Genomic DNA, 288,358 nt, shown 5'->3' with positions numbered 1-288,358 from the left:
TACATTATTTACCAAAATGACACCTGCTGTTAGACATCAGCATGTGTGTATTTTTCCACACGGCGACAAAAAAAAAAAAGTAGCAGCCGAGTCTGAAGCCGCTGTCATCCCACCAGTAAAAATAGTAATTATAAACTCACCACAATCAATCGCTTTTTTTTCCTCTCCATCAGCTTCCCTCTTCAGGGCCTTTCTGAAGCCTCCAGAGCTTCAGCCCCTGTAGGTCCATGTGTAAAGTAAAGTATAGACACTGGAAAAGATGAAGACGACAATTCCCCATACTGTGGGCAAGCGTGTTACTATCTAATGAGCTCATGTGTGGGAATGTGGGAGTGAAGATATGGAAGGATGAAGCCTCAACGACGGGATGAGACGGGATACCCTGTCTGGCGTCGTGTTACTCTCTTCCTCCGCTCTCTACTCACCATTTTATTCATGTGTCTTCCTGTCCATTTACTCTCCCCACAAGGGCAAATCAAAGCCACTCACTTATTGAATTAACAGCAATCGGGAAGCATTAGGCAGAGGTCCTCTACTTGATTTTCCACTCAATACTGTGGCAAATGGGGACAACACACAAAGACAGAGGCTACGGCTCGTGGTCTGCTGGGTGGGTCAAATCAAGGCGGCGAGGGAGCCGAGGGTGGGCGTGCAGCCTCAGAAAGGAGAGGGAAGAAGAAGGAGAGAGAGAGAGAGAGAGAGAGAGAGAGAGAGAGAGAGCCAAAGAGCGCTGTTGCCAGGCCTTGGAAAAAAGGGCACATATCTGGACTGGAGGCTGCTGGTAACATCTTATCGCAGCCTGGTTTCTCCAGTTGGACTCGCTGCCTCCAAGCCCGCCCGAGGACATCGCGAGGCAGGCTTAGCGTGGCTGTGCTGGGGCCACACACACACACACACACACACACACACACACACACACACATACACACAAATGCACCGCTCTGGTACAGGGCAAGGCCTCTTCTTCAGTGGAGTCTCATAAAGCCTTGTCACCATGGCAACTACTTCATCATTAGAAAGCCACCGGTGGCGGCCGGTGCCCGCGCACTTTTCCGTCTTTGTCTCTTTTTTATTCCGCCTTTGTGTCTTCAGTTTTTTTTTTGTTTTTTTTTGTTTTTTTTCCATAATTAAAACATGAACTGTGCTTTACTGCGAATAGGTTTGCGACGAGAAGTGGCCAACAATAACTCTTGAGAGTGCTTATTTTAACAGAAAAGACATGAAACGCAATTTAAATCGTGCTTTTGAATTCATCAAAAAACACGTGCTCGGTTTACCTTAGTGGTTAAATTAATAACATTTGTAGAATAGGTTGCTGTTTGTGCTTTTCAACAGTCAGTAACCGGCAGCGGCGGGAAGCCAGTGAGGGATCATGTCCCTGTCACGACAAAGAAACCGCTGCACTATAGCGTGACAAGGACATGGAGGTCATCAGCTACACATGTCCACGGGTCAGAATCTTTTGTGGGGATCAGATGTGTTAAAGGATAAAGAATATATGGAAAAGGAGCGCGAAAAGCACGTCAGTGATGATGAGGCAGAGGAGGAAGAGAAAGAAGAGAAGGGGAAGGAAGGAAAGGAGGAGAAAGAAGAGGGGGAGGCGAAGGCAAAGATTGAGGATGTCGGATCAGATGATGAGGACTCCAAAGACAAGGACAAGGAAAAAGAAGATTAAAGATTATATAGGCGCATAAGCCCATCATTGTTTAATATTGTAACTTTCCTCTATCCGTGGGAGGAACATGGAATATCCATAATGGCCACTAGTTAACGAGAAGATATGTCTCAGAGTGATTTTGGTGGTTTTATTATGGTTCAAATCTGTAATTACAGAAACATTTCAGAATGCAGTCCTATTATTCCCCAAGTGCAGCGTATGTTTGTTGGACATTGGTGCCGACATGAAGGAACACCGCGGCGAGGTTCAAGCACTTTGACCACACGTTTGCCTTCCGTGCTGTCCACACCGAGCGTGGTCGCCTGTACGCGGGGATCAACACTCTACAGCAATATGCGTTGCTTTGGCTCAGTCTAAACGCTGCAGGGAGCCCTTCAGTCTGCTGTTGTCTTGTTCCACTAAAGGACACAGTCTGGTGCATCCACAGAGAGACCCGACACCAGTTGAAACACACTTTGAAACGAAATCCTTGTCAGTTAAGCGTGTAGCGTGCTAACCCCGGTTAGCACGCTGCAGCTGGTAGCCATCAAGTGGTGCACTGCCAAAACCTTCGAGGTATAAGTCGCCCTCGGTGATAGACGATCCTGAGAGCTCGACACACTGCGGTCGCAGGGAATGAATCAATAATCTGTGAGCCGGATGTGGGCTTTGTCTGCCGGAGTGTCTTCAGTGATGCCACAGCTAGGAGTCGCCAAATTTCCTGTATTTTAAAAGGAGCTTTTAACATAACTACAACGCCTCCAGCTTGACACAGGACGGGTTGTATATGTTGAAAGAAGAAAGATGAGAGAACGAGGCTGTGAACTTATGCCGCCGCGGTTTTCCATCGCGTGGGCAATTAAGCGGAAATCAAACGGATCCATAGCGGTACAGCGCTGGTGTACTTCTGCATTGTACTCAGATCCCGGACTAAACCATCTGGGGATTTCAGCAGCTTCAAACTGAATGAAGAGCGAGACGAGAACACGCTGTGTTTGTGGAGTGCGTCTTGATCGAGTCTTCTTGAGAAAGTGCTCGATGAATAGTGTTTTCTTGAAAATGCCCCCGTTTTGTCAGTGGTTTTACGAGATTTGCACGCGTGGAAATACGCTCATGTTTCCTGCGTTTCACTTCATTCCTTTTATTTATTTTTTTGAACTACTCTGTGTCACTGTCTTTATTTAGTACTGACACGAGCACGAAGGCCATATGGCTCTTCACTCATCTGGCGGCCTGGCATTAGGGCTCTACAGCGTACACACAGCGCACATGTCATTTCATAAACCTTACTCTTGTCTCCCAAGGCTTGGGTGTTTCACTTAGTTGTTGGGCTTTTATCTATTTATGCATCAAATCAAAAGGGACAGTGAACCACATTTAGGGAGTGGAAAGTGTATCCTGAAGAATTTAATAAGAAAAGAGATCTTGATGGATTACAGACCTTCTCCACATCTCAGACATTTTCAGAATGATAAATCACAAAGGCCTTTCATACCCCCCCCCCCTCTTTTTTCTTCTTTTCTTTCTCTTCTCCTGCCTTTCTCTGCCTCTCCCTCTCCCTCTGCCTCCACTCATTCTCATCTCATGAGCCTTGGCTTTCAATTGTAAGAGATTACAGGAGCATAGCCGGACTGTGGCCCGTCGAGGATCTTTTATTAATATTTATATGCATATGAAACAAGCCAATTCTAAGCTGTCGGTGAGCAGCTGAACCCTGCGGCCCCCATTGTGTATATAGATATATATGCAAGAACCTGTGAGTGTGTGTCTGCCGCTTGTGTGTAAGTGAATATACAGCACACACGTGTGTGTGTGTGCTGCGTAGAACTTTGTAGTTGTGTGTGTTCCATGTTGGCACTAACCGCTTAGCCTGCGCCGTCCCGGGCCACCTGAGCCACCGGTGATGTACCAGAGACCACGAGCGGTGTTTCCCCACCAGGGTTCGATCCTTAGCCGGACGTCTGGCTCTCTCTCTCTCTCTCTCTCTGTCTTCAAGGTTAAACAGGACTCTGAGGGACGAAGCGTGTGTGTGTGCGTGTGCGTGTGTGTGTGTGTGCGCGTGTGTGTGTGCGCGGGCTCTAAATCTGCAAACAAGTGTGGAGCCTGGCAGTCAAGGCTATCGAAGGAGCAGATATCCCGCTGGTGGAGGGAGCAGAAGGAGACTAATCCTTCATACATAATAGATAGCCAAATCCTCTAAAACACAGAGACACTAGCTGGCCGCGCCGCAGAGGCCCTGCCAGTGCTAACAGATCAGACATCAGGCATCCCTACCCCCCCCCTCCCCCTCCTCTCCCCGCCACCTTCATTAATACTCAATTACAACGGAGCTCCTACATCCATTGTGTCCTGCTGAAAAGCCGGCCTTTGTCAGGAGCGCAGGTATACGGCGACCCCTGCACACGTTGATATTGTTGTCTCTCGGTCGCCGGAGTCAAGTGGCGAGCGGAGAAGAACATCCCCCAGAAAATAACACTGCCCTCTCATCGCAAACCACTTTGCATTTGTCTGTCGCGCCGTCGCGATCAAAACAGGGAAGGCGATGAATAGATCTGAGGGAACCGGGGTGTTTACGCTCGCAGCTTCACTGGAGTGGCTGTTCCACGGAACGGGAATAAACATAAACAGCATTTCATTTACTCCACGGGGGCACTCTGGAGTCTGCCTGTGCACGCAGCTGCACAACGCCGGCGTTTTCAAGCCGAGAGGACGCGGCGTGTTGCTAGTGTTCTCTCTCTCTCTCTCTCTCTCTCTCTCTCTCTCTCCGAGCATTATCCCCGGCGAGCGACATGAAAGTTGAACGCGAGCGCGAGGGCCTTTTGATCAAGCGACGGCGCGTTTTGCGGCGACGTTTTTACAGACGTTCGCGGCGCTGCTGCTGCACGATTGTTCCTCGGTTACGTATGGCGCTTGAGCGGCTGCCTCTCTTGCGTTTGAAACGGATGATTCACCTACGTGGTCGCTTCACGCTTGATGATGGAAGATGTTTACTTGGAAGGGCTGCAGCTTCACATTTAAAAGTTACAACCAAAAATATCAAACTGTCTCTGGACGTCTGTTTCTCTTCTTTCGGCAACCCAAAAATGAATTCCTGTGATTTATTTGCAGTTTTTTTTTTTTTTTTTTTTTTTTTTGACAAAGCCCTCAAAAGCTTTTTAATTTCACCGAGGGACAAAAGGCGCTGACTTGACTTGAGGTTTTTTTTTATTTTGTTAGCTTTCACAGTCAGATACACCTACACGGTTCTGTTGTACTGACAAAAGAAACTCTCTGTAAAATCACCCTGAATGCTGTCACGTCTGAAAAGTCCATTTCTCTTTTTATGAAGTCACAATCAAGCTGTTTTTTTTTTTTTCGGAGTTAGTGCTTTTTAAACTTTGCTATGACAAAAAAATAATAAAACAAATGTAAGGAATAATTGTCGCCTGGATTCGCCTCTTAAACCTTTTCATCCCCAAAATCTACATTTCCCTTTTTCCCGTTGAGTGCACATTCCATCGAGCCATTACAAAAGTAATAAAATGCTTCCTCTCCTCTTTTTTTTCCTCCCATTTTTAACACGTGTAGCTGGAGAGCGTGCACTACTCTGAGTAGAAGATGTCACGAAAGATAGTTGCTGGCGTAGAATTAGTCACTCAGGAATAGAGTACGGCTGCTGTTGTTCCAATTAGCGAGTCCCTGCATGACTAGCTAGCTCCTCCACTCATCCCTTCTATGCAACCCTTTACATTGCCCCATCTATCCCCATTATACCCAATTTCTTCCTCACCTACTTCTATTTTATCTCTCTCTCTCTCTCTCTCTCTCTCTCTTTCTCTCTATTTTATCTCTCTCTTCAAAAACTTTAGCCCTCCTCGCTTCCTTTGGGGCTTTCCAGATATTTCCAGACAGAAAATAACAGAGCAGGTGAAGTTCTCTCGGCGCCTCGGAGAACGAGAAACCGAGAGCCCCCCTTTTTTCTCTCTCGCTTCCCCCTCTACATCTATCTTTTTCTCTCCGTCTGGGCAGGACTCCCCAGGCGGCGGCGGTCCCCGTGGGCTCCCGGTGTGATCCGTGGGTGTTTAGCTGTTAATCTGTCAGACTAATTCTACGGACAAACACCGCAGCGACGTATAATTCCCAGTCCACGAGGAGAAAGGACGTGGAGGTCCATAGGCCAGCCTGGAGACTGATGAGCCACGCCAGCATAATTAAGGCCAGCGCCTCCCTCGGGACGAGCCAGCACGTCCCTCTCTTCCTCTCTATCCATCTATCTGGATACGCTATCCATCTATCTGCATCCTTTGTAGCTTCCTCTTCGCCTTGTTTTCATCATCCTTTCCATTAAGTTGTTGGCGGTGGATGAAAAATCTTTTTCTCCGTTGCAGATAATTAGAGGGAAGGAGAAAAAAATATATATCTATTTATGTAGTATATGCAAATGTATGGATCTATTAAGTGTGCAATGGGGTTTGTTTCATGGAGGTATTGTTGCGCCGCACCTCGCCTGTTAAACTGTTGGCAAGTTTAATTGTTGTTGGTTTATTTTTTAACACACTATGGTGTCGATTTCCGTAGAGACGCTGAGCTGGCTAACACTTCTTCTTTCCGCATAATGGCTTTCAATTCCCCGTTTAATCTTCAGCCATTTAAGGATTAGCCTAAAGCGGAGAGGTGGAAACCAAAGAAGTGCAACTAACTGGCGTCATTTCACTTTTACAGATAAAATCAATACAGATTTCACAAGAGCAATAATGGTTGTTTTTTTTCATATTAACGTCCTGCTGCCGATTCTAATTCACCACTAATTTATTCAATAACGTCTCCTTTGTTTCAAATGCCTTCTTCTTCTAAATTTCAAACATTTTGTGACATTGCGTTTGGAATAGCTAATGTGGAACAAGCATTCAGCGCAGTGTGTGTGTGTGTGTGTGTGTGTGTGTGTGTGTGTGTGTGTGTGTGTGTGTGTGTGTGTGCAATCCATGCTGTTATCCTTTCTAAATGTGACCCGCGTTAGCAGTGGGAAGCTGTAGCTTTGTTAGGGGCGGCATGTGACAGCTCTGGTAGTGGAAGTGGTTGTTACTGCTGATCTAGCTGTGAAACACAGTGCCATGTCTCCAGGCAAGCTGGAAGATAGCATCACACAAACATATACACACACACACACACACACACACACTGACACACACACTCACACACATGTGCATGCACGGGCGAGTCAAATAGCGTGGATGGAACGAGGGAGCTCGACAGGAATGAGACGGGCAAATAGACATTCGTCCTTTTTTTCCTCTCTCACACCTGAGAGTCCCGCAGGCTGTGTATAAGAGCACTTTTCTGTAACTCTCTCCATCAAGCTCTCCTCCTCCTCCTCCTCCTCTCTTCGCTCCTTCTCGACTTTCTTCTCTTCCTGCAGGCGATTGGTTTGATCTCTGATCCCTGTGGTCCTGCCACCTCCTTCCCTCTCCTCCCCTCCACCCCCGCCGCCCCAAACCCAAGCTCTGTTGTTTTCTCAACCTACACGGATCTGCACTTTCCATGCAAAACAGTGCGGCTCCCTGCGACATAAACACACTCGGATGTGTCGGCGTGGTATCGAGCTGCGACGGCGCGTTCAGAAAACGTTTAATAGGATTCTGTTTTTTGCGTTTCTCCGGCGTCTCGCCGTTTATTTTTTCTTTGACGGCAGGGTTGTCTGGAAACAGTCATTCCCAGGTGAGATGTAAAGGTGAAGGCAAATGAGAAATAAAGAGGAGACGAATAAATGTGTGTCACTTAGAAACCAAATAGCCTTGCCCCATAGCCACCTTCGAGTACGGCGAGCAACGGTTTCATGAAGCCCCACACTTTTCTCTCACCGCATCCTATTCACAGCATTGGATGAGACGGGTGTAATGTTACTGAATAGATGTTATTTTTTTCACCCAAAAATACCCTCACAAGATCAGATAACATCTAAAAGGATTTTTTTTTTTTTTTAATTTTATTTTCAGTGTCATCTTTTGCACTTGTGCTTATAGGATTCAGAGCAGTGATTGGTACGGAGATATCTCCAGAGAAAGAGCAGACCTTGTCTCAAAGATCAACCAATCCATCATTTAATTTCACTCTCCAGCACGGACCCTTTCAAATGGCTCTCCGGGGACTTGTTGTCTTTGAGAACTGCCAAAGAAAAACATGGCGGGAACATGTTCTTTCTTTCCGTATCAACGAACCCTTTTGTCTTCTCTGAAGCTAAGATAAACGCATAAAAAAAAAAGGAGAAAAAAAAATCGTGCTTTTGTGTAAAAAATGCCATTAGTCATTTGCTTGAGCCCTCCTCCGTCTTCAAAGGGAGGGCATTATGCTGTAAAAACAGCAGCGTGCTCCCAGCCTCAGCCCGGGGTTCTCAAGGGGAGGAGCAGCAGTTGTTGTTGCTCAAGCGCTCCATTCACTCTCACACAGCAAGGCATATGGCGGCTTGATTTAGTTAGCTTGTAAAATGATTTCATAAAACTACATTTGGATGAAGATAACAAAGTAACCAAGCAATTAAATCAAGTATGGTCAATTTGAAGCACCTGATAGCGCAGATCCAGCTGCGGTGGAACATCTGGTGAAGGCTCCGCGGATCAGTAAAGGAAAAAGAAAGAAGAAGAAGAAGAAGAAAATGGATTCGACTGTTTGGGTGCAGAATCTTGCATGTGTACGGCTGGAAAAACAAAACAAAAAGGACGCTTGAAATGTAGAACTTGTATCTTGAACTTGTATCTACCAAAATAAAGAGCCGGCAGTTAAAGGGTTAAAACTGCTGCGTCCGAAGGCCCATTTAAAAGGTGAACCTGAAAAAAGCCGTGGCACCCATCAGCCGTGTTAAGAAAAAGGAAGAGCGTTCTCTGCCATCTGGAAAAAGGAAAAAGGGCATTTGCCTTTCCCTGATCTCACCAGCATGACAACAGCGAGAAACACTGGCATGAAGTCCTGCTCTCCCGGCCAGCGCCGACTATACTGAGCTGCTGTGAGATTTGATACCGGACCTCAGTTAGCCCATAGGTCAGGTGCTTCCAAAACCTTTTCATTTTTTGTTTCACATTGATCTGACCTGAAAGAGTCACCAGCCTCATCTTCAGCCCATTTCTCTCCCCATCAAACGGGCCACACGAGCGGAAAAAAAAAACACAACAACAAAAAAAAACATTTATATCATCTGATCCTCTCACCCCCAAAAAGTGGTTCCCGCAGAATGAATGCGAGAGCGAGCATGAATGCGATCAATAGATACGAGAGTAAGTGAAACAAATGGGAGTTAGTACAACAAATGGTTTTGATTTGATGCTGTAATCTGTGCGAGTGCTGCATGGGGGCCTGAGAGGCAACAACAACTATTATTAATGGTAAACAGTGAATAAAAAGACTATAATAAGGCATGCATGATTAGATAAAGAGGAAAAGGTTGCAGCAGGTTGATGCATCTGTCTCATTAGCCGCTTTATTTGTGCCTCTTCGTTTACCCTTCATTAGCCCGCCTGTTTAATCCTCTTTCTGTCTCCTTTTTCTCAAAGTCCCTCCTTTCATTAGGCCCGCCGCTCTCTCCGTCGCTTCCTTCCTCGACGCGCTGCGTCTTAGTGCGACGGCTTCCCACAGTGTGTCTGTCTCCCCGAGAATGTCACCCCAGTCTCTGCTGCGCGGCGTACCACTTTTGACACGGGCGCTATGTGCGGCAGACAGGGCACAGGGATTAATTTGCCATGTGTGTGTACCTCGGCACCAGACAGGGGTAAAGACTGTGACTGAGGCCTGTCTGGCAGCCTTACTCACTGGATCCCTCGCATCCCCCGCTGCACTTGATGTCACATGGAGTAGGTGGGTGGGTAAGGGGGAGGTTCGCGATTGAGGAGGATGTGCGACCCTGTGGGACCGAAAGAGCAGGAGACAGAGAGGGAGGGAGATGGAGAGAGCATGTGCATGATATCAGGAGGAGGGGGGGGGGGGGATAAGTGAAAGGAGAGAGATCCCAGCACACAGACATAGAGAAGTGTGCTTCGTGGGGAGTTATCACTGTAATGCAGCTCAGTGCCAAAAGAGGTCATGTGCGTGCTGCAGATTCATTAGTTTCAGCAGACATTAATATCCTATAATCATTACCAGTTATAGCGAGGAACAATCTGTATGTGTGAGGCTTTATTAAGCACCATTCCATAAACCTTAGGTAAAGTCTGAGATTAATGACACTGTCTCTACACTCGCCTGATTTGCAGTTCATTTTATCTGTGTTCTGAGGAAAGAAAGAAAAAAGGTTTCATCAGACGTGACTGCATTACAAGTAACGAAGATGCTTCTTCTACCTCGCTCTCACGCTCATATTCTCTTTATACTCCCTTATTAGATTCAGTTGTCTGTTTGTATCAAGGCCAAAGGTTGCATAGATGGTCCCCGAATGTGACTTGTTTCTATAGATGAGTAATGGCGTTCTTATTTACGGGGGAAAACTAACCTGGAATGCTGCAATCGTATTTGACAGAGAAAAATCCCTTACTACGTGACAGTTACCACCGAGAGGAACATCTAAAGATCCCGGGCTATTCAAGTCAAACTGAAACGAGAACGTGCACTCGATAGCGTGCAGATGACCGCCAGGTGCGTCTTCCACCACCACATCTGTATTGTGTGATTGAATGACAACCTACAGTTGGCTAACCCATCCGTCAAGACACTAATGACTCGTAAGGTCCCATAAAACAATTCATTCAATCTCAAAAACAAGCGGTGACTTACGCAGGCAATTGGCTCGGATTCACCTTATAAGACACGGCATAAAATCTTGCAAAATACTAAATTAAACTCCCCAAGCTGTGTGCACGCATAGCCAGACTGGTGGCGATGTACTCAGCAGTGTGCGTCCCGTTGAGTTGCGTTGAGGCCTTGAGATAAGTTCATTTCAATGATTGCTCACTATGTTGTCTATGGTAGCCTAGGTGAAGCACCTATAAGAGAGGAATAGGTATAGTGTGCACCCAAAGTGTTGTGTTAAAGGTCACAATTGATGTTAAAAAATGACTCGTCGAAAGCCAAGTTGTCCTGTGTTTGCAAAATACGTGTTTTCTTTGTTTGCTGAGTAGCAAAGGCTCAGTACAAGTTACGTTCCAGGTGCCCTGCTACACAAAGTTTGCGAAACTGTTCCAACAACAGTGAAACCCATCCTGCTCTCTTTTCTTGATGATGAACTTAACCATTGCATGCACCACACCTGCATAATAACAGCATTGTCTGCGACAGCCCACAGCAGCCTCGCCCTCTTAATAAAGTAATGTCTGGAGTGGCTGTGAGAGCCTTGTCTGGGAGGGAATGCAATGGGCTGGGGAGTAATGAGCAAGTCTGAGATAAATAATGGATCACTGTCATTCATATTACAGAGGAAATTACTATAATGGTGCTTGCCGGGTGAAAGACCTCCATCTAACACATTAACACTCAGGACAAAGACAGAGAGGAAAGGGGCACAGAGAGAAGGAAGGAGGACGTGAGCGGATGACATCAAAGTTAAGGAGGGAGGAGATCGTCATCCACAAAAACATATCCTGCCACTTGAGGGCCGACATAAAATGAAGTGAGGAAGGAAAGGCAGGAAACGAGCACCTGACTATTTTGAGGCTGAGATGGATGGAAACGCCTGAAAGCTACATTACCAGCGTGACTTATGTCAGAAGGAAGTTCTCTCTCTCTCCTCTCCCGATACCTCCCTTCTCCTACCCTCCCACTTATTCACCCAACCCTCCCACCCTCACCCTCTCCTCTGTGCTCTCCCAGGGCATTAGAAACAGAATGGTCTGAATGTGAGCCTCCAATAGTGGAGATAAATGGGATTTGAAGCACAGGCTATAAGGAGTGGCAGTCATTAGACAGTAAGTGAGCCAAGCGAGTTGTTAGGACATGAGCAGTGCTAGTCGTTAGGAAGGGATGGAGGGAGAGAGAGATGGAGCGATGGAGGGAAGGAAGGAGGCCACTGGCTGTTTGTTCTAGGACTAAGTGCTGGATAATGAGATCAGACTGACATGACCCGGCCCCAGAGCTGAGAGAGACAGCTTTGCCATTACACCTCTCCCCTCCTTCTCTCCATCGCATTCTCTTTTCTTACACATACTTTCTCTTTCTGTCTCAAGTACTCTCTTTTTTTTTTCCAACTCTCTTTGTCTCACACAAAGTAAAGACGCATTGGCAGTCGCATGCGAGGTCAAAAGTGGATGAAACCTGCAATTTGGTTCACCCCTCCGTCAAGACACCAATTTCGGACAAATGGAAACAATAAAGCGGACGATACCGAGGCCGCGTTCACACCAAATCAGGCGTGGCACGAAAATGACCAGTCCTTCCTTAAAAGTCGGGTTACAAGCCGCTCCTACCTTTGGTGGGTGTCCCCGCTGTAGCGAGCTAGCGCTGCTGCTAGCTCCCCGCTGCTGCTGCCCGCGTCGGGCGTCAAACCGGGCTTGGTCCCGCTACCTTCGGTGGTTGTCGTGGAGCTAGCAGGGAGCTAGCGGAGATACTGAAGGTAGTAGCAGTTTGTAACCCAACTTTTACGGTAGTAAATTTGCGAATTGGGCATTTACATCTTTGGCACACAAAAAGGTTAAATCTTCAGTAAACTGAAGCAAAGGTAAGCTAAAGATTAATACTTGATTCGTAGGACTGTAAATGAGTCAAACGCAAATCAAACGCCTTTAAAGATGTTTTAAGGCAGATGATATTGTTGCAATTCACTTTCACAAACTGTAAACATACTGTGAAAGGGTTAAAGTTGTAAACACAGACAATTCCCCTGTGGTATCGATCTGTCAATCACAAGATAGCCGCGCCCTAAAGCATACGCTGCTTTATCATCTATTTTAATCCAAATGGGACCATAATTTACTGAACGTCATGATTTATTGAACAAAACTTAAAAACTAGCGATTTGAGATCATAAACTCATGTTTACAACGTTTACTGAGGTAATAAATCGAGTAAGAAGTACGGTCAATTTCTCATAGAATTTTTACAATCTGACTTCTTTTTGCAGGAAAAGCCATTAGAAAAAAAATAGCTTTATGGCACTTCCATGTTGGCTTCACTTATCAGACCGGGAGGTTTTTCCCACTAAAGAAGGCTTTAAAGAGTGCACTGAGAGCAAAGTGCTCATCAAATGGTCAAACAGCGTCTAAAACCCTTTTTCTCCAATAGGCATTTCTGTCACTTTTCAAAACCTACATATTTGTCAAGCACAATCGGCCGGGTCCACAACTTTTTTAGCGGTTCTCTCTTTTGTTCCTTCAAACAACTACTTCCATAACTATATATGTGTAAGAATAAGTGTGACACCTGCAATGCCTTTGAGAAGAAGGAGTGCTTTATTGTTCCCTTTGTCCAGTTTGTGCATATTTCTTCTCTGTATAATGGAAGAATTGTTGCCATTGTAGCCATCTGGAAAACGTACAACCCCTTTTTGGAGCAGGTATAAAGTATTTTTTTTTTCCAGGAGCCATAAACACTTTCGAAACATTTCAGAAGCATACTCTAGCCATTAACCTGTAATGCAGCTCAGTAAGCTGGACCACTCAGAATGTACTGCTCGTCCTCTGACAGCTTGATAGCACCACTCCAATGAGGGCTTACCCTAAAAATCAGCTGCAATATAAATGTTTTCCTCTAAAGATCTTGACGGCGCCCTCCCTATTCAGGCCTGGTTGCTTCATGTGTCTCATTACGGACTAACTTGCTGCCAGCATTCAAGACCTGCTGGACTCTCCTGACTGCCAAGCCCGGTCCACTATGAGACGCCAGCAATAGCGGTGCTCCTTCTAGTGTTTTCCCCCCCATGTGGAGCTCAGCTGCGACGAAGGCGGCGAGACAAAGAGTGGCGGTGGCTGTCTAGAGCCTCTCACCTCTCAGACAATTAGGATGACAAGAGGCTGTTCTGCATGCTGTTGTTCCCGAGGCATGGCGCCATGTGTTTTGTGCTGCTCCTTGTAAAGTGGGGACATGATTTCAGTGGTAATGAAGTCTGCTCTTGCCGTGCATCAGATGAAGATCCGTACAGAGGCCGTCGTGGAGGGAACGTGAATGGGGAAAACTGACACTCGAACGCAGCCTGTCACTCCAGAATGTATCGGCTGCCAGCATCCTCCCTGGAGCTGCGACCTGATCGGGGAGTAGGAAACCTATCCCTCTGCATATTATGGACAAGGAGATGATGGAAAAGCAAGAAGATATTACTCTTGGCCGCCCCGGGGTGTCTTGTGTATTGCACATTGAGCAAAGTACCGTTGGATGGGAGGGGGAAATGTTATGCACTGAATCCACCTGCTTTTCCATTGTTGGTTGTATCTTAAAAGTAGTATCAGCTGAAAACGGGGTATCTCATTACTAGTGACTTAAGTAGGGACAATGCAGATGCATGATGTTGAATGGAGGGTAACAGTTGTTCAGTAGGGTCAGATTTCAATCACGCAGTAACAGTAAGACACTGAGACAATGTGGTGTGTTCAAATGTTCCTGCGTCTTTATTTGCTTTTTTTTTTTCCTCACAGCAAAGCAAAAACACATGAAAATGTGATTGGTTAGAAGATTCTCTTCTGCCTAGCAACTGCTTTGGTTTGAGCAAGCCTTGCTGTTCGGCAGCATCTGGTTCCAAGCTGGACATTGTGGTTGGATTTGGGGTAGAAACAAAAAGGTGTACTCCCTCCCAGCCACAGCGGTGAGCTTATTAAGAAACTGTATATCTGCAGATGATGGCCCAGGCAGCTTAAGTCTTTAATTACTTTGAATACGATATCTTTGTTCAAGCAGTGTGTTTAGTTTGCGCATTAGCTGCCTCTAGGCTTCTTGAACAGTTAATAGATGCTGGTGGTTGCTCCAATGTTGGACTGGTTTGTGTACGGAGCCTCGATAACTTGCTGACAGATGCAATTTCTAGACGGTCCACACCCACTCGAGCAGGCGCCAGTGTCATGACAGATTATGTTGCTGCTATCAAGTTAAAGACGCTGTAAAGCTGTGACAAGCAAAAGAAGCAATGATAATAATACAAGGTGGTATTAAAGGCATGCCTTGTTTTAAAGTCAGCTCGCCATTAAAGAGAGATGTTAAGAGATTCGGGTTTGATGCGATTCAGCCCAGCACCGTAAGTGCAATTGTAAGAAACGATAATTGCCTCAATTGTCTGAAAGCACGGAGAAAGTTAAGATGTTATTTGTGAAGGAGTAACTCATAGCTTATCCCAATAGTTTAGTTAGAAAGAAACAATCTGCCTTCAATGTTTTTCCACTCAGACTGTTTTTTTTTCTTTGGTTCCCTCCAGGTTGTGTTTGAAAAGGGAAAATAGTGGCAGCTGCAGGCCATTTATTCAGAAGGTGATTTTCCCAGTTACTGCAGCCACTTTTGTGCAAAATAGATCCAGGTGGCCATTGTTTTTGCCAAAGCACAAAGCGGGAAGGTGTACAACAGTGAATGTCCAATAATGACTATTTGACTGACAGTTGTTTGAATGCAGCCATCAATGCTTGTTTGGCAGCGTATTGATTTTATTTCTTGGAGGATCGGGATGCTAAAACACCTTAAGATTTGTGAAGTTACTCAGAGCTTTTTTAGTTTTGTGGTCGTGACACACTGTTGAAGAAAAGGGAATCCAGTAAAGAATTCAAAACACTTATTTTAATTTTTTTTTTTTTTCAATAATAGAAGTTGGTATAAGATCTACAGAAATCCCGCCATGGGAAAACTTCTGAAATACTGAGGAAGAGGCTACGCATAGAGAACATGGAAAAACAGTTTCTGCAGCTACTGCTAATTATTCAGGGGTCACAGTACATATTTAGTGTTGTATTATAGTTATCAGCTCTAAATGCACACTTGTCTTAGTGGCTAACAAATGCTCTTTTACAGCACAGTGTGTTTCCTTCACACACAACATTAAAAGCCACAGTGGATATAACTAAAAATTGTACTTAACTACTATTTTGACATACTTGTACATACATATTTCCATTTTATGCTACTTTATACTTCTACTCAGAGGGAAACACTGTATTATACATTTTACTCCACGACATTTATAACACTTATAGTTACCTTTCACATGAAAAGCCATGTTAGGACAAGGTGTTGTACCATAATCTACCCAGTAATATACTACGTTTAACAAATTTGGACAGCATTGGCAAAGATTAATATGATATGACATATATTTAATAGTTAACAAACACACTAATCTAATAGTCTCTAACTGAACGCTGTGAAAGGAGCTATTCTGCATAATAAGTCATGGTGATGTATTAACTATATTTTGCTGATTATACTTTTTCTGTACTTTTTTGTTAAGTAGAAATTATTGGACAATGTTTTCGTTTCCCTGGGACTTTAAGAAACATATGTAGTATTTGTTTTACCATGGTATTTTAACTGTCTAAAGCCGTCATATTATCCTGTTAACTCTAAATAAATGTATATTGTTAAACTGATGAGCGAAAATTCAAATAATGAGATAAGTTAGCACCGCCCAAATGCATCGATTGGGTCTCATTTATAAAGAATATGTTTTCAATAACACATCAAAATAGTGTGTTTCTCATCAATCTCTTTGAAAATAAATGCTACACGTATTCAAGATAATATACCGTGATGCAGAAATGGCAGTAAAAATGGTGACGAATGTTCAATTAAACACTGACCCAAAGGATCCGAGTCCAAGACCAGTAATTTGTGGTAAAATATTCATCTATTTAGGTAAGCAGTGAACTATCAATGTGCCACATAAATATGTCTATATTACGAATGGATTGATAAAATAGTTTAAAAACAGGTCTATATTTGTTAGGCCGACAAACAACACAATAAACACCCAGGGAGACAGAGAAAGAGAGCTCACCTGATAATGCAAAAGCACACCGATAATCCCACACAAGGAGCGTCTGGTTCAACCAGGATAAAGGAAAAGAGAGAAATATTGGTCTTAGCGGACAGTAGCCTCGTATTAAAACGAGAGAATGATAGGGAGAGAGAAATCTTGTTGAAAGCGCGGCAGTGGAGAACAGCTTATTCACTCCGATAAAATGAGCAAAAGCGCGCCGATAACCAAAAACATTGAGCACCTGGTGACAGCGCAGCAGGATAAAGAAGAAGAGATGAATCGTGGTGTCAGCACAGTCGCCGAACACAGACCACACACACAAAGCCAATAAAAGGGTAAATTTAAAAAAAAAAAAAAGTGATACCAGGGCTGTACTGAATGTCATTTTCTACATTTTAAGCTTCTATCGAGGTATTTTAAATTAAGCTTTGAATATCTGTCCTATTTCACGATGGCATTACCCTAAACATATTGGAATAAAATGATTGTGGTTAAATAGAAATAATTCATGGTGCTGTTTGCATTGGACCGTGCCTTTGTATGCAGCGACATTGGACCACCGTTGTTTTTGAAAGGTTCAACGGCAACAAACATGGACTGAAGCAGAATATTTCTTCTCCATATAAAGATGGGAATTAGAAATGATTACATCCATATTTTTTTTCACTTCGAGACAATTAGAAAGAGGAGGATAACAGCGCCAGCGGAGAAGATGGATGGCGTGGTGGAAAATATTAATTTGAAATGTCATCATGAATGACGCTTTGAACTACTCGCACACACAAACAAATGCATAACAGATACATGTATCCTTTTTTAAAGTAAGACACTTTATTTAGACGTAGAAGAAGAAGTCCATTGCGTCCATCCCTCTGTACAATGACTCATCGGGGTGTTTCAGTTGCACACGTCTTTTCAATGTAAATTTGGGCCAAGGGCAAAAGCCTGTTCTGTTCATTCTGTTATGGCTGAAGGTCTTTTTATACTTTATCGATCAAGCGGTCCTCTCCAGAGACGGGCTGGTTGAATGTTTCAGTTAAGACCAGCGTCGAAAGGTTTTGTGGCCTCGGTTTCAGATCCCCTGCCGATGATTGTTTGTCAAAAAAAGTCAAACGCTTGGCTAGCGTCACGCCTCGGACTGTCCAATGACACCAAATCAAACTCACTGAAAAGCTTCTTTAACCTGTTGACATACCTCAGCACCGCGGATGTCGGAGTCTTGTTTGTGCTATCCGAGGTCTCATCCACTTCAACAAAGGATGCTACTTGTATTTCATTCTCAATCCCATGTGTGCCAGTCTGGGAGGCTATAACTTGCCATCTCTACCTGCCAGTAAGCGTAACAGTTAATCACAATTTCCTTGATTGGCAGAGCTCATCCTGGCTCTTGCTTGGCAATGCAACAGGTCACATTGACGAGACTTTCTTTATATTTCCCTGCTTTCCTTTTTACCTGTGTTGACGTCACGTGACCTGAGGGGTGCGGTGGCGTCCTGGGCTGTTGAAGGAGGGCTCGGCCGCGGTCTTGACGTGTAAAACTCGCGCAGTGTTACGCTGGAACGGATTGCAACTGATACAAGCTTTTTTTTTTTTTTTTTTTTTTTCAAATAGGACAAATGTATTCATGGTCTTTCATTAGAGATCTTTTCAATAGTCGCAGAATCATAATGCTCAGCCATGAAGTAGGGTGCTATGACACAGTTCCCGCGGACGCCTCAGTGAACCGAGTCGATAGTTCTCATGTTCTATGAGCTGGCGGGTCCGTGTTGCAGCTTACCCCACAGCTCTTTATTCATACTCCACTGCTCTGACTCATTTTTACTGAAGATTTTGCAATCCCAGGACACATCTTGAATAATAAAGTGACTGGGTGACGAAATGTAAATCCTAAAATTAGGAATACGAAGAAATCAGGCAGAATTCCAGCTATCACGCCATCTCAACACCAGCGCAGTGAAGACGGCGTGCTTCATCACACTGCACCCGTGCAGCCACTGCTTCCCGCTCACCTGATGCACCTGAACTTAGTACAGTGTGTTTCCCAACAGCAGCAGTACGGCAAAGCAACTGGCAGAACTTCAAAGCGGTGTTAAACAGGTTGTTTTTTTTTTGGGAGAGAGAGAGAGAGAGAGAGAGTCTTAGTTGAGCTGACTTTCATACAACTGTGTTTGTTCCGTGCTGACAAGACACACACAGGCACACTCCCTCACACACACACACACACACACAAGAGACAGCCTCAAACATTCTCGCGACAAACTTGTACACACACTTGTCCCACACACACACACACACACCTGAGCACAAAACCGCTCGCACGCTCCATACATGAGTGAGAGTCAGGCAGCTGTCTGTGTCGGCCTGTGATTTCCCTTGAAATGCTAGAAAAGAGTGCGCGGAGGGAGGGGGCTCTAACTAAAACAGGAGGGGGTCCGCCGAAACGTTCCTCTTCTTCTCGGCGGCGAAGAACACCAGCGTTTTCCTTTTTCAAACAAGTGGTTGTGAAGAATCCCATTGGAGCGTTTAGCTTCAAACGTCCTCCGTGTCTCTCGACGCGCGCGCCCGCGCACGCTGGCGGTGCATAATTACACATGAATGCATACATTCTGTACTATACCCCTGCATGCATAATAATGCGTCTTGTAACACTTGCGTTAAATTCTCAGGCGCTTAAATAAAACATGGAGGGATGCTCGACACATGTTGTTATGCCAACGGTGCAGCCCGGGTCTCAGCTGTGAATAGCAACGAGCCAGGCAGGGTGTGTGTGTGTGTGGGTGTGTGTGTGTGTGTGTGTCGATTAGGAGACTCTTTAACACTCTTCAAGAGTCTTCTCTTCATCACACAGACGCTATAGCTCATGTGCAAAATCAGTGGCATCTCCATGATTCTTACCAGCTGTGACAGCCTGAGAATGCTTTTGTTTTCACCTTGTGAGTCTGTGTGTGTGTGAGTAAGTGTGTGTGTGTGTGTGTGTGTGTGTGTGTGTGTGTGTGTGTGTGTGTGTGTGTGTGTGTGTGTGTCGTCGTGGCAAAAAGCAGTTTTGAGTATTTCGCCAGGTGTTTATATATCTTTCTGTGGATTCTGTGATTTTGTGATTACAATTGTGCAAGATGCAGTCAGGGAAGCTCACAGGTGTGGAGTTGAGATCAAAATGAAGGCCGAGTTGGAAGATGGGTGTGGACCGAGCAGGGAAGGCCAGGAGAGGGTTGGACCCCCTCATCACTCTACGACCCCGTCCTGATTTCATGTCGCTGTTGGTGGGACGCAGCCTGGTCTCAAAGACGATGTTCTCAAACAACAAAACAGCATTTTCAATTACATTTCAAGGGAAAACACGGATAACGTTTGTGTTTGTAATCATGAATACATTAAATCAAAGTCTACTTAAGTCCCGCCAGGGAGGAGCAATTTTTTTGGTAGGGCCATCTAATCAAATTCAGTTAACAATTCAATGCAACAACAACAAAAAAAAGGTGTCACACATTATTACTTTGCAGTCAAATATTTAACGTTTAATCCAACGCTTCCACATAATAAAGACATCTTATTCATACAATTCAGTATATATATATATATATATATATATATATATATATATATATATATATATATATATATATAAATATATATTAAATATATATTAAAATATATATTAAATAATATATATTAAATATATAATATATTATTATATTATATATATTATAATAATAATAATAATATATTATTATATATATTATATTATATATTAAATATTAAATATATATAAATATATATATATATATTTGTATTTATATATATATTATATATATAATATATATATATACTAATAAACTGTACAACTAAGAGGTGCATGAGCAGAGAGAAAAGCATATATTTTGCTCAGATATCCTATTTTACAAATATTGCTGGGTGTATTTCATATTTCAAAAACACAAATATTGACAATGTGTATAAAGTATTATAATTATTATGAACGTTATAATTAATAATACTATAAATAATTATTTTCTTTGTTGTTGTTGTTGTTGTTGGTGGCTCAAAGTGGGCCTCTCTCGGCCAGCCGCCGCAGCTTGTGAGGTAACGTGCTCGTTTGAAGCTCAACACATGATCTTTTACCAAGTCCTTTTGTTACCTGAACCTCAAAGTTATTGAGAATGCAGTTTTGAAGCCTCCACACTTCTCACACACACTGCTCACACACACTGCTCACACACACTGCTCACACACACTGCTCACACACAGGGCAAATACCTCTTCTAAATTCATATGGAGGTTGTTTGTGTCGCTGTGCTTTGTTCGACTGATCCGTCTCTTAACTGTCGTCCCTGGTGGAAAATAACCACTTGGGGTCCAATCTGCCGGTGTTGTATTTGTTTGTGTGTGTGTGTGTGTGTGTGTGTGTGTGTGTGTGTGTGTGTGTGTGTGTGCATGCGGCCTGCGCTTGTTATATTGTTACCCGTTTGCATATACGGGTCCACTCTGTGCCTAAATCCCAGAGCTGAGATTGAAGGACGCACGGCAAAAGAAGGAGGACGGGCTCCGCTAGCAAATCGACAAAATGCCACTGCAAAGCGAAACGTGTGTGTGTGTGTGTGTGTGTGTGTGTGTGTGTGTGCTGCCAGGGAAGTGAAGACGCGGGAAAGCAAATTGAGTCAACTGGATTTTCAATTGTGTGTGCGAAATGCGCGTGAGCAATTTAGGCGACATCTTTTGATAAAGAAGCACCGCCCACTGTTTCTTTTTCTCCTCTCTTCGCAGTTTTTATTTCAATCAAAGTCTTTGAGCAGACCTGATGATCTCTGCTCATGAAAGGACTCGCGCCTACACACACCTCGACGACTGCTAATGAACTGAGAAAAGGGGGAAAATATAGCTACTGTGGGTGTGATGAAGATTAGACTATAACAGCTCCTTTAACTGCCCTTTTGTGGACGGAGATTTTGAATGTTTTACGTTAAGACTGCTGGAGCCACTTACTGGGCTTTAGTGCTCCTAGTGCATTACCACAGTGACCTGCTGGTTGGACCAGGGCCAGGATCTGTAAATCTCTCTCGAGCATCCTTTCTGGTGTCCTTCTTCTTCAGGTTGCAGGTCGTAACGGGTTTTTTTGTCGTAGTTGTATGACTCACTCGTCACTGCTACATATGCTGCCGTTGACCCTGCTGCCCCGTTATTTTCTCATGTCATTCTTCTCTTTTAGCTGACGTTGATACATCTTGCTTTGTAACCATCCACCCACTCCTCGTGGACATGTACTCCTCGACTCTTTTGTGTCATCGAGGCCCATGCATGACACTCTCTCTCAGTTCTTGCCTTATATCCTTGGTGATCAGAGGAAAAGATAAATACAAAATGAACTAACAGATTTCATCATTGAGCTTTCCTCAATGGATTACTTTTATTGTATTCATCATTGTATGTATTACAAGTTTCCTGAAAAATGATGTTTAAATATGCAAATTACATATTATCTTATCTTGAAATGCTCGTATTTTTTGATTAAATGTTCAAAACATAAATCTGAACATTGGATGAAGCCAGGTCAAAGATTTTTACAAAGGGATTTTTTTTCTTAATTTCTCTTTATGGCCCACAGTTCAGAAAATACTGTCAACCGCAAGATTTGAAGAATAAAAAGTCCATAAATTAGGCTAATAAAGAAGTACGAACAAACTCCTCAGTAAAAAACCTTCAGAATGTAGATGGAAATGGTACTTAAGAGTCTGCTGGATAATACTGAAGTGGAGATGACGATGAAGTGGAAAGGCCCTGGAAAGAAATGTACTGTACAATTAAAAAAAAAAAATATAACACATAAAAGAATAAGACTTTGTGAGAAAATATCCTTTCTGTTTCGATGTTGTCTGAAATGCAAACCTTTGCTGAATGAAACAAACACAGAAACGTTTCTAAAACAGTGTTAAAATGACCCCAAGTCTCAAAACTGACCAGCGCTTGTAAAATGATGAGTTTTCCTTCGGCATCTCCCTCTGATGTTTATTGTTCACTCTTCTTCAGTTGCAGGCCTCTGTGTCATGCAGTCAGCAGCTTCTACGTCCTCTGCTCGAGCCTCATATACCGGCTGAATATCTGATGGAATGATGGGTGGATGCATGTGTTGCTGGCTTGGATTACACCATTTCAGGTAGTAGTCTGTCAGGATACATGGGTGTTAAGGTTCCTCACGTAGCTGCTAAGCAACTGTGGACACCCCATTGGTTTGCAGCTGTTCCATGTGACCCTCTCGTAGTTTGATTCTCCCACTGCTAATTGTTCTCCCTTTTCCTTCGCTGCCATCCGCCCACGGTTCACCCCCGTCAAACAGAAAAGCCTTTGTCTTCACATCTGTGCTGGGGGATGATGCACAGCGGTGGGGATAACTCATTACCTTAATGCACGTCGGGCTTGATGGCGGCTCGGGGCTTCGCCTTTGAGTTGGCTTTCATACCTTCGGTGCAGTAAACTTTACGGGTCACAAGGCGTTTCATTTTGTTGATGCTTGGTAATTGGGACCATTAAGCGATCCATGCGTGGAGTCTAAAGCACAAACGACATAGAAAAGTCCCCGGATCAAACTGTATTTATCCAGTTTCACCTCAACAGAACTTGAGTTTCCAGTAGACAGGCTCAGTCCTGCTGATTATTCTCAGCACAGCACACATAAGTATTTATGGGAAGCCCCATCATTAGCGCTGTCCGCCGTATCCTGTATCGCCAGCGCGCGAGTCGGGTTTCCAGGAGGCTCAGCAGTCTCAACACATATTTACAAGACAGCCCTAAATGACGGCTCTCAGTTGAGATAAATTATGCTATACAGTTTCAGGAGGCTCTCGTCTGGCCCAGTTGCAGTTAAAGGGGTCAGCAAAAGGCGAAGCCTTGAGTGAAAAACGTGTTTTCACCACCCATCACTGCTCACACGTAGCTACACTTCGTCACAGTAACTCATGGAGCTCAAGTTCAGTAAGGAAGACGCTCTGGACTCTCCAGTTCATTCATAAGGTCAGTTTCTAAGTCTCACGGTGATCACTCCGTCAGCTGATTGGGGGCGTGTATGTTGAATGAACCAACCAGTCGCAGCGGTTTCCGTAAGCCAATCACAGCGTTGTTGTCTAACTTTAAAATAGTTTTCCCCGCTCTGCTCGCTGTCAGTTGTCATTTCAGCTCAAACCGACGCGACCCTCCTCCACCGCAGACGCCTCCAGTTAGCATTCAGCCCGGCTCACCCTTCATCTTTGGGTTACAGCAACTCCCTTCTTCAACACCACCACCAATGTCTGGACACCAGACGGGATTCTGCTATGGCAGATGTGTCAGCATCACTACCTCCTGCTTATCCTAACTCAGGATGGTGTTTAATCGCCAAAGACTTTGCACCATTCAAAAATATGCCATTGTAATAAGCTATTGTTCAACCGTGAAACGAGTCTCTCCTGATTGAAATACAGCGCTGAGTCAGTTTGTAACATTGCGGTGGTGATGGCAGCATGTGGTGGTACCATGTCAATGCATACCAGTCATAAGTAGCTGGGACAACTGCTTTGGTTTGAAAGAACCCACCAACAGCAGGACACTCAAAGAAGAATAAGCAAAGCTTCTATTGATGGCAGCTAGAAATGAGCACATAATAATTTTCATATTTGGACTGTGATGAAAAGATCAGTAGAAAATACCTGGCAAAGCAACAGATGCGAGGCGGTGGTATTGAATCTTGCCTGTCGGCTTGCCCTCACTATAATAGACTTATTATGGTCCACGAATGCCCTTGGAGGAAGCATAGACTCGGCGGCCAATCATATTGTGTCTTGGTTGGACACAGCTGAGCTCAGGACCGGGGTCAAACCCTGGCAGGTGGCGTTCTACAGCTGCCTCGGCACATCATCTCTCAATTAAGCCATAACATAGATTAGCAGTGGGACTGTTTTGCTCAGTGTTGATTCTCCCGTGTCGCGCTTTAGAAGCATTTAGAGTGATGGGCCTATCAGTGTTATCTGTATTCATTATCTTCCAGTGTGAGGGGTTTCTATCTTCTTATCGTTGTGATGCGAGTGCAGGTGATTACAGAGAACATACTGCATATTAATAATGATTGTTCCAAGAGATGTATGACTTTACAAAAGCAACCACTTGAACAAATGTAAAATCGTGTGAATTTTCTTTTCTTTTCTTTTTTTACGGTACTCTCTCTCAGATTTTGTCACGATCCCAAATGATATTTTTTTACGATGACAAGTTTGAATGGTTTATGTTTTGTTGGTCATTTTGGCATGACAAATGGCTCAAAGCACTACAATTGCCATGAGCCTCGGCCGCTGTGTCGCCATTGAGAAGAAGGCGGCATACAAGTTCCCAATGCCATAATCCCGCGAGTCCAAATTAATTTCTACTTCTACGTCTTTGTGCAAACAGGTGCGTGCATTTTCCCCAAGAAACCCACCAGAAGAAGAAGCTCTTCCCTTCGCGACCCCTCACGGTATCGTCGAGTCAGTCCTCATAATCCCGCGTGTCTAGACAATAATTGCCTGTCTGAAAACACTGACAGGAAATCCTTACAATACTCCACAAGATCAGGCCTCGTTTCTCCAGTGGAGACGTGCTTGAGGTGGAGTGGAGATACTTTGTGACTAAGTCATTCGAGGAAAGAGGTGAAGGAACCGAGAAAACAACATTTATCTTGCTGATAACCCAGTTGCCCCGCATGACATTCAGGATGCTCCCACAGAAACCGTCAATGGACTCTTGCTAGGAATTCAAGCTTTTTTTTTGGTGCCTCCGCCACTGGTTTTACCACTTATTGAGGAGTCCGAACAGTGAGCTGGTATAACAGGCACACTTTTACAGGTTGAAGTGCTATTACCACCAGGAAGTGGAAGGAAGTAAAAAAAAAAAACCCATGACAGCCATGTTCTCGCTGAGTCATTGATGGATGTCAAAACTCTCCCCTGCGTGAAGCACATATAAACTGTAACTGAGAGAAACAGCAGGTAGCCACATTTTCCACTGCTTGCAGAAGCTGGAGAATTAAAAAAAAAAACAAGCAACTTTTTAAAGATCTTGGAAACTCACCAACCCCGCGAAAATGAGATCATCCTCGGCTAAGAGCTGCCCTGGCATCTACAGGCGGCGATAAAGCAACCGGCAGCTTAAGTCTGACAGAACAAAGAGGGTCTGACAGAGCAATCCTGGTCCTGGGGGATTATACTTTTACTGGTTTCCCATTCTACAAGCATATTTATTGCAGTCACCGGGTGTTGCAGGCGTAAATCACTCAGTGATTTGATGTCGGTAGAGCTACACGCACAGGAACTGTAATTGAGAAGCAGCACTATAAAGTGCTGTTTAAAGAACGGAGATCTTCCGTTCAGAACTGTGTCCATTAGGTGTTTGGTGGTGTCTTATTTCTACGTGCCTGGCCAAACTGAGACAATACGATGATTTATAATGCAGGCATCGTGGAAAATATATTTAGCTGCTTTGAATATCAGGATAAAAACTTGCTCGGAATTAAAGAGCAAAGGCTTGAACTCAACACAGCCATGAGACTTGTCACATTTCGCTTGCTAAGCTAATTATAATGCCTTACATACTAATCTACATCTATTAGTGTTTTAAATAAGGCTTAAATACTCTGCATTTCTGTGCTTGCTTGTAAACATAGCTGGAAATATTAATCAATTTGCACCAAAGGTCTTAATGAAAAGAAAAACCACTCGGCCCTTTTTATTTGTTGATATTCAGTTTACATAGGAGTAAAGAAAAACAGGCCTATTGGTTATCTCATATAGACGATCCATTTATTGAACCATCAGACATGTGTCGTTATCAAGATATGAAATGATGTGTACGAGAATAAAAACGAGTTTTGCCACATCGCCCTGCACCTAAAGTGTTTTCAAAACTCCAGTTTTGAAAAAAAAAACACATCTATTTTCACACAAAAAAAATAAAGTGTCAGCTTGATTGTTTTTACCAACGTCTGTGTTATTACATTTTTTCATCGAAAGCCATTTAAACATAAAATTACAGCCTTTCTCTGAAAGCACACCCACACACAGCCACTAAAAAGCATCGCAGGACCGGTGAAATCTCACTTTTTTTGTGTGTGTCTTCTTTTCCCTGACACTGTGTGTATTGATTCAATTACCTGAAAGTCATGCCAGTGTTTGTCCATCTACCTCTATCACTTTTCTTCACACCGTTCTCTTTGTCCACCTGCCCGCACGCATCAGCCTTCCTCCACCTCCCCCGGTTGTCAGTCTCGCTCTCTGTCCGTCCACGTCTCGGTGCGTCGAGATCCTCTTCCCCGGCTCGCATGTCGACATCTCACATTCATTACCGCCCGGCCTTGGCTCGGTCTGCTCTCTTCCCTTCTGTGGTGCTCAATTACTCTGTCTTCCTGGGGCAAGCACTGGTGTCAAGCCACTGTAATGACTTTCTGATTATCTGTCTTTATGTGATGAATGAGATGGAAATGTACCACCACGGCCAAACGGGGGGCTGGCGCTGTGCCAAGCTGCCACGCCACAGTCAGGGTGGATGGGAGCACAGATGAGGGGGATCGGAGGGGAAGCGGAGGGGGGGGGGGGGGGGGGGGGGGTACACAACAAAACAAATCAAATTAGATTGTAATACACATGCTGTTGTGTGTCACAGCAACTCAAGGAGTCATGCTCAATTTTGGTATTTTAAGGGCTAGGGGGGAAAAAAAAACACAAAAAAAAACATTGGTGACGACGTAACGGTTTAGAACCATCCAGTGATTAATTAATCAATTGGTTTGCGAGGAAGGAGTGAATACAAGCTCAGACGGAGTCTCTTTATGAGAAATAAAGTCTTTGTAGCATCCCGGTGGGACGCGGCTTAACCTCCACCCGGGTGGACATGCTCAGTGTGCAGATCCAGCTCGGGGGGACTCACGGAAAGAAAAAAAAACCCAATTAAGGAAAAAGTCCTCCATTTTTTGGCATCTAAATACATAGATGGGATGAAGTGACTGTCGATGCTTGACTTTGACCTTCTAAAACTCTCCTATTGATCCCCCCCTCCTACCCCCTACCTCCCCATTTGGCAGATGAGTGTTAATGGCTGTTCAGCCTCTAATGTGCTGGAAGTGAAAAATGAGGTTGACGTAGACATGGTTAACCATAATGCCAAGGCGGATGCCACCCGATAGCAGCCAGACACCTGAGAGAGCAGGCCTTGGTCCAGCTTGCCACTCACCCTCCCCCCTCCTCCCTCACCCCTCTCCACTTATATTATTCATCCCTCTCTCAAATGCCTTTTATGCTGCTCAATTACCCCTCCAGCGGCCCAGTGTGGACACTGTAATGACATTCTGATTATCAGTCTGTAAATGAGAAATGAAATGAGTGTGTGATGCCGTGCCAGGGGGGGAAAAGAATGGGACGGCTAGAAGCCTTTCAAAACCCGGGAGCCGCGGAGGAGGGGAGGGAGGACAGAGGGAAGGATGAGTGCAGCACTCTGGTGATCATTGACAAGGCGATAAAAAAAAAGAGAGGAAACATTTTGTAACACACTGCAAATGTATGAAATTACACTTCAGGATTTAATTGCCCCCATTCAAGGCTCCACTGTGCGCTTTAACAATGCAAGGAGACCCTTTATGTTTTCAAACAATCAGTCGGGCAGAATGGAGCCGTGTTGCAATTGAACGCACGTCCAATCATCTCGGAGAGCTTAAATAGCATGTAGCCCACTTATCCCTACTTCAGTCAGGGAAGGACTCATTCATTAATTCAGGTGACTTAATTTACAGAAAGAGAATACTTATGGGGTTGTTGTGCTGTTTCTCTTTTACCTATATTCTCGTTGAGTTGTCTTGAGTCCCCTAATCTACCGCTAATGGACTCTGACGCCACCAGTATTAAGCTACGTTCATTCAACCCGTATATCTAATCTATAAATTCAATCAGACTACTTCCTCCTCATACCACTTTTGAATAGAACATAGTATTTATTTCACAGCACCTTTTTAAATTGTCATGAAATAGGGCGCTAACTTTTCTTATATATAAACCTAGTGTTAGTTTTGGACTAATTCACATATTTACAAATGCACCTTTATCATAACGCCATTTTTATAGCAATTTATGGTATTCTTAAAATCCGCTGAATTGGGCTGAATGGAGTAATAAAATGTCTCGCTAACACTACTTATCACTTGAATATCAGGCTACGCGGGTAGAGCTCTTCAAACATAGAGCTAAAATGGCGAAGCCCTAGAAAAAGAAAATACCATCATCTCGAGATAAGACATTGTTGAAACAAAATGTGCCACTTCAACAAAGAAGACAGTGTCAAAGTTTACTCAGTCAATCTGTAAATGAGAATCAGCGCCTCGTACTGTAGCTCAACTATGACTGCCAGGGAGTTTAATGAAAAATAAATGTTGATTCAAGTCCGTTGCAGAAAAGGGTCCTTTACTTTTGACAAATACCGCAGTGTGTAATACAATGTGTAAAGTGCCCTTTTTGTCCCTCGCTGTCCCCGGCTCTTTGCAAAACGACATCGATACCTGTCTGTTTCTGGCGCGGCCGTCCAGAAAGTTGTCCGCCCGTTTCAGCTCTTTTTTATAGCCCCATGAAATGCCTTTCAGTAGCAATTACCCAAAGTTGTTCTTGTCCAGGTTTATCTGGCAATAAAATGCAAACCCTGGGCCATCTCTGTGTTCATTAGAACCGCAATCTAACTGGTCCACTAAACTACAGTCGCTTCATCCTGGAGAGTATCTCTCATTTCAGCCCAATCAACAGAAATGCTCTGCAGTCCCAGACTGCTGTTTAATAGCATATTAACATCCTGATCAATCACCTTAATTGATATTTTTTAGGCATTACTGCTCTCAAACCCTAACAGATGTAATTGTCAGATAGGGAGTGGGATCCCCATCGGCAGTAATTGGGCCATTATGGATGCAGCCATGACTGAGAGATTTAGAATGCCAATGACGTGGGAGATGGATAGAGCCGGGGCCTTTGTGGGTGGATCTGTATATCACTCATGCTTGGGCACCAGAGGATTTCCTGCCACGGCGCTGGTCTAAATTAGCCGGGGATGCACTCGGATGTCATTTTAACAATCCCACGCGTGTGTGCGCACAAAATGCCTGCGCGAGTAAATGTGTAACGCGCGCATTCTGCCTCGCCTGTGCCAGGGTTCCAGCCCCAAAAGTTCCCGGCGTGTCGGTGGCAATCATGCCATATGGCGTCTTGTGTTAACTGCATTTGTGTTGTGTGTTGTGCCATTAGAGCCAGGAGCAGAGGAGTGACTTTGGCATCTTCATTAATCCTGACTAACTCCTGTGCCAGGGAGGCCAGTTCCACGAGAGCCTGCTGATGCTAGCACAATGCCACGGCTCACTCAGTCACTGCGCCTTCCCCCCGTCAGTGCACCGTGCACAGTAGGAGGAAAGGGACCAATTGTTTGCAAAATACCTTTCATTACTCCATTGGCTGAGGGCATTTGAAGTGAATTTGTGTGAATTATTGCCCATAGCTGAGTTTATAATGAGAAATTTCCGTAAGTGCACTTCGAAGATGCCTTTTTTTGAAGCTTGGTGGAAGTAAAGCACTGAAAGAAGGACTTCAGAGGATAAGTAGGGAGAATAAACCCATGTCAAATTTTCATTCTTGTTGATACATTTTGCTTTTTTCCCCTTAAGAGCAAACGCTAATGAATGCAACCTTGTGCACTTACATGTGTGTTATTTTTTGGGGGGAGGGGTGCGGGGGGGATCAGGGATCAGACATTAAAAAGATGGAACTGTCACACGCTAGAAAACAATTTTGTATTTTATTATAAAACCAGTCAACTGCATTCAATTCACGTATTTAGTTATTCTGTTTCTCCTACACAAAATCTAGACCCCAAGAGGATGCCCATCTGATTGGTGTGCACTCGTGTCGTGTATCTCTTATCTCTGAAAGAATAGAGAACATTGCTTCGATCGTACAGTATGTAGCATACTTTGTTGTGAAGTGGAATAAAAAGTGGAACACACATTTTGTTTCCATAACATACAGGACGCAAATCTCAGTTTACCTGTTTGCAGACATTTGAATCAAGAAGTGGATATATTCAATGCGTATAGAGAGTTTGCTGACCTTCAGCCAGTGATGTAGAAGTGTAGTCCAGGGTGTGTCAGCGCACAGTGACTAGCAGACAGCTGGCAAATTAGCTAACTTGCTAATTCCTCCATGCTCCAATGCTGCACTTGTGACAGCAAATTTGCCAAACAGCGGGCTGCTTTTGGAAGAAACTAGGACCGTGACTCGATCCAAAGGCTTTAAGAGCGGCATCCATTTCCTTTTTCGTCATTGCCGTGTAACATCCCGTTAGCTCCATGTGAGTGTCCTTGTCAGCTGCCCCTGGTTCCCCCCCCTCTCCTCCTCCCCCGCCGACCCCACATGTATACTCCCCTGTTACGGTGCCAGATTGTCTTTGTTTCCAACTGGTGTGTGCATGGCCTTCCATCAGTATTTCCCTTTGTCAGCTTTATGTTGTTTTTTTGGACTCTGCGTTTGTCTCTGTTTTTGATCCTTGCCTCCCTGGCGGATGTGTTTGCCTACCCTCAGCGCGTGACCTTTTTGCCTCTCCTCGTCTCCCGTGTCACCCTCTCCGCTCCTCAGTCCTTTGCTCTACCACCAGTAATGCGTGACACGCTGGGCTTGTCACTAATGGGGGTGCTTGTTAAGGGGTTCACTTATGTACATTGCATAAACGGTGCTATTTCTCTTTTGTTGCTGGGAATGCATCATTCTATCATTGTCATACAGCCGTCACGCATTGCAAAAGGAAACACTCAACCTGTCACCTGCTACTCGCTAATGCTGACTGCGAGCTGGAAATGCACACATTCTTTTCTCGATGCACGTCGACTCATCAACTTTCAATTAATCTTCTGTCACCATTTACTCAAAGGCACTTGCATTTTGAATCATTTGAGGCTGACAACACCTAATGCCGATAACACATAATGCCCACAATGACACAGACAACGGAGCCATCACGTCAAGGTCAATTGCATTTGTCAGAATGCGTCTAACTAAACCTATCCCATTACCGCACTCATTGTTTTTCCTTTAGGGCCTATGCATCTGTTCAACTCGCAAATGAGCCCAGAAAAGAAGGGAGTGTTGACAGTTTCCCTCGCGCTGTATTCAGGTCACAGTGTCTGGTAGTTAGGTAGGCAGATCAGACCGCTTCAGTGCCGGAGGAGACACCCCTGTCTGGGAAAATCATTTTTTCAGAATATGAGTGATCAGGTTGTGCTCGACTATGTTCAAAGTAGGTATTCTTTGCACACTGTGTGTTTTATGAAAAACATTTCAAACCCGCATCTGTCTTCCGTGTCAAGCTCCCGAATACACAACTTTAAGGTTTGATTGCACTGCAGCAACCGAGTGGGAGAGAGAAAGAGAGATAATGGCTGCAGACTGAGACTTTTACCTTCATTTCTCTCTGTTTTTAGACGTACTGTTGCCATGACAGATAAACACTTCATCCACATACAACTGCATCATTCATGTTTAGGGAATCCCGATTGATTAGGGATTGAAGTGGTTCATCCATCACATTGATTTGCTTTTTAAAATGTTATCGTGACTGTGTTTTGAGAAGACTGGAAAACATTAGTGTCTGTAAACCTTAGCTTAATGGCGCTTTAGAGCGCAGGTAAGGTTTTGACCCGATTGATTCGGCATGATCGCTTTACAGCGTGGCCATGTTTTGGTCCAGCCGACACAGCTAATGATGACCCGGGGTCTTCCGAAGGTTTTCACTAAGCAAACTAACCCCCGATTGGGATTAAAGGCTGTCAGACATGATCGAAGAGCGGGTTCCTCTGTATAGCCAGTTGTTAATACGGTTAATAGTCCTGATTTTACCATTGAATCTTGGGGCATTTGGAAACGTACACATTTCATCCACACCACTGTGACATGAACAGTCATATTCAACTATGCGAGCAGCTCAATTATTTGCTCCATAATAGATGTATCACGAGTGTCTCCTGGATAAATTAATCCTAGCAACAAGGAAGCAGAAGCAGGGTTGCCAAGACAGGAGAAAAGAAAGGGAGATGGGCAGAAATGTTTTTTTTTTAAAAAGAGCAAAGGACATCAAAATGAAGCTGCAAGAAGAAGGACGAAAGGGATGAACATTATAATTTAGACAAATGACAAAGCACGAGTCACAGTCTAAGCCCTAAGGTCACGCGAGCAGTCTGTGAGTATGTACAATCTGAGCTGAATGATAATGCTGATGATTAGCAGATATGATATTTTCTCAGTTTAGCCTGTTAGCATGCCCACATATGTGTGAAAATTGGTTAGGCAGATATTTGGTAATCAAAATATAGGATAAAAAAATCGTACCTGATGATAGAAATCTGTATGAATTCATAGATAGATAGATAGATAGATAGATAGATAGATAGATAGATAGATAGATAAATAGATAGATGATTACTTTATTGATCCCTGAAGGGAAATTCAGGGTCCAAATAGCTCAAGACATCAAACAACATAATATATACATACACACACTATTAAAAAGGAATGTCCTAAAAATTAAAAACAGGTTGAGTGAGAAGAAGTCGAGGCTAGGGTGGAGGGAGGGGGGGCGCGTTGTGCAGGGGGCTAACATAGCTATTAGATAGTAGGGGCGTCGTGCAGGGGGCTAACATAGCTAGTAGATAGTAGGGGCGTTGTGCAGGGGGCTAACATAGCTAGTAGATAGTAGGGGCGTTGTGCAGGGGGCTAACATAGCTAGTAGATAGTAGGGGCGTTGTGCAGGGGGCTAACATAGCTAGTAGATAGTAGGGGCGTTGTGCAGGGGGCTAACATAGCCAGTAGATAGTAGGGGCGTTGTGCAGAGGGCTAAGAGGTCATAGCTAGTAGCCAGTAGGGGTGTTGTGCACATAGCCAGTAGATAGCGATTGCAGGGGCTAACATTTGTCAAGAGCTTTCAATCAAAACCCCCAAAAGTCCACCTTCATGGTGGCAAAGTGAGAAGATGGGCACCAGGAATGTTTGTTCCAGAGTTCATGGCACTGCCTCCAGTAGCTGCTGAGTTATTTCAGTGTGGGCCAAAGTGGCGGACGAACCCGCCGACAGTCCGACGGAGGCCGTTGTCACAGCAGACGGTCGCAGCGGTGCCAGTGGCGGAGGCCCGGGTGTTACTAATAAAACTAACGATGTGTTCCGGCGAGAGTGACAGTGAGCCAGCGAAGCCGCGTGCCCTGAAATCCAAAGCAGCGAAATGGAATTCAGCCATCATTCATTTCATTGTTTACACCTGAGCCTTTTCCTACCGTCTTCCTTTTGCCGCCAGCGTGGCTGAAAAAAAAAAAAAAGAGTCATTCACAAGGAATGAGCGTAGACGTGGCCAAGAACGAAAAGTAACTTGATCTACGAGTAATCAGTGAATCATCCACCTTGTTGGTAATGTGACACTGTGTATGTGTGTATGTGTGTGTGTGTGTGTTTACCGTTGAGAATGTAGTAACACAGAGCGGTGACACACACCAACAACTCTTTCACATCCAGAAGGTTGCAGATAGCCTGAAGGACAAGAGGAGGCAAAATAGAGCAGACGCCGTCAGAGTAGAAGTACAACACAGTGACGATGCTTCCCCTTACCTCTGGTGTCACCATGGTACAAAAAAAAGCCTCACAACAGGGTGCGGGATGTCAACCTTTGCATCGTCTCCTCCGTCATGTTTTGACACGTGTCACGCAAAAATAAAACCCTCCAGTTTAAAGTTGCTGCTCTTTGTCAGCTGCGAACTCTCTGAGAGTACATCTGAGATAAGCGCGCTCGTCTGGCTGAGGGCATTCTTTTGGAGACGGGCTGTCTGACTTTGCACATTTGTCTTCTGCACCGAAGGCACATCAGCAGTTCATCTTGATAACGGAAAGGGCTATGCGAGCGGATTTTGTGAAATAACCTTTTGTGAATATCATTTGAAAAGCAATGTGTGTGTGTGTGTGTGTGTGTGTGTGTGTGTGTGTGTGTGTGTGTGTGTTTGGTCGGGTGCGGAGGGGCAAGGGGGTGAATACAGAAAGAGAGAACGACTGTATCATCAGACATTGTCTCTCAATGCCTTTTGTACAACTGACTTGTGTTTGCACAACACCACTTCTTCTCACTCAACTCCAAATAATGTGTGTTTTTTTTATTTTTTGACAATCCATTTTAATAGTGTGTGTAGTGAGTGTATGTATGTATTATGTTGTGTGATGTCTTGAGCTATTTGGATCCTGAATTTCCCTTCAGGGATCAATAAAGTAATTATTTATCTATCTATCCAGTAAAATGTGACTTTTTTTGTGCCGTATTTTCGATGTGCTTTATTTGGCATTTCTTCTTCAGGAATAATCAGAATCAGAACTATTTATTGCCAAGTGAGTTTGCACAAACAAGCACAACATTTAACAATAACAACAATAACAGCAAACATTTAACTATATAAAAAAATAGTATCTACAGATAATTCAAAATGGAAGTATACAAATTTAAATAAAACAAATAAGTAAGTAGAGATACAACAAGTAAGTAAAAAACGAACACAAGTGATATTAATAAGTAAAGTAAAAATAAGTAAAGTAAAGTTCATGTCTGTGTGGTAAAGGTAAAGCTCTCTCAAAGATTGAGGCAGAATATCAACGTATTTCTGTGTGTTTTTCGGGTCTTGTATGTTGAAATAAGTTGAATTTGTCCTTTGTGATATTTATGAAAAACAAAACAACAAAACTAGCGGGCGGAAACGCAGCTCGATGTATAAGTGCACGACAAAGAGAATGAAGTTGTACTCAAAGTTTTTTTCAACCAATGTAACCAAGATCTGTATTCGTCATGGGAATAGGAGCGTGGAATGGCTGGTAGAGGGAACATACGACAGAAAGAGCATGCGAGTGGGACTCTCAGGGGCCAAATGGAGCCCTCTTCAGCCAATTAGTGGGTGCAATGCGATCGATTCCCATGGTAACACAGATGAAAGGCAAAGCACTCTGTATCTCCCCCTGCTCCTTCTCTGTCCCCATCTTTTCATATGGAAATGCAGCCAATTGTCCCGAGCTCCTCCCGCAGAAATGATGTGGACGGAGATGTTTTTGAGAGAAGGAGCATGAGTGTATGTGTGTGGGAGAGGAGGAGGGGGGGGGGGGGGGGGCAAAAAACAGTGAAGAGCCCCCAGAAATAGACAATTTCTGATGAGATGATGAGGAGACTGGCTCAAATTGGGTCCTTTAGTTACCTGTTTACTCATTTAACATGCTTTCAAGAAGAAAGAAGTAATGAGACATTTCCATTAGCGTGATTGTTTCATCATCCTGCCATGTATGATTTTCTTGAAAAACAGATGAGTTTTGGGATTCTTATGTTTTTTAAAAAATCTAGATCCAAGTCTGATTAGAAATGTCTGGGCAGACCCGGGTTCTTTGTGTCCTCTCACCTGACTTGAACCAACCCGTTCTCACTCCTAAAGCCGCTTGGGTCGGTCTCTGCCGTCAGACACCAACGTGAGTCTGGCATCAGTCTGCCCACTTGCAAAACCAACGTAGTTTAAAAAAGTGAGCGAGTTCACACAGGAAGACCTTAGTGTACGTTTTACATTTTGACATAAAGTATTGTTTTGATGCTGTTGCAATATTTTAAATGCAGGGTTCTTCTTGTAACAGATGATGTATACTCTGTGGTATTGAAAGCTGCCGTCTGCAACATTGAAGAAACTTTTTTTTAAATTTTATTATCCAACCTGAAAACCCAGCCCAGCTCTTTTCCAATGTAACTGGCAGCACTATGATCCAAAAGTTGCTCAATCTGGAGAGAAAGTCGCCAACTCGGCAACACCGACAGCCAGACACGCCTTCCATATTATCATTACGGAGCAGTGGAGGCCGGCCAATAGAGGGCCATGGGGCCCGACCCCACCTAGAGCCACAATAAAATACAATAACAATGATAAATCACACAAATTGTCAATATTTGTGTTTTTGAAATATAGAATATACCCAGTAATACTTGTAAAATAAGATGAAATGTATGCTTTTCCGTGCACGTCCTCTCCGAATATCTGACGAGAATGTGCACCTCTGGGCCAAACCGCTCGTTCTCGTCTCTCGCTCTTGTCTCTTGTCTCCTATGTGTTTTAAGATGAGATGCTTTTATTTTGAAGGTGGCTCGGAATTAAAAAGGAAGTTGCATTGTGTACATATTTAATGTCGAAAAGCTACGTTAAATATGGTCCTTTTTCTACACAAATTAGAAACAATAACAGTATTAGCGCTCCCGTGAAGAGGCACAAGGTTAGTTAAAGTTGTAATAAATGTGATGACTATGTATGTTTGAAGTAAATTGGTGTAAGTGTTGGCTCTGTTTGTGTATCTTCTGCCTTTGTACACAGCATAAGAAAATGAACATGGCTATTGTTAATACTCAGCTGTCAAGCGAGCAAAATATTCCAGTGACACATATACATACACACACACACACACACACACACATGCTGACACATCAGCATGTCAGCATGTCGTTTTAATATTTTCTCCCAGTGGTTTCCCTGCAAACAATGGCCTCCATTGTGCACTGTTCAATGTGCAGGGCAGGGCCTTCTTCACATTATGGAACGGATTTGAATGAAGTGTCGCCCGGGGGACGTAATTCAAACTCTTAACGCTCTCATCTCCCTGTGACGAACCTCGCACTACAGACACACGTGAACTCATCCACACAGATAAGTGAAAGCACACACACACACACACACACACACACACACACTTCAGGGAAAACACTGAATTAGTCTTTTCTCTCCAAAAATGTGCAAATTATGTTCACTTTTAAAAGCTTGGTATGCTCCATCTTTGTGCTTTCAAAATAAAGTAAATTATTTTTTTTTAAATTCATTTCATAAAAACGGCTATTACCTATTTTAATTCATTTCATTTCAAATACTACCACAGAATAAACTTCCTGTTTGGAATAGACGCATTACAGTGATGTGTGTATGCAGTTTTTACAATGTGCATGTGTGTGTTTCTTTTCAACACTCAAATGTGTGTGTGTGTGTGTGTGTGTGTCCGTGTGTATGTGTTGCACGTTTTCAGAATGTGAGAGGTGCATTGAAACTTACTGTGCACAGCTTAGGAGGACTTAGTGAGAATCATTTGACCTTTCTCTCACACTCTCCTGAGATGAGAATAGTCCAATGTCCTCATATAGTATATTTTGACTTAATTGGAACTTCACAGTCTGTTTCTAAAATAAATAACACAATGCCGGCTTGTTTGGTTACATTTTAGGCGCTAAATCAGAGAGCACACAGTGGTAGCTTCTCTAACTTTCCAATTCCAATTTCCTAACCTTTAGACCGCTGATGACTCTTTTATCAGGGCCATTTGAGATTTCTTTTTTTTTGTGTTAAACGCGCGTTTTCAAACAATCCACAAGAAATGAAAAGCTTCACATGTCCTCTTCATCGCACGCTATTAGCACAGACTCTCCTTTCTGCCCGTGTCTGGCACAGCGGGGCGAGAGACACTCAAGCCTTTACCAAAAAATAATGACAAACCTTTCTCTATAATGGTTTTTGTTGCCGATCCCAGTGTGCGCGTCTGAGAGAGTCAAATTAGGGCCTGTTCATTTGTGTGCCCGCGTGCATGTATGTGCTTACCGATGCTATTACATGACTACACCAGAGCACAAAAAGCAATTATCCCCGTCCCCCCTCCACCCCCCCCCCCCTCTTCTCAAACCCTTCTGAGCCGAATTCAGCTGCCGCCGCGAGTGTGGACCTTTAGGAGAGGAGAGCCCGGGGTGATCCGGCAATTGGAGCAGGAGACGGAAATGGGGTGAGGCGGATGGAAAACAGGAGAGGAAGGGAAGAAAAAAAAAAGGGGATAGGTGTGTGAGCGAAAACGCTCAATCAGGAAGAGTGGCGATGTGCCATAATAGCTGCGGAGCGAGGCAATCTCCTGGCGTTGAATAGTGTTGAAAGGGCTAAGATAGAATGGTGAGAGAGAGAGAGAGAAAAAAAAAAAAAAGAGCTCAGTCTGAGCTGAATGCTGGCGTAAAGCGCGGAGGTCACACGCTCTGAAGGACAGACGCGTGAGACGTGTCGTCCCCGTGTGTGAGCTGGTGGTGAGTCTGGGATTCGACGCTATTCTGCCTCGCTGTGTGTTTTTTCGCCCACTGCCTCCCTCTTTAGGAGGAACCAGGAGGGGTCGACGACCTCAGGCCGCCTCCACCAAAATAGTCCGTGGCTAAGTTGGACCAAACATCCCACAGGCAGATTCAGGTGTGTGTTTGTGTGTGTGTGTGTGTGTGTGTTTGTGAGACCGGACGCAATGGTGGAAGAACAGAAGGTGCAACATTCAAATGTCAGATCAAAGCTCGCAGGAGGGCAGAGGATGAAAAGATTGTGGCCTTGATCTCGGAGACACACGAGCCGGAACGCATACACACACATGAACACGGCGACGGGGAGCCAAAAGGAAAAAAGGACCTCCGTACCGTTCATCCAGATGGTTCGATCGAGAATCCCCAAATTAAAGCGTTTTCTTTCGGACTGGATGGAAAAGTTCTGTTGATGTGAATAGTGTTACTTTTACAACCGTAAATTTGCCTCAAAGGGGATTTAAAATCTGTAAAATATCATCAGATAGTTTGGATATCAGTTTGGATATGAGAAAAAAACATATCATTGAAAGAAACTTCAGAAAGATCCACAGACGAGGGATTCCTCCTCCGGAGCAGACATGCAACAGATGTGGTACTGTATGTAAGAAAAGCAAAATGGTTATTTCTTTAAGTCAGAGGTCATCTTGTGCTCAGATTACAACTGGTAAGTAGTTTGATGACAGAGGAGAGTAGAATATCCAAAGAGTTCAATCCAAAGGTTCAAATGAACTGAATTTCATGTTGTATCATACATTATCTGACAATTCGTAGATATCTTTGTTTGACGTCATGCAAAAGCGTCCTGAGTCTTTTTGGGTGGACGGACGACAGACGTTGGACTAATTATATTTATAAATCCTGGATTGGAAGGCGATCTCAGCTCTTTATGTAAGGCATGTTTTGCTTTGCTCTGGTTATATCTGTCTGGCCCCATCCAGCTTGATCATTGTTTATGAGATTGGAAAAAGGAAAAGTGCCCTATAAGTCCATTAGTCCTAATGGGCTCATATGTCAAGCTCCAGATGCAGTGCTGCATCTGGAGCTTGACACTACAAAATCAATCCATCAATCAATCCATCAATCAGTCACAAATCCTTCAGGTGCTGCCAAATATTTGCTACAGTAAGCTCACAAGATTCCAGTAGGGAAGTGCTTTGTTTTATAATAATAATAATTGTGCATTTTATTTTCATATAAAACCTGACAGGAAGTCATCTGACTCACGCATGCTGTAGCTCTTCTCCTTTAATCTCTTTTGTGCCTCCTCGTCCCGTCTCTCCTCCGTCCTCGTGCCCGTGAGGAGGTCTCAATTACTAAAGTGCATCTTGAGGAAAGAAGAGGCCCGAAGCCAGGATGCACAGGTGTATCCTGCGCGGACCACCGCGAGACGTGACTCAATCATATACGTGATGTATGTCACTCTTCATGTGTCTAAAACCTTCCATAGAAGCATCTGTAGTGGTTCATATAACGAGACATGTGAAGCCTGAATCCGTGCGGTTTTGTCCTGTAAGCATATAAAAAGGTCATGAACACTGTTGAATCTGACAGAGATCATAAAATACAGCAGGAGGATAACAAAACAACAGACAGGTGACCCGCTGACCACACGTCATATTTAACTGACGTCTCTTTAAGATGAAGGCTGAAAAGCACAGATGTCTCATTTGTTGAATGCCAGTTTCCTCGACTCCTCTCTCTCTCTCTCTCTTTCCCTGTGTCTCCTCCTTGTCTTTTGACGCACACATCTCAGGTGGGAGGGATTAAGACGCCGGAGGTGGGGGGGGGGGGGGGGGGGGGGGGGTAGGAAGCGAGGAAAGGAACCGAGGACGTGCAGACTGAGAAAAGAGAATTGGGCTTTTTGTTTGCCGTGTCTGGCGTTTGCTCTGGCGAAGGCTATCCGAGACAAGTCGAAACACATCATGTGACAACAAGGAATATACTGCGTGTGGCTTTGTGGTGGTGCTTTGCTCCTTCACAGTGCGCCAAAAAACATCGAGTTTAGCTCACACAAAAAGCCCCCACGCCGTCGAGCTCCGGGGGGGGACGATTGAGGCCGTCGAAGACGACATGTGAGAAGTCTCTAATGTCCCATCACTGGTATCCCGTTCGCCAGTATGAAAGCAGATCCCGGGGAGAAAGACAAACGCCCCCCCCCTCCACCCCCCCTCCCCCCCTCCACACCAGTTGCTCCTCAAGAGATAATGAGCCGCTGAGTGCTGAGTGAGATGTTTGCCGGGCCAGAGGGCCGGGATTGAAGTTGCTCCACTGGCTCTCTGTGGAAAGGGGCCTGGGCTGGGCTCTAAATTAGCGGGCCCTCCCGATCAATGCGGGCTGTAATTAGCTGCTATTGATCCCAGACAGATCAGCCACTACAGTAGGCTACAGCCAAGCACCTCTCAACGTCCATCAAGCTGCAACAACCCCCCCTCCCAACCCCCCACCCTTGGGCACCCACCCAGCACAGCACAGCAGCGCAGCCTCAGCTCACTCTGAGAGCAAACAAATAATATCAGCCCGCACACTCAGCTCCCGGTAAGTGCACTAAAGACACTGTTGGACATTTCGGGATTCACTTACATATTCCATTAGTGCGCGGCGCAATGCATCTTTTTGATTCAGTGTTTTATCTTGCGTTCCATTAAATCATATGGATTACATTATGTGCTTGCGCAACATTCAAAGGGGAAGAGGGAGAGGATAAAAAAAAACAAAAAATTGGCCAAATATCTGTCTATTCTGCCGATGCCGTACCCATAAATCAGTCGTCATTATGCGCCGGAACTGTGGATGACACCAGCGATGATGGTAATGCAATCTGGAGATTCAATCTTCTCCTAAATGATCACAATCAGGACTTTTTTTTTAAATATCTCATCAAAGTGAACGAAGTGGTTTTGCTCTTTTCACAGACGCTAATGATGTGGTCCGTGTTTTTTTTGTGTTTTTTTCCCCCCTCCCTCTGCTCGCGCGTTCGTACGAAGCCTCGTGCGGTTGTGATTGGCAACAACAAGACTTCATGCAACAGTCTTTTGCGAAAGGTTCCCCCCGTTTAAAATTTAAAAAAAACATCACTAAAACTTGTGGGAAGTTTGCTTTTTTTTTTAAAAAAAATTCCCTCCCTTCTCTCGCTAGAATTTGTAATTACCATAAAATATATAGACCTGCAATTACAACGAGCCTGCCTGCCAGAGATATGAAACTGAATTCAGGGTGTGAATCATTCAAGTCTATTGAAGGAATGCAGTTTGAACAAAAGGCAAAAGAACTCTTGAGATGTGGTCAAAATGACCTCACATTCCCATTCCGCTAAAAGCCGACACTTTCTAAACGGCCCCGCGTACTTTCACGCCTAATAGACTTGAAATCTCCCCGGCGTACGTTGGAAATGACCAGGCTCAAATCGTTATGTCTCAGGGAGCACGCCTGGAAGAACAATAATGGCACATTAAAGATTTAAACCCGTCCGTTCTGTTCGGAGACAGCTTATGAACACCGTCTTCAATCTCACAGGTACATTCATCCTTGCGAGGTGTATAATTAACGGCGTTGACCTTTTCTAACAAACAATTTCTCTATTTAGAAATGGTGCTGAGGGGAGCTGATCCTCACCCTGTGGGAGGAAGCAAAGTCAGGCCCCAGAAGGAAAACAATGGGATAGAAATAATATCTAATATTCTCAGTCATCCGGGTCAGAGGATGTGTTGAAATAGTGAGTCAAATGCAGCCGGACTTGTTTGTTTTGAAGGGCATTTCACCGCTCATCCTCGAGGCTTCATCGTCTCCACTGAGATTTAAAAACTGTATTTAAAAGCGTGTCAGACTGTGCCCAACTTCACCGCCCCGAACATGAATAATTGTCTTCGCCACCATCCAGTCCGTCCTCGGAGTTATTGAACTACTAGAATATCCAATTTCACCCGGCCCAAATGCGCTTCTGCTGCAGTCTGGCTTGGTTAGATCCAATATTGCGGTGATGTGTGCAATTCAAGGCCCAAATGAATCTCCCAGCGCAAGCCCATCTCAGAAAAGATGTTTCCAAAGATTGAAGCACGGGGATACCAGGTGGAAGAGTGCTGGTGCAAAGTGAGTGAGAACAATTTGCACTCTGCAGGTTAAACCAAACTTTCTCCGATACATATAAAGAAGACACACGAATCAGCGAAACACAAAGACAAAAAGATAAAAAGTGATTTTCTCGTGGAACGATTTCTTTCTTTCTTTCTTTCTTTTAATCGGATGAAAAAAATATATATATTGCCTGGACTAGCGCGGCCTAAGCTCTTTGCAGAACCACAGAAGTTTGACAAGAACTTCTAAAAAATGTATTAAGTTGTTAACAAAAAACCTGCAAAAGAATTCATTTTGAAGGCCTGTACTTGTAATATAATACTATCAGTGAAAGTCTATTTGTGTGTTTAGTTACTTTAGTAGTAGCGGTACATGTAATATGCGAAGAAGCTCCAACTCCACAGTTTGACATCTTCCAGACCTAAACAAGAAATAGGCCCAATGTTATTTGTTCGCCATAGCGAATGATCACATCATATCAAAATGCTGAAATGACTACAGCCGTCATTAAGTCAAAGGAAATGTGCACGATACAAACAACATGGGAACTCGTAAAAACATTGCTCCACAGCGATATTTGTGGTTGACAACTCCACGGGGTACCTTTATCCGCTTACACACCTCACCGTTTTATGAATAAATGTAATACGTCTCCACAGGTGCGCACGTCTTTATGTTGCCCTATGGACAGCTAAATAATATTAACACGGATAGTGCAGAACCAGAGCAGCAGCCCCATGCAGCAATAGAGGGAAAGTAGTCAATTAAGCAGCAACAACTTACAATTCTGCCTTTTTTTTCTCTTTTCATTCATGCTTCAAGATAGTAAAGAGTATCATGTGACGCTCACACATTAGATATATATATATATAAATATATATACAGCACCACGCGTTGTCAGTTAACTGCTCCTCAGATTCTGCTTTCATGTGCAGAAAAGAGACAAGATTTGTAATCTGACTCGTGTCGTGGAACAATCCTTTACTTCTGATGAGTCTTGTATTACTGAAGTAAAGAATACAGTGGAACACAATCTGTCTTTAGCATCTTTAAGATCTTCATTCTCTGTGCGGAGACGATTCAATGTCACACAGAGTGCAATTCAGTCTGCAGGAGGACCAACAAGCTGTGCAGGGTATATATACATCTCATAAAGGGACAGAGGTGAGGGATGGGACGAGACCTGTGCAAGGTCACTGAACCTAAACATGCTGTGGCTAACCTCTTCCCTTTGTTTGGAGGGAAAAACATGATGCCATTCAGCAAGGCACTCGAACCATGAATGTGATTCAGGACTTTGTTATTCATGGTCTTGTTGTTGATTAAGAAAACATGTATTATCACAGCAGCATTAGTAGTGACATGTTTTGCTGCTCCATCTTTTAATGTGCTTTTTACTGTGTTTTTAAAAAAATCTGTACAGCACTGAATAAAATTATTATATATAATATTAACCGATGGCGTTCAAGCAGGCTTTGGTTAAATGAAGTCAGCGTGGCGAGCAAAAGAGCCTGAACACTGAATTGCCCCAGACCTACTGGCAATAGTCTGACGATGATTTAGCTTTGAATTAGCTGAAAGTTAGCTCGTAAACCAGCTCCTTGTGAAACGTTGTCTCTCAACTCCAGCACGTCAAGTCGCAGCGCACAGAAAAGGAAGTCTCTCATATCACTAGACAATTATTTGTCACTTGCGATTGTCCCTCAGAAGTCTTTTAATAGTGTGCTAATGCCATCAGAGTTTACATCATTCAAACTGTTACACCTTCATTCGTGAATGTGAATAGGGAGTTCGAGTCTGTTTGTGGACCTCAATGGACGCCCCGTTGGACAAATTGGATTCAGCGCCTTTTGTGAGATCCTTGATTTAAACAGGACATCGTCTCTCCTATTTTCACATACCAAGACAGGGACTAGAAGACCTTTCACTCACTGACCCAGACGCCTATCCTTCGTCAGACCGAAGGGTTCAGAGATCGGTCAAACGCTAACTATAGTGCAGTAGTTCGATAATGTTAGGTATACTCACATAGATGTGGTTGTTTTTAGTTTCCCTAAAAACTGCTAAAAAAAATCATAATGTATGTTTGTTGATTAGAATTTCTCACTCCGTGCACAACTTTCCCCACATTTGCTTTTTAATCACAGTCGCGTCGGCCTGACTTCTGAGGACGGAGGAGGGTTTGAAAGCCTTCCTTCCCATAGTAAGTTTTCATTATGCGATGATCTCACAAATAACTAACCAAACCCGAGAGCCAAATTAGTTCACCTATAGACAAATGTGCCGACTGATTTATGCGCCGGCGCTGCGTTGGCAGAATCTAAATGAACACAAGCACTGACAGTGAAAGCGGGGATGTTTGGGTTGATCACAGTCAGCAATCGCCCCCTCTCGCAGATGAATTAGACACACACAGTTTCTCTGTCTCAAATCACTAGTTTGAAATTGGTTCCCACAGCTTTGGGAGCGAGAAAGAAAGAAAGAAAAAAAAACATCACCGTTTTTGTCCGACCTTCACAGGCTGGAAGTGGAAAGTTCTGTGAAGTAATTAAACCCAGCTGGCATTACCTGCTCGCGTATGATTATAAATCAGCTTGCAATCTATTTCTTGCATTGTAATCAGATAAATGATTTAATGCATATGTGAAAACCAGTAAATTGTAAAAGTGGATTTTTTTTTTGGGTGCTGGAAACCTGGTGCGGAGCACACAGAGCGACGTCTCCCCTTGTCGGGCCGCTGTCGGCCTGCCGCTCGGAGGGCGACGGCGATTAGACTAAGTGAAATAAATGTCAGGAGGCAGAGGCTTGTAGATTTTGCCTCAGCTAATAACATAAAGCAGCGTGGTTGGAGTGATTTGTTTTGCTGTAAACTATTCAAACCGTTTTAGATTTGAACCCTAATTTCAGGCACATTTTGATGAATCTGCAGGTTCCTCAGGTCATGTTTGTTGGCCAAAAGTTAAGTAGTAAAGGTAAACAAGTCAATGGTGGACTTTTGGTTTCAAACAGGTCTTGAACACTGTTCTCTGTAGGTTTTAAGTCATGTTTGTCACCCCAAACCCTCCAGCTTATACTTGGGCTTTGAGCACTTTGAGCATCTATTGCCGTGGCCTGAAATGACGCTGTGTTATTAATACGTCATTTGGTGAGAAGGAGTATAAAATCCCACCAAAACAAGACAGCAAATACAATCAACCACCAATCGGACATGTCCATCTACTCGTATGACTCGTGATCATCACACAATCGGTCACAAATAGTTTCCGTTCCAAAAAGAAAGAAATCGACACGCCACTGGTGCAAAGAGTTTTTAAAAAATCTATGTTTCAGAGGGTCAGACTTTCTCCTCGAGTCTATTCGTGACACTTTGGACGATACATAGGTAATGTCATTCAAATGGCCTTGCCTGGGTGACTGTGTTTGAGATTCTCGCTGCGTTGCGTCCTGTAGTGTCCACTTCAGTCAGTGCTCAGACTCAGAGATGTGTCAGTGGCTCCGATGCGGCTTGTCAGGCATGCTCTCGTTTCTGACCAGCCTAGTCCAGCCGAGCGCCCAACATCGCCCCCCACCGCCCTCACCACCACCACCACCACCACCAACTCACACACTCCTGGGACCGTCCACAGACAGCCATCACAACTCTGGTCTCTTCTTTGTCTCTCATCCTCTCATCGCCCGTCTCCTTGTCCCTCAAGTCTCGCCATTGGAGTGTGAACATCAGGATTAGGTAAATGACAGGACGGATCCACAAAGTTGACTCGGCAAATGTCCTTTGGGTCTGTCTTATATCCTGATATGTGGACTTTCGAGAAGGAAACAACTACTTTTTCCTTTGCTCCCTCAAGAGTGGTTGGAGACATTGCGGTTTGACACTGGCCAATCTTTCCATTAGGCTGATCGATTACAATCAATTTTGCCTTCAATTGCATTAACACGGTATTAAAGGTCTTTGTTACAGCATGAGGCCAATCAGGAAGCCTATTCATGTCGAGACCAGGAAATAGAAGCACGCTAGATTGACTCACATCACTTAATGTCATTACCGTCGGAGGGGAAGCTGTCAAATTGAAGACGAGCTTCACCGCATTACACCTTCATCGCTCAATGTGCCCCCTTGAGCAAGGTGTGCGCTTCGAAACAAGGCCTGCACACGTTCGCGGAGTTTCTGCTTTCACCCGATTCTGTTCGGTTGACTAATTCCAGGAAATGACTAAAACCTGAATGCAAAAAAAATGAAGTACATTGGCCCCGGTTACGTGAAATCAACTCTGAGCTCTGTGAGACTCCCTGCGTCAACATTTGCTCCTTCGTGAATCTTTGTTCAGCTGCATGCGGGTGCTTCAGCCTCCAGGGACGGTTATTAGACGGTTATTAGTTTAGATTCATCCACGGAGGAAAGATTGTTGGTAAACCCTGCCGTGTGGCACTTTGTTCCCTTGCCAGAACAGCTATGTAAGTCATTGTAACAGCAGTGAAGTGCAGAAGCAGAACCAATGCATGGACTGGAGTTCATTGTTTTGCAGTCAACATGTGTCAAATGGACAACCTGTCGGAGTATGAAAAGGACATATGAATGTTCTTTTCCTTGCACAAAACTGTGTTCAGTCCTTCACAAAAAATCAAAGGGGAACTATTGTTTTTTGTTGGGCCATTTGTCCCTTCTTTACAAACTACTACTGTCGCCGTTGCGACGACATTAAATCGGCTTTCCCTTCATGGTGGGAAGTTGTAAACAACGCTGCGAGGTTTGTGGTGATTATGTACTGCGTTAGGCTCTTATACGGTAGACAAACGCCTCATTACGCCAGTCCTTGATTTAACTCAGTTTATTCATATATGCATATCAAGTACTTTTATGACAACAAAAAAGGGTAAGAAATTGTATTTGCTAAACATCTGTCTCTTTATCACAAGACGGCATCACTGTTGACTTGTAATGTAATTAAGATTTAAAGAAAACTCCGGCAATTACCTGTCTAATGGGGCGTTTATCAGCCCTCATTCTCCAAGCTGTCTTTCTTGCTGGCTGGCTCACTGAGAGGCAGGCAGATGCATATGTAATTGCTGCCAATAGACAAGACGAGAGGAAAGCAGCTTCGGCGGGACAGTCGTCATTCTCCGGGCCTTCTTGACGCCCTCCGCTCCCTCGCAGAGTCGATCCGAGTTATTGGAGGGGAAAGAGCATACAGTTCCCAGGTAGGAGAAGTTGTCGATCACCTCTCCCACCGGCGAGCCGGACACCCGCTGCCTGTTTCTGTCACCTGGGCATGATTGGTGAAGGGAGGGCGCCATGAGGGGCGGGAGCGTAACCACACGGAACAATCCATATTCAGTGATGGAGTGATGCGGAGGAGAGCGGGTGGGGTGGAGGGGGGGGGGGTATCGTTTCCATCAGCGGTGACACCTGAAAGACACCCTGCAGCGAATGCACTGACAAACGTTATGAACCCGCTTGTGTTCGAGGTCAGGGTTGAGCGACATCCCGGCCTTTCTGTCTCTGTGCTCCAGTGGGCGGTGCAGACTGATTGTGATGGCACAGCGTGGAGGGAGGGGGAGGGGTGTTGAGAGACTGTGTCTCAGTCTGTGAACTCCAAGCCTGAAGGGGGGGCGGAACCCAAAGCGAACCCAAACAAAGTGGAACCCAAAATGCAACCCTTCTTTCTGGAGGGACCAAATTCACCAGCGCACGGCTCCATAAGCGTGGGTGTGAAATGTTTGGTGTTAGCTCAGCCGCCCTCTTTGCTCTTCTCCACAACTAACACAGCTCGTGTTCAACCACACACAGTACTGGTATGGATTTTATGAATTTCAAATGTTGTTTGAAGCAATCGTTTGTTTGCTATTTTCTATTAATTTTGATCTTTGAACTTGAAGGAAAAGTAGGAGCTTAAGTTAATGACATGTATGTAATGGAAATACTTGCAAATGGCAATTTCATCGGATCTTTATATTTGATTTGCTTGTGTAATTACTTTATTTGAATGTGTAGTTTAATGATGAATTATTGTTTAAAACCATTCTGATGTCGAATTTAAATTTAATCTACTCTTTTTGTTTGTGTTCAAGGTTATCAACCTATTCCTAATCCTCCTAGTATTCTATGTTCGACTACTACAAATACTCAACTGTGTCAACAACCATCAAATCCATCTCAAAAGAATAAAAACACCGGAACGGAGCCGAGTTGTCCCTTTGTACTGTTTGGGTTGAACAAGCTGTTTGCTGAGCTGAATATACTTTAACTCCAGGAGAACTAAATAACTTAATAACTTAACTTAACTAATATATAGTTTTACGGGTTAAATAGGCTTTCTGTGCATACAAGGCAAAGTCAGGCTTTCCCCCCCCCCATAGTTCTGCAACAATATTGGTGACTAAACATTACAGAAGCACATAAACAGTTTACTTGGTGAGGGTGTGGCTCCACAGACCTTTGCCTCATTCGTTTGTCTTCGCTGGACAATGTCACATCGGTTACAAATTGAAATGTCCATAAAGATAAAGCGTTTAATGTGATCAAGACAGAGTCTGTATCAGGTTAGACTAATGAGGCACACCAATAATGTCTCCTCGTGCCCCTGAATGTTAATTGCAAAAATGTTAATAGACCCACTGAAGTTTGTTGCTCACAGCTGTTTGTAGGATTATTTCCTCTGAGTTTATTGAATACTTAGCGCTTACATACATTAAAATGTATAATTATGAGTCTGTTCCCTGCTAGCTGGTCCTACCATTACATAATAAAAACATTTTAAGATGCTCACACAGGCAATAATATTGAATAAAATACAAATGAGGATCACGCACATACATAATGTTAAATACAAACAGAATATATAATGGCTCTGTATAGGGATACATAACAATAATAAAGCAGTGTATGTTCTCTCTCTCTCTCTGCACTGTGCTCGTATGACCCGACCGACGGTACCACTGTTGTTTCCATTGTTTGCAGCGTTAGCTTCCAGCCGCAGGCTCAGCCGTCGCCATGTTGAGAGCTCGGCGGAGGCCAAAAAGAACGTATCTGAGTTTTCTATTGGCCACCTTTTTAATCTGTGACACGAGAGTTTACTGACAGTTGGAGTTGTTGTAGAGGAAACACAGCAGGACTGCCGCTACGTCTGGTAGCGCTCTGTGGGGTCCGAGACGTTCAGCCATTGCGTTCTCCCTCTTTTGCGCTCCTGCATGCAACCACGGGCTGTATGTAAGAAGTGGATGTAGTCACCGTCACTTCATCCTTTGTTGTTTTACTGCCGTTTTGAAGCGTTTGTTTTGACTTCAGGCATCGCTATCTTTGCTTTTTGCAACCAGTGAACTCAAGAGACAGCATTTGGACTGCGGAGGAGTGACGTCGAGCCACCGTAAATGGTTCTGGTAACTGTCAATTAATAGCCCACTCTAAAGCGTACTCTGCTTTATGGTCTGTTTTACTCTCAATTGGACCATAACTCACAAAATTGACATCATGCTGTATTGAAGGAGACTTGGAACTAGCAATTTAGTCCATAAACTTGAGTTTACATTGTTTACCGAGTTTATAAATCAAGGGACATTTTCTCATAGACTTCTATACAATCTGATTTATTTGAAGCTCTGATGGCAGAAATAAATCTGGCCAGAAGAGAGAATGCAAGTATAACATGCTACTGCACCCATGGGCGATACCAGAATCGTGTCCGACAGATTCTGCATGTGACAGCAGAATCTGTTAGGAGAGATAACACCGATATAAAGCTACCTGTCACTTGTAAGATTAAAAAAACCTGAGTGTGCCCGTTTCTAATTTTAGGGCAGTCGGAAACCAGACACTGCCATGTACAGCTCCATGCACTCTGTCATGGATGTTTTGGCAACTCACCCGTGTGGCAACGGAAGTTCTTCAGTGACGAGCATCAGTCTGGCAGCGCAGACCGCTGAGCATGGGCCATTACTCATGATTGTGATTCGTGTACACGTTCACAAATCAGAATCAGCGCATACGAAATGAGATCCAGTTTCCAAATTGTCCACAGACATTTACAAATGATATTGCTTCAATGATAGCCACAAAGCTCAACAGAGAGAGGAGGGGGAGATGACCACCTCTGGAGTTGTGTGTGTGGGGGATGAGAGGGGGGGGGGGGCTGTAGATTGATGGGGGTATTAAAGACGGTTAGCATGGTGGTTAAATAAATGGGAAAGGGCAGGAGAGGTGAAGGAGAGATGTGGTTGAATTGGTTTTCTTTTAGTGTTGTAACAGATCCAGCTCCACTGTTTGATATTCAACTGCTGGAGAACACTGCTCATTTAAAATGGTGAGGATGTGTGGTTGGACATCGATAGAAGCGCTTGTATCATCCATTCAAATGCCCTTAAATCCACCCTGAAACACTTTCACAAGGTTAAGCATGCCAAAGGCAATATCGGACTATCATGATTATCTAAGTGTGTCTTAAGTGTATCCAGGAGTGTTTTTTTTTCTTCTTTATAATACTATGTATTGCACAGTAAACTGTCAATCAGAGATAAACTGCCAGTGGATGATTATGATTGACACAACTTATTGTATGCAAGAACACATCTTACTGGACACGGCGGGGTTTAGTTTTTTCTGCCGAAGTCCAGTAAGGTTTTTACACATGTGTAATGTTGTGTAATGATACAGATTGGTGTGCAAACAATCCTTTAGTCCTCAACCAGTATGTTCTCATTTGAAAGAAACAGCTGATATTTTCCTCTTTTTTTTAACATCCATGCATTAAACAACATTTTGTTTTACTGTCAAGGTGAATGGAGATGATGTACGATGAACAACGACAAGCTGACGGCTCACATTTGGATTTTCATGGTCGCTATTATACAAATCTGCAGTACTAGCAAGCTGTATCAGTATTCACAGTGACTCCATTATCCTCATTTAAATTGTCCTTAAGGTAGAAAATATCGCCCAGGTCCGGGATGTCGGTGAATCAGGAGAAAACAGTCCATCCACTCTAACAGATCCTGCAATGCAGTAGCTGCAGCTGACCTTCATGTTTGAAAGAAGATGAAATGTGTGCGCGTGGTGCATGTTGCATTATGTATTTTGTTGGCACTCTTATCGCCACCCCTAAACCTCTGGAGCAGGTGCCAGAGATTTATTGAAATAAAACATGTTATCTCTCCATTTGTGTTTGAGACACAATACATTTTTTCTCAATATAATCCAGTATTGAATGAATGAGAACAATGGTCATTTTATAGTGCTTTGTCTGTTATCGTTCTTTGTAACATTACAAAGGGAGCCAATCATAGCACAAGATCGCTCAATCGCCAAGGCTTTTTCTTTGGAGGGAAGAAGCACACTGAAAGAAAGAGGGAGAGAAACAGGAAAATGCATAAAGTAAAAAGTAAATACACCTGTATTAATAACCAACTGAGATTCAAAGCACATAAGATATGTGAATATTCAATGTGGTAAATCACTAAATGATGCTTGTGACAGTACTGGATCTTGAGTGGGAGGCCGCTGCGGTACAATCAAAGCGTAAAGCGACATCAGACTGTGTTCAACCCCGAGGATTTAAAGTCCCACGGGAGCAGATGACACGCTAAAGAAGTTCACGTTTACTTCAACTATGTGCTTGAACATTAGCTTGTACAATGATATGTACTTGTCAGGTTGCTGAGCTAACATTAGCTGCTAACAACAAGCGAGTGATGTAATTTATTAACATCTGACTTTTCTGACTGTGGTTAAAACGACAGTAGAGTTTGCTTGTGGCAGTATTGTACTTTGGTAGAATAAAGTAATGCCAAATCCTAAAAAAAAAAATCGTATGAGCCGAGCTTTGTGTTGTTTTTTAGCCGTGTGTTTGTGTGCCTCTGCAGAAAATTCAGCTTAGTCCACATGGATTGATCAGTGGGTGGTGTTTGATTAGTTTAAGTGGGCTCTGCGGTGCAGCAGGTTAGTGGTTGTCAGATTATAGCTCTTAATTGATTGATTCATTTTTATTAGTCATGTAATGAAATTAGCTATTGACAAGCCGGGCAGACCGGTCCTGATCAATAAACACTGGTAGTGGACGGGGTTCCAACGACCAGCTGTGCTTTCAGATAGCTTTGAGAGAGAAAAAAAAAAGCAGTGATATTTTTGGCCTGGACACTTTTTCTTTTTGATTACGTGCTGAGAAGCTCACAATGAATTATAGATTATGGTGAGAAAATGGGTAACCACAGCGTCCAGCTAGAGTCCAATTCAAATAAATACAAGTGAATGAGGCCAAAATAAAGTACTTACATTCGAGTACTTTCAAATACAGAGTCCCAATACGAGTACGAGACAATACCATTACACTTCGAACAATGACTTTGACATTTCTTTTTAAATATTCATCTGATGTTCCTGCCTTTCTGAGTGGAACTAATTAAATATACAACGAGATGCTATTGCTGGCGTTTTAACATTCAACATTGTGTAGTGTGATACAAACAGAGCGCAGTTCCCTGCAGCGGGGATGTTAATAATTAACCGCTTAACCGTGCCATCGGTGTAACAGCTTAAAAAAGTAAAACTCAAATGAGCGGCTTGTCACATAAAGGAGATTAGCTGATCCACCTTAAAGGTCAGCCGCCCTTAAGAGAGCCGTTACTCTCGCTAACCTCGGGTCCTAACCCCCTCTCCATTCATTAGAAACGGACTGACAAGCAAGAGGTGGGAGCTTAGCTCGGATCTCCTCACTGGCAGTTAAAGCATTTATACAGCGACAAATAAACTGGACACACACTGTTTCGAATGGATTTGACCTGTTTGTGCATGGGCTTGTGGTTGCAGCTTTAACCCGTTAAACTCTGGAACCAATTTTGGCTCCAGGCCTCCTTTTCAACTGTGTTTTGAGTGTTTTTCTTTGTGTTTGAGTCGTCGTAGGAGCCCCAAATTGATTCCAATACTTGTGTTTATTGTATGTATTGGTTCAGCAAAGTCTCGGGAAAAAAATGTATGTCTGCTTTTCAAAGATATTTTGATTGTAACTATGAGATTCCCAGAGCCAGTTTCCCCCCAAAATGCCTCCTGGAGCGGTCAATAAGACACCTTTTTGGAAAAAATTAGGACCTAAAGAATTGGAATCTGCAACAAAAATCCCAATAAAACAAAGCCTTGGCCTGCTATGAAGGAGTTTCAGTCAAAAAAACTGTCGTTCGGTTCAAAAATGAAAAAGAAATATGTATTTTATGCCAAAAGATTGTCTGAATGGGGCATGCTGGGACTTCAAATTGTCGCGGGAGGATTTCCGCGCACGGTTTCCAAACGGTTAAGCCTATTAGGCTCAAGTACATGAGCACAGTATCAGACCAGATCCAGCCGGTGCATACCGAGCTTTCCATTCAAATTTCAGTGTGTCTTTGAAAAGGTAAGGCTGTGCTTTAACTCTGTCACTTATCCTAAATTATAAGTGCTCACATTTCAAAATTTTGACAGGGAATCTTTTCTGATACACTCCGCTTTTTTTGGTTAAATTGGAGACGATTACAAGACATTTCATTTTACTCAACAATGAGTAAAAAAAAAACTCACAAGGTGTTAATCATTTCATCACACGGAGAGCACTTACAATTCCTGGCAATTGGCTCCAAGGTATTATGACAGACTATTATCCCACAGACTCTGACAGACGTCAAGCCGCTCGTGCTCGGATTCTTTTATTCCACCGTGTTTTACCACATTCTGTGTTTCCTGGCTGGAGGTACAATGCAGCCATAATAATGCTTACTACGAAGCCATTCAGCGAGTTTGAACAATTAATCTTACAGTAAATAGAATTATAAAACAGTGATTATTTTTCGGTTCAACTTTTGCACTCACTTTAGGTGAAAATAAGCTCCGCGGGCCCAAGGGTGAGCATCTGGTTGAGTAGATTAGTCACAATATTTTAACACCTCACGATAAAAAAATAAAAATAATCAGAGGATGCATTTGTTTGAACGTCTACCCCCTGCTCTGTTTTCCTAATTGGGAACAGCGTGTAGCTACTGGCTCGACGGCACTTGTGTATGTTGTATTCTAAGCGGCACCTAAGTTAAACACCACCACAGACTCCCCTTTCATTCTCCACTTCATTTCAATACTTGGCTCCCCTTCTTCTTGCTGCAGGCCTCTGCTAATAGGCACCTTGCCCGAGGCGCTCCACCTCACACCCGGCGCAATCACAGCACAACAAAAAACTGAACTTTGGCATTCATCTGGCTGGTGCGCTGCCTGTCTGTAGAATGAGAAATATCGCTTGCATCCTGTCACGGTGGAAGCCAAACAGTTTGTTAATGCTGAGATATGAGATGATTGAGTGCGTTCTCCTCCGAGGGGCCGCGCAGAGGACATTATCAGCCGCGGCGAGCCGGGGTCTACGTCTCCACCGATGGTCTGACCTAGTTACTAACACACACACGCACGGCACAGAGCTCTCTAGCGGGTATTGCAGGGTATAAGTAAAGTGCCATTCCCTCTGCAGAGTCTCGCGGTTCAGCGTAAGGGAGGACAGCGACAGTTCAAGGAGACTCAAGAGGAGAGGAGGAAACATTGCCTCCGAGGACTCCATTCAATGTGTTTTTCTCAGTGCGCGTGTTTGTCGGACGCGCGCTGGATGACTCCTCTCGAGCACACACAGCTCACTGTTCCTCCCGGCTCAGCCGCCACTAAATCAGCTGGCGTTAGCACTCCCCTCCCCCCCCCCCCCCCTCCATCCTCCCTTTCCACCCTCTCTCAGCCTTCTTACAGGATCTGTATCTCTGTCTTCATTTTTGATGCCGGCTCGCTCGCAAAGTTTTCTTTCGTCTCTTCTTTTTCCAATTTAAATACATATTTATTTGGATATACAGGATGTTGTATGGACAACTTCCCCCACTCCACTCTCTTCCTATTCATGGACTGAAATTGGATGCAAATCATAGAGAGTAGTTCGTGTTTGCTACGGATGGGAACCCGTCAGTTCTAGTGGTCAACTCTTATAAAAATGAGAAATTGTGTTATGGAGCAGCCGGAGGTTACGCTTGTTTTTTTTCTCTTCTTTTGTAAGTGTGCTTTACTCAACGCCGACAGGGAAGAAAAGGAGTGTGTATTTATCACATAGCACTTTAAATATGGTTGTGTTATGCACCGTAGGTAACTAAAACAGCAGGAATGAATAGCTTCATTTTTGTTGTTGTTGTTTCTCACAGCGTGCGAGTCGTGGACGTGCACACATTTCTCCAAAGATGATCTGAAGGATATATTGTGAGAGCAATCTGCCCACTTGCTGTCAGACGCGAGTGTGTAGTGCGTAATGGGAATAAATGGCCTGTTTATGGGTTCGTCTGTATGCATGCAGAGGGTCCACACTCTGGAGAGGCCAAAGCGGCCGAATGGAACTTGCACTGACGGTGAGTGTCTGGAAGAGGTGGATGAAGGCCGGCGGCAGACGTGTAGCCCAAGGCGTGGAAAGACCTGCATCCATCTGCATTTTAATTTCCAGCCATTCTTATTCATCTCGCCGACGCCATAAAACCCGCAGAAGTCTGCGCCCGCCTGTGTTGCTTTATTCATCCAGAGCGAATTGTCTGGTTCCGAGGGCAGAGAGTGTATTGCGGAGGCGTTAGAGTGCAGGGCTCTAAGGGGGTGGAGGAGGGTTGTTTTCGGCTGAAGTGAGTGGCTGAGGCAGAGGCCTGCAGCAAAGGGCGCTGAGCCATCATCTTTGGCCGGGCCTTATGTCAGGCCCGTGGCAGTGATCGCCGAGACGCACAGCCCCCCGGAGATATGGTGTAGCGGTGGCTCTCGCTACTGTCTTCTCGCCCTCCCCCCCCTCCATCCTCCATCCTACACCCTCCCCTGTCCTCTCCGGGTTGTGAGACACACTACTGCCCTGGAGCTGGGAGCCGTGGCACGGAGCCGAGCTGGCCTACCTGTGTCTGCCCTTATCCCATCAGCCAGCTGTGGCAGCCCTATGTGTGAAGAGACAAAAGTGTGTGTGTGTGTGTGTGTGTGTGTGTGTGTGTGTGTGTGTGTGTGTGTGTGTGTGTGTGTGTGTGTGTGTGTGTGGCAAAAGCATTGAGGTGCATCAAGCCTTGCACTTTGGATTTTGATTTTTTTTTTTTTTGGTCGCAAAAAGCCAATAGGAATTCATTTATTTCGAGATGTGCCGAGGGTTCAGCTTATTATAGCGCTGAGTGTACTCTTCAACCAAACCATAATGTTACAAATGACAAAGTCTGAAGAATCCATGACGACGGTTCAAGCTGCCATTTTGTCATCCAAAAGCAATTTCTTCAAGTGTGATCCGTGCAGGCCAGTCCATTTCGCAAAAGACATGTTATCCATCAGCCAATTGATTTGCAAGAGACTTGGAAGCGAGAGCACTCCCTTTCTCACTACAGCTGCATGATACCGACTGTGCATCAGCGAGGATATGCCAATATTTCCAACCATGCTGTCTTGTCAATATCTTCATTTTAATATGGAGGCAATTAAAATCTGATACCTCGATCCTCTTTGTTGTTCATTATCTTTCATTGATGTAATTTTGCTTCAACATTAATGCATCCCAAAAGAAAATGCGCAGACTGCATATATGAATACTTGTCCCCCTCCGGCATCGACCTGCTTTGTATTCATACAGTTACCTGTGTTTACACCTGGGTGTATGTCACAGTTTTGGCCTAGGCCGCCGCACCGGAGTTGTGTGGTAAAAGGGTTATGCTGGCATTCTGTTTGTTATTGTCAACAAATCTCTACGAAACGACCAAAACCAACACTATGAGTGTCTGTGTGTCACTCCCCTCTCCGACTTCCACCGGGCTGTTTGTGGCTCTCAGCCCCCAACAACATTTGTTCCTGCCGAAGATGTACATCAAGTATAAAAAAAGAATTCCTGAAACAAGCGGGGCACCGCAGTGCCCGAATTTATGTTAATAAGTATGTCACAGTGCACCAGTGTGGCTCATTGATGTGCTGTCATTACTGTTGTTGTTTTTTTAAATAGGTTTTTGGATAACAACAGAAGCTTTTTACACAAATTAATAAAATATATTTAATGTTACATGGCAATTTACAGTGAAGGTCATATTCTGTACGTTTTGTTATAGTCAATAAAGCCAATTAAAAGACCAAAACCAACAATTAATTGACCCAAATGGTACGCAGTATCTGTGTATCTAATGCACTGGTGTCAAACTCATGGCTTGCGGCCCAAATCCGGCCTGCCATGTCATTTAAAGTGGTCATGGGCATTTGCATGGGCAAAATACAAATTCTGTGCTTTTATTTTGAAGGGAATTTTTAATGCAGCACAGTGCAGCAGAGTTTACACACCGGATTATTTGGGATAGTTCGCTTCATTCCCGACTTTTAAAAAAAAATGTTTGTGCCTAAAAGTACTGCTGAGTCTGTTAAAAAAAAGGCTTAAATTATATAATTATTATGTGTGTTGTGTTACCTTGTGATCTTAAGATGTACTTTTTGGTTTTTAATTGAGTGTAAAGGGGAATATTCCTAACTATTTTGTATGTGAGTTGGCATACTGTGATATCCTTTCTCAGGTTCAAACTGCACCGGTTTTTTTTTTGGGATCTCAGTTTGTCATTCAGGGGTGATTGTGGGTCAGCAGCCAGACCAGTAGAGAACCAGCGCCCCGGACCAGTAGAGAACCAGCGCCCCGGACCAGTAGAGAACCACCGCCCCGGACCAGTAGAGAACCACCGCCCCGGACCAGTAGAGAACCAGCGCCCCAGACCAGTAGAGAACCACCGCCCCGGACCAGTAGAGAACCAGCGCCCCGGACCAGTATACTTTCTCAACTGTGACAAAAAAAGCTTTGAACAAAGTTAATATAACAACGTGTGTTTGATCTTTGTCTTTGTTATTTTCTTCTGTTTCAAGGTTGATCTTCAAAGGATTAATGTGTGTTTGTAAACCATAAATAGTGCTAGTGTCATAGTAACAGAAAACACTTGAATAAACAATAATTAATACAAAGACAGTTATTCAACGACATGCTCGGTGGCAGTTACACTTTTCTACAGTGTTACAGTTACAACCGGCCCTTTGAGGGCGACGATGATGCTGATGAAGGTCACACTCTTCCTGCGTCTGCAGTCCAACGCAGCAGAAATGCTCCAAAACGCAACAAAAAAAAAGAGCAACGTTTCTTAAAAACGGTAAAAAAAAGTCAATGGACCTGCGGAGCGGTGACTTCATTATCCCGGAAGCCAAATTAAAATCTGTCTCCCGACACATGCGTTGATATGTAGTGGTAACAGCCAAAGGTGTAAATTCAATCACATTGCAATATGCTTTATGAGCTTCTCCCTGATTACGTATATCCCCCTACACACACACACACACACACACACACACACACACACACACACACACACACCCCTCCTCCTCACCAGTGTGGAGCGCAGAGGGAGGTCTCCTTAATACCAGAGTTTAGGCTTTAATTTAACTAAAGTGGTCAGATTTATGCGTTTTAAATAATTAACATCAGTTTGCATTACCTCTGCTCGGAATTCCAGCGGCACGCGCGGAGGCGCGCATGCACACACAGCGATAGCAGACGCTAATGTCGAGCTAACGCAAATTCCTGAAGTGCTTCATCATCCGTCCTTTGAAGAAATGTGCTCTTCCAAAACGCACCCAAAAATTGGATTTGTTTCTTATATATGGAAGACGGAAAATAAGAATGTTAAGTTGTCTGCTTTGGAACGGCTGACGGGGGAATACTATTCACTGATAGGATAGAGTATGGGAATGTGCCTTGAACGCCTCAACAGTTTCACATAGGCTGCGCTGCTCTTTCTACACAAATGCTTTTGTTACCCACGCAGAAACAGACACGTACTAACTAGTTCCTCCTCGCTGTACGATCGGGCCCGTATCGAGGATTTGTCCTCTCCGGATCAAATGGCATCATGCTGCTCCACCACGCCGCATGCACTCCCGTTATTTCCAGTGTCCTGAATACATTCATGACCCGAGCCACTCACCCCAGGAGTACCCACTTATCTCTCTTACCCAGAGTCACCCCTCAGTCTCTCCTCCTAAGGCCTCGTGGCCCCCTCCTTTGTCCCAGATCCCTCTCAGCAGGATGCAGCTTTCTCCCTAACAACCATGGGGTCCATTTGGGCTTGCTCCAGTTACCACCAAGACGCTGTGACGCAAACACATATTGGACACGGACGCGAATATACTTTGAATGTTGTTGTTTTTAATAGACACACACACACACATACACACACTCCCATAGAGAAGCGTCCACTTTTTTTTTCTTGCCCCGGCCGACCTGAATGCCACACGACCAGTTAGCAGCACTGTGCCTTTATTGTCCCGCTGGCATTTTCTGTAAACTAAAAGGCCTGCTAATGCTTTCTGCTCTGTCTGCCATTTATTTAATGCTCCAAGGCACAGGGAACGCTGCAACAATGCGGCACACACACACACACACACACACACACATACACGTGTGCAAAACCAAGCACCGGGACGTGCATTTCTTTTCTCTTCTGTCTCCCCTTTTTGCACACAGACATACTGACCCGAAACACTAACACACACACACGTTATCATTCAACACACACTCACAATCATTTTCCCGCTGTAAAGAGGCATCATGGTGTGACCTCAAAGAAAGTCTCTGCTGTGTTGTGCGTGCCCTTCACCCCATACGCACAAATAGTCAGAAAACACACGAGTGCCCCCCGGGCAGAAACACACACCTAGATGGAAAATATATCTCAAAGACTTCCTATGTTTTTGTCCCCTTTTCTTATCCTCCGTAACCTCTCCATTTGTCATCTGTTGAATCCCTCTTTTCATCTCATTCCTATCGATCTGCTATCCGAGGTGAGCGTCAGAAATGAAAGTTACACTGGGGCAACGGCAGTGCGAGCACACGCGGCATTCAGCTGTCTCATTCAAAGCGATAAATACACTTTTGTGTTAGGAATGTCACAAAGGGAGAATCACCTGAGTATGCCCCCCCCCTCCCCCCTCACACACACACACTACAGGCTGCTGCAGCTTTCTCAGCTTGAGAATGGCTGCTATGCGGAGCAAAGATGGTGGAGCTGTCCAGGGTCCTGACCGGCTCAAGAGCTGTCCAGGGTTCTGAAACCTGCTTTGGCTTCTTCGTGCTCTGCAGCAGAGAGCAGCTGGCTGGTTGTTAGTTTGAAAAATTAAAGTAGGACTCCTTATGAACTCAGGTACTCTCTGGTTTTTAAAAGCCAAGTTTAACAACAGTTACAACGTCCTACGCTAGTCCAAAGCATGTTTTTTTTTAATCTATAAGTATCTTTACAGGTAAAGTTGCCATTGATTGCTGGGAGGATGATATATTTTTGTCGGCCAATCCCGGAAGTTGTCATCTTCTCGGTTCCCTCGACACAAAGCCAGTGGGAGTTTTTTCATTGCATTTTGGATTATTGCAGAAAATAAGCTCTACACATGTGTCATGTAGCCAGGTAATCTTTACAAATATACGCCTTCTTTATCATGTTATTTTTATACCGTGGATGTAATGGGCGGTAGTAGAAAGCCTGCACCAAGTTCACACGAGCGCGAGTAAACACAACAAGGCTGTGTAGGCGTGCGAGTCGGCGTGATGATGTTGTGTAGTCTGGTCTAGCCACTGGTGAGCAACCATCTGTTTTAAGACACGTTCAAGCAGGCCGGAAATAGGTATTTACCGATGTAATTCATGTCGTAGAACAAAACGTTTAAGTATCTCAAGCTCGAGTAAAGCACAGATATCGTTTTAGGACTACAAGTCGGGGCTAAAACGCCAACTCATTTCCTGGTTTTAGGAATCATTCCTGCAGCAATATCGATATCAGTTGTCTTAACTGTAGCTGTTGCCACTGCAAGAAAGAAAGTTATATATAAACGTTATATATATATATATCTACAGTGTCTATATATATATATATATATATATATATATATATATATATATATATATATATATATATATATATATATATATATATATGAAGGGCAAGAAGATGCTATGCAGCTGTGGCAGGGACAGCATTTCCACGGCACATCCTGAGTCATGATGCTGGTGGCAGACCCACCGTTTAATGTGATTTCTTCGACTTCTCCGTACTTAGCAATGTGGGACACAGTTCAAACGAAGAGCTCAGACAGAATATATCGGGGGAGCTGTGTGTGTGTGTGTACGTGTACGTGTGCGTGTGTGTGTGTGTGTGTGACTATGTGTATAACACAGAGCGCGGGCTGGCTGATGAAGTTTGCGTGCGTGCGGAGGCGGTGTGTTTGTGCGCGCTTGCGTGTGCGTGCGCGCGCTCACACTAAGTTGGGCATAACGACGGATTCAAAGGGAGCCTTTGAAGTATTTTGATGTTCCCTGGCTGCTCTCTTGCCAGTTTCCTAAATAGGTCAGAGACTCTGCTCTCTGCCTTGTACACTGTGCTATAGCTGTGCTGCAGACTGCTGGAAAGAGCCAGAAAGGGCAAGCAAAGAAAAACAATCTGCTTAACTTCACATCACCTTATTTGAACCAAAAGTCCCGCCGTCTTAGATTTTTGGTTTCCTTTTTTTTTTTCCCGTCTCTCGTTTTTAATTGAATGCGTTTAATGTTTGCCGCGATGCTCGACAGGTGCACCGCGGGGACGTGTGCCGATTTTAGTTTGGATGGGGGGGGGAGGGGGGGAAGAGTGAGGAAACGTCAGACAGGAAAGTAAAGAAGATGGATAGGGTAGCGGGGGAAAGAGACGTCGAGTCAGAGACAGAGTGAGCGAGCGAAAACGACAGACAGACAGACAGAGGGATGGAGATAGAAGGGGAGGGAGGTGGCACAGATGCAGTGCAGGCCAGACGTAGACCGAGAAAGAGGTGCATGCAGGCGCTGGTGTGGTCCTGCAGGCCATCTGTCCGCGGTGCTGTGCGAGTGCTGGCGCCGTGCTGCTGGTTCCATGTAGGCCAGTCATTTGCATCTTCCAGCCTGCTGATTAATTTGCTATCTGGAGGAAGCCGCTTTCTCACACCGCGTCCAATCGGGCGCTGCCCGTGCTTTTCCCGTGCGCGTCTCTGCATTCACGCCCGTGCGCTTGTGGCTCTTCATTTTTTTTGGGGTATTTGGAGGAGGTCTTGGTTCCGGCCTCCTCAGGTGCCAGGGTGAGTCCGTCACACGGAGCCAGGCGGCGGCTCGTCTGCCAGCACCTACGCCGGAAAAGAGATATCAGGGTGGTCTGAACTCAGGATAGCGTCGCTGTCCTCTCTCTCACATTCAGTTAGCATACATGAGCACACACACACACACACACACACACACACACACGCACGCACCTCCTTCTCGCCATTCCCAGGGACCCTGTTAGCACCTCCTCCTCTCCTCCTTGCGATGGGAGGAATACATCTGAGCGAGTGAAGTGCTTGTTTCGGTTGCCAGTGGTGGCATGTCCAAACCTTCTGGGCGGGTGGAGGAGGACGGATGGGTGGGAGGGGGTTGGGGTGAGGGAGGAGGGGAGGGGGGGGGGGGTGGCATGATTTCTTGTGGAGTGGCACAAAGCGAACAAATTCTGCCATGGAACCGGGAACAGGACAGACACCCCCACAGAATGCGATTTGCCTTCTGTTGGGCTGGACCGTGTTAGCAAATAAGACAGAACCCATCCCCTCCCCGCTCTAACACACACACACACACACACACACACACACACACACACACACACGTATTCTCTGCTGAAATATGACTGGGGACAAGCCAGGGGAGATCAGAGTGGGAGGCTGGTGTATGAGGGAGGGAAGTGTTTCTGTGTGACGGAAAAAAAAAGCAAAAAGCTAGCTCCCCTTCTCCCTCTGCTACGCCCTGCTCGTCGGCGACCAACAGGCCTAGAAAAAATAAAAAATAAATAGAGCCCCCAAGTGGAATTTTCTCTGATCCACCTCATTTCCTCTGATCCACCCCACTTTCCTTCATTGCCCCCCCCCCCCTCCACCCCCCCACCCCCCCACAGCAGGACGACTGGACTCCTCGGCCTCCCTCTGGGCCGCTGTGATCCTCTCCACGTCCCCGTCATGGATAAAAGTCGTCCCACATCCTCACAGATGTTCGGCCAATTTTGCAATACTCAAGGCCACACAGATGTGTCACAGTTGAAAGGCATCGTCACACACACACACACACACACACACACACAGAACGCATGCAGATATGCACACGCAGAACGTATCCGTGTTGCATAGCAAAGTCTTTATGCATCCCAACAGACTCTGAACTTATTAGAACAAAGACTCACTCTTCCGTGCACCCACATGTCCACATGCACTCTTTCATGCGCGCACACACACACTCACACACACACACACACACACACACACGATGCACGCTTTCAGCTGCAACCAGCAGCTCTATTAGCTCACGTTGTCTCGTCTTGTGAGTCAAAAATGTCCTCTTCCCTTTGGCGGCCAGAGTTTTTAGCGTGGAGGTCGTGTGTGGGGGGTGATGGTGTGTGTGTGTGTGTGTGTGTGTGTGTGTGTGTGTGTTCATATGCAAATTGTGGGGATGCGAAAGTGAGGATTGACGCAGCAATCAAAGAAACAGCGTTCACATACATCTATTGTGGATCCACAGTTTGTTTTAGCAGTGTTCTCTGATAATATATATATATATATATATATATATATATATATATATATATATATATATATATATATATATATATATATGTATATATAAGTTGCTGCTGTTTTTATGCACCAAATTTCTGTAAAATATCCATGTGATTAAATGGAACTAACTCAAAACCAGACAGATGACCTATCACATTTGAAGCATCGCCACCTGCTGCGTTTTGAAAAATGAGCGGCTATATTTGAGGCATGAGCGTCGGGTCTGCTTCTCCACGCTGTTTATCTTAGTTGACTTCCCATGGGGGATTGTAATGCCTGTGTCAGTGGACACACTAATGGAGATGTGTGAGGTTAAGACTATTGTATACATCAACGCCAGGGAGCTGTGCTCCACCATTATAGGCCTGTCACCTTCCCCTAGGGATTATACAGCTTTTAAATGGAAGAAGGGCTTCTTACAATAGCTTGCTGAGGGCTTTTAATCTTGACAAACAACACCTTCACATGAGGTATTATGGCAGACTGTCATCGGCGGATCCCAGTCCTCGTAGAACAGAACATTGGGCCGCTCACTGAAGACCACGTGGAGAGGATTAGTCAGAGTCACCTGGAAAATGTTAATGTGCTAAACCTGATGAAACTGTCTCCGTCTGAAATAAGAATTATGTAATGGCAGGGTTGAGAAGGTTACGTTTTAAAATGTCATCCGTATCAGAATAGAGATTTCCTGCTGAAGCTCGCATGGTAATAGAACATTTTTTTGGACTTTTCAAGTGCTGTTCCAATCCCGACTATATCCCATCTATAATTCTGAGGCGTGCTGCGCGGCATGGCTGCAGGGATGTGGGGGTGTTGGTCGGTGCGCCACTTTGATCCTGACTTAAATTAGATACTGGATGGATTGCCATGGGAGTTGTACATATATATTCGCTGTGCCCGGAGGATAAATCCAGGTCTTCATGATCCCCCGAGGATGTATCCTAATGACTGCGGTGATCCTTTGTCTTGTCCTTTTTGGTGATCGCTCCGAGGGGGAATTTCTTGACAACCGTCGAGTGGATTGCCTTGAAAATTTGATCATCCGTGAAGGTGAAAGCGCCGTTTTAGAGTTTCAGCGCCATCGTCAGGTCAAAATCAGGGCTCTTGGAGAAAAAATAAATAATCTTGACTTGAAAAAAAACTGCATTATGATACGTTTTACTTTCCCCCACCGATTAAAACATCATCTCACATCCGAGAACTAAGCCCTATTGTTTTAGAGATGAACAGATTGAGGCTGAACCACTGACTTATTCAGTCAAAGAAAAGATCGAGTCCTATTAGAATCTCGAGCAATTTCACAGTTTGTTTGGATCAGACATTTGCCGTCTTGGTACTACAAAGAAGTTCCTCGGATTTCTACGTTCCTTCACTCCTGGCCCGGAGCCATTACCGACAACTCGGAGTGGCTGTACACAGCTGAAGTAGTTTCCTTTAACCCTGAGGAAAGGTGGTTGTATTTGTTCGCCGCTGTGTGCCTGTGCGTGTGTGTATGCCTTGAACTGGCGCGCACGCTTGTGTGCGCGAGTGTGTGTGTGTGTGTGTGTGTCGTGCACATTTGCGTGGCAGATGCACGCCTCTTTTGTCAGATTCCGAAATAGCTTTCTGACCTTTCTGTGAAGTTTTTCTCCTCTTTTGTGCCGTCAGCCGTATCCTCCTTTTCCTAAACGGATGGCTGTTACTTGTGCTTTCTTCTTAACGGCAGCACGCGGCGGACATTAACTGCATTAAAAATGCCTAATAAGGATTTGAATCTCAATCTGACCAACCTACCCACAGCCTTGGTTCCCATCCTCGTCTCTGCCTCTCTCTCTCTCTCTCTCTCTCTCTCTCTGTCTGAATTTATTCATGGAATGAAACAGCAAATGAACTACATTTCAAATGGCTAAGGCAAAAGCCTCAGAGCAGAGTAACAAGTTGAGGGAGAAAACAGACCAAACCCAGCAGTCTTCATTTACATTTTCATTTAATTTTCCTTTGGCCTGTAGCGCCGTGTACAGAATCAATCTTTCTAACTCCATTTCCAATATATTACCAAGAGACAGCAAGAGGAAAGGGGAAGTATTGATCGGAGTGTTCATTGTGTCTTTTTACAGATTGCAAACTTCATAAGAACAGCGGTGAAATTGCTGTTTGTTTCCTTTTTCGGCGTCTTCATTTCATCTGAAAGAGTAATGATGGTGGTTTGATGTGACTGAGGTGTGACAGTCAATACTTATCCATCTCTGCTTCAGCGCAACACATCATCGTTTGCTTTCGTCTTGACCCGCCAGCCTCCGATTCTTCAAAGAGTTTGTGTCGTGATCAGTTTAAGCCACACTTCACTCCAAGGTGACATAACAAGCGAGACATCCTTGTGGCTTAGCGGTATTTTCGAAGATTTTCTTTGCTCGGCTCCGTCCCGCTCCTTGTTTGGTTTGGTGAACTTTAAGCTCCAGCAACTCCAGCCAACTATGAGTATCAGAGAGTTATGTTTGCTCATGTTAGTTTTTCAATCTTGCAATTTTGTGTTTTGTCAAAATAAAGCGCACTGTTTAACAATGAAGCCTTTACTGTATGTCCCACTGTTACCTATCCTAGTAGATGTTGATGTAAGCCTCAAAACCATCCCAGGGTTATGTGTTATGATCAAATTATATTGAGTTATATTTATATATTTACATATAATCCAGCACTATAACACCAGAGGTATTAGCTCTACCGTGCAATACACACACACACACAATGTGACTCCTTGTCAGGTGCTGATTTTGTTTCTCTAGACAATAATCCATGTAAAGGTATAACATGGCACATAGTTGTATGCCGCTATAGTCCTGCTCTGAATATCCCATTTAAAAGAAGTAGCCAAAGTGGGCAAAAGGAGCAGATATCAGTATTTAGTTTGACGTTTGAATGTTGTATGTTGCGGTGCAATAGCAGAATACACATAGAGGATGTAGCCTCAGGAGGATGTAGCCCCGGAGAGATGGGGGAGCCCTTTTCTGAGCCCCAGCACTATATGTTACAGGTTTGCGAGTATCACCTTAACCACTTTTGCCTTCCAGCAACCTGCGAGGCAAACACAGCGAAGCACAGCCAAACCTGGTCTGTGAGGTCATCAAAGAGCGGTTCAAAGCACTGAAATCGGAGGATATATACCGTATGTATCAAATGTTCACTGACGTGCTGAATAATTGAAACCACTTGACCCACTTGTGATGATGTAAATAACTATTTTTCACAAAAAGTTTTTCCACGGAGATAACATTCTATTTCCCAGCCGTTGGGTTAATTCCGTCTTCACCCATCAGCGGATGCGATGTAATTCCCCGCTGCCCGTGTTTGAGCTCGAAAAGCTGTTAACTGAAAACCCTGACACTCATTCACACCTTCAGCCGGGAGCGGTGTAGGCAAATCTGCCTCAGGACAAGTCCTCCACACGCTACGGTAGCATCTATTGAGATTCCAATGATGCCGGGGCGAGGGGCAGATACTCCTAATGGAGGTGTATATTAGGCAGCCGGCTGTCTGTTGGGGAAGCTCTGTGATTGATGGGAGGAGACATGCGCCATTTACTGGCCAAGCTGGAACAAGAGGGAATCTCCATCTTCTCTTTCAAAGCAGTCACAAGCAACTCACAGAGAAAATTGGCCTGTTTTCCAATGGGATGGGATTTTCGGATGAATCCGACGGCAGTCACACACCGGCGTGCGAACGCTTGTTTATGCACGCGTGCAAAAACATATCAATTCCCTAGTCCACTATTATACAGTTCGGAGCCACTCGTTATTTGACGCGTACACCCGAGCACAAAGACCTTTTTGTTCATCCATTTGTCTCAGTGTACAGCTCTTCTAATAAATGTGTCGGGGGGAGGGAGGTGCATGTCATATGATTTTTTTGTATAGTATCTCCATGTGGGGCCCATAAGGTTTAAATTTGGGCTGCAGATGAGGGTCCCAAGTGGGTTTGTCTGCAGTTTCCACGGTGGCCTTATCTGTGTTTGCCCGTATGGGTTTCAAGTTGGATTATTCTCCATATAATTAATAGTACGGTGATCGGGTTGTGGTGGTGATTAGAGTCTTGGAAATGTCAAAGATTAGCAACACAATTGATTTGATTGCATTAGTATTTTTCATGCACTGTCAAATACTCACTCTGGACATCTTGGTGGCCAAAAATGCCTCATTGACTTTCATGAAAACCACATTTTTTAATCTCACTGTCATTGCAGTATAAAACATGCATTCTGGGATGGCAGCATTTCATTTTGTTCTGTTGTTGTAGTTTGCACAGTAAATTTTCACATTGATAAATTAGATTTATAAATTACATCGCGCACACACACACACACACACACACACACACACACACACACACACACACACACACACAGAGAGAGAGAAACCGATCACTCAATCTCCATAATATAATCGGCAAATATACAAAAAAAATCATGCATCGGCCTACAATGTGAAATTAGTTAAATCTGGTCAAATACATGTTAAATATCACTACTTTTCTTCAAAATGAAACGCTGACATGTGGGCAAACACTGGTGAAGCCACCGTGGAAACTGCGGACGAACCCACTTGGGATCCTCATCTGCAGCCCACATCTAAACCTCATGGGCACCACATGGACATTAAAAGTCAGGGATCATATTTCCCTTTCCCTTTCAGGCTAAAAGGGTTAACCGCAAAATTCTAACAAAGATGCGATCCAAACTTTCCAGTGGAAAGCGGGATAAATTACGCAGCCTGTTGGCTTCACAGGAGCAGTCTTTTTTTCAAGGCGGCATTGCCAAAAAACGCTCGCATATTGGCCCACAATAACTGTCAGCGTGGCAGTTAATTGATCCCTTGTTCCCTAATTGGTCTCGTTTCCTGTGTTTCGACCGGAGTAAGTTTGTCTCTGTGACTGACACGCAGCGTTCCGTCGTCCACCCCCCATTCATCAGGCTCTTGTGAAAACAATGGGCTGTTAAGAGCCAGCCCTGCCATCTCCGCCGGTCCGGGGGGACGAGGGAGCCAAAGGCAGATGCCCGCCTCATCTCCGCTAATTTGATTTCTGCTGTGTGCCTGTCCAAGCTACACGGGGCGCACATTAATTGAGAGCATGGAAATAAGACAGGGCTTAATTTACTTAATTATAGTTTTTCTTCTCTTTTTTTCCATCCCTCCCTGTTTCTTAGTTCAGGCGGACGGATGTGTCGTCTTTACTTTCCGTTAATAGGCATTCCCTTTGAGTATGTTTTTTGGTCCTTGTAGAACGTGCGTGACTTTGCTTCGGTTGCGAGTGAAAAAACCTTGTTTTGGCTCGCCTCCCTGCTTTCGCAGCGTCTCGGAACAGAGATGAAGTGAGGAGAGTGGATGTTAATGCAGAGAGAGCGACAGTAATTTACCCCCGGCGGACATCGTTTACAATCACTGGCTCTCTTGGCTGGGCGTTTAACGTGACAGAAGAGTAAAACATAAGAGCAGAGACAACATTACCCCACAGCCGCCTGTTTACAACTCATTGGTCCACTGTCATCCTGACTGTATTATTACATCGTTAATTTGTTCCCTGCTCTCAGTAAGGGGTATTTAAAAAAAAGGTATATCAGTTTTTTTGGGTTTTCTACCTTAGTTGGTATTGAGTATATATATATATATATATATATATATTTATATATATATATATATAGCATAGTATCGTGATATTTTGCGTGGCGGTATTGTATCGATACATGGAAGCAAAGTATCAAACTTTTATTTAATCAATTCTAAACATTTTGGTCGTAGAATAATATTTATTTTTTGTTTACAAAGTTTTCCTTTGGGGGACAATTTTCTGTTGGAGAAAAGGTAAGCATCTCAATATATCGCAATCCTTAATGCATCGCAGTATCGTGATAATATCGTATCGTGACTTAAGTATCGTGACGATATTGTATCCCCTAATATATATATATATATATACGTCATTTTTTGGTAGATCTTTACATTACTTGCTTACAAAGCTGCTTGGGGGTTTTGACCTGTACTTTCAAGAAGAAGTATGCAATAAGAGGACCACATGAGTCCTTCCAACAAACGTGAGCGCACAACATGGCAGCCCAAATGCCCATTTGATTTCGGCATCACAACCGGTCTGCTTGGGCTCAGTCGACAGACTGGTCCGGTATGCGTTGGCGTGGTTCAGGGGTCAAAGGGTGAGGGGAAAGTCAGTTGGCTTCAGCTCCGCCGTAAACTCAACCCTCGCAACTCCAAAGTGGTCTTATTTATTATATATTGTGGGATCCTCGCTGGCTCGCAAGAGTGTGCCAGCAGTTATTCAGGACTCTTCGGAGCTGCAGGCTGTTTGAACCCTACAGCTTCACTGCAACAGAACGTTTGGAGCGTGCCAACCAGCCGATACCTAAGAAACTGCCAACAGGGTTCACGGGTCTAATTGCAATTAGTTGACTTCTGTCCTTAAAATCCCCAACCCCGCATTAATCAATGTAGCTGTTTTTCTTTGCCAGAGATGTCTTTAAACTGAGTTCTATCCAACAAGACCATGTAGGCAACATGTGCTTTTGGAGTTATTGCTGTTGTTGTTGAAATCTCACCCCGGCAGAGTGAGAATCGTGTTTTACCCCGTTTGTTACAGGAGGTGTCGGGACACGGTTATACTGCTGACGAAAGTGTCAAAATAAATTATACCTTTCTCCGGGAAATACATATCAAACCTGAATACATCATCACAAAGCAATCTTTGGCCATGAGTCGGTGTGTACTTTTTATGCTGATGTACAGATTTGGGAGCGGTGCGGTCGGCGTGACGAAGAGGCACCTGCGGACGGCCGCTATCCATCCCGAACATAATAACATGAAACAGCCGAGGCTGAAGTCTGATCCCGGGCTAAGTTGGGGAACACCGAAAGCAATATCTCGCAGATGGCCACTGCTTCCCCCTCGAAAACATCTGTTTATTAGCGCGCCTCGGCGAGACCTCGCTATCTCAGGCCCGACATCATCTCTCGCTTTCGTCTCGAGGGGCTCAAAGAAGCTCCGCTCCGCGTGTCACATACGTCCGCGGATGTATTGGAGAAAAAAACATCACAGCTGGGTTTAGTTATCTGCAACCGGTGGGACAGTAAACAATATCAAGTCACATCAACAACACGGTCATGCGTTAATGGTTTCTGCTCACAAGCAGGTTAGCCTCTGTCATTTGGCGGCAATTACGCAGCCTGTCATCAGGCCAAGTGTGTAGAATAAACACATCATTTCCCTCCTATAGAGCCAGCGTACGGCACCCCCCCCTCCCCCCCACAACCTCCACCACTTCCCTTCTGCCTCGTCCTTTTCTTTCCCCTGGAGTGCATCTGATAAAATTAATTGAAAAGAAAAGCAAGTAGCATCCTAAGGCAGTGTTATTGTTATTATTATAATTAGCAATCGTGGCATGGCCCACTGTCTCGGTGGCCTGTTAGCTCACGGGCTAAATCCTCTAATGAGGTAGCAGTCATGTGGCGTCAACGCCTCCTCTGCGAGCAAAAGAAGCGAGGCTAGACGGAGCGGAACGGGGCCTCATCGTGTCCGCTACGGGTCCCCGCCTGTTTCGTGTGCTTCAGAAAATTGCCATATCACGGACAGAGCTCAAAAGGGTGCCTCCGCGACAGCACTCCGGCGAGGGGACGAGAGCGCGTTAGCGAGTTATTGCGCCGCGTTTGAGCTAATAGCATCAGCGCGCATTAACAAGGACACCGATTGAACTAGTAATCGCGACGTAGGCGACAATTACCGTGTGCACCCATGTGAGTGGAGAAGAACCGTGTCGTCTGGATCATCACGTCATCATTATTTCACCCGGGCAGGAGAATCAAAAACATATCGCCGGCAATTCACCTTAGTCGGCTTGATTTGAAATTACGGGCTTGGAATAGGAAGTGTGTTTGCGCGTTATTGAGACAACAGGAAAAGCAGCGTTTTAGTTAGTGCTGCAAGTAATGTTCCGACAACTCATTAAAACAAACAGGCGTTCTTGTTGTTCCTGTTGTTCGTGTTTGCTCATTCGTTGCCCGTCGTGGGAATAAAAAAAAAAGCTTGAACGTTGTTTTTTTTTTAGTGGGGCAACATTTAGGCTACTGCAGTTTCTGACTCCTTCATAGTGTCTACGAGAGCCGTACCGAGGATTTCAACACACCGCGAGGCATTTACAGGACCAACTGCTCTGCACAGTATGTGTCCTGAAAAACATATTTTCTCGCAAAATGCCGAGCAATAAAGGCAGCGGAATAAGTACCGTTGCATCTTGCTCATAAAGTGTTAGATGTGCAATCTGTTCATGTAAACATTAAAGTATTGCCACAGTCAATGAGGGATACAACTTGTGATCACTTCCTTATGGATTGGCAGGTTTTCATTTTATCACAGACCAACACCATACAACAATTAAGTCATGTTTATAATAATGTTTTCCTGATGCTTTTACAAAGAAGGTTGTGGAATATTGTGTGCGGCTGGTCCTCCCAGCTGATATCACAGGTTGAGGTAAGGCGGCGGGCTGTTTTGGGTCCTGCGAGCTCGCGGCTGTCAGAGGCCTTGATTGGTGGAGTTGCTTTATCAGCCCCGCGACCAAAACAGAGCCCTTGTGGAGGGTTACGCGCGAGGGCTGCTGCCGTACCGACATCTTTTAGTTCCTCCGAGCCATCAGCTGGGAAATTGCTGAGTAAATCTAAGAGCGTGTGTGTGCACGTGCCGTGTAGTTCGGGTGCAGGAGGGGAGGGGGACTCAATTAAAAACCAGCTGTGCCTTATTCCTCTGTAAGCCCTCCAGCATCCCTCCCCTCTCCCCCCAACTCATGTCCCACCCCCTTCCTCTCCTCCTCCTCCTCCTCCTCCTCTATACCCCCTGTCACAAGCCCCCCCGCTGCTCTGTAAGCTGCCTGTAAGCTCCTAGACTCATGCCGATGGATCTAATGCTTCCCCTCGAAAACACGCGCGCACGCAAACACACAACCACACATCGCCTACCTCTCACATTGTAAATGCCCCCCGCGCTGCTTGATGTAATTTCGGCAGACTTGTGTGTGCCAAAACCCAGTTCCCCCTCCTCCTCTCCTCCCTCTACTTCCACCCCCCTCTTCCTCTTCTCCATGACGTACCTGTTACTGCCTGGCATCAGCCAGGTCTCCCACTACAGCGGGGGCACTGGCAGCTCTCGGAGGGACGTGACGAGATAGAGAGAGGAGGAACTAGAGGGGGGGATCACAAAGTCAAACGCTTTATTTACTAAAGAGACAGACAACGCAGACAGACCAGAAGATAAAAGATGCCTCAAAAGCCTGTTAATGCGGTTCTTAAATAAGCAGCTTCGCTTTGGGAAGCAAAGGTTAGCGTGAGCACAAATTGGCTCAGGGTACCGTCTGCCTATAGCGCTCCCATCACTCTGAATGCTATACTGCTGCTGTCATGCACGTCTCGGTACAGCCACGCATTAGTTCCTCTTTCATTCCCTTTCTACCATTTTGAACAGAGGTATAATTCGGGTTACATTAGTGCTTTGGCGGGAGAGAATTAAAAAAGGTACAGTTAATATAGCTTAATAAGGGTGTATCCAGAGGCCAGCTGTAGTGCTTCGCCAGCTAATCAGTGGTAATTCCATAAGTTCAGGTCCTTTAATTAGCTAATTTGCATTTTGAGAATTAATGGAATTGATTATGTAATTAACTGCACAATGCATCTTCTTCCTCGGTGTAAGCAAGGCCCACGTGTGCACATGCACCCGGCAGCACTGCGGACGCCACAGCCCGCTGCGGGGGGGGGAGGGGGGGGGGCAACACTGCAGGGTGCGGAGATGACATGATATGGCGATAGGTGTCGTGGGAGAGGACTCACTCATTGCACAAGGTCAAACAGAGCTGTGACGGTAGAGATAGAGGCTGGAAGTGGTGCGAGGCTCGAGGACCCCTGAGCATTGGCCATAAGCATTAGGTTTTGATAGGTTGTAATGGCTTGTGCTAATATTGGCTCGTGATAGAGAAAGGTCAGCTGGCTCATCTACGCGTACGGCGTCTGACAAGTCGCCTCAGGATCTTTTTCTTTTTCCTCATTTGAGCAGGTCTGAAGCAACACATTCATGGCGAGGGTCAAGTTATTTTGATTTATATATAGAGTATACTTATATATTTTTCACAGCAACATTTTCAGATGGCGGTTTGTAATTATTGCGCCGGACAAAAGGGAGGGGAGGGTGTAAAGGTGTAAAAGATAAGGATCCGCATGAGAGGGGTTGCCATCGTTTACTTTGAAAGGAGGAGGACTGATTTGTTTAACAAGCGAGAGGAAAGAAGTGCATTGCCAGAGGTACTTTAGACGCCACCAGAGGCCCTTGGTGTGCCCTAGGGTGGTCAACGAGAGGATTGGCACGGCTGATCCCGCATTATGGGCAGGAGAAGGAACATGGGCCGCCTGTGGGCAGGCGCTGGCGGCTGTCTATCCCGGACGGTGGATTTTAAACCAATGAGCAACGTGCTGGTCAGCCACCCGTAGCCGCGGCTTCTGGGCGATCTAATCTGGATTCGCTCTCTGGCCGCGATCCACATCTATGCTCGCTGGCTAAGTGTTGGCCTGTTATAGGACATATTAGGGGTAATCTCTAGGTGTGTCCATATGCAAAGACTTAAGTGCAGGCGAATGAATGCGAAGGGGCAGATTTCAATCTGCTGACATCACGGTTTTTTAAATCAGCACGCGATCGCCAACCTCTTAATTTTCAACGTATCGATGGCCAAAGTGCAAAACCCCCTATCTGCTAAATGATCCAGGAAAAGTGAGGAAAATCCTCCTATCTGCACTGTGTGTTTTTCTTTTTGTATTTTGAGTATCCTTAACAAATACCATTCTGCGAAAAACAACTTTTCTTTTTATTCACAAAAAAGAGCATTTTTCAGATAGGAGGTTTTGCTCTGAGGCCATCGATATTATTCTTGGCTCTTGTTTTGTGGGATGATAGTTTACATGAGTGGCAAAAATTAACTCGGAACAATGCTTCTTATCTTAAAGGAGCTATACACTCAGCTCATTATCTGTAAGAAAACAAAACTCCCCAATGGACGGTGTGGGGGGGACTTCAAGATGCGGACAAGCTGCACCTGCATGATTAAGTGCAGCATTGGCTCAAAACAAAGCGGTATTTGTTTTTATATTATTATTTATTTTTTGAGGTTATCACTTGGGGACATCAAAAATGGCTCAGCACGCCATCTTGCCCTCATCTGCATTTTTCATTTCATGCTGCACCTGTGAAACCCACCAGAGAATCCCCTCTTTCCTTTCACCCCTCGCTCTGGATTTAAACCATGCCATCTGTGAATTCAAATCACGTCGAGGGTTTTTCGGCCTACTTATCCCATAAGCCGACTCCCTTATTTGTCTTAATAAATATACCGATGCTGGATGCAGAAGAGTTAATACATAAATAAATAAATAAAGCCAGGAGTGGGAGGTTTATGTCCCCTGCCAATCCCCAGTTATGCATAAAAATGCCTCCAAAATGAAATCTTTATCAAAAGAGCCACAAGGTTCTCCTTACAAGGTGTTTTCAAATAAGCGGACGTTATTATCATGCCTCCACTGGGAAATATGCATTTACAGCTCGGAAAGTGAGCGGCAATGGGGTAACTGTTAACAATGTTTTCCCTAGTTATGGTGCATAATTGCATGCTTGCGTTATTGCACCTTTCTGCTGCCGCCAATACAGAGGAAGCCCATTAGGCTGTGCGCTAATGCGAACAGTGTCCTGCAGTGCAGTGGGTGCACTGTTTAAACAGAGATGCATGAGGGCCACTGTAATGAGCACTGTAGGCCGGTGGAAGGAGGCTACTAACAGCCCCCCAACGCAGATGCGTTCAAGCTCGGGGAACATGCAGTTGAGAGGCAACTTTGCCTGTTAGGCTGTAAATATATGGCTTTGTGTTGGCGTTACGGCACTGGCCTTTTAGTGTGTAAATACAGTATATGTATAGATCATAGAAGGATGTTCACAGCATGGTCAGACAGTGTGGCCATACGTTTGTGTTGTCATCTTTAAATAATGATGGTGCATTGCATTTGTTTACAATTTTGTTCAATTGCCCCCCCCCCCCCTCCACCACCGTCGCCCCCCTCCCCTAGGGTGCCATCCTGCCGGGATGCAGCTGCAGTAGGTCCACAGTGGATTACTCTCCACACGCACCGCTAATGACCATTGACTTTGGGCTTTGGCCGTGAACGCGCGCTCCGCGAGCCTCGGTCATTCCTCTGTACTGTGCGCGGATGGTCGCTCCCTGGATGCTGCTGCGCGCAGCCTTTAACCGACCGGCCGTCGCTCACGCACAGAGCATGCCCGCCGCGTCTCGGGTGTGAGGAGGATCAAAACGGGAGGGGAAAAAAAGGGACGCGCCGTTCGCAGCGCAGCTGCCTCCGTTTGGTTCTCGGGCGGTGAGGTGAGGTAAGGTTTGTGTGCGTGGGGGGGGTGTTCCACCTTTTCCCGTCAGCATTGCTCCCCAACACGACCGAGCGTCACCGCGGAATTGGATTGCTGCGTTTGATTCCCTCGCTTTGGTAGAGATGTTGCAGCGGCGGCTCGCAGCCGGTCCTCCCCATCAGCTCGCCCCCGGTGCTCTCTTCTCCCGCCGTGTGCAGTAGCGGCTTGACAGGACACACGGGGCAAAGAAAAAAAGTATGCGATAAACAAGTGTCAAGTAGCTGCGGTCTGTTTTCCAACCGGAGCGAGGGAAAAGTTCAAGTTGTGAAGGAGCAGGATTATGCAGTGAGTGCCGCACGTAGCTGGAGCAGCAACAACCACAACAAACGTAAAACAGGTATGTGATATTTCAAATATATTCCTGTGCAAGACGATGCTTTGTGCGCTCGTGTTGTTTACACAGCCTCTTCAAACGCAAACATGTGCGCAATCAGTGACAGACACGGGACGGGGAGGGAGGGGGGAAGCGGAGCGGTGACATTGAGGTGTCTTCTCATCGGAAGACAGCGTTTCTGGTCGTCGCGCGAGCCCCGCACTTAACTGGCGTTTGGTCACACGGGGTCTCCTTGTCGCGTGACCGCGGTGCCTTTTGATGTGGCGCGCCGTCCAGCTGCCATGGTGGACAGTTTTCCCGGGCAAGGGGATGACCTTCCGCGTGTGTCGCTGTGGAGTGTCTGCTGTTGCTGGAGAGCTGTTCGCGCACATCTGCACGGGGAGACGCGAGTGTCCTCGTGACCGGCTCCGTGTGTAAAAATGACACGCGTGCCTGGCGTGACTCTGTACTTTTTTCTTTTTTTTTCTTTTTTTTTTTTAAAGGGTCAAGGGTGGCATGCCAGTTAGTAGGAGCCGTCGCCATGAGGGAGGAGACACTCGGCTAACCTTTAGCTCCCGACGCAGCATCCACATCACCTCATCGCTCTCCGTACATGCGTGAGAAAGTGAGTTCGCCCTTCGCCCAAAAAAATACATCAATATCCTCATGACAAAGATGGAGTTATTGCCGCGCTTTAATTGTCTGCTCGACCTATCGTTGCCGCTTGTCTCTGTCGCTCTGCGTCGCCGCGGTGCGTCCGCACCTATCATGAACTCTCCACATTGCCACATTTTAAAAACACCAATTGCTACACTGCACCTTTTTTCCCCCCTCTACAGTCTTTGTACTCATGAATATTTCACCTCAACTTGCTCACACTCTGCTATGTATTGGGTTTGAAATAATGCCTGGCATTGTGCTTTGCAGAGGACTAAACCAAGCGCACAGGCAGTGTATGTGTATGTGTGTTTAATGTAAATGGCACTCCTCTGCTTTCATGCTCTGTGTTTTTATACATTTTTCACTTTTTGTGTGTGTGTGTGTGTGTGTGGTGGGGCTCAGAGAGGCTGAACGCCACAGCCCAGCTGGCTCCCCTCCAGCTGCAGTGAGGACCATACACACAGCAGGAAGCAGTTCACCCAAGGGCGAGTGTTCATTGGACCCCAGTGTGACTCTTAGTTAATGATCAGACGCCATATGCTTACAATAAGTTTAAGGCTGCATTAAAAAAAAAACACTTTTCAGTCACTCGATTGTGTATCGAGTGTACGGGTGTCAAGGGACAAGGCCCACACACCAGCTGTAGATCCCAGAGACTGGCAGTTGTCGGACACCTTATGACACGGATGAAAACGCACACAGATGCCACGCGGCTAGCAAGGGTGAGACGACCCGCTAAGATTCGCACTTCACTCTCAACTGCTGCCGTTTTCTCTTGGTGGCCCTTGCATCTTCTCCTCCACCTCTCAGCTCTCTTCAAGGCTGTCTGCGTCTGTGTGATCTCGCACGCTCTTTTGATCCCTCTCCCACTTCCCATCCCTCCATCTTGAGCTTCTTGACAAGGGGGCCACGCAAAATAAGAAAGCCAAAGCCCTCGAACGCCGCCGCCGCCGCCGCCGACACACATTTAAGTCCATCGACACGGGAACATGCAGCAATGCATGCTTAGAAGTACGCACAATCCGCCGTCGGCCCTTAAACCTGCCAAGATTAATCATTCGGACCAGAGTGTTTGTGTGTGGCGAGCCGCGCGGCCTTAAGTGCTAATAGGAGCTCACACTGGACAGCAGCAGGCCGTGTCAACCGCAATCTCCAGACAAGCCCTCAGGGTGTCCCATTTGGCACAGACACACATGCGCCCACACACACACGCACACACAGGCCTGAGAGGTTTAGACTTGACACAAGGGTCTGAGCACCACGGGTTCCCTGAGTCCGTGTCCTTGTTGGACCTTCATGAGCATCCAACGAGATTAACTGTGTGCCGGTACCACGGAGATACAGTGTCGATTGACTTTTAGACAACTTTAGCTGGAGATTTTGTGAAGTCAGACGTGAATGTGAAGAGAGAGAGAGAGTCCCCTTCCTGTTGATCCATCACCTCCGCCCGCCCCCTCTCTCCCTGTATGTGGGTTACGTATTTATACATTTCACTGCGACACCTGTGAGGCCTAGAGAGAGCAGCATCAATCTTCATTAGACTGAAATGAGGCTGGCCCTTTTGAATAAAGGACCATCATTGAGTGTGTGTGTGTGTGTGTTTGTGTGTCTGTGTGTGCGTGCGCACCCTGGCGTTGTAGCCCGCTCTGACCCAGCTGACAGATGACTGCAGTGATTTCCAGGGTTCAGCAGATTAGGGGATTAAAGACTGAAGGCTTCACACAATAACCCTAATGCATGCGCACGCGCGAACACACAAACACACGCCGCCGGGGCTGACCAGAGGTCAGTGATGTCCAGTGTGACTCACCCCTCCCCCTCCCGCTGTGTTTGGTCCTGCGTTGTACAGATAGCGGTGTCCACATTCACACATGGAAACTGGCATAAGAAGACCTCAAGGGTCCAATTTTACTAATGCCATTTTCACACTACAGGCGCCGACCCGTATTGGTGCTGAGCGGCCAGTTATCACATTTTGTCCTTCCCAACCAATTCAGAACCCACTCAGTGTTAGATAATGAACCAGCACAGTGGGCTGAATGTTTGCAACTCGGCCACTGCAATTCTGCCGGCGATTCAGAGCCAAAAGTCCCTTTTCAAAGCGCAAAATGGGCCCCATTGTGTCGATTGTTTTAAATCCTGTCAATGGCGACTGCGTTGCAGCATGTTAACTGATGTCGCAACAAAAAAAGCTGCTTATACCCTATGTCTCTTAGGTATAATTACCCGAGAGGCTGTAAAGTGCTATTCGCAGGCTTTGTGCTATTCCATGTGTTGACTGGTCTCCGGTTTTGGAAACGACTCTTGTGCTGCGCGGCGTTGACAGCTATTTTTTTTTTCTTTAGTTCTTTACCTGGACAATTCAACGAGGTGTGAAACGTTAAGCGCCCACAGCGCAACCACAGCAACGTTAGCAAGCTTTAAAACACTTTAAATCCCTACCGATTTAGTCGCGGGGGTTATGTTTAGATCTTTATTTCCCCCACGCATACGCTGGAGCGGATACAGCGCGCATATCGTCCCCTGCAGATGTACACACATGCAGCTTAAAAACCTCCATTGTTTATTTTGGTTTTGGCTTTTTGTGTGCGTTGTTTTTCGAGCCATTTCCACGAGCAGGTCTTGAACGATTCAGTGCTAAATAGAGTTGGGGGCATTCTTATATTATCAGATGAAATACAATCTTTTTTTTTGGTGTGCAAACGTTGCTGTCGCACGGTACATTAGATCTTAACATCTCATCCGAGGGAACAGAACAGGATAGCTGGTAATGGAAGCAGAAACAACCTCTTGTCGCTGCTGATTAACTAAGAACGCTGACCTTTTAGAGAGAGGAGAGGTGGGCAAAAAAAATGATGGTCTTTGTGACAGAATACGGCGAAGGGGGTGACATTGTTTATACTGCTGCTGTAATTGTCAGCGTGCGCCGGTAAATAGAAAATACCAGCGTAGCTCTATTATGGGCTGCTCTGTCCGTCCCGCTATACCCCTCTCAGCTATTTCACAAGCTCATGGCTTTTTTTTTTCTGCTTTTTTTTTGGAGTCAGAAATGCAATCAACACAGCGTCATAAATCCAGATGGAGAGGACAAAACTGCTGCGGGAATGGTTTCATTCGTATTATGCTGCCCTGGTCTAAACCCCCGTCCCCCCCCCCCCGTCCCTCCTCCTCGCCCCAAAAGGCAGATCTCGGTTGGCGCGAAATACAAGGGCGTCACTGAGGCCGTCTCACTTCCCCCGTCCTCATTGCTGCTAACCAGTCGTGCACTGCTCACCACCGCCGCCCCTCCACATTTCCCTGCTCGGGCTGCCTTTGGTCCTCAATTTGATTCATTCACGCTTCATTGTCCTCTCAGCTTCATATTTCAACGTTTCAACGTTAATTGTGCTCCTTCGGGGAGCTCGCCCAGACGATATTGGATGGCACGCTGTGGGTTTTATACTTTTTTTTTTTTCTCTCGCAGAGGCTAAGATTACAAAGACTTGCTGATGAAGGAGCAAATTACATTAATCGCAGTGATTGATTAATTGGTGGGTAGATGGGAGGAAACCACAAAGTGTACACAGTGTAAAAAGAAAAGAAAAAGATTGATGGTCTCCTTTAGTTTTCTGAAGAATTGCAATTTGGATTATCATGAAAGTGAAACTAAAAGATGTTTGGGGTTGAAGTAAATGCAACACATCACTTCCACCGCTCCCATAACTGCATACAAATATATATATATATATATATATATATATATATATATATATATATATATATATATATATATATATATATATATATATATATATATATATATATATATATATATATATATATATATATATATATTTACTTTTATCATTGCATCAATGGACTTGCCCCATTAGATGTAACCAACACTATCAGTCATGAATCTGTAGTATCACAACTTACTACCATGATAACGCATTGAGATATTAAAAATGGCCGCCTCCCTGCAATCCTGTGTTTTGGGGATTAGAGGAGAGAGAGAGTGCAGCGGATTGCGTCTGGATACTTTATGGCAGCCTGCTGGTTGCGCGTGATTTAATCAAGGTAAACACAGTGGATCATAGCGTGTAATGCACTGCCGCCAAAATAGAGCCCTAGGTGTCTCTTTATTGGAACAACCATTCTCGAAATCGCCGCCAAGACACATATTAGTCGTGGAATTAGCCAGCGAGACTCAATATGAAAACAATCTGGAATCTGCAACATAACGGTCTGATATTTTTGGAGCCGGCGTTTAGCAGACGGTACCGTGCACTCCTGCATCGGCCCCAGCTGTCATGTTTGCACGCGTGTTACTGCTGCTTTGCGGTTTTTGGATTCCCACAATTTTGCCGCAGTCTCTGAGTGACCTCAGCGGCCCGATAGTCCTCTTTTCAAGGGGCTGTGGCTCAGACCGCAGTGCCCAATGTGGTGCGGCGTCTGTGTGTGTGTGCGTGTGTGTGTGTGTGTGTGTGTGTGTGTGAGCGCGACACCCGGCATTCGCTGCGCTTTAGACAAAGGGGCGCTTGCAGAGAGCAGCCTTCATCTTGGATTACCATGCTCATGGATCCTGTGGGGTTTTTCTGTGTTGGGAGTGATGGCAGAGCGGCATGATATTTACTACATCTGTCTGACAGCTGACCCACTGGTTTTAACTCACCCGCCTCGGACGCCCGTGGCGCTCTGCAGCGCGTCCCCCCGGTTACATTGAAGTCGAACGAGAAATAAAGTGTTGAACTCACGTGGCCTACTTGCTCATGCACTCGTGGAGACTGGCGACAAGTCTTTTAGCTTCGACCACACATGCTGTGTGAGGTCATCGGCGGATGATTTTCAGTGGCTTAAGGTGACACTTCCAGGAAACAGGAGAGACAGTGAGCTCGAAAAGGGTCAGTTGATGCCACGAAAATGAATCGGTTGTTTTTCCAACTTTTCGTCTGAGCGGATTTTCTGCTTTTTCTTCCTCGTATACGATAGTCAGCTGAATAGCTTGTGATGGATCAAACAAGCAATCTGAAGACGTCGTCTCGGACTTCTTCGCAATTTTCTGCCCATTTTCTTTTGACTAAATAATTAATGGAGACAATAATAAATAAATAAAAATAACATTTGCCGTTGCGGAGCTACCGCTGCCTTTGCCTGTTGGCCCCGCAGTGCAGAGTTTTCTTTTGAAACTAATTCCCATCCGTGCGGAGAGAGAGAGAGAGAGAGAGAGAGAGAGAGAGAGAGAGAGAGAGAGAGAGAGAGAGAGGCGAGTCGTCTCCAATACCAATTACAAACAAACTGTCCTGCTTCGTCTCCCCGTCAACAAAGAAATACGGTGGTACGCTTGTCCTCTGGCTCTGCCCGCGAGAGGAAAGGGGGTTGCCAGGTTGAGTCACGCTCAAAGACACTGCCGAGTCATCGCTTCCGCTCCTCCAGACAGGACGTTGGAGTCGGGCAAGTCAACAACGTTGCTTGAGGATCGTCTGCGGCGGTGACCTCGTTTGACACCCTTGGCCTTTTGCAACTTCTGGATAAACTTCGGCTGAGGTTGCATGGAGGGTCTGCTGGAACTAGTCAAGGACATGCCGGCTAAAGGGCACCGCCAAGTACACACAAACAAACTTTTTTAGCTGTGGTTTCTCCATTTACTGTACTCTTAACTCCTTGACCCTTGATTCATCATTTAACTCCGTGCCTCTCTGCGGCAGTCGTTTTGGTATACCTTCGCCTCTCTATTGCCTAACTCCTTCTCTCTCTCGTTCTGTCTCTCTTGGTAAGCAGACATGCCTAGTTACAGTCTAAAATGGCCTTGTGAAGGAGGACGTGAGTTAAGATGGCTTCCCCGGAGACTTTTCAGAGAAGTAATTTAATAAACTGTGATATTTTCCCACTCCACGAGGGAAAGGGAATAGGCTCCGAAAAGTAATGAAACCTCGGCTGTTGAATTTTTAATATTACAAAAATCAATTTCCTGTACTTGAACATAACCAAGAAAAGCTCTTTTTTTTCTTCTTCTACCTGAGCTGCAAATGGCACAGTGTAGCGCTGACTTCCGGCGAGCCTCCCACTGAAATCAGAGTGCGAACTCAGAAATGAGTTCAGCAGCTTCTCTTGGCTCCCACCTGCGCATCGGACTCGCAGCTGGAAACCACAGTTTGTCCGAAAGCACTTTCACCGCTCCGAAAGTGGAGGACAGGAATAGATTATCTCTATTGAGGGGAATTAAGAAGAAAACTGTCCCTATTGTCCATTTGTTACAGGTTTGAATGTAAAGGTGTGTGTGTGTGGTAATACGGAGAGGGCACTCGAGCCTCATTGGTCGATTAATGCTTTAAAGTCTGTCGTTTTCGTTCGGTTTGAAGAACAGAGCGCTGGTACAAACTTATACAAATGACCAGTTTCAGTACAAAAGCTTGTAAAAATGCAGTTGTGGTGGAAATCAATGCAGTGTTTTAAGCGGAACAAACAGCGCAGCTGTTAAATTACTATAAATTGTGGTTTCAAATAAGGAGGATAATGTACATTATCGACAGGTGATTTCAGTCCTGCTCACCCAAAAACAACCAATTGCTGTACATCATCTGTTGCCACGATGTTTTTGTATTTTTTTTTTTTACCATTTTATAGTTGCCATGTGCTGAAATTCTATAAATGATGAGAAACAGACTCTCATTGAAGCTTTTAAAATGTGGTTACTTAGTAAAGTGACTTTGCAGGACTTTGCTAAATCCTCCCGTATCAATTGGACTGGATTTTTACAATATCTAAACTCTAGTGACGGATTTATTGTGTGGCTCAAAACGTCCACGATACACCGACAGCTTTTGGTCCCTGAGTTTCCTCCCAAATCTTGATGGAGATATTAGTTTTGTCTTTTATTCTGTCCACGGTTCTGTCATTAACAGGCCTCCGTAGATCTCCATTGATTGTACGAGTGGACGCCGGTATTTTGAGCGGTAGCTCTGTCTTTTTCTACCTTTTAACGCTTCTGTCAAGGCTGTTGGCTGTTTGTTTACTGCAGATATGCAATGACACTCCTTTTACCCTGACTCCACCGCCACGAGTGGCAGAGAGAGAGAGAGAGAGAGAGAGAGAGTAAGAGAGAGAGAGAAAGAGAGAGAGAGAGAGGGGTCAGGTGATGATTTATGACCGCCATGCTGCATTCCAGCACGGGATGATTAATCTCTTCTGGGAACACTTCACGAGTACAAGTTTAACCTACCTCGGCCTTGCACACGCGTGCACGCGCTCGCGCGCGCACGCACAACACACCAACACACACGCGCACGCCAGTGCCCACACAAACATGCCTGGCAAGCGGGACATAAACGCGGGAGCAGAGTGCATGCGGCGCTTTCGTGTGCAACACACACCCGCACAACCCCACGCATACACCCGGCCCTTTTTTTTTCTTTCTTCGTCTCTCCCTTATCCATCCTCTCTTTCTCTCCCTTTTTTGTACCCCGCTCTCCCTCCTTCACTGACCTCGGCGGTGCTGGCGTCTTGCATTCAGGCCCCGCTCCCCCCGTCCATTCATCACAAACTAGTCACTGATGCTCACACTCGCGCACACAGAAAGAGAGGGAGAGAGAGAGAGAGAGAGAGAGAGAGAGAGAGAGAGAGAGCCCGCTTAAGTCCGCTTGGCTCCAGCACTAGTGAGCATAAGGCTATAGGATTAGTGCTGCCAGGTGCTAAAAGCCTCGATGTCTTAATAAGCGCAGAGAAAGGCGAGGGGCCGGTGGCAGCAGCGTGAAAGAACTGTGAGCGTCTGCGCCAACGCCAGGGATTTTTTTGTTTTTGTTTTTTTTTCGCGTCCGCGAGCGTGCGCACGTCGAGAGGATAGGTGTAAATACCACAGGCTGCATCTGAAGCGCCGCTACTTGAGCACACTTCAAAGAATTGTCGCACAGTTACACTCATTGAAACACAGGGGGTGGTTGAACGCATCTTTAATGTAATGAAGTCATTTATTGTAATGGAGAGCATTTACAGTCAACTGTGGCGGAGATTCCTACGCTTTTGTCATTAAGGCCTCCCTGTCTGTTTATTGAGCCCTCTCTCTCTCTCTCTCTCTCTCTCTCTCTCTCTCTTTCTCTCTTTCTCTCTCTCTCTCCCCTCTCTGGTGTCCGGCCTCAGCCTGTGAACACGATGACCTTCTCTGCATGAGCGTGTTTTTTTTCTTTCTTCGTCTTTATTGTTTTTATCGAGGCATGGAATTTGCATTGATTGAGTTTTTCTTTTATTAGAAACACACTGCGGTCGCGCTCGTACGTCCGTTTTTCTTCCAGTACCAGCCATACAATGTGACAACGTGACAAGCTTGACAACATGGTATTAAACCCAAGTATAAATAATTTCAAAGAGTACATTTAATTATATCGCTGAGCGCCTACATCTCTAGAATGTGGAATGTTTGTGTCCACGTTGATCGACTGCTGTCATGAAATGTATTGCATTGAAAATACACACAGAGACAATTCTGTGTGTATTTCTTTGGGGCTGTACAGAATTAGATTTGCACATTTCTTTTGTAATTCTGCAATCTGAAGAAGTATTGACCCCCGAGGCTCAGATGATCCTCTCACACCCAGCAGTCGTCTCGGTGTAATCCCCCCGGGCGGACCCAGACATGTTGAGAAGCTCAACAACGTTTTAAGCCGAGCGCGACTGTAGGTTATCAATAAGAAACTCTGTATTGATCGGTCATGGGAAAATGATCGTCACCTATCGACGCGTAACGACATTTGAAGGACTCGTGAAAACAATGAATAGCGTTAAAATTCTGTGAAAGATCTTACGGGTTGGAACTGTAAACAATTACAAAAAGGATTCGCTACCGAGCGATGATGCTAAATCACATGCTGTCATTTAATGCACTAAAAGCCTCACATAAAAATCGCGCAGTTGCTGAGGAACCCGCCTTCCCTTCCATACATCTATCCCTACTTCTGCTAACTGCAATTAAATAGGCAGCATTGCAACCTATTTCATTAACTAATGGCTAACCTTATCATTATGTCTACAGGCACCAGGCATTAAAACATACATTTAATCATCTCTCCCTGTAATGGCACCGATTGTACCGAACACTCTATGCCTCGGATACGTGCACACTCTTGCCTTTGCCCCGCCCCAACATGAGATGACTGGTCCGGTTAGATGGATTAGATCAGTGGTTTTCAACCTTTTTTTTTTTTTACAACAAATCAATCCCGCGGCACACCAACCAACAACCCCAAAAAGTTACAAAATGTCACATTGTTGCATAATACAGCATTTATGGTAGGTAATTATTGCGCTACCGACTGGCATGGAAGAGTATTTAATTACCTGGCCAGCCACTATTTCGCAGGCTCAGACAATTCAACAATGGAAATGTATCTGTTGAAAATTATTATCGAGTGAAATTGGACATTTTCCCACGGCAAAACCGCTGGATTAGATGGTAAACTGCACACGTGGCCTGGGACACCCCTCCTGTCACATAGCCGGTGGACGAACACGGCTCCGAAAAAAGAAGGTCCCACAATTCAAACGCACCTACAAATGCTCGAGTGCGCGTCGCTCCGTTTCTTTCTGGGGGCTTAATCCTTTTTCCAGCGTATTACCAGCTCAATTCATAACACAGGCTGTGTCCATTATCAAATGTGAGCATGGGGGTAAAGAGTACTGTACGGCCCAGAGAATGGGAGAGGGAGTAATGTAATCCTTTGTGAAAGTGCTATCGTATCGCCCAACCCCACTCAATCTCCTCACCAGCTACAGAATAGATGAATGTCCTGGATGATTCTAATCTCATCACACACACAAGTGCGGACACACACACACACACACACAGAGAATGACTTGTCCACACATTCATATTTGACGTTTACAAAGAGATAGTCGAACAGTAATAACGCCAGCGGATGTTGTGTGTGTGTGTGTGTGTGGGAGTGGGAATGTGTCTTTTCGCATGCGAGTGCGGCATGTGTGTGTGTGTGTGTGTGTGTCGGAGTGGTTCTATTTGTAACGTCTGGACAGATCATCCGTGCTTAAGGTTAATTCATCGGCTTTTAATTGCGAGCGGGTGTCGCCTCGCCTTAAGATTTCCTTTTCTTGTTTGTGTGTCGGGTCCTAAGTCTGACGGGCGCCCGGTGTGATGTGACGTCGTGGTTAATAAGGGCATGTCACATCACTGCGCAAGCGTGTGTGTGTGTGTGTGTGAGAGAGTGTGTGTGTGTGTGTGCATGAGTGGTCTAGACACCAGACGTCTTCTCGTCCACTCCACTGTCTCCTTTTCACAGCCGTCAGTCCACATTGATCTAAGAATGCGTCTGTAATTGAGGAGAGAGGTCTGATAAGGACTGAGGATGAAGCATTCGTACTTCATACTGTGAACTTATCTGGGTCTCTCAAGTTTGAATTGTTCCCCTTGAAGCGTGTTGTGTTTGATGTGCACAAATGAGAGACTTACCTCTGCTTGATTAGAGGTTCATTTGCGTTTTTCTTTTTTTTTTTTTTTTTTCCCCTCTTCACAGCCATACGTGAGACGCCGCGCTGATTTAATTAATGTGTGTTGAAGGTGACTAAACTGATCAAGGATCCTTCGGGACACCAATTGGACTGAAACGCACTGATTAACCGCTATACTCGTTTTTAAATTGGTGCTCGAGGTCGCATGTCCCACTGTGGCTTGAAACAGCAAAAGTCAGACGCGCGGCTTTTATTTATCCATTCACGGAAGCGGACGCATGCGATTCAAGGGGTTAAGGGCGGTGTTTTGCGGTTCGGTACGCCGCCTGCCCGTTCCCTCGAGCTGCCGTGGCTCATTGTGAAGGCCACGCGAGAGCTTCCCTATTAAAACAGCCCTGAAAACCCCCCAGTAAAAACATATTTTCTCGTAGTGGTAGAAGAAGAGAAGAGAGGAGGTGTCGCCGTGAATGGAAACACACTGAACTCGCCAACCCGTGTTGGCTGTAACCTGTCACCGTACATCTATGTCGCGGCTACAAGCGGCCCGTCTCAGAGGGTCTTAGCTGCGCGTGTGTGTTTTACGTTTCATTCAGCTGACGCTTTTATCCAGAGCGACTCACATTGTGTCTCTATGCACCGTCGACACAGCAACGCGGCGCAATTAGGGGTTAAGTGTCTTGCTCAAGGACACAACGACGTGGACTAGCGTAGCCGGGCCTTGAACCGCCGATCCTCTGATTTGAAAGACGGACCAAAATCTGCCTCGGGGGACTTTTTCAATCTGTACTCATAAAAAAAAAAACTTTAAAAAACTCCCGGATGCATCTTTTATTTATTAAAAAAAAAAAAAAACAAAGTTTGGTTAAGGTTAGGTTTGCACTTTATTAACCCACAGAGGGAAATTCAACTTGGTTTGCTTCTCTTAATCCTTTTTTATTGTCAAAATAAAAGCAGAACTTATTTGAATAGTTAATGTGTATTTAAGGGGGATGTGTGGGGATCTTGAGTGAAAGTAGGACGTAAAGAAAAAGGTCGAATCCTACGATGTGGAAACGAGACGCACGCTGTTGAACGGAGGGCTTTTTCCATTTGGTCAAAAAAGCGACTCCTTCGGCAATCTGTCACGGCAGCTGGAACAATTATCTTGTTAACTTGTTACAGTATCAATTGATTGTGTTGTTTGACTCGAGAGTCGGCCACGTCGCAGCCAAATTAGGTGCTTAATAAACAATTATTAGTCCTGCTGGAAGCTGTGAGACAGGAGTTGATAGCTTGTCTTTTTTTTCTCGAGTCATTTGGAATCTGGAGTGAAGCGAACATCGTGTGATGTGACACCTCTAATGTCATCAAACCGGCCGCGTCGTTTCTCTTTTTTTGACACATCCAAACACGTTTTGATGCACAAAGTCACACCGCACGGTTAACACAATTTAAAGTTTATTCAAATCAAATTCCACAGCTTTGATACTTGTGCGGCCATCCGTCACCTCTCCCATGTTTACTGGAGTGGACTCCAACTACTGGATTTAGGCAACAAAAAAAAAAGTGCCCAAGTATTTTTGGGAATTTTGTCTTTGATTATCATGTGTCTTTCTGACCAAAACTAAACCCTTTTTTTTTATTTTTCACGCTGCCGATCACGCTCGATTGCGTCAGAATAGTGCCGCAACAGAAGAGCACCGCTCTGGGATTAGACTCTGAATTGGTAATTTCCGTAAAAACTGAAACCCGCTCCATGTAATCTGGTGAAAGTTCGCCGTGAAAATATGTGAAGAGGCTCAAGTGCAATGTTGGTATTAAAATCCGGACTTTGCCTCGAACTGCTCCGCTCCACGTCTTCACGGCAAACACTCGAATCCTGTGATATTTTCATGGATTTAGTTGTGTGGATTTTCATGGATTTAGTGTTGTGAAGGAGCGCCGACATAATCACTTAAAAGTGCCTTCATGTTTATTATGTCTGCCGGTGGTTTTCAAAAGGAGCCAAATCCAGCGAGAGTTTGAAGCAGAATGGAAATGGGGAGATTAAATCGGAGGTACAGACGGGTGAGGGGGGGGGAGGGGCATCGGACAAAGCGGATCCTCGCAGTCCGTCAAAAGATCTCGAGCACTTTGGCGGATCAGTCTTTTCGTTCCATGATCGGAACAAGCAGCTCGCAGGTGTTGAACATCGATCCCGACTGAATATCTGGGTCGGGTTTGCGCCGATGTGCCGTTGTGTTGCACACTCATTCTGATAGGATCTCGCCGGCTCACCCAGGTGCTGTCAGTCGGGTGTCAAAGGCCGTTAACGTCAACCCCGCTCGCCACTCGCCACTCGCCACTCGATTCCTTGATCAGCTCTGACAAACTGTTTTTACTTCCTGATGCGCTCACAGCTGTGTCTGAAGTTCTGGATCTCTACTTTTCTCTCCTAGGGTGTTTTTTTTTTCATTGTTATTGAAATAAATTAAAAGTTTATTTTGTCGAGCCCAAAATTACAAATGACAAATTTGACCCAGAGGGCTTTACAGTCTGTACAATCTGCCTATAAACCGGTCTGACAGGTCGCTTTGATATTTATGTGTGTGTGTGTGTGTGTGTGTGTTTGTGTGACAAAATGAGATTAAATAAAAACATAAGAACGTTCTGAAAGTAGAGAATGAGCTAACGTCAGCGTCCTTGTTGTTGCCGATGAGTTTAACTCCGGCTTATGACCCGTGTTGTGTCTGTGAAGTCCATTTCTCATAATAAAATATGCTCCATAAACTGCTAATACTCAAAAATAACAAAAAACAAGAAAGATTTAGCAAAAAAAAAAAAAAAAAAAGGGGGAGAAAACAATTTGCCTGCGTATGAAGGCGTGTGTTTTTGTTCCACAGCGAGGATTACGGTGAAGCTTTTAAAACTGTTAGATTCCCGCTGCTTTTTAATATCTTGTGTGATCTATTTGTGTTCTAAGCTGCTAATAGCTCGAGGGAATCAGGGAAACACAGCGGGGGGGTGGCGCTCACATAATGGATTGGTTATTTTATGTTTCTCCTCCCCTCAAAAAAAGAAAAAGATTGGCATTGGGATTCAGTCTTTTCTCGCGTTCGCTGGCGTTGTCTCGCTTGTGTTTTACTAGAAAACCGGCTTGTTTGGGAGTAGTGCTCCATGAAGGAAAGAAAAACAAAGATTTAGAGGCATGTGCCGCTGCTGGTGTTACAGCTAAAGCTAAAGACACAACATAAGGGCGGAAATCCGCTGTGGGATGGCGTTTCAGGGCCCGGCGCTCACTGTGGGCAAAAGGGAGCTCACGCCGAGGATGAGCCCAACTTGAGGAACACCAGCCCAGTGGGCGATTCGGGTGGGGGGGGGATCTTCTGAGAGCGAACCTGTATTCTCCATTTTACTGTCGCAGCCCCGGCGCGGCTGCGATAACAATGTGCCTTAAACCCCCGACTTATGCTCTTATTTGCTCTCTCCGTGCCCCCCGACGGTCGTTTTTTGGGAGGAATGAAAAAGTAAAAGTAATCGCTAACAACGTGCGAGCACACATCCCCCTCTTCCCTGTCCCCCCCCGCTGTCTGGCTCGTCTCTTGATGCCGCAAGCCAGCGCTGCGGCTGGTGTGCATAATCACACGTTAAGAGACGGCGTAAGAGAGAGAGAGAGAGCGAGAGACAGAGAGAGAGAGAGAGAGAGGTATTTTCAAAACCTCTTTCCAAGAAATTCGAATAATTCTGGAAGTTTTTCAGGACCATCGTCCCGCTAATTCGGCATTAATTGGCGTCGAAACTAAAAAAAGCCCAAACAAGCTAACGGCTGTTTTTGAGGCGGGTGAGAGGCGAGGTCGGCTACGCACGACGAGACAAGGAGACTCCGTGCCGCGCAATTACAACACTGTTGATCCTCTATAGGGACCGCGGCGTTCTCCATAACCAGCGCTCAAAGCTGTACTGCTGGGGCGGTGTTGCATAAACGTTTCAGCATCGCGGTGCTCGTTATGGGGCCGGATCGAGCCTCAGAGGAGCAATTTACCCAAGACTTATAATGGCAGCTCTAATGCGCCAGTCTACATGCTAATAAACAAGTCTGTAGAAAGAAAGAAAGAAAAAAAAAGTAGTAAACGCACTGTATTAATGCTCATTCCCAAGGAAACAAATTGATCTTGTTTATGACGTTCAATCCATAAAGCGAGGCGGCGACTACTTTGCCGTAAACAAACCCGGGTTGCTGGGTTTCGCTCCCTCACATCTCGGCAGTGGGCGTGGACCCGCTTAAACCGATCAGATTGGCTGCACCTGGTCTGAGTGTGAGGTAAGAGGTTCGCCTGCTCGTGTGTGTGTGTGTGTGTGTGTGAAGGGAGATTGTGTGTGATCTCTGCAGTGGCTGTGAAGTGTGGCTGATTCCCTGATCCAGCAGGTTAAGGAGGGCTTTGGCTCGGCGCCGCTGACCCATCTGGACTGTTTTGCATGGCTTCCACAGGACCACAGGCGGAGGCTCACCTCCGCAGCCTTTGCTCAATTCGGACCTTTCGGCATTACAGCTGTCGCAGAAAATTTCCATGGCCGCTGACCCTCTGACAGATGTGGTCCTCACCTCAGTGTTACACGCACACACACACACAGAAAGAGAAAAAACAGCGTATTTTTTGACGCGGCCATCACGCTGATCCTTCTCAATCTGTCCCTGGTGACTTTTCCCTCCCCGTCCAAATATTGCTTCTCCGCTGCTGCTATGCCCAACTTATCCCAGAGCTGGAGCTTGACGTGACCTCCTACACACACGGCGAGAGCCAAAGAGGATCAGCGCTCCAGATCCACTCAGATTACCACCTTCTTTGTCGCTGTGTGTGTGTGTGTGTGTGTCTCTCTCTCTCTCTCTCTCTCTCTCTCTGCTTCTCCCGTCCACCTTGTGACAAATAGACACTCCGAGTTACATTTGGACAAAGACAAATGGTACAATCGGCACACACACACACACACACACACACATACACACACATTGCTGTGGGGCCGGGTAGCATTTGAGGGGCAGGATAATGTCAGCTGAGCAAAGCCTTGGTGGCTCCCAGTCATCCGTGGCTGCCAACTTCACTAACATCAGCTCCACTCCACGGTAATAGGACAAAGACGGCCTGCTTTTTTTTTTTTTCTGCAGCTTTTAATAGGGCAGCTCGTCTGTCTGTGTGTGTGTGTGTGTGTGTGTGTGTGTGTGTGTGTGTGTGTGTGTGTGAGAGAGAGAATCAGAGAGACAGAAAGAGAAGAGGAGGAGCGTGGTGCGCATCAATGGAACTGTGTGTCTCTTTTTGTGACTTGAAGGGAAACAGCAGCAGGTAGGAGGACATGTGGGAGGATTAGGGCTTCCAAGATGACAGCAACCTGGTGCTGTCCTGGTTGTAGGGCTGAGCAACAAATTGCACCACGGTATTATATTTCTTATATCAGTCAATCGCAATATTTTCTAAATTAGGCAATCATTTCTTTTGAGCACAAGATTCCCTTAAAGGGGAATTGCACCGTTGTTACACATCAAAGTGTGTTTACAGATCTCGGGGGGATGGAGGAGGGGTACGGTATTATTTGGAGAGGAAAAAAACAACAAAATCTGATAAAATTGCTTCAAGTGATGTCAGCGTCAATCTGGAGATTTGGGGTAGGAAAGAAGGGAGCTTACCAGACAACTTGCAGCCCGCCCGCTCCTCGCCTCTGCTTGACGCCAGAGGCGCGGCGCGCTAGCTTAGCGGACAAAAAGCACAAGCGCATCCGAATCTCTCGAAAACCAACCGTCTGCGGCCGCGTTGCGATGTGGGGTCTCGGGGGAGGGCGGCGGGTTTTGTTTGTGACGATAAAGGAGAGTGCAATGAACTCAGAAGATCTATCCTCGTTCCCGTCCGGTGGACTTTGATTCTCCTCCCTTAACTTTCCACGACGAGAAGTGTGTGTTACAGAGCGCTAAAGCTAATATCCATTGAAATAAACAAACGACTAATTATTCGCTAATTGTCAGACGTATTCATTCAATAACGCAATACAGCGGTGGTCGTTGCAGACACGCCCGGCTGAGATCTGCACTCTACTGAGCGCACCTTTCCAGTTTTTCCTTCTAATGGCAGAATAACAGGAGACGGTGCTCCAACAACACATCATCAAATTGGTGAGAAACAGCTCCCTCTCTGTGTTTGGGATTGGGTGAGGCAATGAGGCTTTTCCAATGTATGTAGAAGTGTTGATGTGTTATATTTACACTTTGTTTTGGATGTCGCTCTAACGGTGTGCAAATCCGTTCCTTTTTTTTTTCGCTTTCTGGCCCTCCAGGTATTCCCGCTGTCACATGCAGACCTCTCTCCTTTTAGCACACACACACACACACACACACACACACACACACACACACACACACACACACTTCTACCATCCCACACACGTGCATATATATGTTCAGCAATTATCTCCACACGGCACGCTTATCACAAGCAGCCGTGCAACATATCCAAATTTGACATTTTGGTTGAACCGTGTCGCTGAGACACTGCAGATCGACGCGTGTGCAGATGAGCACACGCACTCAAAAATTCTGGCCATTGTTACTTAACTCCCAATTATCCTCCCACACACACACACACACACACACACACAGGCACACACCCACACACAGCAGGGCAGCCAGCCTCTTGACATCGTTCCATTTAGCCTACACTCCTGCCGGAGGATTGGGCTAATAACTCACATAGCCTGAATGCAGCCGTAGCGTGAAACAATTACTTTGAAGAAGAAACGGTGGAATCAGGGGAAATGCGAGAAAGCGTAACCTTGAGAGAGGATAACATTTTCTTTTCTTTTTTTTTTAACATCAGACAAAACCCCTCGTGCTAAGAGTTATGTGGCAAAAAATAAATAAATCATCAGAGTTTGTTAATGATGTCTCTCAACTGAACTGAAGTTGCAGCGTTACAGCACACACTCATTACTATTCAAGGCCGCTCTCTCGCTCTCTGCAGGCCAGAGGAACAGCCTGGAGATAAAGAAGACGAAGAAGAAGAAGAAAAAATGAAAACCCGCCCAGTGAGTCAGGAATCAAACCGCTCTCCCAATTGAACTGAATTACCTGAAGCAACTTGGGACAATTAAGAAACACACACAGCTTGACTACTGTATATTTCCCATCGCACACAATTTGCTTATCGTGGTTCTACAAGCTAACTGGCTATCGATCGAAGAATTAGCACGACAGCAAATAGCGGCGCCCTTCTGCTCAATGGTTATTAGATGGAACAGATATGTGGCGATGAATGACGGGGACACAGAAGAGAGATTACGAGGCACATCGGTGGGTCTCCTCACTGCCCACCTTTTTCCTTCTGCAGTCCACAGACGTGGCAATTCGGTCTGGTGGATTATCTAAACAAATATAAATGATCTGTGTGTGGTATGTATCCCTCTTCGATTCCAAATTTGGACAATGTTACTCCACGTAGATACATTTTCAGTGCTGCAATCGGCTTTTTTTTCCCAGATTTCATCAGAAAATACACATTAAAATATCAATATCACACCCACGCAATCAAAAGAAATCTTCTTTTATCCTCATCAAACTTTGATGTCAGTAGCTTTGAGAATAATATATGTACTCCACATTGCGATGCCGCTATTGTGCAATGTGGATAAAGGCTGTCAAGTTTTTTTCTCTCTCTGGAAATTGGCTTTTTTTGCTCATATAAGGCTAATGTCATCAATACTGCTATTGACGTTAGCGTTAGCTGCACGTACAATCCAGTCGAATGGAATCACCATGGGCACGTTTTCTGAAGTATGTCAAAAGGCTTCCTGGGAAATATAGGAAATCCCTAACTGGGGCAGAAGTAGACGGAGAATACACGAGAAAAGGGGATGAAACAAAAAAGGCAAGCTTCCACATTCAGTCACAAAATAGCTCGTTGAATGCTGAACGTCACGGGTCGATGGAAGTAGCTGTGGATAATATTCATGTTTTTTCCTTTTATTACGTCCTTTTCCAGTGATTCTGTCGTTCTGTCTTATTGCTCTGGTTCCCTTGTTAAATGGCATTGCAGTATTCATTTCAGCTTTCTCTGCGATGCCAATTAAGGCAGTTGTTTTTACCTCAAGACAGCATGGTTATTAAAAAAAAAGAAAAGCTACGTATATGCTGTTCACATTATAACAATGTATAAACAAAGGTCAGGCTCTATGGAGGAGCTGTATACGTAATTCTCAACTGAAAGCCAGCATTATTGTCATCTTCAAGTGGTACAGTTTGTACAGACGATAGAAATAAAAAATTGTAGAATGGACATTGCCGACTGAAACCGTCTTCCGGCAAGTTGCAAACTCACCGAAGTGAGATTTAGCGGCGGCTAAACCAGCCGTGACGTGGTAAAGTTAGCCGGAGCCAGAGTCAATAAATAAAACGTAATTTATTCAGACACTGTTGTTCCAGAGCAGGAAAGCATGTTGCTAATGTCAACTTTGCGCTGCATATTTTTATGTAACCGGTGGAGCAATAATGTCTGGTGGAATTAACAAGCTAGCTAACCAGCTGGCTGACAGCCGGCTAGTTAGCTAGCTGGCCAATCCTGCCAATGCTTTCAAGCTACACTGGTTACAGAAAGTGAGACAAACAGCGGGCTGGTGTCTCTTTTAAGTTAAATGACCACCGAAAATAATCAATGACAGCCCACTTAAAGATACATAGGTATTATAATTTCATCATTTTGGTGCAATAATTCATATTGGCTTGGTTTTTCGGGACTTGGAGAATCACAGTGATTCGATTCAACATGTTGTATTTGCTTCTCTGATCCTGAATTTATTAACTTTGGTGGTAGGCCTACTCTTTTGTTTGAATTTGATTACAGATAGTGATTTTCATATGCGTGAGCGAGTCAGTGTCTTCTGAAGTGTGTGAGGCGTTTTCGCAAATATTTGTTCCACAGAAATCACGGGAGAGGCTTTCGCTGCACCGGGGGGAACAAAGTGTTTGTGTTCTCGTCAGTGTAATGAAACTTAAGGAGCCTGAAAACTTTCTATATTTTTTGAAAACATTAAATATGAATGACTTACTAAGAATGTATTAACGTAAAGGTTCATATACAAAAAACATAATTGGGTATTATTAATGTATAGTTCAACAGCTAACATTTTAACGATCCTTGCGCACTTCAGACTAGTAAGAAGAGCTCATGCAAAATCACCCAAAAAAATCTCAAAATTCTCAAAATCACCAACGCTGCGTTCGCGTACGACCACATTACCGATTGTAAGAAGCTTATTGAAGGAATAGGTTTTCAGGGCGTTTAAGATAATGGAAATAGAACAAAAGTCTTAGTTAGATATTAGGTGTCTGATTTGTGAGAGATATTATCTGGAGATTAGTGTCATTTCAGGTTTTAATAAGGCAGTGGATAGAACTAAAGGCTGTAGAAGCAGTGAAGAAATGCCAAGGTAATCAGACATTGCCTCTCCAGCCTTTAGTTTGGAAGTCACTCAGAAATATAACGGGCATTGATTGGGAGGAAAAAATCTACTTCTCAGCTGCATGGTTGTACTTAGATTGATGTGTGTGTGAGAGTGTACGTGTGTGTGTGTGTGTGTGTGTGTGGGTATGTATACATGTGTCTTGGGGGCACGATTCCTCTGCGGTTGACTGTGGTTGAGTGGAGAGAGCTCATTTGAGAAGACGTGATTTTGAGGAGCGATCAGGGAATTCCTCCAACATCATGCTCCTATAAATCATCTCTTTAATCAGCCTGAAATTCCCTCTCAGCATACAGCTGACAAACACACACATACACACACACACACACACAATGTAAGGATGCAAAAAATAAAATATAAAATAGCCAGCTGCAGGCTGACAGAGCGTGACGGCGTCACGTGGCGGGGGTAAACGAAGAGCCAACACTAAGATAAAGGTAGAGAGAGTGAATGAAGGGAACGTGAGGGAGAAGAGACATAGCTCACCTAGCTTGGCAGAGTCAGTGCTGAGCCGAGCGGTGCCAGGCTGGTAATTGGATCGGAGAGTCTTAGGGGAGAAAGATAGACACTGGAAGTGAGGGTGGGTTGGTAGGAGGGTGGGGCAGATGAGGAGAATAGATTGTTAAAATCCCTGTCTCCTGGCCCTATCAGCACAGAGGAGATATCTGTGGACTCTATCACACACTTACTTAGTTGATAATTCGACATGGCCGACCCAAACGAGACCCACGCCGAGTCATCAGCCGAGTGCTAACCTACATCCACTTGCAGGCTCCGCGATTTAAATATGTAAGTTCTTCGCAGCGAGGCGTTTTAATCTGATATACATAGAAAAATGAAATGTCGGTACACCATAGCCAGATCTATATTAATAACATCCTTCCCGCTGTTGTTCAGCCCGAGTGAGAGAGGCGGCGTGGGGGGAGGAGGAGAGCGAGGAAGATAGAGTTGTCCGATATTTGTATTACAGTAATACCTCGGTTTAATGGATGTCTGGTTTGGAATAAGGCTGTTCTCAGTCCAATTGAGATTGTGTTGCGTTGGAGGGATGAGGTGCGCCCCCTCGTAAATCCTCTCCGAGATGAGATTGGGGTTCAGAACGAGGGAATGAGCGGACAGTAAGAAAGACAGAATGATGCACACAAATCCAGCTGTGCTGCTGTGACTGTGTGTGTGTGTGTACGTGTGTCTGTGTGTGTGTTAATCCTCCAGTCAGGCCTGACGTTGCCTACGTGACACACACACTTACCCGCACATACACAGAGGAAGAGCTAATGTTTCTCCGACGCAGCTCTTTGGAGGACGATGTTATTTGTTCTCTCTCGCTTGTCCCTCCAGCTGTATTACTCACACATTTTTTCTTTCTTTCCTTTTTTGGGGGGGGGGGGGGATAACGCGCACACACACACACACACACATCTATGGTACAATACAATGACACTCTCTGGCCCTTATTTTCTGGATGTAGATAGAGAGAGAGGATGAGGAGAGTGTGGCCATGGGGGGAGGAGGAAACAGCTGGAGGTGGAAAAGGTCAGCCTGCCAGTGGTTCTGCTACAAATGAAAAAAGCCGTAGTTGGATTCTTAGAATCAACTCGTATAGTGGAATAAACAAGGGAAGGGTGGGGGGGGGAGAGGGGAGTCAGGGAAAGAGGACAGAAGAAAAGGCGGCAAAGGATAGGAGGCGGAGTGGAGACAAGAGAGCAGAGAGGAGATGACAGCGCGGAGAAGAGGAAGCTCACAAAATGCTTCGGGAGGCGAGGCAGTCGACTCGAGCAGAGGCCGACTGTTTCGTGGGGTTTCTTCGGCGGGGGGGGAGCGGACGCGAAGGGTCACAGCTCCCTGTGTGTAAACAGCAGATGCGAGGCGCCGCCTGCGCACGCCACCGCCCCCGGGGCCTTCCCAGTGAGCTGCACAGTCGAGCATTCCCCCCCTCTCGTTCCCTCCGCCCCGTCGTGTGTCGACGCTCCGGAAACCCTTCGGCCCATCTGCCGACTGCCGCGGACCCACGAGCCTGCAGCCCCCCCCTCCCCCCCCTTCACCCCACCGCCGTTAAGACATCGACGGTGACAGCCACGCCGAGTCTCAAGGACTCAGGTGCGATCGCGAACGAGCGTCGCCTCCATTAGGGGGTTTCACGCGCTCGTCAGCGGTGCGGCGAGCGGGCCCGGGCGCGCTCTCCCGCTCATTAGCACTGTGACTCTGCGCTGGCAGGGCCTTAATTGTTTTTCTCTTTAACTGAGCAACTTCATCAATAATCATTAAAAGGTGCTCAAGCAGGTGGGGTGCTTCTTAACTCCGTCACAAGCAGCAGAAAACACACACACGCACACACACTCATGTGTGGTCGATACGAGCGTATGACTCACACAAGGCTTGTTGTGTATATTCTTGTTTCCTGTGAAAATTAAACTGCCGTTGCTCATTTTATTTTAGTAGTAGTCGTAGTAGTAGTAGTAGTAGTATGTGTAGTAGTGTGTTTTATTCAGTCATTACAATTTAGCATCACTACAATAAGTAAAGCCACAATCTAATATACAACACAGAAAGACTGAGAAGCATAATGCGTATATATTCCTATCCTGAATTATTATCAATTAAATCTGAAAAATATTTTGATATGAAAAAAAAGAGAAGAAAAAAAATATATATATACATCCATTTTATTTACACTTGTTATTGAAGCGTCCCACAGACTTGTACTATAAATGTTGGTCCGAAATGATAAATTATTCGGCCTAAAAGTAGGTGAAGCGCATGCGAGTCAAACGAGAGCTGAAGGCTGAATAAACTCAAACTTTTGGGGGCAAAACAGAGGATGAAATTTCCGTTGTGGGAGTGTTGGATGCCACCGAACCGGCCACATGTTCAGTCACTCTCACTCACCGTCGGTGGCATCTCAGCTGTACATTTGGGCGCCATGCTGAGTTGAGTGAAGGTTGTCATAGCTCGGGCTCCCTCTTGTCTCTCTCTCTCTCCCTCCCCCTCCCGCCATCTCGTCCTTTCTCCCTCATCTATCGCTCCGTCTCGCCCCGTCAATCACTTTGTCCGGATCTCTTCTGCCTCCATCGCTCTCCGTCTCCGTCGCGCCGTCTCCCCGTCGGCTTCCTGCCTCTCACAACATATCATTATTAAATACACCCACGCCGCTCGTCTCAGCAACCTGTAATGCAGAGACTCATTACAGCTCAAGTGACCTCTCACGGTAAACACTCAGCGCCGCGTACTCGCTCTCTTCACGCGTGTGTATATACATTTTAATTTCCCTTTTTCATTTAAACTCTCAGTATTCTCCAATCTGTTTTGCTTCTTGCGTCATTTATTCGAACGCGCTCGCAGACCTGTTCCCTGTATGTCTGTCTGCCGGTCCTCCCTCTCTCTCCTCTCTCCCCCCCCCGCCCCCCCAGCCAGCCTTCTGTCTCCCTCTGTTAGGGGTGATGTAGCTTTTTGCTTTGTCGTCGCCCCCCCACCATCGCCCCCAGTTCTGTCATCTGTTGCTGATAGTTGTGCCGTATTAGAGGAAGCAGGCCTCGGGGCAGCCTATTTGTATGGGCCGGGCGCTCTCAGAGCCTTCAGAGCTGACAGAAAAGCTTTACCGCAAAAACACACTGTGTGTTCGGTTGCACGCTTACACACAAATCACTCTTGTTCATTTACTTTTCCTGTCCTGGGGAGATGTCGCTGCGCTGCTGCTGGGAAAGTAAGTTTGCCTCGCCTTCTCCTGGCAAGGCCTGAGTTCTCTCTCTCTCTCTCTCTTTCTGTGTATGTGTGTGTGTGTGTGTGTGTGTGCGCGCTAAAGCCAGCAAGTGAGCATGTTAAGAATAGCTGTGGGGGAATGAATGCTTTGGGTCCCTGTAGGCATGCGTGAGTTGCAAACAGAGAGGAGAGCAGAGCTGATTCAGCGAGGGCTTCAATGGTAAACACAGAAATTATAAAGAGCTGTAACCGAGGAGCAACATGTGAGCAGATATGAAAATGAACAAGAGGAAATAAGATAGTATTCGCACCCTAAAGATACGACTTCAATTCAATAAAAAAAATTAAAAAAAACAGAAAAGCAGCAGGGGCAAATGAAGGATAATTTACTGACGTGTTTAATTATCAGATTCTTGGTTGATTTTGCATAATTATACACAGGGTTCTTTTGTCCCCCTCGTGAATTTTATTTTCTTTTCCCCCCGCAGATCGGCCTGGTATTTAGTAATTGTGAAAGAGACAAAGAAGGTGGCATTTTCAATCTCCACAACCCCCGCCCACCTTCCCTCCACAATCAGGCTTCCCCATGCCTCTGTGGCATTTGTGTGGTGGTGCGTGAGTGACAGTGGATAGATGCGCATCTCGAGCAGTAATTAAATCAAGGTCTGCCGCTGTTAAACACGGGGCGTCTGGGGGTGACGACGCTTATTGACAAAAATCTACGCAAATGTCAACTGCCCCTTTCCATTCCAATTTGATGTCATTTGCGAATGTTGTCGAGCTATTTAGCTCATTCGGGGGGCTGGAGAGAGATAAAAAAAGAAAAAAAATTTAAAATAATGAATGAAAGAAGCACGGTTCCTTCACAGAGATCTTTAATTCTCTCTTTTTCCCCATCCACCATCACTCCATCCCTCTTTTACAGAGATACGGGAGAGAGAGGAAAGCGTAACTGCCACGAGAGGCTTTGCTCGGCCCGGAGACGGATGAAAAAAAAAAAAAGACAACTAAATGTTCAGTGATTTCTTTTCAACCTCCGCGACTGCAGATTTGCATGACCAAAGCTAAGTAGAGGTGCACGGGGAGCTTAAGAACCGACGTAACGTGGCAACATCTGCAGCAACGCGTGAACGAAAGAGGAGGGAGGGGCGGGGTTGGGGGGGGGGGGGGATGCGGCAATAAAACGCCGCGCACTGATCAAAGTGGAGTGCTGAGGCAGCGCTTCTGTTGCCCCCAAAGTTGCCCTGTGAGAATTGCAAAGAGTTCACGGGGAGTTGTGTTTGCTTAATATTATCCCCCGCAACACACATGAACATTTAGGACACGGGCATGTCGGCACGTACGCTTGCAGCCACTCAAACGGGCACACGCAGGCACATTTACCCACACACACACTCAGACGCGCAGTTGTCTTTGCGCCCCCCCAAAAAAAAGAAGTAAATTGGCGCTTAGCTATGCAGGTTAAAATTAACATTTAATTTGCTATGAAATAAGCTTTTAGCACCATTCAACGTGAACGGCACATCAGTGGCAGCGGGGTTAAAAATGTGTTTTTGTGCGCCTTACTCTCTGATCCGCCGCGATTAAATGAGTCGAGTAAAGCGCAGCGGGAGAGGAGAGGAGAACTTAGAGAAAAGAGCAATTATTAGTGTGATCTTTATGAGTTGTTCCTTAATTAGCATAATTGTGAAAAGAAAGTAATAAAAGAGTACATACCACCAGTTGCCATGGGAATTCTACATTTGTTGGAGAGATACAGGTTGTAATTCAGCCGTCCTATATTGTGCAGGTGTATAGATATATGTGCAGGTACTTTGGAGTTCATCAAATTGAGTAACCGCCTGTGCAGGGCTGAATTGTTAATAGGGACTCGCGTTATTGCTGCAATACAAAAGTAGTAGTTAAGAATAGCTCCAATGGCTTTATGTGACCTAGAACAATGGCAAGTTATTATCATTTAATCTCACTGGGAAGGATGATGACGACAAAAATACATTTTCAAAAATGAGTCGGTTCTACTACCAAACAAGGGATGAAATGAGACACGCAGCTGGGCAGCTGGTTCAAGATATGCATTATTATGTTTAATCAAACCAATCAATTAATCCTAATGAGCAGGAACTTTTGTTACGCCGACTCTAATATCTTCTAATACCTAATTCTGCAATTAGCAGCCAAGGTCGCTCTCCAGTTATGCCAATAAAACAAAATTGAGCTTTAAACGAGCGTGGCCATATTTCAAAGAAAAAAGGTCAGGCGAGCCGTGCTGCTTGTCAAAAAAAGGACGCGGCAAACGCGCTGCCAAAAAGCACCTCATTGTCAACAAACAGTTTAGTAATGTGGAGCTAACTGGTCCCTTTGATTACAAGTCGTTTCCAACCATGTTTGCTTGATATGAAGCTCAGACGCTCCACATTGAAATAAGAGCGAGAACTGACCCTTCTTTTTTTTCATAACTAACAGGTAAATGGATCAAAAAAACCATATCTACCGCGCACTTTTCCCTGTAACACCGCAAAATAGTGCCTTGGAGCTTGTCACCAATGAGGATGCTCGTTGTGACGATGAGACACGAGACTGTACCTGTCGTAGTTGTGATGACGCTGGACTCGAGAGCGAGAACAACGCAGCTGGAGTCATACACAATTAGCTTTATTTGAACCGAACAAGAGGTGGAAAAGGATGAGGGAGTCGGTGATGGCGTCCAATGCGGGCTGCTGGCCGGTTGGGTTGACGAGGCAGTGACCATGAGGTGGGCTGAGAGACTGAGGCTGGAGAAAGCCAAGGTCACACAACAAAAGGGAACCGGGAATCAGAAGCGGCGGCCGTTATTTGGATGTGAGCAGACGATCTGGCGAGGAGTGGAGGGAGCGCTGGGGTTAAAATACTGTGGGGCTTGATGAGGGGAATGGGTTGCATGTGTGCAGGTTAATTGGCGGCAGGGAAGGGAAGGCCACGCCCCCCAGGCAGACACACCCACACACAGGACGAACTGGGACCAACAGGAAACACCGAGGGAAAACAGGCTGGAGGGGAGAGAGAGGCACAGCAGGGACCATGACTATAAGGATGTAACGATGAATATAACTTATCATTACAGAAATGTCTTTTGCTTTTATGCCGTGACTCAGAGAACGTTCAGTGAGAATCAAACGACCCCCCCCCCCCCCTCTCCCCCAGTGAGTCACCACAATGCACGCTGGCTGGCCGGTCCCTGCCAAACGCCATGCGTCACAGGGGCAACTTTACATCCATTTCAAAAGACAGAAAAAAAAACCAACCTCAAACTAAAAAGGTAACTTGAGAAAAGACACCCACTCGTATCACACAGAAGTCACAGAATGAAGGGGGAGGTGGAGGGTGGAGAAGGAAATGAGGGTTGAATGAAAATGAGCTGTTTGTCACAAAGAACTGTTGCATTACAAAGAGCCCGTCCTTGGAAGAAAGAGACAAAGTCGCATGGCAGGTTCCCTTTCCAAGCGCCTGTATGTTGCCAGAACTATTGAAGAAGGAGGATGAATGAGGAGCACAATGAGTGAAAGTTATCTCATCTCCTTTCTCTCACAGTTTGTAAACTCTCGGTTAAACCGCGGGCTCGGCGCAGATGCCGCTCGCTACAAATTATGTTTTTTTTCTTTCTCCCCCGCCCGTGTTATTCTTCTGTCCTTGTTGCTTTATCTCGTGCTTCCTCACTGCTAGCATTTATCACCTACCGCTACCAGGAGGGGGGGGGGGGGGGGGGGGGGGAAGAAGGGAGGATTGGAGAGAGGGGGACGTTCATGAAGAAAGGGCTGCGATGCAGGAGAGGACAGTGAAGGCGTGTTGGGATCAGAGCAGCTGATCGTAGTAATTGATTCCATCGATTTGAGTGTCGCGTACTTGTTAAGTGAGACGCGACGCGTTCGCAGGCCCGCGGACGCGAACCTTCCGGCAACTTCTGGCGTTTTGAACTCGCAGCCACACCGGCGCACGGAGAGAGAGAGAGAGAGAGAGAGAGAGAGAGAGAGACGCTCACGGGGCGCACGGCCACTCATTTGCATGACACCCCCCCCCCCCCCCCGCCCGGTTAATTATTTAAGGGGCCTTATTTGATCAATACAGGAGAGCTGTATCCGACTGCAGGGACAATCTGAGCCACTGGATTGTATGGGGCCTTCATTATTCATGAGAACCACAGAGAGGGGACCGGGCGAGAGAGAGGGAGGAAGAGAGAGGGAGCAAGAGATAGGGAGCGCCTAACAAAGGCGGCGGGGTCTTGTTTCATGTATATTAAAAGTTTTCCTTTTTTGGCGCTGATGAATATTTTACAGGGTTTGAAACTTAGACGGGACCTCTCTGTCTGTAGAGGTGAGAGCGGGGGGAGGAGGAGGGAGGGAGGGGGAGGGTTTCGGTGGCGGCGGCGCTGCTGTGGCAACTGCGGTTTGTCTCGGAGTGGCGGCGGCGAGGAGGGTGGGGGCGGGGGCAAAGGCCTGATGGCCCATCCACGCAGGCTCCGCCCACAAAGTCCCGTTTCAAAACGATAATCACTTCACTCCACTTCCGTCGTGCCCGCGTGCTAAGAAATACAAATGAATCCATCAAATGGAGGCGAGCGTTACATCCTTTTTTTTTTCATTTGCGTGCACACGGGCGAGCCCCGTGTGCACGCGGCCACGCTGGGTTTTGTGGGCGCGTGGCGCTCGTTTGAACGCATGTGTTATGGATTAGTCACAGGTACATGTCTGCCGCTCCAGCACAGCCAGGGGGCGCTTATCTAAAAATAGTCGTAATCCCACAGGAGTGTGTGTGTTCTTGTGTCTTCCATCCGCTCTCCCCTCTGGCCACGCCCGGAGGGGTTGGAGGTGGAGGGCTGCTGGGCGGAGGGCGTGCGTGCACACACACACACACACACACACACACACACACACACACCGTGTATTCACAAACCTTGTTGTTGCTGATTAGAGGGCTCCACCATTGTCGGTAAAAGCACATTGATACACACAGGTAGAAAGGATACAAACTGTGAGGAATACTGCGGTAAACATCATCCCACCACACATACACAAAAAAAAACAAACACATAATTGTTCCCCGGTTGAAAATCCATCCACTTTTATTGACTTCTTTCTCCACTGCAACGCGCAGCTCATTTGGATCCTGCTTCATCAGGGAATTTTTTATGCGGCCCTGATGCGGCTCAGCCTTTTGAAGAGTAGGCGAGTTATGTCTCTGTATAGTGTAAAGAAAGCAGAAAGAGAACAGCCCAGCCACGAGGCCCACGAGCAACTTCTGCTGGAAACTACCGGAGATTTAAGCAAAAACAACAACAAAAAAGTAGTAAAAGTTTTAGTGTGTGGTTTTTTTTCTTTCTTTTGCATCCGTTGGAGGCAGCAAACTTAATTTCACTGAGACAGCCTTCTGCAGAAACTGTCGAAAGGGCGGCTGTGGTGAGCAGGATCGTCTTTCAACCAGAGGGTCGGTGGTTCGATCCCCGGCGCCTCTAGCCCATGTCGATGTGTCCTTGAGCAAGACACTTTACCCTAAATCGCTCCCTTGTAGCTGCGCCTACGGAGTGTGAATGGTTGATGTGACTGATGTGGCTCCTCCCACCAGGGTGTGAACGGGTGAATGATGTCATCGTAGCGTTAAAGCGCTTTGAGCGGCCGGGAGACTAGAAAAGCGCTGTACAGTGTCGGGTAAAGGTGCTTCCGCGGGTCGTAAGACCAGATGGTGGGCGCCAAGTGCATTGTGGGTAAAAAAAATTGGAGAGATGCATCCTTTCGCTCACCTTTTATGGCTCGTGCATCGCGCGGGGTAAAGGGGGAAAGGGGTGTTACCCGTGTGAGCGTCCGATCTGTGCGTGGGCGCATTCGACCAGACATCCATAATTGGGCCCGGTCGCTCCTTCGACTCTGACTCAGGCCCGCCGCCGCCGTCGTCATGCCAACCGAGCACTTTACTTTTGTGTCGAGATGGCAACTGCATGCAGATGCCTCGCGCGACGCGGCAGAAAGCACCAATCATTAGACCCCGAGGATGCATCCTTGCCTCGCGTCCTCCGCGGGGCTGATTCCTCCGTGTCCTTTTTTGTTGTTGTTGTTGTTGTTGTTTGCTTTGAGCGCGCGCGCGCGTGCACCGGTACAAGTATGTCAGTGTGCCGGTCTCATTAAGGGATTATTCCTCGTTCCTGGACACCTCGCGGAGCGTCTGATTCGGCTTGAGACGAAGCTGATCCCTCCAATCACAACACCTGCTGTGGTGTCATCTGGAGAGCAACCACAGAGCAGTGCTGGAAAAAAAAAGAAGAAGAAGAAGAAGAAGAAGAAGAAGAGGGCTGACGGGAAAGGAGCAAAAAGGAGCAACTGAGATTGAGTCGGCGTGGCAGTTGGCTTCTGAATTAAATATAAAAAACTATTAGACATAAAGAGAATGATGGAGGAAGAGCCGGGACGGGGAGAACTTCTTCAGTCACAGTCGATGCGTCAAAGAGATCCTTTTTTTTCTTCCTTCTTCTTCTTCTGTCTCCGTGAAAACCGACCGTTTGAGTCAGAGCCTCTCTGTTCTTAAATAACTTCCCCCTCGTCTCAGTCTGCCTCCCTCTGGCTGTACTTGTGCCAATTAAACAGACCACCAAAGAATTATACAATTTCATCAAAGTATTTATATTCAAGTATGTTGGTTCTCCAAGTTTGTGTAGCCTATATGAGCGCCTAATTGGATGAAACCGCTCCTTTCTTTCATCGCATCGACCTGTCACACTTACATGTTTCACCATGAGTCACAATTATATATATATATATATATATATATATATATATATATATATATATATATATATATATATATATATATAAAATGAAAAAGAATCCCTGAGAATCTTTAACTATGATGCAAACAGGCCTCTGAAAGTTCAATACTGCAGATATTATTCTCTTCATATGATTTCTGAAATAAATGCATCGGAGCTGTCTGATGCAATCACGCTGCACTACATTAATATCCGTCTCCAATTAACCGATCTAGTGCCGGCCAATCAGAATCCACCTGAGGCTCCAAATTGAGGCTTCGCAGGTGACTCCGGGGCCGAAGCGGAGCTCTCTCTCTCTCTCTCTCTCTCTCTCTCTCTCTCTCTCTCTCTCTCTCTCTCTCTTGCACATGCCGCAACTGTTACCTGGGAAGTTCACATGGAGACGAATAGCGCGGCCTGACGCCGCCGCCCTGTCGCGCCTCTGTTGCCATTGGCGACAGATGGAGTTGGGGCGAGGAGGAGGAGGGGCATGCAGATGAAGAGCGAGAGGAAAGAAGGGGCGCGACGGAGAGGATTGCGATCGTCCACGGGGAGAAGAAAGGGACGCGCGCGTTTCGGTCCCGACAGATGTAAAATGTCAGCCGGATAGTTTGGGCCTCGATCGTGAAGGTGTGTGTGTGTGTTTCTGAAGTGTGTGTGTGCGCGAGCCTAACACAGGCTGCAGGGGCCGAGACACACGGCAGGGCTCCAGCAGACATGAGCAGCCCCCGAGGAGAGCCCGGTGCCTCCCTTCTCACACTCCACCTTACCGTACGCGTCCGCCTTCGCTTTGCATTTCACCTCAACCTGTTGGCTCGCCGCGAGTCTTCTCCCTTCTTTTCTTTTTCCTGGGAAGGTGAAGTAAAGGAGAGGAGGAGGAGGAGGAGGAGGAGGAGGAGGTGGAGGAGGCTCTTGATGCAACTCATCACTGAGCTCACCGCTACTGTCTCCTGCCTTGTCTGCTCAAAGAGCTCCGGCTCCCCCGCTGGGAAAGATGAGAGGCTTGATTACAGTCAAATTAGCAAACGAGCAGGTTAATTACAGAACCAAATTCCTGGAGAAGAACTGTCATTTTTTTCTGAGAGATGCTGGCGCCTCCAAGAGCCTGTGGAAAAACGACGGATGCCTATTGCTCCATCTATTTTTTTGAAGATTACCAGCCCCCCCCCCCCCCCCTCCTCCTGGTCTCCGCCCCCTTTCACCTCAGAAACCTACCGTTTGAGGTTAAAGGGAAACGGTTGCAATCAATGAGCTGTTTTTTTATTTTTAACCAGAGGACACTTTTTCTTCTATTATTTCCCTCTCTGTCTCTCTCCGTCTCTCTCTCTCTCTCCCTTCCCTCACTCAGGAGACTGAATCACCCCCCCTCAACCCCTCACACACACACACACACACACACACACACACACACACACACACACACACACACTCTCCAGCTCTCTCTACCGCTCACATGCTTTCATCCTTCACTTCACAGGAGCCTTTGGGAGGCTTCAGATTCTTTATTTGCTACAACCACGTAGAAAAAAGGAATTTCTGAGACGCCGCCGAAAGTTTGCAAGGACGTTCCGTTTCACACGCGGGGAGAACGTGCAGCGAGCTCGCCGGAGAAAAGGCGAAAGTAATTAGGAGGAGAGGTAAATTTGGTGGGTTTCTTTCGCGGCCGACCTTGGTTGACGCGGAGGCCGCCGCTCAGTTTGTTCCTGTCACGAGCCAGCGATAAGTGTTTAGAGGTGTGTTCAGTGTGTTTAGTGTGTGTTTTGTGGGCTGTGTGCGCGCGTGTGTGTGTGTGTGTGTGTGTGAGTGAGAGAAAGAGATGGATGGATTTTGTGGGCAGATGTGTATGAAGTCTGGAGCAAATGGAGTGAGAAGCTGAGCAGCTGGCAAAGGACAAGGAGGAGGCTAGTGAGGACGGGAGATTCTCACACGCGCGCTTAGCGATGAATCAGACTAGTTCACACACACACACACACACACACACACACACATCGCCGTGACGTGACTCACACCAGTTCGCTTCCCAGACGCCGTTCCTGCGTTTTTGTTGTGTGTCATCCCCGGGACAACCTAGCGCAACACTTGATTCCTCCTGCGTTGTCACCCGGGTGTCACCGTCTGTCATCAGCTCAGTAAATTAGAGTTTCACTCCGGTGGCTGAGAGTTTTCCAGGGAATTTGTCTCGGATGTAATCATATCTCTTAATGGAAGTGGAGTTGTGGAAGTTGGCAGTTGGCGCTTTATGGATTTTGTTGCGGGAGCTGCTGTAGCCAGAAGGATAGCACACACACAGATGTGTCAGGAGGTCTGTGTAGATTCACTCAGAGACAGGAGGAGAGGGGGGGGGGGGGGGGGTGTTCAGTGACCAAGAGCAGGGGGAAGGCATCCATTTTTTATCTGCCATTCATATTTGAGTGGGGGAGAAGATGGGAGGAGAGCTCTCCGTCAACGTCTTTCTTAACTGAGCAGCCATCAGTGCGGGTCGTCTCCTTTTAGAAGTACAACGTCAGCCTCCCATCGTTTGCTCCCCCCCTCCTTCCCTCCCCCAACATCGTCCCTTCTTCTCTCCTCTCCCCCCCCCCCCCCTCCTCCCTCCCTCCCGTCCCCCTCCCCTCCACTTAGGCGCCGCCATTGGATTTTTATTTATTTTTTTAAGTCCATTCCGAATGAATTGAGCTGCCGCGGCGACTCATGTCGAAACTCGCCCAGTCGATTGCCGAGATGTAACTGTGCATAGTTATCGGGGACTGCGGCGCGAGCCATTTGCGGGAAAAGCCTAAACATTATAAACAAATAAAGCAGCCGTATTGCCTCCAGGCCCCTCGGTTAGGAATGCACTGCAGTGTCTGGTGAATGGGCAGCCAGCGTGAAATCCAATATAGGCCTGTGTGTGTGTGTGTGTGTGTGTGTGTGTGTTTGGAGGAGGAGGAGGAGGAGGAGGAGGGGGGAGAGCACTCCACTCCAATCTTCATCAATACAGCACTATACAAGACTGGTGCGGCTGCTGCCACCAAAATACAACCACTATTATTTTGAACACTCCATGCCACATCTGAAACAACAACTACCACTACTACTCCTGCTGCCGCCGCCGCTGCTTTCTGCTGCCGCCGCCGCTGTTTCTTTCGAGAAATTGGACAAGGGTGCCGTGGTAACAGAAAGTCCCCCACGCAGTCCCTTCGTTGTTGTTTTTTTGTTGTTTTTTTTTTGTGGCAGCCTACAGAACAGGTTTCACGAACAGGGTTTTCTAAAGTGCCAGTGGAGGCGTCGGACAAAAAGAAGAAGAGGGACAACTTTTCCCGGCGTTGCCTTCGCATATTGTAACTGCGGGACCGGTGATCCACAGTGTGTCGTCTGGCCCCCGAATCCTGACGTGAGGACACTTGGGGGTCGAAGCCGTTTTCTGAAAAAAAAACAAAAAAAAGAAAGATGGCACTTCGCTTGGCAGCGAGCTCCGCTCATCTGGTATCACCGCCGTCGTCGTAATGGTTCGGCGTGGTGCAGGAGGGAGGGGGGATGAGGGGGGTGGTGGGGGGGCATGCGCACCGAGATGCCGGAAAAAGAAAAATCTCCCGGGTTGCCATGGAAACCCCCTCCTGTCGCCGACAGTTATTGTGACATTGACCCCGGAGGAGCGGAGGGGACAGACGGGGCTAAGTGCAATGATGGCCTCATACCAATCCGTTGTCAGAGCTGGACGGTGTGCATCCGTCACACACACACACACACACGCGCGCACGTGTAGCCTTATGGTGTCGTAGGTGCACATGCATGTTTGAAGTGTGCAGGGATTAGGCAACGTGTGTTTTTTCTGAGGTATGACCTTGGGGTTGCATGTCCTTTTTCCTCGCTCTTCTTCTGCGATAAAAAGTCCCAGTCTGAGATATTATCTCCAGTCGCCACGGAAAAAAAAAAAAAAAACCCCGTCTCATCACCGCAAGAGTCAGTCGTTCCTATTTTCAATTTCACAGACTTTATTTTTCATAATACGAGCGGAACAAATCTGTCAATTGGATGTGATAGCTCATCTGTTTTCTGTCGTGCCAAAGTGGAGACATTTCTCGAATGAAGACGCCGTTTTAAAAAGGATCGCCCGCCAGTGCACTTGTTGCATGAAGGATTGCGCAATACGTCTAAATATATCTCATCCCGCTCGGTAGATTGGTGGCGTTCTTATTTGCGGTGAATGCGTTTTTTTTTGTTTTTTTTGTATTTTTTTTGTCGGGAAGACTGGATATTGAATTAGAGATAATTATTTTAGAATGAATAACTTTTTCAGTCCATAAAGCGTGTTTTCATAAAATGTTTTGGTTTTTTTTTGGATGGTTTTGACTCACTGTGTACTCGAACCCAGTGCGGTGTGCTTTAATTTGACTCCAACTGCTCCCTAATCCATTCCTCTCTATTGCGTGGCCATTATGGATATGGCTGCTTTATAAAGTATCTTTATGAGACAGCTTTGGCTTTTTGTCCAGCTCTACTGCAGAGTGGCCGAGCTGCCCCCCCCTCTCTCCCCTCTCTCCCTTTCCCTCTCCCCGTCTCACCCCTCATTTCTTTTCCTCGGCGTGCCTTCCCAGCCTCGTCCTCGCTAATGAAGCTAAATCTAGCATGCTAAATGCGACCAGTCAGCTATGTCATTGGTGCCGGAGCGGCCGTGGCCGTCTCCAGATCGGCCCCCGGAGGCACAAACACCACTCCCGAGACGATGAGTCGACGGCAGTTAGGAGCGCAGACACGGCCGGCCCGAGCAGGCGAGCGCTTATCCGCGGCATGCGAAGAAAAACACGGGTGCCATCGCGTGCATCCCAAACACAGATGCCAGCCCCCCCCCCCCCCCCCCCCCCCCCCACACTACCACCCTCCACCCTCCACCCTCCACCCTCCCGCCGCGTGGGCCGGGGGAGAACGGATAAAGCAACGGAGTCAAAATGCGTGTGTGCAAAGCACAAGCGCGGCTGCAGCGGAGATCGCTACAGTATCGGAGATCAAGAGCGGAGAGACGTGCTCGGCGGCGAGCCGGCCCTGTCGATTGCAGCGCTCCCGGCTTCAAAGTTCTCAGCTCCGGGATTTCGTATAGAATCTAATGGCTTTGGAGTGCGAGCGCGCACAGCGGCACAAGTGGAAAAGCGGCGTAATACAGGACCCTACATGACAATCCAAAAAGCACACACGCACGCACACACATACGAGGCACAATAGGCAGACACACGCACACGTGCACACAGTGTGTCAAATCTCCTGCTCAAGTCCAACATATCCCTCACAAACCCATTAAAGGTGCTTCATACAACAGCCTCTCACAGAGCACGGAGAGAGGGAAGTGAGAGCGGCGCCGGCCGAGAGAGAAGCAGCGAGAGTGGGAGAGCCGCGGTGCTCAAAGTTTAAACTCATTCTGGCAGCTAAAAAGTGTGTATGTTTTATACCCACGGTGAAATTCTGGTGTTATTTCAGATATTAAAAACGCATCGCGGCGGTCGCTTATGAAGTCGTAATGTACAAATTGGAGAGCGGATGAAATATTTCTGTGGTCTTTTGCGGAGGATTACTGTATAAATGTCACGCAGAGCGGAGCAGGCGGACCCGGACGCCGGGGGCTGAACGGAGCGGCAACTTGGAGAAATAACTTGAATTCAAGGTTTGGTGGAGGCCGGGCAGAAGAGAGTACCACGTGGGAACAAACTGGGGAAAAAACCAGGACTTTAAATAAATAGCAACTGTCGAGAGGATGAATGCAAAGTGGTGAAGAGTGAGGTGATTGGCTTGGGGGGGGGGGAAGCCGGGAGCTGATTGGCTGATTGCCTAATGAGGCGGGTTCAGAGAGGGTGTGCAGATGGGTGAAGTCCAGTCGACAATAAGACGGCGCTTTAACATGTTGGGGAGCTCAGCAACACACGTATTGATCTAAATAGACGGCGTGACGCAAAATCGTCACAATTTCATATCCGTGAAATGTTGAACGGTTGTTGAACGCGAATGACACGCAGCTGCATAAGTTACTTTTTTTAAACTAAGCGTTCAATTATTCAGTGAAACGCTGCAGCTTCACGTGCACTAAATGGGTTGGATTTATCCCAGTGGCTGCTTTTGTTTACTTTTGTTGTCGTTTCTATTCTTTCTCCAACAGTTTGACATTTTTGGCTTATCGTGGAATGTCTCACTTCATGTATATATTCATGAGGCAGATTGGCCTAAAAGTATCTATACGTGTTCATATCCCGCTTTATGAAAAATAATTGTGAAAAAAAAAAAACTTTGGATACTGTCTTGGAAACTCTGCGAAATTGGAGAAGCGAGCAGTTCTTTTTTTTTTTTTTTCAAGGCTAAACTCAAATATAGATAGAAACTGAATATTTGGTGAGATGTGAAAAACATGTGATTTTTTTTTTAGAGGAATGATTACTTCCATCTCCGTTCCCTTCGGTTCATTTTGACATTGGACGCTCTGCACTTCTTTTAAATCGGATCACCAGAGTCGGACAATCGGACTCTGAATCATCAAAAATGTTGGAATACTAATATTAGTGCAGACTGATCTGGTCTGCAACTGAGGAGATGTACTGGATTGAATGAATTGGCAAGCAAATATATATATTCAGCATTAAAACATGTATTTCAATTTGAATATCACAGTGAGGAATACAACTTCAAAGCCTCCTACTCTTCGCTACGGCCCGAGATGAGTTCCATATTCTGCTTACTGTTCAGAGTTCACTATCGTTGTATATATATATGTGTGTGTGTGTGTGTGTGTGTGTGTAGCACCACTCTGCCTCCATCCTCGCAGGGCGACCTGCAGACTCCTTTTGATCGTCTTGCCTGTGGCATTAATGTTTGCTACCTGCGTGCTCCTGCCTATAACCATCATGAAATGATTCATGGACGCACACACACACACAGACACAAAAGCAGAACATCCTGGAGACATCCCTTTTCCCCGACATGTTGCCATGGTTTTTTAAATACCCGGTTTTTCTTTTATTACAGTACACAAACTTTTACGGGCTTTGAGTCTGCTGTTTTTGAGTCACGCTGCAGCCCGTCGCGGCGTCGCGGGTAAAATGCCACGTTTAAGCTTCTGGCGGCGTCTCACATGTTGTGTGACGCAGTCGGCTGCTGTCGTGTGTTTTAGACCTGCTAATTCAGAATCCACCGAGCTTTCCTTTGGCCTAACATCAGGATCAACTTCACCCTCTGCATCTCTGGTGGTTGTTACCCCCGCACAGAGGAGGAGGAGGTGGAGGAGGAGGAAAAGAAATCCCCTGCACGAGTTCACGGTGAAGCTCCCCGTGCAGCTGGATTCTGATCTACATGCATCTACCTGCAACATGGCTGGTGATCCAGTCCCCCTCCCCTTGCTCTCCCCCTGTTTAACATTTGAGGAAATGACTCCTCTCTGGAACTCATCCCCCGCTCCAGGGTTGCACAGCCCCACAGCTGCTGTCATTTACACTTTTCAACGTCTGCGGTAGCGCTACACTTTCCTCTTTTGTCCAACAACAGCTGACTTTCCTCCAAAGAGACAGAATGGCGGTTAAAAAGGAAGACGCCACGGTGCCCCCGCAGCACTGTACCTCTGCGTCGCGGTTAGGGCGTGCACATGGACACAGACACACACACAGACACGCACGCTCTATGGCGATGCATGTTGTACAGTAAAAGCCAGCCAAAGCCCTCAGTGTGTCACCTCTGTCATAGTGTTAATTAGACAGTGTCACCGTCTGTCCCCAGTGACATTTATTGCACATTTGAATATTTTACCCAGACAGATGGTAAGAATGTCAAGGCGTGACACTGAGTTATTAAGCCCTAGTCCTCTCCCTCGGCAACAGAATGCAGGGCTTGTCAGCACTCGATTGTTTTAATAACTCACCGCGTACGGGTACCGCGGCAAAGTTTGCCCTGACACTCTGCGCTGCAGCTCGTACCGAGGGCGCAGGTGAAGGAGCACGCTGCGCAGGAACCCCCCCCCCCCACCGCCGAATAAAAGAACAGGCAGCGTGGCCCCCCGCCAAACCGCTCCGCTGACATTATCCATCCGCGGACCGCCGGGCCCTTTTTTGCGATAGCGCACGAGACCTTCAACCTGACCGCACCAACGCTCTCGTCAGACGCGCATCCCCGGCGTGGATGTGCGCCATAACCTTAGGATATGATGTCACAGTGTGGTCAGATCCTTCCTGCGCTCTCTCTCTCTCTCTCTCGCAGGCGTAATGCGGCTCCATTCAAGGAAATGATGGTCGTTACGCTCACGTAACGTGTACCCGCATGCTAGCTGTCAAAGGCTAGCGACAAGCGGTTAGCGGTCCGCCTGGAGACGGGATACCGAGACGGCAGACTTGATATTTGTATTTCAGAGGATGTAGCAATATGGGCAGAGGGGGAAACCTGCTGAAATGAAGTTCCGCGAGCAGGTGTTGGGTTGGATTCCTACCAGCTGACGATCAAACGATAGCAGATTGCGTAGCAGAAGCTGTGGCAATGTTGGAGAAGACTTGGACGTGGAGGTAAATTACTGTGAGGTGACCGTATTAAACTGTCTATCAGGCTATATGGGGACGTCACTCAGGACTCCACTTGTAAGTGGCTGCAAAGATGATTGAAGATGTTTCCAACAACTCTGGAAAGGCCCATGCTGGAACTTTTGTTGGCACCGTAATGCCCGAGTATGGACCGAAGTACAAACGAAGGCACGGACAACTGAACTGCCAGACCTCCACAGCAAAAGAAGCTAAACTTGAGTTTTTTGGACGGGCTGTATGGAGATAATTAAAATATCTCAACATTTGCTTTGGACCTCAATATCGATGTTGAAACAATATTGTCATAAAATATAGAGAGATCATTTTTTTCCATCGTCTGCTGCTCCAAACGCACTCCCCACATTCAAAATGAACGGTGATTTTGCACCATTTTTACTCATTCCACTTTCTTTTCTTTTTTTTTTATGAGATTTTTAAAAAAAAGAAGTCTTTTCGCATGAAGCGACAACCCAGTAAACCTGTTAGCTGTGTGAAAGGAGCCAGAAAATAAACGGAGCCCACTTGTCATCGTTATCGGATGCTACATTCGCTAAACGGACCTGTTCTCACTTGAAGATCGCGGTGTAAAATTAGCATTAACAACCGAGCGAACGCAATCTCTGCGCTGATTTTTTGATGTTGTTGCATTTGTCGTTACTGTTGCATTATTCATGATCCACGTCGAGGAGAAAACGCATCGAAATTGTGATTCAGATCCGTGTGAAGAACACAACGTTAGCGGCGTGCCACCCTCGCAGCTGTGGCATCCGTCTAAAAATGTTGGACCCGCGGTGTCGTGGAGGGGCCCCATCTGATCTGTCCGTATCGAGCTTATACTCTTATGAGGTTGTGACGCGTCTGTGAAGGCTCTTCCACGCAGATTTACACCGTACAAATATTAGATTTTGCTTTACGTTGTGTTTTCCACTGCCACTGTGTCCAAACAAATCCGCCCCCTCAGTTATTAAGCCAGGTTTGTTTAGGTATCCCCGTCATAGTCCCCTTTGCTGTCGCCGCCTCTCATTCCCACGGCTCATTCTCATCTTGTCCGTCATTTCTCCCGTGAGTTTTTGGAGCTCTGTGTAATTACCCAGTTTGTTTGCACCTTGGCTCTCAGCGCCTGTCTCGTCGCAGCCAGCTCGCGTCAGTCTTTGGCAAAATACGGGCGTGACGGGCGAGAGCATGCAACAGTGCGAGCGCGCTTCCCCCCCCCCCTCCCCTCTCTGCAGATGTGTGCGCGCTCGCCACCCCGAGCCCACTCTGGAAGACACGGAGAGACAGAGAGAGGGACCTTGTCGTCTCTAATCCCTTTGTTTTGAGTCAGATTAGAGCTTTGCGAGGCGTTTGCGAGGCCTGCAGAATGTGGATTTAAGGATTAGTCTAATAAACAGAGGCTCTGTGGCACTCTGCAGCCCAGTGTGGAGATTACACAGGCACCGAGAGCAAGGAAGGGAGGGGCAGGAGGAGGGGGTATTGTCTCCTCCCCATCCACCCTGACAAATGACGGGATGAGAGGGGAAGAAACATACAGCGGAGGGGAAAACAGAAGGCGGGTGCGCTCTCTTCACAGTTCCCGATCCGCGAGGCGACTTTCATCCATCTCGACGCCTGCAGGGACCGCGAACCCGGAGTCACACATGCAGACCTTGGGATGTGTAACTTTTATCCCTCGTACTCTTGCGCGGGCCCCAACAATTCTTCACAATTACCGCGCTGAGCCCCGGCTCGGCACTGGGGACGCCCCCTCCTCCTCCTTCACACCGAGCCAAAGCCCGCAGAGAACCAGAACGCAGCGTTAACTCAGACGTCGAAGAGGAAAAACAATTAGTGCGCACGACAAAAAAAAAATCGACACTGCTGCCGCACAACATTTTCGAACGCACACAGTAATACCGTCGGCTGTCGAGTGTGTGTGTGTTTGTTTCCGTTCTGCTGTGTTTTCGGTACAGCAGGAAAATCAACTTTGCAGGGAATCTTGATAGAACGAGGTTCAATTACGGGGAATATATCTGGGTTTATTTTTGTAAGTGACCTTATTGTCGCGTGGCGGTTGAGAGGCGGCCTAATTCGTAAAGTCTACCACTGACTTATTGTGCGCTCGCTTGCTAATGAGGGGCTCTGAAATCCCCGCTACGAGCCCTCTCCGCACAACGATCCCAGCATTCGGATGTCATCGTCGCCGATACCGCGGAAAGCGCCCCCCCCCCCCCAAAAAATGACATCCCCGAATCAATATCACCGCAATGTCAGCGACCGACAAACATGCCAACTTGTAGTCACGCAAACACAAATAATGACACGGCGAGCGAACGGCACGACCCGTCACACTTAATAAGCGAGGGATTTTTAGTTGTTTTTTCTCTCTCTCTTCCTATTTTGGCTGCAAGAGGTGTGTGAGGTAATGAGGCGAGGTGTGTGTGGGAGAGAGAGAGAGGGAGAGAGAGAGAGAGAGAGTGATGAAACGCTTCCTGTCCCGAGCGCCCCTCAGCTGTTGGCTCGCGGCTCATCTTGGACCCGGAACGGACGGCGGTTTCCAGTTGAACCGGAGCCACGGAAGCAGCAGCCCCCCAAGGCCCATCCTCTTTTTTTTTTTTTTTTCCCGCCTCGTGCGTCTGTTTGTGCGCGAGCGTGCGCGCACGCCGCCCGTAGATCGAAGACATGATTAATGACGGTGAGGAGCCTCTCAGTCAGAGCCGTCCAAAGCTCACAGAAGCCCGGCTTTGTGTGTGTGTGTGTGTGTGTGAGTGTGTTAGTGAGAGACTGATAGAGGTCATGGTGCGTTTACGGACGTGAGATACATGCAAGAATGTTCATATGAGCTGTGAAACATGGGACACAGACACACAGACACTTCCATCTCGGAACAGGAAGTAATCAGGACGCCCGGGCCTTTCGTCGCCGACATTTTTCGCACATCTATCCTAAGCTTAAATTTGTCATCCATACTGTAAAATTGAAAGCGTATTGTACATAATGAGCTATTCGTCCCAAAAGCTTTAAATTACCATCGAGTGTTAAAAGTAATTATGTTGATTATGCACACTCGGAGAAGTATTTACTGGCGAAAAAGAAGTAATTAATCATAAGAATAATAAGGATTCCCGCTTAAAGATACAAGTATGTTGTGCTCCTGAGGGGAATCTAAACACGCAGTCGGAGGCTTTGATGAAGTGTATCGTATCGGGGCCTGGAGGAGGACACTCGTCCTGAAATCAAGATGCACATATTTGATTTTTTTTCTCCGTAATTGAGCACGGGACGAATATGACACTTCATTTTCCCTCCTTTTATTCTCACGCAACCTCTCTTTGCTTTACACTCTCGCCCCCCCCCCCCTCCCCCTCCTCTCCCTCTCACCCCCCCGTCTGCTCTTTTTGTTTCTCCCAGTCACTCTGAGTCTTCCTCTCTTTGTCTTTGTGAACAAACTGCGTAAACAACTTAATTTGAGCAGCAGCCGAAAAAAAAAAAAACAACCAAAAATGCAGAAAATTGAGAGCAAAATACTTCATAGCCACAATTTTGTCTTTTGTGATAACATGGCCTTGTGTTTTCAATAGGGCGTCTTTTGCTATTTGAATTCCTTTCAAATAAAAAACAAAAAAAACAAAGTGAGAGAGAGAGAGAGAGAGAGAAAGAAAACAAAAAAGCCACCAAATAAAGAAGTGTTGACAGAGTGTTGCAAGACTGGATGAATTTTCTGATGGAAAAGCTCCATGCTGTGTCTTATCAGGCTTTTAGTCACCAGTCTTGTTGGATGATTGTTGCCTTTGGTTTGGTTCCAATTGAATTAAACGAGCCAGATAATGACTGCTTCACGGGCTCTTTGAATCCAACCGTAAGATAAGATCAGATAGAAATTACTGTGGCTATAAGTGGGTACAAAAACATATGCGTTCGTGTTCATCAGTTCTTTAAAGAGACGCGCATGTTGAACATATACAGGTTTAGATTTAAACAGAGAGCGGGATGAAGTACGGTTCATCGATTAGTCTAATGACAGAAGGATTGGTATATATTCATGTGCAATACTACAAAATGTTGTATTTGATGTTTGCGAAAAAGGAAGTTGCAGCATTTCTATTGTATTGACTTATGGCTTTTCCGTGTCTTGTGTCTTTTACACCTGTTAAGTGTTAATGATCCATCTATTGAGAGAATCGTTAGTTGAAGCCTTGAAGCTATACTGCACACGGCGCTGTTTACTGCAATATACACACACACAACAAACTCTCAGCTCCGTCGTGTAGTTTTGTCTGGAGTATAACGATATACTATATCAATAAATGTCAGTAAATGTCAGGCCAGTTTGTAGCTTTTTACAGAGTAAACATGCCCTTGTTGAGCCTCCTCCTAGATCGCTGCAGTGGGAGTCATCTGGACAGGAAGCCTCCCACAGCGTGATGGCCCTTAACAGCATCTCCACGAGCACTCTCACACACACACACACACACACACACTAACACACACAGCCTCCCTGCTTATTGGTTTGATAAATGAGATGGCTGGATGGAATCTTTGCAGCTAATTGTCTTTGGGTATCCAGCCAATGTGCATGTAAGCATTGCAAATGCAGTGAAATAATATGCGCAGCCGAGGCCGGGTCGATTGCGATCAGCCAGAGCTGTCTGTCTGTCTGTCTGTCTGTCTGTCTGTCGTCTCCGCGGCGCTTTCTTCAGGCACATTTGAGGCATGATGCAACAGAACACATCTTACCTGAGGCAATATCTAACCGTAAATGCACTAATGCACTTACTGCTGAAGTGCTGCTGACCCACCGCCGGCTTTGTTGCGTTGACAATATGTATATATTGTTTTAAATTGAGAATAATTTGTGTCCGATGTATTTAGTTTGGGATAAACGAGATGCGTATTGTCCACGTGTAAGAAACACTCCGGAAGCATGTGATTGCACATTAGATGGTTGAAAGAGAGAGAGAGTTTCCGAAAATATGTTTTTTAAGAACTGTGTTTACAAAGTTGATGTTGCTGGCTTCGTTTCTTTGATATTATACTCTGTTCTCTGAGGTTAAATGGAAATCTGTCTTGTTTGATGCTCGCTAATCCATTGATGTCATTAGCTTCCTATTAACTTGGTGTGATTTCTAGTTACAGTGGATTTACATTGTATCATTTTCCTTCTTTTCTTCTTTTTTTTTCCTCCTCCTTTTCCCGAGCTGTTATTTGCAGAGAAAAGGCCATTATCCGTACCAAACTTCACCTCTGTAATTGCGAAAATGAATTCTCCACCCTCGCTGTGGCCTTCCAATTACATTTCTCATTCTGCCTGGATTTCATGGTCACTTCACGGTCGCGCACGTGTCTCTTTTCTCCTTCATCTAACCACCCTTTTGTCGACTGCCAAAGGAAACGCTGCTACTTACAGACCCAAGTGGGTCCTGGCAAAGTTTTGCCTACATGCGTTGTTTGCCTCTGCGAATGTCCTGAAATCAGGATATGCGAACATTCAGAACTACAATGAGTCATTATACTTCTGATGAATGAGCTCGCGGAGGGTTAGACGGTTGTCACCGGAGTAATTAACCAAAAAGTTTGCTGTGTGTGTGTGTGTTTGTGTGTGTTAGAAGGTGTGTGTTTCCGCGACCTTGAGGAAAACAGCCGCGTGGGTGGAATGTGATGGATATGCGTTCCAGATCTGGTGATTGACCCCCTCGGCTTTCTCCTCTTAATCCATCCATCTCTCATTCTGTGTCCTTTCTCCTGTTACTCAACCCAGAATACTCCTGCAAACTGCTCCTCAAGTCCTTCCACTTCGATTGCCGCGTTCGTACCTCTCTGAAGTTTGAAGACGTGGCGGCGCTTCACTGCAACGGTTACTCGGATGTTTTCTATTGATTTCTCAGCCGTAGCTGACTCCCAGAGTCCTATCACTGATCAATACCACTCTTTTTTCAGTGCATTACATTCCGAAGCCAGGCGGCTATTAGCCTAGCTTAGCATGAGGACGAGAAGAAGAATGCACCTCTGAGCCGTCCACCGTTCCACTCGCTCCAGTAACGATCTCTCACTCAGCGAGGAGCCAGGCGAGCTTCATCCCCGTCGCTTCCAGGCACTATGCTAAGCTAGGCTAGGCTAACACACTGACAAAGTGCGGTATCAAACTGCTTCAAACTTCCCACTTCAAACTTTATGAAAACGACAGTGCTTAGGCCCGTTTCCCCGACATAATAGTCGTACTAATGCTCCTAACCTCCATCGCAAAAGCCCCATCACTTGCATAACGCCAGTCAGAATGTCCCCAAATGTGCGGAGCCAGTAGCCCTTTCTATTTCCACATCCTCCATTCAAGGTACAAACACATTAAGGTTGAACTCCTAATAGCCTGTGTGATGGATGTCGGAGCATAATGAGCTCTTTATGAGACTTAATACCTACTGTTAATCAATGGACATAGCAGGGCACTTTTGGATACTACCTTCTAAGCATTTTAAAATGAGCCCTCATTGAATAGATTGACTCGCATTTTGTTTCCTCCTCTCACTTCTTTTCCCCCACCCCTCGCTCATGCCTTCCTCCCTCCCAGCATGCAATTAGTTACATCACATACCCTGAATCGGATAATGACTATTCTTTAGAAAGCCTCCGCTCTGATCTCAATGCATACCGTCCAGACTCTGAGAGCTTTCTGATGGAAATGCGATGCTACGGCCGTAATGCAGTGGGTGGACCAGACTTCCCTTTACCCCGAAGCAATAGAAACACGGATGACCTATTTATTAGCATAAATATCCCATACAGGCAGCTGCTGGAAGCGCTCCCGTCAATTACTGCTGGTTGTTGTATTGTTGTACTTTGATCTTTAGCTGCTAATGTAATACGTTGCTCAAGGCCGCTGCGGTAGTATCATGCCGTATTAGCATCATAATCATGTATAATCTGCATCCACAAGTCTAATATTTAAATGGATTAGAAGTGGGCCGGTCGCATGCTGCAATATCCATAGCAACGGTTGGATCGGGCAGAAAGCAGCGAGACGGTGACCGTGCACATGTTAAGCCGCGCTACGAGTCGCGCCACAAGCTGAGTCAGGGTCAGGAAACGCCGTTATCTCAGCACCTCTATGCTGCATATGTGCATTTGAGGTTGTTTCTGGGTGTTTACGACGTGTGTGTGTGTGTGTGTGTGTGTGTGTGTGTGTGTGTGTGTGTGTGTGTGTGTGTGTGCGTGTGTGTGTCTGGCTGTGTTTGATTATCCCTTTCAGCCTCTAAGGGAGCAGGATTCATTCTCACTCTGATAATGAGGGAGAGACTAGCAATGCCCTCAAGTCATTTCTCCTCTTCTTCCATCCTTCCTGTTGCATCGGGCTGCTTTTCTTTCTGGGGTTTTTTTCTATCATTTTTCTCTTTTTTTTCTCCCCTCGGCCTCTACCTTTCATCCAGCCGTCTCCTTTTTTTCCCCGTCACTCCGCCCGTCTTTCCGCTCGGCTTACCTCCCGCTTTTTTTTTTTTATTTATCCGCTCCTCCTCTGCCGTTCCGTGACATCATTGCGTGCCGGCGCTCATGCGTCGCTGACATCGGTTTGAAAACGACTGGACGCTCTTTGAGACACTCTGTTTTTTATGTCACAGATTTAAATGCCAGCCCGACCATTTTTCATCAGTCCGAATCGATGGCTGACTATCATCTCGGTGGACCCCGCCGCTGGCAGCGCTGGTTCTCCCTACAATAGCCTTACTTATCCCGCGTCAATACTCCGATGTGTTGTATATTCTCCCCCCGGTCGCTCGAAAATGGCCATCTGCCACGCTCCCTCTTACCTAACTTTCCTTGTATATTCTCCGGGGAATGCAAAGCAAGAGTGAGTCACAGCAGTGCATCCATTAATTTCATACCAACCTTTCACTTTCTTTTCCACTCGCTCCCCCCCCCTCCCCCCACCCTCCCCTCTCTCTCTCTGTCGCTGTTTTCCAGGTGACTGAAGTGGAGATTGACATTACGGAGGCCCGCTAGGAGTCCCTTCCATCTCCCCCACCCCTCTCCCTCCTTCCCGCCACCACCACCTCCTCCTCTTCTTCCTCACCACATCTCTTCTCCATCCCGAGTCCCCGACATGGACTTGAAGGATCGCAGGCACCGCTCCCTCACCAGGGGTCGCGGCTCCAAAGACGGCCAGTACAACACCTCGTCCCTGGACACGGACGAGTGCCGCGTGCCCACCCAGAAGTCCTACAGCTCCAGCGAGACGCTCAAGGCCTTCGACCACGAGCAGAGGCTGCACTACGGCGGCTGCGTGACGGACCTGGTCCACCACGAGGCTGACGAGTACTCCAGGCAAGGTGAGTTTGTGGAGCAAAAGGCTTCTTTTTTTTTTTTACACCGTAGTTTTGGGGCTTGATCCGTACCGTGCTGGACGGGAGACATTAGTGTTCACGGACAATCAAGTCCACTTTTTGTATGCAATAAACAGATAAATTCAAATGCAACCGAGGCGATTAAATGCCATTTTCTTTTCTTTTAACCTTGGACTTAGCCGGGCTACCTGTGTCCCCCTACCTCCCATTTGGGTACTTAGCTAAGCTAGCAGGTTGCTATTGTTAGCTTCATATTTAGCTTACAGACAGACTTGAGAGTGGTATCAAACTTATCTTCTCCCTCTGGACAAGAGAGCCAATAAACATGTCTTGCCCAAAATGTTTGGGATATTATCATGAAGCACTGAAGAGATGAAATACCACACGGTTCGAGAGGGTAAACATCCTGTCCTGTCCAGCTCGTGTGGTTGAGCCCACTTTTTAGAGCCGCCCCCGTCCTGTGATGTGATCCCTAAACATCTGCTATCACACATGCAACAAACAGGTTTTTTTCCCCCGCTGCATACTTTCAGCTACTGCGTGTTACTTGCGAGGCCTCGGTGTCAAGCTGGTAATGTGATCAGATGGTGTAAATGCTGCACTTTGCGGCACAGGACCAAAGCAGACCTTTAGCACCGGAAAGCCTGTCATAATGAACCTCTGTGTGCCCCTGGGGAGTGAGTCAGCCGATAGGCCGATAGGTCATCTCTAAAGGGGTGGGCCAGCTCTTATAGGCATGTCTTTAAACCGTGTGTGTGTGTGTGTCTGTGTGTGTGTGTGTGTGTGTGTGTGTGCACATGTGTGTATATTGCACAGGGACATGAAACAGGCAGTATTGATCCTCGGCTACTGAGAGAAGTCAAACTCAATGGGATTGATCTGTGCTAAGCTCTGTTTTCTCTGCATGGACACAGACAAGTGAGGAAGAGAGCTCGGCACACTAATGCAGAGGAGAGAAGAATAACAGTAAAAACAACAAAAAAACAACATAAATTAATGGAGAGTCCTTGATGGTATTTTCCAAATGGAACATCTTCATTACAGTAACTTTCACAAGGGAGACCCATTGTCAAGGTCTCACATCTGACTGTGAGCATTGAAACGGATCAATTCGGCATTAGTTTAAGGAAAGGAAATGTTTCGAGGCACACAGAAATGGCGCATCTTGTTCAAGCGGTAGAAAATGGAGGATTGATTGGCGGGACGCACGGAAGACTGGAAGTCAGTGGTGTGTGCCGTCTGGACACAGTCCACTGCTGCAGCGAGCTGACCTCACACCAGGCGATAGCTGGTCGATACCACAGTCCTCCCAAGCCTATCAGCTCCCTCTCCGAAGCCCAGAGTCACAGATGCATCGTGGGAAGTGTGGTCACAGGAGACCAACAGTGTTGCAGCACCATATGGACTGTGACACCATGGGAGGAGGTGGAGGAGTAGGAGGAGAAGGGAGAGAAGCGGCAGATGAATAGAGTTTTTCTTCTTCTTTCAGTCAGATATTTTTGTAACTTGTACTTGAGAGTTGAGGGATGGAAACAATGTGTTCTCCTCCAGAGCAGCTTGTAGTTCACAAGCAAGATGGTCAGAGGAGACACTTTCTTGTCTTGACGGAGTTCTGAAAAATGTCCTTGTGCTTTATTGAACGTCCAACAAACGGTCTGAAGGGGAGGTTTGATATCTGAACTGACCTGGGATATTAGTAATTCATGCGCTGATGGGGCCACACTCGAAAATATGATTAACTTTGATTAAATTATAATGATGTTGTTCGTTGGCGTTTCGGCATCTCGCTCGCTGAGAAGTTTTGAGGTCATACCGGGCTATTCTCAGGAAGTAATGTTTTATTGTGCTGATGCACACTGAATGGTGTGAGGCTAAAAAAAGGGTAAGTCAAGCTGTTGCCGAGTTAGTGGCTTATTGACCCACCTGCATAAAAGCTCATACTCCAGAGACAGACTATGTTTTTTTACATGATTTTTAACTGATTTTGCAGGCTTCTTTCTCCTGCACATGTATTTGCAGATGCAGGCACGATGCACATTTTTGCAAGTCAACTTTTGGGGGCGTCTTTGGTCCATTAAATATCTGGAGTGCATCAAATGTCCTGAGTCAGATCACAGATCCCGAGATGGGATTTTTGCACTCTAAGAATCTTTTTTGTTAATTATCAAAACCCCTCGTTTCCGTTATAAAAGCAGTTTAATAAAAAAATGATAGAAATAGGTTCATTTCTGCTTTTGCCACTATGTAAAAAAAAAAAAAAAAACCTTTGGGAAATAATTACTTTGCTCACTATATTTCTGGATGTGCACTGAAGTCCTGCTGCAGCTTACTTTAGTTATACTCCAGTCTTACTCAAAAGATATCATTGCCTGTTGAAATAACTTACTTACTGCACATTATTATGCATGAAACGCTTCACTGGAATTTCAGTGTTTCCTGAAGCGTGAATTCAACTTAAAAAGGAACATCGTCTCCCTTTGGAACCGTTTTTGGAGTGTCTTTGGAGTCTTTTTGGGGGAAGCTGTATGTTTGTGTTTTGCTGCTCTGAGCCTTCTGGGCTAGAAACATTTTTTTTTGTGGACTTACCTCCCAGTCCATTAGGAGCTGATGGTAATGAACTTTATTCAGGCTCGCCTCAAGTCTACATGTGGATAATGTATTCTCCTTCATCCAACATATTTGTCTTGCTCCAACAATTTTGACTTTCCTGTCCACATTGTGGTCATAGTTTGCGCCAAAGTAGTTATCTGTCTTCTGTGCTGTATTTTATTTTAATAAGACAAGGTCTAGTATGACACAGACTTTTACATCTGAATTTAGAGTACACACTCATTTTTATCAAATAAGTTTGGTGCCCAATGACAGCTGTTACACCCAGTTAGAGAAACAATTGACCCTTCGCTCAGCCCCCATGTGCCCTGCTGCTCTACTCCATCAAGCTGTAAGAGCCGTCACGGAGCCCACACTGTCACTAACTGCACTCACTGAAGAAATGTGATCACATTTTTGGGGGGGGGGTTGCACACTACGCATGTGAAGGATCTATCCAGGATGCCGAACTGATTCAGCAGCAAAAACAGGTTGAAAGGGTAAACGGCTTAACATGATGTCAGAACGAATAAATCGCTCGCGACTGATCAAACAAAATGACTCCTACCTCCTTACTAATTATTACAATGTCAGGCTGACTGAGGGAAGCGAAGCCTAATTGATATTTGGTCTGATCCACTGAGTAGTGTTGATTAAGAAAGTGCTGTTGTCGTGCACTGCGTGTTGCGGTGCGATGCTGAAATCCTCATTTCAAATTATACAGCCAGGCTGTATGTGTTTCACGTTTTCTGAACGTAACAGGCACATTTGGAGTAAATCCTTTTTTTTTCTTCTTCTTTTCAGTTTATATTCTCCGTATTTGAACACGAGCTGTCCCAAACGGCTCCTTGCAGATTTTGATAAAGCGGGCTTGCTTGTGTATTCTAGCAGGACCCCCTGCTTTCTATTGGATCTCAACTCCACTGTTTCCCCCATTACACCCTTATTACCTAGTCTGCTTGGATAAGCACAGCCAAATAACACATTTCTCTCCTCACCATAGCGTGCAGCGGCGCGGAAAGCTCATTACAAGTGTTCACTATTTAACAGCACAAAGCAACATCTTTGAAAAACATCACTGGTCCCAAACAATGGCACACACTCTCACGTCAGCGGAAATATCAGGGGCGGCTTTGCCCGCGTGTTTGCTTCATGTCCCATATAAAAAAAAAAAAGTCTCAGTTCCGTGTCGTACTCCTTTGGCTGGCTCGTTTGGGCCGAATATGCCGGGATCGCTGCGAAAAAACAGATAAGAATACAAATACGAACGTGTCAACTCTAATACGCCGGGCCGAGCGGCGCGCAGGAGCGCGCCACGGCTCTCCTCTCTCTCCGACTGCGGTCTCCCTTTGTTTGTCTGCCCCTCCCTCGCCTTTCTGTCGCCGAGCTTTCCCGCTCACACTGTGCGCACTCTGCACCTCCTCAGGGGTGCGACGTCCCCGCGGGTCCACCAAGACACGGCGGGCGTCGTCGGGGGCCTCTAGAAAACTTTGGCCTTTCCTGTATCTAAATGAGCCCCCTCTCCATCCTGCTCGGCTGCTTTGTCTCCCTCCCTCGAGGACGGGGGGGGAACCACGGGGAATATGCACCACCCACCTGCCAAGCCTGGCTGCCCGGACAACACTTCACATCATCTGCTGCCTCTCTGTCGCTCACTTTTCTCAGTCCTCATCTCCTCTTGTGTTCCCATGTCACACCTTCCATACCTGCTCCCTCGACCTCAGTCTTTTCTTTCACCCTTGCTGTTCCTGTATTGTAGCTTTAGTGACCATATCACATATTGGTTATATCGAGGCCCTCCCCGCCCCCGCTGTGGCTCAGAGAATGAGCACACTGTGTGTGTGGCTTTGTGTTTTATTCCACACTTGGCTTTGGCCCGCTATAGCACAGCTCTATAGGCTTGACCTCTTATCTCTGCAATTGCACAGAAAATGAGTAATAATATAATCAGGCCTGCATGCGGCGTCACGGCCATGTTAACCACATTCGGCCTTCCCTTTTCTCCGTCGACTTTGATGTGACGAATGACTGCAGTCGCCAATGATTGCTTTGTCCAAAAAGTCTGCCAAAGTCTGCCACTCGTATCCTGGCATGATTGCCTCCGCTGCCTCTATTCAAGACCGAATGGCAAGAAAAAAAGCACTGATGGGTGGAGGAGGCCCTGTGCCAGAGAAGCGGCCATAGAAATGAAATAGGAACAGAACAGACATTCCCATTCAAATCAGCGTCGCCGGATAGTCGGAGCGGCGGACTTTTTTTATGCGCACCTGAGAAACTTAACAGACTTTCTTCTCGTCACGCACTTCCTGAATACTGACGACAATGCGCAGTGTATTAGTAATGCTTCTGAGCATAGAAAGCGCCCAAGTATCCACAATAACAGCAACAGCAGCCTCTCACAGTGTGTGTGCCCTCTTCAGCAAGATTCAGGCTCCAACACTAACCCTCCAGAGAGGGCAGCCTTCTGTGTGACGTATTTGCAGAATCCTCCACGGCGGGATGAGAGGAACCCACATTACGAGGACATAAATGTGGTTTTCTCAAGTCCTGCACCACTTTAGATCACTTCTTAGCAAGTTCTTAGCAAACTTCCTTTGCACACTTAATTCCATTAGGTCAAACTGTGCCTGCTAGAGGAGTAAAGTCCCATCATTGCAGACACTCTGCAGCCGTCTGTGGTTGCCGGTGGGAAGCCGGCGCCGGTGTCTGTTTTCGTTGCCTCACTAGCCGCTTCCTCTGCCTCGTCGGGGCTCCTGCGCACATGGCGAAAAGTCGAATTGGGGGAAAGCGTGTGCACCTAGCACGCGTTACAGTTCCTGGGGAAGCTCGTAGCCTGCAGCTGCCATGTGTCGGAGACAGCAACAAGGAGCGCACCGGGGATTTTGACATTCAAATGGAGAAAAAAAAGGGAAGAAAATCCACATTAATAAGAGCATGCATCATGTTCGCGGGTAGGATTCTGTGTGTGAATGCATGCCCGTCCATTGGGTCACAGTCAACCTGGACCGCTGACTGATGATCAAAGGGAGAACAAAGCAGCTGCACGCTATTAAAAATACATGGCGAGATTAAATTCAACCCCTACTGTCTTCCTCCGATCCCTCTTTATCTCTGTCTTCTCCCCGGCATTCTGCGCCTCCGCCAGCTGCCGACACTCAAAAGCGTCCCGCGGCTGCGGCAACGGAGCGGAGGAGCCGCTGAAGAACAATCCTGGAGGCCGTCTCCTCGGTTCCTCAGAGCGCCGCTCCCGCCATCTCACCCGAGCCCCGTAATCGCTCTTTTATAGACAGGAAAGCGCTCTTGCGCTGAATTTTTGTGTGTGCGTGGCCCCCCTGACACATGCAAGGGAGGTCTTTAAAAGGGCGACTTAACTCCAAGTAACATCTGGTCCCCACATTTGGCACTCGCAGACAAACACTTTGACACTGTGCATGTCCAAAAAAAAAAAAAAGTGTCCCAGTTTGCAGGCCGACATTCGCTGGTTTCCCCGCATCTCAGGCGAGCTGAAGCATTTGTTTGTGAATGAGCGAGCGAGTGACTCATCGTTGTTTTTGGGACAAATGGCTGGCAGTAAGTGCGGGGTCTGTGCGGCCCGAGCGCACCTCGGCGTCCTCAAATCCTGTCCCGCCAATGAAGGCGCGGGCTCGTTGACGCCGATGCCGGCGCACGCAGGTGCACGCCCACGCGGGTAAACGCCGGGGAACAAATGGGACGAATGATGACAGGAGGCCCGGGGAGACGTGGGCTTCAGGTGCCAGCTATTTAGCACCGGCCCCTATTCGAAAACACACACACACACACACACGCACACGAAATATCGAGTTACAAGCGAGACAATTAATTGACCGCGTTTGGGGGGAAATGCACGCTGGCATCTGCAATTTTCTTAGAATAAAAATCACTCATCAGACAACGTAGTGTGGGTTTTGTGAGCGTTGAGTTAATCCGTGTTTACAATGTAATGACCCGCTTTGACTCGGCTTTGGCAGCATTTGATAAATGAGGCAGATTGTAAATGTCAGTGATATCAAGTGTTGTTGTTTTTTTGTTTTTTTCTTTTCTCAGCCCAGTCACTTGCTTCCTAGGCCGTAATTAAACATGTTCCCCAGCCACTTTATTAAGGCGAGTGTGTGTGTGTGTGTGTGTGTACATGTTTGCATGTTCTGCATGTTCTGCATGTTCTGCATGATTGCGTACGTGTGTGTGTGTGTGTGTTTAGATGCCGGCAATGTCCTTGCTTTAGTGGGAAAAGGAGAGAAAAATGTGATAGCAATGCAAATGATTTTCTTTCCAGCTGCCACATGTGCAAATAAACTTCAATCACAATAGGATTACCATGCAGATGAACTCACGCGAAGAATGATGCGATAGATCCAGGGAGAAATGGTGGCCGTGAGAAGGTGGCAGATATGTCGACTGTGTGGTGTAATGATAAACATAAATAACTAAGAATGCCACAACGCAGCGTGGCTTTTCCTCCACTGATAAGTCATATAACAAGACAACTTGATAGAGAAATGATGCATGCGTATACCTATCGGCCCGAATGTGCCCCTCAACATCGATTTGTTTGTGATTCGGTCATATATTCAATAGAAAAATATGTATTTATTTTCTCCTTTGTCTGTTAACCAGCAGCAGGTTTTTCCTCTTTTGGCAGCCAGGAGTGATTAAATGTTTGCCCGCGCGGGCTGAAGCCACGCTTCATGTGCGGTATTTCTACAACCGGCAAGCTAAATTTGAACTTTGGTTTTGCCTCAGCCGATGCGGGGCCGACCCGCCGCTGGATGAAGCCCTCACGTTTGCTTAAGGAAGGCTGTGTAACCAAAGCATTGAGTTCACTCACACTTCGCAAAGAAATACTCCAAAGTTCAGCTCACACGGCTTCAGCTGAAGTTCAGAGTTCAAAGTCCCAAAGAACAAACGAGTTCACTTTAATGTCTTCACATTTTTTTCTTTCAAACCGGTGCGACGCTATGGTGTATTAATTATTTTCTAATATTTTAAACATCCGGCTCCTCGCCGCCCGGCTCGGGGACGGGCTTCACAACACGGGCCGCACGACTTTTGAACTCTCGAGCTCATCGCTATGAAACTCTGGTATTATACTGTCACTTCACCTCCGTGTGCTTCACATTTCATACGATACTCACAGTAATTGCTCTGCATTTACATTTTTGCCCTTGAACTTGCACAGTGTCCCCCGGGTCAGATTCGTGGGGGGGGGGGGGGGTTGCGGCGACGTGCAAGAAAGCATCTTTCAACGTACAACCGCTAGGAGTTGCCAAAGTAAGAAGTGTTACAGTCCCACGGAAGGTTTTTAATGGGAACGAGAGGAAGACGATCATTAAAAGAAAACTTTACCTTCTTAAGGTCACGCTTTCATAAATTACAAGCAGAGACAGAGAACTCTGTGAACTTCCCGTTGTGTTAAATAACATATATAACTTAGTCTACATCAACTGATATACTAAAGTACATGTTCGCACACACACAACATATAATCATGTATTATTAAGCACTGCAAAAGATCCATATATACTGTATATATGGATCTGCATATATATATTAATATATATATGCTGAATCAATTGGCAATAGGACAGCGTCTGCATTTATTCAAAGGGCTTTTTCATCCTTCCGGACGCTACTTCTTTTCAACGGGGAGTCCTTCGTAGATGTAAGCGGAGTATCCTCCGTGTCGGAAGCGACAGCGAGCCGTGTCTCCCAGGCCGGTGTCTGAGAGACACGGCTCCTGCTCGAGCCTCCCACTCGTTCTCGGCTCTTCGCCGCCGAGCGCTCTCGCCTCGCGGTGGCGAGCCCGCCTCCGGAGCGCGCCGCGGCGTGTCACGTCCTGTCTACGTCCTGTCCGACCCGGGCGTCCGTCCTCCGGGCAGGAGTAGAACTATATGGCCCAGGGGACGGCTGACATTTGTCACACCTATTTTTGGGGCCTCCTCATTAGGAGGCGCAAAGGGGCCCCCGTGGCTCAGGCGGGGAGCCAAAGGAGCGGATGTCATCTGGGAGGTGTGGGAAGTGTTTGACCATGACGCTCCTATTGGGGCATATCTGTATCCGTCGCTGCTGCCCGCGCTCATGGCGGGCGTTAATGACACGCCACGTGCGTATGGGAGATGTACGCGCGTGTGTGTGTGTGTGTGTGTGTGTGTGTGTGTATGGGTGTAAGAAATGGATTGTCGATAATCAACACCAAGACGGAGGAGGCTGAATGTCAGTGTGCCCCGTCATCCTGTCACGACATGTCAGTCACACAGCGGAGGTAATGTCGAACACGTCTCTCCTACTGCCAGTCGCTCGCTGCGGACGGCGAGCGGAGGCAACAGGAGGCGACGCGCGGGTTGAAAAGAAGATGTAACGGCGCCGTTTGATGAAACGCTCAATAAATTAACATCCAAATCCAAATCTGATCGCACGGTGACTTCAGCGCTTCTACGTGATTTCCTTTTTTTTCCCCCCTCTTTCTTTTCAAACAGCCATACCTTGATTCCCCCCGACACATCCATTAAGTTAAATGGATGTGTCACTGTTTGAAGTGATAGCGTGCGTGCTAACGCTTTGTTTACTTGTTAGAGCACAAATGCACATATTTGCTTTTCCAGATGTCAAGATGAAACACTTTAATCTTGACAGCTTCGTCTGCCCGCAAACCACTTTGTTTTTTAATCCCGGCAAAGAGGAGCGACGAATAATCTCCTTTTTGAGGGATGAAGCCGTTTATCTGATGGTCACGAGAGTGATGACGGAGATAAGATGTTTAGCCGAAGAGAAAAGAAATACTCCTACAGTAATTCCCGTAAACCCTTTAATACTACAAATAAGGGCTTACAGGTTGATTAGAGAGAAGAAGAAAAAACTCATAAAACAATCTTTTTATCATTATTATGAGGGTTATTGTTTTTGTTCTTAACAGCGAACAGGCCCAATACACATTAGACACATTTTATCAAGAATATTAGGTCGCACTTTATAATAACTACACATGTTTAGCATTCGTAAAGCATGAGTAAACACTTAATTAATCATTTACAAAGCATTGTTCCGACATGGACACTCATTAGTAACTCATTAGTATGCGTTTCATAAACAGTTCTACATGTTTTATTCTTGATTAAACCTTTTAAAAACCCTTACCCTCTATGGGGGAAGACTGAGTGGTTGTTATATAAAACTGTAAATCTTAGCGTATTTTATGAAGAAGAAGAAAAAGCCTAAAACGTCTGTATTTGGATGGAAGTGAAATATATGGTTTGGTACAAATTCAAATGTCACAGATGTGCGCAAATGGGTCCCAATGCAAATTTCGGAGTCCTCGCCTGAATTTTCTCTGTGCTAAACCCTCTCTAACTTTCTTCGGCTTTACTTTATCAAAGTAACCTTTGCAGAGGAAAGGTTCACATGTTGTGCTCTGATGTGGGTTCGACTTGGACCTTTCAGCTGCTTCATTTCAAACAAATCATCACCCTGAAAGTGAAGTTGTTTTTCTGGGCGGACTTGAAAAGCTTTAAATTGTTTCCTGTACATTATCTTTATTTACTCTTAAGCATTAACATACAGACTTTACACATCTGAACAAAATCTCACATGTGTACCTTTTATTTTCACACCTTATTCAAATAGCCCGAGTAATTGCAGAGATACACCCTTTTTAGTTTGGGGATGCAATTTTCCAGGAAAGAGCCTAAAAATAGGTGGTTTTTTTTAAATAAAAAGCTTGACTATCATGCGTTTCATACTTTATACATTATGGATTCCCCATTTCTAAATGAAGTATTATGGATTAATAGATGATTAATATGATCATTTAAAAAGTCGTAATCAATGGACAAAAAATATTTAAATGTAATAATTTATTCATGTGTGTGTATATATATATATATATATATATATATATATATATATATATATATTTTAATTCTACTCCTTAGTTAAGTATTAGTTAAGTATGTTCTGTGACCTCATCTAAAGTGAGGACCTCACTCACGCTAAAGAGTGTTTAGTTATTATAATATATCCGCATATTGGTATTAAAAATCCTGCAAAAGCCTCAAATAATACAACAAACCTTTTGAAACACAAGCTTTTGAGATCCATTCTGTCGACGGCACGTGGCGTACACGTTGTGGGTATCAAATGAAATTAAAACAGAGCAAACTACACACACAACGTTGACACATTAATCCTCATCGCGGTGTGAGGATGAGGATGAGAGCGAACAGCTGCTCACGTGCAACAAGGTCAGCTCCGCTTTTCCTGAATCGGTCCCTGCAGAATCCTCCAATGTAAGCGTACGAACACGAACGTGTTTCCACTTCCCATTTCTCTTCTGCTTAAAGAGAGAGAAATACACATCTTGTGTGTTGAGGTGAAGTTTTTATTTTTTATTTCATCACCATGGAAACCCTGATTTGTGAATACCTTTATTAGTATTCTCCACGGTTGCGATGTGTGTGTGTGTGTGTGAGTAATAACAGTGTGTGTGATAATTATCACCACACAGCAACCCCACAAACTCCACTCTCACTCTCACTGCCAACCGTGACCTTTGACCTTGACCTCTGTATGAACAGGAGCAACGCTTCTGTGGCTCATCATCTGTCTGCGCTCCTTCTCCGTTATTTTTTGTCCCTCCTCCTCCTCCTCCTCCTCCTCCTCCTCCTCCTCCCTTCCGTCCGTCTCCCCCTGCAGAAACTGTTTACCCTCACTGAGGATTTCATCAGTCCTCACCACCTCATCTCGTGAACCCTCGTTTTCATCATGGGCCTGCCTCACTTTCGGTTTTACTCTCTATTTTCTCCCGCCCCTCCCGTCCCCTTCGTCAACCGAAGAGGACATTTGTCTCCCTTTTCACACGGCGCACAGCCTGTGGATCGTCCTCAAACTCAATGAGCGTCTCTTGAAATGTATGAATTCCCACCTTTTCTCACTCAAAAACCCCCCCGGCCTCCGTCTCCGGCCTCCGTCTCCGGACTGCGTCTGCGGCCCGTTCTGCACGTGGTTGCATACTGCTCTCTTTTTTTTATTCTCATTGCTATCGACACAAAGAAGGGAGCACTAGATTTACATAAGTATGGGCAGAGATGTACAAGTGTCTGGTGGGGGATGAATAGTGGCCGTGAGAGTGAGAGGAGAGTGCGTGTGTCCGTGTGTGTGTGTGTGTGTGTGTGTGTGTGTGAGACGAGATGACGACCATCTGTACTGTATTCTCCGACGGGCTTTGAGCTCACCATTATTTCTGTATCGTCAGTCCACGGCCTTTTACACACAATTTGTAATTTAAGTTTTTTTGTTGGTGTTCCACGGAGATGGGATGAGGCAAGAATACAACGTTATTGATCCCCCAAGTGACAGCAGCGCGGAAGTATAGAGGTCCAAATACTGAACCGTTTGAATGAAATCCATTGAAACTGAATAATTAAAGAGTTTTGGTAGATTTATAGCGTGAGATGAGATTCTGTTCCTCCGTGATAGTGAGGTGGACTAAAATGAAATGTGTGGGATTCATTTTTTCTTCTTTAAAACGGCCTGACAGACGCAGGAGAGCAACTTGAGTTGGGATTTGATCGCAGGAGAGCGGGGAACGTGTCGCGCCTCCTATATTGTCTCCGCTTTGCCGCTTCCACCATTTCCCTCACTCTTCCTTTCTCCCGTGTCCGCCCAAACATTTCTTCACTTATAGGCTCTCCTTTATCGGGAGGAGAATTCATATGTATATTTTATTGCTCCGTAATTTGCGGAAAAGAAAACACAAAGGCGAGATTCATTCGTTCGGGGGATAGTAAAGTGCTGTGCAGATGACTTGGATGAATTGGATGCAAATGAAAATGGAAAATATTTTGGGAAAAGAAAAAAAAAAAACGACACATTTTGGCTGCTATTAGCCACGGGTTTCAGCGCGTTCTTCGCTGCGACAAAGGAAATAAGGCTTTTACTGTTATTAACAGTAATTTCAGCCATTTCAGGAGGCATTGCCGAGGAGCCTGTCGCGCCCAGATGCGTGTGCTTCCTGATTGTGATGCGTCCTCCAACCGGGAGGAAAATCAGTTCACTAGTTCAGCACTTCAGGGCAAATCAGAAATTGTCTGAGCTGCCGCTTTGCTCAAAAGCTCCAAAAATGGCATGTCCGAGGGTGGCCCGCGGTGCAAGCTATCGGATCTGGAAAAAAACACCAAAAAAAAGCAACATAATTGCAGACATTGAAGCCCACACGGTCTGCCTGTTTTATATCCTGTACAGAATGACACGGTGGGGTGAGGGAAAGGCAACCAGCATAATGCAGAGTCCTGCTGCCTATACTTTGCCTGTCATACTGCTAACAAGCACAAATGATTTTTTAATGATAGGCCCCTCTATCCCACAAAGCTGTCTACCCACAAACACACACACACACACACACACACCGCAACGTTGCACACGTTCGTTCGCTCCCACACACATCCATAATGAGTTTTATCGAGGGAAGTGCATGCGGTTTTAATGGATCACTGCAAATGCCATTCGCACTCGCACTATTGTTTTCCAGTTCCAACAAGATGCTTCTCTTTCCCCTGTGTCACCTGTTTTTATTCTTTTTTTTTCTCCTTTCTTTCTTTCTTTCTCCGAGACGCTCGGCGTGAACACTCTAAATGATGATGCATGGCAGGTGCAGGAAACCAAAGTCCCCGCTGAGCCGAGGAACAAGTGGAACTGCAGCCGTAAACCGTGTAATGCTTGAAACAAAACGACGGGCCTTTGTAAACCGGCGTCCATATGTAATATTCAGTGTGGCCTGGAGGTTGTTGCCTTCAAGAAAAATGTGCTCGGGGGCTGGTATCGGGGGTCGAGCCGCGTTGCTCCAGGTGCCGGTGAGATGATGAAATACGATGAACCGTCCACTCCTGCTCCTGAACGGGACGGGACAGCAATCAGGTCGTCAAGGATCAACTTATTTGATTTGGAAAAGGTCAAAGGTCAAGGCGGAGGGCGTTCATTTCCATTCTCTTGATACCTCGGGAACGCTTTGGGCGAATTCCTTCACGTTTGGCACGTGGACTCAAGAATGAACTGATTACAATTTGGTGATCGAAGGCCACAACACACATTTCTGACTGTAACTTGAAATGAAACCTGTGCGACCGAGTGGTCGTCAGAGTTTTCCAATGCTCATTGTGACAATTTCACACAAATGTCGAGCAGAATGGAGGGAAGTAGAGGGATGAGACCTCGGTCGTTTCAGCCAGCAGTTTGTCATCCGTTCCATTTTTTCTTGTGACTCCTGTTTCACTTAATAGAGACCCATTTTCATCTGAATTTGATTCAGCATATACTAATTGAGTCCCATCTTGTACATCTCATCTTTCCATGCAGGCTAGAAATTGCATTCTTTCGTGTACAGCGTGTTACTTAGTGCCAAGTCTCTCTCTCGCTCTCTCTCTCTCTCTCTCTCTCTCTCTTTCTCTCTTTCTCTTTCCTCTCTCTCACATACTTACACACATTTCACACTGTTTTACTGCCTTGTTTTCCCCTTCCTTAAGCTCTGCCCTTCACCCCATTGGGAACAGTATTCAAGGCTGCGTTCTATATCGTTTCTTTTTTGTCTTTCTTTCTTTTTGTACCAATTAATATAGTCCTACTTCCATTTGAATTAGCACATTTAAAGGCTCAATCAGCTGAATTGAGGAAATTCCGTAGCATACAATGAAATGTGTTTCTTTTCACTTGTTTTTTTTTCCCCCCGTGCTCCTCTCCCTTTCTCACGCTCAGTAAGTGCAAAGCCTTCAGGGAAGCGTCCTACACGGCGCTGCTTTTTATTCCTGCCTTGCATTCAACGCAAATTCCTCCGCGTTGAATGCGCAGACCGGGCCCAAAGGCAGCAGCCGCGGAAGCCGCTCAAGGCCCCCCGAAGCGGTCCGTTAATGCGCATTACAAGCTCAGGAATGTCTCCGGGAGAAAAAAAAAAGGCATTGATCCTGATTTAGAGTACGGCGCCTTGTTTGGACCCCCACATCTGTCGTGGCGCCATGTAACACGTGATTGGTTTTGGATTTGCGGGAATGACGGAGATAGATTTTACGTGTCCGCTTCGGGCTGTCGCCCCGATCCGTCTCTCTTTGAGCACATGTAGATTGGCTCCGCCCACCGCTCATGCTGATGGGGAGTGATTGGATTTTGCATATGTAATCACTGGTTATGGCGTGTTAATTGTACAGCGCGGTGGCCTGTGGGATGTAACATTAGATATGAGCGGGGACACACACACACACACGCACGCACGCGCACACGCACACACTTTGATGTTGTGCAACTGCTTCCATGTAGTGTTTGTTTAGAGTAGAGGATGTGTTTGCGTCCCAATTATTGTCATTGTCTTTGGATGGGAGGATTTGCATAATTGTCACTGGGATGGTGGAGCAAACACTTTCCCCGCCGAGCAGTTTGGGGTTTTTTTCCGGCACGATTTGCTCGCTGATGTTAAGGAACCCATGTGCTCTACTCTCTCAGGCCTGCTGGAGTTCTCGCCCGTCCTCCTGCGATACTTCATCTCAGGTATGGGCTTGTTACTAGAGTTAGACGCAGTAGTGCTGTAGTGTGTCGCCCCCCCACCCCCCAAAAAAAAAAATCAAACACGTTGTTTAAAGTCCCTTGTATCACGTGTAGTTAAGAAGTTTCCCTTTGTCATCCTTTGTGATAAGTGAGGGGGAAGGACAAAGACGCGAAGAGGACGAGGAACGGTAATACCCTCCCCGCCACACGCCCTCCCACAAGCTGCTTGGATGCTTGGCGAGCGTTAGCCTAGAAGCTAAATCCACCTGTGGAGCTATTGGCGTGCCTCTCCCTCTCTGGTGCAGCCCATCTGTTCGCCTGAGTAGAAATACAGAGCCTGTCGCCACTTTCCCCCCTCCGGGCTAAGTTTTCCCTCCCAGGCCCTCCCTCCTCTTGCCTCCTCCTCCATACTTTCCAGGCGCGACTCTCGAGTTTGCGGCGGCGCCGTGAAGAGGAGCCGTGAAGATCCAGCAGACGATTTTCATCCGCTTAATTCCTTCAGTCTCCCGCTCTCTGTTTGATTGCGTCCGTACGCCTGATGAGTCGCAGTTAACCCAGGCAAACAGCTGCGCGCTTCCCGGCGCACTGATTCATCCAGCGCCACGACGCCGCCATCGCTTTCGCTCGCCCCCTCTCTCCCTCGCCCCTCCCTCGCAAACCGCTAATGAAGTGAATCACAACTGTTTTTTCCCCCGATCCCTTTACCCCAACAGCTGATGGTGAGCGATTGCATCCACAATACTCTTTTAATTAGTATAGAGAATAAATTGGTTGAGCATGCCTTTTTCCTTAATTGCTTTTTCCTCAGCTTGGATTTAATTGGGCCGCAGCACTGTTTATTGATCTCCTTTGATGTGCTTTAATTTGGATAATTTTATATATTTATTTTGGAAGTGACGAGTCGGTTTGTCTTGAAGGGGGGTGGGAAGAAGTGTTCGACTGCAGCAGACCGCAGTGTGTCCGGCGAGCCTCCGGGGTAGAGGATCCGGGCACGTGGCAGCGGTGGCGGTGGCGGTGGCGGCGGTGGCGGCGCTGAGGTTGGGGAGGTGATCAAACCCAGAAGGCGGCGAAGCGGCTCCACTACAGCCTGAGAGGCCTCAAGTGAACCGCTCCTTGATCTCACATCAACACCTCACGAATGCCAATGCAGAGCAGCAAAGCGAGGGGAGGCGGACCTTCCACGCTCGCTGTAGCCTGCGGGGCCGGCGCACATTCCTTCCAGCAGCTACTTTGTGCCTGATTCATGCTGTGTCATCTCTCCCCCTCCCGCCTGCCGCAACAAAGACCAATTTCCAGCCTCCGCCTCCGTAGTTTCATAATTAGTGTGCTTCTCTGCGTGTGATTGTGGGTTTGTTTGCTAGATGTGTGTGTGTGTGTGTGTGTGTTTGCTTGTGGGAGCATTTGTTTGTGTGATTGTTCTCCATTTACTGTTTTTTTCCCCCTTCTTTTACTTCAACCGATGTTGCTCCCCGCAACTCCACCCGTGTAACTCGGCTCTCTCCCTCGCAGGGGGCAACTTCACCTTGGCCGAGCTGGGCGTGTGCGAGCCGACCCCCCCGCCGCACCCCGCCGCCGCGCCCTACTGTCCCGACCTGGGCCTCCTGCAGAGGGGTTACTCCCTCAGCGCCGGCTCCGACGCCGACTCGGACCCCGAGGGGCCGCTGTCCCCGGAGCGAGCCATCCAGCTGTGGTCCGGGCGAGGACGGGTAAAGTCCCGCCGGAGCTCCGGGGTGTCCAGTCGCGAGAACTCCGCCCTCACCCTCACCGACTCTGAGAACGACAACAAGTCCGACGACGAGTCAGGTAGGACAAAAAGGGGGCTCTTGAAGGATGTGTTGATCAAGACGCAGGCCCGCTGGTTTGAGGAGGGAGAGAGCAAGGGAGGGAGGGAAGGAGGGAGGGAGGGAGTAAGACGTGCGCGAGTGAGAACAAATCGAGGAGGAACGCGTCGGACTGATACAGCGGAATAGTCAATGTCTGAAGGGATCGTGAGCGAGAATGTATATCTTGCTCAAGTTTCGTCGATATTGTTGAAATCTTTCCACCGCCTCTCAAACGGGCACTCATTTTATGAATTGCGAGTCAGTCGGATTTATTGATCGAGCCTGTTTCTGATCTGAACGGTGGCTGGACCCCCCCCCCCCCCCCCTCCCTCCCCTCTCCATCCCCCTCAACCCCACAGAGCCATCCTTATATTCATTCAATAGCACTTAGCCCTCTAACTCTACCCTCTTACACCGCATATCTGCTGAGATCTCACAAGTGGTCTGCCAGTCCAAATCAAAAACCACATTTATATTTTTTGGGAGGGGGGGGGGAGCTGCGGCATTTTTATCTCCCGCGATCCGAGACGGAGACGCGGCGAAGACGCCTTTGACTTTTTTTCCAGCAGGTGCGAAAAATGCGATCTTCCCGGAGTGACTTTCCCTTCCGCCGGCAACTTTTGTTTATCGCCGGCTTCCCGTTTTCCTCGTTAATCTCGGCGTCGTCGTAAAAAAAAAAAACCTTCGCGGATGATGCGCCGGGGTGTCGACGGAGGTTAATGAAAAGTGGAAGGAAGGAAAAGCAACAGTCTAATTAATTGAATTCTCGGCGGAAGCGCGTATCAGCTGTGGATCGACCTCTGTTGGACTGCGGGCCTCCGAATCAGAAACAACTTATGCCGGCTGATCAAACTACTCAACACCTATTAAACACGTCAAGAAACACCTTCCATGAGACGCGCCTCTCATCCCGCCGCCCGATAATTGCTTTGTGGTTAATTACCAAGCTAATCTCGCCGCCGCAGATATCAGCCGCAGCCGCCGCTCTCGCTCTGTCTGTCTCAGGGCCAAGAGGAAACGCCATTGAGCGCTCCGTCGCCGGCATTTTCCAGACCTCGCGAAATTAGCTTCTTAATCCCGCTCCGCATTGCGATAATGGTTTTTGCCTGCAGTATGATCTCGCTGAGCGGTGATTGTTGGGAAGATCAAAAGTTGTTGTTTCGTCTTCACTTTCCAACGCGGGTAACTTCCCCCGTTGATATTTTCGTCACGGGCGTTTTTTAGTGCTCTGCACAGGATCCGAGCGTTCGCTCGTCCGCTCATTCCTATTCATGATTATGGAGAACGCTGCTCAATTAAAGTCAATTCCACTAAATGCCGGTTTGCCCTTCGCTGCTAAAGCTTTCAGGGGAACAAGCGGCTCCCGCCTCTCAGGCTCGTCTCTTGGTTTTCACAGACCAGAGATTTAGATCTTAGCCGGCGTTGCCGCCGCCGCCGCCGCTGCCAGCGCGACGAGATCAGAGGCAACGCGGCGGCCCTGATAAAAGCGCCAGGTGTGCGAGCTCGCGTCAGATGGAGTCAACTCGTTAGTCATTTAGCTGCTCTGAATGAGGATGACGCTCACCCTTCGCTCCTGCAAACAGAACGTCTGATAGCGAATGCGACCCGATTTTCACTCCCCACCAGACCCAGACGGGCCGCGCGCCCCGAGCGGCGCGGCATGCCGGGTTTACAAGAGTGTATGTTACTGCCCATTGTCTCTCTATATGCTACTCTCACTGTCTGCGGGACCCTGCGCGCGCACGTGTGTGTGTGTGTGTGTGTGTGTGTGTGAGAGGAAGTGTGAAACAGGAGCGACGGGAGTGTCAAAACAGCAGGAGGAGGATCTGAGGGTCTAATAATAGCGATTGACAGAGGCAGACGGAGGAACAACATCATAAACACATGCTAACAAATCAAAAAGACGGTGACGTGCTAAAAACACCAAACAGCGCGCCGCCGCGCTCTCATCTCGCCGCGTCTCTTAACAAGCTTCAGAAGTCTCACCTCCACTTGCTTCTCCTCCTCCTCCTCATCTGCCTCCTCTCCCGCCTTTCCTCTTCATCTTTCAGAGCTCCTTCTTCTTCTTCTTCTTCTTCTTCTTCTTCTTCTTCTTCTTTTTCGTCTGTCTTCCTCGCGCTCGCGCTGCGCCGCTCACCGTCTCTCGTTATGCTCCCGTCAGTGCGGCTTGCCAGCGTGACTGACAGGTGTCGGTTTAAGGGTCTCGGGTTCCCCGCCGGGGCAGGAGTGCACATGTGGATGAGTGTGCATGCGCGGCCTATTGCAGATTTCACTACCGAAATAGAAAACCCCGCAGAAACACGGTGACAAATACCACAAACCTCAGGGAAAGCACTTTGCGTGTGTGTGTCTGTGTGTGTCTGTGTGTGTGCCAGTTATTGTGTCAACAGGGTAACTGGCTACAGAGCAGATGGATGAAATCATACCTTTATTTTGCCTCATTTCTTTTAACTTAATGACTCAATTAGTTTCGATAATACTAATAATAATTGACGCACTACACTTGGACTCCAAAACAAATGAGGGAGCCATGTTTCAGGTTCACCACATTGGCTGTTTTTCTTTTAATGTCTAAAACAGGTGGCGTAAAAATGACTGTAAAAAAAACAAAAGGAAGAAAAAACAAAACCTGAGTCGATAACAAATTAAAGAGTGTGATCTTTTGGATGGATAGCGTTCGTCAGTCATGGTGCCTGGTGCCTTCGCTAGTCTCAACACAATTAGCACCACCAGTACACCTTAAGTAAACAAGTAGAACTCACAGAGAACTTTGAATACTGCTTCGTGTTGTTGTTTGTAGAACTTCTGCATGAATACATACATGGGGCCATGCTGGCGTATTCATGTTTGTGCATGCGACGGACAGAGGGAGAGAAATATGGACTACGTCCAAAGATATGCTTTAATTAAGCAACACAGTCTTAAAAGGTTGTCCCAAAGGCAGGCAGGTAACACTGAGAGATGACAGGCAAACCAAATCAAAATGGTAGGTCTTACAACGTCTGCCAAGGAGACGGATGAGGTACAACTCGCGTAGAGCGAGACATGGCGGCCCCACGCGGCCGACCCGATTCACGCCTTTTAAGGCAGGTGACCGGCGGTGACGTACCGAGCCCAGCTGTGCGGCGCGGGGCAAACAGGTGTTCCTCTTCATCAAGGGAACAGACGGTACAGACACGACGGTACAGTCCCCTTCGGTCGATTCGCTCGGTAGTGTGAGACGTGCATTCAAGTCCCGGAGAGCAGCCGCCAGTCTGGAAGGAAGGAATGAAGGAGCTGTTACGTACGAAATACCAACAACAGTTTGTTGCGATGTCGACCAACTGAATGCAGTCAATGGGCTCAAAATGGAGACCACGAAGAGCCGTGAGCGCCGACGGCAAACCCCCTGCGGGCACGCTGGATTTAACCACCAGCCTCAGTCGGCAAATTCCTTCAAAAGAAAGCGTGAGGCCTCTCTCGCTCTGGTTGTTAGACCGGGCCAGGTAAGCTACGTATGTGACGGGTTAACGAAGCCAACCTTCTACACCCAACTACATCCAAACACGCACCGGGACACGGGTAGACAGAGGTTTATGCCGTGGGGAGGTTGAGATGAAATCTCGGAGTATTGGCAGGCGGGTTTTTCACCATTGGAAAAAAAAAAATCTCTCAAACTGTGACGGCAGAGGAGAGGACCCCCGAGGTCGCCTCCGGAGGTTACCACCGACAGGAACCGTTAAGCCGTCTTTGAGCAGCTGCCACAGAGCGAACTGACTCAGCAGGCGCTCTCCACTAAGGTGTATATGCTATATATTGATATTTTTGATAACTCCCCATATGTATCTTGATGGAGTTTGTGCAGTTGTCATCAAGTGACACAATATTAGTCCGTCACAATATTTTAAAACATTAGGGTGACACCCCAGGTAAATAGGGTAAAAGATTAAACTAATATATATTGCCATGACACGTTCACAGTTGATTACAGACATTAAGACATTTTTTTTTTTTTTTAGGTTTTCTAAAATATTATGTTTAAATATGCATGTGAGGCATTATCTAATGCTATATTTTGATGCATTAGAATAAACCCCCAGTATGTTGGATGTATTCTTTCCAATAGTCTGAAAGAAAAAAAAACGTGGAAGCAAAATAGCGCAAAATCTCCAAAAATGGCCGACAAAAAAAAAATGTTTTTCCCCAATATGAAAATATAATCGCAGTGTGATTACTGTGTAAGTTGCCGAACAATAATGCACGCGCACAGATTGACTTTCCGAGGCTGCGAACATTGTAAATAAAACACCGAGATGACGGAGGCGCATGACATGCAACGACAGGGCGCAGGTGTTAATTCATCCAAACAAAAGGTGGCTCGCCGGTTCCCTCTGCAGACCTTTGGCACCTGTTCAATCAGTTTCTAAAATTAACTCTGTGATTATTTTTTCATTTGTTTGTGGCTTCTCTCTTTTTTTTTCATTTACTGCTAAATTCCAATTACCGACAAGTATGTAAAGCCTGTTAAATTAGTTTCCTAAATGCAACTCAGGGATTTCTTCCCTACATCCCGCTTTATTGTCAAGTATTGAATAAAGACACTTTGCTTTTATTGCCCCTTCCAGACACTATTAAAATAAAGAGACTAGAACGTGGACTTGGCAGGGCCAATCCGAGTTTGGTTTGCACGAGCAGCACAGTGAGACAAACAAATACGGGCGCGGAGAGCGGCGGTGGGAGATTTCATTTTGGCAAAGTGGAGGAGGAGATTTACTGTCACGCTGTGCACCGCCTCGTAAAACGTCCGTCTGGAAACACAGGCGGGAGAATCGGAGCGCCTGTAAATTCCCACAGCAGTGCCTGATGACTGCATCCAAACTGCATTGATCAGGAGGGAGAATGATTAAAACATGCATTAGATGAAATAAGATCAGACTTCGACATTGATTTAAACCTGAAGCCCGGGGCGGACGTTACGGCCACGATCCATAGTGCAGCGCTCTGTGTGTGTGTTTGTGTGTGTGTGTGTGTGTGTGGTCCATATATGTGGTCGTTAAAGAGCACCCGGTTAAGGAATCAGGGAGAACCTAATTCAACTCCACCATTGTTTTCCATGGACACATCTCGGCTTTACTCGTACGGCCGACTTCACGAGCTCGGGTTCGCGCCGGGCCCCGCCCCAGTCCCACCCCGCGCGCCGATTGGTCGCTCTCAGTTCGACGCCTCCTCGCCTCCTTTCCTTTCCCCCGCCTCAATCTCCCCATCTGGCTGACTGGATAATAAATCATAGGGATGGTATTGTGACGCGTGTGACAGGATGTATTAATCTCGTAATTAGAGAACGAAAAGGTGGCGCTAAATTTAGTGTGGCCTTTGCTCCCGACCCTGGCCCGCTGTCTGAGCACGCTCCATCGCCTGGTTTCCTTCACTGGCTCCTCCTCTTTTTTTTGGTGATTTTCTTTGCTCATAGAAGCTGGTTTATGTTTCTTAAACTTTATGTTAATTTGTTCTTCTTTTTTTTTTTGACGAAGCAGAAAAACTTTTCCAAATGCCCCTTAAAACATCTGCAGTCAAAAGATTTTTTTCCTCTTTTTTTTTGTTTTTTGGGTAGCTGGAGCTGTAATTATGCTTTATAAAAGCCGCGTTGGGCAAAGTGATTCCTGATTAACTAATCAAATCTGCTAGCACAGGTGGCAGAGTGCCTGCACCCGTGCTGTCCTCTTTATTCTTTTTTTTTCTATTTTTTACATACCGCCATAAATCAAACCAAATCAACCGAGCTCGCGTCAGCCGACGCGTCGCTGCTTTAGGGAATGTTTCGAAGGATTGTCTCGCAATCAAGGTAAATTAAGATAATGTTTAATCATGATCATTTAGAAGTTTGGAATAACAAGGGCTCTGTACTTTGGAATACATGTTGTAATTATATGTCACGCGGTGATTGTAGGAGCCTTTTCTTTCCTCTCGCGGCACCAGTAACTCGGTCCATGCAGCTCCTGTCTATCAAATGCAGGCAACACTTATAGAGTTGGACTGGCGGGGGTCCCCCAAGACCACCGCTGTCCCCTCAGGGTCTCCGTGAGTGCATGTGAGTAAGAAACTGAAAGCGAGAGCTCGTGTGTGTGTGTGTGTGTGTGTGTGTGTGTGTGTGTGTGTGCATAGACGTGCATGCGTGCGTGCGTGTGCGTGTGTGTGTGTGTGTGTGAGGAAGGTTGGGGGCATTAGCCTCTGATTGAGTTTTCAGAGAGCAACGTGGGGTGCGAAAGGCTCGACAATGGTCTAACAGAATTAGTAGCTTGTGATGAATGGTGTGTGAGAGCAGCACTGACAGCTCGCTTTCACAAACACACGCCACTGTGAGTGCGCGCGTGCGCGTGTCGGCGTGCGCGTACGCCTCCATACTTCATCCACCGGTTCAAGGACTTTTTGTCCATGCAGCGAGAGCTCAAATGCTGGAATGAGCAAAGTAGCGGTGGACATTCATCCACACACACACACACACACATGCGGACACACACATGTGTGTGTGTAATTGTGAGTGTCCGTGTTTGGGTTAAGCCTCGAGTCTGAAAATTGCCACGCGGTCAGAATCAATAAAGATCGGTTCATTCAACATACTGAACATACGTGTTCACAAAGCACGGCCGATGAAGAGTAAAGTGAGGACATGCACGAAGACGGACACACTCGGGGAAGCGGCTGCTTGCTCACGCACACACACACACACACACACAGACACACACACACAGATGCATAAGAGCAGTGTTTAATAAAAGCCCTGGGATATTGATCACAGTAGAAGGATGCTAACTCACATTAAAGGGAGTGATGGAGAGAGGAAGAAGAAGAAGAAGAAGAGGAAAACATGAGCGATGAATAAATGGAAAAGGGAGAGGTGGACGGAGGGATTTTCACACGTCGGCGTCGGACAAAAAGCATGTTCTTGTTGCGAGGCGGCGGCAGGTGCATCCGCAGTGAGGGCCCACCGCGCGCTAACTGCATTATGGCCAGGTGACAGAGTCGCGGGACCATCGCTGCCGTCGGATTTGTAATCCGCCGACGACCGCGCGGCCGCCCTAATAGGGAATTTAGTTAGCCGTAATGGCCTCTCATGCCATCTTCAGACCTGCCGGAGAAAGAGAGAGGGAGAGAGAGAGAGAGAGAGAGAGGGAGAAAGAGGGAGCAGGCGCACTGAGAGCAAATTGGGAATTCTCCAGCCAATTATGAGCGATCATATTTTCCTCTGCATGTCTCTGAAACTAGTTTAGTAGTTTAATGGTCAGCGCTTTGCCTCCTAATGAAGGCTGGAGGTCTCAGATTGAGAGGAAGAACGGAGATGGACGACGGGAGGCCGCGGTCGCTTTTACTGTTTATTTACTCCACTATTTATTCATCCGTTTATTTACACCCTATTTTGTGTCCATTTTAAATTCAGTTCTTTTATGTTTCTTACTTCTTTCTTACAGTTTTCTCTCTCTCTATTTTTTGCTCTCAAAACTCACACTTTCTTTCTGTCATAACCCTTTTTTTCATTTCTGTGTTTTTCTGTTTTTCTTTCTTTCCTCCAACTCCCTCTTCCCCCAGCTTACCTAGATGATGAGGAGGATCAGGATCCGTTTGGGGACTATGTAATCAGTAAGTCACGTCTGACTCCAGCCTCTCCTAGATTACTCGGGCCACCTCAGGCCCATCTGTTGCCGTGTGATTGTGTTTGATGTGCTTCTGTGCCCTCTGCTGCCTTTGTCTGTGCGTGATTTACTGTTTTGTCTATAAGTTGATGTGCTGTTGTTTTTTTTTATGAAAGAGGCTGTTGCACACGATGTAATAGATTCAAACCGGGCTCCAGCTGAGAGTACAACATTATCCCCCGAGTCGGTTCAAAGGCTGGCTCGTTTTTTGAAAGTGTGATTGCACGTATTACTGTAATTGTTGTAATGAAACATTTTCTTCAGCTCATTGCGAAAAGTTGCCAGGATGTTGGCGTTAGGTGGGAAACAGTCAAATAATTGGTTTCTGTGCATTACTCTTGTTTCCTCCGACACGAGCCGACCATTGTTCTTTTTCACATGCCTCATCTATATTTACGAGCGCCTTTCATTATGATCTCCTGTTCATTAGCGCACGTCCAACTGGTTAATCTCTTTGCACTTGATCAGAGAAAATTTCCCAGAGGGTGAGTCTTTTTTTTTTTATTTTCTGTGTTTCTCTTTTTTTTCTCTCCCCTACCGGAAACTCCGCCGTATTTACTCGCGTCTCGGAGATTGTTTGTCTCTGCGAGCGAGAATTAGTGTTAATGTTGGTGTTATTGGGCTGTGGAGTTTTCATCTGTTTTCATTAGTTGAATGAGAGTGCTTGGAGAGACTGCATAGTAAGGAAGGAAGCAAAATAAACCTTTGCGTGTTGGGAGGTGAAGGTTATTTTTTTATGCCGTATGGTTTGCGTAATAGGATTTGTCTGGCACATTATGAACCTGTTGGACGTGATACTTTAGGTCACAACCTTGGAGTGGAAAGTAAAGGAGTAAGACATCCAGCAAAGAGCTGAGGAGATAAGGCTCGGAATCATGTAAAGGTTAATCTTCTGAAAGCGCTTTTGAATATAAAGAAAGAGGTGAAATCAGGTTTTACAGCGTGCAGGCGCAGAGTCGCACAATTACAGTTGGTGAACTCGCATATATGGAGATGAAAATATATATATATAATTTAGGAAATTGAGTATTCAACCGGTTATTTAATTAATTCAAAGAGTACTCAGGTAAAGGAATGCGTCGGCCTCATTGATGTGCAGTATAAAGCTCAACATTTAAGTGCCATATTACATTTTCAGTTTACAGGTTTCTTACTTTTTTGACCATCGTCCCGAAAAATGATATTAACGTTCCCAACGTCAGTGTAAACGTCACCTCTTGTGGTCTTTTGCGTAAAAACACACAATTAAAATGATTAAAAAATACACGATTGTACATTTATTTAGATACATGATTTGACAACGAGAAAACTTCTTATGCTAATAGTTTTAACTATGCATTCTAGGATGCATATTCATAATATATTTGTGTATTTATTCAAGTTCCTTGCCCATAACCATATTTTACAAGATTATATATCTTTGCTCAACTGTCGTGTGTTGAATAGAGCTAGAACACAACGCATCGTAACTCAGTGCAACCTCTGTTAGCGCCAGCCGTTAGCGCCAGCCGTTAGTGCCAGCCGTTAGCGCCAGCCGTTAGCGCCAGCCGTTATTTAGCCGTGCAGGACTGTGCAACAACTAACGTCAACTTGCTCTCTTTCTGCCGATTTCAACACATATTTATAGTCCATTTCAATCTGCACTCCGTTGATTAGTAGCAACTCAAACCCGCGGGGAGGTTAAACAAGGCCTTGATGTTTCTCCAGCAATAGTTTCGGCCCCGACAAACAGACAGATTGATATGCAGCTGGAAAACTTCATTTGTCCCGACCTACACATGCACAGTATAGAAATAATGGAACTCGACACTGACATTTTTAAATGAAATTGCTGTTAATATAAATTCAGACACGGCTCTGCTGGTTAAATTAGAGTACCTGTACGAGGCAAAGTTATCACAGCTGATATTTACTGATGTTAATTTCCCTCTATGCCTTATTTTATTACTTTCTGTCTGTGGAAACATATCAAAAATATACTATTTGCTGATCACGGTCGCCTTGGTTTCAAGTGAGTAAATATGCACGACTTCCATGGAAATGAAAGTCTTGAAATATATTTGATTTGCCGTACAGCACATATACAGTCTCCAAATACTGGGAAGGATAACGGCCTAACACGTTCTATATTCTGATGAATTTCCCTCAATACGTGAAGTTATTCCAGCTAAAGCTTTGAGAGTTAAGTCGTGCCACAGAAGCGGAAGCTGATGGTTTATCACTGATACTGATGTGGAGGATACAGTACAATCAATAGCCGAGAGCCTGACAACTGTACTAATCAAAAACTCTCTTTCTCCTACCACCACTTATTAAAGCGGTATTTCATTTATTGGTACATTTGAACTTTTTAGCTCTTCAGCAGCATTCAATTTCCAACAAGAATTTCCTCGGCTGACACCACGGGCTTTCTCAATTTATTGCTCCGTGTTATACCAGAGGCATACTGAGTTCTTGCAAGAAGTGAGGTCCAGCATACACAGTGAACCATGCAACGCTCTGTATTTTTCTTGTTTGAATGAATTCAAAATGGTAGACAAGTCTTCACCTTTTTAATCTGAAATTACCAACTCACCGTCATAATATTTCACAAAATGACACGATTTTAGTGCAGCATACGATGGAACAATTACTGACCTATTAACCGGGTCAAAACATTCAAACAGATGTCACCTGTCCAAAGGATGATATACAACCCACCAGTGACCGTGGAGGACACTGTCATCAATCTTACAACTGGCAGGTAGGCGATAGGTGGAAAGCTCAGCATCACTAGCATCACTAGGAAGCTAACCGTTAGCTACTTGTGTACTGGTTCAGCCTATCAAACATGTACATGTTCCCACTTCTCAATCTTTTATTTATACGTTTAAACTATCTCAGTGAATCCCGATGACTTTGGTGATCCCCTGACTTTCCCTTTAGTGGCACCATGAGCGCGACATTTGTAAATATACCGCTATCGGATGGATTTCCGTTACAATGTGCTGCAGACTTTCATGTTCTCCAGAAAGCCGGCAGCTTGTCAGACATGAAATTCAAGAGTAACGTCTTATTCCAGGGACGCACAATTCATCAAAATTGTATCGAAATCACAATGCCTCCTGCAATTAAAATGTTCTTCTTTGTCCTTTGCATTTGTTAAAGGCAAAATGTGTGAGTGAAAATACCATTTTTAATTAAATATTGTCTCTCTGCCTACAATTTATATTCCGCAGACTTAAGAAAACATCTTTGTCTGGTACAAATCCTCGCCACAGTCATTTTATGAGCGCGTTCAATAAAATGGAGAATACTGAATGAGAAATAATATATAAGAAATAATGAAGGAAAAACGATCGTTCCCCCGAGCGACCCATATCCCACTTGCAATATCAGTCAAAATAATTGCAATTAGATATTTTTTTCACAATCGTTCAGCCTTATCTTAAACCACAACCTACTTCATTCCCTTATTCAAATAAGCTTTGTAGTGTATGATGTGTTATTCTTCTTGCAGACATCACCGTATCATGCGACTACACTGTTTGTTGAACTATGAAAGAGCTGCGAGAGGAGAAACAAGCACGAGCAACACAGAATAGATGTTATAAAAAATAATGAGTTCCACCAGTCATAACACAATTAACACTGTTTCCACATGTATCGTATATGTGTGGATGATGTATGTTACCTTGAGCTGTAACAGACAACTTTATTGATCTTTAGAAATACTGTCTGGAGAGGAAGGTCGGAGTTTTATAATGCTGCATGGCTTTCGTTTACGATTCTTGTGTTTATAGTATCGAGTTATATCAAGTATTTAATGGTGTGTGAAAACCAGCACGAATTTGACTGTAAAAATTATTCATATTAATAAATCAGTAAGCGTTAACCCCTTCACCCCTGCAGATTTGTTGGCGTGTCCATCATAATTAACTCAAATTGGACGGTCCAAAACGTTTCCATTTGATGCCGTGGAGCAGCCAGAAAGAGTGGCGTTTTGGATGTGAACATTTTGTGTGTTTTACAGCCAGAATGATCTGCTGGGACAAGCAGATGGTGTCAAACATTGCGGAGAAAAAGTGATTTATCGAACTTTGAAGCCATTTAAGGGTACATTTAAGGAGGAAATGTACAGTTCAAGTGGTTAATGCAACGTCTAAATGCACCGCGGCAAACATTTCAGCCGGAGATTCATTGGATCTGCCAGATCGCCCGTGGTGGAAAGATGCTGAGGTGTGTGAAGACGTAAAGTTTGCAATCCATGTTTTGCATGACAACAAAGCGTAGTGCGACGGGGGCAACAGCCGGGAGACTGCTGACAGATCACAAACTGAATTTATTGTTTGGAAGTTAGCAGCCACACTGTCCCGAATGAAAAATTCCTGCAGGACAAGTGGTGAAAAAAAAATATATAAATAAATGTACGAGCAGTAGAGGGCAATTTTTACGAGAGCGAGTGAATAGGGGAGGGAAGCTGCGGGAGACCAGATATCATTCAGAGGTTGTTTTGTGTAATTTTTAGAAGGAACGGTTCCAGCAGCTGTCACTTTATTGTTCCAGCATACAAAAAAAAAAAATTAAAAATGAGTCAGTATCATCATTAACAGAATGGAATCAATCGTGTAGTTAATAAACCTTCATGGTCCCCCTTGCTTTTTTTTGTCCACATATTTTAAAAATAGAACCCATCCGGCACAAGTTCATTCAAAAACAACCCCCCCCTCCCCCCCAAAAAAAGCAGCCCCGTTAGCTTCTCCACTGTCTCTACATCAACACGTAGCAGCTGCGCTCGGCGCTCCGTCCTCCAGCAGAGTGATTATGACGGGCCGACTGGTGTTTTGTTTTCCCGGGGATGAGGAGATCAATGCGGGCCCGATAGCGAGGGCCGGGCCCGCGAGCGGAGAGGAAGGATAAAGAAGGGAACGGGGACGAGGCCTTGTCGCTTTCGAGTAAGGGAAAAAAAAAACGGGGATCAAGAGATTTAAGGGGGGGGGGAGGACGGGAGGACGGGGTTAAAAGCAGATGATAGAAAGCGGATGGAGCTGGGAATTTAGGATGGGGGAGATTGCAGCGGATCGCAAAAGGAGAGGGTGGAGAGCGATGGATTACGAAACGGGGGGATCTCAGGAGGAGGGGCGACGGAGAGGAGGATCCAGATTTAACGGTACAGTCGAAGAGATGGCTGAGGATTAACATTCTGTGACTGTCTGCGAGCGCTGGGATAATCTGCGGCGTCCCGCCGAGCGCAGTGGGGAGCACACCACAGCCAGGGGGGTTGAGACCTACCGCCAGGCCTGCCACTGTACCCTCTGCGAGTGTGTGTGTGTGTGTGTGCGAGTGTGTGTGACTTTCAGTCGAGGTGTGGCAGGTGGAACGAGGTGCTGTTTCCAGCCCCCACCCCCACCGAGCCGCCTTCTAAACAGCTTGATGGATACGCCCCGCGGGTGGGCAAGAGGCGGGCGTGGCACAGGCGTTCAGCGCCACATTATCCCGCGCTCCTCACTACCCCTCGATCGTTTAAAAGATACAACAAAATATGCAATCCAGCATAATAAGTGCACATGTTTTCCTTCCCGGCTCGGGCGAGGGAGGAGGAGTCGGTGACTCCTTACAGAGCTTTAATCCATATTGATTTGTGCTTCATGCTGTCTCATCGAATGGAGCGCGGCGCCGCGGGGCGCCGCACAGCATGGCGAGGCATGGCGTGGCGTCAGCTTGCAAGTCTCTGCTGGCCGGTGTTTGTGTATTTGTGCAACGGAAAGAGAGAGCGAGAGGACCCGATGCGGTTTAATAGCAACGTGCTCCGTTTTCACCGAGAGCCAGTTCTGCATTAGAGCACATGTCGCACACGTGCACTCACCTGTGAAATGTCAGCGTCAAGTTGTGATTAAACGTGCACTCCTGCTATAAAGATTCACTCTTAAAGTAGCAGGCTCGCTCACACCTCTCCAGCCCGAAGCTTGGGTTAAGCATTGAGTAGCTAATGTATGTAATTAGCGCTGATTGGACAGTTATTTTCTCCCGTTAACAACATACTGGATCCCAACAAAGTAGTCAATTTGTAAGTGACATTTTACCGCACATTGTTCTTCCTCTTACACTTGTTACGATTAAATCATCTTCAATGGAGGAGCTGTTGACCGCGACGGTCGGCTTCTCACGTATTTAGTTTTAAGTGCTGATTTCTGAAGAAATCGGAGCGTGATGAATAGTCTCTGTATGATTGTTACATATACATTTATTTTAAACTTCTGACCCACTAAAAATGCGTTCAATAATGTTTTATGGAAGTAAAGTGGACACCCTTTTGACTTTGAGCGCGAGAAATGTGAGGAGTTTGGACAAGTTGAGTGTCTTTAACTTAGGTGTTTTTAACTGTACATTTGCATAAAGTTAAAATTACTTCAAAAGACAAATTCATTCCCCAGTAGGTCAAGCTTTAAACCTGCAATGTGTAAGGTATAAACAAACAAAAAAAGCCTTGTGTATCAACGGCAATGATACACAGACTTCAATGTCGTCGGTCAGAGCTTGAGTTAGCGCTGGCTGAATGCTAGTAGCTGCAGCTAACCGCTAAGTCAATACAGCAAATAGTATTACAAGAAAGGGCCGGTCAGCGTGCTCATTTCAGTCCATCTCTCTGCAGCACAACACAAAGCCGCGTTGTTGACATAACGTTAGCAATGTGACCTCTTCACACTCCGTTGTGCATTCTGGAAAAACTCCTCCACCGTCATCTGTGCAATTCAGTAGCATCCCTCCGTAAATACCCGTTCTGGTATTCATCCATTTCTTAGTAAATAATGATGTACACTTTCTATTTATGAAATGGATAAATGAAGCCTGCTAGCATGCACGAGAGCCCTGCGTTTGTGTGCGTTCGTGAAGCCGACCCCTGTGCTCAGTCGCTGCATGGATACCGAGCGAAGACACGGATCCTGATTAAAACCCCACTGTTGTGCTGGCAAAAAAAAAAAAAAAAAAAAAGCAGCGCAGCGGCAGCGCTGATGTCAATATTTCTGTTAAAAGCGTTTCTTCTCCGCTCAATACTTGCTTTAATAGGTTGGCTTTGTTTTGCGAGGAGTCAAATGGGAGGAAAGAGAATAGATGAATAAATCTATATTAGAGTCTCTAACCTCTGATTGTGCAAGTCCTCTTGTTTCGCCACTTAATACCCGGCGCTGGCTAATCATCAGACACGTCCCTGACTCCATCTTCCATCTCTCTCCATAACCATGGAGCCACTGGCATCTCAGCTGGTCCCAAATCTCCCTTTCTGAAAACCCTTTCATGGCTAAGCCAAGTATCCGTTGTACAGGCAGCGGAGCTCAAGCCCAGGAAACAGAGCAGTACCACTTTTTGGATCTTCATCAGCGGTTTTTTTTTATTTAGGGGCCCATTTCATAGGCGCATGAGAAGTGTTTTAGTCTGTCCTCGCTCTCTCTCTCTCAGTTGTCGCGCTGAAAGCTCAGTCCACCACAGTTCTATGGCGTATCCGTCCCCTCCAGTTCCAATTAATAGTCCACCCCGGTCACCTTTCTACCTAATCAATGGGTCAGCCCGGACCACTCCGGCCTCTGCTCCTACGGGTCCCTTTGCAAAGTCTGAACTATCTATTTTAGGGCAGACAGCAGAAAGTCTCTGCAATCAATAACAATGCATACAGTGCATAAGCACCAAGCTGATTTCTGGAATCAGCTCCAGAGCCAATTGAGGCATTTCTAATAGATCCGGGATGAACCATGCAAAGACAAATTAGTGGCGTACTCCAAGCCACCACTCAAAGATGCACTAAAACAGTCAGAAGAAGCAACCAGAGCTGTACCAAATATATATATATATATATATATATATATATATATATATATATATATATATATATATATATATATATCCATACATACATGGTGTAGGTTAAACACTCAGAATAAAGAGAGGCAGCCCAAATCCTGTTCCATTCAGAAAGAAATAAAGAACGAAAGAAACTCAATCTCACCTTCCTTAACCCTAAAACCAAAACTTAATAACCCGATGTGGCCCCTCAAATGCGATATTATGTAAGTGTTCCTACCTCCAATCCAAACAACTTCTTGGGACCTTCGTTTGTCGGAGCACCGCTTATTGCAAAGGCGGGAAAAGCCTCGATGTCCTCATGTGAAACACGCGGCTCTCAAAAGAAATTCACGTTGAAACCAGATCATATTGACACTTTTACTCAATATGCCTCAGACACCACTTTCCACCAGCCGCACCAGCTGAGCAATAGACAGTCAGAACCTTCCAGCCCGATCAATACCAGTGCGTCCCAGTCACCTCTGGGTGTAATTAATGCGACCCAGCCCTCTGGACCTACCCGAAAATGGATTGACCAATCTCAGATCGGTAGGTCGCTGCTGTCTCTTTGACGGGACGCCGTTAATTTTGACGCGGGGGGGGGGGGGGGGGGACATTTGCGAAACAAGGAGGACGATCTCGCCACACGTCCTCGTCTACTCGTCGCGTGATCCAGTTTTCACATCTCAAGCCCCCGTCGCATCATGTCGTCACGAGCTTACATATTGATTTGATTTATACTTTTGTCTCCAATCCCTCTTTCTCCTTCCATCCCTCGAGCCTTTTCAGGGGAACGGAGGGGGCGAACATCATTGTGAGCCCCCCCGCCCCCTCCCCCCATCAATGTAGGCGACCTGAGGGGCTGCGATCGCTCCAGCAGCAGCGCTTATTTGTCTGCTGCCACGGGACATTTCCAGCGCCTGGCCGCTCTGTGCTTCTGAACCACGTTCTATTCATTTTTTACCCCCTTCAAAACAACTTCCCCCCCCACCCTTCGGCTTTCAACTATTCATTCTCACAGTGTGTGTGTGTGTGGGTTGTGTGTGTGTGTTCTTGTGAGCCGCGAGGAGGCAGGGGAGCTATATCCAGCCCCATCAGAGTGAAAATGTCAAGAAGCGCGCGAGAGAAAGATCCGCGTGTGTCTTCGCTGCGCGGATCCACCTGATCTTTCAGCCTTTTGCTCTGCCAATATCTCAGTGTGGTTTCTCTGCGCGCGCGCACACATGCTAGCGCCTCAATCACTGTTTTTTGTTTTGTTTGTTCGTGCCTAAGTTTGCGTAGGCATGCATGCGTGTCTGCGAGTGAGTCAAAGACAAGTGTTTGACTTTTGGAGCAGATTTTATTTCTGCCTTTCTTCTCAGTTCTCCCCTACATCGCTTTTGTTCTTCCGTCTTTTAGCTCTTCACACGTCTGCTGGATCTTTGCGGTTTCTTTTTCCCCACCTAACTAAAAATCATCATGAAAGCATCCCATGGCCTTCTGAGGCCCAATATAGACGAAACTGTCTCATTTCTTTCATTTCGTTTTTTTATTTATTTTCTCCCTCATGTATATATATATTATAAACCGGAGGGATGAACACCCTTCCAACTCTAAATTACACACATATTTGATGATTTATATATGTGTATATATATATATATATATATATATATATATATATATATATATATATATATATATATATATATATATATATATATATGGCCTTACCCTCTTATGTATAAGTTGGAACAAAGTAACAAAGTAACAAAGTTGCAGTTATAGTTGAAAACAAGGAGCGTGTCAGTAACAGCCATGTCGCAAAAGGGCTTTGGAGAGTATTCTGGCACACAAAGTGTTGCGCACAACCTACACGTATGCTCAAGCACACACACACACACACACACACACACACACACACACACACACACACACCTAAATGTTCACATGAATGCATACATAAACCACACATGCATCAGTTAACAATTAGCCATAAGTGTGCTTGACTCCATGTTAAGGACCTATCCAAAGATTGGTGATGTAGGATGAGAGGTATGAGAAGTGAGAGATTACTCACCCTTTCCAACACGCCCACGTGCGTGCACACACACACACACACAGACACAAACACAGACACACAGACACACACCTCTTTCCCTCGTCTCTTTGTCATGTGCTTAAAAACAAAATCCTATTTTGCGTTCTCTGGCCCACACATTTACACTGACACACCGAGGTGCACGTTATGAGTCTAACTAGCTCCGTAGCAGTGTCACATAGCCGAGACCCCTGCCTAATCAGGCCACTTACACACACACACACACACACACACACACACACACACACACACACACACACACACACACACACACACACATACACACACACACTTGCAGAGGCCATGTGTTGGGATGGTGATAGAGGGTTGGCAGTTGGCAGACAGACAGCAGACGCTGTTCTTCGACATCAAACGTCTCAGAGCAGAATCTCACTTTCATGCCTACACTCTTTTTTTTTCTCTCTCTCTCTCTCTCTCTCTCTCTCTCTCTCTCTCTCTCTCATACACACACACACACACCATCAGGCACCCACACACAAACAGAACAACGCACATTTCTTCTGATCTTCCTGCCAGAACTCAAAGACTTGGAAGGACCAACACATACACACACACACACACACACACACACACACACACACACACACACACACACAAGCAGGCACATACACACTGCCACGTTACCCAAGCGGTAAAAAGTGAATTGAATTTTGTCAGCCATTGTTTAAACCGACTCTGTGAGACACAAGCACAGGTTTCATGTGTGGCTTGAAAGTGATTCCAACACATTTTCTTTTCAACCCACAAGACTGGAACCAGTCGGGCGACAGCCCCAGACAGACACTCGCAATTATAATAATACGTTGTGTAACTGAAACGTACATTTGTGTGAATCAATCTATACATGTTGCAACTTGCTCCTGTCCTGTGTCATGTCGGGATACGAGGTTGTCGTCTCATCGAGCGTGTCTTCATGCTCTCTTTGTGACATCAGAGATCATGTACTAACAAGCAAAAAGTGCACTAAAGCTCTGATTTCCTCATTTGTCAGTCAGTACATCAGCACATACAGTTCCCCCAAAGGCTATTTCAACCGTAAAAGCCAAAGTACACTTAATAACCCGAAGTGGCCCTTCAGTGCGAGATTATCTTTAAGTGTTACTATCTCCAATCCAAACAACTTCATGGAACCGTGTCAGTCGGAGCACCACTTATTGTAAAGGTGGGAAGAGCCTTGATGCCCTCGTGTGAAATATAACCCAACCCTAACCCTCTTCATGCTCTCTTTGTGACATCAGAGACCACATAGAGACACACAAAGTGCAGTGAACCTTCGTCATTTCCTCATTTTTCAGTACCTCTGCACATCAAGTTCCTCCCAATGGCTCTCATTCAAGATCGACTCGTTTCTAAACGTAAAGTTTTGTAGGTTAATCAAATTAGACTCCGGTATCGACTCCGTTCGAGGGAAAACGGCAGAAAAAGAATTGAGAGTGATGTAAACGTCTTAATTAAACATCGGCTTCGCTTCACTGCGTAACGTAGAGGTCTCTCTTGTGCGTGATGGATGAACTATAACAGACAGTGATAGAGGGAGGACTCGGACAGCAGATGAGACGGAGAGATATCACACCGATATGATTGATAAGATGAAAAGTGATTCATCGACTCATCTTGACCCAGCGAGAGCTGCAAATTGAGCCACGGGTGGCGAGCCGACGGAGGTGAAATTGACTCCTTGTGTCTTTAGAAAAGTTGAGAGGAGGACTTGAGATAAATCCTGTAAAATAAATCGGAGCCAGAAGAAGTGAGCAAACCTGCGAGCGGTGCATTTTCTGTTCATTGAGCTTCACCTGCCTCTACATTTAACGAGAGATCTTTTATTAAATAAGTGTGGGGCATGCGCCTCCCACACACACACACACACACACACACACACACACACACACACACACACAAGCTGCCTTCACCTTGAGGCAATAGGCTGACTTAAGATGCAGTATTGATTCAAAGAGTAGCTGCGCAGCTTGTGTGTGTGTGTGTGTGTGTGTGTGTGTGTGTGCGGGTCGGGGTTCGGGCCATATTCACCCGACGCCGTTTGCATGCTTGTTTGTCGTGCACGCGCGGTGTTTGTAACCGTCCTCTCCTCTGGAGAAAGTTACTCGGCCTCTCCGTCCTTCAAAGTCATTTGGAATTCATCTGCGAGCCCGACCCTGACAGCTGTTTGTTTTCCCTCTCCGGGGAGGAGGAAGAGGAAGAGGAAACGGGGTGGACGGGAGGCGGGGGTTAAGGAGCGAGGAAAGTGATAGATATGGGGGAAAGGACCGAAGAAGAACAGAAGAAGAGACGACGTAGGGGTCAAAGGGGGGCGGGGTCAAGGAGCGAGAAAGTGATAGATATGGGGGAAAGGACCGAAGAAGAACAGAAGAGACGACGTAGGGGTCAAAGGGGGGCGGGGTTAAGCAGCGAGAAAGTGATAGATATGGGGGAAAGGACCGAAGAAGAACAGAAGAGACGACGTAGGGGTGAAACGTCCGGCGGACCGGCGGAGGGGTCGCTTCTATTCCCCAACCCTGGTGGTCCTGGCGCTGTTTGGCTCGGCGAGCGTTCGAGACACACGGGACAATGAGCGGCGCTCTGAACAGCTGCCATTAGCATCCCTCGTCGGCCACTAGCTCCGACGTGTTGAATCCGCGCGGCGGCACGAATGCAAAGCGGGGCGAGAGAGTCGAGATGAAAGGACGCCAGGCTCTGCGGGCAGTCCCCGGGTGTAAATATCTTTTTTTTTGATGGGGAGAAGAAGAAGAAGAAGAAGAAGAAGAAGAAGAAATAGTCAAAGTGTACTGTAGAAGTCTGTCATCTGGGATCGGCGCAGTAAAGAAAAAGAGGAAGAAAAAAAAGTAAAGCCTCTACAGCTGAGTGTACTGAAGAGGAAAACCCAGTGGGATGGAGAGGTTTTTTTTTGTCTTTTGTCTGCGTTGGGTGTAGGTGTAAGCGGATGAGTAAATGGACACAGAGGAGGAAGGAGAGAGGAAGGATGCTGGGCTGGTGATGTCTAGAGCAACAGCACCAAGAGGGGAAGAGGAGGAAGAGGACAGTCATAGGTGATAAGAGAGAGGGGGATGAGAGAGGAAGGGAGAGAGAGAAGACTCGTGATTGGATAAACGGGCAGAGAGGGAGAGGTGTCAAGGGAGAGGTGCTATCCTATTTTTACACCTCTCCCTTCTGGGAGCCCCTATTCTCTCGATATATCCATCATGATGACAGAAACCCCCCAAACTCACTTGTTTCCCCTTTTTTTTTGCTTCTGCCCTCCCCCTCTCCCATCTTTTCTCTTTATTTTTGCACACATTGTCCTCTCCACTTCCCAGATTCCCTTGTTTTTCCTCTCCAAATTTGTATTTTTTCGAAAATTTCAAGGGCGTCTGCCGCCGCACACAAATGAATGGACTGTACATCCAGCGGGCCGCTCGCATTGAAACTGCTTATTGACTGACAATGACTATTTTGAGCATCTTTTCAGCCAGACCATGGACAATGCACGTCCACAAATACATGACCGACTCCCACCACCCCTCCGTGGTTGAGTCCTCTTCTCACAAGTCCTGTGGTCTTCCTCTGCGTTGTCACAAGCAATTAATTTGGCCATATAGCTTGCGCGTATTGATCTGTGGAGCAGAGGCATTGTAATCTATTCAGTCTGGTAAAGAGGCAGCCTTCATGTCCAGTAAAGAGCCAGCAAAGGACATGCACACATTTTCCAGCTGGAAATCAATCCCTTGTTTCCCCGGGAAAAAGGCATGCGCGCTTTCTCCCGGGGTCTTAGCTAATTACTGCGTGTGCATCGTTTTCTGTTGTGTCCTCAAAAAGTAAACAAAACTTATTGACTTTCATGTTTGTTTATGGACGAACACAGAAGAAAAAAAAACGTGCGTCTGTGAACGTACGCGTGTGCCCCGGTGTCGCGCGGGAGACGCTCGCCTGCGTTGTGTTGGCTTTGTGTTGCGCTGTTTACTTGCCCCCCAACGACAGGTTTGTTGCAGCCCGGCTCATGTGCATGCTCTTTGTTGGCAGTCTGATTAAATTCGCCACAGAGGGGATTCATCATCTTTAGCGGGCAGAAAAGAGAGAAACTACAAGCCCATCAATCGTTGTGTTTGATCCTTTTCTCCCTCCGCGTCGACGGCCTTCTTTATTCTACGTATCCGGGCTTCTATTTACCCGCCTTCTCCTCAGGCCCGCCATGTCTGTGATGTCGGCGGGTGATTTGTCTCGATGTGAGCGCTGGCCTGTCCCCTGCCTCTCATAGCCCGGCTCCTCCTCATCATCCAGATATGTGAGCGCGTGAGTCTTTTTATTTGGGTTTTTCTTTTCTCTTTTCATAAGGGGCAATTGTGTCTGCGTCTATTGGCCCCTTCTGACCACACCCCATCCTTTTTTTTATTTTTTGCTCATTTTACGGTGAATGTCATTCTTTGAGAATGTGCTATGTGCAATGCTAGGCCCATGAGTGAAGTGTTTCGCCCAACCTGGAGGAAACCAGAAGGGTGCCATTTATCAGAAAAGCAACGTTTTGTCACAACAATTAGAGCTGCAGAATAAATGCTGTGTCACGCGCCACTGCTTGACTGCGGTCAGGAGTTGAAGGCGCTTTGTTTTTGGAGCCTTTTCTAAACCTACTCCCAAGTTGTGGCGCCTGTTTGACGATCACAAAGAAAGAGGCCGGATTTACACTCAATCCAGCGCCCATGAATCTCAACCACACACTTGTTGGAGTTAATAGTCTGTCACCTGACTGCACACAGAGGAATTAAATCGGCAGCGATAGCAATGTCATTGCGTACACTGCTATTTGTAAAGTATATATATATATGAATGACCATTTAGCATTGCTATTACACCAAATAAGGATATACTTCATGTGTTATAGTTTGTCAAAAAGTAATTCCCCAGGGAACAAACAAACACACAAACTGTTCTAAATTTCCAAGGATAAGAGTTCATGGATGTTCGTTGTATAAGAAGCATATGTTCATGAGGCATGAAGTTTCAATCTGATGAAACAATGTGAAGTAAGTGTATTGACCCAAACTGAATGAGACAGTCGTCTGCATAGAATCGAATAAATCTTTATTCGTATTCGCCGTGATGTATTCATTTCAACCAGACACAAATTGACAAATTGTTCTTAAGCCTTCAACATATTACTTTTTTCAACCTAGTTAAGTCAAAACAGCCACATCAAATCAATTGTTTTTGTTTGTTTTTGAATATTAGATCAAATATCTTTCAGGATTTTCATGTTCATTTATAGCTCGGGCGACCAAACGGCTACGATTCGCGGGTCAATAAACCTGTCAATCAATCGATCGGTTGCTTTGTGTGTGCTCGTGCCTGTGCGCGCCGCGTTGACCTGCTCTTGACAATGGGCTTTTGTCCAAAAAAAGAACATTTGAGTACTGCCGGAGACGTAAAGGTCAAGACGTGAGGTTCCCCGCTGAGAAGAACACGGTGGAACCAGAGCGGCTCTACGCACTCGCACACTGCGAGGCGATGACCTTCTCTCACTTGTCTCGTGTTTCACCAAATCCCCTCTTTTGGCTTCTCATGAAACACACACGTGTGTGTGTCTGTGTGTGTGTGTGTGTGTGTGTGTGTGTGTGCGTGTGCATGGGCTGTTCGCTCAAGGCAAACACTCAATGAGCGTGGAGATGAAGGCAATTTGATGTAGTCATGCTTGGATGTGTGTTTATGGTGCGACAGGTTCAAATAGCTTATGTTCAGATTATTTTTGAATCCCACAAAACATTTTTGACAAAAAAGGAGAAAGCACTGAACCTCCCTGCATCCCAAAAGTGCAGCCTCAATCCCCCTTTTCTTTTCTTTCTCTCTTTTTTGAACACCCTTCCAGTGCTTGGAAACATGTCGACATGAAAGCATGCTCGTCGCATGCTGCATCTCCTTTCAAACACCAATATTGTTTTTGACATAGTGAGCAAAGGATTTCGCTCTCTGGTTGTCACACCAGCGACAGCGTAATGCACGTGTGCCTGGCTTTGTTTTCTATTGTGGTGAAAAGCCTCCAAAGTCACTTTTGGGAAGAAAACCATCTGCTAAATGGTCACATCTCGCTCTCAGAACCATAGCTGAACCAGGCTTTACCTGGCGTGTGTGTCTGTCTATGTGTGTGTGTGTGTGTGTGTGTGTGTGTGGTGCAGAAAACCCTGGCTAACCCCCTCTGCGCTTCCCAATGTCCTGTCTCCAAAGAGCCATGACCATTAAGCAGCTGTTCGCGTCGAAAGCCACAGAAAATGAAAAAGGAAAAAACAAAAAAAGAGAAAAATTTGAGAGAGCTGCGAGAATGCAAATGAGTCGCGGTATGCGCCAAAACTTCTCCTTTGGGTGGGGGGGGGGGGGGGGGGGCACTGTTAGGTCACAGAGACACTGAAGCACACGGGGTACCGTGCATGCGCTGGCACATGCAAATGTGCACCCGCGGCCACCGACGCACGCGCACCTCAGTCAGGCTCCCCATTACGAAGTGCAGAGGATTCTCCTGAGCGTCAAATGATCCTGATGTAACTACATTTCCCTTTGAATTGGAGAGCAGAGGCTTCAGAGTCCGATACATCTGATTGAGCGGAGCCCAGGTGCGTGCGTATGTGTGCACTGTAGCTCCCTGTCTCAAGCCACACTTTCCTATTTGTGTTGCGTTTTTTGATATAGTGCCTCTCCTTTCCACTGTAATTGTTTGGTCTATTAGGGTGTGAGCGCTACTACAAAGGAGGAGGGTGTCGCGCTGCTCACCGGAACGAGGACATTGTCCTGAGGACGCTTTGTTCACGCGGCGGCTCCTTTTTGCGTCGCTGTCCGTGGTGCTGAAACTAGTCCTGAAGGTGAAGGCAGGACAGGGAAGGGCGGTGCGAGTCGGCTGTGTGTGTGTGTGTGTTTTTTTTTTTGTCAAGAACATCACGCACAGCACCGTCCGTGTCGATCTCCACGGGCTGGAGCGAGCCGTCTGCTAAACGACCGTAAGAATGTCGTCAAACGACTCGGAGCGTCTGCCACAAACAAACTTAAACTTCCGCGTTTTCAGCCGATGCGCATTCCTCCGACGCTCGCCTCTTTTTCCCCGAGATGTGATTAGTGTATAGTGGAGTCAGCCTCATGGGTAATGAGAATACATGGCGAAGGATACAAAGCAGGTGATGCTATAAGGTTGTTTTTTCTGTCTGTGCCTTAGTTTTACTTGGACTTAGACTTGCAGCAGGCCGACGCAAGTCACACGAGGATAGGAGATTTTCATGTTTTTTTGTATTTGTGAGCATGAATGACTTCTGTGTGTGTGTGTGTGTTTGTGTGTGTGTGTGTTTGCGTGTGTGCGCGCGCAGTGTACTCCTTGTGCTCCCACCCTAATAAGAGCTTAACCTTATTAATCACATTAGCGTGCCGGGGGTGGCTCTGGCGACACTCGAACATGCCCGCGCAGACACGCCGACACACACGCTCAGACATGCGCACACGGGCAGAGGCACGTCAATCTGTCATTAGTTAATAGCTCATTAGCACAAGGTGATTAATTACTCTGGCGGGGGGAGGGGAGGGGTGCAGATGACAAGGGTGGGGGTGGTGGGATTGAAGGGAGGAAGGAGAAAGGACCACGGAGGAGACAACCAGGGGGCTTTCTTCTTGTAGAGCGGTTTCACCGCTATCGATTCGGGATTCTGAAGGCTACTGCAGGGGCCACTCATGCATGTGTTTGTGTGTGTGTGTGTGTGTGTGTGTGTTTGTGTGTGTGTACCCGCCCTGCACGCCTCGTCCTGGAGGTGTTTTGCCAGGCTATGTTTTTTCCCGATGTCTCGCGGGGATCAGCTGTAAAGGTTAACTAGTCTTTTCTTAAGCTTTCAGCCTCATGACAAATGACCGTGTTCAACCCATGAGGGAACCTTATAGCACACCTTCCCCCTCCATCCATTCCCCTCCCCCCCTCCCTCTCACCCCCTCACCTGCTCTCCCTTGGTGTTTCACTTCAGGAGGCAGGTAGAAGTAGGAGGAGGAGGAGGAGGAGGAGGAGGAGGGGAAGCAAGAGGTAGGTGGATGGGAATAGGCGAGGGGAAAGAGTGGGGCCAGGAAAAAAAAAAAAAAAGAACAAAAAACTGTCACTGAGGGGGAAGAAAGGAATTGTGTGGCGGAGAGAAAACTGAAGTATAAAATAACATGCTACGTATGAATCAGTTTGTAGTTCAAACTGCCTTGAGTTTTCGAAACTGGGCGATGAACTCGAAGACTGTAGAAGAGAGACGAAGAAAGAGAGAGGGAGGGACAGATTGAGTCAATCTGCATAATAGGCCTAATGAGCAGAGGTTTTATCTTCATCTCACACACGATCCTTGTTCACTTTTGTCTGCGCGACCTTTCCATGTGCTCTCTCTCTCTCTCTCTCTCTCTCTCTCTCTCTCTCTCTTCTTCCCTTAACACATGCTTCCTGTCCTTACATCTCTCCCTTACGGCCTCGCCCCCTCAATGCTAAAGCAATGTGGGTAGAATGGACTCTCCAGTGAATCGCTGAGTGGAGTGTATATGCACCTAAAATGTATTTCTATACACACAGATATATACAGTTATACAGGCATAATGACCCTGAATGGCACTGATAAATAACCTGCTTGAGAAGGTGTTAGCGTGTACGTATACGCACGGCGGCTCATGCCACGTGCGTGTGCGTGATGGAGTATTACAAGGTGTTGTCAAGAAAGCAATTTGTTTCTGTCTCGGACATGAGGGGAGGAGGGGGGGGGGGTCTTCTTTTCTTTCTTTTTTTATCATGACAAATCGACGCGAACCTCATCTAGAAATCCAGCGTCTCCTCCTGCGCTCCCGCTGATTCTCCGCCTTTAATATGATGAAGTCATCGCCGAAAGACACCCCCTCCCCCTCCCCTTCTTCTCCGCGCCCCCAACCCCTCCGCCGTAAATCGAAGGCCTCAACACCTGTGCGTGCAAATGTCTGTGTGTGTGTGTGTGTGTGTGTGTGTGTGTGTGTGTGTGTGTGTGTGTGTGTGTGTGTGTGTGTGCGCCTCCTATGTGCGAGCGTCTGCGACTCGTTGAGGATGATGGATGGCTTCCGAGAATGTCACGTGAAGAGGTAGAAAATGAGGCCGACGGCGAGCCTCTGGAGGGGTGGCTCGTGGGTCGGCCTTCGCAGCGCTCCTCTCCTCCTCCACCTCATCCTCCTCCTCCTCCTCCTCCTCCTCCTCCTCCTCCTCCTCCTCCCTCTTCACCGTGGTAGCGCCACACAGCACAGACCTGCTTTGTGTGTGTAGGCTCCCGGCACTCGTGTACTCCCTCGCTCTCAGCTGGCCGCTTTTTATTTTCCTCTGCATTCATGTATTCCTCCCGTAACCTTCAGCGTCCTCGCTCGTTTTCGCAGCGAGTGAGGACCGAAAAGGGAATAGAGTCCTGACATTAAGCTTCAGTATCGCTCCTCTTTAGCCGCATCGAGTCACGCGCGAGTTTGCACTAACGGCTTTGGAGATGCGAGGCTGTCCACATGCAGTCTGACTTCAGTGACGCTGGAGTTGAGCAGCGTGTTCAGAGAGGTGTAGGACTGGTGGTAATACTCCAGCGTGCTGATGAGCTGGAGATGACCTCAGCCCTGCTGGCTGCCATGTGACAAAGATGTCTGCCCTCTGCTGGACACTGCAGGGACCTTCACTCACCTGGTAACCTTACACCTGAGCTGCTGGCTGGAGTCTGTGAGGGGACGGAGACGGAAGCGCACCTTTTTCTGTGTGTGTTTCCGCGGCTCCGGTTACGAAGTCAGAGGACGAAATGATTAATCTTGTGTCCCTGCCTCCCCCCCCCTACCTTTTTTACGTTTCGCGGCGCAGTTTGGTTCCAGGGCGATTGTTTCGTCATCTAAACTCCCCTGTCCTCCCCTCACCCCCGCATGGTTTGACATTGCTCCTTTCCTATTTAGGGACGTTGCGTGGTTGCGACTGTGCCCATGTGAGATCTGACATATTACCGGCTTCATCGCCGCAGTGTCCTTTGCCCCCCTCCCTCCCCACTATCCCCCTTGTCTTTCCTCCCCCTCCCTTGTCTCTCCTCCTTTTTACCCTCAACCTCGTCTTCCCTCTGCTTCACCTCGCTCCCCCGCCTCCCTCCCCCCCCCTCCCTCGCGTCCCCTACATCTCATTTTATCCTCTCCCCTCTTCCTTTTCCCCTTCGCCTTTGATGTGCACGCTTTGTCACATTCCCATGATCCTGTCACTCTTTTCACTCTCCAGCGCTCGTGGGCTCCGTCGCCTTCTCCCGCCCTCGTCGCAGCCTCCTCCCTCCCTTCTCTTCTTTTCCCCCCCTCTGTCTGCCGCTCCGCTCTCCCTCGTTTACTGTCTCCCCCCCTTATACCCCTTCTCTCTCTCTCTCTCTCTCTCTCTCTTTCTCTCTCTCTCTCTCTCTTCCTCTCCTTTTGGCTCGTTTGTTAGCTCCCGCCGTCATCCTTCCTCCCCCTCCATCTCGCTGGTGCGGCGGTGCTGGGAGAGAGAGAGAGAGAGGAGGAGAGTGAGAGGAGGAGAGAGAGAGCGAGTGTGAGAGAGCGAGAGAGAGAGAGAGAGAGAGAGAGAGTGTGTGTGTGTGCGTTGAGTCTGCTCTCAGTCTCAGCTGTGGGCAGATGGAGGATGGAGCCGCAGCCACATCTCTCCACATCTTTTCTGCTCCGCCTGCCACAGGCTGAAAGGCACTCTCTTTTTCACTCTCAGCGTCTCCTCATCCATCCGTTCCCCTCCGCCAGAGCCGGCCTTGATCTGTGACGGATTGCGCGAAAAAGGAAAAGGACTGAGGACCAGAAACAGGAGGGAGACAAAACAAAATAGGAGAAAAGGAAAAAAGCAGCGCGGGGAATCATCTTTCCTCCCCCCCCCTCCACACCTCCTCCATCTCTCCCCCCCCACCACCACCTCTGGTGTTTTGGTGTGTGGCGTTCGTCTCCGCAGCTACACGTGTGCAAGTGTGTCGACCCACACCGCGTGAGTGTGTCTCTCGGGCGCCGGCTCCATCTCTCTCTCTCTCTCTCGCTCTCTCTCCGGCTACGGCGCTCAGCTCGCGGATTGCGCCTCAGCGAGAGCTTCAGCCGCAAACAGACGGGGGAGACGAGGGGGGAAAAAAGAAGCGGAGCGACACAAGAGCGAGGAGCGAGCGAGCGAGCGAGCGGTCGGTCGAGGCGGAAGGGCGACCTGGCGGCGAGGACTTTGTCGAGAGCCGGAGAGTGAGCGGCGGGTGGGGTGGTGGTGGTGTTGGTGGCGGGAGGGGAGGGGAGGGGGGCGGCGGCGGTGGTGTGTGCGCAAAAGATTGAGAACCAAGAGAAGCGGACTCTCAAGGGAGCGGAGAGGAGCGGAGATAAGGGTAGAGGGTTAATCAGAGGCAGAGACAAGTACGGAGCGATGCATCACTCAGGCAACACTGGAAGAAGCAAGACCCTCTCTCACGAGACAGGTAAGACCCTCTTTGTCGCTCGTCGGGTGGCGCTGTGCTCCACTCCCTCCAGACTGAACAGTGTGAGGACAATAGAGCGTTGGCTGTAACTTGACTGTAGCCAATTCCCAGCGTGTCCTCTGCTGTGGATGGAGACACGAGCACGCTCTAAAAAAAAAAAAAAAAAAAAGCCTTCTTGAATCATTCCTATGTAGGTTACACGCACGTATGGAGGAGCGGGCGAGCGCGTGTACGTGTACGTGTGTGTGTGTGTGTGTGTGTGTGTGTGTGTGTGTGTGTGTGCGCACGGTGGAGGCGATCAAACGGCATACATCTATATAGAACTTGGCTTTGATGTGCGCTTGAAGTTATGATTGGCATCGGTGAATGCCAGTGCTGTATGCGCTGCCATTCTGCGTGTGTGTGTTCCTGTGTGAGTTTTTTGTGAATTTTTTTGGGGATGGGGGGGGTCATTGAGTGCATGCGTGCGCTCTTATGTGTTGCCCGCCCATGCCCCCCCCCCACACCCTCCACACCCCACCCTTAGCCTTCTGGTGGTTCCAGTTGATTGTAATTACGGGTGATCGACGGGTCGCTGATGGCGAGGAATGGACGGGGACGCGGGGAGAACCGCGTTCCCCCTCCGATCCATAATTTATTCCCGTGCGTGCGGTCCTCAATATTTACAAGGTTACTTTGAGGTATTTGCCTTTCTAATTCATCGCTGATGAATTGATTGGATATTTAGATGTGATTTCATTTGAAAATCAAAGCGGCCTGATTTGTCACGAAAACCCCACACGTGTGCATGTGCGGGTTACTTTTGAACAGCGGGGGGGGGGGGGGGGGGGTAGCGGCTATGTTGTGTGTTCTGAAGGAACAGTTTGACCTCAGGGAAGAAGGTAGCATGCTGATGTCTCAGTGCATGTGTGTGTGTGTGTGTGTGTGCGTGTGCGTCATATAATAGTTGTTTGATTGCTTTGTGGGTGTGAGGGGATTGCTAGCACTCGTCAAGCTAATCAAACAGTTCCCACAGACAATCACAACACGACACACACCCCTCTCCGCCGCTCTGACACATCTGCCTCCTATCTGAACAAACGTTATGAATTCACAAGCCAGACAGGCTGAGCATGGGCTTTTCTTTTCTTTTTTTTTTGGTATTTTTGTTTCTTTTGCCAGAATATAAAGGCAACATTGTCTAAGGAAATACAGGCCTTTCACAAGTACACACACACACACACACACACACACACACAGACACACACAGACACAGACAAGCTCCCTGAACCGCCCACACGCATATGCACCGACAACACACACACACACACACACACATCTGTTTGGCGGATCCGGCCCAGCGGTGGATAAATGTGCCTTTCTGATTGCTGCCACAGACGGGACGTGATTGGCATGGCAGACCAGGGAATTAGCCACGGTTTCCATGGTGACTAATTAGGAGGGTCCTGACTGGTGGGTTTTATGAAGACAGATGACAGATCGGTGGTTCACTTCCTGCTCTGCGGAGCGGGCGGTCCCGCGTTGGCCAGCGGGACTCCCGCCTCCCTCCCTCCCTCCCTCGCCGCCTTCCGCCGCCATCTGAGACAGACACACAGACCCTCTGCACGCCGCCTCACACGTGTTCAGCCGTCTCCGAAAAAGCGGGCAAATATGACATGAAATCAAGTGTCATCCCGAGCCCGGCGGACACTTGTGAATCTTAAGGACTCATTTGCATGGCGCGCTCTGAAAAATTGGTTGGTATTAGGGGAAGCGCACGTCTCACCGAACACACGCACACACACGCACACACGCACACACGCACACGGTAGCTTGCTAACCCTGATGGATTGATGGACGCCTGGCGTTTCCACATTGCAGTATCAGCCGCCACCGTCCACGCCGACACGTGCTCTGCTGTAGGCCGTAAACACTGCAGCCCTACACCCACGCATACGTAGAGGCTCATTCGGAGGACGACGCATCTCATGTCACAGCAAACAAGTGAGACGCTGGCGCCGCACGGCGCTTATCGTGTAGCTTCAGGGCACGCGAGAGAGGAATAGGTGTGATTGGGTCCATCTGTGGTGTAGAGAGAGGGAGAGAGACACAGACAGAGCTCCATCTGTGGACACCTGCCCCTTCCTCCAGGCGACCGTCCCTGTTCTCTGGACCGACAACAAGATCTGTGGTTGCGCAGGTGCGCGCGTGTCCGCGTGTTCTCACAAATCCTCAGGAAATCTGTGGGTTGTTGTTTTTGTTTTTTTGGACAGCGTTTAAAGTCTTGCCGATTTCACGCCCCGTTGGCTTTGGACAACATCAGCTGCACCTTCAGTTAACACCGCCCCCCCTCCCGCTTCCCTTCTTGTGAGCATTTTTTTTTTTTTTAAGTACATGCCAGAAGCGGGGCGAAGCACAGGTGTAATTAATAACATTAACGATGGCTGCATTCCACTAAGCCGCCCCAGATTTGGGGACCGCGGCGTTGTGCATGGTCGCTTGCTGGGATGTCGTTAATGATATTAGCTACACCTGCGCTCTTCCCTGCCATGACTCATTAGAATGTATTGCATGGGGGGGGGAGGGGTCTACCACACCGTCTCTCCTGTCGCTCTAAACGTCACGCTCAAGGGTGCGCAAATACGATTTTATTCATATATACCTACAACCACTAATATACTACAACCGGCAAGTGATACCCACCGCGCCGAGAATAATTGATGCTCCTGTACACAAGCAGTACAACACACTGTTGGACAGCTTAAAACACACACTGCCAGAAGAAAAAGCAACATTGGTGATAACAAGTAGAAGAGAGTGAGGCTTCCATTGCATTTCATTCAGCTCCCTGTCCTCTCTCTCTCTCTCTCTCTCTCTCTCTCTCTCTCTCTCTCTCTGTCAGTCACCAGCTCCACCTAATGGCCTCTGCAGGTACTGAGGCACACACTCACATTGACACACACAGTGACACAGGCTGACACACGCACGCACGCACACACACACACACACACACACACACACGCACACACACACACGCTTGGATTAAGCGCATTTCCCCTTGACGAGAGCGAGGTAGTTTGAAAAGCCACCGAGGTAATGATCGCTGATTTTCTTTTGGTCGGACGCTATTTATTGGAATACCACTCGCCCTCCCTCCCTCTCTCCCTCCACGCAGAGGGGAGAAGAGGACACGGAAATAGAGAGGCGATTGGAAGAGGCACAGAGTGGGAGAGAGAGAGAGAGAGAGAGAGAAGAGCAAAAAAAAATAAAAAAATAGCAAAGCAATTGAAGAAGACGTGCGTGTCACGGCTAAACAAATAAGCATGTGTGGGAACAGATGGTAATAAAGTTCTCTGTTACAAGACTAGTGGCTCATACGCACACACGCAGACACACACACACACACACACACACACACACACACACACACACAGACACACTCAGACCCACACATGCACAGCTTGATTATGCGGAGTATCGGGCCGTGAGTCATTAAGACTTTGCCTCAGTGAAGCCCGACTCGAAAGTGAGCAACGACAGTCATCTACAAAGGCCGGTCACGATCAGGCATCCCTCTCTTTCTCCCGACCCTCTCTTCACTCCGTCCATCTGTCTCTGTCTGCTTCGCTCCCTCTCCCTCTTTGTTTCCACCTATTTTGGCCTCTTTATACCGACTCCTCTGTTCTCTCTCTGCACCCAAGGCTTTTCTCCTCCTTTCGCCGCATCGCCCTCTCCATTTCCCCTCTCTCTCTCTCTCTCTCTCTCTCTCTCTCTCTCTCTCTCTCTCTCTCGCTCTCTCTGTTCCTCTCCTGCTTTAGGAAAATGAGTTTTTCTCCTTTCCATCAAGTGTTCTTTAAGCCAAAACATGTGTGAGTCAATATATTATATATATATACATATACATATATATGTGTGTGTGTGTGTGTTTGTGTGTGTATGTGTGCGGGCCGTTGTGTGCGGGCGACGTGTGAGGGCGATGTGTCCTCAATCACAGTGAAAGCATTTGTTTCCATCTGCCAGTGCAGATAGATTATGTATTTCACTCCTTTTCCCTCGCTTTGGGTTTTTCTATTTTTTTTTTTTCCCTCCCTCCATCACACGTTTTGTCCTCCCCACTCAAGGTCAGCTGGAAGATTGCTTTCAGCCCCCCGTGTCCTCCCCGACGCGCCGCGCTTTATTGTGTGCATGGCCGTCAGGGCCCGCGCGTTTGTGTATAACACATGCGGTTTGATGGCTCTGTGCGCATGTTTGAAACCGGGACAAAAGAGGAAGGTTGCCCGGGTTTATTTTTACGTATTGTCTCGCCTCTCGCCGGTAAAGCCAGCGGGTCGGTCTTCGTGTTCTGGAGTCGTTTTTCTGAAGACAAAACCGTTTAGATTAACACGAGCGATATAAAAACGTTCGGATCGCAGACTGTTTTCTTTATTGAGCCCACTTTAAAATCAAATGTTTCAAAATGGTTTCCCCCCGCAAATTTTAGAGATGCATTTTCCTATGTAAATATTTAATGCATTTATTGATTTCTGGAGTGTGTTTTGCGTGCGCGTGTGTGTGCGGGTGTGTTTTTGTGTCTTTTATGGAGTGAGTGGCTGTTTTTCTTTTTTTTTTTTTATGAACGGTTGGAGGTATTAATTTTCACAGTGGTGATTTGGGTGAGTAAAGGGCTGGCAAGCTAACTGGTGTTCTCAGCATGCTTTTTTGAGCGTGTGTGTGTGTGCGCGCGTGCGTGCGTGCGTGTGTGTGTGTGTGCGCGCGCGCGTGCGTGTGTGTGTGCGCGCGCGTGTGTGCCTGATCAGTGAGCTGGCTGCTTTTATGCTTGACTACCCTGGCTGCTCATCCATGTGTACCATCTGCATGTGGCGCTGCCATGTGTGTCACCTATACCCCAACACATCCCACTCCTCCCATATCGCCCCTCTCTCTCTCTCTCTCTCTCTCTCTCCCACCCCTCCCCTCCCCCATCCCTCCACACCTGGCGCCGTCTTCTCATGGCCCTCGCGTCTCCATCTTTTGTGCCGGCTCTCACTTTAAACGCTAATTTGTAAAAATAAAAGATGAAGAAAACAATCGCTGCCATCGCAGTTGATTTAAATCCTTTCACTTTCACTTTGCGCTGCATATTAATAAAGAAGACGAGTGTTTGCGCGCAGCTATTCATCATCTTCATTCACCTTTTTAATTCTCTTGTACGCCGGGAAAGCATTGTACCCTCTATCAAAGCGACCGTGTAGGATGCGAGTGATATCCCATTTTTTAGCGACGCGACGCTAACGCTCTAAGTGATCGATCCATGACAGAGCTAACTATGTGACAGATGAAAGTGTCACAATTACAGTCATGCCGAGGTGACAAATTGATCTCGGCATTTCTGCTGGAAAGGGTTTTCTGTCTTAGAAGTGCCATTGTTCTTCTCCACGGCCTCATTATACCTTCTTGGGTAGTAGCAACAGCGGTGACTCCATGACTCATCACGCCAGTGTTTGGACACTGGAAACCCGACTAGCCGTCCTCCATTCCCTTCTTCGTCTTATCTAACGTTCACCCATTGCTCCGCTATCTCTCCGCCTCTCTGCTACCTCCCGTCCACGTCTCCTTCTCAGCACCTCCCTTCATATTTAATATCCTTCTCCCCAAAGCACTGACTCCAGCTTCCTGAACTCTTCACCCTGTTCTTTTGTTCTCTGTCTCCTGCATCTCTTCCTCCTTTTCTCCCAAACGCTCTCCTCGGGTCTGTGTTATTACCATAAAGAAGAAAAGAAAAGAGGCGAGACTATACCTTTCCTCCAGGCCAGACTGTGAGTCACTCCGACCCTGGACAACTACTGGCTGCCTCCTCGGCTGTCACGTCGCCACAGATGTGAAACCAATTTCAAGGGGGGGGGGAACGGGGTGGCGGCGGCGGCAACGGCGGCGGCGGCGGATCGCGCGTTAGAGAGCCGCATCCGACAGTTTTCGGGAGAGCGGGGCCTCTTGCGCAGACAGACAGCCAGGTAGTTTCGGCTGCGCGGCGTCTGGAGCAAAAATAGGTCAAATATAGGATTGTTTCACAAGCGCAGAGAGGGAGGTGTTTTTTTTTTTTTTACAAAGCATTAGTGGAAATGAGGCTACTCTTGTAAGTGGAGGAGCTGCCTGTGTGCAGTTGTCTCTGCTTGTGTTGTGGCAGGGCGCACCTCGTAGCGGTGGTTCCCAACCGGGTTACTTGTACTCTGCAGCTGTCAGGAGACACTTGAAAAGAAAGTGCAGTGGCTATATATTTAGAAGAAAAAGGAAGACGGTATATGTAATGGAATTCATGTAAATAGCCGCTATTGCGTCAGCTGTAACACGCGACTACCGGTCTGTTTCTTGCCATCGAGAAGCCTCCACAAGCTGTAGCCTGCAGAGAGTGAACTGAAAGTTATGAATATACTTTGGTTACATAGTTGTAACGGTAAATGGCGAAAAAGCTATCTTAAAGTAAAGATGAATAGTTAAATAGCGATCTGAAGTCATGGATGAAGGGTAAAATATATAGCGTAATAAATTGATAAATGGTGAAATAGCTATCCTAAAGTAAGGATTAATAGTTAAACAGCTAGCTTAAGTAATGGACAAACTGTGAAATAGTTTACTAGTTGGAATATTTAGCTATTGGATACATGATGAAACAAAAGGAAATCTATAAAAGGGATATGAAAATGCTGCCAAGTGGTACTCAAACACCCAAACTAACCTTCACACTGACAGTTCAGTTGTATGGAAACATTATGGTTTGACATTGTTAATGCTGGGAAATAGCAGCCGGTGAAAACCTGTTGAAATGAAGATATTTCATGTTGTCAGTGAAGGATTACTTGAGGTCACCTCCCGGGACACAGGGACAGGTTATATGGGCCATATTCGGTCCCTGCCACCCCATTCATTTTAAAGAAAGATGTTATCGATTAGCCTACATGTGTCCTTTAAATCACAGCAAGGACTTCCAACCTGGCTTCACGGAGACAGTTATGCATTATAGAGTTAGTTTTTATTACTTTCAAATTACTTTGATGAACTCGCTGAAATGACTTTTCTTGGGGGGAAAAAAAAAGGTACATTAGCCGTCCATCAATTTTGTGAGCTGGGTGACACATTCGACTCAAATGTTTCTCTTTTTTTTTTTTTTGTCTTTTCCCCTCAATTAACTCGACATAATGTGCTCACTTCCGTACGGAGATGATTAAACGGAGCAAAATCATGGCTTTATTTCCCTTTTTCTTTTTTTTCCTTCTTTTTTTGTCCTCCCATTTTGGATTTCAGTCACAGCGTATAAGGCCTTTTTCCAGCTCAGGAGGGATTTACTCGGCACATACTGCAGTACAGTATTCAGTTCTGGAGACTCTGGAAGGACTTGAGAAAGGTCACCGGAGCCACGATACACAAATAAGTCGCACAACTTGTACAGAGTCTATGCTAGTTACATAACCTCTTTTTTCTCCATGTACATGACCAGTGTTGCTCTCTCGCTCTCTCTCTCTCGCTCTCTCTCTCTATCTCTCTCTCTCATGCTAATTTGCAGGCTTGAATGCATAGACACACACACACACAGACACACAACTCACCAGACAGCGGTCTTAACAGTTTTTTGAGGAAACAGGGCAGTATGACCTTGCCTTAGGGATGATGACAAAATGAAACTCAGCCTTCTTATGTGTGCTAGCATGTGTGTGTGTGTGTGTGTGTGTGTGTGTGTGTGTGTGTGTGTGTGTGTGTGTGTCCCTAATGAGCACTGCTTAAGGGGGGTGATGATGGGAGACGGCCATGCAGAAGGGCAGAGGGGGCAGTGAAATGATTCCATCGATCATTTTCCCGATCACCTAAACAATGTCACACCACACATTCATCTCCCTGTGCCGCGTGTCACACACACACACACACACACACACACACACACACACACAAACCCGCCACCCTCTCTCTGCCTCCGTCTCACTCTTTGTCTCTCTCGTATTGACACACATTGTGGCTCTCACCTCTTGTCTCTCTAACCTTTTTCTCTGGCTGCGTGTGTGTGTGTGTGTGTGTGTGTGTGTGTGTGTGTGTGTGCGCGCCTGCTTGCTTGCTTTCAGACTGATGCTGCAGTGATGGCACTGGCCAAATGCCAGCTCTTGCACAGTTCCATTAGCATTGCGAAGGCTGGCCGTAGATTGCTATTGATTGACTATGGCCTCTATTCATAGGCTGTTCAGCCAGAAGCACACACACGGACACACACACACACACGGACACACACACGCACGGACACACAAGTGCACTCGAGTGAGTCTGGAGTATTTCGAAAGCAGACGCAGACTTAAGTGTTTGAGGAGTTCAGATTTGTTTCCGGGGTTCATGAGAGGAATTAGAAGGATTCCGTTGTATCCGTTTGACTTCTGATTATGTTTTTTCATTTCATTATTATTTCTTTTCAAAACATCACTGTGTGTTATGCCGGGGCGATCTGAGATGACTCACTGACTTCAGTGCTAAGTCTGCTCCGGCAAGATAAAACCGCGACCCGTGATTGGCCGTCGGTCCGCGGCTCCGCGTGCACTTGTTTGGCTTTAACGGGGACTCGAGGACGCCGAGCTTGTCGATGCCTGAGCTTTGGATTTTAAACAAATCAATGGCAAGTGACTGGACCCCGGAGCCACTTCTTAATGAGAGCCACTGCTCAGAGATCTCCATCCTCTCCTCCGTCTCCACTCATCCCTCTCTGTCTGTGACTCTGCCTTCATCCCTCACTCTGTTTTATTTCATTTTCATGCCATCGCTCTCATGTCTCCCACCTTTTTTGCCCCCCCCCAACACAGAACACGCACATACACGCCTCAAACGCATTTTTCCATATGCCTCTCTGGTTTATTTTGATCCTTCAGATATTCTTAGACGGCCCAGTGTCGGACCCCGTGGTGACAGTCCGCTGTGTGCCGACGCTCTGCTCGTCCAATCTGTGTCACAGCGGGGGGGGGGGGGGGGGACTGTGCTTTCACGCCACGTCCGTGCAAAACGTGTCACTTGATAATAATAATTTACGATTTGCAGAAAAATATGCAGGACGTGCAGGTGTGTGCAATCCCTCCAACACACCTGCTTCCATTGTTTAGCATTGTGTGTGCGTGCGTGTGTGTGTGTGTGTGTGTGTGTGTGCGTGTGTGTACACGGTGAGAGGATTAAGGATGTAATGCAGGATTATCCAGCAGGTAGACTTCCCACTTCTTCTGCCGAGGAGATGGAAAGAGGCACAGAGGATGGAGAGGTGTGTGTGTGTGTGGGGGGGGGAGGGGGGGGGCAGTTAAAGGGAGGAGGAGACAGAGGTTTATTGATAGAGCATAATTCATACACATATTGGAAGGGTTTTACGTGTGGAAAGTGTTTGAGCAGAATGAAAACTGAAGAATTCAAGGCAAGTATTTGCACAAGAAGGCTCGGGGAGCTGTGTTCCTCATGTAGAGCCCATTTGTAAAGTCAGTCACGTAACGAGACGTGTGCGTGCTTAGAAATGCACACCGTAAGATCCTCTGCTCGTGTGTGCCACAAGTGCACAGTAACGACATGAAGATTCTCACTCTGAGAACGGCAAACAAACCAGCTCCAGGTGATCTACGAGCTCCAGTCGTTCCATATCGTACAAGCAAGTCAGCGTCGTATCTTGGAGGCTGAGCCATTTAATGATTTATAGACAGTTTTCTCTCTCTCTCTCTCTCTTTCTCTCACTCTACGTGGTGACTGAAACCCTGGTGTAGAAGTAAGAAGAACACAAATGTGCAAATATAGCTGGTACAAATGTTGTGAGTCAGAGAGTGTGAGGGGAGGCGGGGGGGGGGGGGGGGGGGAGAAAAAGAGAACGGGAAGTCGCGGAGCAGGAGGAGCGACGATGGAGGATGATGGTTTTGTACTTTCCAGGTGAAGCACACAATGTTGCATTTTCAGATCCAGTAACAGGAGCGAATCACCGCCCCTCCCCCATCCACCCACCTGGTGTGCATCAGTAAAATCGTGTACATTGTCTTAACATTGTCGCCGGCGCACGTCGCCGCCTGAGCACGACGACGCAAATTCCAAACATAATGAGACTTGACTCATCGCGCCGTTCAGAGTGGTTTTTATTTAGTGCCGCGTGCCGCTTCAAGGTCCCCGCGAAAACAAAACACGAGGGAGCGATGCGAGAGGGAGGGGGGGGGGGAAGAAACCCGCGTTTGCCTGGTTTAAAGCCCACATGAGGCGACAGGAGCGACAGGAGCGCCGCTCACGCGCCTCACGGCGCCGTCCGGGGGACTGCGGGGCCCGTCTGTAGCATTTTGTAATTGTTTTGGGCTAATCCGAGTTTTAATATGTCTCTCGCAGCGGGGAGGCCTCCGCGCTTAATAGACACCGTGGATTTGTTTAATTACGCCTGTCTGTGCACGTGCCCGGGTATAAGTGTATATGTGTGCGCGTGTGTGTGTGTGTGTGTGTGTGTGTTTTCTGTGCGAGTGGCATGTGTGTTTCGAGGAAGGGAGGGAGAGAAAGTTGGAGTGCCACTTTGATGGCAGTTTGTTTTGGGGGATCCGCGCATATGTAATGCAATGAATACTAAATAATAAAAAAGAAAAAGAGTAGATTAAAGAGCGAATGGAGGCTTGAGGAGCACCCGTGCGTATAGACACATAGCGCTCACACACACACACACACACACACACACACAGATCCAGCAAGTGAACCCTTGGCAGTGCTTCTCCAGTCTGTTTGAAGTGGTGTCTCACGGGAGGCTATAGGACTGTGGCAGTGTTTCACCCACTCAAACACACACTGGCTCGCGGGGAGAGAGGGATTGCAGAGAGAGAAGAGGGGAAAAGAGAGACCGAGGAAGGCAGTGGGAGTGCTTCCCCTCAAACACACTCCACCTTGTCTCATCCCTATCTCCCGGTCGCTCTCGCCACGCAGACCGGGAGCGGCTCGGAGAACAGGTTGAGGTTGTTTACCGCCACACACACACACACACGCACACACACTCCCTTTTTTTTCCCTCTTTCTTCTTCTACTTCTTCGCCTTTTCCCTTCATGCGCTCCGTATCTCGCTCCATCATTCTCCCGCCGACCGTGTGGGATTGAAACGCCGCTCTGGGGACGCGGCGAGGATATTATACCCGGGCGGTGTCGGCATCAGAAAGTCGTCACACACTTTTGTCGCGCTCTCAATTAGAATAGCTGGCGAGCACTTTCGACCGCCGAATACCCCCCCCCCCCCTCCACTCCCCCTGATAAAAACTCCCCCTCCTACCAAGAATAAATTCAAACACATCCAGGGGCCTTTGTGCCCGAGCGTCGCGCTCCTCTCCGTCTCTTCTGTCGGAGGCGTGACCCGATCAAGGGCGCGCACATTTAAAGCGTCACTTGCCAATTTCAGGGCCTGTAGACTCATCTCTGAGAACAAACAAACAATACAAGCACATAAAGCTGCCGGATAAATAAAGCGGAGGGGGGGGGGAGGGGAATCAAAAACGCGCGAGAGTGACGGCCGAGTGAAAACGTATCAAAGGTGAGTTTTCTTCTGTTTTTTTTTCTTTTCAAGGTTGACTTGAAAAAAAAAAAGCAGCTCATTTACATGTTTCTGTTGTTCCAGACTCAGCAAGCAACAGCAGGCCCACAAATAACTTTCCTAAAACAATGGACACACACACACACGCATGAAGGAATACAGATGCACAAAGCAGTCCCACTTAAAGACAGCGCTGCTCTGCTGCCAAATCTGCAAATTGTGTTATTTCTTTCTTCCTGGTTTTTCGGCTTTGTGCGTTCTCACAACACAATTCCTCCGGAAAAAGAAAAAAAACAGTCTTTTTTTTTTTTTTTTTTCTGCGGCGCCTCCCCCGTCTGCAGGTGTATGCGGACGAGGTGCCACATTGAGCCCCGTCTATTATCTTCTGTCATCCTTCTCTCGTACTCACTTCTCCAGACTCGGCGTCCCCTTGGAACAGCGACAAAAGCAGCTAATGGAGGAGGAAAGTACTTTACTTACACACAGGCATGGACGGAGAAGAAGAAGAGGGAGGGACATGGAGGCATAAAAGGGTATAAAAGATAGAGTTCGATGGGGATGGAGGGTGGGGCTCAGTGTTGTATGGCGGAGTGGAGAGGAGAGTAAAAAGCTCTCAAGTCATGTTGCCGATGTGACACGCTGTGTTTTTATTCCTATACTTCTGCTCCAAGTTGTACTTCGCAAGTCCCACTAGTTGTACCACGCTTGTATACGCACACACACACACACACACACACACACACGCATATGTGTGACTATTTAGCGCTTTAACTTGCAAATATTTTAATTATTTACTCTTTTTTTTCCATTTGGTATACAAATCATATTTTCTGTGTGATTATGTAACAGTGAAAAAATGCTGTTTGTGCAGATCCCGCGGTAATCTAGAGACCAAAGTTTCTTTTTTCAATGCATATTTAAAAATATGTGACACAGTTGTATTATTGAGTGAGAGAAGGGGAGTAAAGAAAACAATACTCTCTTTAAGCTCCACCCCCACACGCTGAGGATGCTGCCCCACGTTAAAGTCCCGCTCCACACAGCAGCTTCTTTCCATATTCGGCATATACTCGCACGCCTGTGAGTGTGTGTGTGTGTGTGTGTGTGTGTGCGGCGAATTATTAACGCTCGGTGGTTGGATGGCATCACAGAAAACAAGAGACAATTCGGTTGCGCGTTCAGCCACGTTGTGCGGAAATATCCATCCCATTTTTCCGAGAACGTTCCCGTCACATTACGTGGGCTCGCGAGGGGGTTCGACCGTTTCATTCCCTCGTTTCAATCCAGCTTCACTATCGATGAGTTATGGATTCCAGGTGCCAGTTGTGTTGTCTTGGAGATGTTCCTCAGGAGCGCCGTCCTCCTCGCTCTCCTCTCGTCTCGTGTTTCCATCGCTCTCCTGCCCTTCACCTTCTCTCCCCCTTTCTCCTCCATCCTCTCGCTCTCTCCTTCAAATCTAGGGGCGTTTTTTTTTTTTTTTTTTTTTTTTCATCTCCACTTAGCTTTTAGTGCTCTTCTGTGCCCCACTCAAGGGGAATCCACCTCTTTCCAGACACAGCCTTATTTTAGCAACCCAAGCTGGTCCTGGGAGATCACTGTCAGACCTCATACACTGCACCGGCTGCTCCTCTGCGTGTGTGTGTGTGTGTGTGTGTGTGTGTGTGTGTGTGTAGGGGTGTATGTACGTGCACATTTTACAATGTCCCGAGACTGACAGGACATGCGATGTCATCGAGAAAACATCCCCGTTCCTTTTCTTTCTGTCTGTCTGTCTTTCTTTTTCTTTCTGTCTGGCCGAGCGGTCGCACGGCTACAGGTGAATTATTAACGAGGGAGGGATTTGTAGTTCTACCTCACGTCTCCCACCGCCTCGTACACGGAAGAGGTGAGGAAGAGCAAGAGAGGTCTCCGCAGGAAGGCGAGCATGAAATAGAAAACATTCTCCGATTCAGAGGCCGCGAGAAAAGTGTGTTTTTTTTTTTGTTGCTGTGTGCTTGTGTGGAGGCTCCTCATTTCGCATTTAAATATTCTTCATTTTTCTCACTTCTCCCTCCCCGGGCCAAAATAAGAAATCAGCTGTCCTCCCGCCGTTCATCCTCCCCCCCCTCTCTCTCTCTCTCTCTCTCTCTCTCTCTCTCTCCGATCAGCAGGTAGAGCAGCATTTCGGGCGAAGCTGTGGCACGAAATGCAAATGAGCGAGCGAAGACAGAGAGCGTCTTCAGAAGCGTCACTGCGGGCCAAATGCCTTATTATGTCAGTTTTACAAATTTCCCCCACTCCGAGAGTCGCGGAGAGGAAAAAAAAAAAAAAAAAGAAAAAAAAAAGTGACCTACATAACTACAGACCAGAGAGAAAAAAAAAGAAAAAGAAAAAAAAATCCCCACCAATGGCCCAATTCTCCTCTCCTCTCCTCCACTCTCTCTATCTCCGCCGCTCCCTCTCTCGCTGCTCTCTTTCTCTCTCATTTCGTCACCCCTCGTTTATCTCCATCCTTTCCCCGACTGCAGCTCGGTGAGTTATCACCCCTCATTCAGATGAGTGGAATGGCGTGTGTGTGTGTGTGTGTGTGTGTGTGTGTGTGTGTGTGTGTGTGTGTGAGTTTTGTTTTTTCCTTGCACCAGTGCGTGCTTGCCTGTTTTTTTTTTTTTTCCGCCGCGTGTCTTTTCTATGGATTGCTGAAATGGTCTGGTCGACAGAGGCGGGGTGGTAAGGTGATCCAACCAACCTGCTACTAGGTAAACACCATCTGTTCACACAAAACCTCCCCCCGGCCCCCTCCGACACCACGACTAGAATAGAGTGATCCAATCGCACCTCTCCTCACACACTTCCACCATGCCAGGTTTACACCAAGGTGTGTGTGTGTGTGTGTGTGTGTGTGTGTGTGTGTGTGTGTGTGTGTGTGTTTGTGTGGCAGTGAAGATAATAGGCAATGACAGAATTGTTGGCTCGTAATTCACATCTTTCCCGGTGTTGCTCTTCGAGATTTTACGATATGAAACACGCTCATTTTTCTCCTCCGACCTCTCCCTTCCTCTCTCCCTCTCTCTCTCTTTCTCTCTCTCTCTCTCTCTCTCTCTCTCTCTCTCTCTCTCTCTTTATCTGTGCTGTCAGTCCGTCTTCTTTCTCCCATTCGCTCCGTCTCACTCTGCCTGTGGTGGAATCGAGTCAAATCAATCAATTCAGGTTTCTTGGGCAGACCAGTGGTGTGGCAAGAAATTGACCTTTCGTGTGCGTGTCTGTGTGTCTGTGTGTGTGTGTGTGTGTGTGTGTGTGTGTGTGTGTGTGTGTGTGTGTTTGTACACCAAGCAGAGGGACGCAGTTAGAGCTAAGTCGCTATCTGCCTCTGAGCTGATGGCGCCATCCAGTGTGGCGGTGCCCCCAGCTAGCCGCTAAGGACCAAGTGTGCACACACACACACTCACACACACACACACACACACACACACACAGCTTTAGCTGATAGGACAAGCATGCGGACCGTGGACACAGCATTAGCGCGGCTCTGTGTCTTTTTATAGCTCCTTATGCTAAGCAGCGTGCCGTTGCAGGCTTTTCCATTTTTGCCCGACTGGGCATTGAGTGCATTGAGTGAGTGAGTTAGCCCGGGTTAAGTGGCTGCGCTTAAGGGCACAACAGCGACTGCCGCGACCGCTGGCTGCTCCCCGCGCAGCTTTCCGAACGGAGCCCTGCGAAACAAGATAAAGGGCTCATGAAAAACACAAAAACGCACACGGCCGGCTGAAGAGCGGCCGGCCGGCCGGACGGCGTGTCGGAGGAAGAGATGTTTGATTTTCTGTCATCCTTCTTTCTTTTTTTCTTTTTTTTTCGCCAGATAGTCAATTTGTATTTCTCTCATTTCCTCTCCTTTTTCTCCCACACGCTCATTTATGGATTCCAAAACCCTCACACACACACACACACACACACACACACACACAATCTCTCATAGAGTGCCAGATGTGGGCTGACACCCCATCCATCCAAAAGGTGGGGGTTTAATAGAGATTTATAACGATTATCAAGAGATTGAGGAAGAATGCGTCACCGCTGCTTAAAGATCCGGCGATGGAGGAGCGTGGTGGGACGAGGGGGATGAGACAGTGTGAAAGAGTTTGGATGGAGGAGACGATTGGGAGCATTGACAGGATGCAAGGAGCCCCGGTGTGTGTGTGAGTGTGTGTGTGTGTGTGTGTGTTATCTGCGCTGCAGGCGAGGTCACGTCAACAAAGCCGGAAATCTGGGGGGCCACAGCTTCCGGGGCTATAACCTGAGGGCACTGGATTGAAAAGAGATCCAGCGCATGTGTTTTTGTGTGTGCGTGTGTGTGTGTGTGTGTGATGCTTCCCTGAGACTACCCACAGCCCTTCTAATTTACTTGCTCTGCGTCGCCTCCTCGATATCACCATAATGCACTGTGATTCCTCCCCTCTCCGGACCCGCGGCGCGCTCTCTCTCCAGAGATTTTTCCGCGGGGATTTTTCTCGGCCGACTCCAGCCCTTTTCCACTCGTCCGCCGCCGCCGCCGCCGGCTGCTTGTCTGTCTGTCCTCACCCCGCCCGCTCCGCACTGAAACAGCTCATAATTATTGTCTCAGCATCCTTCATGTATAATTTATCAGCCATTTAAAAGCTGAGGTGCATGCAATTAAATCTAGAGGAAGCTTCTGTCTTTCCTCCCTCTCTCTCTCTTTCTCTCTCCCACTCACTTTTTTTTTTTTATTTCCCTCTCTCACGCGTACAAGAGCCAGTCAGTCGCGTCCCTTTACCTCGTGTTACCGCTGCAGGCCGCGCGCCATTGTGCATCCTGCTCCCTGCTGTCGCTTTCGCTCAGTTGTCGAGTCCGTTCCGCCCTCCCCTTTTCCGTGCTGCCGCTCCTTAATATCTAAATATGTGTTGGAAATTGGATAAATCATGCAGAGGTGTTCTTGTTTCCCCTTTCTGTATCCATTTTCTTTCCATCCTTCACTCCTTCGCTCCCTTATTTTCCTCCCTCCCGGAGAGAACGGAGAGGAGAGGAGAGGCGCAGAGTAATTGGATTCCCCCTAATAGCGAGGGTAATGTTGACAGTACATAAATCCTGCCACTGAAATAGCGCCTCGTTTATCTTCTGATTTTGCCTCATTGTTTTTTTCGGCGCCTGTTTCCCACCCTCGTCTTCCTCGGCCCCCCCCCTTCTCCACCTCCAACTCCTGCATGTGTCCCCCCCCCCCCCCCCCCGTGTCCCCGAGGGTCTCATCAGGTAGCCTTGATTGTCTAGATGGGCCCCGTATGGGATAATGTGCCTCCGCATAAATCGGTCGACACAGGGTTTGGTCGCAGCCAGGCAGACACTGGGCGACGGAACGAGGCATAAAGTCGAGACGCGGATTCCCAAAAAAAAAGGGGGGAACAGATCGGACGTGTGGCGCAACGTGAGGCTCACAGGAAACAATGAAGGATGCACTTAACGCCGCTCCGTGCGAATCGAAAAGCGGCGTTCCTCCGCTCATCGCCGGCGCTTTCTGCCTCCGCGCCCCCGTCGTCTGGATCTGGTGACGGTGTCACTTCAGGGGACCTTAAATCACATTCAGTGTCAAGCGCGTCAGGTTCCTGTAATCTGTGAAAGAACTCAGCGCAAAGTCAGCCCCGTGTATCCAGGACACGACAGCAATTTAGTGCAATACAAAAGCATCCTATAGAGTACATTAACCCCCCCCCCCACCGCTCCTTTGCTGTCGGGTAAATGACTACATCTTTCAAACTCCTCGTCCCCAGGTTCCCTGTTATAAAGTTGTCGTCCTCAAACTGAGATCACGCGTACGGACAAAGGTTTATTTTACTCCCCACAGAGGAACAGACACAGCTGTTTTCCACAGACTGTTGGTGGAAAGTAAATGAGTACATCTACTCAGCTAGAAGTACTGCACTTAAGTATCACTTTTATAGGGTATTTTTTTGTTCCGTGCACCAAAGAGCAAACATTTTTACCAAAAAAAAGCTATTAGAGAAAAGCCAAAAGGATGAATACTAATATTTGTTGTAATTCATCCTCACAAACTGCAACGTCCTCGCTTGTGGACAAGTGCGGTGCGTCGTGCCATTTTCTGTGGGAGAACTTTTAAAGTTAAAGTTTTCTGACCCTGGTCTACTTCATTTGCAGCCAGATAATTGCATAAGCAAGCATAGTAACAGGATTAGGGATCTTTTGAGTGCTGAATGTACGTGCCCGAACATGGAAAATGAAATGCTTTGATTGATGCAATTTGCTGCTTTGCTTTAAGTCTGTGGTCTCGGTTTGTTTTTCGGATTTTATGCTGTTTTTAACTACATGCTGCTTTGTTTAATTATCCTGGATGAATAAAGGTTGAATTCAAGTTGGGAGCCAACTCCACTAAAATACTAATAATAAAACAAACCTTAGTTAACAGGTAAATGGAACTAATACCATCTGCAAACATAGTACCTTTCACCTTGGTTCCATTTTGCTCACAATACTTTGAACTTTCACCCAACGGAGTATTTTTACAATTAATCATCACCCATCATGCACCAGTGGTGATTATATATCCACAAATAGGGCTCCAAGTAGCTGCACAGCGCTGCGCCTCGGCTCCCCGAAGCCCAGCTGAATTAATGTTCAACCTTTGGAAATGAAAATAAGCAGAGCTAAAGAAAATAAAGTTTGTGTCACTCTTCCTCATCTCCCCTCTAAATATCAAACAACCTAATCAATACCTAAGCGCTGATCCGGCAGTTGATCAGCAATAAACGGCCCTTTCTAACAGCATTAGGAACCCTACACATGCGCCGACACACACACACACACACACACACACCCTTAAACATCCTCCCTTTGATGCTCTTTCATGCTCCATCTCATTGACGCAGGAGTCCGGGTCAAGCCAGCTAATCAATCACCCGCGTGGCATTTGAAGTGTTTGGTGTGTCTATAGGCTTCCTGTGTACTTACCCCTCTGATCTCCTCTCCTCCTGCAAACACAGGCACACTGACAAAGTCAGGCCATGAGAGCGGGAGCTTGTTACAGAGAAGCAGATACCGTAGGTTGAACAGTCCACAGCGTGCGGGGCCGGCCCCCGGTTTTGCCGTTACGGACAATTGGAAAGAGTCGAGGTCAAGTCGCGCTCTTTCATCCCGCCTTCCCCACCCACCGCTTTCCTACGCGATAGCCTGGAGGAGCGGGGGGGCGGGGGGAGGTGTGGGGGGGATGGAGATGGTTGATATGAGCTGTGTGTAAGTGTGTGTGTTTTTGCTCCAGCGGGGAGCCTTCATATCGCTTCTTTTCTTTTTCTCCACAAACAAGACTTCTGACGGCCCACAAATATAGCGCGACGCGACGTTTCCCTGGGTGGTCTGCAGCCGTCTCTTAACACGACACGCGGCCGTTTAATTGGATTGTCAATTCGGGGGAAGAGGGGTGGGGTGGAGGGGGAAGAGGAGGGGGGGGGCAACTTGCTCTTGTGTTTAACGCTCCCGCGCGATAACGCACCGCAGCCCGAGGGCGCCGTTACCCTAACCACATGTCGTAATCATGTAACAACCAGATTTTTATCCGTCACCGAGTCGGAATTGGGAGCAAGAGGGAGGGTGTAAGGGTGTGGGGGGGGGGGGGGATGAAACGAATACACGGAGGAGAGGAAGAGGAAGGAAGCCATTTTGTCTTGTGATGTTCTTGCACCCCCACACACACACAACCGCTGAGCTCTGACATCTTTTCTGCAGCCAATCAATAGGTCACATTTCTTATTACACCCTGCCACTCACCTACACCAGTCCCGGCTCGTATACACGCAACACAAACAGAGACACACACACACACACACACCTCCTGTTCCTATCAAATCTCTTCTTTTTCTTCTTTTTCTTCTTCTTCTTCTGCAAATTTCTTTCGGCAGTTCCCGTCACCCCGTTTCCGTGTTGTCTGCCCTTCCTCCACACACCCTTTGATGCTACAATATCTTCTCCGTCGGCACTTCGCGGCACAATCACGGCCACATTTTTTATTTATTTTTGTCCCAGCCCTTGTTTTATTTAACCTTCTCTGATCATCCACTGTGCTCTCCCTCCCATCCTTCTTCTCTTTTACACCTCCTCCTCCTCCTCCTCCTCCTCCTCCTCTTCCTTTCCGCTCATTTTCCACTTTGCTGCTCTTCTCCTCTTCAGTCAGCCAGCCTGCAGTCTTGACGGAGATGCAGGGCTCTGATGGAGGCTGCCAGACTGTCAGCACATATCTCCTCACCCACGTACAGGAATGCATCCGCTTAACATGCAGCAGGGAGCAGGGGAGGCAAACAAAGTGGCGACAATACAACCACATTACTGAGCTCCATTTGAATTTCCATGCATTTATTTCCTCTAAATACGTCTTGCAGGCGGGACGTCGAGGAGGAAAATTGTTTGTTGATTCACGGGCGCGTTTCTCTTGACATTATAATTGGGAAGGTGTGCGGGGAGATAAACACACTTTAAAGCCATTGTTTGTGTTCGGCGCTCCGGCGTGTGTGATATCGCCGTCGTCTCGCCCGCGTCGCAGCGGTCGGACTGTGTTTTTCCGCCGGCCGGCCGGCCGGCCGTCAGAGCCGGTGACGCCGGTCGCCTCGGTAAACAAGTTCAGGCAGCGAGGAGGCGCTCCGTCAAAGCTCCCACACTGCGTTTCCAATTTTCACAGTTTTGGATGAAATCAAAATAAAATCTAATCTCTCAATTATTACGCTCGACTGTGAGCACTTTTTGCCGCCTTCTACTATATTTGACCGCTGCGCTTCACGGCGGCGGCGCTCGGTTCGTATTTGTCGAGCGGGCGTTTAGCTCCTCGAAGGTGTTGGAACAGGACTTTAGGAGCTTAGCGGCTTTGATAGCAATTTTTCTTTTTTTTTCCCTTCCCTGCGTTCGCATGGTGCAATCAAAGGAGATATAATTTCCCTTTACCGAAATGAGTTTGATTTCCTGTCTCTTCGGAGTAAACAGACACAGCGGGGCCTTTGCTTTGGCACGCGGATGTCCTGTGGGAGTTGGTCCATGAGCAAAGATGAAAATATGCACAGTTTGAATCCGAGGGAAAGATGTCTTCCACCCTGCTACTTTCTCCTCCAGCGCTGCTCCTCTCCCAGAGCTCTGTTGTCATCCCCCCTGCTCCCTTGTTAGGCTGTGCTCTCCGTCTCCAGGGTCCTCTGAAAGGAACGAGTGCGTGCGTGGTCGGTACGGGCGGATCTGTGCATGCTGGAAGTGGGATTAATGTGACGGAAAAGGCAAAGGATGTGCAGCAGATACAATGGCAGCGGGTGGATCGACCGGGTGGGGTGGGGGGGTGCCAAATTCTGTCCCGTGGGGTTTTAAGTGCAACTGGGGGAACGACGATTTGTAGAAATGGGATGCAGGAAAAAGAAGAACAGACAGTTCTGGCCCTATAGGAGTCAATCTGTCCGCCTCTCTATTGTTGGTAGAAAGAGAAGAGAAGAGGGCTCGGCTTTAGCCGCTTCTCTCCAGTTTCTGTTCGGGATGTACCAGTTAATCCACTACCACAAGTGCCATCAAGCCCCTTCTGCCGCTCTCGCTAACACTCCTCCACACATGCACGCCTTTTGCTCCAACTCCCTTCTTCTTTTCTTTTTTTTTTTTTTACACACAACAATCCACGAGTTAAACCCCCCCCCCCCCTCTCCTGCCACTCCCTTTGTCTCCTCACATGCCGTCATATGCTCGAGTTTCTGAGTCAAGCTGGCAGGGGAGGGAAGTCGTCACAAAAAGCCGAAAACACATTCACAAACTACACATTTTTTTCTGCCCAAAGAAACTTTTGGAAAGGCATTTGTTAAATGGATCATCAGCAAATGAGGCGCTGCCTGTTAAATGAAGAATCGAATAATGTGCAGTTAACGATAAACAGAACCTCATCATCAGCCCGGTCTAATGATAGTCTAATTGAATTTTTTCATGGCAAAGAATTAGAACGATCATTTTGACAGTGCGAGCCACGGGCTATGATGCAGCTCTGCATCCTCGGTAAAAATAGCGAGTCATTTCCTGGATGTTTTCTTCTTCTTTCCTTTTGTTTCCCGCCATCTTAATAGTCCGGATTTGTTGTTTCAAGAGCCACTGCAACCCACATAGCTGCGTCCGACACGCCGTGCAGCATTGTGATATCCTCTCCGTCTCCGCTGCAGCGAACGCGTACGAAGACCTTTTTTGGACAACGTGCCTCCTTAGCGCCGTCGCAAGCCGTAGCCGTGCAGCGGAGATCCGCCGCCGCGAACGCCTCCAGACGTCACCCGGCCGAGGCTGCCTCTGTCCCGGGGGGCCGGACGCGCCGGATGGGGGTTGTGGAGCAGCGAGATAGATGGAAGCCGGGGGGGCCTCGGGGCTCAAAGAGGAGCCCTGTGACATTGAGGGGCACAAGTGGCCGCAGAGTTGACGAGATGAGTAGTGATGTGCCCTCGCCGCTGCTGTCAGTCACGTCACCTCATTAGAGCCAGAGACAGAAGGGAGAGCGGGGCGTTCGGGGGGAAGATGGCGAGAGAGGGATTCTTTCTGCGGTGGTATTTATGTTTGCGAGGAAAGCACTTTTTTTTTTTTATTTGCAGTGTTGCAGTCATGGGGAGGCTCCACAGCTGAAAGGGAACCCGCTTCAAAAGATTGTTAAATTTGCACGCTGTGTGTTTTCTTTATGTGTTTTTTTTATTTTTTTTTATGCGCACTAGCATAGCAATGAGGTGTTGCTGCAGAGGCAGTGGATGTAGAGGACGGTGGGTAGGTGGTTGGCGGGGCAGGGAGCGATGGAGGGGAGGGGAGGAGGTGGGGGGGCATGTGGAGGCATGAAATATTAACCCCTGGCTAAACAGCCGAGCTTAGCCGTCTGTGAAATCCCAGTGTGGACAATGCTAATGCGTGCATTCACAGGGGAGACCATCGGGCCTTGTTGCATCGCCGACTGGGAAGTGTGCATTAAGAAGCTCTCTCATGTATTCATACGGCCATAATAGGATCTATAAGACAAAAAAAAAATCCCAACAGTCATTTCAGTAACGCAGATGGAACAATGCTGCAGAATTCAGAGACACGTGCATGCGCGCACACACACACACACACACACACACACACACGCACACACATAGACGCAACATCCTTTGCCTCTGAAGCTAAATAGTTGATTGATGGTCTAAGCTGTGAAGAAATGCTCTCCTTTATGTCTCTAAAGGTTTGTAATTGCTGCAGTGAAAGGATGCTCACTCGCCTGGAATATTGATCCTAATGGGATTACTACCCTCCACCAGAGAGAGGGTGATGTAGAGAAAGAGATGGAGGGAGGATGAGAGAGATGATGAGGGTGGGAGGGGAGGGCCGCACAGAGCGAAAGAAAGAGAGGTGAGCAAATAGATAGGTGGGGGGGGGGGGGTGATTTAGCTTATTCTTGTATTTTATTGACAATATTTTTGCTTGTTTTTTTTTTTTAAAAACTTCCATACGGGACCGATAAAGCATCACTCTGGAAACCAGAGGAGGAGAAAACACAGGGGATATAAATAAATAGGAGGTGGTGGTGGGTGGGGTTGGGGGGGGTGGAGGGGGGGGGGGGGTAGTTGGACTTATTCTCGAGGGACAGCTTGTGGAGGGGCGACGCAGCCTCCTTCCTCCCGGTCCTCCGGGACGGCCGTGGCGGATGATGCTGCTGTTGTTGTCGCCGCTCTCGCGTCCCCGCAGCTGCAAACAAAAGCGGGTTCAAGCAGACTGCGGAGGAGATAAGGTGCAGGATTGTTTTCAAAGAGGGGTGTGTGTGTGTGTGTGTGTGTGAGGGAAGTGTGTGTGTGTGTGGGGGGGGGGGGGCTTATGTAACTGTTGAGCCGGCGGTGTTGCGCTCACAGAAACAGCCATATGCTCTCAGACTGTGATTCTGGGGAGGGGACCGCTCCCGACCGCGTTTTCGGCTTAACCCCGCCCTCCTCAACTCCCAAATTAAACAAGCGTGGAGGGCCGTCGGCGTGTCCGTCCATCGCGTCCTGTTTGACTGCAGTCACCCCAGATGGGAGGCAACGTGCGGCCAGGCTGTCCTCTGCGGCTAATTGAAACATCGGAGTCACGGAATCTGTGTGTGTGTGTGTCTGTGTGACAGTATAGGAGTGTGTGTGTGTGTGTGTGTGTGTGTGTGTCAATCTGTTTCAGCCGGACCATAATGTTGGTCATCTGCCTGTGTTGTGACAAACTCCATGCTCCTTCCATGCCGCTGAGCGCGAGCACTTAGAAAAAAGTCACCTTTATGAATAATTATCAGAAAGCCATTATGTCGGTTTTTTTTTTTTTTTTGCCTCTTGATGTCCCGCCGCGGGAGCGTGTCTTTTTTTCTTCTTCTTCTTCTTCTTTCTTTCACGGAGGAATGCGTGTGACTCATTGTTTGGCTGGCTTTGAAAGTTTGTTGTTTTTTCCCCCCAGCGGGGGGTCTCTGGGAGAAATGACTTTGCGAAGAGTTCGAAAAGGGAAGAAAGAGGTAAGGATTATCCAGGAGACGACGTGGCGGTGGAGGGGGGGGGGGGCGGTGGAGGGACCGACAACAAGCTCAGCAACAAACTGCCGGCAAGACAATAATAATCAGCCGCTAAAGAGACTAAAAGGACCGAAAACATTGCCTAACCCACAAACGGTCCAACTACACACACTCACACTGATGTCTCTCCACCTGCCTGTGGGGTGATTGAAAAAAATGAGTCTCCAATACCTTCAAAGGCTTGTAATGCAGCCAGCAATTTCATTTTGACAGACACACTTCTAAAGGTAGTTTTTTTTTTTTTTTTCGGCTTCTTTTTCAGCAGCACAAAGGAAACGCATTGTGTGTGTGTGTGTGTGTGTGCGCGCGCGTGTGTATGTGTGTGTGGACTCAGTAGTGATCAGACTCCCACGGTGCCGTCTCAGCCTTTAAGAACTGCAGGAGACTTGTAGAGGACAAAAAGCAGCATGAAAGGAGAGAGAAAAAAGGAAGAAGGACAGGGAGGGCAGCGCCGGGTTCACTTTCCAACCGTGTGTTTGCATTACTTTGTGAAACTACACTTTTTTTTTTTTTTTTGACAAGAGAGGTCTTTGCGGGACGATTATCAGAGCGCCGACACAAATCCTGCTGATTTCCAAAAAAAAAGAAAGAAAAAAAGCACGACTCAATATGATAAGCAAACAGAGTTTGAATTAGCGCAGGTTAGGGGCCCGGGCTTTAAATAGACGCATACCGTTGTTTACACGAATCGGCATCAATCAAACTCAGCCGTCAGATGAGCGGTTTATTAACTGCGTGTCAGCTCGCTCTTCCTGTTTAGGGAACATTTAAATCACTGCTGACATGGCCAGATGTCCTCTTAGTCCACACAAACACACGCAGATGTTGGTGATGAACGCTCAGACGTTCGTGTGCGGCAACAGAAAAAAAAAAAAGAAGAAGATCATTTGTCATCCTGATGGCTGTAACTGTGCAGATGGTTTCATATACATACAAAAACATGCACGCACGCCATTCGAGGCATCGCCTCCTGCAGGTGGTCGGCCCTCGCGGCGGTATGTCGTACCCGATGATGATCGCCCGTGACGTGGGCATGCCACGAGGACCCCCCCCCCCCCCCACCCCTCCCTCTCCTCCGGGCTCCCATCGCGGTCCCGTTTTGGCACGACCATCACTGGCTTTGACCTCGGAGGCTCCGGCGCCGCTGAAGGCGGGAAGTGTCTCGTTGGATCGAGCGGAGCGACGGCGTCTGCAGCGATGGAAGCGGACGGCTCGCGCGGGAACAACCACGCGAGGGCGAGCGCAAAGTAGCCTCCTCGGCTGAGCTCATCCTCCTCGTCCTCCTCTTCCTCGCGCCACAGGTGCAGAGCACTGGCTCGGAGCTCGTACCCGACCCAAACAGGTTTTTTGGGTGTCAACCAGGTGTCCATGTTGCAAAAGCCCGAAACACCGACTGTGCGCGAGCCGGCCCGAACTGGATGAAGCATTTTTCGCAGCGAAAGAGCCAAATATATATTCCCCTCTGGGACCACAACTGAGGGGAGAGACGAGTAAATATTGGTCATCATGTTGCCAGAAACATGACTCTGAATAAATGCTAATGTCGCTCCATGCCTGCTGGACGTGTGAATGGGCCATGGCTCGCTGACACACTGGCCAGAGCGACCCTCATAAGGCCATAATACGTCAAATACGTCAAATAAATCAAATAACGTGACGTTCAGCTGTTTTATCGAGTTCTGCGTCCAAAGACACGATGTCGCTGCTGCTTTTAAAATGACTGGTCGTGAATGGAAACATGTCTGGCTGTGTTGAAGTTGTTGTTTTTTTTATCATCCAAATGTCTTAAGTTCATTTAAATACTCGACATGACAAGCAACCTCCTCGTGCAAAAGAGAGAGGGAGAGTTTTCTCTTTCCTTCCCCGAGAGAACGCTCACATGATTCATTTTTATCCTGGTCACGCGGGTCATTTTCGGGAAAGGCACCGGCAAACAACTCATTTTGGCCGTTCACGCACCAGCACTTGTTGTTGTCCAGTCATGACATGAGCAGAGGAGGAAAGTCAAAAAGTCAAAGTCAATTCCTCCGCGTCCGTAATCCTGCAGCTGTGTTGTCGCTGTCTGGCGCGTGGAGTTTTTGTTTTTCCCTGGAAAGTTTTCCCCAAAGTGAGCCCTCCTGGGTGGCTGGAGAACACGGGGGAGGGGGAGGTCCAAAAACGTAGATTATCCATGAGTGATGATATCTGGAGGAGAACAGAGGAGATTATCCCTCTCCAGATTTATGGTGTCTGAAGAAGAGCCCCGGTTCTAACTTGGTGATTATGGCTGCAGGGCTCAGCAGGTTGTACACACAAGTGTTTGTGTGTGTGTGTGTGTGTGTGTGTGTGTGTGCTCACGTTCATATTTCTCAGGGCGCGGTACCCTGAGAGTGATGTGCCTCGTGTGTAATAAAGAAGCGTTATAATGAGATGCCTAACTTTCCCTCTTTGAATTATATTTTACATTAAAAATGTAAATTAAAAAAAGAGCCCCCACCTTTGCCAAAGCCCGGACCCCTCTCTCCTCATCACCATGTCCAAAACAATTTTCTGCATGGCTCCCTTGCGGTAGTGGAATAGTGTGTGTGTTTGTGTGTGTGTGTGCGTGTGTGTGTGCGTATGTGTGTGTGTGTGTGTGTGTGTGTGTGTGTCCGTCCGTCCTCGTCCGGACCCTAACTGATTGTGATTGCATTTCCATCGGATTTTCTCCCAGCGAGAAAGAGAGCAGAGCCCAGACGGAGAAATGGGATCAGAGGGGAGAAACTCATCTCCCCTTTCCCAGACACAGTCTCTTCCCGAGTGTGTGGTCATCTAGACCCACACACTCACACACACACACACACACACACACACACAGACACACACGCTGTGAATGGTGTCCCCTATTACTCGGGGTATTAGCATCACTAATGAGGTGTGAGAGAAGGACAGAGATGGAGCAAGTGCACGACGAAAAAAGAGGTGGATCGGGAGAAACGGAGGAGGAGGAGGCGCAACTCTTCATCTCATCGCAGGGGTGATCGGTTAGAAAAGGTTGTGCCTGGAGGGAGGATGTCTAAAAACATCTGCACAGATGCGTGCGTGTGTGTGTGTGTGTCATGTACATTATCACACGTATGTAAAAGGCTATAAAGGATACCCTGCATCGCTAACAACGGCTTTAAGTGATGCCTTCACCCTTTCTCCTTGTGTGTGCGCGTGTGTGTGTGTGTGTGTGTGTGTGTGTGTGTGTGTGTGTGTGTGTGTGTGTGCGTAGGATCAGACGTTTCAGAAGTGCTCTGACACCTGTTCTTATAACTCAACATTGACAAGTGTATTGTTCCAAGTGCTGCCTACACTGTAATTCCACGTACAGTCTGTAACGCACAAGTGATGAAACATCCTACAGCCTGTATGTTTGTGTGTGTGTGTGTGTGTGAGTGTGTGTGTGTGTGTGTTTTACTCCAGATAGCATCTTCGCTCCAGATAAACCTATTGTTCTTGCCTCTAACCGCCATTATCCCGTTGTAGGGACAAACAGTTTCACAGCTTCAGTACAAAAACCCGGCGACTCTCTTTTTCCGTCTCCTCGCTCTTCTGCCTCCATCCATCCACTTTTCCTTTTTTTCTCTTTTGGATTTCATCCTTTATTCATCTTTCTTTTTTATCCTCCTCCTCCCCATCTGGCGCTCCTCTAACTTTTTTTTTTTTTTGTTCTCCCCGCACCTCATTTGCGCAATCACTCTTGTCTTTCTTTCTTTCTCTCCCTCTCTCTCTCTCTTCCTCCCACCCTGCCTCCTCTCTTCCTGCCCTCTTTCCCTTTCGTCTGTCATAGCTGGATGCGGCGCAGTCATTCGCTGCCACGGTCTGTAGCTAGGAGCCCTCTCGCTGAGATAGATGCCTGCCTATGAAAGACATTTGTTTCCTTTACTGTCACTGTGCAATAATCAGCCACTCTAACGTAATCAACATATTGCCCTTGCGGTAAATACAGCTGAGCGAGTGGGTCCCGCGCACGTTTGTGTGAGCTTGTGTGTGTCGATGGAATTAGGAGTTGGGAGGGCGGTGGGGTGTGTGGATGGTGGGGGCGAGGGAAAGTTTATTTGGTGTGTATCGTGTACCTGCAGTTGAATGCGGATGTGCGTTTTCCTTTTCTTTCTTTCTTTTTTTTAATATTTGGCAGCGCTCTCAAAATGCAGGTTCTGGTGCATGTGCGTGCCATGTGACAGAGAGAGAGATGATTCCTGGTGAAAAAGCAGTTTGTTAGCGAATTAGAGTTAATTAGCCAACTTTCAGTTCCCAATGCTGTAATTGGGCCCATTTCTCTCTGTTTCCTCCAGCTGGCGTCTCTCATGCACTGCGGAGAAAGGGAGGAGAGGGAGGGGAGGGAGAGAGAGATGGAGGAGATGGAGGAGATAGAGGGGGGGGGGGGGGGGTGCACTGGGTGCATTACATGTCTTTAGGGTCTGTGAAGTGCTGGCGAACCCGCCCCCCTGGGGGGTAAGAACCACTCGCGCTGGGGATTGAGACACTGGGAAGTATTAACTGAGAGATAATGACGAAAGGAAGGGCTGGTGGGAATGAAAATGCAAAAGAACGTGGGCGAGATGAGGGGCGGGGAGGAAGTGGATGAGGGGTAAGGGCGGGAGGGAAGGGGGGGGTAAAGTGACATAAATGTTGAAGGATGAGTAAGGGAGGCGGCGAAATCATGAGCTATTAGAAAAAGGAGGGAGCGGGATACACCGAGGGGCAGCAGCGGGGTTTTCGGGGGCGAGGGGAGTTGGAGGTGGAGAAGAAGAGCGGCTGTGTTTCACTGCAGAACTTTCTCATATATTTTGCTGTACTCTTTTTTTCTAATATTGTCCTGCCCCTCCACCCCCTCGGAACCGGCCCAATAATAAACCCAGAAGTGCCGTGAAGACAGCGTCGAATAGAGAATGACACCGCGGGGTGTGGTTGAGGAATAACGCGACATATAAAAGAAGGGGAAAAAAGCGGCGAGGGTTGGCAGAACGGGAGAGAGAGAGAGAGAGAGAGAGAGAGGGAGAGAGAGAGAGAGGCAAGGGGGAGTGCTGAGGAGGAAGACTGAGTGATGAAAGAGAGGAACAGGGCCTCTCTTGGTGCCGCGGAGTGATGATCAGTAGAGTCTAATGAAGGTGCAGATGCCCATAGGAGTCCCGAGCTCTCTCACGGACCACTGGGAATGGCAATTAATGAACTGAAGGAAGACACATACACACACACACACACATACAATGGCAAATACACACTCAGACAATTTGCATCAAACCTACCAAAGCCCCATTGTCTAAATTCAAACAGTGTACGTCCATACTACCCTCGCCATCAGATTACACAATGTAAATGGCGAGCGGAGAGCGGCGGCGTGCCCCATTATTCCATAGCAGCACCAGCAGAATAGCACACAAGCTCAAGCGATTGCCTCTATTGTGCATGTAACCACCCAGAACTCTCAGCGACGCGGCCCTCATTCTTTCTCCGGGATTCGCTGCACAAAGAAGCCCTTTTTTTTTCATCCGCTGCTACACGCTCTGTATTTCATGCATAAGCCCGACGATTGTAACCGGCACAACTGACTCCTGTCATCTTATTGATATATGAGTTTTATTATTGTTATTTTTTTTACTCCAGCCGACGTATCGGCATCAGCAGAGACACGCGACATGGAGTCGGAGTGGGACGGGAGGCTCCGGTGGACGAGTCCCCTGCACTGCGGATTAGCTGTGTAGCGCGTGTGTGTGTGTGTGTGTGTGTGTGTGTGTGTGTGTGTGTGTGAGTGTGTGTGTGTGTTGAACATCTAGTTTTAGAGCGGGTTCAATGAGGGACGGCACAGTTATGTAAAGATGAAAGGATAAACTGCTGAGACAGGAGAGTGCGGAGAAATGGACAGAGTAAGAGATAAAGGAGAGTGTACGAGTAGGTGTGTGTGTGTGTCTGTGTGTGTGTGTGTGTGTTTGCTTAGTAAATGTTACAAGCCAAATACGGCCGGTCCGGCCACTTCTCAGATAAAAGCGCCTGCGTCTCTCGACCACTGAGAGCGGCGCTCCGACAGCAGAGCCGACACGCGAGGGTGGAGGACGGGATGGGTGGATGACGTCAGCGTGGTCCCTGGTATTTACACTGCAGGGGGCGGAGGGGGGGGGGGCTCCTCTGCCTCACATCAACCCTTGTAGTCGAAGAAGAAAGACTGGCAAAAAAGAAAACCCTTTTTTTTTCCCCCGTCCTCTTCTTTATCCATGGAAATTACCTTGACCTTTGCATGTGTCACCTGAAAGGCTTCTTTCTCTCTGCTCATCTTTCATCCTGCTCTGTGCTGCGCTTCTACTTGCTGCCCATTGAAACGTTTCTTCTTTTTTTCCCCCCCCCCCATCTCTGCTCGAGACACTAGATGAACGCACTTTCTTCCACAGCGCACGCCCCTACCATTTGCAAGATTTGGAAACCCAGAGATTTCCGCTGTATAATTCCACAGCTGGAAGAAAAAAAAAAAGGAGATTGACTCCAATTACTTACTTTTACCAAGGACGTGCGATTTATTAAACACCCCCCCCCCCCTCAAAAAAAAAGGACGATATAAAGCCATCTGTGAATTTTGAAAAGCACACACGCGCACGGACGCGCTGATAGTTCAGTGCCAGACAGCAGAGGTGCTATCAGTTGTAGTTAAGGAGGAGGGGTCTTAGTTACCTCTAGGTTAATGATCCTCATTAATATGCGCTAATATACCCCAGGTCATGCAGTAATTAAAAATCTCATTCGACGCTCTCAGCTTAAACTGACTGACTTGGCGTCGTCCTACAAAGATTAGCATTTATTATTTGTCTCGGAGGCCCCGCGCCGCGTAGCGAGGGGGTGAGGCTAATAGCCCGGCGTTGAGCGTTCGACTGGGCCGTCTGCCTCCTCCAGTGCCGAGTCAAGTCTTTCGCATGTGCTCGGCTGAGCACAACTGTTTATGAGCCGAATAGGTTTTCGCAGGTTGCGCCTTGGAGAGTTGCATCACGTTTGCGAGAGAGTGTTTGTGCGAGGTCGGGCACACAAACAAGCGCTCCCACACACACACACACACTTACCGTAGATGCAATACCGCATGTGAAGTCCATCATCATGGGGACTTCCGTATTCCTCCGAGTCAGCTGATGCAAGCTGTGCTAATTGTAAGGCGACATGATGACGAGCGTGTGATGCCGCAGAAGGAGTGGGTGGGTGGGTGTAGGTTGTCGTGTACGTGCGGTGTGTTGATGCAGGTTTTTTTTCGCGCGCATCAAAACACAAAGTGCATCTGACAACCGTTCTGCTGAAGTGGGCCACAGAGGTCTCTGACTCAACCTATAACACACACACACATATGGACACACACACACAAACACACACACGTGTCCATTCAGCCATCCATAACCAATGCAGCAGCTACTTCAAAGAGCGCAGACATGCAACCGCTTCTCTCCACCCTGACGGAGGTGCTCGGCCCGATTTGTGTCGCATCCGTGAAGGTGCGCAGTGTGGAAGTTTGCGCCGCACATTTTGTTCACATTTTGTTCACATTTTGTTCACATTTTGTTCAGTTTGAGCTCGCAATCTGCAAGCGATTAACATTTGAATCAGGCAGCAGCTAATAATGCAATCAGCGCTCGGGACAGCCTCCTAACTAACGCGGCGAGGAGCTCGAACAGCGGGATTTGCCACGGATCCCAAAAAATGTTCAATTTTTTGGAATATCCAAAATGTCAATTACATTAACTAAGCCTACAATTAAACTCTCGCCGTGAAAATAAATTGGCCGTCTATTATGATCAAATTGTAATAATTACCTATAACTAGAAAGGTTTGTACAAGTAAAGCAGTTGAAGTAATTAAACCGGCTTCTGAAAGGAACAGATTTGATTTTTGATTGCATGAAAAAAGAACATCACGCCCCCGTGAAGCGCACGCCTCGACAAAAGAGAGCTCATCTTTGAAAAGGTCATAGTTGCTGTGACGCGCCCGTGCGCTCCTGGCCGAGAGTTTTGACCGACACCATCTTGGTTTTTGGCAACTAGAAGTCCCATAAAAGGGCGGAGCCAAGTACAACCGCATATTGTCTATCGGTCCGCGCTGTACGACCTTTGGAGTCGACCAAAATGATTACAAATAATTTGTATTAACTAATTGTGAAAGGGTCAAAGTTGTAAGATGAAAACACAGACCACTCGCCATGTTAGCAACCTGTCAATCACAAGATAAACATCCCCTGCTTTATGGTCTATTTGACTCTAAATATGACCATCATTTACTAAATGAACATCAAGCTGTGTGGAAGAAGACTTGAGACCAGAACTCATATCTACAACATTTACTGAGGTCAAGGGTCATATTTCTCATAGACTTCTATCCGACTTCTTTTTGAGAGGATTCGCACTTCCCCTTTGGCCTGGAGGTTGCCGCCTGCCGAACACAACCTCACTGCATCCCCCCCCAAACACAGTTTGATAAACTCTTCTTTGGTTTTGCCACAGATAGTTTTTGTTGAAAAGGCGAGGATCGTCACTGTAAACAGCGTCTTCGTAAAAGCCCGGCGCACTCAACCAGTGTCGTATCTCCTCCTGTCGTGTTTCTTATTCGAGCGCTTCCCCTCGCGCGCATGTCCACAAAAGCAAGAGGCCCACGAGTTGTGACAGCGCGACTGCAGCGTGTCTCTTTGATGAAGAGCGCGCACACATCTCCAAGACGTGGAGTGCGTCCGAAACCCGAGAAGCAGAAGGCTGAGTAAATTTGGCCCAGAGTGTTTTGACTCCTGTCTGTTCAGAGAGAGAGAGAGAGAGAGAGAGAGAGAGAGAGAGAGGGAGAGAGAGATAATACAATGTGGCTGTGTACTGTGTTTTTCGGCTCTCCATCCTTTTTCCTCAGCTGTTGCTATAAATAGAGCCTGCAGAACATCAAAGAGAGGAGAGGTTTCTCTCAGCAACAGGCTGCAGTACACTCATTATCCACTGGCTCTGAACACACACAGTGTGTGTGTGCGTGTGTGTGTGTGTGTGTGTGTGTGTGTGTGTGTGCCTGTGTGTGTATTTGCTAATCGTCAAAGGAGACGCTGCTGACTCAGCCTCACAAGCTCACGGTCACACACACACACACACACACACACACGTATTCCACATAATGTAACATCACAACCAGAAGAAGAAAAAAAAGATTGAAATCAAGTTTATTCATGAGATTACAATACGACGCGCTGTCTGTGACTGCACAAGGTCGCAAACCGGCAGATCCGTGCGACGAACAAATCCTCATCGCTTACAGAAGCATCTCATCTTCCTCCCAGGGCTCGTCCTCCATCTTTTTCTCTCTTTCAAATCTCCCCCCCCCCCCCTCCATCCCCTTTTTCTTTTTCTTTCCTTTATATTTTTGTCTTTTTTTTTGTTGTTTTTCAGACGTTTTCCTTTTTGCCTTTTTCAACCAGAAACCAGATTGTCATAGCAACTGCTGCAATTACCGGTCGGTTCAGCGGGGCCCTGCGACGTTTGAATAGGTACCCGTGTGCAGGCATGTGCGCAAGATGTTTGTTCCTGTGTGGCGCGCTTGTGCGTTTCTGCACATGTTTCTTTATGCCTCTTTTCTTCAGAACATTTGCATTGAATTCTCGAAGACTGACGTTCTTTTTATACAAAATACTGGGTGGTTCTGTGGGTTTTTTTTTTTTTTTTTTTTGCACGAGTCTCACAAAACGTCACAAAAAGCAAATACGGCGTCGTGTTCTTCGCGAGGGAAACGCAGCACAAAACAGGCGACTGTGGGCAGTTAGCTGCAACTTTTTCCGAGGTGAAATTTCGGGTGTTGCGGATTAGGTGTCGACGTTTAATTTAAGCTTCGCTGGCTCACATTCAAGTGCTAATTAATGAAGCTCAGATTGTTTTCCCAACCGTAACTCACCTTTTTAAATTACAAGCAGGGGTAAAAAAAAAATAATAAAACAACAAAAAAAACGCGGCACGCGTTGTGCGCGACGTTATCTGTCGTTCGCAATTTGTGTCTCGCGTCGCTAAACTTTCTCGGCGAGTGGCTCGGCTTCGAGCTCTTCACCCCGCCTCCTCCTCCTCCTCCTCCTCCTCCTCCTCAAAAAAAGCTTCCTCCCGCCGAGGTATCAAACAAAGACATTGATACGTTATCAAACTCCGAGGGTTTTGTTCGCGTCTTCTCTAAGTGCCGAGAGCCGAAGCGCCGTCTCCAATCCTCAGAGAGCTCGTCCGTGTTTCGCTCTCAAGAGGAGAAAATATGGAAGCGGCCTCGCTGGTATCATTAAATCTCCTCCCGACTATGTGAAACACTTGAATTTGATGTGAAAAATTGCTTTGGCCCGGCCCTTACATTTATTAAGAGATTTGTTCATCGTGGTGGTGCAGTCGCTGTCATTGTATTTTCTTATTGAATAACAAATTTAGAGATAATTGGGTTGCGTTCTCTTTTTTATTTTATTTTAAAGCTCCGGCATGTAATCTGTGACAAGAAATGACTTCATTTCATCTGGTTCCTGTTGCTCTGTGTTTGAATCTTATACCTCTTTGTGATTACTTTGGTACTGATTAATATGTTTATTGCGTCTCCCGCACTCAGTTTTTTTGAAATGACACGTTTGTCTACTGCCGTCAAATTCCCTCTCAAACCGGCATCGGGCAGTTTGCCGAGCATACGCGCTGCGACATCGTGCGCAACGCTCGCACAAACACACACACACACACACATGCAGCCGCACAGATGTTCAAAGGTAACGGGAGGCCGAGGCGACGGGTGTCTGTCGCTCTGCACCTGAGGTTAAGGGTCTGTTCCTGTGTGGTTTCACGGCCGCATGCTCGGACATGTGAGCGCGCGGTTCTGATCGAGTGTCTCTGCGAGTCTGTGTGTGTGTGTGTGTGTGTGTGTGTGTGTGTGTGTGTGTGTGTGTGTGTGTATGCATTTAAGTGGGAGGAGGAGGCTATTTATTTTGATTGTTTTCAATGAGGGTCCAATGCGTCGAATCCATAACAATACCATCAATCCACAGCAACAGCAGCAACATGGATGTAATTTATATGGTAATGCGGCCTCCTCGGTTGCCCCAAGTTACGCAGTGGACATCTCCGACAATGGACAGCACGGGTGTGCCGCAGCATCCTAATGCTATGTATTGCACACACACACTAACACACACTTGTACTTTCCAGCAACGCCGAGGCATGTTTCAATTAGCTGATGCACATTGGCGCGTCTTATCGTGCGTCCGGTTCAAAAGGTCGAGTGCATGCGCGCACAGACTCGGCGCGCGTCGCCGCTCATCTTCTCAAAAATTCGAAAAGGAAAACAGAAACAGAAACAACTGCCACTTGAGACAGGGGATCGCTCGGAGACGACGTGTTCCCGTGTTTATGGCAACGCGGCGTCCGCTGGCGTGCCGTGTGCGATCGCTCGGAGGAGTTGCGAGTTTTTATTCCGGCACCGTGCGGGCAGAGAGAAGGTCGTGAAGAAGCGAGGCATCATGGGAAACCTTTCGCTCCTGAATGGCCTCGCTGGTGGGGTTTAGCTGACGGTTGAAAAGATGGAAGAAGCCGAGGTCCTTTGAGTAAGTGCAGTGTTTTTTTTCTCCTTTTCAAAGAATTCAGTGTGTTGAGTATTTCATGGGAATGTTTGATGGAGTCATTCATCTGAGGAGTCACTATCAGAATTTAAAGAAAAACCACTGCGTCACGAACGTTTCCACCAAATGTTGGGCGACGGTAATATCAAATAAAGTCGGTCGTGCAAACAATGGGGCCTTTTTTCTTGCGCGGGACGCAGGACGTTTAGCTGGAAATCATTTCAAAAAACGGATCTGCCGCAGCGCAAATGATGAGCCGTCGTTATCGTCCCGCAATGAATGAAAAAAAAAAAACGGAAATCGAGAAACGCTGTAATTCAGACCCAAACAATGTGACGCTGCGAGTGCGAGGCACCCAGTCGGAAGCCATGTGTGTGTGTGTGTGTGTGTGTGTGTGTGTGTGTGCCTGAGCTCGAGGCCAGAGAAAAACCCAGACACTTATACGTTCCACATCAAAGAAGGAGCCGGCGATACAATCGTCTCTTCAGGCTGCGAAAGCTCAACTTTACTCTTTAAATCACGTCCGTTGAATCATCTCCTCATCTCCCGCTTTACTAGCGTTATTTTTCTCGCTCTTTTTTCGCGCCGGCCCCCATTACAAAAAGGAATGAAGCGAGGAATGAAGCGAGGGAGGGCGGGAGGGAAGGTTGTGGCGGAGGCGGGTGACGGATCCTGGATGGGCGGCGACATCCATTTGTTGCTCTCACACACACACACACACACAGACACACACGCACACACACGGGCACAGGCGGCAACAGGTGCACGTCTCGCCACAGACGGGGCAAGATGGGAAATATCAGAAAGGAATGAATGAGAGGAAAGAGGAGGCGAGGATTTGGGGGGAAAAAAAATACAAAGGGGAGAGTGGGATGTGTGGAGGGGGGAGGAGGGAGGGAGCAGGAAGAGAGATGAGATGGAGGAGACAGACTGCACTGTATAGATAAATAGAGAAAAGGGCCCATTGTGTCAGCAGCTGTCATCACTAAATAGCCCTCAGATCACTGTCAGACACTATCACACACACACACACACACGCACACACACACTCATAAACGCGCATACTTGCACACACACGCGCACTGACTGACAGCTCCCCCTCAGTCCAACATCTGTGCTGACAGCAGCCATGGTAATGAGTCTCTGCATGTGCCAGCATGGGTGTGTCGTTTCTCTTTTCCTCCCTCTTGCCCGCGCAACGCTCGTTCAATCATTCCGCGTCTCCCTTATCTTGTTGTGCCCTCCCTCCGTCCCTCCGTCCCTCCATCCCCTGCCTCCCCCTCTCCTCTTCCTTATTTTCACCTTGTTGGAAGAGGCGACCGGCGGTTAAATGAGAACAACATCGACTGTAAAGTTGTTTGGTGGATCAGAGTGTTGTTTTATCCGTTGAGGGGTTTTTTGTTTTTTTTTCCGTGCCGCTCTCCAGGTGTGCCGTATTTCACATAGAAGGTGTGGAGGAGGAAGAGAGGGAGAGAGAGAGAGATGGAAGGAGGGAGAGATGAAGAGATGATGAATGGCTCTCGTTAGAGGGGTAATTTGTCTCTCCTTGTCTGACTGGGCTCCAGCTGTCGCTCCATCCCTCGCTCCACTCCACTCCGCTCTCCTCGGCCTACCACTCCTCACCTCAGCCAGATGGGCGGATGGATGGACGGAGCGAGGGAGGGAGGGAGGGAGGGAGGGATGGGGGGGAGGGGGGGAACGTAGAGGCAAGGACGAGGGAAAAGGGAAGAGGAGAGAAGTCATTGAGCAGTCAACAAGAGGAATTGAGTCCGACGCGTGACGCCGTGACTCAGGGAAGAATGGTGGAGGGAGAAACAATAGAGAGATGTACAGTAACAAAGAGCTCACACTGAGATGACTCACAGCCAGTCAAGGCCCGCCACTCTCACAACCGACTATCAACGATGGCGTTTCTTTTCCGACGCTGCGATGGATGAAACCATCAAGGGACTCCGCTAATGCCTTTGAATGCAGCGCCGCCGTCTCGGTATTTTGTACAAAACCCCGCGATGCACTTACTTTTCACACCAATCAACACTTGCGAGAGGAAACGCAGATTCCAAGGAGCGAGAGACGGGCGATGGGGGAGATGGATCGAGGGATGTGTGCAGATGGCCGGGGAGGAGGCGGGCGCGGGCGGGCGAAGGCGGGCGGAGGCGGGCGGAGGCGGGCGGAGGGCCCGGACGCCGAGGCCAACCGGCAGGAGAAGGAAACGCGAGCTCGTCGCTAAGTCTTTGTTCTAATAACACAAAGCAATTTCCACTGACCTTTCTGGAAATGTAGCGGGCAGAAATGACGGCGTTAAGGATGCCCCACAGCGTAATTGCTAAGGAGATTAAAGTTCCCTTAATTGCTTTTGGCCAACTAGTGCAATTTTTTTTTTTTTTTTTTTTTTGCTTCCTTTTTTTGTAATTAAAGTGATTTAAAATATTAATAACCGCGCCGGCATACGCGTAACCTTAGAGCGCACGCACACGTAGTTGCGTGCAATAAAAAAAAAACATTTAACCGCAATAAAACAATATTTAAGGCGCGCAGACAGACAGACACACACACACACACACACACACACACACACACATGGACATTGTTCATTGCTTGTTGTCACCAATAGCCTCATTACTTGAAATATGCAACAAGCTCAATTCTCCACCGGTCATCAATTGACGTGAGTGATCGATTCATTCGGGTCAATCGCTTTTTTTCCCTTTTTTTTCCCCCTCTTCATCATTTTAGTCCCCGTCCTCGTCCTCCACTGCTCGGTCCCTTCTCTTTGCCTCCTCCACTCCTAATTACCCTCCTCTATTGCTTCCTTCCCCCCGTTTTCTTTCTTCTTTATGGCCAATAACTTCTGTCAGCTCCATAGCTTCTCGTCCGTCCCGTTTCATACATTTCTCCGTGACCTCTCCATCCCTCTCCATCCGTCTCCATCCGTCTCCATCCGTCTCCATCCGTCCCTCCCCGCCTCTCCTCCTCTTTCCCCTCCTGTCGGCCACAGTGTTTGCTTTGCCATTGTTTATCCATTTTTCTCTGTTTGCGCTGATGAGATTGACTGGACACACACTCACACACACACACACACACACACATACCTAAACAGAAGACAGGGCCGGCGTCTCTCTGGGGTGTAGTTAACGTGGGGCTGCGGATCGATCCGAGCTCTGGTTTCAATGACGCAAAGCTATAAGCTGGAGCAGTTTGGACGGCAGGACAGAGACATCACTCTGCCTCCATTTTCTATTAAACGTGTCTCTGTGAAGCCGCGATGGCACCTGGACTCAAAGCGTGCGCTTCCTTAAGATTAATGCGCTTTATTTTGTGGCAGTGTAGATATATATGCGAGCGAGCCAACTCCCTCCAACCACTGGTTTTTGCTTCTTTTTTTTAAATCGTCTCTGCCCAGGTACGATTTCCCTGATCCAAGCAATATTGCACCGTTGGCGAAAGAAGAAGAAAAAAAGCTCCCCATCTATCATGGCCTTTACACATTTTGATTTCCATCAATACTCTGTGACGGGAAGGTGAATGCTGTCAAATTACAATCACACCACATCTGTGTTCTGCAGAACTGTCAGTAAGAGAAGAAGAAGAAGAAGAAGAAGAAGAAGAAAAAGAAGAAGAAGAAGAAGAAGAAGAAGAAGAAGAAGAAGAAGAAAAAAATAGTATAATGATGAATGTTCAGCCATCTCGGCTTTTCTTTCTTTCTCTCCCTCCTGTTCCCGCCTGTTTTTGTTCTGCGGGAAAGAAAAGAAAAAAGAAGTGCGATGAAAGAAGAAACCGACTCGCTTAAAGAAAAGAAAAAAAACGTCTTCATTTTCCCCCCGTGAAGTTTTCGCCGGCGATCGAAAGAATGGAGGGAGTTTATCAGACTGGGGACGAGCTCGCCTATTTTTGTTCCGCGAAGAAAAGAAAAGAAAGAAAAAGTTTATTTGTCAAGCTGTTTGAAAAGAAAAAGAAAAAAAAACATGCCCGAGGTTTTAGTTTTCAATGTGAAATAAGGAGAAAATAAGCGATTATCAGCGCGCCGAAGCGTCTTCGGTCGACTCTCTAATTAGCAGTTGTAATAACTCGGGTCCTTCGCTGGACTCGGTGGCCTCATTCTTGCCATATTGTTGATTGATTGAGCTGCAAATATGGCAGACATAATTATTCTATATTTTGAGCCGTCTCTAAATAGAATTTATTAGATTTGTCTTTGTCCTTGATTTCCAAACCTTTGGAGAGTCGACTGAATTGTCTCCATCCTCCTTCCTCTCTCTGGTGTACGGGACAGCCTGATTGTGTCCACGCGTCCCATGGCTCACACTATTTAAAGACTTGGCTGTTAACTTTCTTTTGTCTCCCCCGTGTAGACGACACACACAAAAAAAAAAAATCATAATCCTGACGCTTTTTTTTTTTTTTTTCCAAATTTGGAGGACGAAATTGCAAATGAAAAGTTGAGTTCACGAGCCAACTTGCCTGACTCGGTATACTCGAGTGTAGCTTCGGCGGCTGTCGTTAGCGAGGAAGGATATCGGTCTCGTGCTCGTGTACCGCACGACTTTAGAAATCAGTATATTCAGAAAATCGTCTCCTAATTGGCGCTTGTGGCTACATTAACCGCAAAAGTTTCATTTGTGCAGCGGTAGGATGGATGCAGAAGGATGTCTCGGGCCTGCAAACAATTTGTTCTTTGCATGGATGAAAAGATGTTTTAAATACATTGACTGTCCCTGTGTTGATTCAGTTGAAGTCATTTGCATGAAATGAGTGAAAATTGAGCTCAAGTGAGCATAACTTTCTGAGCTCAAGTGTCACTTATTAATGTGTCTCATGGCCGGTTTGCGTGAGTCTGCGTCTCCACATTGAGCCTCTGTGTGTGTGTGTGTGTGTGTGTGTGTGTGTGTGTGTGTGTGTATGCTTCACATTGCTATATGACCAGGGTTCTGTTCCAGGAAGCACGTCTACCTCTGAGTCAACTGGACCAATGAGATCTGATAACATCAATCAGGGTTGCACATTTTGAAATGTTTAATCCAACCAAATCAAATTAAAAAAAAAGAATATTTTCTCATTTTGAATATAGTTTTTGTATCATTTTGTTTTTGCAGCATCAGTCAGTTTATAGTCACGGCACTAGAAACAATGTCCCAGTTTCCCTGGATGTTCTGCAAATCACGCTGTCGCCTGTTTTCACAAGAAAAACAAAGACGACGGTTCCAATGAAAAGTGTCGACATTGAAAAAAAAAAGTCCGCTCCCTTCAAGGACCCGTTCAGGGAGTCTGGCTTTTTGGAAAAAGATCCAGATGACTCAGTAGACCGGCCTCGGAGCAGACTTCCTGTTTCACTGTCAGTCATTGCCATCTGTTTTGTCTAACGCCCTCCCCTCCCTCCCTCCTCCTCCCCCCCCCCCCTTCTTTCTCTCCCTCCATCCTCCAGGTCGCCCACTCCCTCCGACCTCTTCCTCCTCCCTGCTCCCTCCGTCCCTCCCGTCCTCCTCGTCCGCCCCCCACCACCCCTCCCCCGGCCCGTCCCCACCGATCAGGGAATGCCAGGTGCCCCTGCTGGAGAAAAACTCCACCCACTCTCACCTGGAGCCCCACCCGGAGGACTCGTACTTGCTCCGGGCCCAGACCTCCTCCGCGGGTAAGAGAGCTCACCATTCAACCCCGACCTCTCATCCCCCCCATTCAATTTATTCATGTGACATCACCTGGCTCGCTGCGTTACTTTGTGTCCATCGCTTGATCCCATTTAGTCATTGCGCAATCCTTTTATTTCAATGTCACATCTTGTTCTTTTGGCTATTTGGGTTTTGCTTCTTTTCTTCTTTGAGGCTGGGAATCAAACCAGAGGAGATGTATGCAACTGGTATTTACATTGTGAGGCCTCATAAAATATGCAGTTCAATATTTAAGATAGATATTGATTGTAACCACGGTCAATTATGGAAGTCACGGTTTTATTACAGTGGAAAGAACTCCTTTGATGGACCGTGCACGGGTGAATCTCAAATCTATTCCTGTGTTTTTGAACGGTTAAAGATTACCCGGCGCATGTTGACGACTGCCTGTCAAAGAGCCGCGTTAATTAACCGACGTTTACGCCGAGAAGATCATCCGTTTTGTTTTTTTTTGTTTTTTTTTTGAAGGAGCACAATCAAGAAGCGGCAAACACAAAAACACACTCTCCGTTCCGCAAACTCGACTTCGTAGGTGGTCCGCGTAACAAAAAAGCGCATTTTTCCCGCCGACAACCGGTAATTTTTTAATGGATTACAAATTTAAATGTAACCCTCGCACCTTTCGTCAACTGCCGCCAGAAAAACAATGACGCAAGGGAAGGCAACCCCTGCACTCCGCCGAGCGCATATCGCTTGCCAGTGAGTAGGTGTGTGTTTGTACTTATTCTCCCTTCTGACATTAATAATGCGCCGGGAAGTGAAAGGTAAGGGGATGATGAATTTTAAGTGCCGGCAGGAGGATCAGTGTGGCGAAGGCAAACTAGTTAGTTTCCCTGGCTGTAAGCCTCCTCTTTCATCATCGGCTGTGCTTACATCACACGCGCGCACACATCTGCGGTGATGAGTTTGTTCATCAGCATACACATTTATTCTTAACAATTACGCTGTTGGGCCAACTCCATCCCTCTCTTCCCCCTGCCTCTCCATCCCTCTGTGCATCTGCACTTGTAATCAGCAGATATATTTAGCAGAGGCCTGATGGGAGGGAAGGGAAGGGTGGGCAGAGAAGTCCTAATGTGATTTTTGGTGGAATACAATCTATTGTTAATGGCGTTAGGCTCTCCTTTGATCCAGTATAAATCTTCATTAGGGAAGGCCCGGGTCCCAGGTTCAAGAGCAACGTGATTAGGAGGCTTTTAAAATGACGTTACATCAGCCTTCTAATTGGTTTACTGTTTGCTGGGGCAACATCAATCATTAGCCCAGTAACCGCACAGCAAATAAATTCACTCTGCCACTGACACCCTAATGGCAGACACTGGCAAAGAGGGAGAGCCAGCTCCCTCTTTCTCTCACTCTTGTTCACATACACCCACACTTTCTGTTCTGGGGCTCCTTTTTAGTCTCTGCTGAGCATGTACACATAGAGACGGGCGAGCAAGAGCGGGAAAGAGAACGGGGTGGGGGGGGGGGGAGGAAAGAAAACAACGACCGAGAAGCGAGAAAAAAAGGGTGGCGCAAAGAGGCAAGTGGGAGCAGAGATCGGAGAAAGCCAAACTTTGACTTTTGAAGTTGTTTAATGAGACATCTTGCATGGAGGAAAAAAAAAAAAAAAACGCCAAAAAGGAGACCGAAAATAACATCTGAGGGCACAAGTGAGAATGCATGGAGAAAAGTGACTGAAAGGGAAACAGAAACCAAGAGACACGGGGAAACAAAGAGGGAGAAGAAGAACAAAAAAAAAGAAAAAAAAAAGGGTAAGCGGATGAGAGCTTAGAGGGTGAACGAGAGACATTTGGATGGAAAGAGCAACAACATTCAGATGATGAAAATGCAAATTGCAACGTTTCCCAGCCAGGACCGCTGATCTAATGGGTGCGGAGAGAGTCCTTGGCTTTGGGCGACCATTAAAATCGACCTTAATGAGTTTAGAGTGGCAGTCTGGCACTGCATAAACACACCCTGGCATGTAGGAAGTCACAGGAACGGCTGCGAGGAAATAAAACACCTATAACCAGCCGACTGTTTATGCATGCGCTTGTGCGAGCGTACACCTGTCCGTGCGTGTGTATATGTGTGTGTGTGTGTTTGCTAATCGTCAAAGGAGACACTGTGTGTGTGTGTGTTTGTGTTTCTGTGTGGGTCATGTAGAGAGTGGACGCTGGGCAGGAAATGAGCCTTACCAGGCCAGGCAGAAACTGACCACGGCGAGATAATCCTCAGGAAGGTGCCTGCTGTTTGTATGTGTGTGTGTTTTGTGTGTGTGCGTGTGTGTGTGTGTGTGTGTGTGTGCGTGCTCCCGTAAAGTAGTCCACCATTACCGAAGCTAACAGGTGGACAGACATGACTTGTGTTCCCAGTGAAGCGTGACAGGTGAATGGGAACGGAACGGCGCTGCCGAGGATTGGCGGGGAATTGGGCTCGCGCGTGTTTACGTGGGAATACTGTCTGGCTCGGAGCACCTGTCTGGGAACGCCGGGAGAGCCGAGACGGCCAAACGGAGCGTGGCGGATCGCTCCTGGAAAGAGCTAGCGTTAGCGCTGTCTCTGCCCATTCATTATGCATGGGGAATGCTAAGCTATTTTTAGCCCGGGCCTCTTCTAAAGTGGCTAGCTCTCCGCTGCCGGGGGAAGCCACCTCAAGTCGCTGCCGAAGCGATGCATGTTTAATGGCTTTGTTGAAACAAATCTACAGAAACAAAAGGCACGGCGAAGACGCGTCGCCTTCCCCCGCGCTAACGTCGTGCTAATGGTGCTTATGTAAGGGTGACATTTGCGTAACAGCGGGACGGTTTGTGTGTGTTTAGTTGTGTGTGTGTGCGTGTGGGTGAAAGGCACATGTGCATTTTTGCTCATGGATACTGTTTGTTTTTGGCTGAATCTGATGACTCTTCTCTAGCGGATTATTGCCTCCTAATTAGACAGAGATGACTAGCCAAGGCAGAGGCGGTGCGTCTGTGTGTGTGCGTGCGTTTGCGTGCGTGTGCATGTGTGTGCCTGCATGTGTAGATTTATGTCTTTAACTCTGCCTTCATGTATGCCTCTGGATAATAAAGCTGATGTGCAAATTGAGCCCCGTCGGCGCTCCATGTGTGTGTGTGTGCGTGTGTGTGTGTGTGTGTTTGCACGCGTGCCTCTTATTCTCACCTCAAGCTCTCCTTCCATTGCGCTCAGCGTCTGAGCTCTGAGAAGAATGACAAACGGGGGAGCATATGACATTCGGAGGCAGAGGACATATGAAGCGCGGGCACATGGGGATATACCACCTTTAAAACGTGGGGAGCATAGCAATTAGCTATGAGTAAGAGAGAGAGAGGGAGAAAGAGAGAGTGAGAGAGAGAGAGGGAGGGAGGGAGGGAGGAGGCGCGTGGGAAACAATGAAGGGTGGTGCAGCTTTTTTAGTGATTTTTTTTTTTTTTTTTTTTTAAAGAAGGATAGCAGTGGAGATATGGGGCGTGAAATAAAGAGACGGAGAGGCAGGAGGAGTGGGAAGGACAGAGGGAGGATAGGGGGGCTGAGCCCTGCAATGATCCGTTTTAACTGCTGAATGGGCAGTTCTGTCCTGCACACACGCACACGCATACGCACGTGTGCGCACACACACGCACGCGCACACGCTCACATAGATGCACATCCTGCTCTGCGACTTTTCTCTGTTAACCACAGAAAATGTCAATAAACACTTTGCCCATCCAGGGCTGCAAAACAAACTGCCTTGGTTGGGTCCTGCTGCCAGCTGGCCACACACACAAACACACACACAAACACACACACTGTGAGATTAATATGGTGTGGCGAGCCCCTGCCTCTTACACTGGCGTGTGTGTGTGTGTGTGTGTGAGAGAGTGCAGTGTGCTTTACAGGGGAGGCAGGTTAGCAGACAGGCTAATGCTCCTCTGCTGAATGGGGCTCCTTTGAATTGGCGAGCATAATGAACTTCCAGGGATTAGCCCGAGCCAAACCCACCAGTTTACAGCTACAGCTGCCCCCTCCACCCCCCCTCCACTCTCATCCCTCCTCCCCCCTTTACCCTGCTGCAGTCGCATGGGAACCGTGGACAGAATAAAGTGGGTCAGCCTTCAACAGCAGTCGGAAGGGCTCACAGCTCCTCCACAAAGAAAGTGGCCGCGAAAACAAAACGAGAGGGCTGTCGCGAAAAATCTCTTCGCGAATCGCTGTTTACTCACACTGGCGAGGGGAAGAAGGGAAGGAATAAAGAAGGAAAAGATAAAGTGGAATAAAATGTGATCTGCTCGGCTGCTCTCTAATTGCTCCATTTCCTCACAGCATGTTTTGTCTTTTATCAGACCGGGTTCCCGGTAAAAAAAACGGCTGTTCCTATTAGCCTTCCTGCGGTGTTGTACTTCAGCAAACCGGACCATTCATCTGACTAACCCATCTTAATTTATTGGACCTGTTTACCTCCGGCCCACTCGGCTCTGCTATCTGCCTCTGTTCCAGTGGTTGGTCAGACTCGGCCAAAGTTCTCTGGGTGTGCGAGAGCAAACAAAAGCGGCCTTGTAGCTGCGCTTTGCGACGCAGGCCGAGCCCCATGTTGATGCGACGCAGGAAAAAAGAAACACTTTTCTACCTGACGGACACGGGACTGTTCTGGCGGCGCCAGGAGGCCGCAAAGAGGGCACTGAAATGCTTCTCTCGGTATTTTACATGTTCCTGGCGTTATCTGGACGCCCGTAATAGAATTTGCAACCAGATAAAAGCGCTTTCGTCTCTTCTTTTAAAGGGAAACGTTCAAAGTCTACGACTACGAAATGCGGTAGATGTGTGTCTCCGCAACGGCACAGGATATGACCCGGTGTAACGACGTCGTGGCTGGACTGTTGAACAGCACACTCTCCCAGTGGTGCAGGATGAGTGCGCGCCAATACACACACACACACACACACACACACACACTCACACACAGGTTCATAGAAAACTAAGGCTAAAAAACCATGTATTCTGCTTCCATACAAGGTTTGCCATATATTATTCATCTGAATTTGAATGAAAAAACTGTTCAATATTTATGTCAGGAAAGTGAACAAAGGGCGAACCACGTGCCATTTTTTTTCTTCTTCTACGCAGATTTAAACATGGGAGACAGTGGGGTAGTGTGTGAGCACTGGAGTGCCTCCTTTTTATTTTTGGACCGCGTGTCCATGCCTGCATGTGTGCGTGCAAGCTCATATCATCCCCCCCCCTCCATCATAAGGCTGTGGTGCATTGATGCTATATGCTTGGATAAAAGTATTTATGCAGACATTGTTGTAGTCGGGAGCTCTTTCACATTTATTGGGGCATTGCAGCGAGTGGAAGTCAAGTCAAATTTATTTATACTGCGCTTTTAACGAACAAGATTTACCTCGGAGCACTTTACATCTCTGCAAAGGAGACAAACAAAATGCAAATAAAAAAGCGAGATGAAAGAGAGGAAAGCAATCCTCCAGAAGGAACGACGCTGCGGCAGGGTGGAGACTCCGATAAAATAAAACTCTCTGCTTTAATATCAATTTACACTCACGCATGTATATGATGCAGGGGTTTGACTTTCCCCGCAGGTGTGTAGCCGCGCGTTGCGCGAACCCCACGCGTGTGCGTCTGTTTCATCCCATAGGAGCGCGTTTGAACGCCCCGAACAGATGCTTTGTGTCTCTGCCTGGTAGCGAGGGGTCGGGCCCCTCCACCCTCTCTCTCGGCTCCTCCTTTCCCTCTCCCGCTCTCTCCTCTTCTTTCACAAGCGTCAGTTATTCGGGGGAGGGATGGGAGGGCCGCGGGTGACACCTGCGTCCCAGCGGCGCCCGGGAATCAGGTCACCTTACAAACAGGTCACCTTTTACGGCTGCAGTCGCTGCCCCGTATGTGCGCTCTGAACACCCATGCAGGAGGAGGAAGCAGGAAGAAAGAGGGGAAGTTAGCAAGCAGACATATTGCTATAAATACACTTGCTGCCTGCATTGATTTGTATGAGCTGCCCGCTGTGCGCATCTGTGTTTTGGCTGAGTGTAAAGTCGCTATCGTTCGTGCCTCTCAGGAATCCCTTGACCGACAGATATCCGAGCAGACAGGAGAGCGCGACACATCCGCCCCGTCTCTCCCTTCCTCTCGCTCGCCGCTTCTTGTTTTTCCCCCCCCGAACCAATTCGAGAGGAAATGACAAATGGAGGACAAGTGCGATGGCGCAGCTTGACAAAGCCGGCGCGTGTGCATATGTGCGCTCACTCCCTCCTTTGATCAGCGCCGAGGAAGGCAACGCGCAAACAAACACAATCCCCATAATGTATTCCAACGCTCAGATGTGTAAAATAACGATTAAAGCGCGGCGTGTCATGCTGACGAAAGGAGAGAGAGAGAAAGAGAAGGAAAAAAACCTGCAAAATGTGTTGTAAAAGAAGAATTCAAAGCCTAATGTAACATCAATGCCTCCGCTGTGTCTTTGCAGCGAATTCCGACGTTTTCCATTCAGACCGCGCGATAACGCGCGTGGTGGTTTATTGTACCGCGCCATGCGCACCCTTGACTTCTTTTTTGATCCGTTGTGCTGCGAGTACGCGCACCTGTCAATGTGCGAACAAAAGGCACGGTAATGATGCAGCCGCGCCGAGCTCCTATGCTGTATGATATGTGGTTTTATTGATTTGATTCCTGTACAAGCCCACACAGGATCGCACATGCTCCAGACGGGTTCAGATCCCCCACTGATTCACACACACACACACACACACACAGGGAGAGACGGAGATAGAAAGGTGATGTGTGAATGGGTGTTCTTGTCTGACTCATCCGGGTTTGTTTTTTAGCTCTCTCACTCAACAGTCCATTAGCTCGGAGTTGGAAGGGCTGGTATTGGATTCTAGCTGACATGTTCCCCCAAGTCTGAGAGCAAGAGATGAGGGCACACGCTGTGCGGAGTGCTCGACTACTGCTCTCACACACACACACACTCACACACACACACACTTTCTCTCAGTTGTGAAAAAGAAAACAGGAACAAAGAAAAAAAGAGCGAATGTGAGAGAAAGTGGAAGAATTGGCTAAAAATAGAGCGGACCAAAAAACATGGGGAGTTTTCTCAACCCAAAAAAAAAAAAAAGTGAAAACGTGATCATCGAGTTGCGCGTATTTGTTTTTCTGGAGCGTCCTGCCAAAATAAGTTATCGACCATTTGGAAAATGTGACACCTTCTCTTACAAAATGAACGCCGATAGAAAAGTTGCACATAATGGATTGTTATTGAAGTCATTTGCCAGCTGTAAAAGGCTTACATTTCTTTTTTTTGTTGTTGGCATGCCTTTTTTTTTGGAACACTAAAATATCAAATGACATTTTCTGTTCTACATTTGTAGCGTTTTGGCACCGACTCCTTCCCTCCCGTCGACTGAAACTCTTTGATTTCCTTTTCACGAGGAAGTGCGGCTCTTAAACTCCCTGTTTTTTTTCTGTTCTCTCGTCTTCTTCTTCCCAGGGGCCGCCAACCACCACAGCCAGTCCACGCTACGGCCTCCGCTGCCCCCTCCGCACAACCACCACACCTTATCCCACCAGTCGGCCAACAGCCTGAACAGAAACACCCTGAGAGGGGGACGCAACCCCATCCACGCCCCGGCCCCGGGCCCCGGAGACGGGCCGACCACCCCGGAGTCGGTGCAGCTGCAAGACAGCTGGGTTCTCAACAGCAACGTCCCGCTGGAGACCAGGTCAGAGGGAAAATATCTTTATTTTATTTTGTTGGGTTTTTTTTCTCTCCAGCCACTTACAGTAAGCACAGCGGTGGAATGAGCCTGGAGTAATCAATAGCGAGGAATAAAAGGTCAGAGCCGTGCGGCTTCAACAACATTCCTGTGAACAACAAGAAAGATGCTCGCAGAGAGAATGAGAGCCGAGGCGGATGTAACCCGATAGCAAACTGTTTACTCTCTCCGGCAGTTATAGGCTTTGTTAAGAGCGTTAAGAACACAAATCTCACCAGCGGAAAGCAGCATTTTTAGTCACCTTTTTATCACGGATCAGAGTCACGGATCAGATCAGCCAAAAAGAAGAAATAATTTAGCAAATATAACTTTCAGAGATCCGTGATCATGTTTTTTTTTAATTGATGATCCATATTGAATATTTAGCAGCTGCTCTACAAGGCTCCAGACTATTTTTATGTCAGTAAACCATTAAAAATTCTAATCGTCATCCTTGAACTTTGTTATAGTAATTTATCGTGGGTTTTTTTCCTCATAAAAACCCCATAATTCAAATCATATGGAAAAAAAAAGATTGTGTTTTTATGGATCAGAATAAATCTTGTCATTAGTAGTTTGAACGATGTGTTATAATCTGCTGAGAGCTTCGCGTAAACAGGTCGTAATTCATCTCTAATATCTATTTGTGTTGAAAACAAACAACTGGATTTATTCAAGTTTCTCACCAACTCCACATTTTGAGAGATCACATGTCACGATCGCTTTATAAATTACCGCCCAATGCAAATGTTCCCTGAACAGAGCCTGAACGCATCCTAATGTAACCCTCGTCCTCCTCGTGTCACTTTAAACACGTATTGGTTGTTTACAATGAAACGATATCAGAGACCGGTGACTTCAAAAGCACGAATCACATATTTTACTGAATATCGGCGGATAACGATCGTCAGTAAAACTTTATACTTTAAACTTTTTTTTTTTAACGATAAACTGCGGGATTAATCTGCGGTTCACATGCCTGCGAGGAGGGATCCGTATGGATCACGGATCAAAAGTGGTCCGTTACCACTACGGCAAACAGCTGGCACGCTAAACTGGTAACATGCTAGCTAGCATAACAGCAGTGTTTACGCCAGCCTGCTAAACGCAAGCCACCTTTTAAACCAACTGAGTTTTTACCAGTTTAAAAGTGTATTGAAGAGATGTGTTTTTTTTACTGCTGACTCCCGGACTGACAGCACACCTGCCTCTTTTGTGGAGCCTTTACGAAATGAAATGAATGCTCCTATTCGGGCTCTTCGGCTCTCCATTACTTTAAAGGTCAGCTGTCAAGGTGGTTTGCAGCTGGTAAACAACTTTGAGAACGCTCACACAGTGAGGTTCAATGCAACTCCATTGAAATTAACACATCTCGCACGATTCTACCCTCGTGCACCGCGCTTTACTATGCTCCAAACGTGAATAAAGCGCCGGCCGCGGTAGCCGCGTTGAATGGCTTTAATGGACTTGCTACTGGTCAGCAGCACAAATGTTTACCGTGGTTGAATTGTACAGTGTGTCCAAGCTCCGGAAAGATTTCCTGGAGCCTATTCATACGGATGCATTTGCATTTGTATGAAGAGATTTTGCACGATGACATTTTACAGTTATAAATAATGGCGCAACAGAGCCCCTATAACACCAAAGATCATTTTATTTCCCACTGATTGTCTTCCCCACCATGAATTTGTGTTTTTACCAATCAACTCCAAAAATCAGGACTAATGCTGGCTTCACACAGAAAGCTTGTGCGAGTTTACTCGCTGGACTATTTGTGGTTTATTCGTTTCATTCGCGCCGGAAAGGGGGCGGCGGCTTATCTCTGTGTATCGCTGTGAACACGAGCCACACTTTTTAGTTCCCTCGGCAAAAACACAACACCACAGAATATGATGTGCGGCGCGTCACTACAGCCCACCCGTCATTCAAAGTCAAATGTATCAACAAAATGAAAATTGCTCTTGGCCACTGATCCACAAAGGTGTGCTTCTCGAAAGCGTTCTCGAGCTCATCTCCCAATGCAACACTCCAGAAAGCTGTCTGAGCCATTATGCATTCACCCTGAAGTGAGGGAGCAGGAAATACAAACCATTTCACACACCTTACATGTGCGCTTTTGCCAGTACACAAAGAACACTTATCAGGCAAATAGAGCATTCATGCAGGGTATTACTATTCATGAAGCATGCAGTGAGAGGGGGGCGCTGCCTACATGCTCGCAAGCATGCGCACGCTAGCTCTCTGAGCATTTACTCAGCAAGCTGTAGTTGTGTTTCCCCTGCTGGGCGCCGGGGCTTCCAGCGCCGATGGTCCCAGATAAGCTCCCCCGAGTGCCGGCCCTGTGCAGTATTTATGAGGCCCAGGCCATGTTTAATTCAGCCCCGCTGGTCGCGGGTCCGCGCTCGACCTGTGCTGACGCATCGCGTCGGTATGCATGATGGATAAGGAGACGCGCGGCGTCGAACGAGAATACCTACAGCTTGAAATAGAAGCTATTTCCAGTTAAATTGTTTATCCAGGCGCGTGTTGCCATGGCGGTGCCCACGCCAGAACATCGTTTCAGGAGACAGGTCGTTTTTGTTTTTTTTTAGTTTTTCTCTGTTCTTAAAAAAAAACAAACAGAAATAAAAGTTATAGATCCACTTGTTCACAGAAGCCGCTGCGGTCGGCCATCTTTACAGATTGAAACAAAGCGACCAGCGCGCCGACACTCTTGACGCTCGGGCGCCAGCATTCGGTGGCGTTCAGGTGGTGGGGGTCGGGCATGGCCGCGAGCCCGCCGCAGTGACTGGAGCCCAGAGTGGGCTGACGGGGTTTCCAGCTCCACCCTCCAGCCCAGATTGGGCCCTCCTCTACTGGGCCTGGCCGTGGCGGAGATTGGGCGGGCTGGCTGAAGCTGCTGGAGCTCGAGACCGGAGTCAGAGCCAGAGAGTCACACCATCCCCGCGCGTTTGGCAGGAGCCCGCCCTCCAGACTCGTCGTAAACCGGCACATGTGACAGAGGGAGAGAGCGCGCGCAGGCACACACACACGCGCGCACGCGCACGCACACGCGCATGTGTGTATGTTTGCATCCGAACACGACCGCGACTGCTCCTCTTTGCAATCTTATGTTAATTTTGGCATTTGTTGTCCACTCCACTCGTTATAGTATAGCACGCGCATGTGTGTGTGTGTATGTGTGTGTGTGTGTGTTGGTTTGTGAGTGTGTGTGTGTGTGTGTGTGTGTTTTGGCTTGACCCGAGAGTGTGACAGTGCTGAGAGGATGAAGATTGATCACCTAAGAACACCCCAGGGCTTGGATGACTGGCAGGAAAAGAGAGAGATAGGACAAGATGAGAGTGTGTGAGGGGGGGGAGGAGGGTTGATATAGAAGAAAGGTAGATTGGTGGCGGGGTGGAGGTGTAGAGGAGGTGTGGAGGTGGGGGGAGGAGGGGGAATGGAACGGAATAGTTTACGGTAGTGGAGGGAGAGATAAAGAGGGAGAGGGAGGGAGAGAAATGGAGAGAGGCGGTGATTGAAGGAGATTGTTTTGGGGAGTGTGTTCGAGAGAAGATAGAAAGGCAGAGGAGATTGGGGCCCGTCGAACATGGATACATTTACCGGTGTGAGATAAATGACTATAGATGGCTGGTGCCAACTGTGTGTGTGTGTCTGTGTGTGTGTGCGCGTGTGTGAGGCAGGCGAAAAAGAAAAAAAAAACATTCTCGGTGTCCATGCGAGTGCACATGTGTGTGTACATGTGTTGCGGCATTTCGCGAGAGAGCAGCTGATTTCCAATCGGTCCCTTGGAGCCTCTTGGCGAGCTGATGCCAGTTTCAATCTGTCTCCGGGATCTCAGGACATTCCTCCCCCCCCCCTCTCGCTCCCTCCGCTCCGGGCCACAGCTCTAGGGGAGAAATAGGATCACTGAGAGGGTTGCAGCATCTCAATTTATCTGGAAGGAGCAGCAGAGGCTGGGGCGCGGCGGCGGTGGCGGCGGTGGCGGCGGCGGCGATGGCGGCGGTGGAGCTTGGTGGTGGTGGGGGCTATAGGATACTTTCAAATGCATTACTGCGGGGACAGATGCGGAGATGCTACCTGGGAACCATGCGGGGCGGGCGAAGGAGGAGAAGAAGACGGAGTCGGTGACAGAGATAAAGATTCATGGCCAGCCCTGTGACCGAGACTGTGCAACCCACATAATATCAGGTTCATTCAAGCGGTATATGTAAACACAATATCCAGTATTATTATGCAGAGCCACAAAGTAAGCTCTCTTTTTTTTCTCAAGTGCACTTTCACTTGTTTCAGGTATTCATTTTAAAGAGTGAAACACAAATGATTTGAGTTAACACAATCCTATTGTGTATGTAGAGAATGCTATCGCGTTGTGTCATGTCATGCTGCGCTACTGTGCATGAGCGATGCAGAGAAAAACTCTCCTCGTCTGAGATTTTAAAGTTTTATTACAAAGCTTTTCATCACATTACATGAACTTCATCAGACGATGGGAGTCCATGCTGGATTAATAAATGATCCAGCACTAAATTGCCCTCCCGGTGAGATTGTCTTCTCGATTAAATGTAATCTGGAGGATGGATTCAAACTGAAGTTAGACAATGTCCTGCTTTGCAAATGTAACCATTGATGCAATACTCACTGTTACCGTCTTAACAGACACTTTTGGGTCATCCAACCTGAGTGGGCGTGGCTAGTATAGTGCAGGACCACACCCCTTGACTCTCCGCACGGGCCTTTGGCTGATTTTGTGTTAAAATTCCACAAAGTAACCGAGTCACACTCACTCCACTTCCTGTCCCAGCGTCTTTAAACGATAAAATGAGCTTAAAACTAACGTCGGTTTGATGCAGACTCGACTAACTGGTCTCAAAATGCCTTTCGCCGACATTGCAACAAGCCGCTCTGATCAATTAATGCGCAGCGCGCATGCAATGTGATCGATCGATCATTGCTGAGCATAATCAGATAGATCCGGGCGGATCTCATCTACTTGACGGTGATCAATTGCCTCCCTTATTAAATACCAGTGATTATTTTCCCCGGAGCTTAATAAGCATAAATTCATAAAACAAGAAATGTAATGAATTCCTCAGCCGTTGGTGTATATTTCAGGGCATATGGGGCGCACTCACACACACACACACACAAAAAGCCAGAATACAAGCCATTTGAGTTCCCTAAATGTAAATAATTTCTTCTTAACGCCTCTGCATGGCTGAATACGAGCTGATGCTTTGTATATTTTTTCTTTTTACACATATCACTCAGCACTCATTGTTCCCTGTCCTCCTTCAAAGCAACACTCGGCGAATGAATGCCCATTATACTGTGTCCATCTGCCGATTGTTGTTTCCTACAATTGTAGCGGGGAACAATTCTCACGACGCCGTCCTCGAGCCTTCTCCGATCCCCGAGCCTTTTGTTTCATTCTGAGATCTGACCGTTTGAAGAAAGAAAAGAAAAAAAAAGAGAGAAGAAAATTCAGTCACCCCAACGCCGAGCCAACCTCGGCTAATTGTTCTCTACCTCTGATGATTATTCTCATAGCGCTATCCCGAGCAACCACATGTTTGTGAGAGCCGAGGAAATGAAGAGTGTGTGCGCGAGAGCGCGCGCGTTCACTCGCTCGAGGGGAATGCGAGCTTTGACTTCTCTGCTAATTACCCAGCATGCTCTCTGTTCTGTGGTTAATTGTCCAGGTCCTCTCTTTCTCTCGATGGGGGGGACAGGGTTGGAACGGAGTGAAAATATCCTCCCGTTCTCTCTGTGTGCCGTCCAATCTATAGCCTCCCTCCTCCGTCCTCCATCCCTCTCTCAGGTCACTTTTTTTTTTCGCTCCGCGAGGATGCAAATGAAATGCTTAGCAGCTCGCACAGGGCAATCTCGTGAAAGAAAACCCACATGGATTTTTATTGTTTGCGCGTGGGCGGGCGGGCGAGCGGGCGCCCATGTCTGAGTGTGTGCAAATGTGTGTCAGTGTGTGAGTTAGTGCCTGCTAGTACTGCATGTATGTGTGAGTGTGTGTGTGTGTGTGGGTTGCATGTGTAAGACAGGATGCATGACAGCGAGGTAGCAATGGTTAGACTTCATGGGGTGGAGGAGGGATGGGGAAGGGGAAGGGGGGCTGCTGGCAGCTCAGTGGAAGAAGGAGGAAGGGGGGGGGAGGGGAGGGGTCTCTGTCAGCCCTCTCTAATTATGTGTGACGTTTCCATGCTGGACCACTGTCAGAAAAAGAAAAAAAAAATCCCACAGTGTTCACACACAAAACACACGGACGCGAGCAAACACACACAGCCCGGCCCTAATGATACAGAATTGTGATTGCCGGCTGCCTGCTATGATAGAACCCCTCCATAGTCCTCCGCTACATAAATCAATGTCAATTACCTCCCCAGAGCACATTAGACACTTTCCATTCCTGCTCGTAATTAGTGTGGCCCATAGACATATTCCCGTCCCACACCAAGCTCGCCGTGCAGCTTCTCCACACAAACAAACGGAGCCAGGAAAATGAAATGAATTCGGAGAGGGGAGGGAGGAGAGGGGGGGGGGGGGGGGCGCCGCCACGTTCAAATGCATACCAGCACATCAAGTCACGTACAAATGGCGCCGCGCGGAAAGCAAGTAATTGACCAGATCACCTCCTTCTTGCATACGTGCACACACGAGGGGCATTGTAATTAATTACCGACGGCCTCGCCATCACAGAGTGGCTGTGAAAATGAGTTGAAGCGAAGACACATGCTGGTTGACCTTGGGATGTGTGTGTGTGTGTGTGTGTGTGTTTGTGCATCTGCGCATGCCTTCCACACGCACCCTCGCATTTGCGAGCATGTCGGTTTGTGCGTGCATATTTAAATTTGGGGCTGTGACACTGAGCGGCTGGTATTTTTAGACAACAACCTCATATTTCTTTGCGTGACAACTCCTCGCGCTCATTCAGCCTCAGTGCGTCTGGAGGTTGTCTTCTCCTTCCTCTGTTTTCCTTGGTGTCACGCGGCGTACCTGACAGGTAAAGGGTGAGGAAGGAGGGGAGAAAATTAGAAGAATCCAACAATCAGTGGCGTGAGATGATGGAGAGAAAAAGAAAGAGAGAAAGAGAGAGAGAGAGCAGAGAGCACAGATTGGCTGAATAATTGATCGAAAGCGAAGCAGTGCTCCCAAACCAAATCTTTATGCTATGAGCTCATCACCTGTTTTCACCAACTGTTTTTAAGAAGAGCGAAGACACACACGGATAGACACGCCGTTACAAAACAGCTTTTGTATTAAAGGCGTCACAAGGATCACGGCAAAGTGCAGTTAAGAATTAATCTAAGTAGCCCGGTTGTCATTACCGCTGGTCGGACGACGGCCTCGTCTGAATAAAAGAGACAGTGAGCTCCAGAAGGAAGAGCAGAGCACTGACACACATTTGTGTTGTGCGCGCACACGCCTGTTTGTGTGACTTCACTTTCTGAGGACACTCCATGTCTGTCACGTGTCTCGTACAAGAGGCAGATGCGAGCTAGAAATCTGGTGACTTTGGTATCCACTTGTCTCCACTTGATAAAGAAAACAAAGCCGAACTCGACTGTGACTCACAAATGACTCTTGACTTAACTTGGACTTCAGTCTTATTGCTTGAAATCCCTCGTTATCCTCCCAACGCTAGAAGATAATAAAAAGAAATGTGTCGCAGTACGAGAAGCGAATGTAGCAGCACAGACAAAACACGATGTCTCGGGTTGTCACGTTCACGTACTAGTCGTAGTAAATGCTGAACTTACAGACAGAGACACAAGAACGTTCAACCTCATTCCACATTTGAAGCAAGACCAAGAGGAGTAAGTTAATGCCAGCTTCAACGGGCCTCAGCCAGCTAATGTTTAAGTCAACGTTAGCTAAGAGCCAGCACTAGATAATTAACTTTGCACACATGAAATCAATGAGCCCGAGACAATGTTAACAGTGTTGCGTCGTAAATCATTAAACAATTGACGATGCCTACCGTTAGCGTTAGCTGTGTATCCTTGATAGCAGTAAAGTTAGCCTAACAATGCTGCTAATTCCATGGTGGCTCGTTAAGGACGTTTTGAAGCCTCGCGTTGGGCATTTGGGCCGTCGCCATCTTGTTTTTTTTGCCACGAGAAGTGACCAAAATAATTCAGACCTCATGTTTCAATGTTGACTGAGGTAATAAATAAAGGAGGATCTTCTCAGAGACTCCACAAGAGGAGTAGCCCCCTAATGGCCAGTTGAGAGAAAGTTTAAGTTTAAGGCACTTTTTAGACCGGGAGGTTGCTGCCTGCTTCATAACCAGGACTGACTTCCTGGTTCTTCTTCGGCCTACAATTCTCCTGTGCAAATATTTATTACTGCCAGTATTTTGGTTGTACACTCTGAGGGTTTTGCCTCCAAATAGAGTGTTTAAGAAGATACTTGCTTATTGTTATCATACCGGATCAATTATGGATAAAACTACTTAAATAAGAACATTTTGTAATAACAGCGTTTAACCATCACAACGCGCCTGAAGTGAGACTCCAGCCCTCAAGTAGAAATGAGGAGGACTAGACAAAATGTCCTTTCTTTGCAGAAATGTCCTCCCTTCAAAGAACATAAACTCACAAAGACACAAAGACAGAAAAGCCCAAGCATGAGCACTACACACACACACACACACACACACACACACAGAGTCAAAAACACACAAACGGGCAAATTCCATGAAGAAAAAAGCAGACAAAAACTCCCTCGCCACAGTTATCTTTGTTGCAATGGAGTGACCTCGCCTCCTGTGATCTGTCACATCCACCTGCGGGCTTTCTTCTGAGGAACCACCTGTTGTCTGCGTCGGGGCAGCTCCTCGCGCCCCGTGTGGGTGTCGCGAAAGATGTCGAAAAGGTGGCGCAGAAGTTGCTCTCATTATGTCCTTGAAAAGTTTCTCGAGAGCAGCGTTTCATTTCCTTTACCATGGCAACAATGTTCCTACAAGGTCAGATCAGAAAAGGAGTCTGAAAAGAAAGAAAGGAGGGAGGGAGAAGGAGACAGGGAGATGTATAAATGTATGTGAGAAGGAGTGGAGATGCAGCAGAGGGAAGGAAAATGACAGCATGGAAAACGGGAGGGGGGGAGGCAGAGCAGCGAAGGAGACGGTGCGTTGGGTGAGCAGGTGCAGCGATATCAGAGGATAATGGGTAATATGAGCAAAGGGATGATGGTTCAAATCCTTCTTTTATCCTCTGTGAGCTCTGACCTCACTAGGGCAATGAGGACAGGAAAAGGTGGACAGCCGTGATCCTCCGAAGCCATCGAGTGCAGGAACGAGACGCATCGTAAGTGGGGTGAGCGGAGGCGAGACGACGGGATGGAAAGAGAGATGGGAGAAGGAGGGGGAGGGGGAGAGAAGAAAAAAAGAGTGTAGCAGGTGGAGGTTAAGAAGAGACCTTGAACTGGAACGGGCTGAAACGGAGACACAATCATTTCAAGGATGTTCAAACCCATATGGCAGGAAGGGTTCATCGGAAAGAGAAATTGGACAGAAGCTTGCACATATGTGACCCTGTCGCTTGGACTCTGATTGGGCGGCGCTGTGGTGCGTCCGCTACATGTTTACCTCTCTACCAGAGCTTCCTTTCTTTTTTTTTTATAACCACTTATTTCAGCCCCAGAATGGACTCGTAACACAATAACACAAACCTTAACGCCATCTTTTTCCACCTGTAGGATGACCTTTTTTTTTTCCTCTCTCCTGTGTTTTTTTTTTTCTCTCCAGGCACTTCCTGTTCAAGACGTCGTCAGGGACCACCCCTCTCTTCAGTAGCTCCTCCCCCGGTTACCCTTTGACCTCGGGAACCGTGTATTCTCCGCCCCCTCGCCTGCTACCCAGAAACACCTTCTCCCGCTCGGCCTTCAAGCTCAAGAAGCCGTCCAAGTACTGCAGCTGGAAATGTGCGGCGGTGACGGCCATCGCAGCTGCCGCCCTGCTGGCCGTCCTGCTGTCCTACTTCATCGGTAAGCGATATGTCACGCGCCGCATGTTCACGAATAGGATACTTTCATCATTTTCTTTTAAATACACATGCTCAGTCAGACCTTTTTTCTTCAGGTGAGCCCTGTTTGTTTCCGCCCTGACCCCGTAGCACGTGAACTTTGCCCGTATCTGTATTCATCCCGGACCATCAGCGAAGCCGACGGCTCGCTGGAAACACAAAGCAGATTCTCGAGGTGCGAGTTGTCACTGCAGCCTCGTGCCGCACTGTCAAAATGAGACTCGGCCAGGGGCCGCGGCCTCTACTCTGCATCAGCAAACAGACAGACAGACGTGGAAGATGCACACACCACAGCGTACTGTGGCTGTGTTTTTTTTTTCCTCTTCTTCTTCTTCCTCTTCTTCTTTTTCTTTCCGTGAGCAGGTATCAGTTAAGATAGGAATCCCAGACTCACCCAGCAGGGGAGCGGAAGCCTCTCCACTGATCTGAAGCCAACGCGCGATAGTCATACTTAAAGGAACGGCAGATGCTCAGAGGAGAGCACTTAGCGAGCACCTCGGGAGGAGATTGTGATGGCTGGCTTCTGGTTGATCTGAAGGGAGGAGAGAGAGAGAAAGAGCAGCGAGTCGGAGAGTGTGTGTGTGTGTGTGTGTGTGGGCGAGGTTTTTTTATCCCCTCTTGACCTGGTTCACTGGACAGGAGAATGCAGGCTCGTGTGTGTGTGTGTGTGTGTGTGTGTGTGTGCGCGTGTATGTGTGTGCGTGTGCATTTGTGTGTGTGTGAGTGAGATAGACAATAGAAAACGGAGGAACAGAAAATCTATGTATGTTTGGCTGTGTGTGTGTGTGTGTGTGTGTGTGTGTGTGTGTGTGTGTGTGTGTGTGTGTGTGTGTATGTGTGTGAGTATGAGTGTGTGTGTGAGTGTGAGGAGGCAGATGTGTCACCGAGCCCTTGATTGGCCTCCTACCCCAGAGACTAGAGGCAACAGATGGGGGATCTTAGGAAACAGTGGCATCAGCAGAAAGAACAACCTCCTTATCTCCTCTACATAAATTATTAATACAATTTTACATTATTTATAATATATATATATATATATATATATATATATATATATATATATATATATATATATATATATATACACACATCACCATCCATCTCCATGTGCGTGTGTATCCAAGAGCTGTGTGCACTCCAGCTTGCAAGCCGGGATGTTTTAAAAAAGACGTGTGTGTGTGTGTGTGTGTGTGTGTGCTTTTGTGTACCCCGTCGGAGTGCCCTTGAGAGCGGTGCGCGTCCTCCAGAGCGGACCAAGGCCCCCTCGCCCCGGGGGCACGCAGACCGATCCGTCTCCTCCTGAGCTTTGCGCGGTCACGCCACGCTGGACAGCCACATATGGAGGAGCGGCGAGCGTAAAGGAAGGACCTTCCCCGCTGATACTTAAGGGCAGAGACGTAGCGGGGCGTAGGAACACACACCAAACCCTCCATCTTGTTTTTATTGGCAGCGTCCGGGGGCTCACTCGGGGAATGAAATGACACAGATATTTGTTTTCATGAGAGAAGATGTAATTGTTAATAATATGAAGCTGATAAAGGAACTAATGAGGAAAATAATTCAAAACTTTGTATGTCTGAGAACATAATTACTTGCTTTATCTGCACTTCTTTTCTTTTTCTATTTTTTTTAACACTACATCAGTGTTAGTGTGCCATCTGGGTACTTCCCACACACATACAACTTGTTAACTGTGTTGTTAATCTGTCTTGATAATTATTAGCATTAGCTTGTTAGCCATAATGGGAAATTACTTTTTTTATAGCTAAAAATAAGACCGGCGCGCATGCTGTCCCAATACAGTGTGAATGTACCAGGCTGTTGTTTTAATGGATATCAGTGTGTGAGGAACTTTCTCTTTAAGCTCCTCTTCCTGCGTATTTACTGTTTCATTGTATGCCAGACGTCAGTGCAACGTAATTGTCCAAGTGGCTATAATTCGGTAAGCTGAAGGAGGCTGTAATGCTACTTTATTGTCATTGCAGTATTACTTGTAGCTAACTGTGGGGCTCCTTCTCTTTCCGCTGCTGTAAGGAAATGTTTGGCTCTGGTGTTTCTGAACAGAGCTGTCGCAGCGCTGCCAAGCCTGAAACCCCTGTGTTTACCTCGCTTTCTGTAGCGTTAATCGTGCAGCGAGTCTCGGTCGGAAGAGTTCACCGCTCATAAGGGGGGATTTTGTCGAGCCTTGTTTGTGTGTTACGTGTCTGTGTGTGTGTGTGTGTGTGTGTGTGTGTGTGTGAGGAAGCCCAACACTCACTAGGGGGATTGTGCAGAGCACCCAGAGCCATGCAGCGTGAAGAGGACCCCTCTGAGGCGTCCGCCCAGGAGCCCGCTCATAAATTACACCAAGACACATGTGCCTGAGCAGCATTTTTTCTTTTTGTGCGTGTGCGCGGGAGCGTATGTGTGTGCGTACTACCTGTGTGTGTGCGTGCGACGACGTGTGCGTCGGATAGCGAGACTTTTGTGGGCTCGCTGGCCTCCAAACTAAACTTCGTATTATATTTTTCTTTCGTGCTTCTCAAGGCCATAAATAAAGCTTCAGACGGCGCTTCTAGAAAAGCACACACGTGTGCACGGAGAAGCTTTTAGAAAGGCCGGACTCAGCACGCTTTAGGGGCACGGGAGATGTTATCTCTTTGAAGCTTATTCGCTGTGTCCTACTGTGAGGATGGAGCTAAGGGGATGATGATAATAATAATAATAAAAAAACATGCACACATAGATGCACAACATGGAATAAGCACGTGCAGCTGTGTGCCTCAAAAATAAAAAAAAGTGGGAGTTTGAGAGAGTTCGTTTGTGTGTTCGGCTAACGCATTTAGCTCCCGACTCCAGCGGAGTATGTCCTCGTCTTTACGTGTGAAGGAATGACTGAACGGATGGAGGGAGGAGGATAAACGAGGAGTGCTTGTTCTCCGTTCCCCCGGCGTCTTGTTTGCTCGCTCCGCGTGGAGCGCCGTTAGCCAAAGGAGAGGCGGTTGCTAGGATACAGGTGAGCGGCTGGCATGCGGGGAGAGGGAGAGAAGAAGAAGAAGAAGAAGAAGAAGAAGACGGGCCCGTCATTGTGTACGGCAAACCTGGAGAGAGCGAGATAGAGGGAGACGAAAGGAAGGGAGAGGAGGGAAGAAGGGAGAAAGTGGTGGGATGGAGTTAGAGCAGAGAGGGCAGAGAGGAGGAAGGGCGATGCGTCGCTGTCAGCGTGAGGCCAGAACATAAAGGAGGAGGAAGAGGAGGATGGAGGAGCAGGGCTGAGGCTGATATGTCACAGTTGGCACCTCAAGGGACGAGAGAGTGAGATTGAGGGAGGGGGTTGGAGGGGGGGAGAGACAGGAGAGTGGTCTGTTGTTTTCACTGCCGGGGGAAAAAGGAGTGAGAGCCGACTGAAGGGGAGAGGGGGAGGGGGTGAGAGACCGAGGGAGGAAGAGATGAAGAAGAGCGTGGCCTCCTGAGGTCCTGTCACCTGCAAATATCTGTGGGACTAATGGCTCCTAATTGATCACAGCGAGCGCAGAACAGAGGGAGTGTGACACACAGAGAGAGAGAGAGAGAGAGAGTGGAGGATGAGAACAAGGAGGTGGGGGGTGACGAAACAAGTCAGAAGTGAGAAGACAGACGAGAAGGACGGCAAAGGCACGAGGACAGAGAGGAAACCGACAGGACGAGAGACGAGATGAGGAAGGCCGGTCGTGACGCAGGGCGGCCCGTAGAAAAAAGGATGGCGGACGCGTCAGAGTCCAGGTGGAGTGTTTTCACACAGACACACAGGTGTGCCCTTGACTGCAATGAGTCAACTGGCTCACGGAGGAGGGGGGGGGGGAGTGTCACCTTCGCGGGGGTGTCTCGCGTGAGCGTGAACGTGTGCGTGCGCGCGCGCGTGATGGCTGAATTTGTCAGGCTCAGTGGCACACTCCACATGGTATTGTCAACCGCTGATGAATGAGAGCGCACAACCACGCACGCACACACACACAGAATGTATTTTTAGTCTCAGCTCTCAGCTCTCCTGTCTATTGATTAAACACACACTTGCACGCACGCACACACACACACACACACACTGTCATGGAGTGTGACCTTCATGCCTCCGAGCCGACCACTTTCCATCCATCACCGCTGTCTCGCCGTACCAGAATGATCACAATCGCTTACTGCCCATTCTTCCCGCTTACGAGCGCCGCACTCCAGTGCGTTCGTAACGACGCTCCCTTACATAATCACGCGTTAATGATTTTTACTGCTCGCAGATGTGGAGCTCATGCCAAAATACACTGGGTGTTAATGTAATCAGAGGTTGCATTAAAGGAAAAAAATGTTTTAAAAAACAAAACTAAACAATGTGCACATTTTGGTCATTTATCAGAATAGCCTGGCTGCAGCGCTAAAGTGATCACCTGGATGGAGAGGAAAACGGTGGCATTTCAGGGGAGTGTGTTCACAGATTTGCACGCGTTTTTTTCAAACAAGATTATTTTCTGTCTGAGCGCCATCTAATGCACAGCAGACAGGAGCACAGGAACAATTAATAATGCCAAAAGCAAAGGTTGGATTCCCGCACGTTGCCAGTGCCGAGTTTATTAGCGACGCCTCGGCCTTTTGTCGCGCTCGCGAAGCCGCGCGCCTTCATACCAAAGCCCCAGGCTCTCACAACCAATCAAAAAAGAAGAGACACTTTCCAAAACACCTGAGACAACGATCACATCACATTGATTAAATTTATTTTAAAAAAAACAGGACCGAGCCGTCGCCTCCCCCCCCACCCAAGGAGATGTCACGTCACCGTGCCTCAAAATGAAATGTTTCCTGACACACAAAGACACTGATTATCACGTTCTCCAATAAATAATGTCTTCCTGCAACATTGACAGCTTAATGAAGTGGATCCCGATTCATTTTGACCTTTCAAAGCAAAGCAGTGCCTCCTCCATGAGTTCAGAGCATCCAACCAAACAGGAACGTTCCCCTCCTGGGATTGAACAGTTAATTATTCATTGTGTCAAAGTAATGGACGCCAGGCACGGGAATATTGCATGTTTTTGATGCAGAAATATGATTTGTATCCCTCATCTTTATCTTATGAAGACACTGTCTCAGGACGTGCTGCAAGTAATCGAACATGAAGAGAAAAATGGGGACGAAAACATGCAACGCATTGCAGATTATGTGTTTCTTTAACAGATTTTCTCAGTTTTGGACCCATTTTTTGGTGAATCAATGTCTACAAGCGACCCCGTTAACGCAGGTTATATTTCTAACACTTCCAAGCCGTTGAGCCAAAGTGTGATGTTCCTTTCTTGGATTGTTTCGTTACCGGCTGCGAGAGCAACGCTGTTTTTTTTGTGTGTTTTTTTTACCTTGTGAGTCCGTGTGTGTACGTCCTCGTTGGCAAAAAGAGACGGAGGAACTACTACAGAAGAGGCGTTTAAATGTCTGTCTGTCTGTCTGTCAGCAAGGCGCAGAGATGTAACTTCGACTTGAAGTTCAAGTCCCAAGATGAGTGCGTTCAAAGCCAGAGCGCTGGAAGTGAGGGCGGAGGAAGTGGCTACGCCGCCGGCCTGAAGACAGTCCCTGGTTTGAATAGTTTTCAGAGGCTTGCGGAGGTGAAATCACACTACAAAAAAGGGATGTCTTGACAAAAATCTGAGAGTCGTTTGTTTTTGAGGCAGGAATATGATTTCCCCCTCTCCCTTCTTCTTCTCTCCCACCTTTTTTTAATCATCTTACAACCTGTCAGGTTTATTTTAGCGAGCCTGCGGGGAGTCTCAACCCACTGCCTTGGTTCCCTGCCTCTGGAAAAAAGAAAAATGGAGAGAAAAATGTTGTGTTCAAGGTTGTTTTCTTTAAATTAGAATCTCAATGTTTATGACGGATTTGAACCTTTTAATGTGAACGAGTGGAGTCTGATCAAAGGTTGCATGAGGGACGTTCCCTTCTTGGATTGCTTCATTTGAATAGTTTTTAAATGCCTGAAGAAGCGAAACTCTCATTTAATTTTCCTTTGAAACCCAAATATCTTTTTTTTTTAGCGGGGAATATTTCGTTTTTTTCCCTTCTGATCTATCTTATTAATCATCTCTGGACTCCTCAGCTTTATCTCGCTCAACCCGAGCGGGGGTCCTGACCCACGTTTTTTTTTTATTAATCTTGTTCTTTTTCAATGAGAAACAAAACCCGTGAGCCCCGGAGTGTGTGGTGTCGGACGTGCAGCTCTCACATCGTGGCTGCCGTCCAAAGCCGGCTCCTTGACCCCAAAGTCCCCTCTCACTCTGCATGTGGCTTCCCGTCTGCCCATCCGAAGTGGAACAGCTAGAGGTCAGGATGTGTCGCTCATGCCAGTGTGGGTGTGCGTCCATATACATTCGGTGTGTGTGTGTGTGTGTGTGTGTGTGTGTGTGAGGTGAGGCGAGGGCATATGGTGAATGCAGGAACCTGGGCATAAGGATCAGACGGGGAGCGTGTGTCCCTAGCAGCAGGGCCTGTCGCACTGATAAAGGTTAGGATCTTACCACGCGCCGCCGGTCCAGGAAGAGGGCAGGGCATGGCCGGGACCGGGCGCAAGGTGCTATACCATCTGCACCAGAGGGATAAATGGGTCAGCAGCACGGGCCAGGTGAAACAAATCCCAGTTGACGCTTGTTCAGCCAGGACGCGGCGGAAACATCAACGTTCGTCCTCTGACTGCCCGTCCGTTTAGTTTCTCTCCGTGCTTTGGAGGATCTATTCTTTGCTTTGATGTTGCGCGGAAATCCAGAATTCGCTTCAAGCGACCGCCCGGCTCATTGCATTCATTTATTTCCTCATTCATTTACGAGCGCGGGTCTTATCCGGGCCCAATCGTGAGTCGAATTAGGCCCATGGTGCTTCACGGGTCCTCTGTTGGACGCAGGAGATGGATGGAGGCAAAGCGGGAGAAAGAAATGGCTGTCCTCTCTTCTCCTCTCCCCCGTCTCTCATTTTCCTTCAGCCCCCCCCCCCCCCCCCGTCTCTTGGCCTCCCGAGCGGACTCTTCCCCTCCCTCGCTCATTCTCTCTCCCTCTCTGATCTGCGATAAGATAGCATAGTTCCTCATATCCTGTTTCTAATACAGATCGATGAGAGGGAGAGGACCGAGGTAGGAAGGGATGAGACGAGGCAGAGTGGGTTGATGAGGAGAAGAGAAGGCGCAGGGGATGGGGGAGGGCGGGGGCGGCGGATGGGAGGAGGGAGGGGGGGGGGGGGGTGCGGGTAGAGATATCTGAAGAGGAAATGAGGATTCAGAAAGGAGGACATCACTCAGATTCACATCTCTTTTCATTTAGCCCCATCACACACACACACACACACACACGCACACGTCCGCGTGCACGCGCATGCACGCGGCTACATCTGCGTCGGGCCGTCTCAATATCTCAGTGCCAATACAATAAGGAAGCCATTTCTGCTGCGTGATTGAGTGAGTTGCCGTTTCTCTCCGCCAGACGCTGTTTTTGCAGGTGGGAGCGGCGAGAAAAACTCACATAACCTTTTGTGTTGCAGTCAATTACAGTTCAGTTGCATCAGCTGGGTGAGGAGGTCCCGCTGGGGGTTGAGTGTGTGTGTGTGTGTGTGTGTGTGTGTCCGCGTGCGTGCATTTGATGTTAGTACCGTGCAATTTTAAGCATGCATCCGCATATAAACACACACACACACACACCTACAGACACACACGGGAGCAGACAAATTGTCTCTCTCAGTGTCTATGACCCCCGGGGGGCAGCAGCCAACTGCCGCCCCCCGTCCCTCTGTCTGAGACTCTAAATGATCTCAGCAAGCAGCGCCTTGGAAAAAAAAGACCTATCTGAGAGACGAGCCCGCTTTATTTATAGACTACATAAGTGGATATTGCGTGGTAAATTCTAAGAAACATCCCAAATGGCTTGAATATTGAGCAGGCCAGGCAACACGCGGCTTCTTAGTTTGTTTTTTTGCCTCAGTCTGTCTGCCTCCGTGTTTGCACCCCACCCTGTTTGCTGCAGAGATGGGGGACGGGGAAGGGGAGGAGGACGGGGACGCGAGGTGCGTCGTCTGCGGTGGGTTTGCAGACGTGTTTTGTTTTGGACGGCCAAATGTCTCGCTAAACGAGGGCCTCGGAGAATGGGGAGGGAGGGTTTGGCAGGGAGGATTGGGGTGGGGAAGGGTGGGTGGGTGGGTGGGTGGGGGGGAGGGTTCCTAAACCAATTAGCAGCCAGGCCGAAAATGGGCGGGTCTGGTCTCAGCCACAATTACCGCCCTAATTGAGGTCAGAGTTGTTAATTTAGTGGTGAATTAGAACAGTTAATATGCATTTACCAGGACGGCCAGGGGAGATGGCAAAAGAAAAGTGTGTGTGTGTGTGCGTGTGTGTGTGTGTGTGTGTGTGTGTGTGCGCACTTATCACGCTCCGTGTAATCTCGATCGCATTGCGAGCGATTACATACGAAAGCAATGCAAGGGGCCGATCTCCTGCCTTTGGGTGCCGTTAGGAGCGGGGTGCAACTCGGGGTGGGGGAACGGAGACGGCGCCTTTTCCGAACGCCACGGTGCCATCCAGGAGGCGGAGGAGGAGGAGGAGGAGGGCGAGAACACAGAGGAGGAGCGAGAGAGCGAGAGTTTGAAGAGTTGGAACGTGTTCCAGAGAACAGAATGATGATGATACAATATCTTCCAGTCAGGGGACACTCAGAGCACAGTCTGCCCACAAAGTCACCTTCCTCTCTCTCTCTCTCTCTCTCTCTCTCTCTCTCTCTCTCTCTCTCTCCCTCTCTCTCTCCTCTCATGCAGAAATCCATTTTGCCCCCTTTAACTCTGAGACGTAAACATATTTCCCAAAACACACGCGGCCCACACATGAGCATTGTATTTCCGTCTGATTGCCTGCGTCGAGAACCCCCACTTACCGCCAGAGGATGAATCACCGCCATCTTTTCTCACCCCGGCCATGTCAACGCACCGCGGGGCCACTCATCCCTTAAATCTTGCCTCTCCATCTTCTTCTCCCCCTCCTCCCTCGTTCCGTCCACAGGGGCCCTTGTTCATCTCATCCTCTCTGCTCTGCAGCATCATCATCATCACGCAGCCTGTTTCCCTGCTTTTTTCTCCCTCTTCTTTTTTTTTCTTTTTCTCATCATCCTCAGGGGATTTTATACGTTCTTTAATATTCTCTCAGATCCTCTCTGTCCTCCAGTATTCTCTCTGTTCCTCTCCCGCTCTCATCCTCTCCGCCGAGGGTTTCGGCGCGACTCCTCCGTGACCCTCGTGACCCCTCCCCGGCTCTTGTCCCTCTGTCCATCACTCTGTCCATTTTCACAGGATCACGTGCGCTCGCTGCCGCTGTTTCAGACGCTGTCGTTTGCAGATGATACTGGCAAGCACTTTGCCTCTCTGAATTATGCATCGAGATTACATAAAATAGGAAGGAAAAAAAAAAAAAACCTCTTGAAGCAACAGATCTATTTTTAATCCAACTCGTTTGCTTGTTAAACCTGTTTCTCTGTGATCTTTTTCCGTGTGTGTACATGTGTGTGTGTGTGCGTGCGCGTGTGTGAGAAAAGAAGGAGATTAAAAAGCAACGCAGCCCCAGTCAGACTATCTCTCTTGTTCTCCTCGTATCTGTCAGTCGAATTCAATTCAGATTGTCTTCATTGGCATGGCATTTAATAAAGCCTTCCAATGCTGCTCGAAAACAGTAATTATGACAATTATGATCCGAAAAGAAAATGCTTAAAATCATGGCAACACAATGATAAATACATCAATTTCAGAGGTTTCATTTGGGTTAAAATTACACCCTCGCAAAGTCAGAAGTGTTGTAAGAATGCGGGATGGTGGTCGTAAGGAAAAGGATAACATGTCTCTCTTTGTCTCCGTCTCTCTCTCTCCCTCTACATATATATATATATATATATATATATATATATATATATATATATATATATATATATATATATATGTATATGTATCTCGCTCACTCTCTGTCTCTTCTGCTCTTTGTGTTGCTGCAAAAGAAACCTGTTGACAAAAGCGTCGGCTTTTGTGCTCCAGTCGCCGAGGAGTAAGAGTGCCATCTATTGGTCAACCTTTCGCAACCGCCCGCGCAGGCAGAAAAAGAAATCAAAACCCATTTTGGAAAAACCACACATGTGCACTGGCCCCCTGAAACGCACACAATGAGCAGACGCACACAGCTAACTAAAGGGCCGATGTGTTCTTGGGCATGACCTAGATGGAGAGCGCCGTCACAATAGACTCACTATACGCTCACTGTCTCCTGCCGATTCAATTGGTAATCTTTCCATCGACTGCTTCCCCGCGATACCATCTTTGCGCGTGGGTGCGCCTGAATGTGTGCGCGGATGCATGTCTGCGTTATCTGGGAGGAAGGACAGGCAAAGATAAGACGAGAGGAAGAAGAAGAAGAAGAAGAGGAGGAGGGAGGCGGGGAGAAGAAAAAAGGGTGAATTAAAAGGAAAAGAGGGAGAGGAATGAAGGTCAACGTGATGAGAGAGGAGAGGGCGAGAGGTGTAGAGGAGAGAGACGGGGGGGGGGGGGGGGGAGGAAGGACACTAGTTCCTCTTCCTCTTGCTCCGTCTCCCCCCCCCATGAAAAATAAAAAAAAGAGCTGACAGTAGAGGCCGGGGCGGCAGCCGAGGTGTCAGCGCTTTCCTTTGACCAGGAGCGAGGGAGGGGAGGATGAGCGAAAGATACATAAAAAGGGTAGAAACAAAGAAACAGATAGAGAAGGGGAGCGGGAGGGAGGAGAGATGGGACATCGAGGAGAGGGTGGGGGGGTGGTGAGAATGAGTCTGCCCCGGCAGCAATTCCTAAAGCCGCGTCTCTCCTTTTCTTGCAACTTTTTTTCTTCTTCTTCTTCCCCTCCACTCATCCCTGTGTGTGCAGAAACTGGGCAAGTGGAGATAGAATTTGAGAGGAGGGAAATTGATTCCGAGGTGTTATAGGGCTCATGTGGCGGGGATAAGGCCGACGCAATAACACCTACATAATGCATCGTACACCATCACGCACCCACGCCGCGTGCCTCCCCCCAAAGCTCACATCCCGGTCTTCATGTATATATATATATATATATATATATATATATATATATATATATATATATATATATTAACACAGCAGGTGCATTGTGCCTCTCCTATGACATATTGTACATTTTCAATCATGGGCAAAGGGTGCACATAACGTGTTCTGTCATTACGGCGAACACCGGGGGCGCTTGTAGTTTATTCTGACTGGACGGCCCGCCGAGTCCCCGAGCGCTGTAAATACCCACTAGCATGGCGAACGGGGTATTAATCCACAGCTGTAAATATAGCCAGCCCCGCCCCCCACCTCGCAAACGCAGTGCATCCACACAGCGGGCACCGCTTTGGCAGCAAGCTAAGGAGGGATGAGACACTCGGAGAGAGAGAGAGAGAGAGAGAGAGAGAGCAAAGAGCTGACAAAGTGAAGAGCGAAACACACCGGAGCGGTCTCATCCCCAGCAGCCGGCACACAGCAGCACAACAGAGGACAAAAGAAGAGGAGGAGAGAAAAGGGGAGAGTCAGAGAGCGATCTCTTCAGAGAGCAATCTGTCACTTGCTCCCTGCGAGATGGTGCGAAGGCCTCCAAATAAAAGCCGGAGATGCTGTCAGGTTGAAAGAAGATTGTGAGACGTCGATGGAACAAGAAAATATGTTTAAAAAATAAAAAAAAAGGATCCTTATGGTTTTTAATTGTCTGTTTTGTGAGACTTGCCTCGTTTTTTCCTGCTGTCGGTTACGTGCCACTTTGTTGGCAGTGTTTTTTTGATTGCTGTGCATTAACACACGCGGGGAAGCGGCGCGCTATAAAAGGCACTCGTTGTCATATTCATGACAGATCAGACTCGGAGGTCTGGCCTCCTGTAATTCTTTGTCTTGATGAGCTTTCAAAGTGTGATTTTTTTTTATTTTAAAACACTTTTTCGTATCAGTATATCACCGTTCAAATCATATGTCCTCACACCCCCCTCTCTCTTTTTCTCTCTCTCTCTCTCTCTCTCTCTCTCTCTCTCTCTCAACCCCTTGGTGTGCAGCGATCAACTTGCTGGGTCTGACATGGCAGCTCAAGGCCTCCGACGGCCCCGTGTTAAACAACGGACTGGGAGCCGGCTTGCCTGTCAACAGCGATGTGGCCACGCTGCCCTCCGGAGGCAGAGGTATGAACTACAGCACACAGTCCACACGCAGAGAGTCCCACACGTTGCACGTCGGCAACACATTGCAGCCCGGCATCGGAGCAAAAAAAAAAAAAAAGGATGAGGCCGGTGATATTCACATTGTCAGCAAATCCCCTGAGAAAGACCAAAACCAACAGTGTATTAACCTACTTACATCGCCTGTGTGCTGAGAAGCCCAGCGGTTCCCTCTGTGTCACAGAGCGCCATTGTTGTCCAAAAAAAAACCCGGATAAAAACACATCAGTGAGCCACGCTGTTGCGTCGGGTAATATGTTCTTTCACAACGACGGTATTTTGACTAAGTACCACAGGCAGAATCCCGGCGCTGTAATTACTCATTAGCTCGCCAAATGTGTATTAATCCACAGCCGAAAATAGTCCCCCCAACAAATGCTCTGCTCACTGCTAAAGTACAATACAATTTAACCCATTTTCTTCATGTTTTCAGTGGAAACAGATTGGCTTTGGGGCTGAGTGCAACTGACAGTGTAGGAAGTCAAGAAGCATTTGAAGGACGGACTAACACTTTGTCGGATTTGTCGAAACAACAAAAGCGCCCGTCTTATCCGTTAAGGCTTTTTTAAATGCCGTGTCTGCCGCGCGTCACATACTAAAAACCCAATAGATTTTTTTTTTTTTTTTTTTGCACCCAAACAGGCTCACGCCAACTGAAATATTTTCATAATTCATGACACAGTACAAGCTGTGCTATCAGTGTGTGCTGTTTAACCACGCCGCTGAGTTGTCTGGAGCTTGTTGTATCATCTCAGACAGAGCCCCCCCCCCACCCTACCTCCACCTCCACCACCACCACCTCCACCACACCCTCCCTCCTGCCTTCTCTCTTTTAAGGCCCCCATGCGGTTCTCTATCTATTCTTCCTTCACTCGCTCGATCTGGCTCTGTAAAACACACACACACACACACACACACACACAGCGTGTGCTATAGGTACGTGCGGGCTGCTGCTCCGCGTCTGTATTCTGTATTAATGAGAGGATTGTTGTGTTGTGTTCCCCAGCCGTCTAGGCCAGATGCTGCTGTTGTTCTTCTCATTGTTACTTTTATTTCTTTGCTATTCTGTACACACACGTACACACACGAAACACGCACGCACGCACGCACGCACACTCTCGGTGTTTTTTTTTTGTGTCTGGGCCGCAACACTCTGCTGTTAGATGACTGACCTGATTGCAGGATGCCGTGTGCGCGTCTTCTCGGAAAAAGCCTCTGCCCCGCTCTTCTGTCAGCGCTCTCTCGTCGAAGCCCAGAAAAAGTCCACAGTTTTTCAAAGGCTTTCCTTGAAGAAGAAATCATTTCGCGACCCGCCGGTCGAACGCGACGCCACTCATTTCAACGCAAACTCCGCGGGCGCCATTGTTTGCAGAGCTAATGGCGCTCGTCGTCTCCTATTCGACGCGCGGGAATTTTCTTCTTTTCTTTTTCACGGCGGCTCATTTTCCGGGCAGACGGCGATGATTAACTATTGACTGTCTTTTGGCAATCGATCGGCCGTAATCACAGATTATGCAGTTTCTTTTCCCCTCGCTCCAGGGCCGTGGGCGGGCCGCAACAGCAGCATAGACACGGGCAACACCGAGGTCGGGAGGCGGGTGACCCAGGAGGTGCCACCGGGAGTGTTCTGGAGGTCCCTGCTCCACCTCGGACAACCCCAGTTCCTCAAGTTCAACATCTCGCTGGGCAAGGACGCCCTGTTCGGGGTGTACATCCGCAAGGGCCTGCCTCCTTCACACGCACAGGTGAAATCCAGCTCGGAGAGCGAGCGGCTTCTAGATTGTACCGCTTTTTTTTTAACACCTTTAGGGTGGTAGGCTAATCGCACAATTATAACTCCATTCATTAGGAACACATTATCTTCCTATTGATCGGCTGAAATGGAGAATGGATTAAGGAAAAAACTTGCTTGTGTCACTGGGACAACTTCAAATTAATATGTGATTCATTATAACGGTTGTTTGAAAAAGCTAATTTCGTCTTAAGAGTTACACTTAATTAAATTTCACAGCAATGTAACTTTTAGTGCCTCTTATTAATTAGAGACTACAGTTAACAGAAGATTTGATTTGTAGAATGGGATAATTGCGTCGGGATAAGCGTTTTTCGCTGCCTGGCTTGACTGAAGCTGGTGAAGAGCATGACGTTGAGGCCACTGTGCAGCAGTGAAAAACACTTTGTGTGGAATGACAGCCCTCACAGATCTCTCTGTGGCATTCTTAGTGCTTCCTTGGCATTTTCCAGCCACCCTTACTTCCCCCATCTTTTAATCTTCCTGCATACACAACTATTGGTCCCTTTTTTCTTTTTTTTTTTGGGAAAGTCGAAAAAGAAAGTGCCCACCGCAGCACTCCGTAGTTGAATCATAGATTATTTTTTTTTAGACTCGCATTCACACCTCACACGTTCAACCCCGCACGTCTTTTTTTTTGTTGGTCTCCCTCCTCCCGCAGTACGACTATATGGAGCGCCTGGACGGGAAGGAGAAGTGGAGCGTGGTGGAGTCTCCGCGGGAGAGGAGGAGCATCCAAACCGTGGTCCTCAACGAGGCGGTGTTCGTCCAGTACCTGGACGCCGGCGCCTGGCACCTGGCCTTCTACAACGACGGCCGGGAGAGAGAGGCGGTCTCCTTCAGCACAAACGTCATGGGTGAGACGGAGTCAGCGGTCGTAGTTGTGGCTGGAGGGAGGGAGGGAGGGAGGGAGGGAAGAAAGGAGGGTGGGTGGAGGGACGGGAGGTCAAATGATATTAAGAGCCGGCATTCAGGAGACGAGGCTATTCATCACCAGTGACACTGATTCAAAAGAGCCCTCTTTGCCGATTTAGCATTGCACTCCCGCAGAATAACATTGTCGGACTCACAATGGACAGGTTTGTTTGTTTTGTATTTTAAAAGAAGAATCGATGCAGGAGAATCTTTGACCACATATTCAAGATGCGTCACGCTCGCAGAGACGAGGAGGTCAGGTGAGCTTGATTCTTTCAAACTCCACCCCTCCCCCCCACCCCCTCCCCACCCCCCTCCGCCAGATTGTTCCCGACTTTCAAACTTCAGCCTCTAACTTCGGCGCCAACGGATGCTGCTGACTCAAGCGACGCGACGCGCTTTCACATATGCAGTAGTACTCTCAGAGACCTGCCAGCATTTGATGTGTAAAATGGCTGGGACGTGGAAGCGGTTCAGTCAGATTTAGCCCCCCCCCATCCCCTATCCCCCTCCCTCCACGTCCCCCGTTTCTCAAAGACTTTACACATTCGCGGGGTGCAAAAAACACTCACCAGTGTGCACAACGTTGCTGCTAGCAACACAACCATAGCAACATTGTCAAGTAGGAAGGACCGCTTAGTGAGCTTTAAAGGATGTGTTTTTGCCAAAAAGACGTCGTTCGCATTCAAAAACAAAACACAACTTATTACACCAGAGAACGTAGAATCACTCGGTGTCTGTGCATGTGTGAAAAGGATGAAGATGGATCCCCCCCCCCAAAAAAAAAAAAAACTGTAAATCTGACGGGTTTTTTTATGTAACTGCGCCCCAAATGATTTCAATTGTGTTGGAGGCATGAGTGTGAGAACAAGGGGGATGGATAGAAAGAGTCAAGCCGAGTGAAAGAATCCTTCACTGTCAATATGTGGCGGGAGTGCTTTCAGCAGTAGGAGTGGTGGAGAGAGGGAGAGGCGGCGAGGGCAGAATTAGAGCGAGGAGTGAGAGGGGGAGCTGGAGGAGACATAATGGTGGGGGCAAAACCAGAATGGAGTGAAGTGGAGTGAAGGATGGGAGAAGGAGGAGCTGAAGAGGGGAATGAAAGGGAGGCCGGCATTAGGGTAAGAGGGAGGCATGGGGCTTAGATCCGTAAGAGGGAGGGGGAGATGTAGGGGGGGGGGGGGGGCTGAGCACAGAAAAAGAGGGAGGAAGTGTTAGAGAGGAAGATAGGCTGAGTCATGCTTTGTGTAAGAAAAGTGGAAGCTGAGCACGAGCGAAGGAGGAAGAGAAGGATGAGAGTCCAAAAATGCCTCCTGCTTCTTCCCACCAAACTTCTTTTTGGTCTTTGGTATGTGGGTTAAGACGGAAAGGTGGATGGAGCAGTGAAGTCATCTGTGAACACAGCCAAGAAACACACACACACACACATACCAGCAACAAAATCTGCGGAGTTGCACCAAACAAACAACCACACCTGGATGAAGTATTAATGACCTGGGCGGGGGCGGGAGTGAGCAGCAAACAATGAAAACGAGGGCAACAATGGCAGAATACAGCGAAGGGGAAGGGGTGGACGAGCAGAAGAGAAGGGGTCGGGCGGCGCAGAAGAGGGGCGACGCTCTTGTTTTCTGTCGTGGCGAGCGGAGAAAAAGATGGATGGGTGACGGCGTCTCGGAGAATGTCTGATTCGAAATGCATCCTCCCAACGCTGTGAAAAATGCAATGACACAGGAATGCAAGGGATCTTTGAGGAAAGGCACTTGCTTTTGATGGCGTGTGTGTGTGCGCGTGTGTGTGTGCGTGTGTGTGTGTGTGTGTGTGTGACTGTGGGGGCTCCGAGCGCCTTGACTCCATTTGTAGCATCTTAAAGAATGAATGGTGCCAATGATTTAATCGAATGCTTTGATGCCTGCCATCCAACTCTCTCACCCCTCCCCTCTTTCCTCCCCCTCTCCCTCTCTCTCTCTCCCCCCTTCTTCCTCTGTCTCACTTTGTCTTTTTCACAGATTCAGTGCAAGAGTGCCCGCGCAATTGCCATGGCAACGGAGAGTGCAATTCGGGCGTGTGCCACTGCTTCCCAGGATTTCACGGCATGGACTGCTCCAAAGGTATTAGCCGTCCGCAAATGTCGGGGGTTTTTTTTGTTTTTTTTTCCGGTTTCCATCGCGGCAAAAATAATAATAAGGAAGAAAAAAAAAAAAAAGTCTGCCATTTTTTCCCGCCGTCTAAATTAGACGAGCGGGCGCATTTCGGGGAGGAGGGAGCGGCGTGGATTAGCAGCGGCGAGGTGGCGCACGGCCCCGAGGTGGAGCCCAGACAAGATGACTGATGATGAATGGCAGCTCCCCCCCCCCCCAGCTGACGTCTCCCTGGCTCCGTGCTCACCTGGGACAGACAGCTTTGATGAATAGTTTAGTTACCTCTGCCTGTAATTACTCTTCATGTCATCGCCACTCTCCAGCCCTTTTAAACCACTCTATTCGCCCTCCTGCGCGGCGGCGGCGGCGGCGGGGTTAGGCAGGTGTGGGTGGCTTCTCGCTGCTTTGAGAATCCCTAAAAAGCCTCCTAATTGGTTTAATCTCTCCATCCTCTCCCCTCTCTCCCCCCCCTCCCTCATCTGCTCTTCCCCGGTCTTCTCCAGCGGCGTGCCCGGTGCTGTGCAGCGGCAACGGCCAGTACGACAAGGGCTCCTGCGTGTGCTACAGCGGCTGGAAGGGGCCCGAGTGCGACGTCCCGGTCACGCAGTGCATCGACCCGCTGTGCAGCGGCCACGGCACCTGCGCCGACGGCAACTGCGTGTGCTCCATCGGCTACAAAGGGCCGAGCTGCGCGACGGGTGAGTGGAGGCGGGAGGCGCCGCTCCCCGACGCGTCGGGGCGATCGTTGGGAAAGGAAACGCGAATGTTTGCGCCGAAAAACAAACGCGGCTCGCACCGCCCGCACCGCTTCGGACTCCGCTGTCTTCATCTGAGTTCTCTCCATACATATCGATATCTATATAGATATACAGATGAAGTTGGATACCGAAGCCAAACACATGAGAGATGTTATTAAAGGATGAGAATAGCTTCTATTGATCCTCTGTTAAGAAAGGATCAGGCCGCCACCTCCTCGGTCGTCAGAAAGATGGAAGGAAGGAGAGAGAGGGATAAAAGCGTGAGGGCGGCGGTGAGAGGTGAATATGTATGAAGACAAGTGAGAACTGGAGAAGGAGGGAGAGAAGAGAGCGCGGGGTGAAGAGGAGGAGCGGGGGAAGAAAGACAAAGGGAAGAAAGGAGTGGAGCGACAGATAGAAGGAAAGTCAAGACACAGGGGCCAGAGAGCAAGGTCAGCATTTTCTCCTGCTCTTCTTTCTTTTTTTTTTCCTCTCTCCATCTCCCTCCTATCACATTTTTTTTTCTCCCCACCCTTCTCTGGTCTCAAATCAGATATTCATCACAGCAGAGTCCCTCAAACAATTTACCTGGAGTGCCAGCGACATGAAAATCGATAACTGTGATCCTGCGTTTCTGCCGGGCAGACAGAAATCGAGGGGCCGAGGTTTTATGCTTTTATGCCCGAGCGTGTGCACAAGGGTGCGAAGGGGTCAATCGCGCCGGTGGGAGAGGAAGGGGGGAGGTATGAGGGTGTTAGACAAAGAGGACGAGGAGAGAGAGAGAGAGAGAGAGAGAGAGAGGGAGGGAGGAAGTGGGAGCGACCGGAGAGGCGGCGGGTGGGCTCCTGGCCGGGAGGAGGTAATTTGTCAAATTGGTTTTCACTCACTGCTCGGACTCAGAGCTGCCTGTCAACCTGGCAGACTGACAGTGTCAGATTCTCCCCTTTGTATTAGCGCACACACACCAATGCATGAGCGGGCTCGGGCTCGCGCACGCGCACGCGTGCGCGAGCACCCGCCACCGAATAATGTGTCAGCGAGACTCGCCGCTCTCCCAGAGAGCGGAGCACCGATGGCTGCCGTGCCCAATGCAATTATAGACCGGGCCGTTCATTATCCTGAGCTTTAATTGCCTTTAGTAATACGTCTGGTAATATTTTCCTTTGTTTCATCATCGTTTTGCGTACACAAAGAGCCAAAACACGTCCTTTGTGGCGCCTCTTTCTCATATTTAATTTGCGTCTGACATCAGCTCTGATGTTACATTTTCTACCGCGCGCGCGTGTTTTTTTTGTTTCTTTCTCTTTTTTTTTCCTCTTCCTGTGTTTGTGTTGTTGTTTTTATTTCACATGGGTGTGTATCTCTGGCTTTTTTCAATGCAGTGGATTGCTTGGATCCGACATGTTCCAACAATGGCATCTGTGTGAACGGGGAGTGCCACTGTAAGCCGGGCTGGGGAGGGCTGCACTGCGAGCTGCCCAGGGCCCAGTGCCCGGACCAGTGCCACGGCCACGGGGCCTTCATACCAGACACCGGGCTGTGCAGCTGCGACCCCAACTGGATGGGACCCGACTGCTCCATGGGTACGTACCACTGCGGCAAAGAAGGAGTTTGGCATGTCGCAGTTAGGGAGGAAGACTGCCCATCGTTCCCACATGGAGTGAGGACCCCCGAGGACACCGGGGATAATTCGTTGAGCAATTTTATTGAATATTCTTTTGGATTTCAAGCTGCTTCAAAATTACAACTTGCTCAGAAATAGGAAACAGCAACTGTTGGATTGTCTCGGCCAAATTGGAGCAAACGGGCACAAAAAAAAACCAACGTGACAAGTTTTACTGTCAAAGCTGTATAAAATCATCTCTCTCGATAGACCGCCAGTGACGGCACGGTCATGACAGCTTTTTTTACGATTATCAGGGTAGTGCTCAAAATCCGAAATGGCCGCTGCAAGGCACTTTTATTTGTGCGGCGCATTTCATTACAATGGGCTTTGCATAAAAGTAGCAACATGCAACATGTACAAAGAATTTGAATAAATAAAATGTGAGAAAAAAAGCAGCCACAGCAACAAAAGGGAAGACTGGAGGAAAATGAAGAATAACCACCCACAAACAGCCCCGGCGAGCGAATAACAAACCCCCGCACACAGCCCACACACACACACACACACACACGCAGACACACCCACAGCAACTATTCATAAGCCTAAGACAATAAAAAAACAACTTTTAATTGTACTTTTGAACATCACAGCTGTGACAAATCTCAGGTCCTCATGAAGGCCGATGAGGACAATAAGAAGGAGGAAATGGAGGCGCCTGCAGTCGCTTCCCGGGGCTCATATTTTCCCAGCTGCACCCTCCTGGATGAAGTAGAACAACAAAATTGATATTGCTTGTAAAAGTAGCTGAGCTCATGTTTAGACGCCTATTACAATACAAAACTCAATTTCCACAGGATAAAGCTGTTAAGCCGGCGCCGTAAGAGGGACGGCCACCTCCACCTGGCTCTGCGGAGGCTTCCCCCTCCATCGCAGGATCGCAAAAAAAGCGAGCTCCAGCATTTTATTTTTTTTTTGTGAGACAAGCGATAGTTAACTTTAATAAAGACAACATTGTTCCACGCCGCGGGATCCCTCGGCAAGTGTGTATCACAACATCTGTACATATTGCATTTCCCACACACCGCGGGGGGTCCCGAGAGCTGGAGCCGGATTGTCACATCTCACCACATGCGCCGCCGCCGCCGCCGCCGCCGCCGCCTGCAACCGGCGAGCCTCCCAAAGAGCGACTGTGATGGAAGCGGAGGAAATAAACCCCGTCTTCTCGAAAGCGCTGTCGCTGATTTAAACTGAAGGTGTACAGCGGATGGATGTATTCGGTGTAATGCCGGTTTGATTGTTTTTGATTGTTTTCGTTCCGCCTTCGGGCACTTAACTTTTCTGCACTTGGGTAATTTGACATTGTTACGCACCGTCACAGGGGATGAAGTCACACGGCAAAGATTCAAAGCTCGGGTTTAAAAGTGAAAGTGTGTCCACGGTCTAGTCGTGGGTGGATTACTAAACAGGCCGAGAGGGCGCCACGTGTCAGGGCCACGCCCTTGTCTTCATTTCCAAAGAGACACGTAGAGACCACAAAGAGACAAAATGACCAAAAAGATTCATAAAATGAATGCACAGAGGCACAAAAAGACTACACAGAGACAATAAACAGCCTAATAAGACAAACATTTTCTCAAAGAGACACAAAAAGACTATAAAAAGACGCTAAATGACCAAATGAGACACAAATGACATCAAGCAGACACAAAAAGACCATAAAGAGAAACAAAAGCGCTACAGAGACATAAAACAACTACAAAGAGACACAAAATTACCGCAAAGAGACGGAAAAGCACAAAAAGATGCATGTCGACAACAAAGACACACACAACGCCAACGAAAGGATGCAGAATTGTCACACAGTCTGTGTGTCTTGGTCCTCTGTTGGAGAGGTGCATGTCTGTACCCAGAGGCCTGTTGTCTCCTGGTGAAAGTTATTGCTTTTAAATCTTTCATTTCAACATGAAGATACATCTGTTGATACAATAGATGTCGCGCAGACATACAATCCAGACATCCTTTCATCTCGAGTCACCAAATCAGTGTTTCCATCGTGGCAGCGTGCACAAACCCACAAACGGCATCAACGTTTGACTCCCCGGCAACGACGTGCGCGTGACCCAGATCCCTCCGCGTTCCTTTCAGAGGTGTGCTCAGTCGACTGCGGGACCCACGGAGTGTGTATGGGCGGAGCCTGTCGCTGCGAGGAGGGCTGGACGGGCTCAGGCTGCGATCAGCGGGTGTGCAACCCGCTCTGCATCAAACACGGCACCTGCAAGGACGGCAAGTGCCAGTGTCACCAGGGCTGGAACGGAGAGCACTGCACCATCGGTAAGCGCCTCCGTGCATTCGTGTGTGCGTGCGTGCGTGTGTGTGTGTGTGTGTGTGCGTGCGCTTGGGTGTCTTTGTGTCGACACGTGGGTGGGCACAACACCCTCCCCCACACACACACACAAAAAAAAAACACCAAGTCAGACAGAACTGGCAGCTCCTTTCCTCTGTGTTAAAGGAATGTGGAAATGAGGAGGCAAAAGGGAGACTTTGGGGAATTTGAAGAGGGCGAGGGAGGTGATGTAGGAGGTGGGCGAACAGAGAGGAGAGGAGTGGAGGTGGGATCACAAAAGAGCACGATTTAGACGCTTTTGGGTTGCCTCTCAACCGCAGACCCCAGGAGTGTCACTTTCTTTGGCTTTTGAAACACCAAAGTTGCGTGATGAAAGGTAAAACTCTTCACCTCACCGGGATCTAAAAAAAAAAATCTCTCTCTCACGATGTTTGTCTGTGTGCGTGCGTGTGCGTGTGCGTGCGTGTGTGTGTGTGTGTGTGTGCATGCACACAGTTGTGCCAGTGTGCGTGCTGAGTGTTCCTTTATATGCCAGTCAATCACTGTCTCATATGACATCACTGTCACTTTGGATGGATGAGTGCCAGATTTCTGTGATTCACCCAGAGTGCTTTGAGACACAAAGTCTCATTTCCCTGTCACCACAAGCACTGTGATTGCAATCTGATACACACACACACACACACACACAAACACCAAAACACACACAAAGCAACACACCTGTGCACGTACACACACATATACAGTGTATATACGTATATATATATATACACACACACAGGCAGGGGAATAACAGTTTGTGATCTCCCCATTTCCCCCATCAGAAAGTAGGGCAGCTTTGACTGCAGCATCAGCCCAAGATGAAAGCGTTGTCAGGCCTCAGCTTGGCGCAAAGCACACTTCACTAGCACCAGACACTGTCGGTGTTAGCTTATCTCCGCTTGCCTGTTGTTCATTTCAGCTCTGCATGATGTTGCTTGCATTTATAAAGAAAAAAAAAGACAAAAAAAGACAAAACTACTCTCCCCATCTCTTACCTGTTTGCACGTTTTCTCCCACTGCAGACCATGGGAGCATGGTTGACAAAGCAGGTACCGTATCTGACTCTGGTGTGTTTTTTTTTTCTTTCTTTTGTTTTGTTTCTTTAGCCTGTGGTGGTAGAAGCTAGCTGCTGCATTTTGTGGGTTTCGACCTGGCTTGGCTCTGTAGACTCTGTGGTGCTATCTGTCCGTAGATCAGAGTGCCGGCCCTCGATGACGACGAACCCCCCCCCCCCTCTGTCCCCTCCCCCCCTGCGCGCGGCGCACGCTCCGCGCCCATTTCCGGCCGTGCGCCGCGCGCTCGGGGCCTCGCCGTCATCGGGGCCCGGGTGTGTCGTGAGGTGACCGTAGAGCCCAGTGTGGTATCAGAAGTGTCGAGGGGGCTGTGCTGTGAACGTGTGGATGTGCATGCGTGTGAGCGTGTTCCTCTCCATGTTCCCTGACGTGGAAAACGCACCCAACACCCAACTCCTCCGCTCAGGTATTCTATAGTCGTGCGTTGCGTATAAAACACACACACACACACACACACACACACACAGTGGCTTCACACGGGGGAGAAAACGATGAGAGCCGTAAAGAACTTTCGAGGTAATTGGTGAATTTCATAGGCCACTGATGCGAGGCCCTAATGTGGTGCCGAATAAAAATACTGTCGAGTGTGTGCGTGTTTACATTCGTGGCAACAGCCGCGGCCACGGAAGAGCGTCTAATGTATTTTATTTTGTGTGTGTGTGTGTGTGTGTGTGTGTTTGTGTGTGCGACTCAGCCAGCGTACAGTATTAATTGCAGGTTTTTCTATCTTTTCATCAAACCCATCCTCTCCGACTTAAGCCTCGAAAGGAAAGAAGAAGAAGAAGAAGAAGAAGAAGAAAAAGCCAAACAGTTTAGTCAGATCACAAAGAGATAAACAGAAGCGTGGCTAAGGTTAAAACACTGACGCAGAACAGAGAAGGGCGCGGGTCGAGGGTGAGTTGTCTCACACGCACGGCGAGAATGCTTAATAGATAGCCCCGCAGCTGAACCTCCGCCGGGTTACGCGGAGCGGCACAGATTGCCTGACAGTACGGGTCCCCGGAGCACCGTCCAGAGTGTCCTCTCACCCTCTGCGCTTAATGGAATAGCTCTCATTGTTTTATGAAGAACCAGCGCGCAGAGAGAAAGAGGAAAGAAGAAGAAAAAAAAAGGTAAATCGCGGGGGTTAAAGAGGGAGCAAGACGGAGAGAGAGAGGGAGGGAGGGAGCGCAAAGGAGAACAGATGGAGCCCCGAAGGGAAAGCAGGTCGGAGAGAACGAGCGGGGCAAAGTGATCAATATAATTTCCGAGATAGCTCATCGAGAATGGAGGGAAGGAGCGGGCGAGTGGAGGTTTATCCACGGAAGCGCAGCGTTATCCGGTCCATCTATAGAGCCGCGGTCTCGGATTTATGGCCGCGACCTTTACTGCGTGACCTTTCGGAGAGACTGGAAACACGGGGAATGGGGAGAACAGGGGGAACTTTTTTCTGCACAAAGTCTTCTTTTATGCTCTATAAGTTCTCATTCTTTCTCTATCTCTGTTCCTCTCTCTCTCTCTCTCTTTCTCTTCTTGCTTATCTTCTCACACAGTTTCTTTCTCTATTCAGTCATACACCCCGACACCGACACACACACACACACACACGCACGCGCACGCGCGCAAAAGTGTGTGCTGACCCATAACCCAAGGCAATTTCTTCTCCTTTTTTAAGGGGATTTCATCAGAGTCCAACTACATTAGTGGGGATGGTGGACTTAATAGTTTCTGAAATCCCACTTTATTCTAGTTAGTATGAGAGGGGTATCGACTGGGCCCTGGCATTAAAGAGAGGGGAGTCTCGTGTCGGTCTGCCCAGGCAAGCCGATCAATGCCCACTATGGATTGTCCTGTCCGGGTGCTTCATAAGTATTTGGCTGCTTTAAATGGCAACTCCATTTAACAGGCAATCACTGCTAACTGCCTTTGTTCCCCGAGCTCAATACTCAGGGACAATCTATTCCAGCTCGACTGTTAATACAGCATCATGAGCAGTCCCCTGATGCAGAAAATGGTAATAATTAAAGATAAAAACCTTTGATTTTATTCCTCTTGTTGAGCTGGAAAACGTGGTTAAGCTTTTCTGCTTAACCTCCCCCTCCCCTCTTTCCTCCCGTCACCTCTTCTGCGGAGGTCAAACAAGATGGCGCCCTGCCTTTCTCAAAGTCCTCTGTTGACTTTCCCTCATCGCCTGGTGGTTGAGACATATGATAAAAAAAAAAAAAAAGCCAATCGGGATGAAATGCCTGTTAATTTAGCCGCTGCCACGGTTTAGATTGCGCTATTTGTATTCATAATGCGTGGCTTTATTGATGCGGCGATTTGTTAGAGGGCAAAATCCTACAGTGCAACTTGAGTGAAAATATGTTCATTAATCTCTTGAGCGAGACGCAATGAAAATCGTTTTATATTTATAATCTCTCACTGGGTTGTTTTGTCCTCACTCACTCGGTGTCGGCACTCACTACTACTGAGTGGGAAACGTCAGGTAATATCTCTAGGGTGCGTCGGAGTGTGTGTGTGTGTGTGTGTGTGTGTGTGTGTGTGTGTATATGTATGAGTGAGTGCCTTTGCGCGCATGCACGTATTGTTTTATCAGTCAACCCTGTCTTTGCCTCCATATCCCGTGGGTAGACTTAAGAGTGTCGCATCCTGCTCCCTCATTTATTGAAGAGGAAATCACTGTGACAAGTTTGTTTGAGGCTCTTTGTGCTGCCGGAGAAAACATTGTCATTGTGTGTCATAATGCCCTTTTTTTTTTTTCTTCTTCTTCTTCTTCTTCTTCTCCCCACTCTCGCTGATAGATTATAATGTGGCAAACACACAGACTTGTGAAAAGGTGTGATTTAGAGAGATATGGGAAAATGGCAAGACAGGCCAGCAGTTAAAGGCCTTTTTGGAAAATGACATTAATGGACAACATTGTCCCAGCATGGATGCAAAATACCCTAATGGAAGATGAAAATGTCATAGTGAGCTTTCAGATACAAAAATGTATTCATCTCTTGGCATTTAGCGGACGTTTGGACCCATTTTAGTAGAACTGTTGTTTGACATATAAGTTATCTTAAAGGGCCAGTGTGTCGCATTTAAGGGGATCTATTGGTAGAAATGTGTTTTTTTCTTTCTCGTATGATCTAAAAATAAGAAGTTTTGTGTTCGCTAGTTCTCCTCACCACTTGGTCCACATGATAGGGTTCAGTTCACCGCTAGGTGTTGCCGAAAATCCTACAATCTGACCGGTTAAGGGAATAGTCTTTTGGGGAAAACACTTCTGTGCTTTCTCGCCAAGAGTAAGATGAGAAGTTTGATACCACTCTCATATCCGTACGTTCAGTGTGAAGCTGGAGCCAGCAGAAAGCTAGCTTAGCTTAGCATAAAGACTGGAAACATTGGCAAAGAGCTAGCCGGGCCTCGTTCGTACAGGGGATTATGTGTGTGACTTTTTCTTGGCCGGCCACAATAACGTCTTGGAGTCTCTGCTGGCTGCCTGGTGACCACGAAGTGACAAGACGTCACTGCTCCCTGCCAAAAACCAGGCCCGCACACAACCCGCCCTCCCATCAAGACAGAAGGTTTTTGTACCGATTTAACAGACGAGGTACAACATGTAAATTGCTGCGCTTCAGACCGAGCTGTTTGCAGTCTTTTTTTTTTTCCAAAGCTCAGGTCGTACAACTGTGTGCAAAAAGCAAATTAGCCTATTTCCCAAAACGCCAAACTATTCCTTCACATTTTCTTTAGGCATTACAACCAGCCAAAAGTGACCAGATAATACTTTGACAAGATCAAACTGCCCCAATATAATTGCAAAATCCCTTCCCAGACATCCTTAAAATGTCTGCTTTCCCCTGCCTTAAAGCCACTCTTGAGTTGAGGATGGCCTCGCTATGCTAGTTACAGAACTTTCTTGGCTCCAGGGCCTCAGATTCTGGTAGAGCTTTTTGCATAAACTAAAGTGAAGGTTTATTAGCTGATACACACACGCACACGCACACACACACACACACACACACACACACACACACACACACACACACACACACACACTCAAGCGAACATAATCCCATTCTCTCATGAGAAAGCATTACTCTCAGGCCATCAGAATCCCATTACCTAGACTGAATCATAAGTAAGAGAGAGAGAGAGTGAGAGAGAGAGAGAGAGAGAGAGACTGAGAGAGAGAAAGAGAGTGTAATGATCGGGCGGGGCTCTATCAAGTAAGTGAATCAAGAGGTCTGTCCGCACATACACACACGTTGGGAAGGTGTGCATTAAAATTGACGCGCTGAATTAAATTGATTCTTGAACAATCAATACTTAAAGTATGCCACCACGTGGTTATTAAATTGAGTGAGACTCATTGGTCTATCATAAGCATATATGTGTGTGTGTGTGTGTGTGTGTGTGTGTGCGTGTGTGTGTTGTTTTCATCTGTCATAAAGCAAGCCAGCATCACCCTGCTTCTCTCTCCCGTCATCCCTCTCCCTCTCTCTTCCCCCCTTCCCCCTGTCTCCTCTCTCCTCGCAGACGGCTGCCCTAACCTGTGCAACGGGAACGGCCAGTGCACCATGGGACAGCAGAGCTGGCACTGCGAGTGCCAGACGGGCTGGAGGGGCCCCGGCTGCAGCGTCGCGATGGAGACCTCCTGCGCCGACAACAAGGACAACGAAGGAGGTGAAATGGGGCGGGCAGGAGGACATTTTTGCTGGAACCATTATAAGTGCAGCCCTCACTTAAGAATGCCTCTTGGGGGGAGAAGAGGAAAAAAAAGACTTGTGAAAGTAATAACGCATGATAGAGGGCAGAATAATGAACGAAAGCTTGGGGAGGCAATTTATTCTAGAAGCATTTTTTGGTTGAAATCCTCTTTTGCGCCCCCGACAGCAATCAACAAATCAAATGCTCCGACCAAAATAAAGTCTTCCATTATAGCCAGACAATATTTCCCGACACTGAAATGCTTGCTTGACAGCTGTGTGCACTGCGGCCAGGTGGTTTGTCGTCTACGTCTATGAGGATGATGTATGGCGTTTGCTTACGCGTGAATCTGACATGCGGTGGTAGGCACGGACTGCATCCAGGAAGCCGAGGTAGTCGTGGTGACGTCACACATTCGTCTGTGGACTGAGGTTTTAAAGCCTTGAGTTCTGCATTTTGGCTGTCGCCATCTCGGGACGCGGCCATCGCCATCGTGCTTTTTTTTTTGGCAACCAGTTCGGGGAAGTGACCATATATGCACTGCGGAGGAGTGACATCGAGACGCCATTTACGGCTCTGTTGGCACTGGCGACATGTCAATCACAAGCTAGCCCCGCCCAAAAGCATCTCTTGCTTTATGGTCTATTTTACTCTGATTGGGACCATCATTTCCTGAATGTACATCATGCTGTATTGAAGAAGACTTAAAACTAGACCATAAACTCATGTTTATAATGTTTGAAAAAGTAAGGTCATTTTCTTAGAGACTTCTATACAACCAGACTTTTTTTTTGCAACAGAGGAGTCACCCCTCTAGTGGCCAGAACAGAGAATGCAAGCTGTATTTATAACCATAACGGAAAGCCCAGACTTTGTCTGGATTAGACTAACCATTTACAAAACCTGTATTCCAACTTCCCCGACAAACATCCCCTCTCTTCTAACTTTAGCCCATGGCACTGCTTCTCGCACCACTGCATTGGCTTCACTTGGCTGGTAATAGGTGGATATGACAAGCGTTGACAGCGATGCACTTTCATGTTGTGTTTGTGCATTCTTCGCCACCACCTCACTGCTGCTCTTCCCCTCCCTCTCAGATGGCCTAACAGACTGCATGGACCCAGACTGCTGCATCCAGAGTCCCTGTCAGAACAGCCCGCTGTGTCGGGGCTCCCGGGACCCCCTGCTGGTCATCCAGCAGAGCCCCGCGTTCCAGCCCCGCGTCCGCTCCTTCTACGACCGCGTCAAGATGCTCGTGGGACGGGACAGCACCCACGTCCTGCCGGGGGAAAACCCGTTCAACTCCAGGTACGGCGGGAGAGCGCACAACCTCACACGCACACATCAGTGTTCGTATTCATATCACTTAGTGAGTGACAGCAATTGATGCAGGATTTTATGAGCTGCATCTTTCATTTTCATAATTCAGGGTTAGAGTGTTTTCATGTTTGACAGTAATGTTTGAAAAAAATGATTTTACATGCCTGTGAGATTGCATGTTATGAAGCGATATGAATTAATGAGTAAAGCTCTCAATCCACTGACACAAATATCAAAAAGACTTCAGAAGGGTTCACAGAGCCAGTCAAGACCTCAACAACTGTGAAGCGCTGTCCGTGCTGCTGATTCTCGTCTGCATGCGCTGAGATGTTTCAAAAGAAAGTAGCTCATCAAAGTGATGCCGTATATATATTTAAACGACATCCTATGTGTCCTATCAGTTGTCCTGGACGCAACGACACTCACACACACACACACACACACACACACACACAGACGCACGCGCGCATCCATCGACATTGTCATGGTTTGTTTACATGATTGACGGGAGCTAATCTGGCTGGCGCGGTTTGCTGATTGTCTCTAATTAATGAGCGGTGGAAGACCAGAGCCGTGAATGAATGGGCAAACAGGGTGATTGAAAGATGGTGAGATTAATCAAACCAGATGATTGATGGTTAGGAAGATTGGGTTGATAGATTGACTATCGCCGCCTCACTCTGTGTCTTCTGTCTTCTTCCAGTTTGGCGTCTCTGATCCGGGGTCAGGTGTTGACGACAGATGGGACCCCTCTGGTGGGGGTGAACGTGTCTTTTGTCAACTACCCCCACTACGGATACACGCTGACGCGGCAGGACGGCATGTATGTACAGCGACCCACCACTGCAGCTACCTCAGCCACACAGGCCGTATTGTAAAATTAGATTACATTAGATCACATTAGATTAGATTAGATTAGATAGCTGTAATGATCCCATGAGGAAACTGGGCCGTCGCAGCCACAGATAATTAGATACGGCAAAGAAAGGGGATTTTGAAATAACGGCAGAGGAAATGTATTTACAAGAACAACACAACTGAGAGTCAAAACTCAATCTCCTCGGTGAAAATGTATTAATAAAAATGGTAACGGGAATGAAAACGAAATGCAAACAATGCTAAAATAATGTGCGAGGAAAATATGAAACGACTAAACATAATGTTTAAGAACAATTGCTCGAGGACTTGTGTTTATATTTGACGAGGTTTTACAATCGTACGCCAACAGAAGTTTCCTTCAAAAAAAGATATGTCGCAATGTGTGAAATGAAATGACACAGGCCACCACGGAAACTTGAGAAGCTAAAATGAGAGACAACCTTGAAATTGGATGTTTAAGCACCACAGTTCTTGGCTTTAATAGCCACCTTCCGAACACATTTGGTTAACTCACCTGACATGTCTTTCCATTCCTTCCCGCAGGATTTCAAGTTTCCGGGGGAGTTTCAGGCTCCTTTAATTTGACTTTTCTGTCCACTTCTTCACTTACAAAGTTATATTGAATTCAAGTCTGGCTGACATCCGTAACATGGTATTTCAAAAGTTGATTCATTGGCTTTTTTGGTCGGACCTCCACTCATTAAATGTGCAATTTCTGTGTTTCCTGTCTCAGGTTCTTTAAGCACGCGTCTCCTCCTCTTATCAGTGCTTTCTTTTGCCGCCTTTTCTCCCAGTTAGGCCCAGCTGACGCTGAAACATCCGAACTCCTGGTAACATTTAATTAACCTTGTACCGCAGGGGCAGTTACTCACCAGTCTCACAAACTTGTGACTTGAAAGAACATGATATCCCTGTCTGACCTTGTTTAGTTTTGATGAGTGCTATTTTTCTTCCACCTGTTACAGGCTCTCCGGCCCCAGAAGCTCTGGCCATGTCGATGACCTGTTTCTGTACTAATCATTATCCCACAGCTGTTAATCCTACTGTGGAGACAAAAGGTTGAAGAGCATCCAATGCAATCGCTTTTACCAGCGTTCTAACATTGTGCTATTTATATTTCAGACCTTTTTACTGTTGTCCCGACAGCATGTCTCTATGTGTGTGTGTGTGTGGTAAAAGTTAGTCGTGACGTAACGCAATCGATTAAAAAAAATCTATTCCAGGTGTTTTATGTGGATGAGTTAAAGCAGTGGAGTAAATGTTATATTGGAAGAAACAAACACTGAGAGTGTGTGATCGACCGGCACGGCGCGTCCTGCATCTGTACCTTATTCCCGTCCTCTTCTTCCAAACCTCTCCAGGTTTGACCTGATAGCTAACGGTGGTGCATCACTGACTCTGCGGTTCGAGCGCGCGCCCTTCCTGAGCCAGGAGCGCACGGTGTGGCTGCCCTGGAGCCAGTTTTATGCTATGGACACTCTGGTGCTTAAGACAGAAGAGAACACGATCCCGGGCTGCGACCTGAGCGGCTTCGTCAGGCCTGACCCTCTTGTGATTGCATCCCCTCTCTCCTCCTTCTTCAGCTCCAAGCCAGGGGAGAAACCCATCATACCGGAGACACAGGTGCAGTACCACTGACCTCTGGCAGCCGGCTAATCTCCCTTCTGGTTCCCTCGCTCTCTTCCCACTCTCTCCTGTACGCCTGTCTCCTGTGGCTCTCTTTCTCCTTTCGCTTCCATAGCTTTCCCCTCCCTCCCTCCCTCTCTCCCATGTGCTCCCTCTTTCTCTCGTTCTTTATTTCTTCCATTGTTTTTCACCCGCTTTTTTTGTCCTTCAGCCGTCAGTGGGGACGCGTGACCCCCATTACCCCGTCAGCCGCTAATCCCCCTCTAATCCCTCTCTCCTGTGATCTCCCTCTCCCCTTTTTTTTTTTTTTTTTGTCTTCCAGGTGCTGCACGAGCAGATCGAGGTGCCGGGCTCGAGTCTCAAGCTGTGCTACCTGAGCTCCAGGACGCAGGGTTACCGCTCCCTGCTCAAGGTGACCATGACGCCGGCCGTGGTGTCCATGGGCCTGCTGAAGGTCCACCTGATGGTGGCAGTGGAGGGCCACCTCTTCCAGAAGTGGTTCCACGCCTCGCCCAACTTGGCCTACACCTACATCTGGGACAAGACCGACGCGTACGGGCAGAGGGTCTACGGGCTTTCTGAAGCTGTTGGTGAGTGGAAGGGATAGTGGAAGTGGGGTGGGGGGTTTCAGTGGACTAGAAACTTTACCAGTGAGGCAGCACCGGCTATGACAGAATGGAGAGAGTGCTAATTAGGGAGCCTGAAGGGAAGCTAATACACCAGAAACCCGGCCTCCATCAACTCCGCGGTATAGCCACAGTTAAGTGCTTTTCTTTTTCTTTTTCCTTTTTTTTTTCTTCTTCTTCTTCTTCTTCCCACGTCTATTTTTCATTGAAGCCGCTTGTGGTTCAGTCAGCCAGCCGTAACTGTGGTGAAGGGTTATTAGCCATCAGGGTGAGTTAGCAGTTAGCCACTGGAGCAGCGAGCGGGGAGTCCAGGGGAGCCGCGGCGCTATTACATTCTGCTGTCACAGTCGCTCACGGACGCTGTCAGCCAAACACGGCTGTCGGGCCACAGATGCGGCAGACATCTGGGGGCTTCAGCCCGGACTGAAATCATGGCGGGCATTCTGTTTGAGAAATTACAGTCACTCAAAAAGGTCCCCTACTTCCCCTCCGAGAGCGCGCGGCGTTTCTCAAAAAGATGCTAAAGCACATACGCGGTTTACGACGAGGTTGCGTTCCGCTAAGTGCGGATACAGACGCAGGTAGACTGTATTATTGTAACGAAGCTGAGAAGGTGGCGGAGACAGCAGACTCGCCGTGACTCAAGTGGGAGTTGACGTGTTAACACACTTTTCCTTTTAGCGAGTTGCAACACGATAACACGCGCACGCGCCCGCGCACACACATGCCCACAAACACACTGCTTTCATCTGCACTCGTTTTGCCTATTTGTACATTTAGTTAGATCAGACTGTCAGCACATGTGCACGTTATCGGAGCAACGGCAGAGGTTTTTTTTTATTTTTTTTTTAACCATGGCAACTGGTGCAGCTCGTGTGCTTATAGGCCCACTGGGTTATCTCTCCAATTAACAAGGTTTTTAATTGATTTAGCGGCACGTGAGCGTGTTAGTCAGGTGTGAGTGCAGGTTTTTGGTACATGTGCTAACTAGCTGCTCGGCGTATCACACGTTTCACAACTTAAATGAACTTCGGGAGGTTATGCTCAAATGAAGTTCTTGCACAGCCTCCCTTCCTGTGTTACTTTTCTTTCATGTTTGCATCATCTCAGTTTCCAATTCCTCTCACTTCTTTGTGTCGTCACCTCTTTTTCCTCTCCTCCTCTCGCCTCCACCCTCTCCTCCATGTAGTGTCCGTGGGCTACGAATACGAGTCCTGTGCCAGTCTCATCCTCTGGGAGAAGAGGACCGCCACTCTGCAGGGCTACGAACTGGATCCCACCAGTCTGGGCGGCTGGTCACTCGACAAGCATCATATACTGAACACACGCAGTGGTGCGTACCAGTCTATATTCAGCCGCTCCCAGCAGGTTTACAGTACTGCATATCTCACAAAACTTGTGATTGTCAAGGGGGCGGGCGGGTGTTGCCTCTTCACAAGAAGAGCTTGTGTTCTCTCACTCCAGCCCTACAGAGTAAACATGTGCCAATCAGCAGCAACTATTAGAACAGGGGCGGGGGATGAGGATACGTTTTTTTCCAGAAAGTTATTCTGGATCTCTGTGGCAGTGAGCCAGGGGTCATTCTCGTTGCATGATCTACTCTTCCATTACCTACACTCTGTGCAGTCTTGCTAAAAGGAATGGAAGTATAAATGGGCTGATGCAGCGGTGCTCACCTGCTGTGACAATCAATGCGCTAATGGAATGAACGCAACTGGAGAAGCAGTGGTGCATAGCGGTATTTGTCGAAGTGGGTGGGGGTTTAACGCATGCACGGTGGAAGAAAATGGTTCTCCTCAGAGTGACCCGATGCCTCGCTTTGGCCATCCAAAAAGTAACAAGTCACTGGTGCATCCTGGTGCCGGTTTTCTTCAGGACATGAACATATTCACAAGACTGACGGCAGCTAAATGCTAACATCAGTGTGCTAACATGCTCCCAGGGACAAAGCTGATGTTGAAAAAACTAAATATATATATACATAACGTTTTCCCTCTTCCTTTAGCATGCTAGCTTGCTAACATTTGCTTTCTGGATTACCGCCGGGATATCTTTAGTTCACTATTTCCACATTTTGACCTGGCGCATAGCACTAAAAGAGTGTAAAGATCACGCCAAATGTATCGCAATTCGTCATAATTCAACTGAAATCATGACCCTGAGTCCGCCCGTGCTCCTCCCCTGCCCAGGCATCCTTCACAAGGGAAGTGGCGAGAACATCTTTGTGACGGAGCAGCCCCCGGTCATCACCAGCACCATGGGAAACGGACGCAGGCGCAGCATCTCCTGCCCGAGCTGCAACGGCCTGGCGGACGGCAACAAGCTGCTGGCGCCGGTGGCCTTGGCAATGGGCATCGATGGCAGCCTCTATGTCGGGGACCTCAACTTCGTGCGCAGGGTCTACCCATCGATGAACACAACGGGCATCCTGGAATTAAGGTAAAAATAATGATTCATTCGAAAGCAGATTGTGATTCAAAGGGTTGTTTTTTTTAGACATTACTGATACAAGAAAGGCTTGTGGATTAAAGTAAGATGACATGACAGGGAGAGGGGGGAATGAATAGATGTGTTCAGGGCATTGAACATGTCGGGTTTCATCCTCTCTTGAAAGGTGAGACACTGGGGATTGCAGGATAGAGGTAGAATTATAAACTGTGGTACAGACCTTTTCTCCAGGGTGTGTTTACCCGTGGTTAAATGGCGTTGTGTTGCACTCCGCAGACTGTGTGAATTAACGTCTGTTTTCTTGTGCTCTTCTCTCACTTTCCCCCCCTTGAAGGAATAAAGATTTCAGACACAGGTAAGATCCTTGTGACAATGAATTAAAAGCTTCTCGCGCGCGTTCCAGCAACAATAGCGACAACAAATGTAAAAAAAAAACAACAAAAAGCTATTTGCCGCCATGATAATTGTTTGTTTCCCTCACCTCAGTAACAACCCGACGCACAAGTACTTCCTGGCAGTGGACCCGGTGTCTGGGGCTTTGTTCATCTCCGACACCAACTCCCGCAGAATCTACCGCGTTCACTCGCTAACGGGAGGCCGCCTGCTGCCAGACAACGCGGAGGTGGTGGCCGGGACAGGGGAGCAGTGCCTGCCCTTCGATGAGCGCTGCGGCGATGGCGGCAAAGCCACTGAAGCCACTCTCATGAGTCCCAAAGGTGAGCCACGGGGCCCAAAAAAGAATCGCCGAATTGAATAATCGTTTCAGTCAATCGTCTCGATGGGAAAACGTCGGATTTTTCCGTTTGTGGCTGTTTTATGTCACTATGAATTGTAAAAAACCTTTGGTTTTTGTACTGTTGTTTGGACGTTACGATGCATTTAAAGACGTCCCCGTGGGCTGTGGGAAATTGCGACATTGTATTGACGCAATTTATAATTCAACTAATCGTTAGTTGCAGCTTAAGGGAGGCGCGATAAGCCCAGTGCAGGCAATATTTTGTGGCGATTACAGAATCATAGATTTGTTGCATGCAAGTGATTCTTTAGATTGTCATGTTCAAATTATGAAAACAGCTGATATATAAAAACAATTTTTTTTGTAAAAACGCCAATGTCATTTTCAAGAAATGTAGATTGAGCCTCAAGTGTTCCTTCTTTTTTTTTCCCGGAGTATAATTTGTTTTCTCAACGTGCCGATCGCGTGACTCAACTAAAGCAGGACAGACACAGAAGGAGGTTAAAAACCAGGTTAATGGTAAACTTAATAAGGGAATGTTTTTTTGTGGATCATTGGATCTGAGAACATTGTGACACCAAACTGTCAAGGATGTCACACTGTCACATTTCCTGCTAGTGACACGAGCGCGTGCCTGCGCGTGTGCGTGTGCGCGTGCGCGGGCATGACTGCACATACTCGTGGCGTCCGTATACGTACAGATTGTGTATGAGTGTGGGAAGACAATGAGCCACTTATTCCCTCTTACCTGTCACAGGCAAACTCAGCCAGCGCACACCAGCACCAGCTTTGCCCACTCTGTCCGTCCCTTCTCCGTCTTTCTCTCCCCCGCTCTCTCTCTCTCTCTCTCTCTCGTTTACAGCGTGCCCTTCGCTGCATCCTCCATCTGTTGTTGTGTATCTCGGTGCTGCCTCTGAGTTATTTCGGTGGGGTGGAGGGGGTTTGGGGGGGGCAACGGTTGCCTCGAACAAACACACCTGTCTGAACGCCGGCTGCCTGTTAGACCGACGAGACTGACGCGGCACCAGTGGTAAACGCAACCAAAAAAAAAGAAAGTGAAATGCAGAAACAAATGGAAAGAGGAAAAGGAGGAAGTAGAGTGCGACGGATCACTTGGCTTGCTGAAGAATCTGCTTGCAGTCTCCGATTGCCCTCTGGGAGGAGCGTGAGCTCAGCTCCGCATCCCGATGACTCATCCCAAAACTAACACTTATCTAACAGTTCAGTGCCCCCTCCATCACTTTGTTCCCTCTCGTTCGATGAAGCATCGAGCAATTCAGCTGTCGGGGACCGCTATCCGTTTCCAGCCGCCGGGAAAGATCTGAAGTTTAATTGACTTAAAACGTTCGCGGGTCACGCCGCGAACGGGCTTTCGGAGTTACGAGTCGTCGCTCACGGCGTTCATCTCCCCCTTTTTGACAGGCATCGCGGTGGACAAGAACGGGCTGATGTACTTCGTGGATGCCACCATGATCCGCAAGGTGGACCAGAACGGCATCATCTCCACTCTGCTGGGGGCCAACGACCTGACCGCCGTGCGGCCGCTGAGCTGCGACTCCAGCATGGACGTCAGCCAGGTACGACGGCTTTCGGGGGAGGCGATGGCGTGATGGATAATGATGGAGCGCTGCCCCCGTGAGTGCCGAGCTGGGGAGCGGCTGTGCGTGGACACGCGCCAGCCGGGAGGTCAGGGAGGGACTGATTTAGGGAGTGATTAAAGAGTCTGTGGGTAAATGAATGGATCAGAAGAGAGTGAGGACCGCAGTCACTTAAAAAAATGAGGAGGAGAGTTGTCTGAACCTTGGCGTCCCTTTCAGAACGCCTCCCTCAGCATGGATATTATCTCCTGTTTAACTTTTCTTTCCGCTTACTAGGTGCGTCTCGAGTGGCCCACGGACCTCGCGGTGAACCCCATGGACAACTCTCTCTATGTCCTGGAAAACAATGTCATCCTGCGCATCACTGAGAACCACCAGGTCGGTACCGCAAGGCTGGATCGACCCTGCAAAACCCTTTTTGTTGTGCCTTTGACAGGATTTTGTCCCAATTAGTCTCTCTCAGGGGCAATTAGCTCTTGAAATATTCCACTTTTCTGGGGTTTTGCTTCATCTGCGCCGTTGTACCGAGCAGCCTGGACGTCTCTTCAAGTCCGGAGCGTTGTCTTAACCGCGGGGTGTGACGGTCTTATGTCGTCCTCCGCCCTCCAGGTGAGCATCATCGCGGGTCGGCCCATGCACTGTCAAGTGCCGGGTATCGACTACAGCCTGAGCAAGCTGGCCATCCACGCGGCTCTGGAGAGCGCCACGGCCATCGCCCTGTCCCACACCGGCATCCTCTACATCGCTGAGACGGACGAGAAAAAGATCAACAGAGTCAGACAGGTACGCGCTCGAGGAATACCGAGCACAGTTGTGCGTCCAAGCTCGTTGGCTGGCAAGAAACTCACAGCACAGCTGGTCGGGCTGCGTGGGTGTTCTCGTTTTAGAAAAAAAAAAAGATATTCTCAGATTGCTTCAGATCTCCAGAGACGACGTTCAGCTCGGGCATTCCCCTGTTTTGATAACTCAAAATGAATTGTTCTTTCGGTGATACATCTTCTGTCATCGAGTTGTGACTTTTTTTTCCGCTCCAAATCTCATCAGTAACCGCCTCCCACTTCCTGTCTGTGCGCTTTCTTTTGTTTTCTCCTCAGGTGAGCACCAACGGAGAGATCTCTCTCCTGGCCGGCGTCGCCTCCGACTGCGACTGCAAGAACGACGTCAACTGCAACTGCTTCTACGGCGACGACGGCTACGCGCCCGACGGCGGCCTGAACTCGCCCACTTCCTTGGCCGTGTCCCCGGACGGGACGCTCTTCATCGCCGACCTCAACAACATACGCATCCGGGCCGTGCGGGCCAACCGGCCGGGCCCGGCCGTCTCCAGCGTGGGCTACGGGGGAGCCGCGCAGTACGAGGTGGCGTCGCCCAGGGAGCAGGAGCTGTACGTCTTCAACGGGGAGGGGCTTCACATCCAGACGATTAGCCTGGTGACCGGGGAGCCGCTCTACAACTTCACCTACGGCGCGGACGGAGAGCTGGCCATGCTGGTGGACAACTGCAACAATTCGGTGAAGGTGAGGAGGGACGCCCAGGGCCAGGGCGGCGGGGCCGGCCTGCTCCGGCTGGTGCTGCTGCCCGAGAATCAGGTGGTGACCCTGGGACTGGACCCCACCGGCGGGCTGCGGAGCGTGTCGACCCTGGGACAGGAGGTGGCTCTGATGGGCTACAGCGGCAACACGGGCCTCCTGGCCACCAAAGCGGACGAGACCGGGTGGACCACGTTTTACCAGTGAGTGCGGGCTCTGAAATGAATGACTTTCGCAGGTTTTAATGTTCGTCACGTTCCGTCGCACTCCCAATTATTCCTGTGGCACCTCTCACGCAGAGCGCTGCTGCCCCCCAGTGGTGGCTCTCATAACTACAGCCACTTCCTCTCAGATAGACACACACACACTGTCAGAGAGGCGAGTCATCTGTGCGTTTACCATGCAGCACAAATGCCAGCGTGTCCTTTTTCCTTGCCAACTTCCCTCACTGCCATCGTCCCGCCTCCCCCCCAACCCCCTCCCCTCCAGGTACGACAGCGAGGGCCGCCTCACCAACGTCACGTACCCCACGGGCATGGTGACGAGCCTCCACCGCGAGATCGAGCGCTCCATCAACATCGACATCGAGAGCTCCAGCAGAGACGACGACGTCACCGTCATCACCAACCTGTCGTCCGTGGAGGCCTCGTACACGGTGGTGCAAGGTGTGTCCCGTGTTTCTAACGCTTGATGATGTGGCGCGAAGGCGGACGTGGGGCAATATACGCTACCATTGTTTTACGACAGAGATAAAGTCAAGGTGGGTCCGTTCGCGTGTTGTCAAAGCGTTGAACCGAACTACTTCATTTTAGTTTTCGCAAACATCCGCCCTCCGCGGTGGAGAACACGCGGCCGACTCTAATTGAAAGCCTTGTAATCTTCACTCGGTTATGTTGAATGCTCCAGGAAATGATTTTCCCTCCTTTCCCACGTCCGGCTCTTCCCTCGCTCCCTCTCGCGGAGCAAAATTACCAATATATAGTTGTTAATCCCAGCTGGGATCATCCTGCTTTTGAATATCATTACAGCAAAATTCATTAAGTCATGCAGAGTGACTCCTCCTCATCCCTCAAGCTTTCTCCACACACACTGGTAGAGACACGAGGACATACAAATACAAGCTCTCAGCCGGCTCCCAAGATCCCCGAGCTTATTTGGTCTGTTTAAAGAGGAAGGAGAATAATTTCCTCCCACTTCTTGACCAGTGGCGTGACAGAAGTGCGAAGGCCGACCGCGGTTCAGAGGAGTCTGAAAAGGCCTCCGAGAGGAGACGTTGTCGATGTATTCAGTGATTCACCTGCTTTGCGGGAGGAAAAAAAAAAAAAAGAGGGTAGGGTTGTTCACAGAGCTGTAAGTCATTTAAGGTTTCCGCCGCACTGTGTGGGTTTCTGCACAGCTCTCTGCTGACATACTCACTTAACCGTCTCCCTCTCTTTCCGCTCTTTCTCGCTCTCTTCATTAACTCCTCCACAGTGGATTCTCGTTGGCCCCTCAAGCTCTCATTTTGCTCTCTTCCTCTCTCTCTCTCCCTCTCTCTCTCTCCCTCGCTTCTGTTTTATTACGAGGTCGTTCAGACAGAGAGAGCAGGGGAGATTTATCTAAAGGCTGTTGCTGCCAAGTCAATGGAAAAAGCTTCACTTGTCTGTTTGAGGCATTGTTAAAATGTGCCTGGAGCTTTATTACAAATTGGCCTTATGGATTACTGTCATTTATGGCGGAGCTTCAAAGGAAGACGCCATCTGATCCCCCTAACCTTTTGTAAAAGAAATTTTTAAAAAAATGAAGCAACCTCCACCCCCACTCCCCATCTGCCCGATATTTTTGAGCCCAAAACAATTTGATCTTACTTTCAATCACATCATCGTGATCAGGACGCCTTTTTTCAGACATCTGAGGGAAATCTTTGTCTCAGCATTAGGCATGGGCTTATCTGTTTCCATCCTCGAGTTTGAGAGTGAGTCATTCAGCTGGAGTAAGAGGGAGACTGCGGAGAGAGCGAGTTTAAACCGACTGTTTTCATGCAGAGTCGGTATGAAGACGAATCTGGTGCATGAATGTTTCATGCACATGATCTGATTCTTAGTGATATGAGCGTCTCGGTTTAACTTTTTCCTGTTTGAGAAAGTTCAAATGTTCACGCACACACATCCGTGGCATCCGTTAACGCCTATTTTAATGTGATATTTCCTTCTTTCTTTACAACATGTCGCCTGCGCCCACCTACTCTTCCTCACCATTCACCTGTCTGTCTCCCCCCCTACAGACCAGGTGAGGAACAGCTACCAGCTGTGCAACAACGGGACCCTGAGAGTGATGTACGCCAACGGTATGGGCATCAGCTTCCACACGGAGCCCCACATCCTGGCGGGCTCGGTCAGCCCCACGATCGGCCGCAGGAACATCACCCTGCCCACCGACAACGGCCTCAACTCCATCGAATGGCGTCTGCGCAAGGAGCAGACCAAGGGCAAGGTCACCGTGTTTGGGAGGAAGCTCAGAGTGAGTTGACCCATTCAGCGAGCGGCCGGTTTGAAGGTAATAATAATAACGTTTCCCTGAAACTCCCCCTTTTTTTTTCCTCGCAGGCTCACGGCCGCAATCTCCTCTCCATCGACTTCGACCGCAACACGCGCACAGAGAAGATCTACGACGACCACCGGAAGTTCACGCTGCGCATCATGTACGACGCCCAGGGCCGGCCGGCGATGTGGCTGCCCAGCAGCAGTCTGGCGGTGGTCAACGTGTCGTATTCCACCACCGGGCAGCTCATCGGGCTGCAGAGGGGGAGCATGAGCGAGAAGACCGAGTTCGACCCGCAGGGACGCATCCTGTCTCGCGCCTTCGTGGACGGGAAGGTGTGGAGCTACAGCTACCTCGACAAAGTAAGCTAATACTCGTTTCCAATTGCAGAATTGAGCGAATTAATACATCATTTTTCACGGTGATGAAGATTTAAGTGTGTCAGCTGAGAGTAAATCACTGCCGGAGCTACTTCACAGGAGGCGAGTCGCCCTTTAATTAATCCGGATTGTGCCTCCCTCTCTGCTTCCAGTCCATGGTGCTGCTGCTGCAGAGCCAGAGACAGTACATCTTCGAGTTTGACACCTCGGGTCGGGTCACAGCTGTCACCATGCCCAGCGTGGCCCGGCACACCATGTTCACACACGTGTCAGTCGGCTACATCCGCAACACCTACAACCCCCCGGAGAGCAACGCCTCCATCATCCACGACTTCAGCGAGGACGGCCGACCCCAGGCCACGCACTACCTGGGCACCGGCCGCCGCGTCCTCTACAAGTACGGCAAGCTGGCGAAGCTGTCGGAGATCGTGTACGACAGCACCGCCGTCACCTTCGGCTACGACGAGACAGCTGGCGTGCTGAAGATGGTCAACCTGCAGAGCGGGGGCTTCTCGTGCACCATCCGCTACCGCAAAATGGGGCCGCTCATCGACAAGCAGATCTACCGCTTCAGTGAGGAGGGGATGGTCAACGCCAGGTTCGACTACACCTACCACGACAACAGCTTCCGTATCGCCAGCATGAAGCCGGTCATCAGCGAGACGCCGCTGCCCGTCGACCTCTACCGATACGACGAGATCTCTGGAAAGGTGCAGAGAGCGATGATGAAATAATTCGACTTGCGGCGCAAACTTTTGTGTGTGAAATGGAGCTCCCGTGGCTGCCAGAGGACTCAGGTTTTTTTTTTTCTTCTCCTCCACAGGTCGAGCACTTTGGAAAGTTCGGGGTCATTTACTACGACATTAATCAGATCATCACCACCGCCGTGATGACGCTGAGCAAGCATTTCGACACCCACGGTCGCATCAAGGAGGTCCAGTACGAGATCTTCCGCTCGCTGATGTACTGGATGACGGTGCAGTACGACAGCATGGGCCGGGTGGTGAAGAGAGAGCTCAAAATCGGGCCCTACGCCAACACCACTCAGTACCGCTACGATTATGACGGAGACGGACAGCTGAGCGGCGTCAAGGTGGGTGTGGAGGAGGGAGTCGCGGCGATGTGGATTTTTTAAAAGTGTTTATGGCACCTAATATGGCCCCGAAACTACCTTCTGAGCTGCCTGTGAGAGCTAACCTTCTTCATTTCATCCAGGTGAACGACTGGTCCACCTGGCGCTACAGCTACGACCTGAACGGCAACCTCCACCTGCTCAACCCCGGGAACAGCGCCCGCATCCTGCCGCTCCGCTACGACCTCAGGGACCGCATCACGCGGCTGGGGGACGTCCAGTACCGCCTGGACGAGGACGGCTACCTCAGCCAGCGCGGCGCCGACGTCTTCGACTACAACTCCAAAGGTCAGCTGCTGAGGGCCTACAACCGAGGGCCGAGCGGCTGGAGCGTCGTGTACCACTACGACGGGCTGGGCCGCAGGGTGTCCACGAGGAACAGCGTGGGACAGCACCTCCAGTTCTTCTACGCCGACCTCAACCACCCGGCCAGGTTCACGCACGTCTTCAACCACTCCAGCTCGGAGATCTCGTCGCTCTACTACGACCTGCAGGTAGGCGCGTGGGGGACGAACTCGGGGTATATATATCGAGTGATCTTTTCTTCATCCGAGAGCGTGATTTAAATGTCCTCGTGTGTCCTGTCTGTCACGTGATCAGGGACATTTGTTCGCCATGGAGGTGAGCAGCGGGGAGGAATACTATATAGCGTCTGACAACACCGGCACGCCGCTGGCTGTCTTCAGCAGCAATGGACAAATGATCAAACAGGTAACAGGAAACGTTGACTCGCGCTTTGTTTGCAATCAATTAAGTGCTCTGAAAATAGAGCGATGTGGTAAAAGGCGCATATGGGAGAAGGCTTCCGAAGTAAATTGACTGTGCTCGTGTCACCCAGGTGCAGTACACAGCCTACGGGGAGGTGTACCTGGACTCCAACCCGGAGTTCCAGCTGGTGGTCGGCTTCCACGGCGGCCTCTACGACCCCTTGACGAAGCTGGTCCACTTCACCCAGCGGGACTACGACGTCCTGGCCGGGCGCTGGACGTCGCCCGACTACAGCATGTGGCCCAAGATAGGGAAGGATCCCTCCCCGTTCAATCTGTACATGTTCAAGAACAACAACCCCCTCAGTGACATGCTGGACGTCAAGAATTACGTCACGGGTAAGCGGAGTGACACGGATTCACGGAGGGGGGGAGGGGGGTGCGCTGCTGCGTGACGGTTTCTACACAAACCTGTTTTCTTTCAGCGATGTGATGTGGGAGCAGCAGAACAGTCTGACTGCGAAGTTCAATCACATCTCCAAGAACGAGCCGAACTTTGCGCGTCGTGTCCTGACATTGTCTCTGATATCTCGATTGTGCAGAAGAAACAGATTGTCGTGGAAAAACACAGCTTACGCGAGTAAGAAATATGCCGCAGATGGCACCGTCGCTGGTAGCTTTGCATAACACCAGATGTGTCGCACCGGGCAAACACGCGTTGACTTTTTTTTTCTTATGATAAAAGAAATGATTTGTTTGCCGCCGTGTTTAACTCAGTCACTCGGCTAATTAATTTCCCTCCTGTCTGCCGTAGATGTGAAGAGCTGGCTGGTGATGTTTGGCTTCCAGCTCAGCAACATAATCCCCGGGTTCCCCCGACACTCGCTCTACTTCGTGGAGCCGCCGTACGAGCTGCAGGCCACGCAGCACTGCGAGAACGGACAGGTGAGCGGGGTGCGCCCCGAGACTGCCGATTCTGTTCAGTGCAGACGCCGGTCACCTTTCACAGCAACGCCATCTTGTATTTCCCCCCCCCCCCCCATGCAGCTCATCACCGGCGTGCAGCAGGCGGCGGAGCGTCACAACCAGGCCTTCATGGCCCTGGAGGGCCGGCGCCTCAACAAGGAACGCCGGAGGCGCAAGGACAAGCCGGGCCACTGGTTCGGCACCAGCGCCCCCATAATAGGCCGCGGGGTGATGCTGGCCCTGAAGGAGGGCCGCGTGGTGGCCGGCGTGTCGGCTTTGGCCAGCGACGACAGCCGCAAAGTGTCCCTGGTGCTCAACGGCGCCCAGTACCTGGAAGGCACCCATTACACGCAGGAGGGGAAGGACTGCCACTACTTTGTGAAGGTGGGCTCTGCCGACAGCGACCTCCTGGCCCTGGGGCTCACCAACGGGCGCAAGTCGCTGGAGAGCGGCATCAACGTGACGGTGAGCGGCCGCTCGAGGAGAGGGGTGACGGTGGAGTTCGCGGTGCCGGCGCTGGTGCTGAGCGTTCGCTACGGGCTCACGGCCGACGTGGTGGACGAAGAGAAGGTAAGACTGTTGGAGCTGGCCAGGCAGAGGGCCTTGGCCGGGGCCTGGGCCAAAGAGCAGCAGAGGGCCAGGGACGGGAAGGGAGGTAGCCGCCTGTGGACGGAGGGGGAGAGACAGCAGCTCCTAGCGACAGGTCGAGTACAAGGCTACGACGGATACTACGTGCTGCCGGTGGAGCAGTATCCAGAACTGGCTGACAGCAGCAACAACATCCAGTTCCTCAGACAGAACGAGATGGGCAAGAGGTAACAGCCCACCTGAAACTGTTTTGAAGGGCGGACTCTTCCCTCTCTCCCCACTTTTCACTTCTCTGGATCCTGCTCCTCTTTTCCTAACCCGGCCTCCTCGACCCGACTCCTCTCCGAACCCACGGAGCATCAACCAACACACGGGGTTACTCACGGAACGCTGCAGGGACTTTTGAAAAGAATGACTTATCAGAAGAAAAAAAACAAACAAGATTATTGTTAATTTTACTGCCACAGGCAAAGAAAATGTAAAAGTTTAGTGGAGCGATTTTTTTTCTTTCCTTTGAACAACTGAAAAAGCACTGAAGAACTTTGAGAGCTGTTGCTTAAACGAATAAGAAGATTCCCCTTTTTAAAAAAGATAGTGATATTTTTCGCCCATATTTCTTGGGTCACACTGAAGAGCGGCCACGACGGCTACCGAGCGAGTGCGCGGCGGCGGGGTGGGAGGGTCGTAGACCGCGCCGAAGGCTTTCCTGTCTCTAACGGACACTGAAGGCACAGGGACCAAAGCGGAGGCGGAGCCTCTCCGGAGCGCAGCCGGAAAAAAAAAAAAACCACGCCACATCAACGGAGGACGTCATAAGCAGCGACACACGCGGCGATGTCAAAAGGTCGTCCAATACTACGAGTCGTCTCCCTGTCTCAGGCCTCCCATCGTCTCCCACGGACCAGTCCTCTGCTGCCGAGGCGGCGCACACCCAACCAGGCATCTCACACTCACACACACACACACACACACACACACACAAGCTAACGGCATCCTCGAACGAGTCCGAGCTGTTGACGGACCGGAAGAATAAACTTTTTGAAAAAAAAACTTAAGTGAACAAAAGAAAAAAAAAAAAAAAAAAAAAAAAGTGATGGCTATATTTGTGGACAGTGGTATCACAGCATTGTTTATTTTGAAGCGGCGTGAAGAAATCATATTCCTACATATGTGTCCGACTACACTAAATTTCAGGATGTTGCGTAATATCGTAGATGCCGTAGTTTTGTACGTTTCAGTCGCGGTAGAATTGTGAGACTTTCACCAAGGCACTTCTGTACAGAACGATCCAACACACACCGCTCACAGAGTCCGGAAAACATGCTAAGTTAGTTATTTATTTTATTCTTTTTTTATTTATTTATTCTTAGTACTATATGACAATCATGAATGAGTCACCAGTTCTATTCCAAATGAACATTAATGGACGAGTTTATTTTCTTTTGTAAAATATGTAAGATTTTTTTTTTTTTTTTTTTTGGTTTTTGTATTAATTTCAGTTTGCTGCCAGGGCAAATAATAGTCACTCTCAAAAAGAATAATTTATGTAATAAAGTGTTTTAAAAAAAAAAAAAACGGTTTATACTTTAAATAAAGTCTTTAAAACTGTGAAATCTGTTTTTTCGAGCTATATTTCGATGTACAGTGTATAGATTTACCTTTATGCAGCACAGTAGAATATTGTCCAGAATATCGAGTTTTATATTTCTAAGAGGAAGTGGCTTGTAATGTGCAAAATCTTTAGCTGGTCTTACTACTCTAGAGTTTTGTGGCACTCTAATATTCCATATCTACAATATCAATCCCCAGTTTCTTGTTTTTGACTGTTTTTTGGTTTGGAAGCAGAGATAATTTCTGTCCTAGATCCCAACAGCGGTAGCAGTAATGGATCCCTCTCACTGTGAAGAGACTCGTGCTGGATGTCATAATGTACCAAATCAGTATTATCAAAAGGATGATTCTTATACATTCACTGAAACGAGACTCTTCTGAGAACCTTATCAATAAAACATAATTGTTTACTTCAACTGAGCAGCGTCTAGTTCACTTGCATCTCATTTTTCTTTTGTGTGTGTGTGTGTGTGTGTGTGTGTGTGTGAAAACAATTGATGTTCTTTTTACAGGAGCAACTTCCACCAGACTCAAATGGCTCTTACATTACCATTAATTGCATTTCAAAGTAATGCAGTGTTATGCAATGACAAAGAAAAAGCTACAATAATTCGTTAATCGTGCATCAACTTCGCTGAATAGCATTTCTTGCTCCACATATTCTTGTTTGTGAAAACGTTAATACACAAATGACCCTGATGTCTTGATGCCGTGCCAGTAAACAACCACACAGCTACTGTACTACTTCACATGGGGGCCAATTTTGTTGTTTTTTTACGCCGACTGTTCATCGATTTTAATGTGCCGTTTAAGTAGCCGTTGCAATGAGGCCCGTTAACTCCAAGTGCTTACGGATTGATGTTTTTTTTTTTTTTTTGCTGGAATAATTTGACTCCACTCGTGCCCTTCCAGCAGTGTTAGAGCAGCTTAACGCATCTATAATCAATATTGTATAATAACGATGGATCACATGACTGCAGTACATTCACAATGTATTCAGACCGCTTCACATTTTGTTCTGCTGCAAGCTCGGGCGAAAATCATTTCAATTGAATTTTCCACTCTAAAAAAAAAAAAAAAAAGTTACACTCAATAACCCATAAAGGCAAAGCAAGAACTTGTTTTTTTTCTCGGCCGACGACGCAAATCACAGCAAAGACCAAGACGTGAGGTGGAAGGAACTGCCTGCAGGGGCAAGACGGGCCTTTCCCACAGCGGACATGTTGACTTGTTGCAGTAGCGAGGGGACAGACGTCGCTGACGGCGTTCCAGTGAGAGACAGCGAGCCAACGCACACCGGACTGGACCCTGAACTCACAGCAGCAAAGCACCACGAGGCAGTGGAAGGCTGCAATCTACAACAATGCATCCTATTTTATAAACTGATCCTTTTCCTGTGTGTATTAACCTTTAATCTGAAATGTAACTAACTGCCCCTCTCACATATATTATAGTGAAGTAAAAAAATATATTAAAATAATCAATCACAGATACCACAAAACTATCAAATGCAATGCAAGAGTAAATATACTTAGTTTCTTTCCACCGCTGCGCATTAGGGGGATGCGACACCTCCTGTAATCTGTTCCATCGTCTCTCCACTTCTTTGGTTTCACTTCAGTGGATCAGGCCGGCGGCCATGTCGCAACCAGCATCCTGCACGCGCAGCTGTGTTATAAATAGTTGAATGGATCCGGCCAGGCCCCGGCGGCTACAGGGTGCTGATCCATACTCTCCATTGTCTTTTAACCTCCCACACACACACACACCCGCATACAACCAACAATATACACAAATGACAAAGCCTTTCATTTTTACGGGAATACATTTTAATGCAAATTTATCATCCAAAGCAAAACAACAACAAAAAAGGCATCTGACAGGTCATTTGGTTTCTTCTGTTAAGCAATCACTTCTTCTTTTTTTTATTGTTTTTATCTCCAAACCTTTTTTTCACATTTTCGAGTTTTATTTCCAAGGTATGTAATAAAAACTAATATTTTTTTTCATATTAAGATCGTGGAAAAAAACCCATCGTGGCCATCGACTGTTAACAGTAATCAAACATAAACCGCTGTCATCTTTAAAAATGCATTCACGTGTATCCACCTGAAGACGTAAGTCGGCAAAAAACGGCTTCTGTGCAAATGAAAGGGATACATTTCAAGCATTATTTTTCTTAAGAGCGCCCTGTGGCTCACCAACGGCCGGGGTCTTGGTGCCCTTCGGGGGTGAATAGAGGGGAGGAGAGGGGAGGGTTGCCATCGGCGAAGCTGAGGGCGGGGTTAGGGGGAGGGCTGGAGATGATTGACAGGGCAGGCAGGAGTAGTATCTTACAGAGGTAATCGTCATAAAGTGCCAAGAGAGCCTCACACTAGATGAGCCTGAGATCCAAGTATACCGTGCGTGTGTGGGTGTGTGTGTGTGTGTGTGTGTGTGTGTGCGTGTATATGTTTATGTGTGTGTGTGCATGTGCGATTATAGCGAGGAGGTTATGTTTAGAAGCTAGGTACAAGCTGCTACAGAGTAGCTCATGGACGGGGGTCGGCCGGTCAGTGCTGAGGGTTTCACATCGAGGTCGAGCAAGTGGCACCAGACAGAGACGTATGGGAATCAAGGCTTTCATTTATAGACGGGCAGAGGAGTGAAACAGAGGGTTTTTTTTTAAAGGAGTGTAAGGTCTAAGGCAGATGAAGGGGTGGGGCTCGAGGCACAGAAATCAACGGGTTTGGGAGGGGAGTAACGGGGGTGAACTGTTGGAGGAATAGTTATGTCAGCATGTCCCAGAGACAGCAGCAACACAGGGCCGTCCAGCAGGCTGTCAGGCAAGTGTCTCCCGAGTCGTCCCTTCTCCTGTCCTCCACCACGTACACTGGAGTGGGAGACAGGGAGAAAGAGAGGGAGAAAGAGAGAGAGAGAAGGGCGGGAGGATGGTACGGGGTTGACACGGAGATACAGAGGAGAGGGGGAGACAATTTAAAAGAAAGCAATTAGTGATTCATTTCCTCCAATCGCATTAGAAACATGGAGAAGATTCACCCTCAAAGTCTTCAGCGGGAAGCTGGAGTGTAACCGGAGGCCGCTAGGATTTTTTTTTTTCTTTCCTCTAATTGCGTTCATCGCGGGAGGCGCATCGCCATGGTAATGCCACAGCAGCCCGTCAAGAAAGAGCTGTGATCGGGCGGCGTTACAGGCGTGTAACACGAGCGCCGCTGCGAGGCAAGCGTCAAAAAAACGGTGAAAAAAAAAGGAGCTTTTTTTTCAGAGCGCTTACGCGTCAACCAGACCAGCACAGCGGTGGCTTCGCTTTACACCTTCACCTTCGGTCAATACGTCTAAATAAGTCATGCGACAGGATTGTGTTTCCCCGTATGTGGAGAGTTCCCCCATCTGTTACACGCACACACAAACACACACACACACACACACACAAAGAAAAACAACAGGCCCCGAATGAAAACATCTCCCGTTCCTTGTGTCTGCGATTAATCATTCATGTGCAGGGGAACAGGAGTCCAGCACACAATAACCAGGGGCAGTGACTCATGACATGGGAGGCCGGCGCTTTACCAAGGTGACGAGATTAAGTGAAGCCGGGCTCGGATAATTAAATGACCGGTTAATGATTGGCCAATATTTAATACTGAGCGTCTCCTATCAAAGATAATTCAGAGCGAAGGGGCCTCAACAGCGGAAACACTCCGCTTTTGATCCGCCAGAAGAGGCTTATCTTGATCAGCTCCATGAGCAGTACCACCTCACCGCTCTCCTTAACACAAAGAGGTGTTTAAGAAGGTGCTCTCTGAAAGCTTGGCTTTGCACATTCAGTTTGAATATTTTATGACCGTGACATGTGTGCTTTTTTTTGTTTCACAGCTTGTGCTCCGTTCTGGATGCTCAGCTGGGAGGCGCTACTGCACCGGCACACCTTTTATCTTAACCTGGCTTGACTTCACACTTCTGAATGCTTAATGACTTGTTCTGAGCGCTGGCAGGTTTTACTGTTCTTTTGGTTTTCTTGATGAACACATCTCGATCAAATAGTCAAAAGACAGAATGAACAGGAAACATTTACGGTGTTTTTTTTAGGGGTGGAGAGCTTCATCTTGATCTGTGAGAAACTAGGACGAGTAGTTTTCCACCACTTTTAAAAACTTTTGAGCGAAATCAATTTATCCGGACTATAAATGTCAGATGAATTGAAAATGAAAAATAATAGGTCCTTTTAACAGCAGACATTCTCCCTTGTTGTCAAAGTTAAATAACATTATGTTGTCTCCGTTTTATTCAAGTGTCCCATTAAGCTGTGACAGTGTGACAATGAGCCAGCATGAACAATAGCAGGAGCAGGAAACCAAAAACAGCTTAATGGGATTCAGTCATCACTCATTTTATCCACCTGTGCCTTTTCCTTATCCTTTCTTTTTAACAAAAGGCCTGTACGCAAACCGATTCTATCTGAGATGAGTCACATGACCGACAGACAGCCGTAGGCGTCTTTCTTCAGAGTTGAACAGTGCAAAACTGTTCAAATGTTATGATCAAATTCAAATGATCCCCTCAATACTTTCCACTTTCTGAATCAATGTTCTATTATCACAAACATTTCCCACAGATCCTTAAATACATGAGACTCCCAACCATACCAAATATTTTTGGCGGCGCAGCTAAACGCTAATAAAAAAGGAATAAACGCCATTTTCAGTAATTAATACCTACTAAAAACGTTTATTTCTATCTTTATGTCTTGTATACATGTTGTATACATTTATATATGTATTGTAAGTGTAGTATTTCTATCCTTCTATTGTAAAACACAATTGAAAACTAACTTTTATCACACTGGATCAAGCACAAAGTTAGTGTTGTCCGAATAACACGGTGACAAGGCAAGTGATCAGCCCTCAGTAAACATGTCAGCAGATTAGCTCGCCTCTCCTTCCTGGTCGTCGCGGCCCGTTGAGACTCTCAGCCCTCATCACAGTCAAAACATTTGGTCAAAAGGAGAGTATTTGGTCAGACGAGTAGCCTCGTCAAGTTCTACCGTGAAGACTATTTTTGGCAAAACACATCTTTTGTTTTGACAACATAATGAATAGCTTTGGATATTTGCATCAATCTCCGTCGCGTGCTCTCACTCACCTGTGTTTTTGGGAGCCTCTCCATACATTGGCCCAGGTGGGGGTCCCCCCTGCCAGCCGAACTGTGGTTGCGGTTGTCCAGGGTACCCGTATTGAGGTTGCCCTGGGCCCGGGTAAGGACCTCCCGGGCCCATTTGTCCTGCAGGGTAGTTGGGGTACGCTGCGTTGGGCTGCTCCATGTTCACAGGGTATCCCTGTGGGGGATAACCCTGAGCCGGGTAGCCCTGTGGAGGTGGGCCTTGGGCCGGGTAGCCTGGAGCAGTGGGGCCATTGCCTGGGTACGGAGGGGGCTGCTCAAAATTCATCTTTGGGACAAACGGTCACCTGAAGAGCAAGCAAATAGGAGTGAAGGTGTTACTTTTCTAATTTTACTTTGACTCAGACAACAATACAGTAAAGAGACAGGCAGAGGGCGCGGGTGTACTATCGTGTGAACACCAATGCCAGCGCTGATGTCAAAACTGTGAGAGGCAATTCTCAGGTCAGCAGGTCCTATGTAACATACCTGTAAAAGAGAATATCATATAATATTCTTCATAATTGAAATGCCATCATGCTACATTAGTGCATTACAAAAAGGTAAATAAAACAATTATTTACAGTTAGTAGAGAGATACTAAGTATGTAATACAATAACAGTTTTTATTATTGAGCTGTGGTGCTTAAACAGTCCGCCATCGTACTAGTTTGCAGTTAACGTCATGTGAATGTATCCAAATTCTGTCGCAAAATCACAACAATGTGGTATTGTTTCGACCGCGAAGAATGTGTGTGTTGTGTGCCTGTGTGTGTGTGTGTGTGTGTGTGTGTGTGTGTGTGTGTGTGTGTGTGTGTGTGTGTGTGAGATTCAGCCTCGAGTGTCCCATTAGACACTAAATTCCAGCGAGTCCTGCCATAAGAACACAACATTTCCAGCCGAGCACATAAATGATGCACTGTTTCCCACAACGGTGCAGAGCTCGTAGTTGCTCCTTAACCCCTTAACTCATCTCCTGCAGTCTCAGTCTCACGTGGCGAACGATCACGGGAGAGAGAAGCCTAGCATGTTGAGTGTGTCTTTTGAGTCAACAGTCAATAATCACCGGTCACAGCAGAACTGCCCGAGATAAGCACTATTTTCTTAGTGTTCACACGCAGACTTTACAAATGGAGGAGTCAGCTTCACAGACTGCAGGGCGAGGCTAATCAAATGAACCATGGGAAAAAGAGAGAGACATTACAGTGACCAAACGGCTCTCCTTGTATCTTCACACTTTTCTCTTTACTCGGAAACACAACTTCACACATTCATGGTTTCCGTGTGTGGGTGTAAGACCAACACAACACGGTTGAGGAAAGGTTTTGACGCTGTTGTCGATCCAGGAACTGTTTTCTTTATCTCTGAAGCTGTTTGGAAAGTCTAATAAATGTTTGGTATCAGCTTTGCGTCTAAAGGTTAACCGTTCCACTCCACACCTCGTGAGAAAGTGCATTTCCCAACCTAATGGCTTCTGATAAGGCGGATCTGACTCCTTCGCGACCCTCATGCTGGCCCTCATCATTGGATTTGCTCATGTAGAACAGCCATAGCAGAGGACAGTGGGCCAGATGGAAAACTCTGCTTGGCCTCACTGGATTCCTCTGTCACGTTGTATATGTACACTGTAAACATCTAAATAGCGCTCCAACTACGTTGTGCTCAGCTTCTCCATCCACAACCAATCCTCTGCCCATGACAGAGCAATGCCGTAGCTGTAAATTTAAATAAGTCAAAGGGCATTTTTCCAATTGGTAGACAGTAAAACGGTTGTTAATTTGGAAAAACAAGATTGTATTTATCAGGTTCAAAGTATAACAACTCTCTTTGATTACCTAATTTAGTAATAATATTAATAACATGGCTTAAAGAGGACTCTTGGGTAATGTTAAACAACAGAATACATTTTATAGAAGAAAATAACTGTTAATGGAGAACATCCTGCTTCAACATCAGCAGTAAGCTTCTCTGTGCAGCGCTTATTTAAAAAGTCGTCTGGAGATTTTACCGCCTGACAGATGGCAAGGCCTCTGCAACTATGGTTACCATGCTCCAGGGGAAACAGACTGATCCCTGATGGTTTGATTTTGTTTGTACCTTGAGGCAGGAAGGAGTAGTGAAATGACACAATCACCAGATCTCTCCCTGTTAACAGCGAAGCGTTGATGGCTGTCGGATCTTTGCACCACCTCACAAGTCATTTGTGACCATAAAGAGTGTTACATTACCGGCTGACGGGCTGAGAGGAGCTTCTTTCAAAAGGGACCTGACAAACAATCAGTAATCTGACACCAGTGAGGATGTTTATACAGCATCAAAGGTCACCTTGTGGGTGACATTGGCTTTATTGTACCCACATTAATCTGCACCGGACTTTGATATCAAATTATGTTCTGATGAGATGCGATTTGATTTACAGGTCTCGTCTCTCCTGGGAAGGCTGGCAATGTGTGTGTGTGTGTGTGTGTGTGTGTGTGTGTGTGTGTGTGTGTGTGTGTGTGTGTGTGTATTTGCATGTTTGCCATTTGTTTGCCAAGTGAATGAGTTTCGCACACTGCTTACACAATGGTATTACGTACAGAAAGTGCAGTTGAGACATCCCTCTGAAAAATGGTATTACTGACAAGGGAGTAAACAGGCGTAGTCAGTTCATTAACATATGCGTTACTATGAGCAGCAATAAACTATGTACAACAACAAATAAGCCACTTAACTGTTGGGAGTTATTAACCCTTGATTTAAACAATACCTCTGTAGACTACATAATGGACACAACAAAGTAAATGATTAATTTTGTGAACCCATTCAGGGCTGCTGGCATCAGCTCCTGTTAAGCTGATTTCGTAAATGCCGAGTGCCATGGATGACTAAGGAAACTTCCCCTTATCATCAACAAGTTCCCTTACTTATGTAGACGTGGAAATGTATTGTCAAGACGAACTTGACAATGTCATCCATTTGTTGTCACTGTACAATACTATTTTCATATTATGTGTGTATGCGTATCGAGAGGAATGTAAACAGCAACGATAGAAACACTGGGGACTTTTCTGGGTAGATAGCATGGCATCTTAATTACTTGTGTCCAGGAGAAGTATGACACAATACCAAAAGAAATGTATGATTTTTTTTTTTTTTATGTGTGACTGTGCTTACACAGCTCTGGAGCCTCAGCAGCCTTTGTTTACTTTCTCTGCGTCTAATGGAGGCGTCACAAGACCAAGAGGCTGTATGTGAAGACACCCCATTGACCGTAATTAGGTAAAAAATCTGAACCACAGCCATGTCACACATACACACGATGCAAATACACGGGCTGAGCCCAGCACGACAAAGGGAACAAAAGGCCACACGCATACACATACATAATATATCCTTGAGCGGTTACAGCAGGAAAATAAAAATGGGGTCTTTGTTGCTACAAACTGAAAGGACATTTAGCCGCATATCGTTAATTTAAGCTATTAAGCTAGCTTGTTATTAGCTAAATATTACCATTTTATCACGAGCCTTACAATGTAAACGGTCGACTAGTATCAGTATTGTAAAAACAGGAGTATTATAATAACGTTATTTCGCGCCAACAGTCGGTCATCATTATAATGTTTAAGAAATATTATACGCTAATAAGATATGGCACCTGCAGGCCCCAGCCCATAGCACTGTTCCGTTTCCCAGGACCCTAAGTTAATGATGGTCTTAATGTTAAGGCTCATAAACACACAAATATAACACCGTAGGACACGTTTTGACAGCCTACCTTTGAATGAATAGTCTGTCGTAAACAGCAGCAATGCTTGAGTGGAAAGAAACTCCTTCTCTTCTCCGAGTTGACAACAATTTGTTACCGCAATGTGCGACCCTCTTGTGTCTAAAAAAACCCAGTGCGTATCGCGTTTGCGGAACGTGACGTCACTTTAAGGGTATGGAGCGAAGGGAGGGAGGAAAGGGGGAGGGGGAAATGAGGAAACGAAGAGCGGGGATTGGCTGACGCGACGATCGCTGCTCGTGACGTCCAATCACAAGACAGAGCGATGACCAGTGGCAGCACCTTCTGATCCTCCGACTTGATAAAACATTGAATAAGGCCCACATCACCGAGCCAGTGACGGATGGACCACGAGGAAAGAGAATAGTCAAGATTGGTGACTAATAAATGTTAATCATTAATAAGAGACCTTGTAGATCTCGCCTTTGGATTTAGATTTTGACAAGATGTTGGAATAGTTTCAGCTCTTGACATGCTCGTATTAAGTTATATTTAATATAAGATCCCAACATATACATATCTACAATTATTGTGGTGCTCTTACATGTTATCTACATCATGTGTTTTTTTTATTCATCAATGCACCTGTTTGTCTATGGTGCATTACTGGTTTTATCCCAGCAGGTGTCAGACTATTCCCACTCTATTCCTCTGTGGAGGGCTCGTTGTTGCCGTTTCCTGCACTGCAATGAGCAAGCAGTGATCTGTTGTATTGTCATGTAACTAATATATGTTTTACCGATGTTTTTGTTTCATTTGTGTTTTCTGAATTATAATACTTAGCATCACAAACCCTACAGTATAAATTAAGCACCTACATTTTCATTGTTTTGACTGTTGCAGTGAGTTTGACACAGAATATTTTTTTTAAATCATAAAATATTTATCAAAACAGCAATGGCACAGAAATGTAAAGCTTTTGTTGAAAAATGTGCTTACAACAAAGGGGACTGAATGCCTTTTAAACTAATGAAGTGCTTGACAATGATCCGGGTGACCTGGTTCCTATAGTGTGCCTGTGTAATATTGAGTTGTGTTGTTGTGTTCATGGAAGAGCAGCCGATATCTGAGTGAGTCTGCTCAGATTCTGTTGTAACAAGAAGGAACTGGGACTCTGGGGCTTCCCTGCTCTTGTGGGCAGCGATGAGACAGCTCACACACAGAGTGTTGCACCCCATGCATGTGCATACCTTACTGTGAGCGCATGTACATAACAGCACATGAAAGGGAGTGGTGGAAGACAAGTATCCTACCGTTAGCTATATTTAATAGTTACTCTGCAGATTGATAATACACTGTCTAATAGACACACCCATGCACGTACACTTCTTATACATAAAAGGGGTCATAGGGTTTGGAGACATGGGTTGTGAAACATCATCTCAGTTCCTCCATCAGACACGACATTACACGAGTACAGTGTGAGCAGAGTAACATACTGGCAGCCAGACAGCCAGCTTGACAGCTGCCACTGGCAGTGGAATTAAAAAAGGAAACAGTTTCTATTCTGCAAGATGATACCAGATAGCGAGGTGTGATAAAAAAGCTTGCAGAAGCAGTGTGTGTTCAATCGGTGGCCTGTAACAACAGAGTTGTAGACCAGCGATGACCCAACCCCAAAGAAACAAGCACCTGACCTCTGACATACACACGCTAAGCTATATTTACAGCTATTACAAAGTCATGCATGGAAAACATGTTGGTGGAAGGCACTGTTACTGGAGACACATGAAGCAATAGCGCTGCAGCAGCTGTCAGAAGACTGACCTGAGACTCGGCAACAAACAGCAAAGGAATCCTCAGCTTTATCCTAAGATGAAGTGCATGGCTACACTGAGTATTCTGCGTTGTCATTCTGAACCTAATTGTTGTGTCATGAACAAGGCCACGGTTTGCTTTTAGTGTAGGCTGAGCTGCGTGAGGTCGATTCAAAAGAGTGTTTGTTTGTTGTAATGTCCTACACTTTACGACCTTCATATAGTCCTTTGTTGGAAGCCTCCCCTACCGGAGCTGAACAGATGAAACCAGTAATGAAATATACTTGTCTACGATTGCAGTGTAATCCAAGAAGCTGAACACAATCTGTAAATGAAATGCAGCACATCTAGGAATTGAATATACTTTTACTGGTGGACTAATAAAAGTCGCTGTGTGAGACAGTTGGCTTAATTCTGTTGGCTTAAAACAGTTGGCTTAATGAAAAGAAATGCAAAGTTATGTTTATGTACAAATCTTCATCATGCATGATGAAGCAACATGCAATCCACTCCAGCCCACCCGGTCATGATAGATGTGACCAAGAGGGCCGTGTGTACCAGTGTCTGTTTACATCGTCACCCCGGCAATCTAGCCCGAGCCCGCACCAACGGATTCAGCGGGAGCAGCCGACAGAAATAGAGCATGGCCTGCCGGCCCAGCTCCACCCAACCCTCTTTATGGGGAGCAGGGGGAGGGGGATGTCAGGAGGAGAGGGGGGGGGGAATAGTTTGCCTGTGGAAAAGGGCAATGGGGCAAGATTACCAGAGTTCATTGAAACTCAGGGAATGCAAGGGGTTGGGTGGAGCGAAGTTGTTTACCGTGGTCGAAGGACAATACCATCCAAAACAACATTTCAGGCATGGATGGCAGTCAAACCATCAACTAGTTCTTTACAAGCCAGGATGAAGCTTTTTATATCAGGGGGGAGGCGAACCTTGTGTCACATTTACACACGTATGGTCACATTTTGGATTCAGCACAATGGCTGATTCCATTAATTAGCACTAAATACTATGTTTTACCTCTGAAAGGTGTATAATTCTATGTTTGCTATAAAGTCACAATAAAGCAATATGGGGGTTTGGAGAAATCATCGCATTTCTAGACAACAAGCTTTGTCAGACGCATGTTTGCCGACCCTCTAGGCCCTCGCTTTGTGATGGATACCTCGTCCAGAAGGCCACTGACAAGCTTTTGCGTCACTGTCACATGCCCAGTGATAAACCAAATTCCAAAGGCCAATTACTGCATGTTAAAAATGACGTACACCGGACAATTCTTTTGTCTGACATTTACATCAAATGTGGGTGGCCATGTGATCATGATGCTGTGGTGTGGATGTCCAGAGTGAACAAACTTTAAACCTGTAATCACAATGGTACGGATGCATTGGTTTCCTTTAAAGCAAAAACATTAAAGTATCATATTCAGTATCGTTTTTGCCCGATAGG

The 288,358-nt window shown here is 47.4% G+C and overlaps 2 protein-coding genes across 9 annotated transcripts; one reads left to right on the top strand and one right to left on the bottom strand.

Annotated features, from left to right (window-relative positions):
* Positions 1 to 76,761: 76,761 nt before the first annotated feature.
* On the top strand, positions 76,762 to 276,639 carry tenm2a (teneurin transmembrane protein 2a). 8 transcript variants are annotated; one of them, XM_068583892.1, is made up of 37 exons: positions 76,762 to 77,193; positions 124,630 to 124,994; positions 141,648 to 141,941; positions 149,525 to 149,575; positions 219,705 to 219,936; positions 229,730 to 229,968; positions 242,075 to 242,197; positions 243,773 to 243,978; positions 244,687 to 244,882; positions 246,944 to 247,045; positions 247,579 to 247,773; positions 249,195 to 249,395; positions 251,564 to 251,749; positions 252,827 to 252,853; positions 257,387 to 257,533; positions 258,655 to 258,865; positions 259,581 to 259,700; positions 261,118 to 261,379; positions 261,705 to 261,972; positions 263,198 to 263,341; positions 264,198 to 264,447; positions 264,791 to 264,811; positions 264,943 to 265,172; positions 266,615 to 266,769; positions 267,067 to 267,168; positions 267,400 to 267,573; positions 267,885 to 268,522; positions 268,809 to 268,984; positions 270,583 to 270,818; positions 270,905 to 271,201; positions 271,372 to 271,929; positions 272,043 to 272,312; positions 272,435 to 272,845; positions 272,952 to 273,062; positions 273,190 to 273,457; positions 273,873 to 274,003; positions 274,106 to 276,639. In XM_068583892.1, exons 2-37 carry the CDS (start codon positions 124,769 to 124,771, stop codon positions 274,841 to 274,843), a joined length of 8,196 nt encoding a protein of 2,731 aa, XP_068439993.1. In that variant the 5' UTR covers positions 76,762 to 77,193; positions 124,630 to 124,768; the 3' UTR covers positions 274,844 to 276,639. The 8 variants fall into 8 exon arrangements, with proteins under 8 accessions (XP_068439993.1, XP_068439985.1, XP_068440011.1 ...); XM_068583884.1 differs by having other exon boundaries at positions 243,752 to 243,978; XM_068583910.1 differs by lacking the exon at positions 149,525 to 149,575 and having other exon boundaries at positions 243,752 to 243,978.
* A 1,401-nt stretch (positions 276,640 to 278,040) lies between these two features.
* zgc:165573 (cysteine-rich and transmembrane domain-containing protein 1) lies at positions 278,041 to 285,272 on the bottom strand. Its single transcript, XM_068581192.1, has 3 exons — positions 285,141 to 285,272; positions 281,366 to 281,688; positions 278,041 to 279,095 (listed from the first exon to the last, which is right to left on the bottom strand). Exons 2-3 carry the CDS (start codon positions 281,667 to 281,669, stop codon positions 278,992 to 278,994), a joined length of 408 nt encoding a protein of 135 aa, XP_068437293.1. The 5' UTR covers positions 281,670 to 281,688; positions 285,141 to 285,272; the 3' UTR covers positions 278,041 to 278,991.
* Between the last annotated feature and the right edge of the window lie 3,086 nt (positions 285,273 to 288,358).

Source organism: Clinocottus analis, unplaced genomic scaffold, assembly GCF_023055335.1.
Source record: "Clinocottus analis isolate CAN_PGR_092001 unplaced genomic scaffold, fCliAna1.0.p SCAF_10, whole genome shotgun sequence".
NCBI classification, from domain to species: domain Eukaryota; kingdom Metazoa; phylum Chordata; class Actinopteri; order Perciformes; family Cottidae; genus Clinocottus; species Clinocottus analis.
The sequence above is the reverse complement of the archived record's forward strand: the minus strand, read 5'-3'. Positions and strand labels throughout refer to the sequence as shown.

What these genes read in the sequence shown, in the direction of transcription:
- tenm2a (XM_068583884.1), top strand. Translation starts at nt 124,769, where the DNA reads ATGGACTTGAAGGATCGCAGGCACCGCTCCCTCACCAGGGGTCGCGGC. An exon ending in GCATCACTGAGAACCACCAG is followed by an intron (nt 267,169 to 267,399) that starts GTCGGTACCGCA and finishes TCCGCCCTCCAG; the next exon opens with GTGAGCATCATCGCGGGTCG. An exon ending in ACGACGAGATCTCTGGAAAG is followed by an intron (nt 271,930 to 272,042) that starts GTGCAGAGAGCG and finishes TCTCCTCCACAG; the next exon opens with GTCGAGCACTTTGGAAAGTT.
- zgc:165573 (XM_068581192.1), bottom strand. Translation starts at nt 281,669, where the DNA reads ATGAATTTTGAGCAGCCCCCTCCGTACCCAGGCAATGGCCCCACTGCT. An exon ending in AGAGGCTCCCAAAAACACAG is followed by an intron (nt 279,096 to 281,365) that starts GTGAGTGAGAGC and finishes CTCCCACTCCAG; the next exon opens with TGTACGTGGTGGAGGACAGG.